The sequence below is a fragment of the Ictidomys tridecemlineatus genome, chromosome 2 (assembly GCF_052094955.1).
Source record: "Ictidomys tridecemlineatus isolate mIctTri1 chromosome 2, mIctTri1.hap1, whole genome shotgun sequence".
Lineage (NCBI taxonomy): Eukaryota > Metazoa > Chordata > Mammalia > Rodentia > Sciuridae > Ictidomys > Ictidomys tridecemlineatus.
In genome coordinates this window covers 32,250,305-32,538,662 of record NC_135478.1, presented here as the reverse complement: position 1 = coordinate 32,538,662, position 288,358 = coordinate 32,250,305, and the positions used below count along the sequence as shown (strand labels likewise).

Below are 288,358 nucleotides of genomic sequence, written 5' to 3'. Positions count from 1 at the left end.
ATTTTACCTTCATTGCAAAAGTAATTCACTTTAAAACCAAAGAACATGAAGAGACTAGTACCTGATAACAATGCTTGAAGAGAGCCATTTGAAATATGTTAATATTAACTTGCTTTAATGGGAATGATAGAGACACTTCTTTTTTTTCCAACCCAATTGCTTTGTCTTTTGAGACATATGCAACTGGAATTGTTCAGCTAATTCCTTTAAAATGGGTTCATTGGATACAGTGATGATTAACCATTTTCTTCTGCCTCTAGCATTACTTCATTGGGTAAAAGCCTGTGTCTAAGTAAAGGGCTGAGAGATTTGTGCCAGCCTAGTATCTTGAAGCAAAACTCTAGCTTTTAAAATATTAAAATTCATGAACATCATGAAACTATTGGACTTAAAAGAGTGTTCTGCATTTTTACAAAAACAAAAACAAAAAAATTCTGTACCAATAAAATTCCATGAAAATAACCATCAATGGTAACTTTAAAGGGGCAAGTTTTACAAAGTATAGAGACAGGATTCCACAGTTGTCAGGAAACCAACTTCAGTCTTACTGTCCACTCTCAGTCATGAAGTTTGTTCCTAGGACCAGAGGTCAAAAAGGCAGAAATCATGATCGAATCTAGAGAGGAAGCATTATAAAATGAACTTTTGGCTTTTGGAAGAGAGTTGTAGCCTACCCACACGACCTTAAAATACAGATGTTAGAGGAACACATACCCTAACCCTTCTCTTTCCCTGCCTTCTGATTTTCTGCAGATGTCTCCCTTTAGGCAAACCCATCTGGAAACCAAAGAGCAGAGAAAGCTACTGATGCCACCTATACAGATCAGGCTCCCATGCATAGAGAAGGTAGAAAGGGAATCCAGAGAGGGGCAGGGGGGCAGGGTCTGCAAATGAAAGTTCTCCATTTTTTTGCAGTAGCAAATAAATGTCTCTTTCTCTCCCTGCTTTTTTTTTTCTTTTCTTGTTTACTATTGATAAAGTCATCTATTTCCTTATTCCCTTCAAGTTTTCTTTTCCTTTTACAAAAATCCAATTTAATGCATTCCTTTATGAAATAACTCTGAACCTGGAGCTTGTGTCCTCTTTATGACTTTACCAAATCAAAAAGCTTAAGATAACAGAAAAAGGTTACCCTCCTTCTCACTCCCTGTTGGTTAGAAGGTGATTAATGGATATGGGCATTTCATTCAGCAAATATTTGAACAGTTTCTAGAGACAAGGCACTGTCCCAGAACCATGGGGGTAGTCAAATAAGTTTCCCATCAAATAAGTTTCCCATCAATAGTACATATCTCTGTTATTCCCTGTCCTGCCTCACTTTTTGCTTTTTTTTTTTTTTTCCTTCTTTCTGTTGTCTATGATTCGCCACTGAGTTGGAAGCATGATTCGGGCCAACCAATTCACATGCTGTTTCCTGTGGGTCAAAGGGATACTCAGGACAGACAAGTCAACTATGATAGGCCAGTAACCGTTTTATTTGCAACATCATTGCAAATTTATTAAGAAAGGTTTTTTTTTTTTCCAAAAGGAACTTAAAAGGATGTGAAAAAAGAAGTTGAGATAAGCAGAGGTGAAGAGTCAGAGACTGAGGCTCTGGCTCTAGCCATGCCTGAAACCCATTAGACTTCTCAGTGTTCTGAGACAATACATTATCTATAATTTTAGTCCTTGCAACCAGATGAACCTTGGTGAATACATTATCCTCAAGAAATTTATACATAATAGAGAAGATATGTTTGAATGTAAAACATGAAATATAAAGTAATAAATGCTCTTTTAAAAAAGATAAAGAATTCAGAGAATGTAGGTTTATTTCTAGAACTAGTGGCCTGAACAATCGAGGCAAGTAAGATGCCATTTGAATTGGGCCCTAAATTATAGAAAAATTACAGAACACTGATCTTTGGGAGTTGAGACATGAAGAGAGGTGGCAAATATAGTATTTCCTTTAGGAAATAATTCTGAACCTGGAGCTTATGTCCTCTTTATGATTTTAACATATCAAAAAGTTCAAGATAATAGAAAAATGTTAATACCTTCTTTTTCACCCGCTATTGGTTAGAAAGTGATTATGAGTACCGAGGGGAACATACTACAACTTACTGCAAGTGGGAACACAAACATATAAACAAGGTACATGACTTTAAAAACATACAGAAAATTTTTAAACAAAGGTTGGCTTTTTTAAAAAAAAAATTCTAGTTGTGTGTGGACAGCAGGCCTTTATTTTATTTGTTGATTTCCATGTGGTGCTGAGGATAGAACCCAGTGCCTCAGACATGCTAGGCAAGTGCTCTGCCACTGGGCCACAGCCCCAGCTCCAAAGGTTGGCTTTTGATAGTAGAATTATGAATAATTTTTTTCTTACTTTCAAGTTACATTTTGTTAATAAAGAGAAAATGTCAGAATTTGTTTTTAAAAAGGGAGGAAGGTCACAACTAATATCAAACTTTTTAAATGATGATGGTTTTATTTGTTCTAATTAGTTATACATGATAGTAGAATGCATTTTGACATATCATACATAAATGGAGTATAACTTCTCACTCTTCTGGTTCAAGATGTGAAATCACACCAATCCTATGTTCATAGGGCAATAATGTCCAATTCATACTACTAGCCTTCTTACCCTGGTATCGGTTCCCCTTCCTTCATTCCCCTCTGTCTAATCCAAAGTACCTTTATTCTTACCTAGCCCCATCCCCTGCATTGTGAATTAGCATCTGCATATCAGAGAAAATTTTTGGCCTTTGGTTTTGGGAAATTGGCTTATTTCGCTTAGCATGATATTGTCCAGCTCCATCCATTTATGGGTAATGCCATAATTTCATTCTTCTTTAAGGGTAATATTTCATTGTGTGTGTGTGTGTGTGTATATGTATATATATATATATACATATACACACACAAATATATATGTATATATATATATATATATCACATTTTCATTATCAGTTCATCTGTTGAAGGGTACCAAGGTTGGTTCCATAGTTTAGCTATTGTGAATTGAGCTGTTATAAACACTGATGTGGCTGTGTCACTGTAGTATGCTGATTTTAAGTCCTTTGGGTATAAACTGAGGAGTGGGATCCTGGGTCAAATGGTGATTCCATTTCAAATTTTCTGAGGAATCTTCATATAGCTCTCCATAGTAGTTGCATCAATTTGTAGTCCCACCACCAGCAATGTATGAGTGTATCTCCCCCACCCCACATCCTCGACAACATTTATTGTTGCTTATATTCTTTTTTTTTTTTTTGAGGGTGGGGGAGGGTAGCGAGGATTAAACTCAGGGGTACGCAACCACTGAGCCACATCCCCAGCCCTATTTTTCATTTTATTTAGAGACAGGGTCTTACTGAATTGCTTAGTGTCTTACCTTTGCTGAGGCTGGCTTTTAACTCACTATCCTCCTGCCTCAGCCTCCCGAGCTGCTGGGATTATAGGCAGGTGCCACTGTGCAATCTTGATGATTGCCATTCTGACTGGAGCGAGATGAAATCTTAGAGTAGTTTTGATTCGCATTTCTCTAATTGCTGGAGATGTTGAACATTTTTTCATATATAAAATATTGATATTTAAGTCCATTTAGTTTTGAGTTTTTTTTTTCAAGTCTAAAGGTGCATTTATTGGTCAACAACAGTTCTTAAATTCATGCCCACAAATTCAAGGGTAGAATTCACTCGGGCCATTGCAGCTCCAGGCTGTATGCCTCTCCCACTCAGTTTTTACAGGTTGCCTAAGATCAATGTATCCGTCAGAGAACTTGTTATAACACTTCTGCATTGCTCTAGGAAACTAGATTTTAGTACATGGTTTTATCACAGCAAGCCAAGAATACATGCCACATCCTGGCATAAACCTAACACAACTATCAGAAAAGAAAAAAATCCAAGCAGATTGTAGGGCTGCATCAAAAGCTAGGAAAAGTTTGAGCATTTACTTACATGAGGAACAAACTCATTTTAGTTGTGTAGAACAATGCTAAATGTGTACATGCCAGCCTTTAACCATTTGAACTATCAAAATAAAAATAAGATGTTTTTCAAAGTTGAAAAAGACCATCCCCAGTTTAGACTCCGGAAGAGCTGAAAATCTTTTGTTACTCCATAGAAAAGAACTCCAGTACATTTTAGATTGTTTTACTTTACCCATTAAACAGGTTTATCATCAGAATTTGGGTAACACATTTCTTGGCATTCTTCCTACCCAGCCAACTTTAATCTTCTCAAGGGCTTTGTTTTTCCTCTAGTTTAACGTAGTTTTCATTGGCTTTTATGCGACTGGAAGTCTGGGAAAGCAGGAAGAGAGGTTCTGGAGCCCTCGGGATATGAAATTTAAGATTGATTTTATGTGACATCACAAAAAATATTTTGTCAAGGTAACCTTTAAATTTGTTATTGGTTTCAGATATTGCTTGTTTTGCTGTTAGAGCTTCTCCTTATGGTTCCAAAATAAAATGTAATTTGTATATATTTCATTTTACAAAATTTTAAACGTGTGTTAATATATTTTACATATTTATATACACAAATACACAAACCTACTATTTTAACACATCTGAATTTACTCATTTCAAATTTTTTGAGTGGGAAGAATGATTATACTTGAAAGAAAAACGCAATTTTAAAAATCATGCTATCATATGAATGGGGGGGGGATGGGATCACCAGGAAAAAAAATCTAGAAACAAATCTATATTACATGCAGGACTTATTCACTTTAAAAACAAACAACAACAACAAAAAAAGCAAAGGCAAAATTCAATAAATAGTCTTATCTACTTAGGGAAAAAAATACTATAGATTTACTGCATACCATCCACAAAAGCTGAAGAAATATAAATATTCAAAAATTTTTTTTCTTTTTCAGTATCAGGGATTAAACCCAGAGGCACTTAATCACTGAGTCACATCCACAGCCTCTTTTATTTTTATTTTGATACAGGGTCTTGCTAAATTGCTTAGTGCCTCACTAAATTGCTGAGGCTGGCTTTGAACTTTCCATCCTTTGCTTCAGCCTCCCAAGATGCTCGGATTACAGGCGTGTGCCACCATGCCCAGCTTGAATCATTTTTTAATGTAAGACATGATAGTAAAATAGATTTATAATCTTATTATGAATAAGACAGTAAAACGTTTTCCAAGGAATATAGAAACTATGAAGGAAAATTTCTAAGACATGAGTACACACAATTTTGTTACTTTTGTTATTCAAAGCTACCATAAACAAAGATATATGACTTGAATCAATAGATTGAAAAAAATATTTTGAATACTTATCTCAGAAAAATGGCTAATATCCTTAATACAAAATGCTTAATACAAATCAACAATGAGAAAAATAAACAACCCAATTAAAAATAGCACCAGACGAGATAAATTAGGTGCTAAACTTATGTAGAGATATTTAACCCACTAATAAAGACTTCAGTAAAATAACAATGAGATATGGGTAGTTATTTAGAAGCTTAATAACAAAGTATTAGTAAAAATGTAGAGAAATAGGCAATGAGATTAACAATATAACTGTTGGTAAAAGTGTAACTCTATATAACCTTTAGGAAAAGACATTATGACAGTATCTATATGTTTAATCCACATACTCAATTACCCAGAAATTTCACCAGAAGGAATATATATATATTATGGAAATGCTGACATGAGTTGCAAACATATCTACAGAATAATGGATTATTGAATCGTATTCAAAAAAGAAAAAAAGACAAGTCCACCAACCCCAAACAAAACAAGTACCAATGCCTATAGTTCTTTTTTTTAAATTTTTTTAATTTTTATTTTTTTTTAATTTTTATTTTTTTTATTGTTGGTTGTTCAAAACATTACATAGTTCTTGATATATCATATTTCACATTTTGATTCTTAATAGAATACCAGCAAAATGAATCACAGTGTATCTATACATTTCACTCATCTATTTATGTCTAATTAACCATTCCAAAACTTGTGCCTTAACACAGTATAGCTGATTAGTTCTCACAATTCTGTGGGTTGGAAATATAGGGAATCTTTCCTCTCTCTGTGATATTGATTGTGGCCAATCCTATGCTACAATAGCCAGTGGCTATCCCAGGCTGGAAGTTCCCAAATGCTTCACTCATGTGTGGCACCTTGACATTCCTCCATACAAAAGCTCTCTCTTGACATTGCTACTTGAGCCTCCTCACATTATGGAATTTTCACAGTAGTCAGACTTCTTACAGGAATGTAACAGTCCTCTAAACACACAAAGATAATAACGCAACTATTTTAAAAAGAAGAAGGATGAATCATTTTTTAGTTCTTGATTGATATAAAATTGTCCAATGTTTTTTAAGATATCTGATCACAATGCTTCTTTTTAAAGCAAAAATATAAAAACTACTACATGTGCTTTTCACACATATGGTGTGTGTGTGTGTGTGTGTGTGTGTGTGTGTGTGGTGGGTGTGGGTGGGTGCACGTGTGTGTATGCCTGTGAAAGAGAGAGATGGGGTGGAGAGGAGACCTAAAAGAGTGTATTCCAATACACACCATCGATGGTAATTACTGCGATTAGGATAGAGCTTGGCAAGTTGTTTATTTTTAAAAATTTTTGTTTGACTTGGATTATAATTTTTAATTCTCTTTTGTATTCTGTAAATTTATTACAAGTATTATGTGTTATTTATGTGGTGTTTAAAAAAATTTATTCAGAATATCTCCTTAAGTTCATGATATAGATACATAGCAATTACAACAAGTCATGTACTGATTGTGATCTGCCAAAACAGGGTACTGTGGAGGGGCAATAGGTAAGCAGCATAGTACAGGGACATGAGCTATGGCAGGACAATCTACTGTGATGACTTTTTAAAACAGATTTAAAGTCTGAAGGGTGACCTTCATAATCCCTCCCTTTTCTGAGCATGACCAATCCTAGGCAAATTCAAGTGTGATTTTGGTAATAATTACAATTTGATTTGTTTTGCCACACACACACACACACACACACACACACACACACACCCTTCTAGATGAACTTTTCATTTCTTTTCCTGTGTTGACAGGGTAATAATCAGAACACAATGATGATGATTGGTGGTGGTGGTGATGATGATAATGATGATGATGATTTTGATGTTGATAGAAATAGTAAATGTCAAGCCCTGTGTTAGGCATGTCACCTGCACAACAACACTAGGAAGTATCTACTACTATCATCTGTATTTTCAGTTGAGGAAACTAACACTCTCCCTTATTTTCAGTTGAGGAAACTAATACTCTCTCTTACATCATATAGATACTATTGTGGAAACTGAGATATGACCTCATGCAGTCCTGGTCCAGAGCTCTTACACTGTTTCTCCATGGAATTGATGGTAGATGGTTGCTGTATTATATATACAAAAATATCCTTAAAGAATTAGAAGTCCTATTATCGATACAAATCAAGGAAGGCTAATAATTGAAAGTTTACACTACTAAAACCCATTTTCCATTGTCATTTGTGGTACAGCTATCTTATGTCAAGTGTGCATTTATGCCCAGGATCTTGGATTCCATATAAACACTTGATCAGTTGGCCAGCATATCCGGAATGATATATCAATTTCTCTGTGCCATAGAATTGTTATGCCAGAGAAAATATGATACACCAATATTCTAATTCTGAAAGTGGAGATCTCAAAAAACACTGATTGCACACCATGAGATCCATTAAAATCTGACAGCAGGTATATTCACCAATTTTGACCATAATGATGCAATAAGGAGATTTTCTGTTAAAGGGACAAGAGAACAGATATCTGGCACTGGGCACTGGAAAAAAAGCAAGACAGTTTTAAACAAGTACCACATGTGGTGACTCATTAGATGTTGAGAGCTAATAAGAGGCTGAAGATTTTTAGCTTAGCACTGATGCTGTGGACAGCAGGATACCCTAACATCTAGAAATTGAGAAGGAATCAGGAGTGGTGATAAATCCTGTGCTGCTGCCTGCTGTGCGGAACTGTTATATTTTTAGGATAAAGGCAAAGATATAAAAATCCAAGAGAGTGCCAGGGTCTCATATATACTGAGACCGGCACATTTGTGTATTCATTCATTCACTAAGCAAGTGCTACATGATGGGCAGCATCCCAGGTTTCAGAATGCAGAAGTCCACTAAAAAGACAGAGCTGTATCAGAAAGGGAGCTGTGTCTAACAGAAAAAAGAAACAACTAGATAATGATTATAACATGTAAAGGGTGTTATGATAACAGACATATAGGATATTGTGCCCATCCTGGTCTAGCAAAGTGAAGAAATCCCTGTGGGGTTGCAGACCCAGGACAAGGAGAAGAAAAAGCACACAGAGAGGAAGGAAGTCCCCTAAGTAAGGACATCGGGAGACAGGAGCTAAAGCTTGTTAATGGTAGGACATCAGAAGAAAAAAAAATGGTAGGACATCAGAATGGACAGTGGATAGATACTGATGCTCCATGCAAATGCATCTCTATTTTTATAGACATGCAAGTTATTTTAATGGCCGCTGTTCCTTCAAAGCAGTCAGCTAACCAACATTTAAATTTTGAGAAAATGCTGTGTGCCACATAGTGAGCAAGACAGTTTCTGCCCTCCAGGGGAGGATTCAAACAATGAACTCATAAAAACAAATACAAATAAATACCTACCAACCACTAGGAAGAAAGAGAGTGCCACAGAAGAGAATGAATGAATGAAGGAGCAGGGGGTACTCTAAGTTTGGTGGTCAAGGATGATCTTTCTTGAGAAAAAATATTTGAATCAGGATTTAAACAGAAGAGAAAGGAGGAGTCATCTGGAGGTCCAAAGAGAACATTCCAAACAGAAAGAACAGGAAGGACAAACAGCTTGTGGCAGAAACAGGTGAACTTGTGTTCAAGGCACAGAAATTAGGCCAGTGTGGTCAGAAAGAGTGGCTGAAGGCAGGTGTAAAGGGGTGATGCCCAATAAATGAATAGAGGACAAATCTGTTGGATCTTGGAGGAAGAGTGACCTCATATCCAGCTAGGTCCATGATTATCCCAGATAGTGCTCCTTAACCCAGTTTAATTATTAATAATGACCCCTGGGTGTTGTAGTCCAGATGAAAACTACTAGGGGCTTTTAAGCATGGGAGCTGCAGGATCTGATTCATGTCTTTCAAAATTTGCACTGGCTACAATTTGAGGATGTTCTGTTACAGGGGGAAGAATAAAGCTGAGGGCCCAGTCAGTGGGCCTCATATCTCTATCCATTCTGTTTAAGTCCCTGATACCAAATAGCTTCTAGCACTTCTTACAGTACTCTAAATTCTTTGAATTTAGAAAGATTCTGAGAATTCACTTGGTCTACTCTCTCATATTTTATAAGAATGTTTCCTACAACAGCGGATACCTGCAACTGGCTCTAATAAAACTAAAATCAAAGTTAGCTTTTCAGTAGAAAACTGCAATGGGATAAAGAGACAGGAGACTTAAAGTAAAAAGAGCAGAATCTTTGGATCAAGACAGAGCCAGATGTGAGTCCTGATCCTTTATGAGTTTCATGAGATTGGACAAATGACTTAACCTCTCTGAGTCTTCTATTGCCATTCACAAAAAAGAAATAATAATAACCAATCGACTCCCAGAGAGTATTAAAACTAAGGAGATTTGAGTGCTGCCTGGTACACACCCAGTATTCCAATAGTATAAAAATGAATTAAACAATAAAGATTCTCAAATGCTATTTCAAAACACAGTCCTACAGCCCACCCTCAGCATCCCATCTTCTTGGCAAGGAAACTTAAAATTTTCTCCTTCTTGGGCTGGTATTGTGGCTCAGTGGTAGAGCGCTCATCTAGCACGTGTGAGGCCCTGGGTTTGATCCTCAGCACCACATAAAAATAAGTAAATAAAATAAAGATATTATGTCCAATTACTTCTAAAAATATATAAAATTTTTTTTTTTAAAACACAACTTTCTCCTTCTTTTGCTTGTACCCGTTTTCTACCTGTGGTCTAACCGACCTCATTAAGCAAATGATGTCAGGCACAAAAAAAGGTGAATTTTATGAAATTTCATAAGGGAAAAAGGAAACTCATTGAAGATCTCCAGCAATCACTGTAGCAATGTTTTTCAGTGCAAGTGGTTTTGGTCCTGAACAATTTGGTAGACTGTTCCTGAAGTATACATTCACAGAGTTTCATTCATTTCTGCAACTAGAATAAGTGACCCAAATTGTTGTGATTCTAGTGCTAAAAGACCAGGACCACAAAAAACTATCCACTTCTAAAGGAGCCTCTTTTTCAGAGGACTTCATTGGTGACTATACTAGCTCTAAAAAGAAGTCATCATAAGGATACCAGAGACACTTTCATTCATTTTTTTTAAATATTTTTTTTAGTTGTAGATGGACACAATATATTCATTCGTTTATTTTATGGTGCTGAGGATCGAACCTAGTGCCTCACACATGGTAGGCAATCATTCTACCTCTAAGCCACAACCCCAGCCCTGCTTCCAAGTTTTACCAGCCCCTTGCATTCATTTTTTGAGAGTCACCATTACAAAGGTCCACAAACTGTGTTTTCACAGTTTTGGAGGCTGAAAGCTGGCAGAATTGGGTCCTTCCTAGGACTATGAGAGGGCATCTATTCCATGCCTCCCAAACTGCAGGGATTACAGGTGTCAGTCACTATGCCTGGCTGAACTTCTCTAGTTTTAAAAAAATTCTGACTCTTTAAGATCTTCAGGGTTACTTAGGACACTTCTTTTTAAAAACCTATTTCCTTTGAAAGTCTTCTGCCTTGATTAAAAAAAAAACAACAGAGCATTATAACAAGGAATTAAAAATGGAGAAGAATCTGGTGCAGACCTCCCTGCAGGCCCCCCTCTGCCACCACTTGTTCACAAAGTTGACATTTGGGTCTCATGGGTGATCACAAACATGGAATTCATTCGGAAAAATCTCTGCTACCCACTTGGTACAACTGTTTGTATTTATAAGGCACACGCTATGATGAGAGTTCCATTTATTTTAGATTAGTCTGGGGCCTGGCATTGTAGTTCTAAAAGTTTGAAGATGAAATTATAAATGTAAACAGCTTAAGTTAGTAGCCAAGCCTGCTGTTTTCTATAACAGATGTCATCTGTGCTCTGCCTACTTACATCCTGTAGGCACTGTCCAACAGTACAGCCTGCGACTCTGCCCAAGGGCTTTCTTTAGGCCTGCATGTAGCACAGACTAGAAGTGCTGGGGGGTTTAACACCACTTGGAGTTACCCTTCAGCCAATGGTTGATGGAAGTTGGCAGATGAATGCTCCAGTTTCTTAAAACTTGGTTAGGAAATGTCTCCACTGATTCCCAGCAACTCTAAGAATTCCCCAGCTGCATTAAATTTCAGTTGCCCATTCTAGCAACTTGATTTACAATGTACCCTTCATGAACTGCTTTCCTTGCCTTCTCTCACTTCCCTACCTTCCTAGCATTTCCTAAATAAACCACTATACAGAGTTTTAGGAACTCAAACTAGACCATCATCTTCCCAACAGCCATTCCTTTCTTACTTGTTTATACCACTTCAATTTGCATGAAGTTCCCACCCTCCTTGCCAGTACCATGGATTTCAAGGGAGGCTGGCCACCCCGGCCCCTCAGAAGGGTCCTGCCTAATCTAAATCAATCATGTCATTCTTACTCTGAGAAGGTGATTCAGTTTTGACCAGTGAGACATGAAGCAAAGTCAGCGAGGGGGCATGGAAAATACAAAAAAAGTCAGTTTACTTTTAGCCACTGATTTGTCATGTCCAGATGAAATGTTGGAACTTGTGCAACTATCTTGCAGCAATGAGGGGAGCTACTGAGAGAGCAAAGATAATGCAGCAGATGGCAGGGCATGAGAGCCCCTAAGAGAGGCAGAACTCTAATTACACTGAGATGCTTGGTCTTTGAAATTCTTTTATTTTTTTAAAAAATCTACTTCTCCATCAGATTATTTTATAACTTTATTTATTTAGTTATTGCAAGAAATAATTCTAATCATTTAAAGCAGTCGGGTGAGGATTCTTTGATACTCCAAGTAGAAAGCATCCAATTAATACGTGTTTATACCTGAAAAACTGTCCACACTCCTCAGAATGTCAAGAAGCTAAATATGGCAAATCAAGAGCCCAACAGGGTCAAATAGACATCAAGACAAACAGGTCAGGGGCAGGGGTAGGGAATCTGGAATCATGTTCCCTAAGTAATAATGGTAAACAAAGCTAGAATGTATAGATTCCAGAAAGGGAGGACATCAATAGTGGAGAACATGCTGATTGTCTTCTTTCTTTTCTTCCTTCTTTCCTTCAGCTATCATTTGCTGAGCACCTACTCCATTCTGGGCACCTGTGGGAATTGTGCATTCAGAGGTAAACAGGAGCTACATGGCCAGAGCCCTTGAAAACCCTGCATCCAAGAGTGTCATGGGCAAGATAGAGCCTAGGATTACTTGGTAGTAACTTAGAGCAAGAAGAGGGCAGGTAGACACACATATAGGCCCAGATAAAACTCTGAAGCAGCTAAGGTACTGTTTCTCTATTCTCTCCCACAGGTGGATCTAGGTTCACATTGCATCTAGGCTTCAAAGAGGCCAAGGATGACTTCTGACCTCAGACAAAAAATACTCATGACTAAGCTCTGCTAAAGATAGAAAACTCTTCAGAAGGCCGTGCTCAAAAACGTATGAACTGGTCAATATTTGGCAAAAACAGTGCTTTGAAAGAGAAAAGTAATTTTTATCAAAATTGCAATGTGAGATAGACAACAGTAGTTGGCAAGCTATTTTTCTCCTCAGTTAAGCAATGGCCTAAGTTGGGGGCATCAGATAATAGCAACTGAAAATCTGTATTGATAAATCTATTCTCATTAGGGAAAGAAATGCTGCAATGTCTGCCATTGGCACAGAAAGGATGACAGCTACTCAAAATACCCATCTGCAACAGCCTAATTGCAGGAAAACTTGGAAGTAAGATCTAGCCTTCACTCCTCCAAGAGAAATCACTTTGTACTAAAGGAGAATGGAACCAAAATGTAAAAATATACTTATTTCTTTCCTTGAGATCAAATTTATGGCACAAAAAAATGGGAATCCCAGTCTTGCATATTGAGTAATAAATTGAGTCTGTTGAATCAAACCTCTCATAAATACAAAGTGCAACATTACACAGGTAATTTAAATGTGGATTATGCTTTATTATTTGTGAGCCTCTGAGATACACTTAAAACATTTTACTGGATGTTTATTATTTGAACATTAAATTTGATAACACCTTTGTTTTTTGTGTGTGTTTTTGCACTGACTTGCAGATGGCTGTTACCTACTGCTGTTCTGCTTTGCATATGCTCTGCTTTATTTTCAGACACACCAAAAATATCCACATACAAACATTTAAGCTCCCTTTTTAAGGCAACATGGCTGATAATGGTGTTATTAAAATATATTATTGCTAAAAAGAATCTTGTGGATTTTATTTTTACATTCTGAAAGCATAAAGACTAGTTTTTATTCATTTATTTATTCATTCATTCAACAAGTATTTTTGGAACACCTAGTAATTGGTAGATTCTAGAACACTGGGCTTGAAGCTAGATTTAGCACTCTCTCTGTAGACAAACAGAGCTGAACCAACTTTTCTACTATAGCCTTAGGATGGAGCCATGAATTGTATATACCAAGCTCTAGACAGTGAATCAGTACAACATGGCAATTAAAAAGTTCCAAAAAGAAGAGATTTGATGATACATGAGAACCAAATTTTTTAAGCAAAAAAAAAAAAAAAAAAAAAAAAAGTTGGGATAAGGCCAAAAGAAAAGTTTTGGGACAAGGTCAAAGTTATAGTTATATAGTGAGTGTATATTATCAGTTATGCTGTCTTAGAATAGAAGATTCAAGGTAAAAATGATCAAGAGAGAGTATGAAGATCATGGGAAAATCGGAGGCCCCCAAACCACAGAAGCTTACAAATAGATAAGCAATCTTAGGCTGTGCTTACTTGATGTGGGCAAATTCTTACTGACAGAGAATTGTGTTGACAACTCTGAGCCTCATCCTTTTGTCCCAAATGGTGTCTGAGAGATAACATTGAGGGGCACAAGCAAAGTACTGTTTTCAACTATGGAGATTTTACTATTTCATCACAGAAAGCCAGTCCTTCTCCAATTTCTGTTTTATGTTTATTCCTATTAACTTACTGTTGCTTTTCAACTGTGAATGCAGAATTCCAACACTGTTTCACAGGAAGCATGATCTGGATTTCTTCTTCCACATTAATCTATAGTGTATCTTTGATCCATGGTATAGGGTCAATATGCTACCTAAATCTCCTCCTAAAATACAAAGAACAGAATATCACATCATCAAAGCCAGAATATTATAAAAAGGGAGATATGAAGACAATAACAAATCCCAACAAAATAACCTCCTACTAATGCACAAAGTTTAGTAGGATGGGCAGGAAAGCCTGGCAAGCCTCCTCAAACAGCACTGGCATTTAAAGGACAAACTCTGAACAATGGTATAAACTCAAAAAATTTTGCTTTTTTATTTTTCTCAAGGCTAACCAGGTCCTGGAAACTGATAGATTAACTACATCTCTGAAGAGACAGAAATACATATTGGTAAGTTGATAATTTATTTACAGGAAGGAAAGGTCAAAATTCTTATTTCACCTTTCCAAATCTCACAAAATTTCTCAAACCTATTAGGAGTTTTATTAGGGACTGAAGATTAAGAATAACAAAATGTAAAGTGCCTTGAGGATCTTTTATTCAGATAGTGGCCAAGCTTGGTGATCTGACCCTATCCCAAGTCATCTAAGCTCTCACACCAAGCAGATGGGGCTGCAGAACTTTGAATAAGTCTCAATTCCCATGTCCTACAGTTCTCAGAGTGAAGAATGAACACTGGAATAGATCAGAGTTGACCCAGAGCCCACTTTGTGAAGCTAATAGACAGATAAGGGTAGAAGTTAAGTAAAAGTAAAGTCATAACTGAGACAAAGCACAAAGCTTAAGAAGACAGGAAGCAGAGGCATGAAATGCTGGGTCAGAGCCAGAGACCTTTTTCTGGGGCGCTTACCAGCCCATCAATACATGGAGAGAGATCTGTCACAGGTGCCAAGTGGCTCAGACACAAGGCACTGGAATTCCATTAACTGGAAGCTTTAATGTTTCCATAGTTACTATACAAAATACAGATTTACCTCTCATTTTCTGAACTCTATGTGTTATGGTTTGGATATAAGGTGTCCCCCCAAAATCTCATGTATGAGATAATGCAAGGTTTAGAGGTGAAATGATTGAGTTATGAGAGCCTTAACACAATTAGTGAATTAATTCCCTGATAGAATTAACTGAGTGATAACTGAAGGCAGGTAGGATATGGCTGGGGGAGGTGGGTTCCCAGGGATGTGCCTTTGGGATATATATTTTGTATCTAGTAAGTGGAGTCTTCTCTCTGCTGTCTGATCATCATGTGAATTGCTTCCCTCTGCCACACTCCTCCAACATGATGTTCTGCCTCACCTTGAGCCTGGAGGAATGCAGTCTGCTGCCTATGGATTGAGACCTCTGAAATTGTGAGCCCCCAAGTAAACTTTTCCTTCTCTAAATTGTTCTGGTCAGGTTGAAGCAGTGAAAAAGCTGACTAAAATGCTATGAAAATCACAACCTTTATGCAACCCATGAGTCTTCTTAATGGTGAGACTGAAATACTAAAACTGAAGTGCCTGACAAGTCATTTGATCAGTTTTACTGTACAATTCCTCAAATAGGAGAAAATAGGTGATAAGATTATTTAGCAGTATATTTTCTTAGGATTTTGAAGGCTATAAGTTAAACCTAACATAGCAAAAAAAGATTACCTCTGTTAGATGTGCTGTGTTTGCCCTCAACATCTATTCTCTAACCTCATCTACCCTGCTCTGTGTTGCAGAAAGCTGATGTTTGTGGCTACATTAACCAAGTTAGCTCCTCTTCTGGCTTCAACCAATGGAACTCACTAGCAGAAAGTTAGAAAAATGAAAAAAGGAAAAGATTATTGCAGTAGGCCTCAAAGAGTTTGTTTTTGAAACTCATTTCTACTCTTAAGAGATAAAAGTTGTGTCTGTTGAGTTTAGAAACTATAACAAAAATTATGTATGTTGATATTATCAATGAAAACTGAAGCTGAAAAATTAACATTAATTCACTTTCAAAATAATAAGCCCATTGTACATTAATATAAGTAATACTTTTCTGAAAAATAACTATATTTTCCTATACAAATTATGATTAAATTGACATTGATATTTTTTGCAAATCTCTTGAATATCTGGCTTAATATAAGGCAGCCAGATTTTCATATCAGCTTCTGTATTTGTGCTAATCAGTTTTCCATCATAGTGACAAAATACCTGAGATAAATCAACTTAAAGGAGGAAAGGTTTATTTTGGCTCTCAGTTTCAGAGGCTTCAGCCCATGAGCAGTTAATTCTGTTGTTTTTAAGCCTGTGATGAGGTAGAAGATCATGGCAGAGAGCATGTGGCAGAGCAAAGTTGCTCACCTCATGGGCAGCAGGAAACAGGAGAGATGGGAAGGAGCCAGGGTCCCACTATCCCCTTGAAGGGAATGTCCCCAATGATCTAACTTCCTTGCTGTAGACCCCACCTTCTAAAAGGTCCACTGCTTCACAATAGTGCCACAGATTGGTGACCAAAGCCTTTAGCACATGGACCTCTCAGGGTCATTCTAGATCCAAATTATGGTGACATTTAATCTGTTTCAATGTCACATTATGCAGTCCCTGAAAAACTCCTCTACACGTTCATGAGAAAATAAGGCAAAAGTTATCTCAATATTACTATAAAAATATTATTGAAAAATAGTTATAAAAGGCCTTGGGACACCCAAAAGTCCCCCCCCCCAAATTGCTGATTATTTATTTCCCTGGTTCCCTTTCTGCCACACTGGAAGTTGGCAGTGGCAATGTTCCCTTATCAGAGCTGTATCTTCTATTGGGCAGCCAGCTTCCCCCTACACTTAGGGGATAAATTTTCCATTCTTTAGCCATCCTTTTAAACTCATGAGTGATAAGGGCTCCCTGTTATTAAAAGACCCAAGATGCTTCAGCATTCCTTTTTGGCCTTTCTTAATCTTGCTTATACCTTTGCAAATAGATCTTTCATTAAACTCTCACTCTTTCTGCATATGATGGACAACCTGGCCCTCCATAATCTCCACTTTGTGATATTCCTGATATTCATACCATTGTGTAATCTCTTCCACTTGAGTGTGGAGAGGACCTGAGACTTGCTTCTAAATCATAAAATCTAAAAAGGTGATGGATGCCTCACTTACAATCACACCATGTTGTATAAGATCCATCTCGCTAGTAGATGCATTCTAGAGACTCTTCCTCATGGCTTGATGAAGCAAATGATCATGTCGCAGAAGTGATCATATGACAAGAAGCCTTATGGATGTCCCACAGCTTATATATACACCATGGAATATTACTCAGCCTTTAAGAAGAATGAAATTACAATATTTGCTGGTAAATGGATGGAATTGGAGACACTCTGCTAAGCAAAATAAGCCAATCCCAAACAGTCAAAGGCTGAATGTTTTCTCTGATATGCGGACACTAATTCACAATGGGATGTGGGGAGAATAGTAGTATTTTGAACTGGACAGAGGAGAGTGAAGGGAGAGGAGAGGGCATGGGGGTAAGAATGATAGTAGAATGAATTGAACATTATTACCTTATGTGCATATATGATTACACAACCTTTATAACTCTACATCATATACACCCAGATGAATGAGAAGTTACACTTTATTTCTGTATGATGTGTCAAAATGCATTCTACTATCATGTATAATTAATCAGAACAAATAAAAAAATATTTTTTAAAAAAGAGTGCCCCACAGCCTCCAGCCAATAGCCAGCAAAAAGTTCCACCTCAACTCTCAGCCACAAGGAATAAATTGTGCCAAGGATGTGAGTGAACTTGAAAGCAATTCTTCCCCAATGAAGCCTCTAGTCAACACCTTGACTGCAATACCATGGGACCCTTAAGGATCTGCCTAAGCTGCGCCCATGTTCCTGATCCACAGAAACTCTGAGATACTAAAGGCACATTGTTTCAAGATGCCAGGATAGTGGGGATTTTTCATAGCAGTAGATAACTAGCAGAATGCCATTCGCTCCTTCCCCTAGAACTCTGACCCATAAATCATTTACACATTAACTGTAAAAACAAAAATTTTTTTTACCAGTCTTTCAACTTTTACCAGCCCTTCCAATATTCATCTCCATATCATACAATGACTACAAAATCATTACCAATTAATAATGTGAAAAAGTAATGATGGTGTTAAGCATTTTGGTTGTTAGAAATTTTTATCCAGTTAACATTTTTCCATGTTAGAAGCAGATAGTATATAATGGTTATACATATAAGACTTTTATGTTTCTAATTACAGAATAATTAATATCAGTAAAGTACAAAGAATTTTTGCATATGCCTCAATATAAAGTGTGGTTATATTTTTAAATGTATATAGTATCATGATCACTTATGTAGCCATCATCCCCATTAGAAAATTGAATATTATAGAAACCTTTGATGCTAACTTCTTGGCTGTACAACTCAAAATCATATTTTTTGAAAAAAAAATTATTATAATCATTAGTGCATAATAATTGTAGAAAATACTGAATCTATGTACATTTTCACACATGTGCATAACATACTTTGGTTGTATCCACCCTCCCTAATTACTCTTTCTTACACCTCTACTCTCTCCTCCTGGTCTCCTTCCTCTTCCCTAACAGTCCCCCTCCACTTTGTGTCACCTCTTTTTCCCCCTAGATTCCATATATGAGAGAAAACATGAAGTATTTTTTTTCACTTACTAGCAAACTACACTAATTTTAATGGTTGCTTGATCCTAGAAATCAAATTAGAACAGCATTGAAAGGATTGAGCTCTGAAATTTTAAAGCCAAATTATCTTTTTTGTGCTCAAGTGTCTTTGTACATGACTAGTGGCACAGTATGGTAGATGGCTCTAGAAGAAGAAGAAGAAAAAAAAAATAAAGTTCTGTTCCTGATTCTGCTGCTAATCATCCATGAGTCCTTAAACAAATCACTCACTCTCTCCCAGATGCAGTATTTCAAATGCAAAATAAGAAACTCTACCAGCTAGTTTTCTACATTCTTTCTTATTCTAATATTTGGAATTCAAGTCGCAGGTTGAGTCAAGACATGATTCTCATGTTCTGCATTAAGATTGAAGCTTAAGATTGAAAACACTTAGTTATTTCTAGGGCATAATATTATTATTTATTTCTGGATGATTGTGTTATCATGTTTTTTTCTTTGAAAGCAGTATGTGGAAATAATGCAAAAATATATTTGAAAGAATGATTCTTTGTTATTGTAAAATTAATGAAAGTCACAATGCAAGAAATTCATATGGTAAGCTCTGTTATCTTGAGAATTAATCTGCTATAACTGCAGCATTTTCTTCTTTTTGGATCATGTTTTTATGTTGGCTTTTGTTCCATTTATATACTGCTACATGGTACATTATCCCAAAACTTAGTGACTTATTTTTTATGTATTTATTTATTTTTATTTTATTTATTTATTTTTATTTTTTATGATGCTGGGGATTGAATCCAGGGCCTTATGTGTTCAAGGCAAGCACTCTACCAACTGAGCTATATCCCTAGCCCAACTTAGTGACTAAAGCATAAACTAGTTGACAACATTTCAATTTTCTAGGTTGTGAATTCAGGCACCAGGGTTTCTATTCAGTTGGCAGCCAGGCTGATCTGGAATATCCAAGAAAGCTTTATTTACATGCCTGGAACATTGGTGAGGGCAGCTGGAGAGCTGGGCACATTGTATGCCCTCTCTCATTCTCCAGCAAGATAATTAGACTACTTACTTTGTGACCCAGTGTTTCCAGAGACCAATGTTAAGGCTTCCAGAGGGCCAGATCTGAAATTGACATGGCATCATTTCTGCCGTATTCTATTTGTCAAAGCAGTCAACAACCAGCTGGGATTCAATGGAAACAGTATCAAATAATTTATGGCCAGTTTAATCTTTCATAAAGCAAGACATATCAAATTCTACAGGATTCATGAAGGCCCCATTTCATCTTGGTTTCTTCCAAATAAACCACTGCTACACTACTAGCAGAGAGATAATATCTCTTAAATGCCTAATATATGATAGCAATTCCTGTTTGAAGGCATGCATTATGAATTACAGTTAGTTTGAATCTTGCCTTACTCACCCCAAGTGTTAACACCATGTATTGTCTAACTATAAAAGCATGGGAATATTTAGCACAATATTGGTGTATAATAATTGTACAAAAGCATGATAATTGTATCAAATTGTTTTTCTGCAAACTTGTATACAATACAGCTAGAAAATCTGGTGCTTTAGTTAACTTGTAGTAAAGAAAACATAGACTTTGTTCATGACCATGTCAAAAATTTTGACAATATCAAAATTCAAATGAATCTGTATCACAAAATATCATGTGTTAGTCAGCTTTCCATTACTATAGAAAATACCTGAAATAATCAACTTATAAAGATTAAAAAAGGTTATCTTATCTCACAGTTTGGGAGGTTTCAGTCCATGGTCAATTGGCCTCATGGCTTTGAGCAAAACAGAAAATCATGATGGGAGCACATGGTGGCAAAAACTGCTCACTTCATGGCTTTGAAGCAAATGAGAGAGAAAGGGGTTGGGGTCCCACTATCTACTTTAAGGGTACATTCCCAATTATCTAAAGACTTCCTACTAGACTCTGCCTCTTAAAGTTTCTACCACCTCCCAATAGCACCTAGCTGGGGACTAAGCCTTCTACATATCGCTCTTTAGGGAATAGTCTGGATCCAAAATACAGAATACATAAACAAAGTTCAAAGAAAAACAATAAATTTGAATAAAATGTTTTCAATGTACATAGACCATGGATTAGTATCTAAATTATACAAAGAACACCAACAAACTAATAGAAAAAGATAAATCCTATGAAAGAAAAATGGACGAAGAATATAAAAAAGCCATTCACAGAAGCATTCAGAAACACTATGAAAGTCTAAGAATCAGGGAATTGAAAACTACACTCAATATAATAGCATTCTGTACTTATTAGATTGATAAAAAGTTTAAACTTATCAATATTGAGTATTAGAAATACTGTAAAGGCATGAAGACTGTGGATGGACCTGAAATTTGTGCAGATCAGCATGATTTATTAAAACAAACATAATTGCACACTGTCTGCAACCCAGTAATTCTGTTTTATTAACTTCCCTTGTTGCTCAAAAAAGAAAGCATTTTGATTTTGTCAAACTTATTGACAAAGTTACAACTTTTTCTATACTTTTAAAAGTAGTTGGATAAAAATGTCTGGCTTGCTAGTTATCATCTACAAGTTTTGTAGGAGATAGTATATTAAATGTATTAACAAAATTGATGTTTGGTACATATATCATGTATAAAGAACTATGTTAAGAATTAAAAGAATTATAGCATCATTTGTAAGTATAAAAAAAGTACCTAAATGTTAATCAATAAGGGAGGTGCTAAAGTAAATGAACTATAGTCTCAGTTATAGAACGGGGGAGGCAGGGGCTGGGGTTGTGGCTTAGTGGTAGAGCACCTGCTGGCATGTGTGAGGCACTGGGTTCAATCCTCAGCACTACATAAAAATAAATAAATAAATATGTTGTGTCCATCTACAACTAAAAATAAAAAAAAGAATGAAGGTAGGTTTATATGTATTAACATGAACTAGTCTCTATAACAAAATGTCAAGTAAAAAAGAATATGGCAGAACATTACATACAATGGAATCCTATTTAGGTTAAACAAATACACAAAAACACAATACTATTAATTGTTATGATTTTATAAGTAATGACATGTAAATGAAGGTACTAAGATCTGGAATGACATCTACAACACTGCTCACACTGGTGATCTGGAGAGATATTGAGGATGAATACTGAAATCTAAAGCAAGATTAAAAAGGACTTTAGCCCCATCTGTAACACATTAATTTCTATCATAAAAATGTATTTATTATGAAAAGTAAAAATAATTTAACATTAATCACAGAAGTTTTTATTTCAAAATGTATAAAGATATAGATTACTATTAGTAACAAAATAAGATATCCACATTATACTTTTAGGTGAACAAAGTAAGTTTCAGTATGATTCATTTAGCATATACTTTCATTGGAAAAGGAGAGAAAGTCCATTACTTAGATGAATGCTGTATCTGAAGGGAGTGAAGTGAGATAGAGAGAGAGAAGATATGGTACCCCTTTTTAAAAATATGTTTCTCTCTTGTTTCAGTTTTATAACAAGCACGCTCTTCTCTTATAATAAAATATTTAATCTTATAAAGGCCTCCATGGCTAGTTATAAAACATCTCGGGTTTCACACCTAGACCATGGACTATCTCCAGGTCTCACTTTTGCTTTAAAGATAAAAGCTTCCATATCTAAGGGATTGACTTGCAGGTCATGGGCTGTCAATAGAAAACAGCCTTCTCACTTCACATGCACTGATAGGGCTCTTTCATTAATAATCAAGAAAATAGGAAAATGTAAATTATTCTTTTCTAAAGATTAGTAACACATTGTTTTTCATTATTATTATTATTGGTTTGTAAATCTCTGGCAAAGTGTGTAAGAGCTAAATATTCTAAACCAAATCTTAGTCAAGAATTCAATCTAGAACTAATTATAAAGCATCCACTAGAAGAAACTGTACAAATTGCATAACCACATTTTTTATTAACTTAGTTACAATAAGTGTATAAAGCGACATTACTGTTCTTTTTGCCCCCCCCAAAAAAAAGAAAAAGATTTTTTTTAAAAGTGTCTGTTTCGATGATATCAAACATGGTAGGAAGAACCTCTTCCTTTAGTCGTTTCCTGTTTGTCAGTTTTCTATCTAGGTGTCAGGTTTAAATTTGGAACATGCAATATGCAGTGAATTTATCTCAGGCAAAGGAAGAAAAAAGAGAAAGGAAGAAACAAAACCTCAAATTACCCATTTTAAAATAAAATGTAATTTAATATATAATGTTACTTTTTCTAGTTATAAAATTTATAGGGCTATAATTTGCAGGATGCCAATGAGTGCCACAAATAAATACAGCTCTAATTGCTTATGAATTGTTAGACTGTGATTTGAAGCCTGGTTTAGAAATTGCTGACATTAAAAGATTATGAAGTAAAAGTGATAATGAAAAGCAATAGATTCCAAAATGGAGGAAAGTCAAAAGTGGAAAATAAAGAACAGCAAAAAGTGTCAGAACCTCCCAAGAGAATGATAAGAAGTAAATATTCTATTACAATCAAGGTATACAATAGCAGCCAGGTGTGGGTGCACGCCTGTAATCCCAGCAGCTTGGGGGGCTGAAGCAGGAGGATTAAGAATTCAAAATCAGCCTCAGCTACTTAGTGAGGCCCTAAGCAACTCAGCTCTTGCTGTCTCTAAATAAAATACAAAAAGGGCTGTGGATGTGGCTCAGTGGTTGAGTACCCCTGGGTTGAATGCCCATTATCCACCCCCCCCCAAAATAGAAAGAAATACAATAACACTCATTAAATTATGTGATTTATAAAAGGATTCACTGTTACAAAAATGTAGTTCTCTCTTAGCTAATATACAGAGAAAATGAAGAGAACAAAGCCCTATTCGACCCTCCTAAGGACTGACCTTAAGAATAGCAAAACACTAAGAGAATTCTCTTCATGCTTTCAGATCTAATTCTTACTTGCCTAATTCTCTTTATGTACCTGCCTAAATAGTAGGTAGAATAACCATTCCTGGGATCTTCCAATATAATGACAGATTACTTTTTAATTTTGATATAGATGGCACAGTAAATGCACAAACCTTTAGTGTATAGCACAATTAATTTTTGTATATGTATACATCTGTGATTACTATATGAAACAATCCATTACTTTAGAAAATATTTTTCTGACCCTCTCCAGGCATTTCCTCTTCCTTCAGAGATAGCCAGCCACTATTGCAACCCCTATCATGATAGTTTATTATTCATGATCTTGAACTCAATACCCACAAAATCATATAATATGTAATATTTATATCTGGCTTCTTTTACTATTTTAACTTTTTTACTTGTTTTAATTAGTTATACATGACAGTAGAATACATTTATGTACTTTGATATATTATAAATAGAAAGAATATAATTTCTCATTTTTCTGAGAGTATGTGTTGCAGAATCATATTTGCCATGTAGTCACATATATACATACAGTAATAATGTCTGTTTCATTCTACTATCTTTTCTATCCCCACATCACCTCCTCATCCCTCCCATTACTTCCCTCTACCTAATCTAACGCTATTCTTCCCTAGTGCCCCATCACTTTATTATGAATCCACATATTAGAGAAAACTTGGCCTTTGGTTTTGGGGGATTGGCTTATTTCACTTAGCATGATATTCTCAAACTCCAACCATTTACTGGCAAATGCCATAATTTCACTCTTCTTTAAAGCTCAGTAATATTCCATTGAGTGCATATATGCACTCAATGGAATATATATATATACACTCAATTATACTCAATAGTATAATTGAGTATAATTGGTTCCATAGTCTAGCTATTGTGAATTGTGCTGCTATAAACATTGATGTAGCTGCATCACTAGAGTATGCTGATTTTAAGTCCTTTGGGCATGAACCAAGGAGTGGGATAGCTGGGTCAAATGGTGGTTCCATTGCCAGTTTTCTGAGGAACCTCCATACTGCTTTACATAGAGGTTTCCCCAGTTTGCAGTCCCATCAGCACTGTATGAGTGTACCCTTTTCACACATCCTCACCAACATTTATTATTGCCTGTATTCTTGATGATTGTCATTCTGACAGGAGTGAGATGAAATCTTAGAGTAGTTTTGATTTGCATTTCTCTTTGAGACAACAAAAATCATTTGTTTTGTTACCAAATCTGCAACTTGATCAAGCTCAGTGGAGACAACTTATCTCTAGTCTATACAGCATCAGCCAGGGTTAAGTAACTGATGCTGGAGGATCCACTTCCAAGATGGCTCATTTGCATAGTCAATAGGTTCATGCATACTATCAGATGGGTGCTCAGTTTAATATTTCATTCCATCATAGCATCAGACTCAGGCTCGAAGTATTAAATATTATTATCTAAGCCAGATTGTATTAGTTCAGTCTGCCATAGCAAAACATCATGAACTCAGTGGCTTAGGCAAGAGAAATTTATTTCTCACAGTTCTGGAGGCTAGAAAGGCCAAGATCCACATCCAGCAGGGTTTAGTTTCTAGTGAGGGCTTTCTTCCTGGCCTATATGTTGAGAGCCACAGCGAAGGGGCCCCAGCAAACTTTCAGACTGCCAGCTGATAATTGGCTCACAGCAGCCCCAGCAACATCTAGCTGATTGGCTCCTCTGCGTGATGCTCATTGGGCTGTTTCCCTGCCCTTTCAGACCACGGAGCTGCTCATTGGGGGACTTTTTTGGCTCCACCCACGCGATCCAGCCAATCGGCCTCTAGAGCAGGAGGATTGTAGGAGGTGGAGAGGCTGGTGGTTTTGGGGGAGAGGCTTGTGGGAAGCCGGTGGTGGCAGTTGGGCTCTGAGGGTTTTTCCTGAGGAGCCGTTTTGTTTGGCATGTGTGGTTCTAAAAATAAAGTTAGTTTCTTTTGACAAGTGGCTCCTGATTGAGCCCAGCCAGACTGTGGCACTATAGATAGCTATCATCTTACTGTGTCCTCACTTAGGAGAGAAGGGGAGGAGGAAGACCCTAATAGGACTGCATATCTCTCTCTCTCTTCCTCTTTTTATGAGGCCAAGTCCTATCTAATTAGGGCCTTGCCCTTATGACAACTTTTAACTTTATCCCCTAAATAATGTATCTGCAAACACAGTCACACTAGGTTTAAGGGATTCAGCATTTTTATTTTGGGGACACAAAGCACAAGTCTACCTATAGTCCCTCAGGTGAGGTTCCTTGAATACAGATTTATGGGTAGAGTTTCTAATTATTATAGAGCCTGTGGATTAAAGAAAATATTTTTCTCAGGCTCTGATGGTGAGACAGAGATTGCCTATAATAGACAGGTCTATCCAAAAAAGGGAAGGAACAAAGGTAAAAAAAAAAATCACAGATTCCATGGCAATTCTGAAATCCACTCAGGCACATGGCACCAAGCCTGCTTGATAAGAGCACAGTGATGCTTCCTGAGTGATTATTCTTGGTCCTTGGCTTGGACCTCTGGGTTTTAGGCTCTCTCTTTTGAATCATTTTATTTCCCATTTCCAGGTACCATTCCTATAAAAAAAAATTACACCAAATTTTAATGTCTTCAGATAATAGTCATTTAATTATACATTATCATTATTATTATTATTATTATTATTATTATTATTATTATTATTTTGTGGTACTGGGGATTGAACCCAGGGCCTTGTGCATGTGAGGCAAGTACTCTACCAACTGAGCTATATCCCCAGCCCTATACCTCATTATTTTAGGCCTCTGGAATTTGGTCAGAGCCCAGCACATCAGAACTTCCAGAAAGCGTGTTCCAAGGATACAAAGCAGAAGCTACCAAGTCTCTTCTAACTTAGTCTTGAAGACATACCATGAGTTGCTTCTGCTACATTATACTAGCTATGAGTGAGTCACAAGACCTGGGGGTATGATGGGTAGGAATAAACAAAGAAATATGAATAGGATACAAAATTAGTATATCAGTTGAAGAATAATAAAAAGCTTTGTAATGTCACCATTCCTTATCCAATCAACAAATAAGAATGTTCAACTTTTTAGTTATTATGTTTTATCTCTGTGTTATGTAAGTTAAACTTTCTGTACTTTGTTTTTTTAACTGTTAAGTGGGGATAAGATACCCACGTCATAGATTTTTGTGATGATTAAATTGAGACTACAATATACTTACAGGTAAATGTGTGGCATAATAATACAAATGTGTAATAGTTTTAGTCCTTATTCCTATAGGAATCCTATTGGAAAGGAATTATTTGTGACATAAACAACAACAAAATAGACTCATTGAAATTACAAAGATCCATTCACTGAAATGATGTTATTTTTATTGTTGGGGCTCAGATACAGTCATAAGTTGTGTTGTGAAGGGGATATGTCCTCAGAAATGTGTCATTAGGCAATTTTATTTTGTGTGATTACAGAATGTACTTATATAAACTAAGATCCCTATAACATCACTAGGCAATATAATCCCACAGAACCACTCTTATATATGCAGTATACTGCTGACTGAAAGGTCATAATGCAGCACATGACTATATTCATAAATGGTACTGTAAATGGTGAGTAGGAAGTTAGGACATTGATACATATGAGCTCGTCTTAGGGCAATACTGATATACAGTCCTAATTCTCTGAATGACTCTAGTAAATCTCAAGATTATTCTGAAAAATGTTGCAAATACAAGATGCAAAGGTAATTCATGTCATTCACAGGGTTTTCTCTGGCTTAGATTATTCCACAGAACAGGAAAGGCCATCCTCGCAATGCTTCAGGGAATCATTCTGTTGCAGAGGCAACTATGAATTTAAAAGGATTTTCAGAATTATTTTACTGTTTTATTTTATTGCCCCGAATTAGAGGGCCTATAAACAATGAGGCCAGCCAATGTATGATTCTAATGGACACATTTTTAAATGTGTGTGGTGCTCTTACAGACATTTGCTCTACTTTCAGGGCTGCTCACAGTATTCAAGATCTTAAATTTCAATATCTGCTCCAGAGAAAGACATCTCAGTTTCCCAGGTCCCACATTCACCTCTCTTTCAACCCATTTGTGCTTACTTAGGTCTATAGCTGACCAAGTTGCAGATTTGGAATAAGTCCCTCAGGGCATGGTACTCCCTTCCTCAGAAGGTATACCCACTGAAGATGAAGGTGACTTTTTCTTTTTCTTTTTCTTTTTTTTTTTTTTTTGAGAGAGAGAGAATTTTATTTTATTTTATTTTTTTAGTTTTCGGTGGACACAACATCTTTATTTTATTTTTATGTGGTGCTGAGGATGGAACCCAGCGGCCCGTGCATGCCAGGCAAGCGCACTACTGCTTAAGTCACATCCCCAGCCCCTGAAGGTGACTTTTCCAGGATCCTTTTTGATAGGAATAAGTCTCTGACCTCGGTCACATTTCATACTCTCTTTTTTTGGTGGGTGGGAGCGGTACCCACTTAGCCACATCCCCAGCACTATTTTGTATTTAGAGACAGGGTCTCACTGAATTGCTTAGAGCCTCACTTTTGCTAAGGCTGGCTTTGAACTTGCAATCTTCCTGCCTCAGCCTCCCCAGCTGCTGGGATTAGGCATGAGCCACCATACCAGGCTCATATTCTCCTTTTAAGCCAGTTTCTCCCAAACACTTCTGTTTTCAGTTTTGAAAATGTCAGTGAGGCTGCTAGGGCTGAGTGTTCTCAGATGTTTGGTCAACTCAGATCTTCCAGGAAGACCAGAAGAGACCTGAGAACTACAGTGTCCTAAATCAAAGTGGGGTCATAGTGAGAAATGATGGCCATTGTTAATGACTGCAGAGTGCATTAGCATGCAGTTGGGAATTTAAAGAAGAGTAAGTACATACGAATTTACTAGCCCATTTGCAATGATGCAAAATGGTAAAAATAGCATGCTGTATAATAGACTGGTTAGAAGTGTTGGAATGTTATACTTCTTTCAACTATTTACCTCTCTCTCTCTCTCATTTATTTTGGAGGGGAGGTACAAAGGATTGAACCCATGGGTGCTTAACTACTGAGCCAAATCCATAGTCTTTTTTATTTTATTTTTTAAATTTTGAGACAGAGTCTTGCTAAGTGGCTCAGGGCCTAACGTTTCAGGGTCTCACTGAATTGCTGAGCGCCTCACTTTTGCTGAGGCTGACTTTCGACTTGTGACCCTCCTGCCTCAGCCTTTGGAGTCACTGGGATTACAGACATCACTATGTCTGGCCTCATCTTATTTTCTTGCCACCCAAACCTTTAATGGCTTGGTATTTGCTTGCCTGGTATCATACCCAAATCAAAAAATAAGCAGCAATTTGGGGCTATGTATATATTGGGAAACATTTAAAGAATAAGGTTATTGCACAGAAATCTGAGAGCTTATCTAAGTGTCTAGAAGAAAACTTAAATACACTATCTGAAAAAAGAAGAAAGCATTGGAGATGAAAGAGACATTCTTTGAATGAGAGAAGTGAATTTTCATTTATTTTGGTACTGAGCCAACATTTTAAAGAAGACTCAAAGCATATTAATGATCAATTGCATTGTATTAGTGTAGCACCAAAGCTAATGCTGGCCTAGGAATTATTATTTTTCATGAAGGATTAAAATTTGAGCTTATTTTTACTTAAAAAATGTGGTTAAAGATCAACTTCTATCTCTTAGTTCCTCTTTTTCAGTCATGATACACTACACATTATAACTAACTCACTGATATTTAAAAAAAAAAATCAGATCCCCCATGACTTGGTGAGTCAGATTCTAAATTAACAGTCTTCATCATTAGGATAAGGAGAACAGCAGCAAATGAAAAGCCAATTGGAGAGATTCTGATGCTGATACTGATGCTGATGCTGATTTCAAGTTACCAGACTGCTCAGAAAGGTTCACTATATTTATTTAATGTCTCAGAGAACAAGTCCACAATTTCCAGCTTTGTCCTATTGAAGTTACAATGATTGTTAAAATCTCATAAGGAGTTTCTGTTCCACTTTCTAATTCCATGAAAGACTGACTCTTTTGTAAAATGCCTCACTTTGTTCACTTATTTATAACTGAAGATATGCACCAATCTACTTAAATATTTTATGAAATAAAATTAAAAGTGTAAATGTGGTTAACATTTTAAAGATATGCCAATTGAAGTACTCCTTGAACTCATTTGACCAAGTATATTTTCCCCATTTGTTTTGAAATCACACCTGTGCTAAGACATGCACTCTTTTCCTCTATCTGGTAAGCACAAGGTGTGGGAACTTGTGCAATGGATAATTAATCTCTATTGCTATCTATAGTTTCATAGTTAACACTGTCTTAGCAGAAGTGTGAAAACACATTCACACCTTTGAAAATGGATGATTAACTAATCAAATGACAATATGAATGTTAGACAGAATTACAGAAATGACTGCAAGGCAGAGCTATTTATGATTATAACATTCTATTTAATTTTTTAAGGGTGGATTGTTCAGTATAATCTGTGTTCCTCAAACATCTGAGCAGATTCTCAACTTTTTAATTGCATGACTCCTCAAAAAAGAATAAAGACAATTTCAGATTCTCCCTTTAATTAAGTGTTTTCTAAATACAAGGGGTTAAAAAGGGGAAAGAGAAGTACAGGTTAGGACCATAGCAAGGAGGAGTCAAGAGAGGAGAATCAGAGTAAAGTGAATAGTCAGTTACTTATTTTCCCCTTTTGGATTTGGCCACTTCCACTTAAAATGAAAACTAATCTCAATGGATAATTGAATATTTAGTCTATGTCAGCAAGTCCTCTTTTGATTGTCCAAAATATAAAAATCTAAATTGGGAGATAGACCTCTATTTTCATTATTTTGTTAATTTTCTAATTTTTATCTGTGATCTCTCTTTTAAAAAATAATACTTGGAAAAAGGTAATGACACTGGTGGAGAATAGCAGATCTAATAACTGAAACTTTAAAACCAATATCCCATGTATACTGCTTTAAAATCTTTTGGAATAAAAATATTTTTCTGTGTTATATTTAAAGCTGAAGTATATATATGTGGCATATATCACTTATTGCCTTGTAGTAATTTTGAAGGCATCTTAATTGCCTTAGAAGCCTTTGCAATCTAGTTACATATATGTCTTATTACCCTGTTTTTAATTAGCCCAGAACTTTCTTCTAAGTAGGCAAACTTGTCTACTGAATAAACACTAAATAGTAAACGATGAGCAAAAATTTGCCACAAAGTTGCATTCTCATGGAAAAAGTTAATTATTTAAAGCATAAAAAAGCATTATACTCAATTTATATGAGTCACATATTTCTTTGTTACATAGAAAATTTAAAAATGTATTAATTATCACTAGTTTACCAGTGAATGCTGTTAATAGTTTGACCTCATACTTACTGTTGACATTTGGGGTAGTTTAGGGGTACACCAACACCATTTTCCTACTTTGGTCTGTCCCCTTTGCTTTCTTGAAACCACCTTTGTTAGGGTCTTGACCATCTTTTTTTTTTCCTTCTAATTTTTAATTCTCAATAACATTGACCCCACTCAATACTTCTCCCCTTTTGAAACACTGCTTTCTCTTCGTTTCCATGCTCCTGATTGGCCTCTAAAGGCCAGAGTTCATTCCCTCCTTTGGATTCAGTTACAGGGTAATATATTATTATGTATATGTTAGTACATTTCATTATGCCTACTACCAAGTTTACACCTCTAGTCCAAATCTCTTTTCCTTTCAGTTCTACATATGGATGTGAACGTATGTGCACACACAAGCATACACACACACGCACCCACACACACCACTCTGTCCCCCAAGCCTGCCCTTGCATTGTATTTCCCTCTCTTAGTGATTAAGGAGCTATTTACTGTTACCCAAGTAGAAACTTGAGAATAACCTTTCAATCTTCTCTCTCATACCCCACCATATCCAATCTCTCACTATATCCTCTTTATTCCATTTCGCAAATATTTCTTGGATTCATCTCTTTCCATCACTCCTATTCTCTACCCAAATTGGGCAACCACTGTTTTTCTCTGTGTACTGAAACATGTTCTTCTTGCCTGTAGTCTGTGCCCCTCTGTTCAGTGTCATATTGGATTCAAAGTGATTTTTCTAACAATCTTTAAGGTTTTTTGCTCACAAGCTCTGTATGGAAATTTGGAAAAAAAATACATATATCCTCCAATGCATTTTTAAGTTGGCATAAAATTATTTTACGTAAACTTAAATAATTACCAAGAACAAAATAACTACCAAAATTAAATAAATAAAGAATATACATTTGGATACATTCAAAAGAAGGACAGCTGTGTTCTCTCTTGGATATATCCAAGTGAATCTAAATAATAATATTTTATACCTGTCATTGTCCTCTTAAAAATGCACAAACAAGTTCTTCTCTAGCAGTTAGTAATTTTATAGTTTTTATTTCCCTTGAATTTGTATTTATATTTCATCTTCTTCTGAGGTAATAAATTTGGGTCTCTTATTAATTATCCTATCACACTATAGCAAAATTACAAATAGTAGCTGAAGTTTCTGTTTATTTTTTGTACCACACATTCAAAGTTAAATAATATCTTACAGATTGATTTACTGTTTTATATATATATATCATTATGACTGATGAAAATAATATAAACATACTTTACTTCTAGAAATATGCTTATTAAATAAATATAAGTAAAATTTTATAAGAACCCATATCTTTATGTTTATCTTTATAAGAAACCATATCTTTATGACTGTGGATAAATATCATTATTTCTATAATAAGCATTCAGAATAAATTTTATGCCTATATTTGATCTTATAGATATAAATTTTGAGAAGTCTTGATACCGCAAATAACTATATGGGTCAAAAAAATATATTATAGCAATGACAGTCATTTCTTGAATTTCTTTTCAAGTAATGCACAAAAATTCACAGGATATAGTGTTAAAATTATTTTAATAAGCTATCAGTTTGGCAACTTGATTAGATCCTCCTTCAATTTATGAAAAATGATTGGACACCATCTACTCTGTGAAAGTAGCTTTTACCATTTATTAGAGTTACTTATTTGGTCAGTATCCAACAAGTATATTTAAAAAGTTTTAGCAAAACATATTGACAGTTAATTTTATTCCTTCATTTAGAGGCCCCTTATTTATGGATTTAAAATTACGTTAAAACAAGTTATCTATCTACCCATCTATCTATGTGTGTATGGAATTCATGTTAGAATATCTCCTGTTATTTGTTTAATAAAAGACCTTTACATTTGTGCCAAAGTTCAGTTTTCTAGGTCATTTCACAATACCTTAAAAGGCACAGCATATCAACATAAATATAGGCTCTTTAGAACTGTTATAAATAAATAGTATAATAATGTAATTTCATGGTAAAAACAATTTCAGAATTAATTCTGTAAATCCACACCTAGAACAATAGAAAATTAATCACAATAAACTGACAATAAATTTAGATTCAAAGCATTTGCAAAAATTATTAGCAAGAAGAAGAGAAGGCATTCCTACATATTAGAGATTGCTATTCATTGCATTATTTACAGTAGAACCTATAACATATTTTCTTAAAGTTATTATCACTGTAGTAAATACTTGGAATTGAAGAATATTTGACTAAAAATGCTGATGAGTGACAAAGAGCAAGAGAAAAATACTTAGTTTCTATGAGTTTAGAGTACTGAATGCTTTCTAGGTAAGGTAATAAAATTGTTTCCTCACAATCTGAATAGAAACACAAAACATAAGCTTATCTTTGTTGTATGTTCCTTTCACTAAAGCTATAAAAGCTCTTGAAAATAAGTTAATTATTTTCTACTTTTTTCTCCTTGATATCAGATAAATTATGCAGCTAAAACATACATGGGAATTCACTCACTGGTGTTGGAGAAGTTCTTTCTTCTTACCATGGAAGATAAAAAATATGCAGTCAGCAGTTTATTGGAAATTCTTATTTTCTAACACACTTTTTACACTTTGGGATAGTCCATTTTTAAAACAGATAGAGCAGGGAACTCTGCCTTGAGTTGTTGCCTAGACAAAGTAAGGTGCCAAACTCATCAATGTTTTTGACTAAAATGCTGTTTCTTTTTAGAAGGACTGCATTATTTCATAAAGGATCAGGAATCAAAGGGACAAAATTCTTAAGTATAAATTATCGTTACTCCATCATCTCCACTCTGCAATATATCTTATCCCAAAACATTCTAGCACTATTTTGGGGTCTTGAGTAAACACTTTTCAAGCAAGGGAGAGTCTCAAATCCTACAAAGTTTATTGTGCCTTGATAAAAGGAGTCTTCACCAATACTGATATTTTGAAATGTTCATGTGTTTTGTGCCCCTGATAACCCCACCAAAGCAAGACTCTGAATGGGGGAATGATATGATTTTTTTAAATAAGGAGGAAACAATTTTGATAAGAAAAGGGGGAAGGGGAAAACATCTGATAGCTTTTCCCATAAGTATTGGCTTTCTCAAGTAGAAAGAATATAGAAAGGACCTTAAAAGTTGATGACCTTAAAACTATTTCAAACTGTTTGTCCTTGTGACCCTTGTTTTAGTCACCTTTTTCATCACTGTGACCAAAAGATCTGAGAACAATGTAGAAGCTCACAGTTTCAGAGGTTCAGTCCATGGTCAAAGGTCTCCACAGCTCTTGGCCTGAGGTGAGGCAGAACTTCAAGACAAAAGGGCATAGTGGAAGACAGCAGCTCAGGACATGGTAACCAGGAAGCAGAGGCTGCTCACCAGGGATCAAATATATACTCCAAAGACTTGCCCCAGTGACCTAAATCCCCCTACCATATTCTACATGCCTACAGTTATCCACCGATTATTTCTCTGATTAGGTCACATCTCTCATAATCTTATCATTTCACCTCTGAAAATTCATGCATTGTCTCACACATGAGCTTTTGGGGAATACCACACATCCAAACCATAACAACTCTTGAGCCCCAGTACACGAGCTTACCCCAGTTTGAAGTCTTATTCTACACATAATTTCATGTTACTTCATGGATTAACCTGTGAGTGTCCTTTGTATGCTCTTAGAATCAAGGCTAATCCCATGCATGTTACCTATAAGGTCAAGAAGTCCCAGCGACCCTGCCTGTGTCTACAACCTCACCTCTTAGGCTTGTACTGAAGCACCAGCCATATTGAACTTCCTCAGGGTTTTCAAATCTATAGGCTTCTTTCCTTATTTTGCATATTTTCCTCAATCTGGAATATTTACCTTTCCTGTTCTTTTTAGCCTGAATTTCTCCTATCTATCCCATTTTTCCAATGTCAGTTCCTCTTAAAATCCTTTTGAGACCACTTACTGCCCCCTGCAAGGTTGGATGAAGTACCCCTGTTAGGTACTTACTCTATGCTATTTTTGCTACCTGTTTCCATAAGGTTCCACTCCCTTATCATCTTTATTAAATAAAATCTTCTTATAAACATAAGCATCTTGGGGGTCACCAACACTACTTTATTCACCATTGCATCATCAACATACAGGTCAATACCTAGAATATCAGATTTCAATAGTGAGCATGGTTTTTTAAAATATATATATATATTTTCTGTTGTAGATGAACACAATATCTTTATTTATTTATTTTTATGTGGTGCTGAGGTTTGAACCCAGTGTCTCACATGTGCGAGGCAAGCACTCTAATACTGAGCTACAGTACCAGCCCGTGAGTCTGGTTTTTAACAGTTATGAAAGAATTTATTCATTCAAATCAATCTTTTTCTTTCTTTCCTTCTTCATCATTTGAATTTGAAGTCTTAATTATCTCATCAAAGCAATGAAAAAATTAAATAAATCTTCATCTATTCTGCTCATTATTTAGTTTTCTGATTAAAAGTTTTGTGTTGGAAAAAGGAGGTCAGAGCTTTAAAATTACTGTGAATTTTATGAAAATTAGGTTTCATTATTCCCATTCAAAACAAGTAACTATTGATATCATGTGTGTAAAAAGTTTGACCATATTTCCTATGGAAACTCTATCTTGGAATTTTCTGATTATTTTCATTGATATAACACATTAATGTGTGTCTGTTATTTTTAACTCACATGTTCAATAAATTAATAAATTATTATTATTTTTTACAGTGTGTAAGATAGCCCAGCATGGTGGTGCACACCTGTAATCCCAGTGGTTTGGGAGGCTGAGGCCAGTCTCAGCAATTTAGCAGTGCCCTAAGCAACTTAGCAAGATCCTGTCTCAAAACAAAAAATAAAAAGTATTGTGTTGTGGTTCAGTGGTTAAGTACCCCTGAGTTCAATCTCTGGCACCAAAAATATAGACAGTGAAGAATTAAAAATGCCAAAACTGATTAAAAAGGTAAATAACAACAGTTGTATCAAGGACTTGGAATGAGTGAATTCATGACTTTCAGCAATTAAAATACTGTTGAGTTTTCTGGTAGCTAATAAATAATGGGAAGTTCGTTGAGTAAATGCATTCTGTGTATCTGCATACTTTTTCTCTCCTTGACAGATTCCACTGCTGTGGTCTCAGTGTTTTTCCTCTCCAAAACTCATATTGAGATTGAATCTCTTGAAATTACATATTAATGGAATTTGGAGGTGAGGCCTGAGAGGTAATTAGGATTATATAAGTTTATGAGGATGGCTCTGCATAATTGCATCAGTAACTTTATTAAGGATAAGAGAGACCTGAGTTAGCAACTTTGCAGAGTCTTGCCATGTAATATCCTTTATTTCAAAGTAAAATAATAAATAGTTTGACGTAGAAATATAATAGATGGTATCATACCTTTCCTCCAGATTACATGCTAGCACCAGGCTCTGGTCTTTCCAACCTCCAGAACCATGATCTGAAATAAACCTTTCCTCTTTATAAACTATCCAATCTGTGGTACTAGAAACAGCAACAGAAAATGGACTACGTTACTCTTTAAGGCATAGACAAAATTTAACATAGATACTACACAAATATCAATATATTTGATACCTTCTGAGTCATAGTCACAACATTAATTTATGGAATTTCAGGTGAACTAGAAGGTTTTGATAAGCCAAAAATTTCATATCTCAGAATTGTTTTCCCCCAGTGGTACAAGACAAGACCTCTTTACTTTTTAAAACTGAGACAATGGCTCACTCTTAGAATAAGAAATCAAAGTCAAAATTAGAAAACATTTTGGTACTACAGAATATATCTATTAGGCCCTATATCACCTGTACTTCTGGTTTGTTACCAGTCAATATTTGAAATCAGAAAAGTATAAGAAATTTCACCTAGTTATGATAACAATGTTTTTTATGTAAATGAGAAATACCATAAATTCCAAGAGTAAGAAATTTTTCTCTGATTCAACTTATTTGGCCTAAATGCAGCTAAATCTTTTAATTTGAAACTTGACATAATATCTTAGCTATCATCACTTCCATCTAGTTCATCAGAAGTTGACAGTTTTTCTTTGTTGTTTTTAACCTATGTATCTCTTGGGGGATATAGACTATCATTTATTCTTCAAGCCAACTTGCAAGGTAAAAATAATCTACATATTCAAGAAGGTGTATTTCACCCTGAAAGTAAACAGGGTATGCAATCTTTCATGGCAAATAATTTCTATAATTGGAATACATCCAGTATAATTAAAGGAGTTAGGTTATTCATCGTTTCTGAAAACCAGCTTATGTTGCCCTCTTAATGGTTAAGTGGAAGAGGCTGTCATTAACAATATTTCACAGATGGGTTGTGATTGAAATTTTCTAATTTATTTCTTTTCTTATCCAGACATTTTTCCCCTTTGTGATTTCAGAGTAAAATAATAAATAGTTTGAAGTAGAAATATAATAGATGGTGTCATACCCTTTATCTCCTGCAAGCCCCAAGTGAAAGAAGGGATGGAAGAATAAAGTGGAGATTGGCTGAAGAATAAATCAAGGCCAGTTGAAAAGAATTGACTGGTGGGCACTAGGAAAAAGGGAAGAGATGGAGGGAGGCTCAACCAGGGCCTTCCTCCAGATTACAATAACTGGTTGAACCGGCCTTTATTTTAGTAGGTATAGTCAGTTTTAAGATCCAGGAATCCGTGAGCCAAATCAGATCAAGCTATGTGGTTGTGTTATTTTGGTAGGAATGCAAGCATACAGAGATCTAGAGAACCTAGTCTTAACCTCAAGAAGCCAATGCCAACCAAAGAAGGCTACAGGGTGCCAGACAAAAGAATGGTCAGCATAGCCTGAATAGAAGTCAGCTACATAGACATTTTGAATGTATGGGCTACTGGTAAGGCAGTAGTAGCTGAACAGAGTTCAAGAATGCTCCTTGATAGAGTCTTTGGTCATATCCTCATAGAGTGGAAGGAACTTTTTAAGATTTCAAGGTGATTATATGCCCCATAAATGATTTAAACCTTTTCATACATTACTAAATTAGCTTTAAACACAAATGTAATGTACACCAAGCAACTATTCTTGCCAGATATTGTGTGGATCATCAGAAATATGAGATATGGAACCCCACTCACTATCTAGTGAAGGAAAAAGACTTGGCAACAGTTGAAGTAAAACATGAATGTAAAACAAAGATGTGAAGATGGTGTGTGGTCATTATTAAAATTCCCTGAAAGAGTAAGGGAAGTCTGCAAAAAGGAGGAAGCTTTATTTTTATTTATGTCAGTATTAATTTTAATAGAAATAGTGGAAACTACCTAAACACAGTGAAATAAATTGTGGTATCAATAAACAGCTTTGATGAAGACTTTGATGTTTTCTAAGGTTCTAACAAATAATAATCATGAATAAAGGGAAATATTTGTAGATATATTCAGTATATGTATTATATATGATTGATAGTATTTCAAGCAAAATCAAGTGAATGATTATTTCCTTTCTAATTTTTGCTTTCAAGGGCATAGGCATCAATGTCTTTATATATTTATTTGATAGTTTTTCTGAGTACCCTGTACATCTCAGATACTTGAGGAGATCTGGGTGAGCTGGTTTGGCCCTTGTGGGTCATTTGGGTGTATACACGTGCAACCATATAATATGGGACTAAATTTTGATGTAAAATGATGTCCAGAGAATCTGACAGTCACACTTGGGGCAGCATGATCAATGGGTCTTCACAGAACCAATGCCTGGGATGAGTATTGGGAGCTGGAGTTTTAAGCTAAGCGATTTCCAGCCAAGGTAGAACAAAACCAAAGAAACAGGTAAATAGTAGTCTGAGGTAATTCTGGAGACTCTTGTGCCTGAATTTTAATTTTTTTCTCATGCAGTTCAATTACTTGCATGAACTTTATCTGCTGGGTGGTGAAGGAACTATTACAAGTATTTTTACTAATTGGGACAATGTCTTTGAGTAGCAAGGAGTAGGAACTAACAAGAACCAGTTTTTAAAAGGGTTGAAGAGGGGAACCATGAACAATTATCTTTTAGCTTAAGTTGTGTTCAGGTATATTCTGTTTAGAATATAATCCTAGAGAACAGGAGTGAGGAAGAGGGAAGAGTGAAATAGGAAAGGAAGGAAACAAAATGCATGGAAGTATTAATGAATTTCACACTATACAGATGACAGGTGCTGGTTACTATGAGATCTTCTGAGGCACCTTATACAATGTATTTCAAAACAATTTGTCCAGGGCATGAAAGTGGAAGCATACAGCCATTTTGTCCTCATCACTTCATCAGGGTGGCCTCACAAAGTCTTAACTTTCCCTTCACTTATGCATTATACATACATTTCTGTTGAGCCAGTCCCTGCAGGTGTGTAAAACAATAGTGGCAGAGAAACAAGTGAGAAGTTCAGGGTTGAAGCAAGGGGCTATCAGGTTGAACTAATGGACGTGTTTTATAGAGTAAAACTTTGTAAACTAGGAATTCATTTGTCTTTCTCTCATTGGATACCTAATTATTCTTAAGATCTACTCCAAAGAAATATTTATATGAAAGTCTTCTGGAAGTTGAGTTAATTTCTTCTTCCTCAGGTCTCCTACATCATCTTGTATCAAGTTGGGTTGCAATTTTTGGTTCATGCATTTGTCTCTCTCTGCCCAGAGAAAAGGGGCTTTATCTTTTTAATCCCTGGATTCAGTATCATGTATGGTGTATACGAAGTTCTCTGATTCAGGAGAGGAGTGGATGTTGAATGCAGGCTGTTTGTACCCTTTCAGATTAAGAGTGAAAAGATACTGGAGTATAGGTCACTAAGATTTTCATTGACTTTATCTCCTTCACATTAAAAAAAAAAAAGTTCCCTGACAAGCTTTCAGTGCAGTTGGCCATCTAAATAGAATGTCACTGATATTTCCAACTCAGTACAACAAAAGCATGACTGCTTTTGTTTGTCACATGTGTCAGCTCCTGTGAGAAATTCTAAAAAGGGTCATAGCATCTGCTCAAGACCACAATAAAAGAAATCCCAAATAAGCCATGTTATAATATATATTATCATTAGTTTTATCATTATTCTGTCCTTTTTTAGGAATAAAAATTCTCTGACCACAGAGAAAAATTGTGGTCTGTCTCAAAGGAGGCCACCCAGAAAACAATACACAGTAAAAACAAAACATAAAATATAGAAAGCTTTCCACAGAGGTGAGAGGTGATTTTTTTCACACCTTTTTTTCTCACCTGATAAGTGATAGGGCACACTGCTAAATCTCCTCTGTTCATTTGAAAGATGTTTCACATAAAACTGATTTAAACATATTATTACTTAGATTTCAGTCCTGAAGGCAGGGTAAGTCTGAACTATTAAATGTTTTAAAAGTTACTTACAATATAAAAATAGTTCAAATGAACAATTTCCCAAAACTGAAAATAGAAGATTAAAGGATAATCGTCATAGTAACAACAGCTACAATTTAATGAATGGCCTACTAAGTACCAGAAACCATTATCAGCATTTATAATAGGTCAATTGTTAAACATAAGTTCAAATATCCTTGCGTGGGTTCTGTTTTTACAGATGAGGAAACTAGATCAGAAGGATAAGTAATTTCTATCAAATGTCATATGAGAAGTAGCAGAAGTTATATACAGATACACCACAACACAAATGAATTTCATAGCTATGGGGCTGAGCCAAAGAAGGCAGAAATAAAGGATATACACTATATGATTACATTGGGATAAATTTCCAAAACAGGCACACCTAAAGAAAGCTTATAAAAGGAGAGTATCACTTTTGTAGGGTGGGATTTTACTGGGAGGTTGTAACAAGAATCTTCTGGACTACTAGAAATGTTTTTTATCTTGACATGGGTAATAGTGCAAAAGCATATACACCTGGTAGGGCCTGCGCTTATAATCCAGCTACTTGGAGGTTGAGGTAGGAGGAGGTATATCAAGACTAGCCTGGATAACTTAGTGAGATCCTGTCTCAAAATAAGAAATAAAAAGATCTATAGATGTAGATTAGTAGTACAGCAACCCTGGGTTCAATTCCTATCTCTCTCTCTCTCTCTCTCTCTCTCTCTCTCTCAGGCACACACACACACACACACACACACACACACACACACACACACAGCTCAGGTGAGGTGGAGGACATCTATAATCCCTGTGATTCAGGAGACTGAGGCAGGAGGATTGCAAATTTGAGACCAGTCAGTAATTTAGTGAGATCCTGTCTCAAAAATACAAAGGGCTGGAGATAGCTCAGAGGTAAAATACCTCTGGATTCTCCTCCCCTCTACACACAAAAGGGTTGTGTTAGTAAGCTTTGCATCGCTGTAGCCAAAAATGCCTCACAAGAACAATTTAGAGGGGGAATTTCTTTGGTTTTTTGGCTCATAGTTTCAGAGGTTTAGTCCATGGTAACTAGACTCCATTGTTCTAGGCCTGAGATGATGTAGAACATCATGGCAGAAATATGCTGTGGAGGAAAGCTGTTCAGCTCATGGCAGCTGGGATGCAGAGGGAGGGAAAGAAGGGGGGAGAGAGACAGAGACAAAGACAGAGAGAAAGAGAGACAGCCAGAGAGAAAGGGTAGCTAGGGACATGATATAATCCCCAGGGGCAAGGCCCCCCATGGTCTACTTTTTAAGCCTGCCTACAGGTATTTCTAATTCTGGTATATAGGAGGCTATTTTGATATATATGCACATACATTGTGGGATGTATAAATCAATTAGCATATACATCATGTCATATATTCATCTTTTTCATGGCAAGAACACTTAAAATCTAATCCTAGAAAATCTCCAATATACAATATATGGTTACTAACCAAAGATACCATGATGTATAATAGGTCTTTTGAACTTATTCCTTTTGTCTAACTGAAATTTTGTGTCCTTTGACTAATATCTCTTCAATCCCTCTCTCCAACTTCTAACTTCTGGTAACCATCATTTTACCCTGTTTCTATTATTTCTTTTTTTGTATTGTGAATGTAAATAAGATCATTTGTATTTGTCTTTCTGTGCCTGGATTATTTCACTTAGCATGTCCTCCAGGTTTATTCATGGTATCACGAATAACAGGTTGTCCTTCTTTTTTTATGGTTGAACAGTGTTGTATTTCCATATATGCTACATTTTAAATATCCATTCACCTATCCATGGACACTTAGGTTGATTCTGATCTTGGCTCTTGTGAATAAAATTCCATGAATATGAACATGCAGATACCTCTTCTACATTTTCATTTCACATCTTTTGGCTATATATCAAGCAGCAAGATTGCTAGGTCACATGATATTTCTATTTTTGTTCTTTAAGGAATCTCCTTATTGTTTTCATAGCCAGTATGGATCCTGGCTATACTAATTTGCTATCTCTCTAACAATGTACATAAATTCCCTTTTCTCCATATCCTCACCAATACTTATCTTTCATCTTTTGGATAATGGTCATTCTAACAGATGTGAGGTGATATTTCATTTGTGGTTTTTATTTATATTTCCCTGATAATTAATAAGCTTTTTCCCCCCATATACTTTATGATCATTTATATATCTTCTTTTTTCCATTAGGAAAACAGGGTCAAAGTATATTGCATTGGGGAGATGTCTATGTTAGTTTTCCATTGCTGTGACCAAAATACCCAACAAGGACAACTTGGAGGAGATAAAGTTTATTTTGACTCACAGTTTCAGAGGTTCAGTCTATGTTTGGCTGACTCCATTGCTTTGGACCTAAGTAGAGACAGAACATCATGGTGGAAGGGTGTGCTAGAAGAATACTTCTTGGAATGAGAGAGAGGGAGGTAGGGGAGAAAGGTGGAGGGATGGGGCCACAGGGAAAATACACTCTGGCAGGGCATGCCCCCAGTGGCCCACCTCCTCCAGCCACAACCCCACCTGTGGGGACATCTTTTACTTTGTGGGGACATCTCATATCCAAGCCATATTACAATGCCAAAGTTAGGTAGGTTAGCAGTCCTCTTCTCAAATGATTTGGGATTCAGGGAAGCGTTTTAGTGTTTATAAAGAACTAAAGAGTTTTATGGGCTGAATTTTGTTCTCCTAAATTCATATGTGGAGTCTGAACCCCTAGTACCTAAGTATGTGACTGCATTTGAAGGTAGGATCTTTAAAGGGGTCATTTTAAATAAAAAGAAGTCATTAGGGTGGTCATAAAGGTGGGCCCTTTTGGTTGGTGTTCTTACAAGAAGAGATTAGGGTACTCACACACACACAAAGAAGAGAGAGGGAAAATATGGTATTGTATAAGCCAATAAAAAAGACCACAGAAAAAAAACAACCCTGCTGACACCTCAGCTTTAGACTTCTAGCCTTTAATCGTGAGAAAATAAATTTCTGTTGTTTAAGCTATCCACATTGTACCTCTTTGTTATGAAAGACCTAGCAAATCATACATGTGTCTCTAAAACAAAAGTCAACCTGGGTCTCAGTCAATTCAAATCAGACAGGGCCCAGGCCATGAAGACCAAGTATTAAGTCATACAGCTCAGAAAGTCACCAGAGCTGCCAGGGATATTTGGTTAATGATCTTAGCCAAAAATAATTTCCAAACTCTATCTACTGTAGGAATGGGGCTTCTAATATTCTTTGAAATGTGATTCTCACTGACTCAACTATGGGACAGAAGAGCTACAGGTGTAAAATCTTTAATTCTGATGCTGAGCAGAGTCAGACACAAGCAGAGGTTGACTGACCATCTCAACAAGCTAACTAGCTGCATATTAAAAATTTGCCAGTGAATGGTTGGAGTTGTAGAATATCATGCTAAGTGAAATAAGCCAATCCCAAAAAACCAAAGGCCAAATATTTTCTCTAATAATGCAGATGCTAATTCACAATAAGGCTGGGGGGCACTAGGGAAGAATAGCTTTACCTTAGATTAGGTAGAGGGAAGTGATGGGAGGGGAAGGAAGAGGATGTGGGGATAGAAAAGATAGTAGAATGAAACAGACATTATTACTGTATTTATATATGTGACTACATGACCAATATGATTCTGCAACATGTACACTCAGAAAAATGAGAAATTATATCCCATTTATGTATGATATATCAAAGTGCATAAATGCATTCTACTGTCATGTATAACTAATTAAAACAAATAAAAAATTTAAAAAAAAGAATGAGGAATGCTGAGCCATTCAGAATTGATAGACAAGATATTTGTTTCTGTTTGCACATTCCTTGGGTATTAGATCAAGGAGGACGTGTGTGTGTGTGTGTGTGTGTGTGTGTGTGTGTGTGTATGTGTATATATATATATATATATATTTAATATCCAATGTACACAATGACTACTTCAGTTCTTTTCCTTCATGTGCTGTACTATGATTCGACCACTGTCATTGCTTCTATGGGTTACTGCAACTTCCTCCTTCTATCTTACTGGTCTTTCTTGCTCCCTGGCCTCCAGAAGTGAGGAATAAGGGCAGATTATTTTAGGTATGAATAGGCACATTGTCACGATTTTCCTATTTGCATGTATATATTTGCCAAAGAAAGAAATCACTTAGAAATTATCTTGAGTCCTTGTCCTAGTCTCTTAAGTCCAAATCTTTCTTTGCATTTACTCTCACTTTCATTCTTTCCTTTTCCATTTCTACATTTCCTAGTACTTTTCAGATCCTCCTGAACTCAGAAATAGCCTTACTTTTCTGCTTCGCTCTTCTCTTTCTCCTCAATTCCTAAATTCATCCTACATAAAATAATTTTTATAAAACATCTCTATAAAATTTTGACCATGGTGCTATTTTCCTATTTGTTAAACTTCAATAGCTCTAGACTGTCTGCAACAACAAGTTCCAACACTCCTGAGCCTAATGTTTAAGGCTATGAGAATCTGGCCTGTGCTAGAATAATCTTATTTACAACTGCTCTAGCATTTCAAATCTTACAATGAATTGAAGTGGTGTCCTGTATTACCTTCCACAATCCTCCCACCCTTATGCTTTTGCTGCTATGGTGTCATTCCCTAGCTTCCACCTCTTCTATGTTCCATCTGTCTTTCAAGACCAACTCAAAACCCAGATGCATTTGTTCTAGTTTTTCTCCCACTATGATGTGCCTTCTCCTCTGCCTTTTCATGTTATCCATCTTTTATGGCTAAGAATAATTTTAACTTAACTTTCAGATCTTTCCTAACCACCCTGGCCTTCAATCCTTCCTGAAAGGCTATCAGGGGGCCATTAGGTGCCAGACATTGTCTGAATCCTAGGGATCATAGCTAGATAATGTACAATTTCTAATGTCCAGGATGGTGTACTTTCCTCTCTAAACACCTATTTCAGTCACTGCCCAAAGAATTGTCTTCCAATAATGGGATGTGTTAGAAAATTTTTTTCTCTTTTGAACTGTCAATTATATTTCTAGAATTTTCCTTTAAAAAATGACTTGTCTCCCCTAGTTAGATTATAAAGATTCTGTCCCCCAAGCAAAGTATCTAGTATTTATACAAGAATGGAGAGGCATTTATGTACTAGGCATGAGGTCCTATTTTTGCTAGTGTTCCTACTGGTGTAATATGTCAATTTTTGGGGCACACAAACCCCATAATTTTACAGGTATTATTGCTTAGGATAAGGTTAAAGTAGACATTAGCTATTTAGGTTTTTGAAAAGTAAATTAATTTAAATTTAAAAAAATTAAGTAATACTGTTTCAAGTTATAGTTTTGGAAAAAACTAAAAAGTGGTTCTTCAAGTGTGCTATATAAGAATGAACTTGTAAAGTAGAAAATAAAGCCCAGAAATACACTGGCTCTTACTTATAAGTCTTATAACTGTCTTATAAGTCAGCATACAGGATTCAAGTGAAGGTACCTGGTTTCTCTAACTGAAACACTTTAAATTTGCCCCTTTTACCATGTACCATGATACTCTTTTGCATAAAGATTAAGTTTAATTACTTCAATGTGTCTGACCTGTGTTTTTATATGGTTTCTCATCTCCTCTGTAAGACTTGCTTTTGTTTTTTAAATCCTTCACTACCAGAAAAATGAATGGGGCACTAGAGTGAATTTTGTGTGTCTCCAAGCACATTTATAAAGCATAGAAGGAAAAAGACCCGATTTCCTGCCTGGCTGAGTGAAACGTTAATTCTTCACGTTGGCACCTCAACCTGCAGCTGTAATCAGGGCTGTTATGCCCAAATAGGCCCTTAAACGGAAGACCTGCTGAGCAGAGACCCACTTTCCCAGCCCCACTCAACTGCGTTGTCTTTTCTGCCAACTGACCAGGCGGAAGCAGCAGCAGGGGAGGAGGGACTGCAGGTAGGTGGGGAGGGGATCATTTTGAAAGCCCTAAATCCCTTGCAGGGAAGAAGCAGCTGCTCCTTGTTTTTCTAAACATCTGTCCCATCTGTGCCTGGCCTTACCTCACCGTTTGGTGGCTTGAGCTAGTTAAACGTGTATTTGACGAGGGATCACTTCTGAATGCTGGTTGGTGAGTCAAATAGGCCCAAGTGCTACCCAGAAAGTTTCTTTTATTGAAAAGAGGGGCAGTTGGGGCGCTTAAGGAGGATGGCTGTTTATTTTCTTCTCACAAAACATACAGCTTTAAAGGACAGGGTCGTTATTTGGAACATCACCCAAAGTGGACTGTATGTCCTGGGGTTATTATTTCACAAAAGTTACTTCTAGAGCTCAGATTGTACTTACCGGCCCCGATTTGAAAGAGTAATGATACTTGCACATCATATACCACTTTAATGGTAGGATGAGCTGTGCACACTGTGTGTGAGCTGCGTCTCACCGATGGTCTTCAGCAGCGTACTGCTTGTATTTGGTTTGCTTGCTAATCCTGTGCTCTTGAGAATAAAGGCCTTATTTTTATTCAGTTGTTTTTCCTTAGTACTCAGAACCAGGCCTGGAACCTGGCGAATATAAAATGGAGCTTTATGAATGAATGACAAAGAAAAATAAAGGGTGGATGTTTCATTTGGTTCTCTGAAGGAGAGTATGGGGAGGGGGGCCTCGGACATTGACACAGCAGCGGAGGGAAGTATAGTTCCAAAGTGCCAGATGCGGAACCAGAAGCCTTCGCTACGCCTCCCAAAGCCAGGCTGCGCGGTGGGAGACAGTCTCCGTGGAAGCGCGCGCAGCCACGCCCCCTTCCCTAGTCAAGCGCTGTGAGCTCCCCGGACAGGTTTCGGGGCGGGGCCCGCGAGGCGCAGGCGCAATGCGCGGCGGAAGTAGGAACTTGGGCAGGGTAAAGGATAGGAGCTTTGCCGGGCTTTGCGAAGGGCGCCGCGCTCCTCCTCTTGTCGCGGGAAGCTGCGGCGGCGCACGTGCAAACGAGCCCAAGCCCCTCCCCCATCCCACCCCCGCCCCTGCCCTGAGCCTCCGGGAGGCTGCCTCCTGCGACCGCCGTGATGGCGCTCGACCCCGCAGGTACGGGGACGACCAGCGTGGTTTGCCGAGGGCCTGGGCTCGGGTCTCGCGCCGCGGGCCTGCGGGCGGGGCGCGGCCTGGGAAAGGTGCAGAGCTGAGGTTGCACCGCTTCCGCACACTTGCCCTCACGCCTGGCCGGCTGCTATAGGGTTTCCTGCCGGCCCTGGCGTCTTCCCCTGGTTGTAGGTCATTCTCAAGTGTTAGGTGAGGCGCGTTCCGTTTGTTGTCTGAACTTTCGTCCTGTTGTGGTCTGGGAACATCTTGCCAAGGGAGACTGGTTTCTTCATCTCCATCCTCATTTTCGCCCCTTTGGGGGCACCTGCTCCTTGCAACAACAGTGTGTCTTCCAGACGTTCTTGCCACACAAGAAAATTCATTGTAGTCCCAGCGCACACTTTTACTTTTCTTTTTGGTAGTTAATGGACCCCAAGTTAATCCTTAAAGCCCAACTTAACAGTTCAAGGTCTTCATCCTTGTGGCCACAGTCATTTTCATTGGAAAGGATCTTCAGAGTCTTGAGTTTGTCAGTTTCTCTCAATTTTTTTTTCCTTACAGTAAACCTCACCCAGTGTACTTTTTTTTTTTTTAGGTTATTTATGTGAGGGTGTAGCTGAGGGACTTCTTGTCACTCCTTTCGTTTTAGAGAAAAACACAAAGTATTGAGAGGTGGGATGCTTTCAAACTTTCGGAGATTCTGAAGTTGAAAAAAAAGTCCCTTTCATGGTCTCTCAAGGAGAATGAAAAATATGTGCAGGACACAAATGATAAAAGTTTGTTGAATATTTTATTATCAAGCAAAGTAGTCTCATTTATCCAAAAGTAGTATCTCCATTTTACAGAATAGGAAAGTGAAATTCAGAGAGGTTAAATTACTAGTCCAAGCAGGTAGTGGTAAGATCTGGTAAGAGAAAAAAGATTGCATAGATTCTGTGATTAGAGCAATAGAATTGGTGCAGGTGAAATCATGTGGTTAGAAAAAGGATGATGTAGTCAAGAAGATCTTTGAGATGGAGAATATTGAGTTCAATTTTTAAATAAGTAAACTTTGATAATGAAAAAAAAGAAGATGGAAAATAAAGACAGAAGATTGAACTGGAGTTTGGTTTTACAAGTTATTTTCTGGGTAATGTTAATGAGATTGTTTTGAGCTCATTTCTTCATATCTGCTTCTGAATGAAATGCTATTTGTAAATAATTTCTTCCACTACTTTCTTTTTTTTTATTTTTTGGTACCAGGGATTAAACTCAGGGTCACTCAACCACTGAGCCACATCCCCAGCCCTATTTTGTATTTTATTTACAAACAGGGTCTCACTGAGTTGTTAGCTTCTCACTTTTGCTGAGGCTTGCTTTGAACTCACAATGATCCTCCTGCCTCAGTTTCCCAAGCTGCTGGGTACAGGCATGTGCCACTGTACCCAGCTCCACTCCTTTCTTCTTTCTAGAAATGTTTATTGTGCTCCTTCTGCATACACAAATGTAAGCTGATTGGTCAGCTAAGTAGGATAACTAATGGGATGGCAAAATTCAGGTTTCAATTATAGAAAATTTAAGTTAAAATCGGGATACTGAGTAATATTCCATTGAGTATATATACCACATTTTCTTTATCCATTCATCTATTGAAGGACACCTAGATTGATTCCATAGTTTAGCTATAGTGAGTTGAGCTGCTATAAACATTAATGTGGCTGCATTACTGTAGTATGTTTATTTTAAGTCCTTTGGATATAAACCGAGGAGTGGGATAGCTAGTAAATGGATGGAGTTGGAGAATATCATGCTAAGTGAAATAAGTAAATCCCATAAAACCAAAGGCCTAATGTTTTCTCTAATACGTGGATGCTAATTCACAATAAGACAAGGACACTAGAGAAGAATAGCATTATCTTAGATTAGGTAGAGGAAAAGGAGAGGAGGAGAAGGGATGTGGGGAAAGAGTAGAATGAAACAGACATTATTATTGTGTGTATATATGTGACTACATGACCAATATTAGTCTGCAACATGTACACTCAGAAAAATTAGAAATTACATCCCATCTGTGTATGATATATCAAATTGCATAAATGCATTGTACATTTTAATGTATAACTCATTAAAACAAATAAAAAATTAATTTTAAAAATTTAAAAAATTGACTACATGAAAAAAAAAATTGAGATGCTGGTAGGATTTGGAAATTACTAACACTCTGACAGTAGTACAGTTATAAAGATGGAGGTGAGTACTGAGAACTCTACAGGAACACCATCTTTGAAGCTGGAATCTGTGGGATCACCTCAAGAGTAAGTGCAGTTAATTACCTTGGCAGCCTCTATATTTTTTCTAGTATTGCCATTGTTCAGTATTTGTAAGACTGTTTTAAAATGTGCCTTCCACCTCTATGTTAATGTTAATATCTTCATTTTTGCAAATCTTGTTCTGAAAGTGAATTTAAATTTCAGTCAAAGTTTAGCCAGAGATAAGCCGATGGAAGTGGTCAGTGATCATCCTGGGAAATGTTACCTCTGCTCTCTCCACAAAAAAAAAAAAAAAAAAGAAAATTATGGATCTGATCTGGTTTGCATGTTTGAGTGAATTGATTCTGAGTGAATTGATTCTGAAGGCCATATTAAGAAACATGGTCTGATTGAAGCAAACGCTACATTTTTTAAATTATGTGAATAGCTCTCAATTTAAAAAGTTCCTGCACCTCATTATCAAAGTAAGTAGTATGTTCTTTGTAGAAATTTTATGAAATATTGTAAGATAAGAAAAACCCGTGGAGATAGGGAGGAGATAAGCATTGGAGAACATTTATAGAGTTTAAAATGTTCTGCTATCTTCTAGATGTATATGAGAGAAAAAAAACAAGTCAGTTAATTCAATGCAAAGTAGGCCACAGGCAAACTGTCTTGTATTCTTCTATCAAATGTCTTCTTCTGTTCCCTATAATATTGATGTTTTTTTTCTTTATTAGATATCAGTGGGAAATTTTACTTTTTGGAAAACATAGTTTCAAAGTTTTACCAAATAAAGTAAATGAAACTTGTTAATTCGTTTAAGAAATTATGGTTACATTGTAGTTTATAGCAGATTTCTAAATTTGACATGTCATATTGCATAAGTTAATTTTCTGCTTTGATCTGCTTTTCGATTTGTTGAGTGAAAGGGGAAGTTTTCACACCTAGCAATATGTACAATCTGAAGTTCAAGAAATTGGTGGTATTGAGAAATGAACATCTTCTGTGAAGGAGTTGGTTATTAATAGTGAAAGCTGATAAGATAAAGAAGTTCAGATGAAGTATGTCATTGTGGGATATAGGAAATAAATGACTCAGAAACTAAGCAGAAATAAGTGCATATACCTTGTTGATATAGTTTCCATATTTTGTAAGAGTTTGAGACTAAAAGATTAGATGTTGCTAATTAACCTAATATTTTATATTCCTTCTCTTCAAAGAAAAAGGTGTTTGTCAGCTACCTGACGACTTGCTCCTCTTTTCTTCTTCTTCTTCTTTTTTTTTTTTATAGTTTTTCTCCCATTGGAAGGGGTCAGAATTCATTTGTCTTTACTTTCTGATCAAAAAATGAGAACTGTGAAATTTTGAATTTTGCTTGTTCCAAATGATACTTCTGAAATATACAGTTGTATTGTCTAAGGGTTATTTCCATGCTTTGGCATAACTGCAGAAAATCAATTACCCTTATTTGCCAAAGTTCTCTTAGATAGGCCTCATATGTATGATGGTGTTATGGAAAATTTGAGACATTGGTTATATGACTTAATGTTACCTTTCATCAGAGACTTGGGTCATTTTACCTCTGTGAGCCTCCATTTCTTTATCTGTACAATTTGATCAAAATACTTAACCTGGGAAGGTTGTTATGAAGATTGTATGGCCTTCATTGTCCTTGTCTCCTTTTTGTTTTGTCAGTTTAAAATAGCATGAAGGTAAGACTGTATGAGGCACATGGATCCTAACTGTCTTGATTTTCCCAATTTAAGACCTTCTTTCCTTTTCTCATGTTGCACTTTTATTATTGCAAGAGGGTATGAGCAAGCTGGCAAGAACGTGAAAATCTTGTTATGAGCATTTATATGGAGGGAGCTAGAGTCTGCCTAGCTTCTGGTGGGAAGCACTTAGTGTTATGGTTTGGATTTAAGGTGTTCCTCAAAAGCTCATGTGTGATACGATGCAGGAATATTCAGAGGAGAAATGATTAGATCATGATAGCTGTAACTTAACAAATTAATTCGTTTGATGGATTAATAATTTGAATGGATTAATGGGTGATAACTATAGACATGTAGGGCATAGCTAGAGGAAGTAGGTCACTGGGGGATTTAATTTTTATTTATTTATTTATTTATTTTTTTAAAGAGAGAGTGAGAGGAGAGAGAGAGAGAGAGAGAGAGAGTGAGAATTTTTAATATTTCTTTTTATTTTTTTTAGTTCTCGGCAGACACAACATCTTTGGTATGTGGTGCTGAGGATCGAACCCGGGCCGCACGCATGCCAGGCGAGCGCGCTACCGCTTGAGCCACATCCCCAGCCCCTGGGGGGATTTTATTATCCTTGACTTCTTGCACTGAAGCTCTCTTTGCTTGCTGGCTGTCAGGAACAGAGTAACTTTTCTCTACCATGCCCTTTTGCCTCTTCTCAGGCTCAGAGCTATGTAGTTGGCCTGCCATGGATTCAGCCTCTGAAACCTTGAGCCAAAATAAACCTTTTCTTAAGTTCTTCTTATCAGGTATTTTAGTCACAGTGATGAATATTAGGAAGTAAGATATTTAGGAAGTAACAATTGAGAACTATGATCACAGTGATGAATATTAGGAAGTAAGATATTTAGGAAGTAACAATTGAAAACTATGATCAATTGAGAAAGCATCTATACTTGATGCTTTCTCTTTGATGCTCTTGGTAGCTAATAAAGGAGAGGAACATAGAGATTGAACCTGTGCTAATGAAAATACTTTTGCAGATTTATTACAGGCATTTTTCTTGTGTGTGTTTGTGTGTGTGTGTTTACCTCTAGAGTAAATAGTAGCATGGAAATGTCTTCAGGAACAAATAGGAGTACCTAGGAAGTTTTTTTGAATTGGCATTAAGAGCTGGTTAATCTCAGTGGCTTGGGAAGCTGAGGCAGGAGGATCATGAGTTCAAAGCCAGCTTCAGCATGTTAAGAAAGCCCTAAACCACTCCGCAAGACTTTCTCTCTAAATAAAATATTAAAAAGGGCTAGGGATGTGGCTCAGTGGTTAAGTCCCCTGGGCTCAATCCCTTGTATACCTCCCCCCCCCAAAAAAAAAAGTGGAATTAATTTAAATAAGAACTGAGTTAGTTAAATCAGAACATGCTATGAAGATTCTGTAATACTCTGATTTATTTCACTGTTATCTTTGTCGATTCATTGCAAGTGCTGTTATCAGTAGCCTTATAATCTGGTGCTGCCATATTGCAAGAATACATGAGCCCCAAAGCAAAATCTGAGCTAACAAATTCAGCCAGTGAAAAAGGTGAAAATTGACTTTTAGGTGATGATAGAATGTTGAGATGTTAGAGCTTTGGAAATTTTCCGTGGTTGTGTTACCCTGCTTCTTTATGAATTCATGTGACTATATAGAAGGAAACTTTCAAAAAAAAATTTTTTTTTTCTCCAGGCTCTTGTACAAACGTATAACATGTATACAACATTGACAGGAAGGGAATCAGAAGTTTTTGAATTTTATGAAAAGTTCCATATCTATAATATTTTCAGTGTTGAAGATAGCTTTGAAGTTAATTAATTATAAAATTCTAATTAATTAATAATTAATGTTTAATGACTGGTGTGCTACCAAGTGCAAAATCTTTAAATTTATAAATTTTTAGAAGGGATATTTTTGATGCAATGCCAAGACTTTGGGAAACTGAAATTAGTATTCATGCAATTCTGTAATTATTTATTTGCCTTAGGAGGTTTTAGAAGAATGATCAGAAGGAATTTTTGTAAGCAGTTTAAAGAACTTGTTTGATAGGGCTATTTTAACTTAGAATTCATAATGAAGATAAATTCCTATTATAATTTATTTATGGAAAAATGGCTCAATATTACAAAAATGGTTCAATATTACTAAATCTGTATCCAGAAAACTGATTTAAAAAATTGCTTTAGTTATGTGTGACCATTGCAAGATTTATAAAACAAAGAGATTCATTTAGTACATTATAAATAAGTGATATCAATTAAAACATAGAGGTGAAAGAGGTAAAACTTTGAAATTGATTTTCTAAATTTGATTAGTATATCACAATATTTATTTGAATCTGCTCAGTAGTTACGCTGTTAATTATTGAGATCTGACTATGATTTATGCTATAACAATGTGAAATGGAGTGTGTGGAGATAGTCCTAGTTTTATTTCCTCTTTAAGTACACATTAGCTTTCTAGTCAACAAGATGACTCAAGAGCATTTCAAATTCAACATGTCCACAACAGCCCCAGGTCTTTTGCATTCTTTGTCTCAGTGAGTGGTCACATCATTTCGCTTGGAGCCAGAAAACAGGGTGCCCTCCTTGAATCACTTATTTTCCTTTGTCCCTTCAGGCCCTGCCACTCTTGTGGAATCTCTCTTGAATCTATCTGTCCTTTTCTCTCCATTCATATTTTCAACTTGTTCTATAAGCTCAGTTTTCTTTTTCTAATTTTATGGCAGTTTCTTTCAAAACAAAGGGAAAGGAGAAAGCACTGATAAATAGTATAGCACAGATTTCAGCAAACTCCCTTGTGGGCCAAATCTGGTAAGGCTTGCAGAAGCTGGGAATGGTTAGTAACCTTTTTAAAGGCTTGTTTGAAAATATACACCTCCCCTCCCCAAACACACACAGATGGTATGTAGCTTGCAAACTTAAAATATTTATACTCTGGTTCTTAAGGGAAAAAGTGTCCTATCATAGGCAGCAAAATTGGGATACAACTAGAGGTGTGATAACGAGAAAAAACATCATGTGAACACCTTCATATAATTATTTTGAAATTTTAGGTGAGATAAGTGTCCTTAAGAAATTTAAACTTTAAAAACTCCAAGTGATCCAAGAATAAAAATCCCTTAGAAAATTGAATTAGTTGTTAAAATTCTCTTTGCATCTTCCAAACGAAGGCCCTGATAAGTGATGGATCTGCATCTCATAAAAAGGAAAAGAAAGAAAGAAAAAAATCAGTAGCAGATCTGTATGCACATTTACACGTCTATATGTGACTATCTGTATTTTAAGAGATTTATTGCAAAAAACTAGCTCAGCTGATTGTGGGCAGCAATTGGGCAAGTCTAGAATATGGAGCAGGGCAGACTATCAGAAAGTGCAGGCTTTCGACCAGTACTCTTGGTCGAGAGCTGAAGCTGTAGTCATCTAGTGGAATTGTTCAGGAAAGCCTGGTTCTGCTTTTTATCCTTTTAACTAATTGAATCAAGTGCACCCAAATTATTTTGGGTAATTTCCTTTACATAAATCTGCAAAATATCTTCAGAGCAACACCTGAATTAGTGTTTATTTTAGAAATTGGGTGCCTATAACCTGTTAAAGCTGATCCATAAAATTGACCATCACAAGTGGTTTCTGCCAAATTTTGAAGGAACAGGTAATAATCTTTATATAGGTTGAGCATTCCTAATCTGGAAATCTAGAATTTGAAATGTTCCAAAATGTGAAACTGCACAATGTAGGATGCTAAACTGGTAAAATCTATGTGAATATTCCAAAATTCTAAATCTGAAACACTTCTAGTCCTAGTCATTTCAGATAAGGGATATTCAACCTGTACAGAGTGATTCAAAGAATATTAGAGGCAGAGAAAAATCCCTAATTTCTTGTTTAAATAATGTAACTTCGATACCAAAACAATACAGACAAGAAAGTCATAAGTAAATCAGAAATTCTAAAAAGAATTTAAGCATTCAAGATAAGCATCCTGTTAATTAATATTCACTATTTTTTTCTAAAGAATGTAGTTGTAGAATTAGAAGACACAAAGCAGTCCTAAAATTGTCTGCTTAGATACTGGAAGAGAGTCTATTGTCAGATTACCAGAGTAATGATAGAGTAAAGTTGTGTGGGTTTTAAGGACAATAGTAAAAGAAAAATTGACCCTGTACACCAGCAGTGAATAATTATAACCTGTTATCTGTGGAACAACACCTTGACCAATAAAAATTAAATTAAAAAATGAGCAGTAATCTTTAAGGAGAAAAGCATAAGACTTTTTTTCTACTTAATTATCTAATTTGTAATAATTTATGTGTTAAAATATCTGTTAAACAATGTGTCTTTTTAAAAGCTAAATTATTTTAAGTTAAGATGACCAGCTAGTGACATTTACAGACTTCAAGTGAGTTTTCATAAGTGTATACTCTAATCAAGACATCCATCAGAATACCCCTTTCCACACCCGTAGACAACTACTGTTCCATTTTTGTCACTGCAGATTAATTTTGCATGTTCTTCAACCACATAGCTAAGTAGCAAGTATTTTTGAGATTCACCCATGTTGAGTGTGTCAGTATTCATGATAGTATTGTTTGTAGGGTATCAATAATACCTTTCTTTTTTGTTACTAAGTAATTTTTGGCCATTCGGAATAATGCTTCCATAAACAGACTTGTATAAGTTGTTTTCTGGGCATAGTGAAGTTTTCCAAAGAAATTTACCATTTACTTTTATCAGTAATGTATGAAAGTTCTAGTTGCTTCACATTGTCTCCATTGTTCAGTGTTGTCTGTGTTTTAATTTTAGTCATTTTTGTGGTTGTGAAATAATATCATAGGTTTCATTTGCATTTTTGATGATTAATGATTTGGGGCATCTTTACGTGTGTAGATTTATAATTTGTTTAGCTTTAGTGATATTTTTGTCCACTTTTTATTGGGTTGTTGTTTTTATTACTATATGTAATTATTATATGTAGGCATTCTTTATATACTTCATATTCAAGTTCTTTCTCATATACATATGCTTGAACTGTTTCTCTTGGTCTCTGGTTTTGCCTTTTAATTTCCTTAACATTATCTTTTGATGAACAGAAAATGCTATATTTGGTGAAGTCAAATTTATCACTTTTTTCCTGTACAGTTCTTTGTATTCTCTTTAAAAATTTTTTGCTCCAAGGAATTAATTTTTTAAATAGTTTTAATTTTACATGTAGGTTTGTAATCCATGACAAATTATTTTTATTTTTGTGGTATTGGGGATTTAATCTAGAGGCACTTAACTACTGAACTACATCTCTAACCCTTTGTATTTTTTATTTTGAAACAGGTTCTTGCTAAGTTGATAGGGCCTAAGTTGCTGACTCTAGCTTTGAACTGGTGATCCTCCTGCCTCAGCCTCTAGTGTCACTGGGATTATTTTTGTGAATAAAATGAAATAGGGGATCAATGGGATCAGACTGATATTTTACATGTTCACATATTTGTTCTGCCACCATTTATTGAAAATGCTTGTATTTTCTCATTGACTAGCCTTGTTGTATTTGTCCAAATAAATTTAGTGTCCATGAAAGTACTCTGGACTGTATTTTATGTTACTTTATTTGGTTAATCTAATTATGCCAGTACTACCCCAACTTTTTGTGTAGCTTTATGGTAAAACTTTGTAGTTGCTGCAGGTCATTCAAATTTGTTCCCCTATTTTGGTGTTGATTTGGTTGTTCTAGATCCTGTGTTTTTGTATACATTTTTGACTTTATTATCATAACTTTGTATAGTAATAATTTAATATTCACAAGAAATTGCAAACTAGTATAGTTTTCATGTACCTTTACCATCTTTTTCTGATACTATATGACATAATCGTAGTACTAACTTTCCCAGTGGGTGTGATGCTGCTTCCAACTGGGACAAAACTTGTTATTGGGTGGAGGCAAAAATTCTACTTCTTTAATATATAAAAGCCCTGTTACATATTCAGTATGTAACTTTTAAATATATTTTTGATATTAATATTTTATGGGGGACATTAGGAATAAATATCAACAAAAGACTCCTTTTAGGGAAAAATGAAAAAAAAATGTTGGGGGCACAATGCTATGGTAAAGAAGAAAAACACAAATTGACATTGGCATGATACTGTTGACTCAGTTACATACATATCTTAGTTATAGTTATGACATTTTATCCTATGTGAAGATTTGAGTAAGATTTAAGAAACCATGACCACAGCGTACAGAGCTGTTCCATTACCACTAAGAAAACCCCTTATTACCTCCTAATAGTGTCACCCTCACTAATGTTTTCCATTGCTATAATTTTGTTACTACCATAATTTTATATCAATGGAATTATATACTATAGGATTATCTTTTTTTTCTATTTAGCATAATGTCCTTAAAGCCCATCTGAGTTGTTATTGTGTATTAAAAGTTCATTTTGTTTTATTGCTGAGGAATATTTAACTGTCTGGATGAACATTGACCTGTTGAAGGATTTTTGTGTTATTTCTAGGTTTTGGCTATTACAGATAAAGCTACAATGACATTTTTATGTAGATTTTTGTTTTCATTTTTTTAGGATAAATCCTGGGGAGTGCATTTGTTGAGTTGTAGGGTTAGTTTTTGCTAAACTTTGTAAGAAAGTGTGTACTTCAAAGTGACTGTATTGTTCCCTTCAGACCCATTTGCTCTGTATTCCTGTCAGTCCTTGGTAAAATTGTTATTTTTAAAATTTCATCTATTTTAATAGGTCTTGAATAGCATCTGTTTGTAGTTTTAATTTGGATTTCCCTAATGGCCTATAATATTGAGCATCTCTTCCTAGACTTATTTTCCGTTTTGATATCCTGGTATAGTGTCTGTTCAAATCAATTGCCTATTTCTAATTGGGTTGTTGGTTTCCTACTGTTGAGTTTAAGGAATTCCTCATATATTCCAAATACAGCTCCTTTGTCAGAAATGAGATTTGTAAATGAACTTTCACAGAGGAAATGTCTGTAAATTTGGTGAAGTCAAATTTATTGATTTCTTTTTCTTTTATAGATCATATATTTGTATCATATATAGCTCTTTGCCTAATCCTGTCATGAAGATTTTCTCATGATTTCTTCCATAAGTTTTTTCCTTTGGCTTTTTATTTTGAAATAATGAAGACTTCACATGAAATTGTAAAAAGTAAAACATAGTGTCTCATGTAAGGTTATCCTATTTTCCTAGAAGTGACATAAAATTTGTAGTAAAATATCAAAACCAGGAAATTGAAGTTGGTATCATACTTTAATGAGATTATAGTGCTTTTCAGTTTTCACCAGTTCTAATATACATTAATATGTGTGTATATAGTAGTACACGTCATTTTTTCTTTTTGCAATTTAGGGGAAAAAGAAAGTGTTTTGTGTTTTGCCACCCAGTGTGATGTTAGCTATAGGTTTTTTGCAGATTTTTTTTTCTACTGGCATTGAACCCTGGGGTGCTTAATCACTGAGCTGCATTCTGTAGCCATATATATTTAGAGACAGGGCCTAAATTGCTGCTGAATTGCTTAGGGCCTTCTTAAGTTGCTGAGGCTGGCTTTGAACTCCCCATCTTCCTGCCTCAGCCTTCTGCTGATAGTATCTTGCAGATACTCTTTTTTTTTTTGGTACTGGGAGTTGAGCTCAGGGGCACTCAACCACTGAGCCGCATCCCCAGCCCTATTTTGTATTTTGTTTAGAGACAGGGTCTCACTGAGTTGCTTAGCTCCTAGCTTTGAACTTGGGATCCTCCTGCCTCAGCCTCCTGAGCTGCTGGAATTACAGGCCTGCCCCACCACACCTGGCTGCAGATACTTAATTGAGTTAGAGACATTTTCTTCTATTCTTAGTTTATTGAAGATTTTTTAGTTTTTTTAGTTTTATGAATGTATATTGGATTTTGTCCAGTCTTTTACTGTATCAATTGGTGTGATTATATAATTTTCCTTTTATAAGCTATTAATATAATGTATCATATTGAATAAAATTTTAGATAAGTGAATCAGTCTTGTATTGCTGGAATAAGCCCAATTTAGCTGTGGTATATTTCTTCTTTTATATTTTGATGTGTTCAGTTTGCTGAGATTACATTGTTGAGGTTGTTTGATCTATGTTCATGAGGGATATTGGACTGTGGGGTATGTGTATGTCTGTTTTATAAATACCATGTTTCCTTTTGGTATAAAGGTAATTTTGGTTTCCTAAAATGTGTTGGGAAGACACTGTAAAATTGGAGCTTGTTTGTTCTTTAAATATTTTAGAAAATTTATTAATTAAGCCATCTGGGCAAATTTTATGGGTCTTTAAAAAAAACAAGCTTCAGTGTGTTAATCTCATTTGTATTTCTTTTGTCAAATTTATTGCTTTCTGTTCTTTGTTATACTTCATATTTAAAGTTCATTTTTTCCTTTTTCTAGTTTCATCAAGTGGAAGCTTAGGATATTAGTTTGGGACTTTTCTACTATGAGAGTTTATTGCTATCAGTTTTCCCATCAGTACCCTAGCTTTCTCACAAAGTTGGTTTATTTTTTTATTTTTAATCTTTTACACTTCTTTTCTGACCTGTAGATTATTTGCAAATGTACTATTTAATTACCAAGAGTTAGAAGATCTTCTTATTATTTATGATCAGAGAAAATACTTTCTTTTTAGTTTTTTAGTGTCCCCTTTGATTTACATATTTTACCCTGTGTTTTTCCTTTTCTTATTTTTATTTTTAATTTTTAAAATTTTTTTACTTTTTTGGCACTGGTGATTGCACTCGGGCACTCAACCAGTAAGCCATATCCCCCAGCCCTATTTTGTATTTTATTTATAGATAGGGTTTCATTTAATTGCTTAGTACTTTGCTTTTGGTGAGGCTGGCTTTGAACTTGAGATCCTCTTGTCTCAGCCTCCTGAGCTGTTGGGATTACAGGTGTGCACCACCACACCCGGCTTGTTTTCACTTTTAAAAATATTATTAGTATACTTACTGATGTTTTAATATTAAGTGAACTCTTTTATTCTGTGATAAACTCGACTTGGTTATGAGGTTTTATCTTTTTATATATTACTATGTTCAATTTTTAATCTTTTGTAATACATTTCCATCTTCATTTATGAGGTTATTAAGATGCTGGGTTTTTTTTTGTTATTGTTGTTATATCTTTGTCTGGTTTTGGTATCAGGGTAATGCTGGCTAAGAGTAATTTTCTGGATGAAGAATTTTTGTAGAATTGATAATTTTTTTCTTAAATATTCAGCCAATCATCAGGGAGACTATCTGGGCCTGGAATTTTCTTTTAACTTTAAATTCATTTTCTTTGACAAATATATTGGATAAGTGTTGGTTGTATTTTTAAAGGAATTTGTTCATGTCATTTGTAGTTCTCAAATTTATTTGCCTAAATTTGTACTTAATATTCTTTTATTACCCTTTAAAAATGTTTATCATTTTTGGAGTGATATTGGAGTTTGTGACTTGTGGTTTTACTTTGGCTGATGGTTTATCAATTTTAATGATCTTTTGAAGTAACCAGTTTTGGTTTCATTGATTTTGTTTCTATTGTGTATTTTTTTTTTTTAAAGAGAGAGTGAGAGAGGAGAGAGAGAGAGAGAGAGAGAGAGAGAGAGAGAGAGAGAGAGAGAGAGAGAGAATTTTTGATCTTTATTTTTTAGTTCTCGGCGGACACAACATCTCTGTGTGTATGTGGTGCTGAGGATCGAACCTGGGCCACACGCATGCCAGGCGAGTGCGCTACCGCTTGAGCCACATCCCCAGCCCCTATTGTGTATTTTTTATTTTTGCTTTTACTTAATTGATTTCTGCTTTGATTTTTATTATTATATTTTTTTGCTTGCTTCATGTTAATTTATCTTTTCTTTAAAAAAATTTTTTTTAGTTTTGTTTGGACACAATACCTTTATTTTATTTATATTTATGTGGTGCTGAGGATCAAACCCAGTGTCTCGTACATGCTAGGCTAGTGCTTTATCACTGAGCCACAATCCCAGCCCCTTTTTTCTTGGCTTCTCAAGGAAGAAATTTAAGCTGATTTAAGATCTTTCTTTTTGTATGCTGGCTTTTAGTTCTACAAATTTCCATTAGCTGCATCACACAAATTTTGATATGCTGCTTTCATTTTCATTTATTTTAGAATATTTTCCAATTTTTCTTTTGGATATCTTAGGATCTATGAGTTATTTATAAGAGTATTAGTTAGCTTGCAAATATTTGGAAATTATCCAAAGATCTTTCTGTTATTGATTTCTAATTACATTGGTATCTAGGAACATACTTAAATAGTTTGAATTTTTTCAAATTTATTGAGATTTGTTTTATAGCCAAAATATGTTATTTTGATAAATGTTCTGCTGTTCTTTAGTGGAGTAGTCAGTAAATATTAGGTTAAGTTAGTTGATAATGTTATTCAAGTGTTTTATAATTTTAAAACATAAATTTAAAGCAAGACAATTTTGGCAAGAAAAGGAAATAAGAGGGATAAAAATAGAGAAGAAAGAAGTCAAATTATCCCTGTTTGTAGATGATATGATCCTATACTTAGAAGATCCAAAAAGCTCCACCAAAAGATTACTAGAGCTTCGTCAAAGTAGTGGGTTACAAAATCAGCATATAGAAATCAGTAGCTTTCCTTTACACCAGTAATGAATCTGCTGAGAAAGGAACCAGGGAAACAATTCCATTCACAAAAGCCTCATGTAGTTAGATCTTATACATGTCATTTGCAGGAAAATAAACTTGAAAACATTATGTTAATCAAAATAACTCAAAATCAAGGGTCATATGTTTTCTCTGATATATGGAAAGTAGATAGTAAAAGGAAAGAGTGAGTTGGGGGTCATGAAAATTGAAAGGAGATCCTTAGACACAAGGGGCCCTGGAGAGGGAGGTGGAGAGGGAAAGAGGAAGCATTGGGAAATAGACAAATTATATAGTTATATGGCGTGTATGTACAAATATGTAACAACAAATCCCACTATTATGTACAATTGTAATTCACCAATAAAAATATGACAAAAATTTACATGTATATTTTTCTAATATGCTTTATATATTTCACATATATGCATCATGGATTCATCTTTATTTTAATAAAGTATTTTCTCTATCACTTCTAGTCATAGGTTTTATTTTACAGAGATTGCATCCCATCCCTCAGGCTCTTTGATAAGGTGGCTTTGACACAAAGAAAAGTGCCTACCCCCACTTGAACGTAGGCTGTCCTTAATTACTTGAAATTATATAATGTATCAGGAATAGTGTTGCATGGCTTCCATGACAAAGTCTGAAAAGGCCAGACTTGATTGTGTTGAAATGCTTGATCTGCAGACATTGCTTATGAGATTGTTCTTTCTCAGGACCCATTTGTCTTACTGCAAGAAGCCAAACCAAATGGAGAGGACATGTTATGGTTTTGATATAAGGTGTCCCCCAAAAGCTCCTATGTTAGTGCAATAATGTTCAGTGAATGGATCATGTGTTGTAACCTAATCAGTCTATTGTAGTTTGAATGGATCTACTAGGTGGTAACTTTAGGCAGATGGGGAATGGCTAGAGGAGGTAGGACACTAATGGTACCTTTACAAGGTTTCATCTTTCCTGTGGGACTCTTTCTCTTCCTCCCTCTGCTTCCTGACCCCACCACAAGATGAGCAGCTTTCCTCTTAGGGGCTCTTGCACCTGATGTGCTTCCTCACCTCCGGCTCAGAGCAGTGGAATTGGCCATCTGGGTATTGAACCTCTGAACTTGTGATTCAAAATAAACTTTTCCTTCTACATATTTTTCTCAGGCATTTTGGTCTAACACAGGTCATGTGTAGGTGATCTGGTTTACAGTTCTAACTGAGTCCTTCCTTATTCCAGCCCAGCTATCAGATATGCAAGTGGTGAAAGAAGTAATTTTTCAAGCAGATCCTCCAGTCACAGCTTTTGCCTCTGTTAAAATTAACATCTGTCATTTGAGTGTTCCTGGATGAGGCCCCTCTGACTATAGGAACCTTAAGCATAATGAAATGTTTATTGTTCTACATCACTTAGTTTGATTAGTAGTTGTTGCACAACCAAAATGTTAAGGAAATTACTTCTTTTTCTGTTGGGTTTGAAGGAGATAAACATTTTTGTTTCTACATGTCTGAAAGTGTCTTTAACCTAACTTTTAACTGGTGACTTACCTTACTATAGTTTTCTTACATATAAAGTAATTCTCTCACAACCTTGCAGTTGTTTCATTGTCTAGTTGGGTACATTTGCCAGGGAGACATGATGCACATCTGATTCCCATTACTTGTCAAAATGGAAAAAATTCTAACACAAAATTTTGACTTTTGGGTTTCAGATATTCCATCAAAGTGCATTTGAATATCCATGGTCTTTTTCCATCCAAAGACTCCTGTCTTTTTATTTGCCTAAATATATTTATTTTACTTTTTCTAAAATCTTATTTTCTTTACTCTTTTAGCCCTTTCAGGAATCGTTTACTTTTTTAATTGTGATTGGATCTCCTGTTTCACTGTGTTGCCCTTCACCAAATTTAGGTGATTCTTGGATTTTTGTTGTTGTTGTTGTTGATCTTGTTTGCTTTTTGAGAGCTTTTTTGTTCTCCTTTCTGAAAATATATATCAGTTCATAAGAGTTTAGGGATTCCTAGTCTTCTGAGTGTCACTGGATACTGGGAAACTTCCTGATCTTTTGGGAATAAATATCTTTATTTCCTTCTTTCACCCATGGTCTGACAGCAGCAAAGAAGGTAGCTATTTGGCTCCACTGAGGTACTTCATCAAATAACCAGTTTCCTCAAGGGAAGTTTCTTGCTCTGTGTGTTTACTACTTCAGAGCAAGGAGCAACACCCACTTTCAGCATCAGTTTTTTCCTGGGTGCTCTGTGGAAATGTGATTGTCTCCTTTAATCCAATTTCACCTGCCTTTTTGTCTTTCAGAGATTCCTTGTTATTTATTTTCACCAAGGATGCTTAGCTCTTCTTTGTTTTTCAGGGCACTTTGAGAATTTAAGAAGCAAGCAGGATGCTGTAGCAGTTGCTCCTTTTGCAATTTTAGTCTTATGGTGGAAGTTCTGTTTAATATGAACAGAAGTCTTAAATACTTTGTTTTGTATATGGATCTGCAGTTCTACTTTTTCTTCTGCCAGTTCTTTCTTAGGCTACTCTTTTTACTAGGTAGACAAACTATTCTTATATCACTTAATCTTGTATCTCTTCCATCTAGCTATAAATCTCAGTATCGATAAAAATCTTGTTTTTGAGGATTATTTTATTAAGAAAATGATGATGAATTACTTTAATTTTGACCAATCTACATTATCAAGTAAGTGTTGTAATATAGTTTGCAGAAATGTTTGGTAAGATGGTTGCCTTTGTTCCTCACATTGTATTGTATATCAAAAATACATTTCCAATGCTTTTTAGTGAGTAAAATAATCACAGTTTTATCAGTTGGTAAAAGCCATCTAAAAATATATTTATAGAAGCTTTTATTTTAACAAACTAGAGTACTTCTTTTTCTCCTCATCTGATGATTTACTTGAGCCTTTAATAAGGATCTTTTTTTTTCTCCTCCAGAGCAGCATCTCAGACATGTTGAAAAAGATGTTTTGATCCCAAAAATAATGAGAGAAAAGGCCAGAGAGAGGTGTTCTGAACAAGTTCAAGGTAAGAATCCAATATTCCTATAAAGATCAAATTCAATTTTAATAATATGATCTGAATTTAATCCTTAGCCTCAGAGTCAAGTAGTCAATGAATTAATATGTATGAATTGCTTCTCACCCTTTCACTGAGATACCAGTATTTCAGCTTTCAGAACTTCCAGGCAGTGTTCAATTCATTTACAATTTAAAAATATTCTCCCAAATTACTAGTAAAAAAGACACTCTCCCCCACCAAGTATGGTAATGTATAGAGAAAAACTCGGTGTGAGTATTCTGGAGAAACAAGTTATTTTGGTGAGTTTGATAGGGAAAGAACAAACATCTAATCTAACATGTACCTGTTTTTCATCTATCAGCATATTCATGTGTATGTACTAAGATGATTTTCTTAGAACTATTGTCTATTACTGAATTGTTAATGGAATCCCAATAGGATCTACAGTGAGTCTAGGGAGTTTTAATGTGTGGTTTCATTTTGTTTTGTTTTATTTTTTGTTTCTAAGTAAAGAATATTTATGTAAATGTATGTTACGGGTTCCCACACATCTATATTTTCTTTGAAAAATATTGTTAACATTTAACTGTTCCTATATACTATAAACTTTAGATATTGTTGATTAATATGTAATATTCTAGTGAAAGTACAAACAGTGGTGATAGGTAAAAAATGAGGTCATAATACATCTGTAAATGATGGGTAATTAAAAAGCTGATGGCAATATTTCTGTAGAACTTTCCTTTAGGAAAAAAAACTACCATTTGGAATAACCTTCAAAATAAGTGGTAATACTTTACTGACATAGTCTGTTTTCTTCATTCACCTTCTTCCCTTTCCCCTGTAGTATCTTTGTTGGGGATCACCATACTTTCTAAGAAATAGAATGCAGTTCCACTGCACCTTCTTAATAGACAAACAAGGTCCTGTCAACCCTAGTTTCAAGACTGTGCTAATAATTTTTGGATGCTAAGAACATTTCTTTGCCTCTCCACCTCCAACCCTTGGAGATGTTCTTTGCAGATTGTGAATGGAGACAATAAAATAATAGTAGTTTCTTACACTTCAACAATATGTGATGATCACTTCTGTTTCTTAAATTAAATGTCTTATTCTGTGTGGCATTCTGTTAATCCATCTACAAATTAGTAATTTAAAATAACAATCATTCTGTGGTATTATTCTTGCTTTTACTTTCAATCAGTTATTTAATAAAAGCATCTTTTAACCCCACTCCAGATATCAGGAGAAATTAACCTATTGGCACCTGCAGATAGGGTTCAGTGCACATCTGGCAGTAGCAGGTATCATGCTGACATTCTCAAGAGGTAGCCTTTCACTTGCCTCATAGAACTTCCAAAAATATGTATCCTGGTTCAGGTGAGGGAGGAAGAAACTTCAAAATGGAATAATAAAGTTTTAAGGTTAACTTTTCACTACTAGGAAAATTTACTTGTTACTGATACATCAGTCTAAACTTATAGGTTGTATTTATTCTGTTTTATAACTCATAATCCTGGTAGCTAGAATGAAAGAAAGCTAGGCTACTCAATTATAGATTTCTTTCTTTCTTTTTTTTTTTTTTTACTGGTTATGATTCAGATAGGTTTCAGAACTGTGCTTATTCTTAGAACCTTTATTTTTGGCTATTTAAGTGAAAGAAGAGAGAATAACTAAACTGTTAATACTTGTGTGTGTTGCCCAGTGGTATAAAAAAGAAAATGCTTATTTAAATTTTTTTTTTTTTATCAAAAATTAGATTGTTTAGGATGTTGACATGGTTAGGGTTTTGTTTTTTTAAATGGAATTTTGTTTCTTTCTGGAGACTAAGCATCTGGAACTGAGATTCATTTGGGTTATATTAGTATGTTAATACCTTTGCCCTTATTAGAAAGCATGCTATATCATAATTGACATTTTAATATTTGAATTTCTTAAAGGAAATCATATGTTGATTTTTTTTAGATCACATGTCCAAAATTGTGTTTTAGAATATAAAATTGATTATTTTATAAAAGAACAATGATCCTTAATATTTCCTCTGTTTAACCATATGAATTAGAAAAGAATATATGTTAGTATTGCCTAAACAGCAGAAGAAAGCTACATTGAAGCTAACAATAAGATGTAATTTAGAATAGGGACACTTTCATTGTAGTTTATTTACTATTTATAGTTTTTGTTTCATTAAATAATTAGGGTTTTACATAAAAGCATTTACATAAAAGCTTTTTATGGTTCTTGGATAAAGATATAGGAATTTTAATAAGTAATCTGCTAACTGCCTGAAACATGATTATGTAGGAAAGCTTTTCTGTTTAATTTTTTTTTTATGTCATTTCAACCAAGCTGATCATAAGAATTGGGTCATACTGCCAGCAACTTAGGTTTGTGAAGGGAATGGAACAGCTTTTCCAGGGACAAAGAGAAATGAAATCACTTTCAGTGAAAGAAAGATGCCTCATTATAGTCACCAACAGCAGTTATTGACAGCTACACTTCCTATTAACAAGGAGCATTTAACTAAGAGTTTGGCTGTTGGATCTTTGGACTTGATCTAATTTGCTAGCATTAATTAGTTTCTTTTGAGCACAGACACTTGGTGCTCACAGCTATAGATTTGGAGGGCTAATTAGGATAGAAAATTGAACAGAATGGGGTAAGGCATTAACCTTCAACCATTACCAGCTGGGACACTGATAAAGACCACAGAGTCCAAATGCTCCCTATTGATGTGAAGAGTACCCTAATGAATATCAATTTCAGCCAGGTTGCTATATTTTTTTTACTAGTTCTCTATTCATTATAATTTTTTAACCAGCTTTCATGATACCTTCATTATCTATACACTATTGGTTTTTACTATACACTTATTTAGTCTGAGTTGCACATTTCACCTAATATTTAAACAATTAAAATTTGTCTTAGCAGATAGCATTTAGAATATTTCATTGTTAATGCTTGTAAAATTTATCTTCGATCTACAATTACATTATTCTAATTCTACAGTACATTTGTACATAGTCATAGTAACTAACTCATTTCAATATGATGAAAACTATAACTTTATAAAAGGAAAATTTCAGCTTTTGGATAACCGGTAGTGTTTGTGTTATTAAGCCAGTATCAACTAGAGAGTTTGTCTTTAAAAAATATATTTTTAAGAATGTAAAATAAGAAGCATCAAAGTATATGTTTCTTTTTGAAGAGAAAACTAGTGCATACTACCTTTTCTTTGGGAACTTCATTGATTTGATTAGTAGAGGTGTCTTGATATAAAGATAGATATAGCATAGAGAACTGTGATCTTATTATTGTGAAGCTTTTTCACAAGATTATAAACTGTTGATAGCAAAATAAAGGTTATTGATTTAAATTCAACTTATTATTTCGCCAGTGATATTATTAGTAGTGAATAGAGCCATTGGAATAAATGACTAAAGTGTATGTGTAGACTTCAACACAATCAGCACACTGGAAATGGAACTAACAGAAAATTCTAGAATGGCCAAATCTCTAACTTTTCCCACTTTCCCTATTTCTCAAAAGCAAAACACAAATCTCCTTCTGCCAGCTGTGATGATGGAATCATGGTTTTTCTTGGATCTGGGAATTACCAACTCATGTTTTAGGGAGATGGTTTGACAAACTCTGGAGATTGCTTTCAGTGTTGTGCCTTTTCCCAGCTGTTTCACTTCACCATATTAATGATTTAAATTTTCTGTATTAATCATATTTTTTAAATACATATTTTTGTTACATTTACTGGTAAAGTATGTATTTTGTATTTTAGTATTTAAAATTTTCTTCTGGAAATAGGGCTTCCATAAGAGAAACAGTTGCTGAATTGCAGTGTTTTGTAAAAGAAATTCCTCATTATATTCCGTTGTTCTTTTGACGGACATATTTGACATTTGGTATAAAGTCTCTATCTTGAATGTTGTTTGTTTTAAAAATAATAAGAGCTTTTCTTTATTTTTACTATGAAAGATCAAGACCAAAAATTATTTTGTCATGAGAGAGCTTGGAAGTTTATTTTACTTAGCTTCATTCTCCTCCTCATTGACTCTGCTATCTCATGGGCCTTCTTTTACATTACTTCGTATTTGTTTTGTGACTTTCTTATAGACTTCTTGATCTTTTTTCCAATAAGTGGGATATAGTTCTGAAGGAATTATATAAAGTACGAGGAAGCATGGATTGTTTGTGTTTTTGAAATATTACAGAACTGTGTTTAAAAAACACAGAAACTTGGTAAAATGCCTGCCTCTACTATCACTCACATACAACTGCAGTATGTTACTTTTTGCTAAATTTCAAAGATATATGAATAGACAAAAAAGAAAATCAAATTAAGGACACTTAGGACATTCTTTAGGAAATTTACAGGAAGAGAACTGTTAAAATAGCATTAACACAAGTGAGAGGGTTACAGACTACATTCTCCAAGTGATCAGTCTTTGTGCAACTGTGTTACTTGAACCTGCCCCAAACTTCTCATTTATTGTTTGAACTGTACCATTTTTATTACACATTTTTTTGTCATTTAATAATATTAACTAACACCGAGGTGGAGATCAATATATCTTTGGACTGGTCTGAATAACATATAAGAAAATAATATATAAAAACATCAAATTGATGAGTATCTGTTACATATAAGACCATGGTATATACTCTAAAAAATATACGTAAATAAAAGACACAGTTGCTCCATCTTGGACTTGTCTGGCCTTTATCAGAGGTCCCCAGGACCATCCCTGGGTTCATTTGTATTCTAGGAGGATTTATAAGACTCAGCATTTAGTCTTAATCATGGCTAAGATTTATTACACCTAAAAGATACAAAGCAAAATCAGTAAAGGGAAAAGGCACATAGGACAAAGTTCACAGACAACTAGCTTCTAAGAGTCCTGTCCCAGTATGAAAGACCTTTTAGAATGTGCTCAATTCCTCAAACGTTAAATTTTGACAACACACATGAAATGTTACCTACCCAGGAAGCCTATTAAAGACTCAGTCTCCTCAGTTTTTATTGGGAATTGGTCAGATGGGCACCCTTTGCTTAACATGTACCCAAATTTCATACTCTCAGAAGGAAAGCAGGTATACAACATGAGCCATATTGTTTATACAAACAGTCTGGGCTCAGCAAGCTGCTCCATCAATTAGGTAATGGTGGGAACATTCCCAAAATTCAAGTTCTCAGTTGCCAGCTAAGAGCCAACCTTGCATGCAGTCCTTTCTAAGGATAGCAGCATCATGTCTACTACGTCAACTCTTTTTTGCATATAGACATTGAAAACTAGCAATATTTGTGTATGACTAAGGCCTAATGTTATGCCAGTGGAATTAGGACAGATAAACTCATATGAATCACAAATAGTACTGAATTAGTCTTAAAACAAGTGAACAAAATATCTGATGGTTATTTCTTATTGATTTAGTGGTTCTCAGGTTTCTTAATGTATTCATACTTCGGTTATCAGAACTGGTGGCTTTCTGTGATTTCCTTATTTTGATTAACAGGATAATTTTGCAATAAAATTATATGTAAGTAGATATAAATACTCTTAAATAAAATGATAAGCTGTTGTCTCAGAGAAAATGCAGAATATTGTAATTTGAGAAGTCAGTGAAATCTTTTAAATGGCAAGTACTTAATTTAAGTACTTAATTTAAATGACTAAGTTAGCATGAAATTTTGTCAGGACATATGAATATGATACTTTAAATAACCAATTATACAAGTCATAAATAATTGAGAAAAGTCAACATTTGAACACAAAACAAAGAATTGCATGGCTTGAAACTAAAAAAAAAATTCTTAAAATAAATAAACATTATTATAAATCACGACATAGCTTTTCTGCCAATAGTTCATTAAAAAGTTTTTATTATCATAGTATTCCTTGACAATAACTTTCAGTTATTCTTTGTGTAATAGACTTAAATTCTTGTATCTAATGAGAAGTTAATTAAAAATTAGCTGTGGTCTTTAAATAATAGCCTTGTTTTTAAAATCTAAGTACAAAATCTTGCTTTGCTTAAGCTATCTGATGATCCTCTAGTTGTAATTGATAATCAGAGTCTGATACTGGTAAACTTTTTGTAAATTCCCACAAATAATTGCATTTTTAGTGAAATGTATTCTAATATGTATCTTATACATATGTTGGGAAAATTATAAAGGAGGCAGCTTGGCTTGTACAAAACTTTGTAATGTGTTAGAGTGGAACATTTAGAACTATGTAAAAAATAATCAGTCTTGCTGGGTGAGGTGGTGCACACTTGTAATCTCAGTGACTTGGGAGGCTGAGCAGGAGGATCTCAGGTTCGAAGCCAGCCTCAGCAATGTAGCAAGACCCTGTTTCAAAATAAAACATAAAAGGGCTGGGGATGTGGCTTGGTGGTTAAAAAATCCCTAGTACTAAAAAAAAAAATTCAGTCTTTTTTGGTGGGTGGAACTGGAACTTGCTTTGAACTGTATTGTCTAAACATATACTATTTATTACATTATAAACAGATAATATTTATTATATCATTTGATTTTATTGCCTTTATAGTTCATAGAGTCAATAAGTAGTGTTATTTTTTATGAAGAATATTTTGAATTAGCAATTATAGATTTTAGTTGCAGCCTAGTATTTCTCCTTTCAGTTTATTTTTGTGGTTTTCTTTTTGAGGGGATGTGAAGTCTAGGGTAAATCTGAAGTCACATGTCATTCCTTATAGAAATAGAAAAAGTAATCATGAAATTCATCTGGAAAAATAAGAGACCCGGAATATTCAAAGTAGTCCTTAGTAAGAAGAGTGAAGTAGATGGCATCACTATACCAGACCTTAAACTATACTACAGAGCAATAGTAACAAAAATATCATGGTATTGGCACCAAAATAGACTTGTAGACCAATGGTGCGGAATAGAGGACACAGAAACAAACCCATATAAATACAGTTATCATCTCATACTAGACAAAGGTGCCACAAACATATATTGGAGAAATGATAGCCTTTCAACAAATGGTGCTGGGAAAACTGGAAATTCATATGTAGCAAAATGAAATTAAACCCTTCTCTCACCATGCCCAAACCTCAACTCAAAGTAGATAAAGGACCTAGGAATTAAACCAGAGACCCTGCACATAATAGAAGAAAAAGTAGGCCCAAATCTTCATCATGTCAGATTAGTCCCCTACTTCATAAAGCACAAGAAATAAAATTAAGAATCAATAAAAGGGATGGTTTCAAACTGAAAATCTTCTTCTCAGCAAAAGAAATAATCAGGTGAATAGAGAGCCTACAGAATGGGAGCAAATTATTACCACATGCATATCAAATAGTATAATTTCCAGGATGTATAAAGAACTCAAAAAACTTAACACTAAAAAAACCCAACCAACCAATAAACAAACAAAAAAAACCCTGATCAATAAATTGGCTAAGGAGCTGAATAGATCCTTCTCAGAAGAAGATATATGATTGGTCAACAAATATATGAAAAAATGTTCAACATCTCTAGTAATTAGATAAATGCAAATCAAATGTCACCTTACTTCAGTCAGAATGGCAGTTATTAAGGACACAAACAACAATAGTGTTGGCGAGGATGTGGGGGAAAAGGTATACTCTTAGATTGTTGGTGGAACTGCAGATTGGTGCAACCAATCTGGAAAGCAGCATGGAGATTCCTTAAAAAACTTCAAATGAAACCACCATTTGACTCAGCTATCCCACTCCTTGGTTTATACCTAAAGAACTTAAAAACAACATACTATGGTGACACAGCCACATCAATGTTTATAACAGCACAATTCACAATAGCTAAATTGTGGAATCAACCTAGATATCCTTCAATAGATGAATGGATAAAGAAACTGTGACATATATATATATATATATATATATATATATATACATACATACATACATATGTGTATATATACATACAATGGAATATTATTCAGCATTAAAAGGGAATACAGTTCATGGCATTTGCAGGTAAATGGATGGAGTTTCATGCTAAGTGAAGTCAGTCAGTCTCAAAAGACCAGGGGCCAAATGTTTCTGATAAGTGGATACTGATCCATATTGGGGGTGGCAGGGAGCATGGAATGAATGGAGGAACTCTGTATAGGGAAAAGGTGGGGGGAGTGGAAAGGAGGGGGGTATGGGGTTAGGAAAGATGGTGGAATGAGATGGACATGATGACTCTAGGTACATGTATGAAGACATGAGTGGTGTGATTCTACTTTGTGTACAACCAGAGAAATGAAAAGTTGTGCCCCATTTGTGTACAATGAACTGAAATGCATTCTGCTGTCATATATAACAACAACAAAAAGAAGTAGTTTTAAATTGTAATGATTTCTTGAGATTCACTCAAAGTTCTGTACTATTATTCAATTAAATAGAGATCATAGAGTTTTATTCTTAGGCCCCATAAGCATCTGACATCATATTTAAATATGACAATATTGATACAAAATTCTTGAAGGAGATTGAGTGATATATGCAGATATCTCAGGGAAGAATGATATGAGTAGAAGGAATAGCACATGCAGAGACCCTAAGGAACTCAGTGAAGCTAGTGTGTCCAGGGGATACCAAAAAGGTCCTTGTGGTTACGGTGGGATGAACTGGGGCCAGAGTGGAAGGAGAACAATACAATAAAAGAATTGGAGACAAAAATTTGTTTAAGATCATGGAGGTACTAAGCATTCATAGGTCCTGAGGAGAGAAACAGAAAAGCAAAAATGACTTTGAAGAGTGAAGTAAGAGTCTGATTTATAATTTAACATGCTATGTTAAGAATAGAAAATGGCAGCAGTTGCAGAATCAGGGATGCCGCTATGGATGTGCTTGAGACAATCCAAATGACAGATTGGAAAGGTGGGTGGCAATGAAGGTGATGAGAATGTGCACATCTAGGATCTACTTTGAATGTACAGGCGACACAGAAATGACTCCTTATAAAATTTTTCATGAACTAGTAAAAGGAAGGAGTTAATAGCAGGGATAAGGAAGACTGTATAGGAAATTTTATTTTTTGGTGATCAGTGGATCAAGAGTTTAGTTTTGGACATGGTAACTTTGATGTGCTTATTGGACATCCAAGAATGAAACTGTTTTTTTAGTGTAATAATAAACTAATAAATCTCTTAAAGGGAAAGAAAGAAGTGTGATAGTAGTGGTTCTAATATTTTTCTAATATTTTTGTGTAATTAGTGGTAAGTTGATTTAGGGTGTAATCAGTACATGTGTTCACTTAGACATTTATATGTTAATAACTGACATTTTTATTTTTTGATTTTCCTTTTAAGTTCTACACAGACAACTTTCTTTCCAGAATGAAACGTAACTACACTGATTTGTTAATTCAGTCATCACTGATTTGTTAATTCTAGTGAAGTTAGAACTACCTTTCATTACTGCTATGGCAATGTATGGTGCTAGGTACAATGGAGAATTGGAAAGCTAGAGTCTCAAACCTCATTAAAGACAGTAAATTACCTATTCAATCTCCAGTATGTTAATATTAGCAGTGCTATAATTAGAATTCAGGTATCTTAATTCCTGGATCAATGCTCTTTTTATTTTAATTTACTATTTTGACTGTGTCAAAATAGCAAATACAGAGACTGGGGTTGTGGTTCATCGGTAGAGCACTCACCTAGCACATGTGAGGCCCACATAAAAATAAATAAGTAAAATAAAGATATTGTGTCCAACTATAACTAAAAAATAAATATTTTAAAAAATGTTAAAAAATAGCAAATACTCTACAAATGGGATCAATCAGAAAGTGTATTGTTAGATTAAATGACTCTATCATGAGAGGTGGATTTGGCAAATGATATGCGTGGGTAATGTTTTTTTTTTTTATTTCTGGTATGCATACTGCTTTGCATGTTAACTTTGAGGTACCTATTAGTTCCTAGATCATGTGTGCTAAGTGATATTTATACCATATTTCAACCAGATGTAAAAGTAATTTTCTTCTGTACCTTAAGCCATTTCAGATTTTTATTTTATTTCTTCCTGTGGCGCTCTTTTGGACTGTAATGCAACATGCAGAAACTATGAGCTAATCAAAAATTCATTCATCCAAAGAAATGAAGTCAGCATGTCAAAGAAACATCTGCATTCCCATGTTCATTGCAGTGCTACTTGCAATAGCCAAGAAACAGAAACAACTAAGCATCATCAACTGATAAATGAATAAAGAAAATGTAGTACATATACACGGTGAAATACTATTCAGCCATAAAAATAATGAAATACTATTCAGAATTAAAAAAAAAAAGAATGAAATCCCAATCGTGGCACACACCTGTAATCTCAGCTACCCAAGAGACTGAGGCAGGAGAATTTGAAGCCAGCCTTGCCAATTTAGCAAGACCTGGTCAAAACAAAATAGATTAAAAAAAAACAAACCCAAATCCTGTCATTTGCAACAAGAAGCATGGAACTGGAGAGCATTATGTTAAGTGAAATCAGATAGGTGCTAAAAGACAAGTAATACATGATTTCACTTATATGTAGAATCTAAAAAAGTCGATTTCATAGAAATTGAGAGTAGAATGGTGGTTACCAGAGGCTGGGGAGTATAGGACTGAGAGATAGGGAAAGGTTGATTAATGGGTACATAGTTACAATTAGGAGCAAGAAGTTCTGGTGTGCACAACAGAATGTCTTTAGAAAACAGTAGTGTACTGTAGACTTCAGAAAGCCAGAGAAAAGAATTTGGAAGTTTTTACTGCAATGAAATTGTGTTTGAATAGAGAGATGTTAAACCTGATTTAAACATTACATAATGTCTTTATCACTACATCAAGTTACTCCATTAACATGTACAATTTTTATATAACTAGTTAAAAATACATTCAATTACAAATGGATTCATACTTGCATAGCATAATAATCTGAGTTATATGTTAAGCTTAGTTTTTATTTTATAATTCATAATTAATATCTTTGATGTTAGTTTTCACTGAAATTGAAATCCTTTCCTTGATTTTTATTACCACATACTAATTATATCATTAAATAAAACATTGCAATTTAATTTTATGAATGATTAGCAACAAATATGAATGTGCTCATATGCTGTGTAAACATGACTGAGATTAACATACAGGCCAGTAGCTGGGGTGTGGTGGTGCATGCCTGTAATCCCAGCTGTTCGGGAGTCTGAGGTAGGAGGATCACAAGTTCAAAGCCAGCCTTAGCAAAAATGAGGTGCTAAGCAATTCATTGAGACCTTATCTCTAAATAAATTATGAAAAAGGGCTGAAGATATGGCTTAATGGTCCTGTGCCCCTGAGTTCAATCCCCAGTCATCCCCTTTCCCCCTAAAAAAAATACAGCAGTGGTAGAGCACTTGCCTAGCAGGCCCTGGGTTTGATCCCTCAGCATCATTAAAGAAAAAAAAAAGCATGATATAAAGTAATATACATGGTATAAACCCATTTTTAAGTAAATCATACATATATATACATAAGAAAAAAGAAATGTTTCACAAATTTAATATAATTGCCTGGAAGTATGGGAAGACTATTTCTTTTCTTACAGTATGCTTTTTCATTTTCTTGAAAAATGAAAACATGTTACTGTCTTTAGACAAACTTTTATATCCTATATATGCAAATTACAAGTGTATGTATCTTGATGAATTATGACAGTGAACATCTCTCTATGTAACCACTATTAAGGTTAAGAGAAAGGTATTATATGAAGCTAGCTTTCTTTGTACTCTTTACAAGTCACTGCACTTTCCCTCAACCCAAAGTCACCATCATTTTGACTACAAATTTCATAGATTAGTTTTCTATTTTTTAAATTCAAGTATAATCATATAATGTGTGCTCTTTAGTTTTACTCATCATTATGTTTGTTAGAGTACTTATATGACATGTAGTAATAGTTTCTTCATTTTTATTACCATATAGTACCATTGTATAAGTTGGCTATAATGTATTCTTTCTTTTTACTGTGAAAAAAAGAGATTTTAAAAAATGAACAGAACCTTGGGGACTTGGAGAACAATAACATAAAGGAAATACTCATGTAATGGCATACCTATCAGAACGCTGTAATTAAGAATACTAACAACATTCACTAAGGATATCTATCCAATGATCTAGCAGCTCTGCTTAGGAGAAATGAAAATTATGTGCACAAAAAAGAAAGTGCCTATACAATAATACTTATAGTAACTTATTTGTAATAGCCACAAATTAAAATTAGCCCAGGTTTATCTCAAAGGGAGAAGGACCAGACCAATTTCAGTATATTCATGCAATAGATTACTGGTTAGCAGTAAAATGGATTTAGATTACTGTTTTCTACAACAGCAGAGATAAATTTCAAAACTCTTATGTTGAGAGCTTCTACAACCAGCTTTGGCTCCTAACCACAGTGTCTGTCAGCTTGGTGAGAAACACAAAGAAGTGGGACTTAACAGCTCCCAGCCCTTGACTCAAGGGTTACAGAACCCAAAAGTAAACATGAAGAGTGGCACAACAGCATGAGCAATGAACATGCATCCTTGCCAGTAGTTTTGATGACTACAGTGGAAACAAGCCCTTTATTTTTCATTAAGAATTTTTTTCTCTATTCTATCCCCCCTTTCCCCTATTTTTTTAAATTTAATTTTTACTTTTTATTATTCATATATTTTAAAAATTATTTTTAAATGTTTTAAATTTATTTTTTTCCATTCTGCATGGGTACACACACGTGTGTGTATGTTTGCTATATATGGAAAGGTTTGAAAATTACATGTTTTTCATATAATCTTTTTATTTTAATTGCTCTGTATTATTGTATTGAAGTCTATGTGGGATTCAATGCCAAGAAATATAAATATATACATATATATACACACATACAAATTTATAAATTCATATATGCATATATACACATATATGTATATATTTATTTATGTAATTAGTTGCACTGATATTTAGGAGATAAATATTATCATTATTGTCTTCTTGTTGGATTGTTCTTATATTTCTTTTATATGAATACAGTGGAATTTCAACACATCCCTATAGACAGGTCATCCAAACATATAATCAATAAAGATATTTACAACCTAAGTAATAGTATATATTAAATGGACTATATCTAAAGAATATCTATAGAATATTTTACTCAAAAACAACTAAATTCACTTTCTTTTCAGCAGCTCATGGATTCTTTTCCTAAATAATCTATACCAAATACCAAAAATGAGCAAATGCCAAAAATTGATATAATATGATCTATCACATCATAATGAAATGAAACTAGAAATCAATAGCAAGAAAAATTATAGAAACCATAAAACACATGAAGATTGAACAGTACTCTTTTAAATGAGGAGTGTATCTTAGAAGAAATGATAGAATAAAAAATTCTTAGAAACAATGAGAACCGAGATAGAAAATATCAAAATAAAATTTTTGACACAGTATGAAACAGTTCTGAGAGGAAAATTGATAGCAATGAATGCCTACATTTAAAAAAGTAGATCCCAAATACATAAATCTTATGTTTCACCTCAAGGTAAGAGAAGGAAATTAAGGGGATACAAATAGGAAAAGAAGAAGTCAGATTATTTTTGTTTGTTGATAACACAATCCTATATCTAGAACACCCTAAAGAAAACTGCACCAGAAGACTTCTGGAACTAATAAATAAATTCATCAAAGTAGGATACAAGATAAACATTCATAAATAAATAGTTTTCCTATACTTCACTAGTAATTCTGCTAAGAAATGTATCGGGAAAACTATCTCATTTACAATAACATCAAAAAAGTTTCGAATTAACCAAGCAGGTGAAAGACCTCTACAATGAAAACTATGGAAAACTGAAGAAGACCTTAGAAGATGGAAAGACACCTTCCCGCCCCCACATGTTCTTGGATAGGTTGAATTAATATTCTCAAAATGACCATACTACCAGAAGTGTTATACAGATTCAATGTTTGTTATACAATCCCTGCCAAAATGCCAATGGTGTTCTTCACAGAACTAGAAAAAAGTTTTTAAATTCACTTGGAAGAAAATATTACCCACAACAGTTAAAGCAATCTCAAGCAGGAAGAGTGATATTGGAGGCATTGCAATACTTGATATCAAGTTATATTCCAGTACTGTAGTAATAAAAACATTATTGTATTGGCATCAAAATTGACATGAAGATCACTGAAACAAAATAGAAGACCCAGAGACAAACCCACATAATTACAGTCTTCTGTTAACTTGACAAAGGTGCCAAAAAAATATTTTGGAGAAGAGAGCCATTTCAACAAATGGTGCTGGGAAAACTGGATATCCATGTGTAGAAAAATAAAACTAGATCCCTTTCTCTCACTCTGCTCAGAAGTCAAAGCAAAGTAGACAAAAAACTGAGGAATATGTCCAGAAACTTTGCAACTGCTAGAAAAAAACCTGAGGTCAACATTCCAACACATTGGCATAGGAACTGGCTTCCTTAATACAACCTCTAAAGTGTAAGAAATAAAACCAAGAATTAATAAATGAAATGGCATCAAATTAAAAATCTTTTGCACAGCAAAGGAAACAAGAGCTTGAAGAATGGGAGAAAATCTTGGCTAGCTACTCCTTTGACAGGATTAATGTATAAGAACTGAAAAAGTTTAAAACCAAAAAAAAAAAAAAAAAGCCAAAAAATACCCCAATCAAAAAATGGTAAAACAAAACAAGCCTTTCTCAAAAGTTGAAACACAAATGGCCCACCAATACATGAAAAAAAATGTCCAACATTCCTAGCAATCAGGGAACTGCAAATCAAAACTACACTGAGATTTCATTTCACTCCAGTAAGAATAGCCATTATGAAGAATGCAATCATAAATACTGGTAAGTATGTAGGAAGAAAGGTACACATATATTGTTGGTGGGATTGCAGACTGGTGTGATAACTCTGAAAAGCAGTATGGAGATACCTCAGAGAACTAGAAGTGGAACCAACATATGACCCAGATATCTCACTCCTTGGTATTTATCCAAAAGAATTAATATCAGCATTCTATAGCAATATAGCCACATTGACCTTTATAGCAGCTTAACTCAAATCAAGATATGGAACCTGTCCAGGTGTCCATCAATAGATGAATGGATTAAGAAAATGTGGTATATACACACACTGGAATTTGACTCGGCCATAAAGAAGAGTGAAATTATGACATTTGCTGGTAAATGGAACTGTGCAACCTCCATGCCAAGTGAAATAAGCCAGACTCAGAAAATCAAAGGTTGAATGTTTTCTCATCACATGTGGAAGCTAGAGCAAAGTAAGAAAGGGATAAAGGGGGAATGGGTTGGATATCATAAAGACAGAGGTAAGTTTAGTAAAGTAGAAGAAAGAGATTGAGGGGGAAGGAGAAGGGATAGGAAAGGGGAGGATATGTGGGATGATTTTGACAAAATTACACTATGTGCATATATAAATATACCACAGTAATTCCACCTTTAAATGTATAAAGCACTAGTTAAAAATAAATATGTGGAAGGCAGATTAGTAGAGTAGAGGAAGGAGAATAGGGGGTGGAAGGGTGGGAGGGAAAGGGAAGCACCAGAGACTGAAATGGAGTAAATCAAATTTCATACATGAGTGATTATGTAAAAATGAGCCCAATTATTATGTACAATTATAATGTACTAATAAAAGAAAATAAAAGGTCAGGTTGTTGTATGAAAATGAACACTAAGTTCTTACAGAGTTAACTGTGGCATGGTCTCTTTTACAGATGTCATTAGGTATGTGTTATTCCTATTTCCACAGAGAAATTGATTCATTAGATTTGTCAGATTTTTGAATCAACTTTTTATTTTAAGTCTCCAAAGTTAAGGAACCCCACTTTGGTCTAAAAATGATTAAAATCTAAACTGTAGCGTATAGTAGTGCTCCTTTATTCAGTTTTGCTTTCTGGGGTTTCAATTATCAGCAGTCAACAACCACAGTTCAAAAATACTTAATGTAAAATTCCAGAAATAATTTGTTTTAATTGCATAGTGTTCTGAGTAGCAAATGAAATCCCACACTGTACTATTTTGTCCTACCTTGGATGTGATTCATCTCTTTGCCCAGTGTATCCCTGCTGAAGATTGCCACCTGTTAGTTGCTGGGTAACCCTCTTGGTTATTAAATGGACTCTTGTACCATCATCTTGTACACTCTTGTGCATGTGTTCAGGTAACTCTTCTATTATGTAATAGTGACCTCGAAGCACAAAAGTAGTGATGCAAAGGAGGCAGCAGGGCATGAAACATGAAGGAATAGTTTAACTCTGGTACTGATTAGAAACACCATAGGACATTCAGAAAAAAAAAAAAGTATTCATGGGTTTAAACAGTTTCTGGCATCCACTGGGGGTCTTGGAACTTAGCCCCTGTTGGTAAGTGGGGGGATAGATAATGTGTTCTCTTAATGTAAATGGAAATAGACTTCTTATTTAATTGGAAAGTTCACATTGCCTTGCTGCTTTTTCTTCTCCCTAGTGATGGCAGAAATCTTAATCTGCATTCTGATGCTGTGCATTTGCCTTTAAATGCATAAATGAATGACTTGTTTACATTGAACTTTCATCCTTATAATGCTTCACCATAACCGTAAGTCTTTAGTTTTAATGACAACTAAATTCAAAAACAAAGAATAAATTCAACCTTGAATCTACATTATCAGATATCTTTCTTTATTTCAACAATCTCTTCTAACAAACTGTAGAAATGTGATATGACTTGACTAAAATAGATTTATCAGGACACATCTTTCTACAAAATGATTTCCAGGTCAGCATACACAAATTCAACTTCCTCTTGATTTTCTGACTTTGCTATGTGTTTGTTAGAAAGTATTACCCTATTTCAACCCTGTACTTGCCTCTGTAGTGTGACACTGCCAAAAAGCCAAGCCTTGCATGATATTACACAGTGGGCAGTGTCCTTTATGTAAGACAGGTAATTGACTAATCTTTGGTAGAATCATGGATTAATAGCAAACACATGATCCCAGTTCTCTGCAGTAGCATTGTCTCACTCTTTTAGTAGTTGTCTTTCTAAGCTCATTGGATCTTTGAACTCTTTACATTGCAATTTCATTTCCATTCTGACTGACTGTTTCCAGGTATAGATAGTAGCCCTTTAGCTTAGGAGGTACTTAACCTCTCCTGCTGAGAAGGAGACTTGTGCTGTGACACTTGTATACACATTTACATTCAAAAGGTATTTATGGATTCAGATGTGCTTTTTTCTAGGTATCTATATGTGTATATGTATATACATATACATATGCACACACATGTGTATACACATAGATAAACATATACACTCACCCACACAATGTATATAAATGAATACACACACACACACACACACACACACACACAAATAGAGTTAGCCATTTAAAAATCTCACTTGGGTCTTAATATGACTTTCTTACCAGGTTGTTAAGTTATTACAGTCCCATATATTGGACCAATAAATTCCCAATTCATTTGGTATGATGTCTTGTTGGTATAAACATTTTATATTTGTATATACTCTATTTCTGAGTTTCACCTAAGGTAACATTGTGAAGTTGTATAGGTTACTGGCCTTGCTAGCTAATACTGTTTCACATTGAAGAAATAACCCCCCCCCCCCAGCCTGTCAGTATTTTATGTGGACTGCTACTTCTTAAAACAGAGTTAGTTTGAATGGATAGTCAGGAAACTTTTTGATACTTTGAAAGAACATTGATTTTCCTGTAGTGGGTTATTTTGGTAGTTTATAACTAATTATGATTAATTGTTATTGAACTTGGATTCTTCACCTTTTTTCTTATAAAATTTAACATGTCACTTAATGAATGTATGCATAGCATTTATATTAAATAAACTTGCTAAGTATATCTTTCCTATCTGCTACCTGACTCCACTAAGAGTTAATATTCAAGTATTTATTCATGATGTGTATTATTCAGGAATATCCCTGTTGTACCACATAGTCTTCCATCTTTAAAATTCATTCCATAATAATATTTTCATTAGAGGATGGAATATATCAGTTTTCTTCTTTCCATTCCTTTTTTGTTGTTGTTGTTCTAAATGAAAAGTTCTCAGCTGTAAGGAAATAAGTCTTGGTATCTATAATTTGATGAGGAACTGAGGTCTATTAGGAAGTAAAAATTGAAGCTCAGTTGCCCTCTAGGGGTTCAATTTTAATACAGCACATGTGGAAATAAGTTAGTGAGATCTTTTGAGGTCGGGTATATCTGCTCAACGAAGGAGCTCTATTTTTTGTTTCCTTAGAGAATAACTGGCCAATTCAAAGCTAGTTTTGACTAATTATTAAAAATGAGAACTCATCCCCAATTTTGGGGGGTTCTTTTTAAAAATCAGTTGCCTGTACCAGAACAATCCAACCAACAGCATGTTTCCAAGAATTATTTGGTAACCAATCTGTGATTCTTTTGTAACACTTAATTTCAGTGTCACCACTGTGGCACTTTTAATTAAGCTTTTTCCCCTACTCTGTTCAAACTGAAAAACACGCCCCAGAGTGAAGTGGCTTCTTCCTGAATCTTTTCATATAATTAACATATGATCATTATGAAATGTTTTTCCTTATGGTTTTAGTAACTTCTGGTTGACAACTTTGGATTTGTTGAGACTATTTCTCCCAGTTTCATATTGGCTATTGGCTCTTTAGTCTAAATGGTACCTAGCTTTGCATTGCTTGAGGTCCAGTTAACCCATTGGAATCTGTCTTGGTGTAGAGTGCTCTGCTTTGTAATTATACAATTACACTTGCTGTTTTGGTAAGAGGAAGCAGTTTCTTTTTCCATTATTGAAAACATTAACTGAACTTTGACTTGCATAAAGAGTAAATTTTGAGTTTTTTGGTGTACATATATTTAAGTGTTTTGAATATTTAAGCACATTTCTACATCAGATATTAAAATTCACAGTTGATATATTTGAAAAAGATTTTTTGTGCATTAATGCATGCTCCTTTATTCCATTAAAAAATGCTGTAAAACTTTAACCCTTTTAATGTATAGCATTTTAAAAAATGTTTATAGTTATATTATCCTCTTCTGTTTTTTCCCTTATAATATTGAAAAGAACACCACTATTAATGATTAGAATCTTTATTTTTTAATCATCAATTTATAATAATATTTCTTTTAAAGCCTATTGTTTTTTGAAAACTTTCACTGGATTTTTTATATATATTAAAATATTAAACTATGAAAATATGTCTATACCACGCAGTATGGTAGTCAGTAGCCATATTGGCTATTTCACTTTAAATTTAGAATAAATAAGATTAAAAAATTAAAATTTAGTCTCTTAGAATTACTAGCCACATTCCAAATGCTCAACTTTCTTACCAGGTTGACTTTCTTACCAGGTTGCATGTGGCTGGTAGCTACCCCACATTGGACAATGCAGAATCGGTCAATTCCATCCTTGCAGAAAATTCTGTTAGACAGGTCTATCATAGATATGAGAATCATCTTCCTTAGTGTGTTTTTTAAAAAATATATTCTAATACTGGTAATTTTCCGAGTAAAATAAGTTGGGATATGAAACTTCTTTGTGTCTCTCTTATATTTTATCTTTTCAAAGGAATATTTTGGAAATAATTATAAAGCTGATCACCTGAAGTTACTTTTCTTTTGTTTACCTTGAAGATCAGAATATACTTCTGATTAAAAGCTAAGTGATATCAAATATTATAATAAAATTTAATACATTTTGGAAATATCGATACATTTACTTTATCTCCATCTTGTGGTAGTAATATATGGAAATCTTATTCCCAACAATATAGGTAAAACTTATTCCTCTTTAATTGACATGCCCCTCCTCTTTGCCATGACTTAAGTTAGTGTAACTTTTGTTATTTAGAAATTTTCAGGTCTGAGAGAGGCAATCAAAAATAATTTTAGGTTTTATACTGACTATTAAAGGAAAATCTTTGGCTACAGTTGCCACATTCTGAATATGTAAGAATATTAAAACTGGGAATACAGACATTTTGATCATAGTTTAAAGGAAGAACAAAGCTTTAGCTGTATACTTAAAAATGTACATTGTGTTGTTAAGTAGGATTAAGATGAAATATGTTTATATGATAAATCTATAATATTTGATAAATTATTTTTACTATAATATGATAGTTGCTTAATAATTTTCATATTTATAGTTTTTAGTTTTTAAATTACTCACAAGTCCTTTTGTGTAAAATTATTATACAAGGCTGTTTTAGAAATAAATGAAAAAATTAGTATTACAGATTTGTAAACTGGAGTAGTTCACACAAACATAATCTTGTTGTTTTTAAAACAACAATATGAAAAACTTGGTTGAGAAGACTATCTCAAAGGTTTAAGAACATATTCAAATCAGGTTTACTTGATTTAATTCCTTTTCTTATTTTTTTAGTTTCTTTTTCTCCCCTTTTTTTCTCTTTTTCTTCTTCTTCTTCTTTTTTTTTTTAAGTTGTACATAGACAAAATCCCTTTATTTATTTTTGGTGCTGCTGAGAATTGAATCTAGTGCCTCACACTTGCAAGGCAAGTGCTCTGCCACTGAACCACAACCCTAGTCCATATTCCAATGTCTTTCTAAAGAGATTTTTCTAAAAAAAAATAAAATAAAATAAATGTGTGGCCCTCTTGGCCAAACTTAAATGTTGACAAAATCCAATTTTGGTTTCAGTATTGAGGGTAGTTTCTATTTCTATTCTAAGCTCTATATAATACTTTTTAGAAATTTTAGTTGCATTACTGAGTAGAACTGAGGCAAAAAGAAGCAAAAGTAGAAACCAAGTACTCATGGTCACGGTGAAGTCACTACGAGCTCCCTGAGGACAGAGAGCTAGCTTAATTTATTCATCACAATGAACTCAGGATTAGCAGAGTATGTGATAAATGGTAAGAACTCAACACATTTTGGATAAATAAATTAATGAAGGAGTCCCACATACAGGTCTCTGCTCTATCATGTTTGCCCAGTTGCCCAAAGTGTTCAGGACAACCTGCTGTATTTTTAAATTTCTATGTTCTTTGTGGTTATTTTGAGAATTTTTTTTTTAGTTAATATAACCTATAAAGCATTACTAATTTATAGTTAACTATTTAAAAAATATTTATTTATTTATTTTTTAGTTGTAGATGGACACAGTATCTTTATTTTTATTTTTATGTGGTGCTGAGGAGTGAACCCAGTGCCTCATGCATGCTAGGCAAGTTCTCTACCACTTGAGCCACAACCCCAACCCCTACAGTTAACTTTTTATATATGAAAGTTTTTGAGTACTCCAGTAAGTTTGAAAGAAAAGAATTTTAAAGAATTTATGTGTTTTTTAATAAAAAGCATGGTTCTGGCTTCAATCATAAGAAAATTATGAAAACCATTAATAGATTCAAGCTGTGGATTTCTTTTAATTTGTTCTTTTTAGTTATACCTGACAGTAGAATGTATTTTTATATATCATACATACAAAAGAGTATAACTTTCCATTCTTGTGGTTGTACATGATGTGTAGTTATGCTGGTCATGTATTTATATATGAACAAAGGAAAGTTATGTCTGATTTATTCTACTATCTCCCATTCCCATGCCCCTCCCTTTCTGCTGTATCCGCCCCACATCATTACCCCCCCCCACACCTCCCCACACCCCACAGCTGCCTCAATCCAGTGCACCTCCACTACCCCCTACCTCTGCCTATTGTGAGTCAGCATCTGAGACTCATTTGAGAGAGAACATTTGGACTTTGGTTTTTGGGATTGGTTTATTTCACTGAGCATGATTGTTTCCATGTTCCAAACATTTGCTGGCAAATGCCATAATTTCATTCTTCTTCATTGCTGAGTAATATCTGTTATGTGTATGTGCTACATTTTTTTTATCCATTCATCTGTTGAAGGGCACCTAGGTTGGTTCCATAGCTTAGCTATTATGAATTGAACTGCTATGAATACTAACATGGCCATGTCCTGATAGTATGCTGATTTCAAGTCCTTTGGGTATATGCCAAAGAGTGGGATATATGTCAAATGGTGGTTTCCCTTTCAAGTTTTCTGAGGAATCTCTACACTGCTTTCCAGAGTGGTTGCAACAATTTGCAGTCCCACCAGCAATGTATGAATCTACTTTTTACCCCACATCCTCACTAACATTTATTGTTACTTGTATTTTTGATAATTGCCATTCTGACCTGGAGTGAGATGAAATCTCAGTACACTTTTAGTTTGCATTTCTCTAATTGCTAGTGATGTTGAACATTTTTTTCATATATTTGTTGATAGATTGTGAAGTGTCTGTTCAGTTCCTTAGCCCATTTATTTATTGGTTTTTTTATGTTAAGTTTTTTGAGTATTTATCTGGGTTTGTCTCTGTGTCTTCTATTCTGTACCATTGGTCTTCATGTCTGTTTTGGTGCCAATACCATGCCATGTTTATCACTGTAGCTCTGTAGAATAATTTAAGATCTCGTATTGTGATGCTTCCTGCATGCCATGGTTTTTTATTTTTAACTCCATATCCTTATTTTTTAAAATATTGATTCTTGCATGAAAGTATAGGTATACTTCCTTCCCTCCTCTCTTTTAGGTCCTAGTTGTATTTTTACATTATCAGAATTTGCAATACTTATATTCTTTTCTGAAATGATAAATTCAGTCCTCATCACATTCTTTACTGTCTTTATTATTACTGAATCCATTTTGCTTGATTTTACTGTCATTTATTTAAGATCTTTGGATTCCTTGCCATCTTTCATGCTTGGTAATGACTGCATTGACTTATATGTTTATGTCAGAAAGGGTGGATATTATATTGTCAGTTCATATTTTCTGTACCTCAGAACTTGGTACACATTGCATCTATGTTTTATGACACTAAATGTTGCTCTGAAATGTCTGAGGCTACCCTGATTTTCATCTCCACCCACCTTGCAAAAATTTTCTAATAGGCTGCTTGATTTTCTGTATGGATACTTTAGGAGAATCCTTTCTTTATCCTTGAGTTTGGTAACATAATTAGGATATATTGTATTAGTTCTCTCTGCAACTAACCTGTCCTTTTGGTTTATAAGTATGATTCTTTGAATCAGAAAATTTTTCTTAATTGTAATTTGAAGTTCTTTTTTTTTTTCCTTTTTAGGAATTGTCTCCCTTAAAGATAGCAATCATCCTTGGAATTTTGAATCAAGGATTAACACGTGGGGTGGTATTTGCTGCATAACTAATTACCCCAGAATGTAGTGGCTTGAGCGGCATGTATTCATTACTTTCACAGTTTCTCTTGGTCAAGATTCTAGGAAGAGTGCCTCAGCTGGGTCCTCTGCATCAGCCATTTAGCAAGATTGCAGTTAACATGTTGGCCCGAGATCCAGGTTTCAACTGAAGCCTCAACTGAGGAAGGATCTGCTTCCAAGCTCATTCAGTGTTTTTTGGCAATAGTTATTCCTCCTGGGATGTTGAGTTGACAGCCTCCTTCCCTTGCCACCTGAGTTTTCTCCATATAGCAGTTTACTTCATCAAAACCTGTAAGCTGAGGAGACCAGAGTTAGCTTCTGCTAGCAGGACAAGTCACAGTCTTCTGTAAACTAAATATGGAAGTGACATCCCATCTGTATTATCATATTCTTTGGTTAGAAGCAAGTCACTAGGTTTATCCTATCCTCAGCAAGAGGAGTTTGTTCAAAGGCATGGATACTCACAACCTGGGATCATTAGAGCTTTCTACCATAGTAGTTGCCTTCTGCAACTTGGTTATCTTTGTTTCCTTTAGCTTTTAATTTTCTTTCCCTCTATTTAATGAGATTATCTAGCCTCATTTTTATAAAATCTCTCATTTGAACTTTAGCTGTGTCTGCCAGATATATTTCTAATATATTTACTAGCATTGTTATGAATTTTTTTTGGTCTTCAGCTTATTTTCTTTCTCTTTCACTTCACTCGATTTTATCAACTATTCCTTGAAGTCTAGTTTTCTTGGATTTATGTTTTTATTAAGTTCTTATACAGTGTGACATTTGAGATGCATCTTCTTTTCCTTAGGCATGTTTGCAGAGTTGCTCTGCTGCTTCTCTGAAAAATTGTGGGTGAATGCTCTTTAACACTTTTGCCACTTTTTTTTCCTGATGTTTGTCTTCCCTGTGGGCTGGATTGTGAGGGCTGGGATATTCTTCTCTGTGCTTCTCTGAAGCCTGGAGGGAGAGGGAAAGGGAACATACCAGCCAGTGCCTGTTTTTTTTTTTTTTTTTTTTTTTTTTTTTTTTAAATAGCCTTTAGGAATATTTCTTCTTTTCCTGTGGGCTTACTTTGGGGGTATCTTCTTATTAAGTGTGGATTCCTAAGAATGGTGGTTTTTGAATTGTTTTTCTTTTGTTTCATTTTTCTACTTTCTGTAGGTTTCTTATTTATGACTCCCGTCTGTCTCTGGTGAGAATGACAAGTGCTATTACTGGGGTTTCTCAGGATATTTTAACTCCTTTAGTTTCTCCAATATGCCGAAGGGTAAAAAACATACTATACTGAACCTTATTGGAATCTTTTATTTCCTTGGTACTACTTTTTGAAACTTATGGTATGAGATTTTCTTTAATGGTATAGTGTTAGCCAATTTTTGCCTTCTTAAAACTGAGGAAAGGTTTGTGATATTACAGTATACTACAGTTTTGACCCAGATTTGTCCCCAACATCTTTTGCCTGAACTGGTGTATTAACATATGCACTAGCTTTCCCTATTTTGAAAATTTTCTTTCTTTCCTCTTCCTAATTTTGCCCTAAACATAGTTGCTAGATAAAGCTTAGAATTATACATGTATGTTATTCCCCACTGCTTATATGGTCAAGTCTAAATATGCATTTAAAGTCACTAATCACAATTTCATTCTTTTTCCTGGTCCGTCTTTTCTGACAAATTCTGAATATTTTTTTTTTTTGCTTTCCCATAGATAAATTGTGTATATTCCCAGAAGTGGTTAGTACCTCTTATGGTATTTATATATATCGTGGCTTTTAGACTTCTCAGTCTCCTGATAACCTTTCTATAGAAATATGCTCTTTATCAAGATCCATCTGAAAATGTGGTCTCCAGAAATGACCACAGATATGCTGTGAGCTCCTTGCAATTATGATCGGGGCACTGATACTAAGATTGGTTTGGATGTTCTATATGTTTCATCATATCTTTGAATATGTGGGGTTTATCAAATGTCATTCTATTTCTAAAATTAAGACTTTTTGAAACCTTAATGTAGGAATTTGCATTTATCCTAAGAAATTGAAAATGAAAAAAAATTGCCAGATTGTCCATACTGTTAGGGTTATTTGAATATAGTAGTCACATATCTATATGCTAATCATGCCTTTAGTGATTTCCTACAAGTCTGCACAAGAAATGGCAATTAGAGGGAAGGTAAATGAAGTAGTTACATTATTTTTGCATCCTTTAAATTTAATACAGTTTTGTTTTCTTCCTTTGTCTTAGTAACTTTAGAGATAAAGATCATGGTGGTCTTGTATAGGGGATCAAGACTGGATGAACAGTTGATATTAGAGAAAAGGGACATCTATCCTTCGATTAAGCTATAAATAGAGGACCTGTTTATGGGGAGGTGATGGTGGGAATGGAAAGTATCAAAGAAAGCATGAGCAGGACCTGGTGATTAAACAGATCACTGAGGAGAAGCAAAATGATGCCAGAAGTTTCATTAAAAATGATTTGCAAGAAACAATGAACCTAGCCATGTTAAGTTTGAGGTAGATGGTTGTGAAATAGCCAAAAAATAGCTGTTCGTGAAAATTGGCTCTGAGTCATAGGTATTTGTTTTGAAACAAAACATGTCTTTTAAAAGTATCTTTCCTGTAACTTGAAAACCTGTTTAATCCTGTTTAAAATTAAATCTGTGTTAATTTTCTTCCTAATGCCTTTTCTGGTTTGGATGTAGGATTGAATTTGAATCGTATGGTTATGTAGGAAGTTTCATGCATTATAATTTGATGTATACCCATTAAAATGATATATGTCAGTGCTAGCTATGGAGCACATACGTAAATGGACTGTGTCAGAGTTATAGAAATGGCACTGCAATCATGAGAACTCAGTGGTTATGTGTGATTATGTGCACACAATAGAGAAATACTTCCTTCCTCAATGTACAAATGTTTCTATATATTAGCCTTATTTTCATCCAGTTGTAAATTGTATGGTTAAGTAGCAAAATTTGGGGTAGTATATCTTTTTTTTTCATATGAAATAAATTCCTCTCTTCTATGATATAGGACAAATAAATAGATGAATCTAGAGTATTTGTCATAGGACTCACAAAGTAAGAGGAAGAATTTGTCTAGCTCCACAGACATTATTGAATACTGGAAATTAAGAAGTAATCTGCTTGTATTTAGCAAGTAAAAAGAAATAAAGTGCTTCAGTTACCAGTTAAAAACTATGGAAGTTGATACTTTATTTTTAAAGTTGAAAAAAAATAATAATACAGAAGTTCCAAATTCGCTCAGTGTACTTCAATCATTTTATGAATTAAAAAAATCATTTTAACCTAGGGTTTTAAAATTCAATTTTCCTATTTTTATTTAGAAAAAATATGTGTGTTCATTGATTTAGGTAAAGTAGAGGACATAGGTTCTAAGCTTATGCTGCTGGGATTATTTCTAGTATTTGTCATTTCAGGTTACCAACCAGTACCCAAATCCCTATTACTCAGAGAACTAGTTTACTATATTAGAAATCAAGCTTGGGTTCTTAAATTATTTTGATATTAGAAGTTGCCGAGATGCTTAGCTTATGTAGTTGATTGTTTAGAAAACTTAAAAATAAGAAAAGAATGTTTAAACTCTGGAAGAAGTAAAGAATGCAGTTTCATACCCCAGAAATACCCTAAGTATTTTTCTAATGGATTCACTTTAGTAGGAGCTAATTTTTTATGTGTGTCTTTTTTTTACTTCAGCCTTTACTTTCATTTTAGTAACATCTTAAAATGAAGCTCTCTCTGATTTCCACAAGAGTAACATAGGTGCTTTTGTATTGACATTAGTAAATACATCTTCTCTTTAATCGTTGATGGAATAGCCATCTGTATTAGGTTGAGGATCCAGTAGTTTTTCTTCATTCTTATTTTTTTGTAAATTTTGATAGTTCATTTTAGTATCTTTTATGCTATCATTAGATATAAAAAATGATTTCTTCACTTTTTTTCTCCCAAAATTTTCCTTAGAGGAAACACCTTGCCTTTACAGCCCTGCTTAAAATGCAGCACACTGTGTCCCCTTCCCAAATTCCTTCATCTCTTTCCTCCCCTCCCCCATAACTTTGTTGTTTTTGTTGTTGTTGGGGACTAGGGATTTAACCCAGGGGCATTTAACCACTGAGCCACATTCTCAGCCCTTTTTTATATTTTATTTGAGACAGGGTCTCCCTGAGTTGCTTAGACAGCACTAAATTGCTGAGGCTAGCTTTGAACTCGAGATCCTCCTGCCTCAGCCTCCCAAACTGCTGGGATTACATTGTGTGCCACTGTGCTCAGCTCCCCAGTAATCCTTAACTGCATTCTAGCATACTCCAAGGTATTCCGGCTTCTTTTCTGTATCTTTTAACATAATCTTCACAAAGGCAGAGTTCTTGGGTTGTTTTACTCTAGTGTTTCAATTATCTTGAACAGGACTTGATATTCAGAAGTGCTTTAAATATTTAACAAAAGAATGAATTAAGAATTTATTATTTGAATTATTTTTCTACTATTGTAAAGGATAAGGATTAGCATGCTGTAGCCCTGTGGCTTTCAAGCTCCCCCCCCTTTTTTTTCCTGGCCCCTGGTAAAATGTAAAAACACATTTTAAAATATAATGTAGGTTACACATACTTATGCATTTTGTGCATATGTATGCATTTATAGAGATGAAGTGTTCAGTGTGCCTAATATATCATATCCTATTTCTTTTTAAAAAAATGAATGCAATTGCATGGTAGGGTAAGTACAGACAACAATGTACTCAATATTTCAGAAAGCTAGAAAAAAGGATTTTGAGTTTTCACTGCAAAGAAATGATAAATGTTTGAGGAGACAGATATGTTTAACCTGATTTAAATACCCAATGTACATGTGTATCAGAACATCACGTCATCCCATTAATATGTATAATTTTAGTGTTTTTATGTATAAGTTTAACTATCAATTAAAAAAAGAATGCTGTCTTTTGTCTACTGTATTTTCATGATCCATGAAACAGTTGCAAGCTTTATTTTGTGGTAGGCAACTGATAACCTAAAACAAAAATTAGGTAAATATAGAACCTAGTTTCTGTTTGTCTTATGTGACTATTTAGAATTATTTTATCTTTATTTCAGATTGATGTTTGGGGCTATTTATATAATTTTATTTTCAAATTTCTATATTAGTTGTTGGTATGTGAAACTATTACAGGAACTGTGGATATATTATTTAGTACAGATAAACTGAGTCTGAAATGTGTGCAGTTTCTCCCAAGTGTATTTGTTAACTTTGAGTTTATTTCTTTTTAAAGAAGGAAGAGCCTCTTCCTGACACATGGGAGCAAAGAGGAGACAGACTGAGACTACACTGAGTTAAAAGGCAGCCTAGGATTCATTTTGAGATGGAATAAAATCCAGGAAAAAGTGGATTGGGAACAGATTGTTACAAATCTGAACTAGTTTCTTCTCCCAGCTGTTATAAGATTTAGCAGGCCAGGAATTATGCATATATTCAGTTAACTAGAACATGACAAATACCTCCCATTAAAATGTAATGCTGAGACTTCCTTCAATGGTTGTTTGATTAACATGTAACCATGCGATATTTTATTAAAACCAGAAGGTATACAAAATGACGTATTCCTGTTTGACATTAAAAAATATGATGATTCTCCAGTTTTCAAGTTTGTACATTTTGAGGAAGCTCTTTTTAACCTCATGTCAGCAAAGCAGCTGTTGCTTGAATTTACTTTGTAAAACACTGAATTATTCATTTCCATAAACAAAACTTCCTTAGTAATTATTTAGCATTAATTTATTTCTCTTTATTTCAATCAACCCTGTTTACATTCTGTTTTAAAATTAAAAATATTCTTTGTGGAATCTAGCAAATAAGATTCTGTGAAAACTACTTTCTCTATTTTGTTCTGTTCTTGCAACAAAAGATTTCCAGATCCTGAGATGAACTGTTTTATTGTTTTAATAAAAGTTACTAATAAAATATGCAACAAAAGTATAAAATACTTATTTAGAAGTCTTTTATCACTAGCTTCTTAAAACCAGGTGCTGTGATTTTGACTTATTAGATTTGACCATAATGCTTTATGCTTAAGTATATTTAACAGCTGTTATCTTGAATTCTAACAATGTAAACTTATTAGAAATATTTTGAACAATTATTCATTTAATCATTTATATACACAGCTTGTTTAATAGACTATTTAGGGAAAAAAAGTTAAAAAGTTTATTGTTTAACATTTCTTGTAACTCTTCCACCATGGTGAGTTCTTACACCTTCAGACTCTCATTATTAGTTATTGCTTGTGGTTTTCTTGGGCAATAAGTCTTTTACTGCTCTGTTATATTTTTTATCATTTCTACAATTGCTAGCTTTTTTGTTTTTCATTTGTTTAAGTGTGTCATTGTTTTGTTGCTCTATGGAGAATTCTTGATATGAGTCTGTTAATATCTGCTGATTATAGAGGAGGAGACTTTATAAACTAGCATTCATTCAAAAGAAACATTTTTATCTTAAGATTTTCTCAGAACATACATTTAGACAAGCACAACAACTGATACAAAATGTAATCCTTGTAAGTTTAGCAGATTAGTTAAGGGCCGATTCTGAATCCCTGATGTTGGTTTCTGAAAGGGAATAAATGCATCATAACCACCACATCTACAGGTGACCTTATAAGCCAAGGAGAAGTTTGAGGCCTGTGAGAATTAGGTATGGAAAAAGGCTCCATGTGACTCTTCTGCCTCTAGGTTTTATGATGCCTTTTAAGGTGATGATGGAGACCTCTGCTTTAGCAGTTGTTGAGTGCATAATAGTTTTTGAAAGGACAGCCACATACACGTAATTATTCTAGAAACTGAAATGTCCAGGAAATTCTTCAAGCAGGAGATATGGACGTCAGCCTTCAGCTGGGAGCCATTATGCAGACATATTTGTTTTTCCTCTGTGCAGTGTTTTAGAAAATAAAATGAACTATTTCAAATTATTTGATTTTATATAAAACAAAAATTCCAGTTTTTTAAAATATGAATTCTCAGATCTGGAAACTGTGTTTCCATTCCTGCACTGTAAATAAGGATCTGGTACAGCTGTACATTTAAACACAGGACATGTGCTGTACTTGATCATTACAATTTTTGTGTTTGTACTGTTAACTTATGTATGTATATGTATGTAAATACATACACTTATAATGTGTGTGCATACATATGTATACATTGTGTGATACACAAAAGTTATAATATCTACAGAAGAAATATTTCTTTGAAACTGAAACTATATTTCATTCATAAATAAAAATAGAAAACTGAGAGATCTGTGTGGTTAAAAAACTTAGTCTTTTGTGAAAGTAAGGAATAGCCATTTATATTTAACATGCAAATGGCCCAACTTCCAAGTTCCTTAGGCAGTCCAGCCTTGGCATATACAAATCTTAAGAGATTATCATACCTTGTTAAATTTTCATTTTAATGGTCTTAATTATAGTCTACCAGTAACTTATATGGCTGTTTCTCATAGGAAATGAATTTTGGAAATCTATGCTTGCATATTGATTCTTGGTTCCTCATATTCTTTTCTATGAAGGCATTTCTTTCATAAAGCTAGAAAGAGCACATTTAAGAAACACCTGTGACTACTTAATGTATGATTAATAACCTGGTTTGTGAGGCTTAGAAATAATGAGTATATTTTATATATTCCACTTCATTTAAAACATTTTATATATAAAATATGTAATATATACATGAATATATAAAGTTGCATATAACAACTGTACAATTTTGGCACACAATACCTTAAATTGTATTATTTTCAGCTAGTAAATGGTATAGTTTGTTGTGATTTGAATTCTTAAATATGCTGTTGAAAATTTTCTGAATATTTGAGTCTGTTGATAAGGAAAACATCTACTTCTATTCAATTAATCCAGCAAATGATTGGACTTTCTTTACTCTTTGTCTTAAATGTGAAGGGACAATAAGGAATAGGAGTGAAATTCATTACATGTTATCTTTAGTGGTAATAATTACAACTACATAAGCATTTTGTTATTTTTGGATTTACTAATTTTCCTGATGAGTAAGGATGGGTTGGTGTGCTCTGCTTTTTCTGGAAAAGTCATACAGAACTAGTTTGGTTGTTTTAAGGATGTGCATGCTTGTTTGAAGGGGTAGTGGTGGAAAGAACAGGATATAAAAAGAGCTGTTTCTTGCCCACTTTATAATTATCTGTGCTTGACACAAGCCTTTTCTTTGAGAGTAATCAGTCTTTAATAAAACTATATTCCTAACTACTTGAGCTGATAAACAGGTTTGTTTTAAAGAAGTCAAGTTTATTTTATGTCAATTTTCTATTTGCCCTGTATAAGGTATATTTAATTACTTTACTTCATCTCTGTGTTCAAATTAATCAGATTCTGCTACATATTGGTGCTCAAATTAGAATAATTCTTTAATCAACTGTGTTATCCATGCCATGGTAGACTAGAATAGAAAAGCTACTCGGCATATTGAAGATGCATGCATTTTATTTTCTATTGTAATTTAAAAGTAAAATCAGAAATATTGATTTCTACTTGACTGGAGAGATGATTTAGTTTGAATATCAGTCTGATCTTAATCAGGTGAGAATTAATTGAGTTGGAGGTATTAGATATTCAGTGATGTTAAGTGAACCATGATCAATCTAGAGAGAAGCTTTCTTTTGGACTATGTTAGAATTATCAAATAGCTCATGCACTACAATATAAAATAATCTTTTCATGTTCATCCTTCTACCTTTTTGTCTCATTAAATGCACCACTAAATTCATTCTATATATAGACTAATCTTTAAAATATAAGACTAATAAATCACAATTTAATAGAAAATTAATAGCATAATAATTTGTCATAAAATGCTATTGTTGTCAAGAATTTTTATAATGATGTATTTTCTAATGCCTGATTTAAAAACTAAGTGATTAAACATCTGTTTTTCCAGTGTACTTGGGACTTAACAAAACCTGCTTTACTATTTTTTTAATGTAAAAAGTGAGCAATACAGAATTATTTTAATGTTTATTTCCAGAAATAAAAATAGAGTCTGTAGCATTATATTGGCCTGAAATGTGGCATGGGCTTTTCATTTATTTTAAGAGTGTGATAGCAATATCATAAGTGTTGTGAAAATATAAATGGTGAGATAACACCTCCATAGGACTTGCTCTTAAGTAGTAAAATTGTAAAGTCTTTAAATAAAACTGTAGCCAGAACTGAAAGGATCATTTTGCCTTGTTAACTAGGGATACTATACTTATTAAATATCTAATTAAATTTAGTATACCTTGTCTGTTAGTAACCCCCCTTTTCATTTCTTAAAACTGAAAATTTGGACCTATTTACTAAGAAGGTAGCACGTATTGTCACTGTTAGATTTCTTCCATTTTGGCAGTTGGTGTGACCGTGTTAAATTAAAAGAAAGCCAACAGCGTGACATTTTATAGTGTCATTCTATCTTGGAATAGTGCTTTTCACTTGATAATGGTATAAGGGGAATAGTCTGCTGACCCATGCAGCCATGTATTTTGCAAAAAGCAATGTTCAGGTTTATATTTGGGAACAATTAGCATTTAATGAAATTAACCTACACACGCAGAAACATCCCTAGAGTGTGATGAATGGGGAGTGCTTAGATGTGCTGGGGGTTTCCCACCTAGTTGCTAAGTAGCAATTCAGGGAAAAGGCCCTGGGTGGGGAAAAAATAGATTGTTGGCTTTTTCGCTGTACTCATGAAAGCCACTACTCCTCTTATCTGAACTCCACTTTCCCCTCCCCTTCACCTAGAACTCTTTCTTTTTTCTTAACATTTCATAAGGGGTAGAGAGAACCAGAACAAGCATGTTTTTCAATTTTGGGCCCCCAGATTACCAGCTTTCCTCCTATGAGATAACCAATTACCTGTTTCTTAAATATTCTTTCCACAGACATTGTATGCATGTGTGTGTGTGTCTGTGTGTGTGTGTGTATTCTAAACAGCAACAAAAATATTTTATAATACACTTTACTGTTTTCAGTTTAAATCCTGGACATTACTGGGTGCAGTGGCATGCATATATAGTCCCAAGTACTTGGGAGGCTGAGGCAGGAGGATCACTGGAGCCCAGGAGTTCCAGGCCAGCCTGAACAATTACAGAGACCTAATCTTGGCAAAAGAAAAAAAGTCTTGGAAATCATTCCCTGTCAGCATTTTTAATGGCTGTATAGTATTTCATAGTACAGTATTTCCACTTGGGTAGTTGTATAACCATGTTAGATTTGGTGGTATGACCAAAAGTCACACTTTTGTTAAAATATTTCTTATTTCAGCTGAGAGAAGACCAGATGAGGAATGGCTAGTGATGTTGTTCTCTATAAATGGGGATGTACTTAACTTATTTTTGTTAAGATATATGCATACACATATACATACAACTACCTTATTTTTATATTTGAATTGATTACAATTTCTGTTGTGATTGAGTTAGGAAAACATTATGGATTCTACTTTTTTTTTAAATAAAGGCAGATACTGAGCTGTTTCAAAGTAAGTTGTTAAATAGGTAGATTGGATAAACCAGCATATTTTTTAGAAAGCATTTTTCGTAGTAATTGGACATAGTAACTTTATTTTATTTATTTACTTTTTTTTTATATTGCATTGAGGATTGAACCCAGTGCCTCCCATATGCTAGGCAAGCACTCTGCCACTGAGCCACAACCCCAGCCTCTATAAAACAGCATTTTATATGGAAAATGACAAGGATTTGTTGGTGGTACAGAAACAACCCACATCCAATGAAGAGAAAAGTCAATAATGTTCAGACTGGCTCTGAGCCAAGAGAAAAATACAGATGTTGTTTTTACTGATATTAGATGAAGAGGCAGCATTAAACTTACTCTAGCTTTTTTTCAAACTGTAGTCTCTTCTCATCCCCAACACACATCCAATTGGAACTGGACACTTTTTTATGAATTTTCTAACACCACAAGTGTTTAAATAAATTCAGTAAGGACTTTCTGAATTAAGAATTTAAAGTGACCTCTGATGTTCTTCTCATTCCAACCATTTAGATTGCAGAAATGAGAACAAGGCAGCTGGTCCTTTCCAGGACACTTGATAAGTGTTGTTTAATTGTCACTGGGCATTAGTGCCCATACTGAATGCCTCTGTTTATCCCCAGGATGGGCTGTAAAACCACTTGCAAATGCAAAATAAATAAACAAATAAATAAAATAAGAACTTTTTTTTTTAAAAAAATATGAAAACCCTACAGTAGATTAGTGTGTTACTTGGTTACTGACAACATCCTTCTTTTGTTTCCCCTTATGGTGAAGGGAATGGGGAAAAGCCTAGCACCCACTGGGAGGTGGCAAGGAAACCCAGAAGTCTCTGCATTCACAAGTGTGTTCACCTATTAATAGGTAGTTTTTTTTTCCCTTAAACATTGAAGACTATGGGGAGCAGAGATTTTTCTATGCAAGAAAAATGTGGTATAAGCCAAACTCATTCACTTAATAATTGTCTTGCCTTGACACCTTCGAAATCCTTCACCTCTGTAGTCATTAATAATGCTTAAGGATCCTGCTATTTGGGACACTAAGACATCTCATGTAGTCCTTTTAAAAAGGTAGGATAATTTGATGGTTATCTTAGCCACACTAGGCTGTGCTGTGCTGATTGTGTACTTTAAAAATTCTGGTAATACTTAAAATCTGAAAACAGAATTTAATCCATTGTATTCAGTTTGGAGAAGCTACTTTCTAATGTGTAAAGTTCCCATTTAAAATACTTACATTTATAGGAATTCTGAAGAACAGCTTATAAGATTCAGAGAGCTAAGGTATCTAATGCTATTTTATTTTAGATGTTTGGTAAGTTGCCAGTTAGCAAAAAATCAGCAATAATCTCTCCCTTATTTTTCCCTGTGATAGTATTAGAATGTGCTGAGCCATTGCCCCTTGCTTGCCAGATCTGTCTTGTGATGTCATATGAAAAAACAGGCTTGAGTTAGTCTCTATTTGAGCATAGAATTTTCTAGTAAATATAGAGTTTTTTTTTTTTCTGGGTTCTGATCATAGAAAGGATTAGGTGGGATCATTGTACTTATATGTAGTTCATTTGAGTTAATTTTAGGCCTGGTTTTAAGCTAGTCTGTATGCCACATTATATGATCTTGGAAATACATCCTATTTAAAACTCAGTTTCTTCATCTGGCAAATGACAGTAATAATGTGCCTATTTAATGGTGCTGTAAAGTTTGTATGAGCTAATAAAGTACTTAGTATTGTGCCAGGCACATAGTAACATTCAGTATAAATAAATCATGTTGCTGTTAATGCTTTATTATTGGCACTTCAAAATGCCTGAAAAAAATAGTAATGAAGTTACATGGAAAAATGGGAAAAACAAGAAAAAGGCCACCTGAATTAAGATGCTTGTTTCTAATGGAGAAATAAATTAAAAATTACTTAAGACCCTATTGAGAATTACTAATGCTTCTTTGATCTTTGACTTTCCTGAACAGAAATTGTCTATGTTCCAAGTACTACATACTAAGTACACCTTGTAGGAATAACATTTTAATCTTATTAAATTTATATTTTAATAAATTGAAATAATGAGTCCAACTATCCCCCTCACATTTAATTTCCATGAAACCCTGAAGCTTTGTGTTACAGATTTTTGCTTGTTTGTTCTGAATTTTGTTTTTGGATAAATTCTGAAAACAACCTGAGCTGAACTGAAGAAATGATGATGATAAACAGCATTGTCAAAAATTTAGATCTATGTCAAAGAAATTAGATAAGAGTAATGGGAGAGATTATTAAATAAAATCATATTTTAAAATATAAGAGTAAGTTAACTCAAGTCTGGTAGGAAATCAGAATTATAAATTGAACAGTCATTCATTTAGTTCACTTATCTATTTATTCAGCTGTTTGTCGAATACCATGCAGGAAAAGTTTTCCTGAATGATTATTTGTAGCGCTTTAGGTTTTATTTCTTTAGGCATTTTATTTTGATTAGGTATTTTAATAGACTTAAAAAATGATGGATGGATAAAAAAAATATGCTTTAAGGAAAACTAAAGAAGATAAAGAAAAGCTAAAGCCTAAAATGATGGAGTCAAGTAAGAGCCATATCATCACCAGCTGCTTGTTTGTATCTCACCTTAAGTGTAGGGAACTAAAAATGTCTATAGCTCTGGTAGTGTGCCTGCCTAGCATGTCCAAGGCACTGGATTCAATTCTCAGCACTGCATATAAATAAATAAATAAATAAATAAATGTCCATTGACAACTAAAAAATATTAAAAAAGAAAAGTCTACAGCTGTGTTGTCTAATATGGTAGCCACTAGACTCATATGATTATTTAAATTTAATTAAAATCAATTATTAAAATGAAAAGTTCAATTTTTTCAATTGCATTAGTCATATATCAGGTACTTAGAAGCCACATGTGTCTAGTGGCTACATTATTGGAAAGTGCAAAGAACATTTCCATTATCACAGAAATTTTTCTGGGACAATATAATGCAAGCCAAATATATAATTTTAAATATATAGTAATCACACTTTAAGAAATTAATTTTAAAAGGTAAAATTAATGTCAGCATATTATTTAATCTGGTAACATATCCAAAGTAATATCTTTTCAACAGTAATTATTATAAAATTATTAATTAAATATTTTACTTTCCTCTTTTTATCATAAGTTTTCAAAACCCACTATATATTTTATACTTAGCATTATAAGCAATATAGTACAATTCAGATTATCCATATTTCAGGTGTTCACTAGCCATGTGTGACTGGTGTCATGTTGCACAGTATAGTTCTAGAGGATTGCTAACCCAAGTTGACATGTCACAGACACAACTACTTGATAGTATTGAATCCCTTCATGTGTGTCTGCCAACATATTATAAACAAACACACTGAAGTTAGGAACTACATTTTGTATTTAATGACCACTTGATTAAAGGGAATAACCATCCTAGAAATGAAAATGCAAGCTGTGTTTAATGTATCAGACATAAGAAGTAAGGACTTTTGTTAATGCCAATCTCTTCGTTGGTATTATGTGAATCAGAGATATTTCTGATTTGTATTTTATTTTATTCTGTTGCAGTACTCGTGCATGCTAGGCAAATGCTGTATTACTGAGCTACATCCCAAGCCCTCAGAGATATTTCTGGATAGCAATGTGATGTTTACAAGTTTTATCATAAGAGCTGATGGAAGCCTTTCTCTTCTCATTTTAGAAAAACATCTTAGCATTTGGCATGGTGACGAAGCTTTCCTTTACTATCCCAGAAAAAAATAGTCATCTGGTGGACACCATTTATTTAGTTTTATATTTCAAAATTACTCACAGATAACTCATAAAAGAATAAAGCTATACTGTCTTTAGAAATTTTAATAAGGATTTAATCATAATAAGCCCCAAATTTTATTCCCTATTTTTCTTGTTTAGAACGAATTATACTTAAATTGGTCAGTGTCCTTTGAATCCAACTGGCTGCTTCTCATGAACTTGGACTATATCTATTTTGTAATTTCAGATTTAAAATGTATCTTTAATGGATTCTAGTTTATCCTTAAGCCTGTTTTTCTGGTACTTGCATCTTTGAAATGTGATATTTTCGAAAAACATTTATGGCTCAATTTTGCTGAAGTGGTGTCTATCTTTTTTACCCCATAATTTTAACACATTTTCATTTTTAGACTTACAAGTGCTATAAATCCTATATACTTCTAATCACCTTTGTTTATACACCTGCCTTCAACATTTTGATCAAGTGTATTTTAGCACACAGAAAACATAAAAGATGGATGAATACTGCATATGTCCTTCAAGCGTAATGGGATAGTACTGTTTTTAGTTATATAATGCTGTATAAAAAGTCACTTCTGTTGAATGATTAATGGGATGAGCATACTATACTTCCTTTTGTCCTTAAAATTATATTACTCACTTTTCAGTTCCTGATTTTGAGAAAACTCATTAAAGATATTGTTAGTTGAAGATTCAAAGTCTGTGATTATGTGCTTACGTGCAATTTTACTATCATTTAAGTCCAGAGTACTGTTTCAGTGTCTTCATATTCTTCTAGCTCATTTAATAATTGTGAAACATATTCTGGTCATTTTTTCCATTATGGAAATGTATTTGTTTCATATTGCTACTATAACACTGTGTTAGCATTTGTTGCATTGTGAAGACAGGAATGTAGGTGATTTTTTTTCTTTTGTGCTCTACTTTGGAAAGTAAAGAAAAAGCTGATATAATACTTCCAAATGGATCTATTCTTAAACATTAAGGTAATATCATGATTTGACACTTTGTCATCTGCAGTATCATATTTATATTCAAAAACCGAAATGTTTTTAAAGCTATCAATGCAATGAAGAAGTCTGTTGTCTTCAGGCACTTTGTGCTTTACAACCTCCAGAAGGGATGATGATTACTGAGACAGCACTTAGGCATTGTCTCCAGGGACTGACATTAGACTTCTCACTACAGAAATCTTCACATAAAAAGATAACCTTTCTTGAGAAAATTCAATTTTGGATTTAAATTTATATTACAAATTTAAGATTACTTATACCTTTGAAAGGAAATTTTACTAAATGTTGGTACCCAGATTCTGCCCAAATTGTATCATTTTTAGTCTTATATTTTTAAAGGTATTTCTGATTCAATACTGATCAAAAGATCTTTCATACATTATGTTTAAAGTAGTTTTCTAGCTAAGTGTGGTGGTGCATGCCTAAAATCCCAGTGTTTGAGGAGGCTGAGGCAGGAGGTTCACAGGTTTGAGACTATCCTTGGCAATTTAGGGAGACCCTATATCAGAATAAAAAAATGAAAGACTGAGACTTTTTATTGTTTTATAGTTTTATAAACTACCATATAGAAATTTAGAACTTCTGTGTTAAGAGTGCCCCTGGGTTCAATAATAGATTGCTCTTGGGTTTTCAATCCCTAGCACCAATAAATAAATAAGTATATAATAAATAAAATTATTTAAATATTTAAAATAATTTAAACATTTATAAATACATAATAAAGTAAAATACTTTATTCTTATCCAGTTTCATATAGGGAGAGTTTTGTACTTAAGATTTTCTTTTTTTTTATTTGTTATTTTTAGATATAAATGACATTATGGTATATCTTGACATATTATACATACATGGGGTGCATCCCATTACAATTTTGATCGAATTCTTGTGGTTGAACATGATGTAGAATCATACTGGTCATGTATTCCATATATGAGCGTTGGAAAGTTATGTACAATTGATTCAACTGTCTTTCCTATTCCTTTCACCACTCTCTTCCTGTCATTCCCCCTTGTCTAATCTAATGAATTTCTATACTTTTCCTCTCTCAACTCTTTTGTTATGGGTTAGTATCCATATATCAGAGAGAACATTCGGCCTTTGGATTTTTGGGACTGGCATGATATTCTCCAGTTCCATCCATTTACCAGCAAATGCCATAATTTCATTCTCCTTTATGTCTGGGTAATATTCCACTGTGTGTGTATATATATGTCACATTTTCTTTATCTATTCATCTGCTTAAGGGCACCTGGGTTGGTTCAATAGCTTGGCTGTTGTGAATTGAGTTACTATAAACATTATTGTAGCTGTGTCACTGGGGAATGTTGATTTTAAGTCCTTTGGGTATAAGCCAAGGAGTAGGATAACTGGGTCAAATGGTGGTTCTAGTCCAAGTTTTCAAGATTTTCATTTGTAGAGGATATGTTATGAATTTGGATGATTTGGAAATTTACCTTGCCTTGAGCTTTAATAAGCAGAACCTCCTAAATATGTTTCCTTAATTTGACATTCCTAATTTAAAGACAAAAGCCACTGTGATGTTGGTGTAGTCTTGGAAATATTGCGTATGACTTGTGTGCAAAATTTCTACATTAAATCCAGATAAATCTTTGCCTTTTGTAATATGGGAAAAAATAATCATTTAAGAAATACTGGTTAAGGAAAGAAAGCTACTGATAAGTTACAGATAAGTGCTATATCTAAAGATAGTTGTGAAAAAAGATCATTTTAAAAAATCACAAGGGAGATATCTATAAACAGTGGTTCTAGTCAGAGACATGAAATAATGGGGATTTTTTAAAAACTTGGGATCTTCTGAAACTCATTTCTCAGTGAATGCTTTATATCTAACTGGATAACTATATTTGTAAAATCATATGTTGTGTGAAACTGACTAAGTGCAGAGAAAAATGTAAAAGATGAAGTGGCTGTCTAATATTTCTTATTTCACGCAGAGTTGTTGCTTGATAAGTACTTATTCTTGGTTTAATTAATGAAGCTTATAATTAAATATTATAATATAGGGACTGGAGTTGTGGCTCAGTGGTAGAGTGATCACCTAGTATGCACAAGGCACTAGGTTCGATCTTAGCACCACATAAATGTAAAATAAAGATGTTGTGCCCACCTAAAACTTAAGAATAAATATTTTTAAAAAATATTTAAAAATATTCAGATGTACCATAAATTGACTTAAAACACAATTAATTTTAATTCATTATTTTGGTATTGCTTTTACATAGTTTTTAACATAATTTTTACATCATTATAAATTTTCTTCAAATAGTAAACTGGAAATTTTACTTTACTAGTATCTAATTGCAATATGAATGATTATTTTTGCCTGTTACAATAGACTAAACTTTCACTGTTTTCCTAGATGTTTTTAATCCAAATTTTATTATATCCAAAGAATGGTTTTAAAAATGCTTTATTATATAGGATTAAATAGTTTCTTTGAGAGAAATGAAGATTGTACAAAAGAAAAACACAGAATTTCACGTTCTTGATATTTTATAGAGAAAAGATCTTGAGTACACATTCCTTTAAGCCTTAGAATAACTTAACACTTTCTCCACATTGCTACTGTTACTCTTTACTGATACTTATTTTCACTGCTTTATATATAATTGAATGAAATTTTATTTTCATAGTGTTTAATGGCTACTAAATAAATTTTTGGTAGAGTCAGTTGTACATTTTCTTTAACAGTTAACATAAAATTGAAAGATGTAAGCAATTTAATTGTAAGAATTGTTTCAGAATACCATTTTAGAAATCAGTTTGCAGTATTAGCAACATCACTATTATATGAATATATGCTAATGTAGGATGAAAGAAGAATCCTCATTAAAAATCTGGTTGCTAAACAAATGACAAAAACCTTATAAACAGCTTGAGGCTTCGGGTCAGTCATGATTACTCCAGAAGAGATTTGGACAAGTGTGAAAATATATAGGCTATGCCTTTAGTGTGATCAGAACACATAAATACTATCTTCCATCAGTTCCCTAACAATGGCATTTTTATTAATATTAGGGAAAACATCTTTTTCCCCACAGTTTTATTGATGCATTATAATTGTATATAATGGTGGGAATTGTTACATTTTCATGTATACACACAATATAACAATATAATTTAGCCAATATCATTCTCCATTACTTCCCCTTTCCCTTCTCCTCTCCCTCTTCCTTGTCTCTTTCCTCTACTAATCTCCCTTCAGTTTTCATGAGACTGACCCCCGCCCACAACTTCCTTTTCCTTTTTCCTTTCTAGCTTCCACATGTGAGAGAAAACATGTGACTCTTGACCTTCTGAATTTGGCTTATTTCACTTAACATATTGGTCTCAAGTTCCAGCATTCTTATTTATGACTAAAAAGGTAGACTTTTGATACAGTCATTGTGTTTGCTTTCCAGAAAAGGACTGAAGTTTGGTCAGCTAAGATATTTTTTTTCTTTGTTGTTTTTAGATAACAGTAGAATTTATTTATACTGTACATGCACGGAGTACAACCGGGTCCAATTAGGATCCCTTTCTTGTCGTTATACATAATGTGGAGTTATATTGGTCTTGTATTTATATATGAGCAAAGGAAAGTTATGTCTGATTCATTCTGCTGTCTTTAGGATATTTTCTTTAGGCAGCATTCACGATGCTATTATCTGTCTCCTAAGTACGTATAACAAGATGACAGTTAGGGTAAGGTGGTACAAAGGAATCCTCCTCCTTGTTTATCACCACTACCAAACATGGCAGTTCTCTTAAAGAAGGGTTTAGCTAACTTAGTCAATTCTGGATTAACTTTGTGTATACATTTCCTTTGAGTATTGCACATGCTTTTATTTGGGAGATAATCTTAACATTTTGATGTGGCATTGGAAGTAGAAAAAATAACATGTAGGAAAAGAGAGGGATTCCAGAGTGAAAGTTAATGGACTTTTTGATAGCCATGTGACTGCTCCTTAGTGTTTCCACCGAAAGTGAATTGGCTGCAGGTCTGCTTTGCCTTTGGAGTTGTAGTAAGTTTGTAGTTGAAGGACATGAAGGAATTTCCCTTGGATTGTTGTGGCCTGTATGCCTGGCTTATCTGCACAGGAGCATTTATAGTTGGGAAAGAAGATATTCAATGAAGTTAAGTCTAACAGGCTGGCTTGGGAATGAAATTAAATGGTGGGATTGCTAACATTATATGAACAAGAAAAGCAATGGGAGCTAATTCTGTGTGACTGTGAAGGGGAATAGTACATATCACACATGCTATCATGCACATTAAATTATTTGAATTCAAATCATTTCTTGCATCCTTTGACCTTGTTCCTATTCCATATTTTTTTTGCAGAGTGTAGTTAGGTTACTGTGGGTACACATCTATGCTATAGTGCTTTTGTTCTGGTAAAGTCCTTCTAATGAGTTTTTTACACACTTAACAAATCTCAATTATTTTTGGTTGTTTACAATTTAAAAGTATTTTTGTTACTTATTATAGGTGTGTAGCTCATGGAGATTTCTAAAGTTTCCTGTCTGTGTTTTGAAAATCATAAGTAATTTATGTTCCTCAGTAACTGGAGGATAATGCATAACTCGAGGTATGAGGGAAATCTTGATCATATAAAGTTATAAAAGATATTAAGGAATTTTTTTTCTTTTTGGTCTACAGCTTCTTTGTGAGACTGATGTCGTGTTTTACAATCTGAAATGGAAATGGCTGATTCCTTGATAGCAAGCAGATTAGAGGTAGCACAGCCTAGAATTAGATCAGCCAGTGTCAGAAGAAAGGGCCAGAATAGTCCAGGAAGGTGGCTGCAAGCAAAAGCACACTGTAATGTGGAAAGGATAGTAGGATTGATTTTGACCTAACTACAAGACAGAGTAGCAAGTGGCTCAACTGTGGGTAGAATATCGTGCCAAACTTAAGTTGATAGTCCTGAAAAGACAGATACCAAAGGTGTTAGTGCAATTTAAAAGGTAAGATACTGGAATGGGAATTAACAGAAAACCATTTGAAATTTCTGGGGAATCAAGAGTTGACTTGAGAATGAAATATTAGAAGTTATGGTACCATCACTAGCTTATTTAAAAGAAAGGGGATCCTTTGATGCCAACAGGTTGTGATCCACCACCTCTGTCATGTACTGAGGAGATATACTAAGCCTGGACATCAGTGTCTAGAAACAATTCCCTTTGACTCCTTAAGTATTTAAGTCCCTTAGAATATGCCCTTTCCCTACTAGAAATGCTTCTGAGAATCTACATTCTTTCTCACCTTTACCTCAGATGTCCTTGTCTCCCTTATCTCAAATATCATTTATTTCTACAAAATGAACAATACTCAACTTATTCTGCCTTTTATTAGTGTGCATGTCATCTGTTGAATACGTACTATGTGCAAGGCACAGTTTATGTAATGTTGTTAATAATTTAGAACTATTAAAATTTTATTGATATAATTACAAATTATATTTATGTTTCCAATTTTTAAATTTCAGATTTTACAAAATGTTGCAAGGACTCTGGCATCCTCATGGTAGTAAAATGCCAGAAAGAAAATTCTGCATTGAAAGAATGTCTAACTGCTTAGTAAGTAGTTACTTCTGTGTGTGTGTGTGTGTATGTGTGTGTGTGTATGTGTGTGTGTGTAAGAGTGTGTTACTTAACTCATTACAGGTAATACATTCTGTACCTCCCCTAACCGAATTCTTCACTTTTTTGGCTGAATCTAAAATTGCAGCATGTTGAAAATTTATTCTAAAAGAAAAAAAACTTGCATATTTGTTAAATGATTTTTTCAAGTTGTCTGTCAACATTGTGTCTGATTAAAAATATGTCAGCAAACAAAAATATATGACTTAGCATAACACCTAACAAATCTCTTTTTGTCAACAGGTTGATTTATAGAATACGGTATAGACTGATTTTTTTGTTTATTTCATCTAGCAGAAAGAAACTGAATTTAGAATATCTTTATATTGTGATTTATATAATTTTAACTTTTAGAATTACAATAAATCACATAAAAAGCACAAAATTTAGATTTTTTTGAAGTTAATCAATTTTTAAATAGCATTTTAATGTTATATTCACCAATATCTCATTGTAGTTCCTTTAGACCTGAAGTGAAAATATGCATGCAGGTGCTTTCTGTTTTATCTCTGTTTTATTATCCACATTATTGACAGATAATATTGCAGAATATACTAGAAAGTACTGTTGATAGTTGTGAGATCTTAATTTTGGCAAGCTCTTATTTACTTTTATACTCTGTTTTTCAAGCCTCTGAACTATATGTATGTGTCAGTATGGCTTGATCTTTCTTAGGGGACTAAATAAAATAATGATCTGAATCCCATATTTTTAAAATGACAAATTACATGTACGCAAACTTACAAGTTTAGAATGCTATAGATGAGACTGTGGAGATGATCTAAACTCATCTGTACATTTATAGATGAGGAAATACTCAATATTCATTTTTTCTCAAGTTAATATCAATAGCAGCTCTTTACATCTGGGCCCAAAACAGTACTAAGCACTTTACTGTAAAAGAATTCATTCTCTGATGTATTGTTCTTCCAGTTTTGGTTTCTAAGAGATATTTAATAAATAATCACTTAAACTTCATGTGTCTGAACTTATTTTATATATTGATGAAGAATTTTTTACCTCTAGTTCAGTCATCATAATAATTACCTTGACATATTATCCCACCCTCCAAATGGGCTGGTTCTAGAGCAGAGTAGACAGGAACACAGACTGCAGAGAGGGCAGCCTGAGGGCATCCTGATCAGCTTCTGAATCAGTGAGTTTAGCTAGCCTTGTAAACTTGGACAAGATCCCTCACTGTGAGAAGGGATGCCTCTCCTGGAGTGATTGTGAAGTACTCTATGGGAACACATTTACCCCGGTGCCTAGTTTACTAGGTACTCAGTAAATGTTAGCTCTTATTGATCTGCACTTGTTATTAGATTGGTATTTATTTTGTTACCTGAATATTAATCATGGGAATTTTATTTCACATCTGCTAAAAACAGGAAATATTAGGTTTTAGTGGATCTGGGGAAGGGGTGTAGAGAGAGGCAACTGCTTCTGTTGGTTTAGAAGAGAGAAGCAGTGAAAGAAATACAGGATGTGAATGGAAAGTTATTAAGATAAATTTTACTTTAGATCCAGAATACTCAAGAAATATTGTGTCATCTTTGAGTAAGAAATTCTCTGCTTTGTTAATTACTATTTGACATTCCATGAATGTAACCACTATTCTTAATGACATCTTGAAATGTTAATGGTTTGTGCTCCTTTATTTCTACCTCTTCATTTATTCCTTGACATACTGTGATCTGATTTCTGCCCTGACTCTACTGAAATCTTATTCCTAAAGACTCTAGTTAAATCAAACAAATAGTGCTCTTGGACTTGACCTTTCTCTAAAATCACTTCTATCGTTTGGATCTTTTGATTCTCAAATATTTCTTTGTACTTCCCAATCTTTTTTTCCCTTAACCTATTGCTTAAAGTTCATATTTCCCTGGGTTCTCCTCTCATTCTTAATTCTAAGAAAGTTCAGTTTGTACCCATGGATTAAATCACTTATAATGAAATTTTTCTGCTTTCTTCAGATAACAAACTGAACCTGACTCCCTTTTGCTTTACCCACATCATGGGTCTTTGTAAATTAGAGAGTTATCTGCTAACTCTAATTGGTGAGTTCCTGTGTCTCACCAAATCTAATTTTTCCTTTTCATTTTTACAGCTGCTCATTTGGCCTAGGCCCTCATTCATTCTTGCCTGGATTACTCCTGATTCTAACCTTACTGTCGCCTTTTAGCCTATCTGCAATATGCTGTCAGATTCATCCAAAGACACAAAATTTTCTGTTCATCATGTTCTGTTGCCTTCAGGATAGATTTTAATTTCTTTGTGTGGTATAAGTGGCCCATAATTATTTGGCCTTGAACATTCCATGCTTGTATCAGGCCCTTTCTGCTATGTGTAAGCCACTGTAGTGGTAGCAATCACCTTGTATTCTTCATGCATCCCAGCTTTTCCTCATCTGTGTGCCATTTATATGGATTTCTGTTGGTCCTACTTAATTCATCTGAAGCATTTCTTCATGACTTCTAACTCATGTTTCTGTGGTATCCTGGGTTGTATCTGTCACAACAGTTTTTATACTTAATTGTAGTTCAGTCTTCACTTGTCTGCCCTGTAATACCATAGGTTCTTTGAGGAAAGGAGCTGTGCTTATCATTGCTCAAATCTGTGATAGTACCCTGTATAAAAGAATCTTTATATTAATATGTACAGTTAAAAATAGAATCTTTAGATCTATATGTTTTCATTAATTTGATAACTTAATGTTCACACTGAATTTGTGACCAGTATATTAAAGTCTACTTCTAAATAAAAGTCTGCTTCTGAAGATTGAACCTGATGTACAAGATACCTGAATATCATTGTTTACTGCTTATAATTAAAATTGAGATTTTCATTTCCTTCTTGTAGCTACAATGATCCAGCTTTTTATGAAGAATGCAAAATGGAATACCTGAAGGAAAGGGAAGAATTCAGAAAAACTGGAATTCCTACTAAGAAAAGGCTACAGAAGCTACCTACAAGCATGTAGACAGATATTAAAATGACAGGAATCTCATATTCACAAAAGTCTTTTATAATATAAATCATCTGAAATAATGGACTCGAATGTGTTTGCTTTATTCTAATTATGAAAATAATAATTTATAAGAAATAAATCATTATTTCAAAGTTGATTTATTAAATATGGGATAGGAGTAAATACTGGAATGAAATATGGTTTTCCTGATCATTCTGAATTTTTCACAAGCTTTTCCACAATTATAGTTCTATGAACAGTGCTAATGATTTCCAGAGCTCCACATGGACTTTACCTTCTTCCATCGTGTAAGGAAAAAGCTAATCATAGGGATCAAAGTATTAAATGATAGCAGAAACAACCTTTAAAGGTGTTGATAACTAAGCAGTATAGCACAATGGCTAGGAACCAGAATATTGAAGTTTCACAACCTATTGACTATTTGCAACTGTGAAAGTGAATCTCAAAAGCTATTGTGAGAATTTGTTGAATATAGCAAGTGTATATCTTGTATGGGACAGTGCTCCAGATGTGGTAAACACTTTCTAATTGGTAGTGTTAGTACTACGTAATAAGGCTTATCTGAAAGCATAGATAAGTATATATATGTATTTTACTTACATTCTTTGATGGATTTTTTTTCCTGAAATTGTTTTTTGATCAAGTTAATTATGTTAACTTGATTATTGAAAATACTTTTTCTTTTTAAAAACTCATCCTTAGGATGAATAAACACCTTATAAAATAGTGGACTCAGAAAGTAGTGTAATAAATTTCTGTCCCAATGCCATAATTTGGGCCCAGGCTGATATTATATTAAAAAGTCATCCCCCCCACCCACAACCCCAGGAGCTATTAGCTGTGCACCACAGCCACTATAACCAGTTTACAGATAAGTAAATTTTCTGTTTCCACATAGTCCTCATTAAAATTAAAACCAGAAACTTAATTACAAAACAAGATTTAACTTTGGTCCCAATCCCATGAAATAGCTGACTTAGGGGAAAAAAAGGACTTAATAATTTAAATGCAATACAATCAATGGATGTTCAAGTTCCCACTTTACTCATACTCTTGAGTTAACCACTCAAAGAATGATTTTACTCTTATTTGAAATACAAAGGAACTACATTTTTCCCAGGCCACAGATCAAAAGGAGGGAGATTAGAGAACAAAAATAAAGCAAATATCGAAATCTGGAGTCCACACAGAATAGGGGCTAATAAGCCTATATTCCCCTGTTCACCTTCTGATACTGGTACATTTCCTAAAGCACAGGACTGTCATTTTTCTTTTTTTTAAATGACTCAAATGGAGAAAAGGCAAAACAGTTACAGAGGCTGATAGAAATATACAGTCTGTGACTATTTTAATGAAAATTAAAGTAGCCAACTTCAAATTTTTGTTTTTGTTGGTGTTGGGGATCAAATCCAGGGCGTTGCACAAGACAACTTCAATTTTATGTGGAAAATTAGCTTATATAGATGTCACATCCTCCATAGGTACTAGACAAATTATATACAGTATACTCATCCTTCTTTCTCATAGCAAAAATGAACCATTCATTAGAGACTTTATTCATGCCTCACCACACTCAAGTCTACTTATCGGACTGAGGCAGTTGTACTTTGCTTGCTTACTGGTACCTTTGTTTATACTCCGTCTGTATGTGACAATTCATAGGATGTTACCCTTTAAAATTTACCTTTTCCAAGTAGCTTTTCTGGATAAAGATCATAACTTTCCTCCACATGATTCAATGAATTTACTATTTATTTTCTAATATTTCACATAGGTATGTCACTACTCTACATGTGAATTCAGTTCCATTTTGGCAGATAGATAGTCAATAAAAGAATCTTCCTTTCAGAGAAATAAATTCTACCTCAAGCTAATAAGAGGAAAGAAATGTAGCTTTTAAAAAATTATTTGTGTTCTCTTTATATTGTTGGGTTATAGATGTGTTGAACTCGGTTCTTACAAAAAGAAAACTAAAATTTTTGGAGTGTTTAGTTAGTATAAGAGATCGACATAAAAGTTTCCATTTTAAAAAGATCGTAAGCCACAGATGGGCCAATTTTATCATTTCTTTTTGAATCTTAATGAGAACAGATGATAAAATTTTCTGTGGGTAAAGTATTTTTGATTAATTCTTCTTACTAAAGTCTTATGCACATATAACATTTAAACTATTAAGAATATCAGTGATTTAACACTTAAACTATTAAGAACATCACTGATATTCTTAATAGTTTAAATGTTATATGTGCATAAGACTTTAGTAAGAAGTAATTCAATGACTGTTCTTAATAGTTTAAGTGCTAAATGTGCATTAGACTTTAGTAAGAATAGCATACCTGTTTGATTGCTATCATCACTGTCTTTTGGAGGGAATTTTCTCCACTCAAAGTCAATTTAACAAGACAAATGTCTGTTATACGAATCAAATTAACAACAATCAGTACCAGACCTTGTAGTATATAAGCAAGGATATTATTTCACATCCACTTCCATTTCAAACAAAAATAATTTTAATTAAACAATTTTTTGGCATTGTTCAAAACATTAATCAAGCCATTATCTTGTAAGACTGACTGACTTTACGAAAGGAAATTTCCAATCATGGTTTTAAAAAAGGCAAACCAGTAAGCCACATTAGAGATTAGAGATAATATACAGCCTATGCAGCCACATGAGAAATAGTTTATGCTGCTTTGTTATTACACAGGTAGTTGCTTCCTTCAGCTAAAGCCTGGAATCTTATATTTGTTTTATGCATATTGGGTTTTGTTCTATTACTTGGCAGAAGACTGTACTCCCTTGAGTCAGCTGTGTTCGCTGGTCAGAATAAATTCCAGCATCTGACTTCAATTCCATTAATCACAGACAAGCTTGAATAAGTGAGTAAGATAATAGAGAAAAAGAATGGTGAACATTGTCTGTGTATGCTATTCAATAATATGGAAAAGATCTGTGATACTCTTTTGAATTTAAGATATATGAACTGTCTATCAAAAAGGATAAAGTCCTTCCTACATGAAACACTGTATCCTAGGCAAAAGGTGTATGAACCAAGTAAAATATTATTACTATTATTAATATTTCTATCCTGAAAGAATTCAGGTCAATTTTCCTGTGAAGCCACCTTTGTTATTTCCTCACTTATTTACAAATGACCTGTTAGAATGAGTTTGGGGATATTTCATGATTGTACTATATCAATGCAGCACAAAATTTAGTTCTAAGTGAAATTTTGTAATTCAAAAATAACTTTCTCAAGTACTACATTTCAAAACAAAGTCAATTTATAAACTGCTTTATACAACAAGCAGCAATATTCCCTTTGAAGAAAATGGCTATACAGTTATACACATTTAAATTTTCATTATGGACCACCAGAGGGACAGATTAGACTCAAAACTTTTAAGATGCTCTTTCTACTTCTAATTGAATGGTGTATAAGGTTATAATAGTTTATTCACATACCACACAGTTTGTAACTATTTCTTCTTTTTATCCATTTAGGACTTGAATGTACTGGGACAAAGCTGGCTTCAATGGTCATTTCAAGTCTTAGAATTCAAATTGCAATTCTAAAGTATAATTATTTAAATCTTAATGTCTAAAACACAATACCATAGAGATATAATGACCTAGTCATTTTTATTCCATTATGATATTTCTTATCTGTATGCATCATAAAGTCAATAGAATATTAACTTATTTGCATTGCCACTTGCTCCTTTATGCATATCTGAACCAGTGAACATGGTTTTTTCCCTGTTTTCAAGGCTTCCTTTTATTTTTATGGATAGATGTCTAGGCCTTTCACATACTTCATAAAACCATGTCTAAAAATATCCAGTTCCCTTATCTTCGAGGCAAAATTTTACAATTTTTATCAAAGGTAGAATTGTCTTTTTGAAACACCTTAAGTTTATAAATTAGTACAGTAGCACATATCTGATTCTTAAGAATATGGAGCTGGAGGTACTCTTCATACTAGAAAATCAACTACATAATATCGTACAGTGTGTTTGAATGTATATACTGAAGAACTCTGCAAAATTTTAATCAAAGCCCACTTTCAGTTTGTTAAATAACTTCCTTGGAGAACCATTGAGAGAGAGAGTGTCCTCATGATCAAATCATGAATCTCTTCAGAATTAATTCTTATAAAGGCAGTTTTGATTATGATGATCCAAGTAATGCAATGGTGGTAGGTTGGGTAAAGGCAAAGTTTTACTTTTAGTTTCCCCAAATGCTGTCTCACTTGATTTAGGAGGGCTTGGGAATACCCAAGAATTATCTTCCAGAGAATTTCTGCTGTAAGAGTTGTGTTCCTGAAAGTCTGTACCATCAGTGGGAATGGATCTCTCATTATCTGTCCATGATTGGAGAAGTGCTTTCTCTGATAAAACCTTTATATCTCCTGGTAAAGGAGAAGATGTAGTATGACAGAGAGCTTTGCCATTTGGTGACAGAGGGGGATGTCTTTTGTATGTTGCAGTGAAATTTGTCAAGTGCAGTTTTGTTCCTTCTTTCCCAAGGTCTTCCATGTATCCTATTGGTGTGCAGGCTAAAAAGAAAGCACAGGCTAAATAAATGTCCATTTTCATGGCATTTGTGATCATAAAATATAATATTTCATTAGTCGATAAATCCTAGAAATGATAATGAAATTCACATTTTCAAAATACAAATAAAGATCCTGTTCTAGGCCATTAATGTGACTAGTTGAAGGCTTGTATATCATTGTGTGCAAGTGGGGACTAAGAAAGCTGTTCTTAAGTTTTAGTTAAATATAATATTCCTTTGCTTATTCAAGGTTTTTCTTCATGGATATTCCAATAGTGATTTTTTTTTTCAGAAATAATTCTATTTTTAATTGTCAGGAGCCAAATGAAGTTTTAATATACATTTAAAGGCTTTTTATAGATAAAGCAGTTAAAATAAAAGTTGCAAATTAATTCTATTTCTTATTAATAAACCTATAAGAGCAACTGTGAATTCTGCTGTGGTCACAATACAGGTCAAATCTTTTTTAAAAAAAGAAAAAAGGAAAAAAAATGTTTCATATACATGCAATAATGACTTAAGAAAAAGACCCTATTTGGCCACAGCCAGCAATTGGTAATATGGGCTTCCTCTCTATTTCTAACTCATCAGGGTTAAAAGATAAATGTATACTTAGCCCAAAGATGGCCAATTGTAACTAAGGATTTACTCTGCGTAGTTTAGGACAAACAGAACCACATTATAAAATAAGCTCATTGTCTTTTTTCTTAGGAAGATGAATGGGGGTGTGGGGGATAAACAGAATTAACAGTGTTCAGCTTCTGGACAGAGATACTATATAGGTCAGAAAAAGGGGGGTGGCAAACCTCAGTGATCTATAGTCTTATTTCTGCCTACTCCTCAAAAACAATGAGCTCTGTGGTAAGGAGTGGTGACTTTATGCCTGCCACTGTATAAGGAAATATGCTGGTGAATTTATAGTCCCAAAAGATATATCATCAACCAGCTAAGAAGGAACAACAGATAAACCTCTTCTAAGCTCTGCTCCTTTATTATTCTTCGGAGTTAATATTTACTATGTGAACAAAGAACCACACTAAAAACTCACTGCAAAATTATTGTGTCCCTTTAAAGAAAGGTATTATTTCTACCCTCTACTTGTAGTTTTTCATAGATCACAGAACACCATATTATTTTCTCTTCATTCTTAAGTAACCAGCTCTCCTGAACTAAAAAGGAATTCTGAATTCAATTTTTCTTCCCAAAATGTAACATTTTCCTTCACTAAGAAATACTCCTGAGGAAAACTTATTTATAAAATACAGTTCTCTCAAGACAATGAAAATGCAAATAGCAATTTTAAATTAGGTGTTGATTACTTTTTTTAAAGTCTCATCTCATTCCTTTAAAAAGTAATATTCAAATTTATAGAACACTACTTTTTTGAAATAATATTATTATGTAATACTAGGCACAAATGCACTGATTTTTCTCCATGGAATGAAGAATAGTTTTGGCAAACTACCTAACATAAAACTCAAAAAAGTTTAATTGGTCAAACAGTTAAATATGAAAGGCAAAGCAATGAAAATTTTTGGTTGTAGGGGATGCGGTGAAGCACTTAGCCTCCCATCTAATAAGCTATTCTTATAAGAAAGAAAAATTAAGTTTATATAAAATGCAAATAAATAATGAATCAGTTATTGTTTTGAAAACAAGCAACATGAAAAGCCAGGACTCTGGTACATTCTGTAGCACTGGAATGAAAAATTGCTTTTGGGCTTTTTAAAAAAATATATATGAAGTAGTTGCGGTAAAAGGTCAACTAGAGCAAACTTAACACCTCAGCCTTATACACATAAGCAACACTTGGCTGAGAAAAGCCACAAGGGGAAAAGAATACAGTACTGAAGAAAAAACACATCAGCAACACCTTTATGTGTGAAGTTGACCAGTATGAGACTGAAGCCAAAGCAGAGAATGGGTAGCTGTGAACACACTAAATATACTATGACTTATCAAACTCATTTGATGAGATTTTGATAAGATACGATGGCTAGCTGTTCTTCATGCAGTTTAGCTGGAATGAGTAGTTTCCGGTAAATAGTAACTTGCCTTTCTTGATTGCAGTTGGGGTTTTCAGTTTTCGTAGTAGTTCAGCTTGTACTTGAGTCACCAGATGTAAATTGGACATTTCTCTCTTTAGTTCCCAGTATGCATGTTGCATATTATCACTGAAATAATTTTTTTAAAGAAGTTAGTATTCATTCTTTTCATGAACAAGAAGGAATAACTTTAAAACAGAAGCAAGCAGATCTATATTTCTGCTCCTGTCAGTTCTATGATGATGTAAATTAAACAACTGAAAGATAATTAGGACATTGTATATGAAAAGATGTAAGAAAAACATCATCCTCTTAATTTCTAGCAATTAATTGTATGCATTAACAGAATGTTTAAAAAAAGAAGTATTCTAACCGCCACGTTTTCTTACCGGTTTCAGAACTGATATTTTATTACAGTCTATAATGTGCACTGGTGTTAATATAATTTATAAGTAATAAGGAATATGCTTATTTGTAAATCTGATCAAGAATAAAGTTATAATCATATATACATGTATTTATCTTTTAATTATTTTGACATTGTAAATTGAAATGATATATCAATTGCTAAATATATACCCAAGTTCACATTAAAATAAAATTTAGGTTTCACACATTACATTCTTTATGTTTGACTGAGTTGTCTCATACTGTTGGTTCTAAACCAATGTGACATGACAGCATAAGACATGAAGAGCCAGATGATTTCCTCATAAGGAAGAAGAATCTACAAAAGGAGGATTATATGAAACAAATAAAAATTTCAAAATTTTTATCATTAAAAGTATTTTATCTCAATTATCTGAGGAAATATAAATTATATAAATCTAATTTTTAAAGATTTTATTTTCCATTAAATATTCTAACTTTATAGTCATAACTTTCTTTAGATTTTTAATTGTAAACTAAATAGACTGAAATCTTTAGCACATATTCTCACTTCATTGTACAAGAACACACAAATATTAAGTATAAAAATAGCTGATCTCATAGCATCTCAACAACCATATTGCATCTGAGAGATACAGTACAATTTTAGTAATAAGGAAATCAAGCTAAGCAAACATGTCACCTCTTGCTTCAATTTTTGCCTGGCCATATACAAAACTTAAACTTCAAGGCAATAACCCTCTTAAAATCTAAATTTAATATCCTAGTTAGAGAATCAACAAATATATCAATTATTTTGAATTTGTGTAAGGTTAAATACCTTCTCTATTAAAATATTCTCATTCTACTTACACTATAATAAACTTTGTACTGCTTTGCAGAAAAATATGTTATGAACGTCACTGGATAACCTTTCGTGCACTGAAAAAAGATGACTTTCTGCAGATTTTTGAAGGGCATGAAATATTTACTTTACAAAAATTAATTAACCACTTCTTAACCAGTAAATGTCTGAGATGTTTGCTACAATTAATGTTTTACACAGGAGACAGTGTGAAGAGAACTGTTGATTCCTTAGTTCAATTCTGGGCATTTGGTATGTTTTCACATTATAAAGCACTTGGTATAATCACTGCACATGTGCTAATTCATGCACACAGTCAGGACATCAATAAAACAGTTTAAGAACAGTTTACTATTGATATGATATGGAGAAAACACCCATGATAATGTTAGGGTATTGAATTACCAAGCACATCTAATAATTCAAAACAGCTAGGCATAGAAACAAATAAAAGGGTGATAACAAAAGAGCATCTAGTATATATTTTTAAACTCAATTTAATTAAGACTGCTTAAAAATTAGATTAAGTTGAATACTGGGTCACCATGATTAACACATGTCATCATTTTGTCTTTTGCCCTTCAAGTCACCTGAACTGAAACCTATAGTTACAAAAAATTTAAGACCATTACTAAATATAAGCTCTCCCTCTTGTGGCTAACAAAGTAATCGCAGTTAGTGCTACCTACTGTTAATATTAAAGTGCTATAGTCTTCAAACTGTTTAAAATTTTATTTTTAATTCTATTAACTTGAACAAAGTGTTTAAACGATTAATTGATTAGAAAAGCCAAGTTGTTATCTCTCAAATTTTTAGCAGGGTTCCAACTAACGCTGGTGAATTATTAGGTATTTTATCTAGGTAATGGTGAGACTATTCTTAGTAGATTGCATGTCACATCATTCTAGTTTTGCTTTGAATGACATACAAGCAAAATCCTATTAATATTTACAGTTGTCTATGAAGATCTTGGGTAACTGCTTGAATACTTGTATGTGACAAAAAAGCAACCCAAATGAGACTCTAAAAAATAGTAGATTGAGCTGGGTGTGGACACACACACCTATAATCCCAGCTACATGGGAGATTGTAGCAGGAGGATTCTAAATTCAAAGTCATTAGGCCAGGCAACTGTAAGACCCTGTTTCAAAATAAAAACTTCTAAAAAAGGCTGAGAATGTAGCTAAATTACTACAGTGTTTGCCCAGCATGTGCAAGGCCCTGGGTGCCATCACCAAACAAAAATAAGATAAGAGCATTTATTATATATACCTTATATAATTATATAATATGTATAATTATATTATATTATATATACATACCAACTTGGCAAACTGGGTAAACTTAATTGTGTACATGAGGAGACAGATTCAATAGTATATTTAAGTAAAACTATGTTGTTTTTCAAAACTCTTTTTACCTGTCCAGTCTAATGACTGATCACTGCATTTTGGGGGTAGCATTTCTCATATCCTCATCATCCACTCGCCAAGCACCTATAATAAGTTAACTGCCAATACAGTCTTCTCAGCCCAGAATGATACTTCATACCTCTGACTTTTAAATGTTATGAAACTTGCTTGTCTGCATCTCAAGAACTGGTTACAGTCCTGATTGTAAAATAAAATTGTGTAAAAATCCAGTCTTCTTAACTGATACTGTATATGCATTTATTTAATATAGAAATAAATACTCCTATATAAGAAAAACCTACTTAACTAATTTTGTACTTATATCATACAAATTTTTTCTTTAGCTTTTGAAAATTTCCTTAATTTAATTTCCAAAAATTATATTTTTAACTGAAAGCTAGAGAATTAAAAACTGTGTATTTTACCAACTTTGATTCCCCCATAGTGTCTTTTAAACATTTTTGACTGCAAGGAATAGAAATCATTTTACACTCTTATATGTTCTATTGTGTTTTAGTCCATATTTTTAAAATGCTTAACACAAAATTTCATGTTCACTAAAGAAACACAGAAGAGGATGAAAAACACTAATCCATATATCCTGAACCAGCAATTTATATTTTAATATCATCTATAACATAGCTAGCTCTATAAGTTTACAGATGATGAGCAAAAGAAAGACAGTAACTCCATACAGAGATATGGTTTTAAAACCTAAATTATCAACCTAAAGCTGACACTGAAACAGGGCACCAGCTAAATTTCTGACAGGGCTTTTACTGTAAAAAAAAAAAAAAAAAAAATTGTTTTTAATATAATGAGTACCATATAAAAGGCTACCAGAAATCAAAAGGGTCAATATGTCTTAAGAAAATATTATAGTGCCTTCCTCTGCCTGTCAATATATAGAGGAATTAAAAAAATAAAAAATAAAGAATTTTCTTAATAATTGAAAAAAAAAATACTAAAAAAATCTAAGCTTTTTGGAGCTGGGGATGTGGCTCAAGTGGTAGCATGCTCGCCTGGCATGCGTGGGGACTGGGTTCGATTCTCGGCACCACATAAAAATAAAATAAAGATATTGTGTCCACCTAAAACTGAAAAAAAAATTCTAAGCTTTTAGTTAATAGTTTTATTGATATATTCCTATATACTTTTTCTCTAATTAGTAAATTTAGCATCTGAATTGTTTCACTTAAAAGAGGATAAAGTAACTTATGAACATTAATAAAAACACAGGAATACATACTGGAAATAGGTATAAATGATGAAATGAATAAACAAAAGACAAAGTATATGTGGGAATGAGGCTAACATGAGAATACATGATATAACTTATGTTTACCAAAGTTAGGCCAAAACTTTGGTTAGGTTCTTTAGTTGCTAATCAGAAGGGAGAAACCTAACCAGTTTTGTATTTCATAGTGCCTACTAAGTTAAATGCAAACTAATTTGAAGAAAAAACACACACATAAAAGTGTATTTGAGTACTAAGGGGAGAGCCATGACCATTTATTCTAATTGCACATTTATTTAACATATCATACTCTTGGTATTGTTTTAACACAAAGCAACTTTTAGAATAAATGTAAGGCAATTCTTTCTAAAAACTGTTTCTCTCAGCTGATCCTCTGAATTGATACTGGGCTTTAGAGAGCTGAAGGCTATTCTTTGATGCCATAATTATAGCTATCTCCATAGCCTCAAAAACTACTCACTTTCTTGGACCTTCAAACTCCTGCAAATCCTGTCATAGAGATTCTTCACTATCTTGATAGTTATCTGAAGTCTTCAAAGAAATATTTTTTGGAAGTAGTCAGCTTTTTAAGTTATTCTCAGTGGATATGATCCAAATTATGTAATCCCCAAATGGAAGCAGAAATCCTCTTCTATACTATGTATACCTAATATATTGTTTTTATATAGCCCTATTTATTTAAGCTACTATTAACCAATGTATTTATTGGTTCCCTGATTCTTTTCAGAAATGATTTGAAGTGGCTTTATAAAAATGATAAATACAACACAATTATAAGGGGAAACACAAGTTGATCAGAGAAAAGGTAACTCTGACAGAGAAGATAACTTCTAAGGAAAAGTTTACATGGACACTGTACTAGATACATTATTTAAAAGGAAAAAAAAAAAAAAAGGAAAACTTCCTTACTGAAAAAATACATAAAATTTGAAGACAGAATCGAAATGCTGTTCAGATAGCAGAAGTGAATAGTTCCAGCAAAATGACTACATGGCCAGTCCACAAAAACGAAATATTTATTGCTGTCACTTTACAGAAGTGCCTTCTCCTGATTTCCTGTTTTCCTTAGTTGATCATTTCTCTCAAGCAAATTTTTAACAGTCATAGGTCTGAGACAATTCATATTTTATTTAAATCACTAACTCTGAAATCCAAATAACTGAACACTGAAGTCAAATCAGTATTTTTCATTAGATGGAAGATACCCATGTAGAGAGGCCTTCCTAATATAATAGGAACAAAAATTATTAATTTAAAACAAAGAAAAACTATTAATTTAAAAATGGTAAGTATTTGAGGGAAAAAAAGGGCTGAAGTGCATCAACTCTGATAGTTACTTCTGTTCTAAACCTAAGGAGGAATAACTCTCTTAAACTTTATGCTATTCCAAAGACGAACATTGTCCAAAACTGCCCTTAAGACAAAAGGATATTACTATAAATAGAAATGTGTAATTTCTCATGTTCAAAAAACAGGGTTTATTACAGAATGCTTTCACAAAGCTAGTTCCTTAAAATCGGATCCAAAATATTATTTAATGTTCAGAAGCTTTCTCTAAGATATCATAATGTACACCTTTTTACCACTTAAGTTCAAGGCTGCAGTTAAGTTACAGTTAAAATGTTTTTATAAGTATATTGTGATCAGAGGTTAAATTCAGCATCAAAATAATATCTATTTGCTGTGTTTTTAAGGTTGAATTAAAACAGAAATCCAGGTACCTACCCAAAGTGACCTACAGAAGAAAACATGTATTATTTTAATGTTGAAGAATTTTCATACCTTGAAATGCTTAGTTTTTGGAGATCTCTGCTCTTCATACTGTCTTCCTGAGGTGGATCCTGTCATTTATTTAAAAAAATTTTAAAAAAGTTATAATTATTATTCTGTTTATTCTCAGTTTGGTATTACCAAAGATTCAAATTTTACAGAATATACTTATAATTGAATAGCATAAAACTAATTTCATATCCAATTTTAATAAAATATCACCAAGCTATCACAAATATTTCTAAATTACTTTAAATTATTTAGAGAATATTTTAATTTTCTTTAGAAAATTAATAAATAAAATTTCTCCCATGTAAAAGTACTTGGGAGTCCTACAAATGTATCTTTGAACATACCAATCTGAAGTCTATATTCAAAATAGTACAACACATTATCACACTCTGTTTATTCAAGGAAAATGTGAATGAACTTCATGAGAAATTTAAAGTATTGAGTATTTCATCTTTTTGTATTATTATAAAAAAGTCCTCAAAATATTTTTCCAGCTACTGTCTAACAAAAAGAGTGATCTAACATTCAAAGATTATTTACAGCCAGTTATCAGTTTGCAATGTTCTGAAGGTAATAATGGATTTGTTTTCTAACTCATGCAGTATGGGAGTTTCAGGGAACCCATGGCTACAAATTCTTGGGAAATAATATTGAAATTATACAGAATTTGTATATTATAGGACTTCTCAGAACCTTTAATTCACAAAAGCACAGTCTGAACCTTCCTATATGGGCTATTTTTAGGAACCTCAGATGTCTACTATAAAACCCCCAATTTTATTGGCCCAAAGTTCCTTATACTTCTTCAGCTACAGAGCTTGCATTTCTTAATAGGATCAACTGTTCTGGGAGATAAAGAAAATCTAAAAGTGGAATCACCTCTGCAACCTTGACCTCAATAGCACCAAACACTAATCAAGAGAGTATATTATAAAACAAAAATGAAAACCTTAGCTGGGTACAGTGGCACACACCTGTAATCCCAGCGATTCACTGAGGCTGAGGCAGGAGGACTGTGAGTTCAAAGTCAGCCTTAGAAACTTAGTGAGGCCCTAAAGCAACTCAGTGAGACCTTGCCTCTAAAAAAAGGTATAAAAAAGGGATGGCATATATATACAATGGAATTTTACTCAGCATTAAAAGAGAATAAAATCATGGCATTTGCAGGCAAATGGATGGCCTTGGAGAAGATAATGCTAAGCAAGTTAGCCAATCCCAAAGAAAACAAATGTGTTTTCCCCATATAAGGAGGCTGACTCATAGTGGGGTAGGGAGGAGGAGAATGGGAGGATTACATGAATTCTAGATAGGGAAAGGGGTGGGAGGGAAAGGGAGAAGGCAGGGAATTAACAAGGGCAGTGGAATATGATGGACATCATTATCCAAAGTACATGTATGAAGACTCGAATTGGGTGTCAACATACTTTATATATAAACAGATAAATTGTAGTATATATGTGTAATAAGAATTGCAATACAAAAAAGTACATGTATAAAAGCATAAATTGGCATGAACATACTCTATATACAAAGACATGAAAAATTGTACTCTATATGTGTAATAAGAACTGTAATGCATTCCGCTGTCATGTATTTAAAAAAAATAAAATCAATAAAACTTAAAAAAAAAAAAACAAAAAAAAACAACAGATGAGGATGTGGCTTAGTAGTTAAGCACCCTGGGTTCAATACCTGGTACTAAAGAAAAGAAAACCCTAATATGTCCAAGTAGGATGCTTCTACACATTCCAGAAGGTATTATAAAATTCATTTAATAGAAAGGAAAGTACCATCTTAATGTTTGTATATTTGGCTGTAATAAGTATAAACAAGTTTATTAGAGTGAACATAAATTTCTTTCTTGGATTGTTCTAAGATTCCCACATCCAAGAGGATTTTAATCAGCAACACCTCTGAAATAAATTTAAAAGGGCATCAAGATTTCACAACATCAAGATTTCGATTTGGAACCTTTGATATTGTTATTTCCATTTTTTTTATCCTCAGTTCATTTCTTTATGGTAATTATGAACATTTTCACTTCATAGCCTCTATCCACCACTTAATAAATAAATGCTAGAGTGGGTACAATGCTTTAAATCTTTTCCCCCTCCTTTATCTCACCTTCAACCCTTAAAAGTTTGTTGTCTCTAATTTCATCATTAAAAAAAAAACGTTTCTTCCACTATAAATATCTGTTTTTCTGTGACCAGTTTGCTTATAATAGATCTAAACTAAAGCAAATTCACTCCCCAGCACCATCTAGTGGAAAAGAATAACTACTAGTAACCAAACTATGCCCTAGCCCCTCAAACAGAGACCTAAGAGCACTGCCCCTCTGGATTACCCTCATTAAGTCTTATGGATAAGATTTGCTATTCAATACACTAAGTTCTGGGCACTATGCTAACTGCTTTATACATAATAATTTAACTTTCATGAAAAAAATAGGTACTTAACATCTAGAGAAAATAAATTCCCTAATAAGTTAAATGAAATTCCTAATTTTACAGTTAATAAGCAGCACAATTATGAGCCAGACTTCTAAGATTCTGTAGCACAGCTTCCTACTCTACAATAAAATATTCACCATGTATAATAGTTATTGTTGTGATTTAGATGTGGTATCCCCCCCAAAGCAAACAATGTGAGACAATGCAGGAAGATGTAGAGGTGAAATGATTGGGTTGTTACAGCCTTAATTCTATCAGTGAATTAATTCCTGGATAGGGAATTAATTTAATGGTAACTGAAAGCAGGTAGGATGTGGCTGAAGGAGGTGGATCATTGGAGCTGTGCCTCTGGGTTTATATTTTGTCCTGGTGAGGGGAACTCTCTCTCTGCTTCTTGGTGGCCATGTCCTGACCTGCTTTCCTTCATCACACCCTTCTGCCATGATGTTCTGCCTAAGCTTGGGCTCTCCTGGCCACCTATGGACTAAGACCTCTCAAACCATAACGCCCAAGATAAACTTTTCCTCCTCTAATTGTTGTTATTAGGTCTTTTTGGTCACAGTAACAAAAAGCTGACCAAAACACATCAAACAATATCAAGCAGAATATATACACTAAGTGTAAATTTTGTAAGGAAAAGATGCTGGAAGCTTTTGAAGAAACAATAGTGTGTGGCCGGGAAAATCAACTTCCAATGTCAAGTAGGAAACAAAACCATTGGCTTTTTATTGGCTCTAAAAGGAGTTGACAGTAATTTTTATGTTTCCCCTTTACCAGAGCTGGGGACGCCAAAGTAAGTTCTTATTGCTTGGCTCAGAGGAATTCTTCTGGTTAAAGCCAAGGCAGAATACTGTGTTATTCTTATCCTGGCTCATTCTTATCTAGTGGGCTGCCCCTGATAAAGACTACATTATAGAAGAGAGAAGTGTTAGCTCCATCTATGAACACTTGGGATTCAAGGGCAGAATCCTGGTTGGCAGTCAGAAGTACAGGAGGTAGTTCCTCTTTTAGATAGCAAGATCCCAGAAGAACATGGAATAGCAGACATACTTCCTCAATAGTACTGGAATGCTCTGGTGGTCAAAATGGTTGAGTTAAAAATTATTTAACTGATTACATCTAGTGTGAAATACATGAATATGTGAAATTATTATTTGTTTCAGGCTTTAACTAAGCTTTTCAATTTCTTTCAATAACTATTTCATATTTTGCATGTGATACAGTACTCTCATGCTCCCTTATTTCTTTATCACTTTCTTTCATTCTGAGTGTTATATCCACCTGAAAACATATGGCCATACTTATTAGAGCTTAATATATATTAATAGTAAACACACTCCTGGGAAGGACCTGAGAATCAGCTTATGTTTTAGTGGATGACATTAGGCTAACCACAGTATAGCAGCTTGGCAGGTTTGGTTCTTTTCCAGCACTTGAATTCTCAACTATTTGCTAATAGTTAAATGTTGCCCTTAAAAGTATTATTCTTCTAGAAAGAAGCAGACTACAGTTTTCTTTGTTGGTGGTAGGTTTTTGAAAGAATTTTAAAAATCAAGTTGTCTTTGCAATGTTTAAATCAAATTAATAAGTTAAATAAAATGGGAAACTTAAAATGTTAGTTTTCTTTAAACTTTATAGGAAAAAAAAACAAGAAAACTGAAGGAAAGGGAGTTTGAAAAAATAGTTACAATCAATAACTTTACAAGCTTTTTAAAAATAAGTCTTCAAAAACTGAATTACAAAATTTTAAGGTCAGGCTAAAAAGTACACAATGTATCCAATATTAGCAGAAATGATTAAAGGAGAAGATAACATGAACTTTTCAAGGAATGAATATTAGTAATTACAATTAATAGTAAATCTATAGTTTAATACTTTGTGATAAATCCTACATAGAATGCACAAAGAATACTTAATTTCCCAATTAATAATTTTGTAGTACCATTTGTTTGGCTTTTTGCAGCTCAATTTTAAGATCATTACATTCTTTCCTCATCAGTTCCAACTCTTGTTCCAAACCATGGATCTTCAGGTCACAGCTCAACTTTTCCACCTCCCAGTTTGATGAAGGTGGATTTAAATTCCTCATCACTACAAAAAGGATGAATAATATAAAAACTGTTATCTTTGCCTTTTACATTGACTTCAATTCTAAAAATGTTGTGCTGATTAAATATAGATAACAAAAATACAAAACATGTACAACCATAGTTTTGTTTTAAAAGAAATAGCAATTACTTCCAAATATCTATGTTAAAGAGTAAGAAAGCTAATGCTCTTGTTTTAGAATGTAATAACCACTCCATCTCTGATTCTGTTATTTAAGTCAAAGTATAAATTTGTCAGTACAGAATTTTAAGATACCATACCCACAAACAAATGCTAAATCAGCATATCAGTAATCTGTTTTGCATAAGCCAATGTTAAGACAGTGACAAAAATAATAAACTAAGGTTCAGCTAATCACTTCATCTAGTCTTCTCAGAAAGAATAAAGTTTGACCAACAAATCCAGGACATAGTGTCAAAACAATTTTATTCATAAACATTATACTACAGAAACTTAAAGCTGTACACTGTTTTATCTTTGACTTAGTACTTTTAGCCTTTCTATCTACAAAAAAGCCCAACCAATTACCATAAGAGATCTCATATATATTTTGTATTCAAAGATCTCTCAGAAGCCTATTCTTATTCTTCAGTTTATCTCATGAGAATGTTCATAGGAACAGACTACAATCCGCAACCCCAGATCTAACTTCCCACACCAACATCTCATTTGTGGCTTTTAAAAACCTTCAGGAAAAACAAACAAACAAACAAAAAACTGAAACTCTTCCATGACTACATGTCTAGGCAATATGTTCTGTAAGACGGATAAGACTGGACCTGGAAGTTTTGATGAGGATGGAGTTTTAAACTCCTTTCCTATTCCATCACAAACTAATACTAGATAAAAATTAACAAATTTTCTCTAAAAAGGTATAATTTCTAACTGAAGTTAAGAGGAGTCAATATTGAGTGAAAGCAAAACAGAAAAACATAAGCCTAAAAATAATAGTACTAACACACATATAGAAAAATGATTCTGTTAGAATATTTATAATAATTGGCATACCCTGCTGAGTTTCCACCTCTGTTCTTAGCTGGAGGAGTTCTACTTCTTTAGATTGTAGCTGCTCATTCAATACTTTCAAAGATTCAGAGTTGTCTTTATTCTAGTTAAGTAGGGAAAATGCCAAATTACATTCAATAAAATCTATAAGTTGGTAGTATATGCTAATTTTCAGGTAGATGTTGAAAAAACTCATTCTAGGCCTTTAAAGGCAAGATGGGAAAATGAACTCAGTTTCTTACTAATTTGCTGTATCTAACATATGACATTTTAAATATAATGACTCCCTTCCATGTCATGATTTTTCAAAATAAGTTAGTGGCATTATATGTATTTAAGTCCTACATATCATTATGTATTAAGTACTTATTTTTGTTTGTAAGTTACAAATATAATTATTAATCATTTCCACTTTGCCTTAAGCATGTATATTTTTAATTAATAAATGTAAATATATAAGCTCATTTAAAATTTTAAACCTTATGAAGGAGAAAACTCATTTGCAACATACAGATAAATTATTTCAAAACAACTTACCATCTTGTCCAATTTGCTCTTCAAATTATCTCTATCAATGCAAACTTCTCTATATGCATGGTAGGCCTTATTTACTTGTTCTCGTCCCACAGAACTTGTTTCTTCATCTAATCGAGCTCCTACAAGCTAATGGTATAAAATCAAAAAAGGAAGTTATAAGAGGATATTTTATAGGAAAAAAAAAAAAGTCAGTCAGTCTTCTGATGGCACCATACTACTTCAGTGCAGGGATAGAGCCTAGCCTATAAGTGAATATTGTTCTTCCATATAATTAATCTTTACTGATTAAGAAAGCAAAACAGGGCTGGGGTTGTGGCTCAGCAGTAGAGTGCTCACCTAGCAAGTGCGAGGCCCTGGGTTTGATCCTCAGCACCACATAAAAATAAATAAAATAAAGGTATTGTGTACAATTAAAAAATAAAATATGTTAAAAAAAGAAAGCAAAACAATATAGAATACTTTTAAAAAGCCTTCTATGCTTTTACATAACTAGCATTTTATCCTTTATAGTATCTGATTAAACCATCATACTACAATGGAGTATACTATTCTTTTGAAGTACTTAGTTATAGCATCTAATTTCCACTATCAGAAAAAAATAGTGAATTAAGTCATACTTGACATTTTAATAAATAAATGTGTTAGTTCATTAAATCCCTTATTATTCCAGAATTGGAATTAATAAGCTTACTGGTCACAAAGTACAGAATAATTTCCAAAGGTAACTATACATAAAATCCCACTTTTGTACTTAATTTTAAAATGAATACAGCTATGAGCTCCAAAAAGTTTCCTTTTCTCAGTTTATCCCAGTGTATTACTAATTTACTTAATTACTGTAAAATTCATGTGAATATAATGAAATTATCATCATTTTTATAACTGACTCCCCTCACTTTACTTTCCTCTACATGTAGTGAACTCTACCACACTTCATCCTCAAGTTTTTAAAATATAGGATAATTCATTTCTTTGGCTTTTGAGAACTCATTTTCTTTACCCTTTATGGAAGCTGCTATTTACAAGACAAAATACAAATCTGAGATGAAGAAACACAACTAAGAAGTCAAAACTTTAAAACTCAAAAATAAATGGATGATTGAGGAAGATTTTCCAACACTGAAAATAATAGTAAGTCTGGTGACATAGTAAATCAGCTACCTTACTTCATAACATATGGAAGCGTCAGCTTTCTAAATGAAAAAGTAAATGACATTAATTTATCAGTTAAAATAATTATTTCTATTATGTATGTGAAAGAATAAATGAGAATGTGGAGGTAAGATTTCAGTTCTGGTGAAGACCTTACTAAACATTAAAACAAAGTTCCATTGCTTTCTCCTTTGAAACTTAATTTTCTTCTTTGGTATGTTATTTATTTTTGCACAGATTTCAAATTTCTGAGTAAGATACATAGAGTTATGAAGGTAAGGCAATCTGAAAAAAAAGAAAAAAAAATACTAGGAATATAACTCCTCCAATTTGTTAAAACCTAATCTACAAACATTTGGCAAGCACATATTATATGAAAAACAGTATACACTTAATGCCAGGGTTTGAGATTTGCAGAGATATCCTTAGAAATTTAGCACAATCATGGAATATAAGACAGAAAATATCTGAAATTTAAAATATATTTTGAATTATTTTTCACATAATAAATCATAATGAAGATAGAAGAAATTACCTTTTCTTCCAAAAACCTTATTCTTTTCTTTAAGAAAGAGTTCTCTTTCTCTGAATCTTTAAGTCGTTTTTTGATGTCTTCATATGCAGTGACAAGGGCAAAATGTGAAGCAACAGACTCATCTCCTGAATATATTGATACAGGAGTCAATGTATCTCTTCTATGGGCTTTTTCATGATTCAGGATGCAGATATCATCTTCTACTAGTGCATCCATGACAGCTATTTAAAAGAAAAAAAGAAACATGAAATACAAATATCTTACTGAATAAATGAGCAGAAAAAAGATATATTCAAAATAATGTGAATACTGGGTCAATGTTTAAAAAATCCTATTTTCTTTTAGAGGCAATGAAGCATAAGAGTTTATGTGAAGGGGTGCACACACCTGCAATTCCAGTAACTCAGGAGTTGAGGCAGGAGGATCACAAGTTCAAGGTTAGCCAGGGTAAAATCTCAAAATAAAAATTTGGGGCTAGGGTTGTGGCTTGGCAGTAGAGTGCTTGCCTTGCATGTGTGAGGCTCTGGGTTCAATTCTCAGCACCAAATAAAAACAAATAAACAAAGGTATTGTATCCATTTACAACTAAAAAAGTTATATTAAAAAAATAATCAGTGGGGCTGGGAATGTATCTCAGTGGTACAGCATTCTGGATGCAGTCCTAAGAAAACATGGATTGTCAAGGGGTTGGGGTAGAAGCATAACCATAAAGCAATTAAAACCATAATCTATTATCAGGAAGCTCTATAAAAATCTGCGAAATACCAATTTCACCAAAGAATCAGAATTTTTAAACACTTTATGCCCATATATTTTTTCCTCATTAACATTTACACTTTCAGATCTACAGTAGCAAGATTTTATAGTTTATAAAACTGTCAATTTTCAAAAATTCTTCAAAGTCATGACATAATATTATAGAAATTTTAATACCTTCTCTACTATATTCTTTCCACACTAGTAATGTTTGTCATATGTTCACAATAGAAGACAAATTAACATTTGAGTGTCTACTGTCCTAGTACCACACACTACATTCTTTCAATATTATCTCATTTAATCATATAAACATTCTGTCAAGTAGGGATTATCTAAATAGGTAGGGATTATTGCCTAAAGCTAGTGAAACTTTAGCTCTATGAGGGCAGACGTTATGTCTATGTTGTTCATCACTATGTCTCCAACTCATCAGCGTGCATGAAGTATTCAACACTGATCATTACATGAGTAGATAAAATAGGATTCAAATCAAACTCTGATTCCAAAACCTAAAAGCAGCAGCCAGCTACTTTCTTTACTTACTGAATATATATACTTGCTTTGTGTATCTGCTTTTGCCATTAAGTTCGATATTACCTTCTCATCCAAGAGTTATGTACCTGGAAAAATGCTACGGAAGAACTTGTAGATGAAACCTTTTAAGACCTCTGGGAAAAAAAGAGTAAAAAGGATTGTAGGTCATGTTAGAAAATCTAAAAGAATTCTTCCAAATATTTTTTACTTTAAAATAAAACACTAAATACAGCATTCTAAATAAGAATACCAATGGAATTTCACATAGATTAGTAACTAATGATTGCTAAAAAAAAAAAAAAAGTTTTTTTTTTTTTTTACTATTCCTTGCTTGGAATAAAATTTGATTACTAATATTAGACTTTAAGATCATTATAGATCAAAAAATTAAAGTAGAAGGGTATTAAGTAATTTTTCCAAAGTAAAATAGTAGAGAGTTTAGATATAAACAAAGTCAACCACAAAATTCATCTTTCACTATGCCTGCTTTTCCTCGGGAACTCCCTTCCCCATGTCAACTAATGCCTATAGTTTGTTTTGCTTTATCTCAGACAATGTGAATAATTAACAAAAGGCTTTGTGTTTTTCTGAGTCTGGTTCTACTATCATTATATTTCTGCTTTTCTAATTTTATAACTGAAACTTTCTGGTTGCTCTCAACTGAAATCAAATTTTGGAGTATCTAAACAATCTGTGTCTTTGTAGAATCACAGAAAATGTAGGCAAAAATAAATGTGTACACTATGTGTTTTGAATAGGTAAAACCTACAATCCAGTCAATCCACATCAATTCCAATTTAAAATTTTCTAAACATATGAGCAATTTCTATTAAGTTAGAATTTTTTCCCAGGTTATCAATAAAGTTCAAAAACAAGTATGGACTACGCTATTAGCAGTATCCAACAAGTGTCAAGATTCTTATAAATAACTACTGCAAGCTACATTCTTTGCTAGTAATAGTTTTAAGATTTCCTCCTCTAAACTAGTTTACTTCCCCTAAATTCAACTATTTCAAGTTACTTAACTTGTTCACTTGTGTAATCTGTATTCATTTTTATCATGAAATGATCATGATGAAAGAAAAAAAGCAAGAAAACTCAGTGTGGGAGACAGCTGCCCAGAAAAATAATTATTATACCTAAAGGTAGGTAATATATTTGAAACAATTCAGAATGATGCAAACTGCAGATAGGGAGGAGTGACTTTCAAAGAAGATACCATAACAGATCAAATGACTGTGTAGTTATCTTTATTGTACTTATTGTTCTTAAACCTTTACATTCTGCTTTCTTCTAGCAGGAGGAACAAGTTCAAAAATCTGGAAAAGTATGGGGGAGGTTGAAAAGCATAATGATAGATGAGATTAGAAACATTGGATGAAGATAAATGGAGATGATCCTTTATGATAGACAGACATATATTTTGGTCTTTATTCTGCAGAATTTTTAAAAAGATAGAAGTGGACATGGTTAAAATATAAAAATATTTACACATATTCATTAAAAACATTCATGACTGCTTTGGTTTAGATGAGTATCACTCAAAGGTCCACTCCCCAAGGCTGCTGGTACTGGTAGTTAAGTACTATAGACTTTTAAGAGAGAAGACTTTATGGGAGATTTGTAAGTTATTGGGGGCATGCCTTCAGAGGTGACTTCAAGACACTGATCCAGTCTTCTCTGCTCCCACTTCTTGGCTTGTGATATGGGTAGTTTGTGCTTATATGTGTCCTTGCCAAGATGTGCCATCCTTGCCAGATGCCCAAAGCTTGGAAGTGCAATTGAACCTCCCAAACTGAGCAAAATAAACCTTTTCTTAATAAGTAGCACATTCTCAGGCACTTCACTTAGTAATACAAAGCTGATTCATACAACTCATTAAATGAACTACTTAGTATTGGCTTTTTACAAATATTTGCCCCATTTAATTTTCAGGACCATCCTAATTAGGACTACAGATGAGAAAACTGGGAACAAGAAAGGTTATGAAGGTTAGCCAGAATAAGACAATTAGTATGCAGCAGAGGTACTTAGATTTCAGAATGTGAGCTACCAATATTTTCCCCTCTCCAATGAATCTATTGCAAACCTTCATCAAGAACTATAAAACAAGGAACTCGCTAGAAAGTTCATAAGCACTTTAGATGGAAGGTAGGGGGTGTGTATTGAGACAACAATAACACATTTTATACAATGATAGCTTGTCACTTTTAGGTAAAATGAGTAGTCAGACTTGTTCATTCTGTTATCTTTTTAATTAATAAATTATCAAAAAATTGCACACTGTGTGGTCTAAATAAAAGAAAACTATTTGCATATAAAAGATTTTTCAAGTTTTATATCATTCTATGTATTGATTCTATAAATATGATTTGGAAAATAGTATAAAAATTGTTTATCTATACTAAAAATTATATGAGAACTAGTCATATGAACAAGAGAAAATCCACTAGCACTACATACATCAAGTTTTATTGTTTTAAGCAGTTGGTATTTAAATTCACTGTAAAATGAGAATCAGAATTTTAATTTCTATTACAAAATAAATATAAAATCAAATGCATCTGCTGAGGGCCATTACCAAGTAGGAATGACGCATCGAAATTTCCTTGCCAAGCGTACCCCATGCTGCTTAGAGGACATTTGATGGAACATTGCATGCATGCTTTAATAAGGTGACCTTGCTCAAGGACCAAGGCGGATCCGGGTTTAGAGCTGATCAGGTTTGAGGAAGTAACCGGCTCCTTGAGTTTAAGGCGTTGCCAGTTTAAGATAATGGGTTTTAGGGAAGTTGGCGGTTGAAGATTATTGCCGGGATTAGGGTGTTCCTGCTGCTTGTTCCCATTGAGTTCTCGTGAGATTAAAATGGGATTTGGAGAGAGCCTCGTGGAGTAGGTGAATTGGGCGGGAGACAGGAGAACGCGTTTGCCCCTGGACCTGTGTGGAGGTGGTGTGAGAGCTGGAATAAAGAATTGCTGTTTGAACCTACAAAGCTGTGAGTGCCTCGTGATTCTGGTGCCAAGCCGAGACATTGGCCCTTGGCATTTTGGTGGCCCGTACGCGGAACGTCTGAAATTTGGAGGTGAGTAAAATCGCTCCCCCCTGAGGGAAGGCGAGAGAATGGGTGACCATTTCAAAAAACAATGTGTTCTTGTTTTGATTTATTTCGTTTTTGTTTCAAGCTGCCTATCCCTAGAAATTTCTCAGGCAAACTGGGAAAAATGGTTGGCTCAAGGTTTGAAGTTTGTTAGCCCCGAGAAAGAGAAAATTGATACAGTGAATTTTTATTCAGTTTTTGTTTCATTCAGTTGTGGTTTTGTTTTGTGTTATCTTATTGGGTTGCGTTATCTTTATAGAAGATTAGAAATTATTAAAAAAGAAGCCGAAAAAGTGTTAAGTAAATTGTTAGAGATTCAGACCATGGAGGAAGACATTTTAGGTCAAGCAAAAGAGAAGGTCTCTCGAGCTAGTCAGAGAAAGGGAGAAAATTTAAAGGAAAAGGGGTTATTAGAAAAAAGGCCACAACAAGAGGCTGTCACTAACTCCGTTTTACCAGAGGGTGTAATTCAACCAACAGCCCCACCGATGGAGACAGCTGAGTGGCCCTCAAACCCCGTAGTTGATAGATGGGATCCTGAGACAGGACCTCAAAGATTAGCATGCCCTGTATTTGAACAGGCAGGAGGGCGGCGAATTCACCGTATTTTAGAATTTAACACAGTGAAGCAGTTAAAGGAGGCTGTAACAACCTATGGTCCTCAAGCCCCCTTCACGGTAAGCATGGTGGAGTCCATTACTAACTTGGACATGACGCCAGCAGATTGGGCTAGCATGTGTAAATCTGTGCTAAATGGAGGACAATATTTGTTATGGAAGGTTGCCAATGAGGAATTTTGCATGGAGACAGCTAGGCGAAATGCAGCAGCCGGTTACCCTCAAAGAAGTCTTGAAATGTTATTAGGAAAGGGACCTTATGAGGGTCAGCGGCAACAAATGGAATATGATCCTGCTGTATATGTACAGATTGCTGCAGACGCAGTTAGGGCATGGAAGACTTTACAAGGACATGGAGATTTACAAGGTCAGCTATCTAAGGTAATACAGAGACCTAATGAACCTTACGCTGACTTTGTAGATAGGCTTATTCAAACGGCTGCCAAAATTTTTGGTGACACAGAACAAGCAATGCCATTAATAAAACAACTGGCTTATGACCAAGCAAATCGTTGCTGCAGAGAGGTTATTAGACCATGGAGACATGAAGATTTAAACACATATATTAAATTATGTAGAGATGTTAATGAACAAGGGCAAGTCTTGGCAGCTGCAGTACAACAGGCTTTAGATGCCAGGCTAGAAACATGCTATAATTGTGAACAAACAGGACATTTTAAAAGGAGTTGCCCCATAAGAGGAGGGTTTAACAAAACTAGAAATCAAAGGAATAGAATACCGGGTATTTGCCCACGATGCCGTAGAGGGAGACATTGGGCTAATGAATGCCGTTCTCAAACCACCATAGAAGGTACTCCCTTATCAAAAAACGGACAAGGATCAGGTATTTACCCACGATATCGTGGAGAAAGGCACCAGGCTTCATTGCCAAAAAACGGACCGGGGGGCCCAATGCTCCGGGGCCCACAACCACAAATATACGGGGCAGTGGAGGAACCCAGAAACCCCATCAGGGTTGTGCCCAGGACACATTGTCCATTAAATCCCTCATCAGACAAACCCGAGGGAGCGCAGGGTTGGACATCTGCGCCTCTGCCAGAGCAGTATTAACTCCAGAGATGGGAGTTCAAATCATTCCCACAGGAGTAAAAGGACCTCTTCCCCAAGGAACAGTAGGCTTATTGTTGGGACGTAGTTCATCTACATTAAAAGGACTTATGATAAGTCCTGGGGTAATTGATCCCGATTATGTAGGTGAAATAAAAATTATAGCTAGTTCTCCAGGAGGTATATCAGTAATTTCACCTGGAGATAGAATAGCACAGTTGTTAATACTACCCAGCCTACATAATAAGTTCTCTAGTCTTAATGTAGAAAGAGGTTCCAAGGGATTAGGCTCCACAGGTGTAGATTGGGCTATGTTGTCTTTAAATTTAGATTCTCGCCCAATGTTAAAACTAAATATTCAGGGTCGTGACTTTAATGGACTGCTGGACACAGGTGCTGACCTTAGCATCATATCTCTTCAAGAATGGCCAAAACATTGGCCATTACAACAAGCCACTCAAACGCTTCGAGGCCTAGGAGTGGCGACTAATCCCCATAGAAGTGCTATGGTATTAGATTGGAAGGATCCTGAAGGATGTGAAGGAACTATACAGCCATATGTTTTGGATCACCTTCCTATTAATTTATGGGGACGAGATGTCCTAGATCAACTAGGTTTGATGTTAACAAATAACATCAATCCTAATGTGCCCACTACTAGGGCTAGACAAGGTATCAGGAAAGAAAAAAGATTAGGAAAACAAGAACAAGGTATAGCAGCGCCAATTCAAATAGATCAAGGAACAGACAGACATGGGTTGGATTTTCAGAAAGGGCCACTGAGACAATCAAAATTACTTGGAAATCAGAAAGACCAGTGTGGGTTCCTCAGTGGCCCCTGACTAAAGAAAAGATACAAGTAGCCCATGATCTGGTCAAACAACAATTAGCGGAAGGACATTTACAACCTTCCGTATCTCCCCATAATACTCCCATTTTTGTTATCAAAAAGAAATCGGGTAAATGGAGATTATTACAAGATTTAAGAGCAATTAATAATGAAATGGTCATTATGGGACCTGCTCAATCAGGGATTCCTCAATTGTCTGCTTTACCAAAAACGTGGCATGTTTTAGCTATAGACATTAAAGATTGCTTTTTTTCGATTCCAATTCATTCCGAGGATAGTCCACGTTTTGCATTTACTATCCCTGCATTAAATCATGAAGGTCCTGATGAGAGATATGAATGGAAAGTACTCCCTCAAGGAATGGCTAACAGTCCAACTATGTGTCAAATATATGTTAATAAAGCAATCCAGCCACTTAGAAATCAAAATCCTGAACTAAAAATATTTCACTATATGGATGATGTATTATTGGCACATAAAGATAAAAACACATTGCTGGAATGTTATGCCACACTTACAAACTTGTTAAAAAATTATAATCTAGAGATAGGAATAGACAAAGTACAATTAAATTTTCCAATTAATTATTTAGGAGTTCTATTATCCTCAACCATGGTCCATCCACCTAAAATTCAAATACGAGTAGATCAACTCAAATCACTTAATGACTTTCAAAAGTTGTTGGGAGATATAAATTGGATAAGGCCTTATCTAGGCATACCAACAGGAGAGTTGGGACCTTTATTTGATATTCTAAAAGGTCCATCAGATCCAAATTCACCCCGAATGTTAACTCCTAAAGCTAGAAAGGCATTAAAAATTATTGAGACATATATGGAAAATATGCATTTAGATAGAATTGATATAAGTTTGCCTTTATTATTTATTGTACTACCAACAAGAAATATTCCTACAGGAGTATTTTGGCAGGAAGGTCCATTATTGTGGATACATTTATCTTATTCTCCTAACACTATTCTTACTAGGTATCCTGAGGCTGTAGGACAATTAATACTCAAAGGTATAAGAGCAGCAAAGACAGTGTTTGGAATTTCTCCCAATAAAATTATTACTCCATATACTATGGAGCAAATTGATGAGTTAGCTAATGAATTAAATACTTGGGCAATAATCATGTGTAAATCGAATGTTTCATTTGATAATCATTTACCATCTAATCCTTTGTTGTCTTTTTGGTCTAAGCATCCTGTAGTTTTTCCTAAAATGACAAGAAAAACACCTATCATGAATGCTCCAAATATATTCACTGATGGGTCTAATAATGGTACAGCTGCAGTAGTTACCCCTGATCAAACTTTTACATTTTTAGTTCCCAAACAGTCAGCTCAAAAGGTAGAGCTTAATGCAGTTCTACAAGCTTTTGTGATGTTCAAAGATTCTGTATTTAATTTATTCTCTGATAGCCAGTATGTAGTTAATGCTATAACATCCCTTGAAGATGCTGGTAGGATTTCCCCTTCCTCTACTGTTTTCTCTTTGTTTTCCACTATACAAAGTCTAATCTGGGATAGAAAAGATCCATTCTTCATAGGACATATCAGGGCACATACAGGATTGCCTGGAGCCCTTAGTTTGGGCAATGATTTAGCAGATAAAACTACACATGATATACATATTTTTTCTACTGTAGAAGAAGCTACAAATTTTCATAAAAGGTTTCATGTTAACGCTAATACTTTACAAAAGCGTTTTAAAATAACTAAGGAACAAGCCAGGCATATAATAAAACAATGTCAAAATTGTGTGACCTTTTTACCACAAGTTAATCTTGGAGTCAATCCTAGAGGATTGATACCTAACCATATTTGGCAGATGGATGTCACACACTTGCCAGAATTTGGAAAATTAAAATATTTACATGTTACAGTTGATACTTCTTCCGGATTTTTGATGGGCTCCCTTCATGCCGGAGAAAAAACTAAAGATGTTATAGCTCATTGCTTACAAAATTTTGCCACTGTGGGTGTTCCTAAACAGTTAAAAACTGATAACGGTCCTGGTTATACGTCTAAATCTTTTAAACAATTTTGCTCATCATTTGGTATTACTCATATAACAGGAATCCCATACAATCCACAGGGACAAGGCATAGTTGAAAGAGCTCATCAAACTATTAAAACGTACCTATTAAAGCAAAAAGAGGGAATTGGAAAGGGGTATATATCCCCCAAAGATAAACTTAAAATAACCCTTTTTACTCTAAACTTTCTAAATTTGGATTCATCAGGACTTAGTGCTGCAGAAAGACATATGTATCCGAAAAATGTACATAAGCCTAAGGTACTTTGGAAAGATATTCTAACAGGACAATGGAAAGGTCCCGACCCAGTTATTGTCTGGAGTCGGGGTTCCGTTTGTGTGTTCCCACAGGGAGAACAGCAGCCAATTTGGATTCCAGAGAGGTTAACCAAAACAATTTCTACAGAAAAAGAAGATGATTTGACTGAAATCCATAACAGCTGAAATCCAGAGCTCCAGCTTAGCTATTCTTACATCTGCGACAGTGATTAACCACGGTGCCTTTTTTTTCAATATCTATTTTATTATTGCATTTTTCCCACATCGTAGTTCTATTTTATTTTTTGAGCTCATACAAACCTAGGTTAATGTTTTTCTGATCAGTTTTGTTTTTTGACTGTTTTTTATTTTTTGACTGTGGAGTTTTTAAACATTGCAATGGAGATTTTACCTAGGTAAAGCTACAAGGCCGTTATTATTGTCTTATATGTTGTATGTTATGTGTGCCCTGTTTTGTGTTGCATGTCAGTATGTGTGTATGTCCATATTTTTATATGAGGAGCGCTCATGAAAAAATGGATCCGAATTTTTTTTTATTCACGTGATTTAAGTGGTTTAATTTAAATTAGGTAAACAGCTGTTAATGATTGCTTTCAAAGGTGATTAACAGATCTGTTTGCTTACTCTTGTTTTTAAAGGTGATTAACAGATCTGTTTGTTTACTTTCACTTTTCCTTTTCATCATATTTAATAATTCTGTTCAGGATAATGTCTCTTTAACATCATTGCCAGAATTCCCATCTCCATCCCAGTGCCGGTGAAGACAAAGAAAACCAAACTACAGCTTCTATGATAGCTACCACAGTAAACTGTATAAACTGATGCATCAATGAATATAACTCAACAAGTAATGCTCAATCAAGGACTTGATTTACTTTGGGAGGAAATGGACATATTGATAGACTCCTCCGATTTGAACCGCCTGCAGAACTTGCCTGGACTATATATCAGTTGCATGCATTGTGAACTATCGTCTGGTGCAGCGAATTGTGGTACTGCTGGCATATTTTTGCTGATGGTGTCACCAGTGATGCAATTTCCTTGCCAGCGCACCCCATGTTAATTGTGGTAATGCTGACATCTTTGCTGATGGTGTCACCAGTGATGCAATTTTTCCAAAAGAGCCATCAATTGGCTTGGTGTCGTGGCATTTCTGTATCTTCCTCCCTTCTACTAGTGATGGTCTAAAATTTGGGGGCCAACAGAGGTGAGGCAAGAACCTCACCCCCCCACTGGCACCAAGGTTAAATTTGGGGGCCAACAGAGGTGAGGCAAGTACCTCACCCCCCCACTGGTGCTTAGGCCTATCCACAAGCATGGCTGAATGCTGGACCGGTAGTCAGCGACGGGTTGATCTGATTGCAGTGGATTCAACCTAAGACAGGGGACTGACGCCTAGAGGTCAGTTCATCCGATGACGGGTAAGAACCATATGTTGAATTGGACAACCTACCAGGCACGGTCCTAAGCCGCATTGCTTGTTGTTTAATTAATCAGAAGGGGGGAGATGCTGAGGGCCATTACCAAGTAGGAATGACGCATTGAAATTTCCTTGCCAAGCGTACCCCATGCTGCTTAGAGGACATTTGATGGAACATTGCATGCATGCTTTAATAAGGTGACCTTGCTCAAGGACCAAGGCGGATCCGGGTTTAGAGCTGATCAGGTTTGAGGAAGTAACCGGCTCCTTGAGTTTAAGGCGTTGCCAGTTTAAGATAATGGGTTTTAGGGAAGTTGGCGGTTGAAGATTATTGCCGGGATTAGGGTGTTCCTGCTGCTTGTTCCCATTGAGTTCTCGTGAGATTAAAATGGGATTTGGAGAGAGCCTCGTGGAGTAGGTGAATTGGGCGGGAGACAGGAGAACGCGTTTGCCCCTGGACCTGTGTGGAGGTGGTGTGAGAGCTGGAATAAAGAATTGCTGTTTGAACCTACAAAGCTGTGAGTGCCTCGTGATTCTGGTGCCAAGCCGAGACATTGGCCTTTGGCATGCATCAGAATGTAAATATATACTCTATTATTCTGAACAAACTGGACCTCTGGAGATTAAAAGCCATAGTGTCCAGGAAAATAAGATCTTAAAAAGAAACCAATTAATATGAAGCAAATATCCCATTATATTTATTATTACAATGAAAAGAAATCTGAGGGCAAAGTAAAAGTAGAATATTTGTAGCCTTCAGTTTTATTATTTATACAAGCCTCCTTTATCCTTCCTTAACCTTATTTCTACAGAGGGAACCACAGTAGTCTGCCTCAATGCAAAGGCTCAGTTTTATATATTTTTGCTGTGTTACAATGTTTCTTAATAGATATACAAATAAGCAGGCCCATAAATTTGACTTTTTGGATAAGTGGTAAAAACCTAATTTCTTATCACTACACTTAAATAGATCAAGTTAGCTTTAACATTTTGAAAAATTTACCTAAATCAAGTTTTCTTAAAATAGCAAATGTTTGTTTCAATTACTCATATTTTAAAAATAAATGCCAGGAGTAGAATATTGCCAGTGAAAAATTAGAATTACTGGGCTAGGGGTAGAATGCCCAGTGTTTAGACAGCCAGCACCATCCCTGTCCTCCCACCAAAAAGAGCGAGAACACACTATCAAAAAAGACAATATTTTCAGTAGTCCATCAGGAATTAGTAAATTAACTTTTAAAACTTAACAAATGTCAAAACATTGCCCCAGTACAAGTAGATTTCTCTCAATCATGAAAATCAATAATAAATTATTCCAGAGACATCCCGCAAAGAAATTTGGCTTTTTCAAGGACATTCCAAGAAGCTGGACATGACGTAGGGAAGGATTAGAGAAAGTGAGGTATGGAAGGGACCACTGCCTTAGAATTACTTGGAGTTCTGTGCAACAATATTGATTACTTGGCTCCAACAAAGATCTATGTAAATTAGAATATATGAGTAGAAATATCAAACTGCACTTCAATAAGCACCCCAGGCAATTTTAAGTTCCATATTAATGTAAAAACTACTCATCTAGATTCAGTAAGAGTTAACAAATCACTATATGATTCATAGAATTCCAATTATAACTATTATTCTTGAACATCTGTAGGCAAGGGTAGATCTATGGTACCAACTGGTAAACACCACCTAAATCTTTCATGAAGATTTAAGGATTGAGGTGAAAGATGACATTTATTGATGAGAACAATAAAATTTCAGGAATGATAATGGAGAAAAGAGGGCGCTATTTATCAGATAAGGTGGGCAGAAAAGGATACTATCTGAGGCTAATGGAAAGACACCTGGGGAAAAGGATCAAACATTATTAATTAGTATTTTTTAAAAGATGTTCAATTTCAGTGTTCACTATAATTGACACAGAGAGGAGTCTCTCTTCTTCAAATTACATATACTGGGGTTTGGTAGACTACAAAACATTGAAATATCTTCTGACACTACACTGGTCTTTTTTCTGACAATAAATAAGATTATCCTGCCATTTTTCAATATTGTTATGTTTACTATTTTACTGATCACTTGCTATATGTCAAGTACTAATGCTTTTATATGCATTTTCCTACTTCTTAGGTAGGTACTATTATCCTATTTATATAAAGTTTTATCTGTAGTTACTCAACAGATCAGTGGCAAAGCTGGGATGTGAATTCACATAAACTGTCTCCTAAATTTATGCCCTTGATGCAACATTCTGAATAGAACAAAAAATTAATTCTGATTTTCTTAATAAGATTCTGGATAAATCAGAACTCTGGTAGAAAGAACAGTGATCTAGGACTCAGAAAGCCAGGTTCTATTCTAAGATCTGCCACCTGGACTATAGATTAGTTCACTTTACCTCTCTGGATCTAAATTTTCCCATCTATAAATGACAGTTGGACTATCTCACTAAGATGTGACTTTACTAAACTATGAAGGCAAAATTTTAATCCAAATACAGAATAGCAACCTGAACAGATAGAAGAAATTTCACATTTGTACCAGAAACTGAGTAACAGGTCAAATATACACATTACCTCAAGTGTACACTAAACTTGGTCAGAAAGGTATTATTATCTCAGTGAGGAAACTGAGGCTCAGATGTGAGGTAAATGTGCCCATAATCACATCAGCAATAAGTAACTGGGGTTTGAATCAAAATTACACAGTAGGCTTTTTCCTCTATTCCGTATTGTTCCCTGTAGTGAATCTTGTTTAGAATTTCCATCACCTTTCTATCTCTTGAGATGTTAGGATATTCTTGAGCCCATTTCATACAATTAGTTAAGATACTATGGCACAAGGATTAAGTTTTAAGGAGGCAGAGAGACCAACACTTACTGCTCTTTGTCCATAGTAATGAAACAATTAGGGGCAGGGATTCCCAGTTTATAAAAAAGGGATTATAAAGTGCCTTTTTTCAAGATACGATCTGATCTCTTAATCTAGGTACCTTAGTAATCAAATTTAATCTACTATTCAATAAGTGCCCTAAAAAATAAAATCAGCATCAAATACACAATATGAAAACTCCAGTTTCATTTTTATGGTCCTCACTGACTCACTAACTGCCTTAATTCAGAAATTTAGTTTGTGTGGCCAGGGAATCCTAAGACTGTTTCAGGGATAGCAAAATGTAAACAGCAGTCTACTTCTTTTCATTCCTTTAAGTAATTTATAATGCATTAATAAATGACACTGGTGTTACTAATAAATATTTCCTAACAATGATAAGAATATTAGCGCCATAAAACAGTTGCATTGATTCCACTACGTCATGGATTATAAAAAAGGTATCACATTACTTTACTTAATAATTATAATAATGTTCTGTGTTGTTAACTTTTTGTTTGTTTGTTTGTTTGTTTGTTTTGTACAGGGGATTGAACCCAGAGGGGCTTAACCACTGAGCAACATCCCCAGCCCTTTTTTATATTTTTTCTTTTTTTAAAGGGGGAAAAACATGAACAATTTAATAGAACAATGGGCACCTAGAAGAACAGGAAGTATTAAATAAAAAATTATTATATACTTATTAAATTTTCTTTAGAGACAGGGTCTTGCAGAATTGCTCAGGATGGTGCTAAATTGGTGAGGCTTGCTCTAAACCCGCAGATTCTCCTGTCTCAGCCTCTGAGCCGCAGGGATTACAGGTGTGCGCTGGTTAACTAATATTAATCAGATAGTTATGGTACACCAAGTAGTATGCTTCACCTTTTAGGGCAACTATCTCATTTATTCTTCATAAGAATTCATCAAACTTACATAAAACCTCTGAGGTTGGCTATAATATCCCCATTTCACAGAAGGAGTAAATGAGACATGAAGAGGGATAGCTGACTCCAAGACCAACATAACTCTTATAAACTATGTTTTGTTGTCCTAGAAAGTAAGCATTACCCTCATTTTAAAGATAGGGAAAAGGAGAAGAAAGACCTCTTTCCAAGTGTCAAATGAATCAATGGAAAATTCAGTGCTTAGATTCTGGAGTTCCAATCTAATCCACTACCATTTTCCATTACATTACATTGTCTCTTTAATATTAAAATTTTATATCGGCATAAAATTTACATTTACAAACAATAATGCATTAAAATTTCATAATCATCCTGTGAATAATCTACCACTTCCAATTTACAGAAAAAAAAATATTGATTATCAGACTGGGCAAATTAGAGCGTTTAAAAAGAAGTGGAATTTAAGTTATGCCCTAAGATATGGTTCAATCCATTTTAAAATTCTAATAATAAAAAAGAAAGTGTCTTCTATGTTTAAGAAGCAAGGTCAATTTCAACCCTGATACATCAGTGTCTTCAATCACCTTACAGTATTTCCAATACGTCGGAGGAGGCCATTTGTTTTGATCTACCTGTATTACAATTTTCGTGGTTATTTTATTTCACTTTCAATTATTCGAGCTCCTTGTGTGTGGGAGATTGGGTGTTAGCCTACCTTGCAACCGAAATAATCCAAAACGTTACTGGAATCGACAGGTTAGATACCGAAGAAATGGCGAATACCTACAGCTTGCCAGCCCTCGACAAGGTGCAGAGGGCAGATGTTTACTGCTCGGACGCCCAGGTAGTACCGCCCTAGTTACACGTCCCTCTTTCCTTTCCGATATAAATGCCATCTCAGTGAATGAAATAAAACTGGAAAAAGCCCCAGTCAATCAGAACATAGAAGCAAATGAGCAATAGGTGAAAAGTAAAGTGAAGGACAAGAAGGGGCCTGGGACAGCTAAGGCGCGGGGATGTCTCGGGCCAGGGAAGCCTGGGGTGGGCAGCTCCCCAAGGGAGGGGGCGTGGGAGAGGGTGAGGGAAAAATGACGTGTGGCTTAGACCCACTACAGCACGGAGGTTGGTCCCAGCACTGCCGGCACGCTAGCTCCCGCCCAGCCCAAACGATTCACTCACCCTGAACCCTGGCTACGTGGGGGCGCCCCTGGGGCCGCCGAGTTTCGATTCCCCAGTGTATGGAAACCGCCTGAAAACAACCCGGGTCGCCAGGGGTCACCAAGGGCTTCCGGTTTCCTCGAAGACACCGCTGCTTCCCCAGAGAAGGTGGCGGCTCCAGGTGCGCCGCAAAGGGATTCCCATTTCTTCTGCCTCAGCGGAGCTCGCGACGCAGCCCTGCCCTTGGGCAGGAGCCCTGGGGGTTCTGGAAGGAGGGGCGAGCCGAGGCAGGAGGGGCCCGGCGGCCACTGGAGCAGGCCCGTTACCCAGCAACGCGCGCGCGCGCGCGCGCGACCCAGGCCCGTCGGCGCCGGCTGGCGTCGTCGGGACTTGCGCGCGCTAGTAGCCGCGTCACGCGCCGCAGGGGCAAGCCTTGTCGAGGGCGGGTTGAAAAGGTGGAAGAGCGCCTCAGAGCCGGAAAAGCGGCTGTCGCCTTACCGGGGCTCCACGTTAGGGCCGCGCAAGGAAACCGGAAGTCAGACCCGCGGGAGCTGGGAGGGTGTTCGCTGAGCCCGGCTGGAGGAGGGGCCGGGGAGCGCAGCGTACTACGTGTCCCGTGAGCCTCCGCGACGGGACACGGCTGGGCCGGGGCGACGCGAGGAGGCGGAGTGGAACTGGGTAAGAGCGTTGCTCGCCGCCTCGGCGGTTGGGCCGAAAGCCGTCTTCGGGGGCGCCCTCTAGCGCGTCTTTTTTTCTTCGCGTCCACCCGGTATCCCAGCGTGGGGTGCGAGTCGGCTCAGCCTAATAACGCCTTAGGGGTTGTCGCTGTCGCCGCTGTGTGGCCGGGACCGGGACGCTCGCTGGGTTATCTGGAAGGGCGCCGTTTTAATCCCCGCGGCCTGTTTTCTGGGCGCGTTACGGACTCTCCGGCCATCGTTGGAAGCACTTAGTGGGCGAATACCTCAGGGTCGCACAGTTATTCACTAAAGAACTCGGGTTCCAGCACACTGCTCAGCAGGTGGGATAGACAGCGCCATGATCTCGGCCGCTCCCCTAGAACTGTCAGCGCCCTGGGTTCTTTCAGCCGAGAAGACAGTCTTGAGCTGAGGTGTCACAGTCTATGGGGTTCTCATAACGAACCCCCGAAGCTCTAGATCATTTCAGGCTAAGCAGGCAAACGAATGAGCAGTAATTATAGGAAATTTATCCTCGGTAACCGCCAATTAGTATTACAGACGCCCCTGGCCACCCTCTCAAGTAGAGTTTTGTCAACTGGAGTCTCTCATCTGTCGTCACTGTTGTGGTAGAAGGTCTTTCTGCATCACGTAATAAATTAGCCCAACTGTAAGCTCAAGAGAATGGGTTCAATACGAGAGAATTTATTTGAAGATACGTTTTCATAGTTGTTAAGCGTGTCTTAAAATTTAAATTGAAAAGTCACAGCTGTTGCCAATAAAGGCCACAACTTTGTTACATGGTAGTCGAGAAAATATTTTAGAATTTATATTAATGTAATGTGGAAGGAGATCCATTCGCCTCAGTATCTTGGAATGGAAGGTGGAAGAGAGCAGTGTTTTTAAGCAAGAATCTGTCCTCGGCGTATTTTGATTGTTTCTGTGATGCACTTTCTGATTTTTTTTTTTTTTAACTAAAAAGCAAACCATCAAACACTTTGTTTTGGCCAGTAGAGTTTTGATAAATGTTAACAAAAGCAGTTGAGACACCCGAAGTCATCAAATAAAGCGATAATCTAACTTTTAATTTGAAGATGTAGAAATGTTTTCTATTTTTAAACATGATTTAGAAAAATTAGTTGTTGAAAAAGCAAGGAAATTATTTTTTTCCCCCCTCTCACGGTAAGTAAAGAGAAGTGACACAGCTCAATATTTTAAATTCTGGTGAGAGGGTCTATTTTTTTTTTTAAATATACACCTCCTGAATGTAACTATTTAAAAGCTGGACTTTGTTAACAAAATTATTTTCATGATTGCAGTGCATGTTTGTGTTTACTATTTGTCAAGTTAAAACTTGTTAGTTTTTCCTGTGAGGGCATTGTGCTGCTGCTAGGTTATGACAAAATATAATCCAAATCTTTATTGCATTTAGCCAGAAATGGTCACCTTCCCCTAACTCCTAATCTTCTGCTTTAATTAACTTTGGTGAATAAAATAAATCATTAGAAAAAACTTGTCTCACAGTTCGCTTATAATCATGTATTTGTATTACAATCTTACTGCAAAGAAAAAAAATCCTCCAATAAGTTGATTAAAAGATAGTTTTCATAGGAGCATTTCATAGGAAAACAGAGTGGTTAAATCATCATTGTTAAATTAGATACCAGATAGAAAAGAATTTGCATGTCAGTAGTTTCTTAACTGATAGCCAACTGGTTAGGTGAGTGGCTGGTTTTCCTAAGGCTTAATTCCATTGATTTTTTTTTTTTTTTGAAATTGCTTAGGCATTGTTGCTAAGGAATGCTCATTTTTTCCCAAGAGGGAGTTGTTAACTGCATCCTCCAACAAATTCTCTCTCTGACTAGATTTGGACAGTTTTTTTGTATTTTATATCATCATTACATTTCCTCTAGATACAAGTGTAATCTAAACATTTCAAAACAATTGATTGCTTTAAAAAATATATTTGTTGTAGAAGGTCGCCTCTTCTACCTTTTCCCACCTTCCCCCAACTCCTCACCAAAGTTCAGATGTTCGGAATATGATATTGACTATCTTGGTACCTTTTTTCACTGGAGTAGGTTTGGATTTCACAGTAATATCAATAAAGAATATGGGCCCTGTCACAATTTCTGACTATGGCTCAGCCTGCTTTTCTTATTTTTAGGCAATGTAATAATTTTTTAGAGTTACTTCAGATTTTATTGTTAATTGGGCAATATGTAAAAATAATATAAAAAGCTTTTTTTAAAAAATTATGAAAGTTGTGTCTGTAAGCTATGAAGAATACTGTAATAGGAAACAGTAAGAATTCCATTTTTGAGGAAAAAAATCTAAAGTGAATTTCTGCTAGTGGTTTAAATTGCATATTAATTCAATTCAATTAAAATTATACCACTCTGGGGGTCATTATTTTTCTGAGTACTATGCTCTATGGTAGATATGGTTCTTCAATGTCGGTGGAACAGATTTAAATATCAGAACTGCTAACTTGTGATAGCAGTGTCTATCTTCATATTAATACCAGCTTCAACATAATTTTATTGATGTTATTTTAAAAGCATTCTTCTTTCTTCCCCATATGTCATTTATTCAGGTTAAGGTAGAATTTTAGTGGCCAAGGTAAAGAGAATATTAAAGAATACTACCAAAAATGAAAAATGTGGTGTCTGGGCATACTTGGTATCTTCTGTCTTTCCTTCCAGCTCCCCCGGCCCACCCCATCACACGGTGTGTGTGGTTACATGTACATAAAGAGAGGGAGAGAGAAAGAAAAGGTTGTAAACTTAAAGTTACTGTCATATTGTGTTTATTACAAATGAGTGTGTATCTTAAAGCAGCAACCTTCAAATTGGGCAACACACATATCTTACCCTTAACCTTCATGTAACCTTAGCATACACGAAGGCTTTCCAGGAGATTAATGGGGGAGGGTTTAACAGCATTGATTCTAAGTTGTTAACTTCCATTTTTTTTGTCTCTGAGATTCATCTGCCCCAGAGTGTGCTAGACACCTTTCTGCTTCCTCTCATTATACCAATAAAGCAATGCCTTTCATCTGATCTAAATCTTGATATTGTTGTATAGAGAGGGAATAACTTTGTAACATTTTTTATTTGTTTTAATTGTTATACATGACTATATAATGCTTTTGTGCACTTTGGTGTCCATAGATGGGCTATAATTTCTCATTTTTCTGAGTGTACATGTTACAGAATCATATTGGTTAGGTAGTCACATTTTTACATACAGTTATAAGGTCTGTTTCATTCTAGTATCTTTCCTAAAGCCATACCCCCCCATCACTTCCCTCTACCTAATCTAAGGTAATTCTATTATTCCCTAGTCTCCCTCCCCACCCCCCATTTTATTGTGAATTAGCACCTGCATATTAGAGAAAACATTTGGCCTTTGATTTTGTGGGATTGGCTTATCACTTAGTATGATATTCTCCAACTCCAACCATTTACTGGAAAATGCTGCCTGAATGGCTATCACGATTGCTGCTGCCTTTGGTTCTGCTGCTGCCAGCCAAAGGGAATAAGTCTTAATGACTGGGTAGTTGATTCCTTTGCAAAACTAGTTTCTTTCAGAAATATGTGAGAGGGACCAAATTGAGCTATCAGCTTATTATTAAAACTAATTTTTAATGGCACACCCCAATGTGATTTTGGCTATATAATATAGGAGTTTAAAAAATGACAAATGCTATAACCAGAAACCTTTACACTCCTAAATATTTGAAATGGAATAATATAAAATGGATTAGCCTGAACCATGTGTCTTTCTAGTAAAATGTAATATTCACTTTGGGGTATGTGACTTAATGGAGGGGATGAGGGGCAGAGGGTTCATAATCTAGTTTGCTATGACATGTATTTATAGTAAAAGTTTACTTTTGATATTTATAAAGATTATAATTTGTGATATGTTTGCTGTTTGATCTGTAGTGTTCAGTAATCGAATGACAATACTAAAGAGAATTTTTAGAACCTGTTCTTGGAAATTTGAAAATTGGCCTTTTTTGGTAGGGAAATGTGATAGGGTGATCAAAGTATTTTTAAATACTAAAATGTATTACATTGGTATAAGCTTATGTGGGAACTGAGATGAAATAAATTCCAGCAGAAAAGGGATGAGAAGTTCTTAAATGTTAAAAGAGATTTTATGTACTTTTCAAAAAGATGGATGTTGGCAGAATTATTATGGTATTTTTTTCCATTTACAAAAGTTATCTGTATACTTACCTCCAGCACCTAGTCTTGTACAGGACTTATAATCTGTGCTTCATTGATAACTTTTGACTTGAAATACTTTTTTAGTTAACAGGAATTAGTTTCTGAAATATTTTTCCCAAAATAAAATATGAATATCATAATTGTATGCACAATATCTAAATGCAGTTATTTCCAGGCAGAAATATGTTGGTGAAGAAAAAGTAATGGTCCTTCAAAAGTTTGATATGAAGAATAGGGAGATGAAATATGGGAATAAACAACAGGAAAACAACAAGAGAAAATTCAATATTCACATGCAAAAGAAGGAAATTGGAGCATTATAAACAGAAATCAAATCAAAATAGCTTAACAGCTTAACCTATGTTAAATGTAAGATGAAAAACTAAAACTCAGAAACAGAGAAAAGGCTTTGTAACATTGTTCTTGGCAAAGATTTCTTGGATATAACTCCCAATATACAGGCCAACCTCCCCACCCCCCAAAAAACACCAAAAAAGCAAAAGTGAACAAGTATGACTGTTTTCAAACTAAAATGTATCCATCTAGCAAAAGAAACAATCCCAGTGAAAAGGCAACCTATAGAATAGAAGGAAATATATGGAAAACATGCATCTGATAAGAAGTTAACATACAAAATATATAAGGAATTCATACAACTCAATATCAAAACACCAAGTAACCTGATTAAAAAATGGGCAAGGGACTTGAGTTTACATTTCTCTAAAGAAGGCATTGAAATGGTCAATAATTCTATGAAAATAAGCGTAGCATCAGTAATTATCCAGGAAATGGAATTCAGAAGCTCAGAGATCACCGCACACCTTATCAGGATGGCCATTTTCAAAAAACATCTTAAAAGTAATTTATGTTGGCAAGAAAGTGAACAAATTGGCATCATCAGATGAATGGATGAATAAAATGTGGTGTACATGTACAATAGAATATTATCAGTCTTAAAAATGATGAAACCATATCATGCAACACCATAGATGAAACTAGAGAATACCAGGCTACATAATATAAGCCAGATACTGAAAGATGAATACAGCATTATTTCACTTACGTACCATATGTAAGTAGTCAATCTCATAGTAGTAGAAAGCAGAATGGTGGCTGCCTGAATTGGGGTTGCCGAAAATAGAGTTGCTGTTCAGAAGATATAATTTCAGTAGCTATAAAGGATGATAAAAGTGAAGATGAAAAAGTTCTAGAGATTTACTGTTTAATGATGTACATATAACTATTATGTTAAAAAAATTTAAGAGGGTAGATTTCATGTTATTTTTTTTAAAAAAGGCATCAAATAGTAATAAAAATAGTGAAATAGAATCCAAAAAATCGGAAAAGTTACTGCGAACAAGTGGAAACAGCAAAAACAAATACCTGATAACCAAGATATATAAAGTTTAGAATATTAAAAGCATAAAGACAACCAGAGAGAAAAGTGAGCAAGAGACTGGGGCAAATATTTTATCGAAGAATTTTCTAGAGATCAAGATAAATTGCTCTAGCTTTTTTTTTTCTTATAATAGTACCAGGCTTAGTCTTATTCTTAGTCGTTGTTCTATACCTTTAGTGAACATATTAGTTCTTCTAATTTCCTATGTTCTGATGCTTTTACATTCTGATGCTTTGCTAAGCCTAGAATCATCGCCCCTCGCAAATAATAGCCCAATATTTAGAGATAGAAAATAACTGGCCTAGGAGTGTACTTTTCAAATGGAAATCAACCAATCAGGAGGTCACATTTCTAACTACCTTTTGCATGCTCTTACCATGCTGCTATTCACTTGTGGTAATGAACCTAGGGCCAAGTAACAAAAAACTCAATATAGCCTCTAAGTCTCAGACTTTCTTGAAATTATTCAAACTATCCAGTTTTAAACCTGTTTTAAACTAACTTTTAAACACGGAACCAAGTATTAGTGAATTAGTCTACAGTAGCTTCTTGGACACTAAAACAAAATAATTTCTTTATAACACAGGAGTTTTTAGAAGTTTTCATCACCGATTTTCACATCCAGTTTTGTTAGAAAAGGAAAATAAGCAAATCATGAAACTTTCATAGTCCAGTTATCTCAAGATATGATGAAGGTCTTAATAATAAATTTTTGGACTGGGGATGTAGCTCGGTTATACAGTGCTTGCTTAGTACTCAAAATTCTTTAACATCAAAAAAATAAAATAAATTATTGACAAAACCACAATATATACAACACTATTACATTTTGAAGTATATTCTTCTAATGTCTGTACATTCTTTACAATCTTTTCTGTAACTTCTTTTAAAAATATTTAAAAATTTGGGCTTTCTTTGTATTGTAATAATTTGCACATGCTATGATTCAATTGCCTTTTTTTAAAAAAGGAAGTCTAATTAAAAGTCAACAATTCCTTACCCTGTGGCATACATTAGGCCTTAAAAGCAACCATTTTTAAAAAACTGGCATTGCAGTTTTGCATATAGTTACCTAAATGCATGACCTTATTCCCTACTTGTTTGTGGCCACTGAGCCACAAACCTAGCCCTATTTTGTATTTTGTTTAGAGACAGGGTCTCACTGAGTTGTTTAGTGCCTCGCTTTTGCTGAGGCTGTGGCTTTGAACTCATGATCCTCCTGCCTCAGCCTCCTGAAGCCTCTGGGATTACAGACATATACCACCCTGCCCACTCTGCTTTTTAATTTATCAACTTTGGGCAATATTCACTCTATACTATAAATGGTGAAATTATAGCTTAATCTTTTTTTTTATTCATCAGAGAAATATGCATTTATTTTTTTATTATTAGTTGTTCAAAATATTACAAAGCTCTTGACATATCATATTTCAAACATTTGATTCACACGGATTATGAACTCCCATTTTTACCCCGTATACAAATTGCAGATTCATATCGGTTACACATCCACTTTTTTACATATTGCCATAGTGTATGTTGTATTCTGCTGCCTTTACTATCCTCTACTATCCCCCCTTCCCTCCTATCCTCTTCCCTCCCCTCCCCTCCCATCTTCTCTCTCTACCCCATCTACTGTAATTCATTTCTCTCTCTTTTTTTCCCTTTTCCCCTCACTTCCTCTTATATGTAATTTTGTATAACAATGATGATCTCCTTCCTTTACCATGCACTTTTGCTTCTCTCTCCCTTTCCCTCTCTCCTCTTGTCCCTGTTTAATGGTGATCTTCTTCTCATGCTCTTCCTCCCTGCTCTGTTCTTAGTTGCTTTCCTTATATCAAAGATGATACTTGGCATTTGTTTTTTAGGGATTGGCTAGCTTCACTTAGCATAATCTGTTCTAGTGCCATCCATTTCCCTGCAAATGCCATGATTTTGACATTTTTTAGTGCTGAGTAGTACTCCATTGTGTATAAATGCCACATTTTTTTATCCATTCATCTATTGAAGGGCATCTAGGTTGGTTCCACAGTCTAGCTATTGTTAATTGAGCTGCTATGAACATCGTTGTAGCAGTATCCTTATAGTACGCTCTTTTAAGGTCTTTAGAGAATAGTCCAAGAAGGGCAATAGCTGGGTCAAATGGTGGTTCCATTCCCAGGTTTCCAAGGAATCTCCATACTGCTTTCCAAATTCGCCGCACCAATTTGCAGTCCCACCAGCAATGTACAAGTGTACCATTTTCCCAACATCCTCGCCAGCACTTGTTGTTGTTTAACTTCATAATGGCTGCCAATCTTACTGGAGTGAGATGGTATCTTAGGGTGGTTTTGATTTGCATTTCTCTGACTGCTAGAGATGGTGAGCATTTTTTCATGTACTTGTTGATTGATTGTATATCCTCCTCTGAGAAGTGTCTGTTCAGTTCCTTGGCCCATTTGTTGATTGGGTTATTTGTTATCTTATTGTTTAATTTTTTGAGTTCTTTGTATACTCTGGATATTAGGGCTCTATCTGAAGTGTGAGGAGTAAAAATTTGTTCCCAGGATGTAGGCTCCCTATTTACCTCTCTTATTGTTTCTCTTGCTGAGAAAAAACTTTTTAGTTTAAGTAAGTTCCATTTGTTGATTCTTGTTATTAACTCTTGTGCTATGGGTGTCCTATTAAGGAATTTGGAGCCCGACCCCACAATATGTAGATCGGAGCCAACTTTTTCTTCTATCAGATGCAGAGTCTCTGATTTGAAATCAAGCTCCTTGATCCATTTTGAGTTAACTTTTGTGCATGGCGAGAGAAGGGGATTCAGTTTCATTTTGTTACATATGGATTTCCAGTTTTCCCAGCACCATTTGTTGAAGATGCTATCCTTCCTCCATTGCATGCTTTTAGCCCCTTTATCAAATATAAGATAGTTGTAACTTTGTGGATTGGTCTCTGTGTCCTCTATTCTGTACCATTGGTCCACCTGCCTGTTTTGGTACCAGTACCATGCTGTTTTTGTTACTATTGCTCTGTAGTATACTTTGAAATCTGGTATCGCTATACCGCCTGATTCACACTTCCTGCTTAGAGTTGCTTTTGCTATTCTGGGTCTTTTATTTTTCCATATGAATTTCACGATTGCTTTATCTATTTCTACAAGAAATGCCGTTGGGATTTTGATTGGCATTGCATTAAACCTATAGAGAACTTTTGGTAATATCGCCATTTTGATGATGTTAGTTCTGCCTACCCATGAACAGGGTATATTTTTCCATCTTCTAAGATCTTCCATTTCTCTGTTTAGGGTTCTGTAGTTTTCATTGTATAAATCTTTCACCTCTTTTGTTAGGTTGATTCCCAAGTATTTTATTTTTTTTTTTGAGGATATTGTGAATGGGGTGTTTTTCCTCATTTCCATTTCAGCAGTTTTGTCACTGATATACAGGAATGCCTTTGATGTATGCATGTTGATTTTATATCCTGCCACTTTGCTGAATTCATTTATTAGTTCTAGTAGTTTCTTTGTAGACCCTTTGGGGTCTTCTAGGTATAGAATCATATCAGCTGCAAATAGTGATAATTTAAGTTCTTCTTTTTCTATTTTTATGTCTTTAATTTCTTTCGTCTGTCTAATTACTCTGGCCAGTGTTTTGAGAACTATATTGAATAGAAGTGGTGATAGAGGGCATCCCTGTCTTGTTCCAGGTTCTAGAGGGAATGCCTTCAATTTTTCTCCATTCAGAATGATGCTAGCCTGAGGCTTAGCATAGATAGCTTTTACAATATTGAGGTAAGTTCCTGTTATCCCTAGTTTTTCTAGTGTTTTGAACACAAAGGGATGCTGTACTTTGTCGAATGCTTTTCCTGCATCTATGGAGATGATCATATGGTTCTTTAAGTCTATTGATGTGGTGAAGAACATTTATTGATTTCTGTATATTGAACCATCCTTGCATCCAGGGATGAATCCTACTTGATCATGGTGCACAATTTTTTTGATGTGTTTTTGTATCCGATTCGCCAGAATTTTATTGAGGATTTTTGCATCTAGGTTCATTAGAGATATTGGTCTGTAGTTTTCTTTCTTTGAGGTGTTTTTGTCTGGTTTCGGAATCAGCATGATGTTGGCCTCATAAAATGCATTTGGAAGAGCTCCCTCTTTTTCTATTTCCTGAAATAACTTGAAAAGTATTGGTAATAATTCTTCTTTAAAGGTTTTGTAAAACTCCGCTGTATACTCATCCGGTCCTGGGCTTTTCTTGGTTGGTAGTCTTTTGATGGCTTCTTCTATTTCATCCATTGATATTGGTCTGTTCAAATTGTGTGTATCCTCCTGACTCAGACTGGGCAAATCATATGACTTAAGAAATTTATCGATGTCTTCACTATCTTCTATTTTATTGGAATATAGGGTTTCAAAATAATTTCTAATTGTCTTCTGTATTTCTGTAGCATCTGTTGTGATATTGCCTTTTTCATCCCGTATGTTAGTAATTTGAGTTCTCCCTCTTCTTCTCTTCATTAGCATGGCTAAGGATCTGTCGATCTTATTTATTTTTTCAAAGAACCAACTTTTAATTTTGTAAGTTTTTTCAATAGTTTCCTTTGTTTCAATTTCGTTGATTTTTCGCTCTGATTTTAATTATTTCGGGCCTTCTGCTACATTTGCGGTTGTTTTGCTCTTCCTTTTCTGGGGCTTTGAGATGAAGTGTGAGCTCATTTATTTGTTGGTTTTTCCTTTTTTTTGAGGAATGACCTCCAGGCGATGAATTTTCCTCTTAAAACTGCTTTCATTGTGTCCCATCGATTCCAATATGTTGTGTCTGTATTTTCATTTATCTCTAAGAATTTTTTGATTTCCTCCTTTATGTCTTCTGTAACCCATTGATCATTCAATAACATATTGTTCATTTTCCATGTGATGTAGGATTTTTCCTTCATTCTTTTATCATTGATTTCCAGTTTCATTCCATTATGATCAGATAAAATGCATGGTATTATCTCCACCCCTTTATATTTACTGAGGGTTGCCCTATCGCATAATATATGGTCTATTTTTGAGAAGGATCCATGCGCTGCTGAGAAGAAAGTATATCCACTTGATGATATTTGATATATTCTATATATGTCAGTTAAGTCTAGATTATTGATTGTGTTATTGAGTTCTATAGTTTCTTTATTCAACTTTTGTTTGGAGGATCTGTTCAATGGTGAGAGAGGTGTGTTGAAGTCACCCATAATTATTGTGTTGTGGTCTATTTGATTCTTGAACTTGAGGAGAGTTTGTTTTATGAATGTCTCAGCACCATTATTTGTTGTATAAATATTGATAATTGTTATGACTTGTTGGTGAATGGTTCCTTTTAACAGTATATAATGTCCTTTCTTATCCCTTTTGATTGACATAGTCTTGGAGTCGATTTTATTCGATATGAGGATGTCCATCCCTGCTTGCTTATGAGGACCATGTGCGTGGTATGTTTTTTCCCAACCTTTCACCTTCAGCCTGCGTATGTCTTTTCCAATCAAATGTGTCTCCTGGAGGCAGCATATTGTTGGATTTGTTTTTTTAATCCATGTTGCCAGCCTATGTCGCTTTATTGGTGAGTTTAAGCCATTAACGTTTAGAGTTACTATTGATATATGGTTTGTACTTCCAGCCATGTTTGATTATTTGTCTTTTTTTTTTTTTTAATTTGGTTTGTTTCTCCATGATTAGCTTTTCCCCCGCCCTCTTGCTTTACTGAAGTAATTCCCACTGTTGGTTTTGGATATTGTTTTTCATTTCTTCCTCGTGTAGTGTTTTGCTCAAGATGCTTTGCAATGCTGGTTTTCTGGCTGAAAATTCTTTTAACTTTTGTTTATCATGAAAGATTTTCATTTCATTGTTGTACCTGAAGCTTCATTTTGCTGGATACAAAATTCTTGGTTGTCATCCATTGTCTTTCAGTCTTTTAAATACATTGGTCCAGGATCTTCTTGCTTTCAGCATCTGTGATGAAAAATTCATTGTTAACCTTGTTGGTTTACCCCTGAATGTAATCTGCTTCCTTTCTCTTGTAGCTTTTAATATTTTCTCTTTGTTCTGTATATTGGATATCTTCATAACAATGTGTCTTGGCATTGGTCTACTGTGATTTTGTATGCTCGGTGTCCTGTATACATCTACAATTTGTACATCCGTTTTCTTTTTTAATCTCTGGAAAGTTTTCCATAATTATTTCATTCAACAGATTTCTCATTCCCTTGGTTTGAACCTTTATACCTTCCTCTATCCTGATGACTCTTAAGTTTGTTTTTTTTGTGTTATCCCATATCTCTTGGATGTTTTTCTCGTGATTTTTTACCAGCCTTTCTGAGTTGACTAGACTTTTTTCAAGATGATATATTTTGTATTCATTATCTGATGTTCTGGCTTCTATTTGCTTCACTCTGTTAGTGATACTCTCATTTGAGTTTTTAATTTGATTTATAGTTTCCTTCATTTCTAGGATTATTGTTTGATTTTTTTTATAATCACTATCTCCTGATAAAGATGTTTATTTGCTTCTTTTATCTGTTTATGTAATTTATTTTCAGTGTGTTCTTTCATTGTTTGAATTTGCTGTCTCATGTCCTCTTTTAAGATTCCATTCCATCTGTCTAAGGTATTCCTTGAGTTCTTTATTTGACCATTTTTCTGATGCCTCTAGGTCCTCCTGTATAGTTAGGCTGTCCTACATTGTTTGTAGTCCTTTTCTTCCTTGCTTTTTCATGCTGTTCATGTTACTACTTGTTCTGTTTGACTGCTGAGTTACTGTTTACTCCTATAAATTTATTTGGTTTTGTGTATCTCTGGGGTCTCTCTTTTGTGATGGGAGACTATGACTAGAGATTCTTCATTTCTTAAACTGTGTACGGATTCTGATGGCATATAGCGGTCTGCGGTTTAGTCTTGGGACTTATATTCAGGTCGAATGATGTGATGGTATTGAGGTTGGTATCTCTTGGCAACCTTGGAAGGTTGCTCTACTGATGAGGGATATTAACAGGATAATGGTCTGGAGTATTTGGGGGTAGCCAGGGACTTGTCAGCACTATATAAAGCCTCTGAACATTTACCTATACATATTTAGTAAATTACACATAAAAAGCATAATGCTTGGGAGGAAAGGTATTAGAAGGGGAGGGAAGAAGTCACTAAAATGAGATTAATCAGGTAGAATTCAAGGAAAGGGGAATAAGGAAATTGAAAAGAAATGAAAAGACAAGAAAAAAATAGAAAATAAAAAATGAAAAAAATTTATAAAAATAATTAAAAAATGAAAATTAAAAAATTAAAAAATATAAAAATAAAAAATAAATTAAAAAAGAAAAAGAAAAACAAATAAAAAAATTTAAAAACTGCAGTCTTAGAGTTCAATTAACTTCTCTTCCAGTAGGTGGAGCTGTGCCCACGGGGCCAAGCTTCTCCTCTCTATACACAGGAACCAATCGCTGTGAAGCAGCTCCTGCTCCCCAACTATGTGGTCTCCAATCCTTAGTGCCTAGGGCGTTTTCTTGTGTCTAGTCACTTTCCCACTTTTCCTCCAGCCAGGCCCTGCTCACCGGAGACACTCACCACAATACTGGCTACATACCAGGTCTGCTGCTCCCGGAAGCCCTATTTTCTTGAAGGACTGGATACACTTCCCCTGCTTGCCATTCCCTCAGACCCTAAGGTTGTGGAGCTTGGGGCTGAGAAACCTCTGCATATTTTGCCTGCCCTCCGGTAGCCACGCCCCTGGGAGCTGGTGCAAGAGACCTCAGTTGTCAGCGCTGGTGGGAGTGGTAGCCAGGATCCCGTGCCGTGGGTCCCGCACAGCTCCTGGTTCCAATGGTCTGACTATCGCGGTCGAGGGAGAGCTGGGAGGGGCCCTTAAGGTTTCCCCACTGTGTGGAGAGGGAGGGCTAGGGGGTTATACACCTGCCGCCGCGGGTTTCAATGAAGTTATCTCCTCCGCCGCATTCTGGTGATGTCAGTTCTCTGCCATGGTGATATCCTATGCGAATGGCCACAGTTCTTTCCCTTTGCTGGATGACTGATGCAATGGGTGGGTTCTGACCAGCTCTCCCAAGCCCAGTCTCAATCCTGTGGCCACTGCGTATGAAGGCTCGGTTGGTATTAACCTCCGCAGGTTCAGGAGTAACCGACAAGTTGATTTAGCACTGAGTCACAGCGGTTTGTCTGCAAGACACAGGCGAACAGGGGCCTGAATTCAGCCACTCTGGGCTCGGTGTGTGTTCTGAGAGGTGCAAACTGTTCGCCCCAGATCCACATCAACTCAGCATTGCCTAGTGATCCTGAGCAAACAGCATTTAGACGGTTTAAGACTCCCTATGCCCGCGCAGCTGAAGAGGTCAGAGACTTGATCTCTTTTCGCCCGTCGCCATGTTGGATCCTAGGTTAATCTTTATATTTACGTTTTTTTCTGTGTATCTGAGGGCTTTTTTTAAGCTTACATTGATGCACAAATGTATTGTTCCTTACAAAGCCAGCTGGTCTGTTTAGATAACTATTTTTCTTAAAAATCTAATCTTGTAAACAATGACTCAAAAACAATTCTTGTATCAAGATCATGTACACCAATAACTCCTCAAAATCATGTCACATTTTAGTCCATATTCAGATGATAAATTTGATGTTCATGCTTTTTGTCTTGCCTGAAGTTTTGTCTTCAATTTTTTTCTTGCTGAAAAAAGAAACATATCTTCTTTATCATATTGTATGATGTTTCACTTTCTTCCTGATTTTTATTGATATAATGAAATGCATTCTACTTCTTAAATTTTTTTAAATTTTTTTTAAGAACCTTCTTTTCAAAACCTTATAGAGCCTCACATGCTTTTCAAGGAAGATTATTTTCCATTTTTGTTGTCTATAGTATATTCTGTATTGAAGCTTCCTGGGCACCATTTCATTTGGCCAGACATCTACCCCCAGTTTCTTTCAGAATGTAGTTGAAATTCTTTGTTCAATGATGACTTCTTAAGCTACTTTTTGTCCTCTATAGTCTGTATATTTTTCTTTTATGTTTTAATTGTAATCTAAATGGAAAGGAATGAACAGAACTAGACTATTCGCTTTCTTTTATAATATGATATTTTTATATTATTAAATGTCTATTCTAAGCATAGGTGTGGTTCAGTTTTCAGGCTGAAATTATATTTTTTATGTACCTATCAATTATGTAAATAGTTAATGAAGTTCAAAGTGAAAATAATGCCATTTTTCCAGCATGGCATCACTAGATGATCTATCTTTTTTGCTTTGTTGTGTGTGTGTGTGTGCGCGTCTGTGTCTGTGTATGCTTTATTTCTGATTGGCTTAGAGACTTTACTTTGTCTCTTTCCAGGGAAGAATTCTGAATTATTATTATTTTCAGCTTGTCATGTTTACAAATTGAAATGTGATACACTGAGGAAGTATGCATTCAGTTTTGCATTATGCAATTTTAAATTACTTTCATCTTCACATTTTCATTTTAAAACTCTTCAGTCATTTCTTTATTTGTGTAGTGATCCTTGAAACAATCATTTTTATACTTATTAGAATCAAGCATAAAAGAGTCATCACTCGAATTAGTTATTAGGGTTATGATATTCATTTCTAAAATATAAAAAATAAATGACAATATAAATCATTTTGAATGGCAAGTTGAAATTTTCTAATTAGATTGAGACTTTGTTTTTGTGTCTTGCAGCTTGAAGAAAGTGGTTGACTTAAAAGACTATTCTTCCATAGTATGAATGGAATTAAATTTTACCTTGAACCATATCAACCATATGATTTTATGACAATGCAGCTTAGATAAAAGTCAATTGAGAATGGGTACATGAAAGGGAAAGTAAGTGGTTTGAAATTCATACTCCTTTAAAAAAAAATATATATATATTTAATGTATATATGTATGTATTTTTAGTTGTAGATGGACATAGTACCTTTATTTTTTATTTTTACATGGTGCTGAGGATTGAACCCAGTGCCTCATGCCTGCCAGATGAGCTCTCTACTACTGAGCCACAGCCACAGCCCCCATACTCTTCTTGTTTAATCTCCTCACACAATTCTTTTTCATTTAGAGCACATTTTATTTGATAGACTGTCTTAAAAACTTAATTTTAATTATCATTGTTGAATCTATTTTATTCTTTAAATCTCAATATACTCAATAAACTGGGGTATTTTTAGCCATCCAATATAGTCCAAAAGCATATAAATTCATTAATAAGATTTCAAGTTGATATTTAACACAATATAGAAAATTATTATTATTTTACTTTATTACTTATTTTACCCTTAAAATAATTTAAAGTAGCGTAATATAGTTGTTGCAAAGATACCAGCCTTTAGTATGCCATTAAATTTTCTCTTTCAGTCTACTTTGTTTTCTGACTTGGATTAAATCCATCAGTTATATTTATTATTAAACAAGAAAAGAAAAAGTACTTTTATTATGCATCTTGAAACTATGATAGAAGTGTCCGCAGTATCTGCATAATCTATTCCCAGAATTATAAAGATAAATTACAGTTTTGTACAGATATTCATAGACTCTTAATACATTTTTGTTGAATCATTAATATAATCTAGGTTAGCATATATGCACAAATTTGTTAATTAGGTAAATGATTGAACAGTGACTGTTAAATTTACATCATAGAGAAGATTAAGGGTAAATGCATTTTAAAGATTAGAAGCAAAATAAATAATTTGTTAAGCTGAGCACTTGAGAAAAATCATGAAAGAAGATAATTAAAGTATTCTCATTCTGTACTGGTTTTTACATGTTTATTTTTTTTTATCTAACTACAAATATAACTCATTTAAAAGCATTCTAGAAAAAAAAACCCAAAAATTATTTAATATCTTCAATGTGCCAGCACTGAAATGGGGGTTTTTCATATATTGTTTCATCATTAATACAGTCCTATGAATTATTACCATCAGCATGTTTAGATGATAAGATGATTTTTAGATAATTTAACTGACTTACCTTCATTTTAAAAGTCTCACAGGGAATGAAGCAAGAATTTATTTTATTTTATTTAAAAAAAATTTTTTATTATTAGTTGTTCAAAACATTACAAAGATCTTGACATATCATATTTCATACATTTGATTTAAGCGGATTATGAACTCCCATTTTTACCCTGTCTATATACTGCAAAATCACATCAGTTACACATCCACTTTTTAACATACTGCTATGTATTCTGCTGCCTTTCCTATCCTCTACTATCCCCCCTCCCCTCCCCTCCCATCTTCTCTCTCAACCCCATCTACTGTAATTCATTTCTCTCTCTTGTTTTTTTTTCCCCTTTCCCCTGACTTAAACCCAGACCTGGGGAAGATATTCACTTGATATGCACAGCCTCACTGATTTTAAATATTTTGAACATCAACACTGCCTAGACCAGTATAACACTAAATTTTATATTTTTTTCTATTACTTCATAAGTTATAAATATTCATTCAGTGCTTTTTCTGGCAAGAACTTTTCTAGATACCTGGGATACAGTGGTTATCAAGCTATGAACTTTGTCATAAGTGGATTTTTCCTGTAGCAAAACTTAAAAAATAGAAAAATTTGACTATTTGTTCTTCAAGTAATAAGTCAAAAGGTTTTTTAGAAAATAACTTTCTGTTTTGGAAGACAAAGGGAAGGAAAATGCAATGCAGCAATTGTGGGCTGTAATTATTCAGTCAGGTTTTTTTTTTTTAATTATTACTGGTCTCTTCTCTACCACCCAACATAAATAAATAAGTTGTTCTGACTGCACACTTTTTCAACTTGCTCTTTTATTTGCATTTTTATCCCCATTCACAGAAGTAAAGAAAAACAATTACTCACAGATTTATCTAATTTTTTTTCCCATTTCTTGCTTTATAATTACTCTTTATAGCATGTTCCATTCAGGATTCCATCCCCAGAATAAACCTGGCATTTCTCTTTTCAGATCATTTATTTTTTCCTTGTTGAATTCTAATGTCATTTCCAACCTTCTCTGTCCTTATTACTGAAATCCTAAGTATCATCTAACACAATTATCCAGTCCATCTTTCTGTGAACATATATGCCCTCATCTTTGACATGAATATTTGGGCTTGAGATTTAGTAGTTAAGCTTACCTTGATGCCTCTCTTTTCTTTTTTCTCTATGTGCAATAATACATCAGAGAATTCTGCCTATTCTACCTCTAAAACATATACAGAATCAGTCCACTTTTTTTTTCAGAACCCTATTTCCATTTAAAACATAATCTCTTGCCTTAAATCTATCCTCTATACAATAAGGTAAACTATTTTTAAATATGTGTTTTGTTGAACTACACCGTTTTGTATATATAAAAAAGTACAAAAATGAGGCAAAGAAAGCTCTTTTCTTCACTCATTACCTGTCAGTTTCCAGCACCCCAGAACATTGCCAGCCCCACAGAAACTACCTCATGCCCCCTCTCAATTTCTACATTCTTTTTTACCCATAACTCACTGCTGTTACGAGTTTTTGCATCCAAAACATGTCTCTCATGTTTTAAAACTATATAAATGGAAAATCTTTACATATACCATATACAAAAGTTACTTAAAGCTTTATATAACTCATCACTTTGTATTTTATATCTGGCTGCTTTCCCTCAATGTATTGTTTCTGAGAATCATCCAAGTTATATCATTTTCATTGCTATTTCACTTTTAAAAAATATTTTTTAGTTGTACCTTTGTTTATTTATATGCAATGCTAAGAATCATACCCAGTGTCTCACCATGATAGGCAAGAGCTCTATCACTATGCTGTGACCCCAGCCCATGAAAAGCAATTTTATCAAATATTTTAGTAATTGGCTGTTCAACATGCTGTATGTGAAATTCAAGTTTTTTTAATTCTTGTCAGCACTAGGCTTTGCCAACCTTTAATATTTGTTTAGCTGGTGAGTGTATATTGCTATCTTTGTAGCATTACTTTACATTTCCTTAAATTTGAGAACCTTTTCATATTTATTTGTCATTCATATATCCTCTTTTGCTAAGTACCTGTTCAAGTCTTGCCTTCCCCCACCCCTAATTGAAGTTTCTGATTTTTTTTCTGATTGTCTGTAAATAGAAAATCATTAAGGTAGGAAATGTTTCCTTAGTCCTATCACCCTGATCTCGTATTTGTCCTTTAAATAGGCCAAAATGTTCCCCCTTTTAAATATATTTTCAAATATTGTGGATACATATACTCTTTGGTTATCATCCTATTTTTCCTCTGGAAAACCACTTCCACTATTGAGCTGTCATTACCCCTTGCTCCAAGTATGGGTTTGTGACCTGTGCCCCAAAATTCTCACTATTCATTGACTACATTGTTATTGGATTATACAAAGCCAACTTGGAGCCAGAAGATAACATAAGAGATGGAGAAGAGATACTAGCTTTTACATAGTAGGCTTTTACTTGTTACCACCATCTTTATATAAAACCAAGACTGAATCCAAGGCAGCATAGAGAAACTAAGTGAAAACAAATTCATTTGAAATCATTTGTTCTTAAATTTAGCTATGCCTTAAATCAGCATAACCACCTACTTTTAATACATGTTCCCAAAGGCTATTTTTTAAAATTTTAATTTAAAATCCTTTTGGGGGGCTTAAGACTGTTTGTTTGGATTATCTGATACTTGCAACAAAGTGAATCTGAGCTGATACCATTTAGTTGCATTCATAAGCATTTAGAATATTGCTTTTGTTCATATATGCTTATTTGAATATACAAAATCAATATATTTTGACTAACACGTTAGTTTTTTTATATATGACAGTGGAATGCATTACAATTCTTATTACACTATAAAACACATTTTTTCATATCTCTGGTTGTATACAAAGTATATTCACACCAATTCGTGTCTTCATACCTGTACTTTGGATAACAATGATCATCACATTCTACTATCATTAATAATCCCGTGCCCCCTCCCTTCGCCTCCAATCCCTCTGCCCTCTCCTAGAGTTCATGTATTCCTCCCATGCTCCCTCTCCCCATCCCACTAGAATCAGCCTCCTTATTCAAAGAAAACATTTGGTATTTGTTTTTTTGGGATTGGCTAACTTAGCATTATCTTCTCTAACTCCATCTATTTACCTTCAAATGCCATGATTTTATTCTCTTTTATTGCTGAGTAATATTCTATTGTGTATATATGCCACATTTTTTAATCCATTCATCTATTGAAGAGCATCTAGGTTGTTTCCTCAGTTTAGCCATTGTGAATTGTGCTGCTATAAACATTGATGTGGCTGTGTCCCTGTAGTATACTATTTTTAAGTCCTTTGGGTATAGACTGAGGAGAGGGATAGCTAGGTCAAATGGTGGTTTCATTACCAATTTTCCAAGAAATATCCATAGTGCTTTCCATATTGGCTACACCAATTTGCAGTCCCACCAGCAGTATATGAGTGTACCTTTTTCCTCACATCCTCACCAACATTTATTGTTATTTGTCTTCATAGTAACTGCCATTCTGACTGGAGTGAGATGAAATCTTGATTTGCATTTCTCTAATTGCTAATGATGTTGACCATTTTTTCATATATTTGTTGGTTGATTGATTGTATATCATCTTCTGAGAAGTGTTTGTTCAGGTCCTTCGCCCATTTATTGATTGGGTTGTTTTCTTGGTGCTTAGCTTTTTGAGTTCTTTATATACCCTAGAGATTAGTGCTCTATCTAATGTGTGAGGTGTAAAGATTTGCTCCCAAGATGTAGATTCTCTATTCACCTCACAGATTGTTTCTTTATGAGCAAGGAAATTTATCCCAGAAATTCAAGGTTAGATTAACCTTTAAAAATCAATTAATGTGGTATACCATATCCATTAACAACAAAACTTATATAGGGTTGGAGTGTAGTTCTATGGTGGAACTCATGCTTAGCACAGTACCACATCCACATGCACACACACAAAAAAAGATTAACACCACATGATAATCTTTGATAGATGTCCAAAAAGCCTTTGACAAAATCATAATATCATAAATACACGAAAAAAAAAACAGGAATAGAAGGGAAATTTTTTCAACCTACAAGATTATCTACTACAGAAGTGCTACAGTTAACATCATATTTGGTGGTGAAAGAATGAGAGTGCTTTTCCTAAAATTGAGAGCAAGAATGTCCACTCTCCAGTATTATACTTGTAAGTGTAGCCTGGGCAATTAGGCAAGAATAAAAGGCATCAGTGGGTTGAAAATAAAAAGATAAAATTTTATCTACTTGAAAAAAAAGTTGCAAGATACACCATCAATATACAGTTGTACTTCTGTATACTAACAATAAACAGGTCATAACTGAAATTAAGAAAAATTCATGGACAATAACAAAAGTATTCTTTTTCTGGCAAGTTTTAAAAAAAATTTTTATTTGTTCTTTTTAGATAGACATGACAGTAGAGTGTATTTTGACATACCTACATGGAGTGTAACTTCCCATTCTTGTGGTTGTACATAATGTGGAATTTCACTGACGTTATATTCGTATATGAACATAGGAAAGTTCTGATTCATTCTATTTTTTGTTCTCAACCCTACTCCCTTCTTTTCATCCCCCTTTGAAAAGTCTTCTTGAATAAACTTGCCCTTATCTTGTTGCAGTTTTTGGAAGGAATGCTTTCAGTTTTTCTCCAGTTAGAATGATGTTGGCTTTAGGTTTAGCATATTGTGGTATGTTCCTATTATCCCTAGGTTTTCTAGTGTTTTGGACATGAAGGAGTGCTGTATTTTGTCAAATTCTTTTTTTCTTTTTTTTTTTTGCAGCTATCGAGATGATCATGTGATTCGGTGTGATGAATTACATTTATTGATTTCCATATGTTGAACCAAACTTGCATTCCTGGGATGAATCCCACTTAATCATGGTGCATTATCCTTTTAATATGTTTTTGTATGCGATTTACCAGAATTTTATTGAGAATTATTACAATTGTGTTCATGAGGGATATTGGTTTGAAGTTTTGTTTTCCTGATGTGTCTGTCTGGTTTTGGTATCAGAGTGACACTAGCAATGAGTTTGGATGGGTTCTCTCCTTTTCTGTTCCATGGAATAACTTGAGGAGTATCGGTATTAATTCTTCTTTGAAGGTCTTCTAGAACTCAGCTGAGAATCTATCTGGTCTTAGACTTTTCTTGGTTGTTAGGCTGTTGATGGCATCTTCAATTTCATTGTTTGAAATTGATCTGTTTAAATTGTGTATGTCCTCCTGATTCAGTTTGTGTAGGTAAAAGGGCTCTAGAAATTTGTTAACGTCGTCAAGATTTTCGATTTTGTTGGTGTATAAATTTTCAAAATAGTTTCTAAATATCTTCTGCATTTCAGTAGTGTCCCTTGTGCTAGTTCCTTTTTCATCATGAATTTTAGTAATGTGAGTTTTCTCTCTCTTTCTTTTAGTATGGCTAAGGGTTTATCAAGTTATTTATTTTTTCAAAGAACAAACTTTTGTCAATTTTTTGTATTTTTTTGTTTCAGTTTCATTGATTTTAGCTCTGATCTTAATTATTTCCTGTCTTCCACTGCTTTTTGTGTTGATTTGTTCTTTTTCTTGGGCTTTGAGATGTAATGCTAGGTCACTTATTTGTTGTCTTTCTATTCTTTTCATGAATGAGCTCAATGGGTGAACTTTTTTCCTAGCTGCCGCAGTCTGGCTGGGCACAAAATCACAAGCCCCTCACAGCCTTGTAGATTCAAACAGCAATTCTTTATTCCCCGAACTGTCACCGGCACTCTACAAGCACATTCTGGGAAATTCCATATGCACTCTGCATCCCAAATACTCTCTGAATCCCGCTAGAACTCAACGGGAACTCAAGGAGCAGGTTCCAGGACCTCCTAGCTTTGAGTATCTGTGTTGAGAAATCAGCCGAGATACAAATTGGTTTTCCCCATACATGTTTTGAATTTTTTCTCTCATGGTCTTCAAAGTTTTATCCTTATTCTGTATGTTAGTCATTTTCATTATAATGTGCTTTGATGTGGGTCTGTTGTAATTTTGTATATTTGAGTTCCTGTAAGCCTCTTGTACATGATATTCCATTTCATTCTTTAGGTATGGGAAACTTTCTAATATTATTTCATTGAAAAGACTGTGCATTCCTTTGGTTTGTGTCTCCATGATTTCATCTATCCTAATAAATCTTAAATTTGGTCTTTTCATGTTATCCCATGATTGTTGGAAGTTCTGTTCATGGTTTCTTACCATCTTATCCATGTGGTCAACTTTATTTTCACCACTTCTATTCCTTCATCCTTGAAACTCTAGCCAGAGCAATTAGAAGAAAGAAATTAAAGGGGTACAAATCAGAAAAGAAGAACTGAAACTATCACTCTTTGCTGATGACATCGTTTGTATTTAAAATAGCAAAAAATTCTACCAGGAAACTTCTAGAATACATGATTTCAGCAAAGTAGCAGGATATAAAGTCAATATCCATAAATTAAGCACATTCCTATACCAGTTATGAATCCACCAAAAGAGAAATTAGGAAAACTAACCCATCCAAAATAGCCTCAAAAGAAAAATAAAAACCTGGGAATCAATCTAACAAAAAGAGGTGAAAATCCTCTATAATGAAAACTACAGAACACCAAAGAAGAAATTGAAGAAGATCTTGGAAGATTAAAAGATCTCCCATGCTCCTAGATAGACAGAATTAATATTGTCAAAATGTCCATACTACTAAAAGTGTTATGCAAACTTAATGCAATTCCTATTAAAATCCCAATAACATTCTTCATAGAACTAGAAAAAGCAATCATGAAATTCATTTAGAAAAATAAGAGACCCAGAATGGCCAAAACAATTCTTAGCAAGAAGAGCGTAGCCTGCGCTGCCCCAATAAATCCCCTTTTGCCAATTGCAAAAAAAAAAAAAAAGAAGAGCGTAGCCTGTGGCAGTACAATACCAGAAATTAAACTATACTACACAGCCATGGTAACAAAAACGGCATTGTTTCTGGTAGTTATTATCATTTTGCTTCACATTATAATGTATTGCTTGCCTCATACTATTGGACTGAGGCTTTCTGAGAACCGAGACATTATTTTCTAGATCTTCAACAATGAATAAATAGGTTGATGGTAGAAAAAAATATTTTCTGGGCATTGATCCTCAAATGCCTAATAGTGTCTTACTTGCAGGATTTTTTGTTGTTGTTGTTGTTATTGTTCAATTTCTCCTATATTTCTGTGATACAGTTTAGTAAGAATGTAGGGAGCAATTTTTTTATTTGTAACAATGTAACACAAAACGTTACTACTTAAATACTTAAACTAAATTTATTAGAGATCACCAACATCTGCAGAATCCTAATGAACAATTATAAACAATATAATACTGTATAATTATTATATTTATTTGTAGCTTTCAAGTGAAATTTACTTGAAATTCACTAGATAAAATAAGAGTATTTTACGTAAACGTGCATGTTTGTGTGTGTGTATATGAGGAGATATATATATATATACACACACACACACGTATATGTACATATCTAATCATGTATATTGTATATTACATATTATATAACAATAATATATATTACATTATATTAATCATATATAATATATGTGTGGATGGTATGGATATAAATAGATACACCTATACATACATGGAATATTATTCACTCAGAAAAGAAGTATTACATGCCACAATGTGGATAAACCTAAAAAATATTTTGCTAAGTGAAATAAACCAGTGACAAAATGAACCAATTACAAAGACCATATATTGCATGAATTCATTTATATTAAATGTTTAGAATAGACAAATGTACAGAGACAGTAGAATACTTGTCTGAGCTGGAGTTTGAGAGCAAAAGAGGAATATCTCCTAAAGATATCTCTCTTCCTCAGTGATGAAGAAAGTATACTGAAATTGAATGTGATAATGATTGACCAATTCTATGTTAAAAACTATCGAATTGTACATTTAGATTAGTTATACGGGATGTGAATTATATGGCAAAAGAGCTGTCAATTTTTTTTTTTTTAAGAAAACAAGCCAGTCATCTCATGCAACATTCAGTTGCTTAGGTATAGAATGCCATCTACTATGAAGATATAAAGAGTTGTAAGACTATTACAAATAATTACATGACTAGAAAATCAGATAAAGCAGAAGAAATGGATAATTCCTAGGAACATGCAATCTACCAATACCAATTTGGAAGAAACAGAAAATCTGAACCAGACCAATTAAAAGTAAGGAGATTGAGTCAGTAATCAAAAACCTCTCATCAAAGAAAATCCTGATAAGTTCACTGTAAATTGTACCAAATATTGAAAGAATTAATGCCAATGCTTATTAAACTCTTTCAGAATATTTAAGACAAAGAAACACTTCCAAACTCATGAGACCAGCATTAGTATGATATTGGTGCCAGATCAGGATGCTATAAGAAAGAAAATTATAAACCAATATTCCTGAGCAGCAAAAATCCTCACCAAATACTAATGAACCCAATTCACTAGCACACTAAAAGAAGAATATATCATGACCATGTAGGATTTATGCCTGAGATGCAAAGATGGTTCAATCTTTGCATATGCCAATCTGTGAATGTCATACCCTGCATCAGTAGAATGAAGAGAAAATATATGATTATCTCACTAGGTACAGAAGGCTTTTGAGAAATTCAGCGTTTTCTCATGATTAAAAACCCAGCAGAATAGGTATAGAAAGAATGTTCCTCAACACAATAAATTTTGTGCATCATATGGCCTCAGCCCACAATCATACTCAATGGTGAAAAAGTAACTTTCTGTGAGATCAGAAATAAGTCAAGGATATTTACTTTCTGCTTCTATACAATGCAGTACTAGAAGTTCTCACCAGAACAATTAATAAGAAGAAAAAGGCAGCAAAATCAGAAAGATGTAAAATTGTCTCTGTCCTTAGATGACATGATGCTAAATATAGAGACACTAAAGACTCCATAATAAAACTGGTAGAATAAAAAAAATTGCCAAAGTTTCAGGATACAAAAATTAAATATAAAAAATCAGTTATTTCACTGCAGCAATATTAAAAAAGAAATTAAGAAAACAATTCCATTTATAATGACATCAAAAAGAATAAAATATTTAGAAATAAACCAAGGAGATGATAGATATATAACAATGAAAACTATAAAACATTGATGAAAGAAATAGAACAACACATAAATAAGTGAAAAGATATCCCATATTTTTGTAAAAAATATTTAGACTACCCAAAGCAATATCTACATTTACTACAGTCTTTGTCAAGATCCCAATGGCATTCTTCACAGAAAAATAATAAAATTACTTATATATGGAAGCATAGAAGACCCCAAATAACTAAGGCAGTCTTAATTTTTAAAAATCCTGAAAGCATCACATTTTCTGATTTTAAACTATATCATATGCAGAAAAAGCATTTGACAAAATACAACATCCCTTTATGTTCAAAACATTAGAAAAACTAGGAATATCAGGAACTTACCTCAACATTGTAAAAGCTATATATGCTAAACCTCAGGCTAGCATCATCCTAAATGGAGAAAAACTGAAGGCATTCCCTCTAAAATCTGGAACAAGACAGGGATGTCCTCTATCACCACTTCTATTCAATTTAGTTCTCGAAGTACTAGCCAGAGCAATTAGACAGACAAAAGAAATTAAAGGCATAAAAATAGGAAAAGAAGAAATTAAATTATCGCTATTTGCAGATGACATGATAATTTACTTAACAGACCCAAAAGGATCTACAAAGAAGCTGCTAGAGTTAATAAATGAATTCAGCAAAGTGGCAGGATATAAAATCAACACGCACAAATCAAAGGCATTCCTGTATATCAGCAACAAAACCTCTGAAATGGAAATAAGGAAAACCACTCCATTCACAATATCCTCAAAGAAAATAAGATACTTGGGAATCAACCTAACAAAAGAGGTGAAAGATTTATACAATGAAAACTACAGAACCCTAAAGAGAGAGATAGAAGAAGATCTCAGAAGATGGAAAAATGTACCCTGTTCATGGATAGGCAGAACTAACATCATCAAAATGGTGATATTACCCAAAGTTCTCTACAGGTTTAATGCGATGCCAATCAGAATCCCAAAGACATTTCTTGTAGAAATAGATAAAGCAATCATGAAATTCATATGGAAAAACAAAAGACCCAGAATAGCAAAAGCAATTCTAAGCAGGAAGTGTGAATCTGGAGGTATAGCGATACCAGAGCTCAAACTGTACTACAAAGCAATAGTAACAAAAACAGCATGGTACTGGTACCAAAACAGGCAGGTGGACCAATGGTACAGAATAGAGGACACAGAGACTAATCCACAAAGTTACAACTATCTTATATTTGATAAAGGGGCTAAAAACATGCAATGGAGGAAGGATAGCATCTTCAACAAATGGTGTTGGGAAAATTGGAAATCCATATGCAACAAAATGAAATTGAATCCCTTTCTCTCGCCAGCCACAAAAGTTAACTCAAAATGGATCAAGGAGCTAGATATAAAAACAGAGACACTGCGTCTGATAGAAGGAAAAGTTGGCTATGATCTACATATTGTGGGGTCGGGCTCCAAATTCCTTAATAGAACGCCCATAGCACAAGAGTTAATAACAAGAATAAACAAATGGGACCTACTTAAACTAAAAAGTTTTTTCTCAGCAAGAGAAACAGTAAAAGAGGTAAATAGAGAGCCTACATCCTGGGAACAAATTTTTACCCCTCACACCTCAGATAGAGCCCTAATATCCAGAATGTACAAAGAACTCAAAAAATTAAACAATAAGATAACAAATAATCCAATCAACAAATGGGCCAAGGACCTGAATAGACACTTCTCAGAGGAGGACATACAATCAATCCACAAGCACATGAGAAAATGCTCACCATCTCTAGCAATCAGAGAAATGCAAATTAAAACCACCCTAAGATACCATTTCACTCCTGTAAGATTGGCAGCCATTATGAAGTCAAACAATAAGTGTTGGCGAGGATGTGGGGAAAAGGGCACACTTGTTCACTGCTGGTGGGACTGCAAAATGGTGAGGCCAATTTGGAAAGCAGTATGGAGATTCCTGGGAAAGCTGGGAATGGATCCACCATTTGACCCAGCTATTGCCCTTCTTGGACTATTCCCTGAGGACCTTAAAAGAGCACACTATACGGATACGGCCACATCAATGATTATAGCAGCACAATTCACAATAGCTAGACTGTGGAACCAACCTAGATGCCCTTCAATAGACGAGTGGATAAAAAAATTGTGGCAGCTATACACAATGGAGTATTATGCAGCACTAAGAAACGACAAAATCATAGAATTTGCAGGGATATGGATGGCATTAGAGCAGATTATGCTAAGTGAAGCTAGCCAAGCCCTAAAAAACAAATGTCAAATGTCTTCTTTGATATAAAGAGAGCCACTAAGAATAGAACAGGAAGGAAGAGCATGAGGAAAAGACTACCAGTAAACTAAGACGAATGGGGGAGAGAAAGGAAGAGAGAAGGGAAAACATATGGAAATGGTAGGAGACCTTCAGTGATACACAAAATTATAAGAGGTTATGAGGGGCAAGGGGGTGGGGGGAAAAAAAGGGGAGAGAATTGAACAACAGCAGAGGAGGTAGAGAGGGAAGATGGGAGGGGAGGGGAGGGGTGGGGGGATAGTAGGGGATAGGAAAGGTAGCAGAATACAACAGTCACTAATATGCCATTATGTAAAAATGTGAGTATGTAACAGAAGTGAGTCTGTATTATGTATTTGGGGAGTTCAAAACCCAATTGAGTCGAATGTATGAAAGATGATATGTCTTGAGCTCTGTAATGTTTTGAACAATCAATAAAAAAAAATAAAAATAAAAAATAAAAAAATAAAAACAGACCATATGGAAATTAAAAAAAAAAACAAAAAAACTATATCATAAAGCTGTAGTTATCAAAAACTGTTATATAAACTACACAAATCAGCACAAAACATATATTAGTTATATATTGGCACAAAACAGAAAGTTAAGAAGTTAACCCGTGCATATGCATTCCTCAAAACATCAGCACAGGCACTGAGAATACACAATGAGGAAGGTATAGTCTCTTGAACAAATGGTGTTTGGAAAACCAGATATCCAGAAGCAAAAGAAGGAAACTGGACCATTACCTTGTAGCATACACAAAAATCAAGTTAAAATAGATTAAGGACTTAAATTTAGGATGTGACACTAAAAAAACTCTTAAAAAACATAGTGGGAAAGCTTTATGATGTTCGTCTCAGCAATGAGATCTTGAGTGTAGACACCAAGAATATAGGCAAAGTAAGAAAAAATAAGCAAGTGAGACGACCTCTAACTGAAAATTATTTGCATGGAAAAGGAAGCAACACAGTGAAAAGGCATTATCTGGACTAGGGTAGAATATTTGCAAACCATACATCTGACAAAGGTTTAACTATTCTAAAATACACAAGGAATTCATACAATGCAATATCAAAAAAAAAAGTAACCTGATTTTAAAAATGGGCAAATGGCTTGAATAGTACCTTTATGAAGAAGGCACACAAATGAGTTTTATGAAACTGTGCTTAGCATCACAAATTATCAGGGAAATAGAATTTAGAACCACAGTAAAATATTTGACACCTTATTGGGATGGCCATTATCAGAAAAAGCATAAAGTAACACATCTTGGCAAGAATGTGGAGAAATTGACATGCACTTCTGATGGGAATGGGAAGATGTCACAGTTTCTATGGAAAACAGTATGCAGTTTCCTAAAAAAAACCCACAAAAATTGAAAGTAGAATTATTATATGATCCAGCAATCCTGCTTCAGGGTATATTTCCAGAAGAATTGAAAACAGTATCCAGAACAGATGTTAACACTGTTCCCTGCAGCATCATTCATGAGTCAAGAGGTGGGAAAAATCTAAATGTCCATCAACAGATAAATGTATAAAGAAAATGTGGCATATACACACAGTAGAATATTATTCAGCCTTAAAAAGAACAAAATCCTGCCATTTGCAATAACATGGGTAAACATGGTGAACATTAAGTTCACCATGAGCTAAGACACAAAAATACAAATGTTGCATTTGTATTAAAATTCATCAGTCACTTTAATAGAACTTGGAGGTAGGCAAGGCACAAGTAAGCAATCTTGTAATCTTCTTAATGCTTTCAAAATGGCACTGTGGGCACCATTCAAACCATTTTAAAATGGTTTGAAGACACTTCAAATGGTCAGAATTACAGTCCTATAATCATTGATTTTGAGTGAGACATTATCTAGAAAATAAAAGTGATTAAAATTGAAATCATCATGCGGAAGTATCCCAACTCTGAAGACAGTGAAACACATGCCATTGATTTTTTTTCAAATCCAGAAGAGTTCATCATATTCTGTAGCCAAAAATGGATACACTTCCTATATCTACAATGTTGAAGAGCAAAAGAATAATGACAACTTTTTTTGTTTAGAAGAACACTAATTTTTTCCAATCACATTCACACAATAAAAACAATTTCTATTATAAGTAGTCACATATCTTCATTCCTATTCTGTATGTATGAGTTCATGTTGTCTCATTAAATTCTGATTTTTTCAGAAGTGCTTGAGTGTGTTGTAATTTTACCATCTGAGATATATCAGTCACCAAATACATACACATTGTAATAAAAAGTGATGCTTCACAAAACTTCATATTGACTAAATTTCATCTTCAAAACCTTTGTTTTACTTCAGACCAATGTCTCTAATGAACATAGATGCAAAAATTCTCAATAAAATACTGGCAAATCAAATAAAAAAACATATCAACAAGATAGTGCACCCTTATCAAGTAGGGTTCATTCCAGGGATGGTTCAACCTACAGAAATCAATAAATATAATTTATCATATCAATAGACTTAAAGATAAAAATCATGTAATCATATCAATAGATGAGAAAAAGCATTTGACAAGATATGGCACCCTTCATGTTGAAAACACTAGAAAAGCTAGGGATATCAGGAACATACCTCAACATTGTAAAAGCTATCTACACTAAACCCCCGGTCAGCATCACTCTAAATGGAGAAAAATTGAAAGCATTCCCTCTAAAAACTGGAACAAGACAGATGCCCTCTTTTCACTACTCCTTTTTAATATAGTTACTGAAACTCTAGCCAGAGCAATTAGATGAAGGAAATTAAAGACATATGGATAGGAAAAGAAGAATTCAAACTATCACTCTTTGCTGATGACATACCTAGAGGATCCACCAAGAAACTTCTAGAACTAATAAATGAATTCAGCAAAGTAGCAGGATAAATCAAAAGTATTTCTGTATATCAGTGACAAATCAATTGAAAGAGAAACTAGGAAAACCACCCCATTTGCAAAGCCTCGATAGATAGATAGATAGATAGATAGATAGATAAATAAATAAATAAATAAATAAATAAATAAATAAATAAATAAATAAATAAATAAAATACTTGGGAAACAACGAAAGAGGTGAAAGATTTCTCTACAATGAAAACTACAGTACACCAAAGAAAGAATTTAAAGAAGACCTTAGAAAATGAAAGGATACCCATGTTCTTGGATAGGCAGAATTAATTTTGTCAAAATGACCATACTACCAAAAGCACCACACAGATTTAATGCAATCCCAATAAAAATCTCACTGGCATTCCTCATAGAAATATAAAAAGCAATCATGAAATTCATCTGGAATAGCCAAAGCAATCCTTAGGAAGAAGAGTGAAGCTGGAGGCATCACTATACCAGACCTTAAACTATACTACAGAGAAATAGTAACAAAACGGCATAGTATTGGCACCAAAATAGACCTTTTGACCAATGGAATGGAATAGAAGACACAGAGACAAACCCATATTAATTACAGTTATCTCATATTAAGACAAAGGCACCAAAAATATATTGGAGAAAAGATAGCCTCTTCAACAAATGGTGCTGGGAAAACTGGAAGTTGATATTCAACAAAATGAAATTTGATCCCTATCTCTCAACATGAACAAAACTAAACTCAAGGTGGATCAGGACATAGAAATTAAGCCTGAGATCCTGCACCTAATAGAAGAAAAAGTAGGCCCAAATGTCCATCATGTCATATTAGGCCCTGGTTTTCTTAATGACTCCTATAGTACAAAAAATAAAATCAAAAATCAATAAATGGGATGTCTTCAAATTAAAAAGCTTCTCAGCAAAAGAAACAATCAGTGAGGTGGAGAGCCTACAGAATGGGATCAAATTTTACACATATACATCAAATAGAGCAAATAATTTCTAGGATATATAAAGAACACAAAAATCTTAACACCAGTAAAACAAATAACCCAATCAATAAATGAGCCAAGGACCTGAACAGACACTTCTCAGAAGAGGATATACAGTCAATCAACAAATATATGAAAAAAAATGTTCATCATCAAAATTACTCTAAGATTTCATCTCACTCCACTCAGAATGGCAGCTATTAAGAAGACAACAATAAGTGTTGACAAGGATGTGGGGAAAAAAGTACACTCATACATTGCTGGTAGGATTGCAAATTGGTGCAGCCAATTTGGAAAGCAGTATGGAGATTCCTTGAAAAACTGGGAATGAAAACAACATTTGACCCAGCTATCCCTCTCCTTTTAAGGGCTTAAAACAGCATACTGCAGGGACACAACCACATCAATGTTTATAGCAGCACAATTCACAATAGCTAAACTGTGGAACCAATCTAGGTGTCCTTTAGTAGATGAATGGATTAAAAAAATGTGGAATATGTACACACAATGGAATATTACTCAGCATTAAAAGAGAATAAAATCATGGTATTTGCAGGTAAATGGATGGAGTTGGAGAATATTATGCTAAGTAAAGTAAACCAATCCCCCAAAACCAAATGCAGAATGTTTTCTTTGATATGAGGGTGCTGATCCATAATGGGGAGGGGAGGGTACATGAGAAGAATAGAGGAAATTTAGATAAGTCAAAAGAGAGGGAGGGGAATGGAAGGGGCATGGGGTTATGAAAGATGGTGGAATGAGATGGACATCATTACCCTAAGTACATGTATGAAGAAACAAATGGTGTGAATCCACTTTGTGTACAACCAGAGACATCAAAAATTGTGTTCTGTATTTGTAATATGAATTGAAATCCATTCTGCTGACATATATAACAAACTGGAATAAATAAATAAAATTTTTAAAACCCTTTGTTTTATTGAACAATGAGACTATGTAATACTTTAACTTAAGAAGAATTAATCTTATTCTCTAATTTTTTCAAATTTCTGCTTTGACATTTCAAAATAACATTCATTGAATACAGAAATCTTTAAAGAATGTGTGTAAAATCCACATGGGCTTCTTATTTAGCTCATGAATTTCACTTGAAAGCTGAAAATACATATAATAATTACATAGTATTAAGTTTTTTACAATTGTTCATTGACATTTTCCAGATCTTGGTGGTCTCTAATAAATTTAGATTAAGTAGTAATGCTTTGTAGTGCATTGTTACAAATAAAAAAGTGTTCCCTATTCCTTTACTGAGATGTTCCACAGATATATAGAAGTTGAACAATAACAATGAAAAAGTCCTGTGTATAAAAACACAATTAGGCATTTGAGGATCAATGCCCAGAGGACATTATTTTTCCTATCATCAACTCATTCATTGATTCAGATTAAAAGAAAAATGTCTCTGCTCTCAGAGAGCTTTAGTCTAATAGAGTGAAGGAGGCAATACGTGTCATTATAATGTGAAACAAAATGATAATAAGTACCAGAAATAGAGGGTGGAAAGGGAAGACCGGAAGAATAAACTGGAAGAAAATTTCACCTGTTTAGGTATATCATTCCTCCCCTTGCAAAATCCTCCCTTTGCAAAACCCACATACATATGATGGATTATCAATTCTTTGTTATTATCCTTTCAGAAAACTTCTCATATCCACCATATTCTATAACATTATTTGTACTCTTCTAATGAGGTCCACAATGTTTGTATGTATACTCCTAGGAACTTTCTAACTAGCTGACTGTCCTGCTTCTAATTTCTCTACATTTTTTTCAATCCTATAACATTATTGAGAGTTATATTTCTAATATTTTGTTAACTACTAGGAATTTAACCCAGAGTTTCATGCATGCGTTCTTCAGCCATAGAGCTATATTTCCAAATCACAAGTTAAATGTGAGATACTTTCTTAGTCAGTTTAGGCTGCAATAACAAGTTATCATATACTGAGTAGCTTAAAGAAGGGATATTCATTTTTTACAGTTCTGGAAACTAGAAAGATCAAGATGACAGCAGATCCTATGTCTGGTGAGGAAACCCTTCTTTTTAGATTGCTGTCATAGCTGTATTCTCAGATGATGAAGCAGAGGGAGAAGAGCTTGCTGTCTTCTGCCTCTTTTTGTCAGGTCATTAATCCCATCAGAAGAGCTGTATGCTGATGAACTTATTGGCTTCTCATATCTCCTATATCCCAAAATAATCAAATTGGAGATTAGGGTTTAAACCTGTGCCTGGGTGCTGGTGGATAAAAACCTTCAGTCCATAGCAGGTATCATTAAAATAATAATAAATTGCACCATATTTCATCTACCACTGGAAAAGAAATGCTAAACTATGACACAACACTCTTAATTCCTATAATTTGTATAGTTACCTTAAAAGTTCTTTCTAACTTATTTTGGTATACTTATTACAGCTCACTTTTGTATACATTATATAGAAAATATAAGCAAAATAAATTGAGAAAAGAATTCTTTAAATAATCTTTGATGAGTGACAATAAATGTTGGCAAGGATGTGGGGATGTACACTTACACATTGCTGGTGGAACTGCAAATTGGTGCAACCATTCTGGAAAGGAGTAAGGATATTTCTCAGAATACTTCAAATGGAACCACCATTTGACATAGTTATCCCACTCCTCAGCATATACTCCAAGGACTTAAAATCAGCATACTTCAGTGATATGGCCATATCACTGTTTACAGTAGATCATTCACAGTAGTTCTCAGTTATGGAACCAACCTAGGTACCCTTTAGTAGATGAATAATAAAGAAAATATGGTACATATACACAATGGAATATTACTCAGCTATGAAGAAGAATGAAATTATGGCATTTGCTGGTAAATGGTTGGGGTTGAAGAATATCATGCTAAGTGAAATAAGGCCATCCCCCCAAAACCAAAGGTTGAAGGTTCTCTCTGCTACTTGGATGCTGACTCACAATAGGTAGGGGGCAGATCATGGAGGAGTGGAGGTTCACTTGATTAGATGAGGATGAATAGGAGGAAGGGAAAAGAAAGGGAATGGGAATGGGAGAGACAGGAGAATGAATGGACATAACTTTCCTGTGTTCATATATGAATACACGACCAATGTAACTCCACATCATGTTGACCACAAGAATGGGAAGTGATACTCTATGTATGTATGATATGTCAAAATACATTCTACTGTCATGTATTACTAAAAAGAATAAATAAAAAATACATTTAAAAATGTCTTTGATATTTAGGAATTCTTCCTAAATCACTTTCAACTCAGAGTCTTAGATGTCCACTTTTCCAGGTAATATTGCTATTGTCTTAATATTATGTCCTCCAAAAGTTATATATTATAATATTAACCCGCAAAAATGATGGTATTAGGAAGTAGGGCCCTTGAGAGATGATTCAGTCATGAGTGCATGATGCTCATGAATGAGATTAGTGTCCATCTTACAGGCCCAAAAGAGACCCTCACTCCCTCCACCATGTGGAGAACACAGCAAAGACAATAGTTAATGAACCAGCAAACAGGCTCTTTCTTCACAAGACAGTGAATCTTTCAAGACTTTGACCTTGGACATTGCAGTCCCAGAATTGTAAGAAATAAATTTCTGTGGTTTATAAATGTTCGAAATGCTTACTGGTGGTGGTTGTCTAATCATACCATGAAGAACCAGTCATCTCTCAACACTTTAATGAGTTTATATCTTACCTCACCAAGTTTGTTTATATACAGACAATGACAGCTGTTATAATTTTAATATGCCATAAATTTGAAGGCACATTTTTTTGCCCAGAGTTCAACTATAAAAATTGGTGCCATAGAAGCTATGAAGTAAGATATCTGATTTTTGTGATGCTCTTTGCAATGGCTCCTATTTACTTCTAGAGTAATGTCTATTATTTGACATGGTAATAACTCTTGTTTTCTTTTAAAAATTTTTTAATTTTTATTCTGATCAAGGTTATCTATGTACTTTTTCTGTGTGTGTGCTGGGGAGTAACCAGGGATTGAACCCAAGAATGCTCTGCCACTGAGCAACATCCCCAGCCCTTTTTGTTTTTAATTTAAGACAGGAAGCCCAAGGAAAATAGAGAGTTAAAAATAAAAGGGCTGGGAATGGGAATCTATGGTAGAACCCTTGGCTAGGAAGCATGATTCAAACCTAAGCACCATAAAAATAAATAAGTAGATAAACTAAATACAATCATATTTAAATATTTACAATATAAACAACAAATATTAACTAAAAATTATAACAATATTGGGGAATTAGAGGATAAGGGTACAAGAACTATGGAATAATTAACAAATAATACTATATTGTTTAGAAATACGGAGATGAATAATTAAAGAAATAACTAAAAGAGTCGAAATAGTTGCTGCTGGGGAAGTAGGTATGGCAGGAACAAAAGTTTTATCATTTCAAGCTTTATAAAAGTATTTGATTTAAAAAAAATAAGAACAGTGGGCATGGCGGCACATGCCTGTAACTAAGGCTCTTAACAATCTTGCCCCTGGATGGATTCTTTTTAGCCTCACCAGCTGCCATTTTTACTTCCCTGAAAAAGCTCTGGCTATGCTCAACCACTCAATATTCTTGTGCATGCTTTGTTCTTTTTCACTTTCATGCCTTTGCTCATGGGGTTTCCTTTTCATACATGTTCATTTCCTCCTTCATCTTGCCATAGTGAATACTTACTTATCCTCACAGGTTTAGCTCAAATGCTAGCTGCTCCATGCATCTTTCATAGATTCCACCTTTCCTAAAAGTTGTTTTATCATTTATGTTCTCCTTATGTACATTTATTATTACATTAATCACATTGTATTAAATTTATCAAGGATTTTATGCAACTTGGTTTTATCTGTATTTCTGTAAACTTAAGTCTAATGAGTGTTTCATGTTCATGTTTCGTGCACAGTGCACAGTGCTTAAATTTAGTATATGTTTGAATTAATGTTCAAATAAAGGTAAATTCATGTATTTAAGAAATATAATATGCACAGTATTCTGTGCTAGGAGCTCAATATTGGGTCATAGGAAGTAATCTATGATTTCCAAATAAGGGACCAGAGATTTAGAGTGATTGTTTAATTTGCCTAGTAAAAAGTGGTAGAACTGTCTGACTGAAACTTGAGTGTCCATAACCATACATATGTATGAATGACTTTTAATGAAAAGAAAATCTAATGTATAAATTGTGAACTCAAGGCTGTATAATTTTAAAGAGCCATTCAATGTTTTCTGCATTTTATTTTTTATGGAGTATCTAGTTCAATGTTTTAGCTGAGTTCCATAGTAGAAAAACAGAAGTTGAGTAAATCAAGTGTTGTTGTTAGCACAGCTTTGCATTTGTCAAAGTCTGCATAAAGTCCCTATGAAGTCTAAGTTTTGGCTACTTAGGAATGATTTCATAGGAAGCCCTTCAAAGACTAGCATTCTTATGACATTTTCTTTCTCCTTGTCATTTGCATCTTTTGAATGTGGCAATAATTTTAAACACCAGCAAAGTGTTGGAGAAAAGGTAATAGAAACAGTGAGATTCTTAAGATGAATAAGCATTTCATAATCTGTAGTACAAATTCTATTAGCCTGGATAAAATATACCAAATCTAAAATACCAAGAGGTTTAAGTTAGATGTGATTGAAAATGAGTATCACTTTTTAAGTAATAATGACGTTTTCTTAATGTTAATTTATCTTTTCAGTATTATCCACTGTGAGACTGAAGTTCCTAAGAAAATATGAAAACTTTATCTACAATTTAAAAGTAATCTTTTAATCCCCTTAACATTTTATAATAGACTATCATAATGGATTTTTCTAAGCTTTCCATTGATGTGGTACCACAAACTTAAAAAGTACTTTCTCCTCTATAGCAGTCCATTGGTTGTAAAATAGACAAAATCCTAGACAGTTAAGTGACCACAATTCCTTTTTGCTTACTTCCAAATCTCTTATAATTTAATTATTTGCATTATTGATATTGTCAAATTCCTCAATTATTGTTGTTTTTGTAGAGATTTTTTAAAAGTGCATTTTGTGAATAATAGTTTAAACAATTTAATTTACAAGCTTGTTTATCTAGAAGTAAAACTTCAATACATCGCAATATGGCGAAGGTAAATGAATAAATGAAAGGTATCTTCATGAAACCCTTTTAGTTATGGGACCTCAAACCCTTCTAGCAGGAGGCCTCACATCCCATTTAGGCTAGCTTACATATGGTCTGAATGAGTATTCCAATGTCAGTTGATATTAAGTACTAGTAAAGCCCATTTTTATTATTTAATAAAAATGAATAGAAGGACCTTGAATCAATGTACATAAAAATTAGAGTCTTTCATCTCATCATTTCCAAACTTGACACAATATTCCAGATGGATTAAATTCCTAAATGTAAGAAAGAAGGAAACAAATATATTGGCAAATACAGAGAATTTATTTAAAATTTGGGTCAAACAAACTTTTTTATTTGGTTAGACATAAAATGCAAGTCATATAAAAATTTTTAAATTCATGTATGATAAAAATATAAAGTTAAAAGACACACAAGAAACTGCATGAAAATGTTTGCAACATATATAACAAACAGACAATATCCATAATATATCAACATCTCCACCTAATAAATAGAGAAAATAATCACGTATGAGTATCTCATAGGATTTCCAATAAATGGAAATATAAATAGTAAAAGCTCACTAATAGTCAGGGAACTGTTAATTAAAACTATAGTAAGATAACTCTTTGAATAGATTTGAAAATAAATGAATCATTGTTAATATCTGTTGTGTATGAATGCTGAAATCAGCACTCTTATATGTTGTTGGTAAAGTGTAAATTGGAACAAACGTTTTTATAGGGCCATTTGGAATCATCTATTAAAATAAAAATACTTATAACTTTTGATCCATCATTTCTACTTTGAGTTATCCTTCCAAGAAGAATACATGCTCATATACGTGAATTCATTAGTGTATGATAATATTTGTTACCGTATTAATACACAACTGGAAAAATATCAGACTTCTTGAGAGAGAATTAGTCAAATAAGCTACGTTTCGTTCATTTTGTGTATGTTATGCAAAGTCAATAGTGAGGGGAACAATGTCTAAAATGCAGAAACATAATTGCAAAAGATGAAAATATCAAATATATAAAAACATGAATAGGTGTCTACGTAAAAATTATCTGGAGAATACACACTATTTAGAGTGGTTACTTTCAGGGAAGGATGTGATTGAAGTTAAGGGTGGTTTTATTTTGAAAAAAAATTATTCAGTCATTTTAAGAAGATAAATATAGGGCTGAGGCTGTAGCTCAGAATGCTTGCCTAGCATGTGTGAGGCACAGGGTTCAGTCCTTTGCACTGCATAAAAATAAATAAAATAAAGGCATGGTGTCCATCTACAACTATAAAAATCTTTTTTTAAAAAAAGAAGATAAATATAGTTTCTATCAATGAAAGTCTTTAATCAATTAAAACCATGAAAGAAGAAAGATACCAAGTTATTTCTTCTTGAAAATATAGTTAATATATTTATTATGTCACAAAGCGAAGTTCATGTCATTAAAACCAAGGAGGTACTACTTCATAATGGATTTTGAGTAGTTCTGACCCAACATTCTGAATATGAGAATCAAAAATACAATATCTGGATTCATTCAATAAATCAAGGCAGAATAAATGACACAAACAAAAGAATAAGAAACACATCCAAATATAGCTTTAGGACAAAACTTAATAGAATATAAGATACTTTGGGAATGCAACTGGAAGAATATTTAGAAGATTATTTGGTTTAATTTTTTTCCTGCAGTACTGGAGATTGAACCCAGGCATGCTTTGCCACTGAGCTTTATCCCAACCCTTTTTTATTCTTTATTTTAAGATAGAGTCTTGCTAAAATGCTGATGCTGGCCTCAAACTTGGGATCCTCCTGCCTCAGCCTCCTGAGTTGCTGGGATTACAGACAAGCAACACCTATCATTTGTTGTTAATTTTTTCTGGAAAGTTTTAGGAAACATGTATTCAATTTTCAAAAGCATATGCATCAGAAAAATTATGTCACTTATTTTTAATTTTTATTTCTTTTTAGTTATAAATGAGAGTAGGGTATATTGACATTTATACAAACAGGAAGTATGTTTTATTCTAATTAGGATCATGTACATACTTGTGGATGTACATGATTTGGAGATTCACTATGGAGATTCATATGTGTACATAGAAAAGCCATGTTATATTCCTTCCATTGTCTTTTTGGTGTCTATCTCTGCTTCTTTTCCTTCCTTCCCCTTTGTCTAATCAGCTGAACTTCTATTCTTCCCCTATCTCTCCTTGTTTTGTGTTAGCATCCACATATCAGAGAGAACATTTGACTTTTGATGTTTTGAGCATCTGTTTATTTTACTTAGAATGACAGTCATCAAGTCATTCTTTTTTTATGGCTGAATTATATTCTGGTGTGTGTGTGTGTGTGTGTGTGTGTGTGTGTGTGTGTGTGTGTATAAAATCACGTTTTCTTTATCCATTCATCTGTTGAAGAGTAGTTGTTATTTTACAAACTGATTATTAGGTGCTAGTCCCAGATATTCAGTATCTGGGGGAATTCTCAAGCTTTCCACTTGTGAATAAAGTTGAGAGTAAGAAACATCTGTCGTTATCTTCATCCTATTACCACTGCCAAAGTTTCTAGCATACAGTATACACTCAAAAAAGATTGCTTGGTTGACTGGGTGACTGACTGAAGTTATTCAATATTATTTGTAGTAATAATTGCGAATAAAATGAATATTTAGGTTAAAAGATAACATTTAAATAATTGTTGGTATATCTATATAATGAACTGTGTGGAATATTTCATGTAATTAAAAATGTTTACAACTTATGATGTCATGAAAAATACAAGCCGATGTACAGAATGTGTAATTCACTTCCTACATTAGAAAGTGTATCAGCTTATCAGTTCTAGCAAAATAGCTTGCCAGATATGGTAATATAAATCATATAACATGAATAATCTTACCTTCGTTCCTGCTATGTATAACCAGAAGTAATGAAATATAACAAAGATTGTTGCTTATATATAGCTGAGCCATTAAAAAAAAAAAGGAAAAATTCTCAAGGGTCAGAAAAGAAGAGAGAATGGAAAACTAGAGGAGTTATCATCTAAGTTGATGCTGTTTTTCCCATTTAGGGAATGGGAGTTTAAGAAAAGGGGAAATGAGAGATGAGTAGTTGGTAGACCCCATAATCTAAGGGGTTATGTTTTGACAGAAAATGAGGATTTGAGTACTAGTGAAGTATAAAATTGGAACTTGAATTGCCTTCTTATAGTACAGTCTGTCAAAGGGCTTACTACAATTAGAGAGGCCTTTAAGCTTTTTTCTTTTTTTAAATCAGAATAAAGGAATACAAAGATACCTGTTTGCCTTTATATGATATGGGCTTTAAGAATCAATTACCCTTAGGGAATTTTGGATTTAATATCTGTAATAGGTACTTGTTTTATTTTAAAAATTAATAAAATATTGATCCCATGGCAGTAATGCTTCTGGGATCAGAAGTAAACACAGAAGTAAACACAAAATCTCATACTCATTTCAAGTCACAAAGTATTTCCACAGATAAAACTTGGTTAAAGATGTATTTACTTTAAAAATTTACAGAAATTACAAGGAAGTAAGCTAACAGGACATTCAACAAATTCAGCTAACAGCAATTATACCTAAGAAAAGAACAGGATGTTATAAATAAATACAAAATGAATTCCAATAAATAGAGTTCTGTATATGGAAAGGTCTTTGAAGTTAACAACTCAACAATAGATTAATAGTAATTGAGGAGAGAGGAGCTAAGGAAATAACCATGGAGGTAGTGCAGGGAAATAGTTTTTAAATATATGGAAGTGATTTTTGCTACTTTTTATTTTATTTACTTTTATTGGTGTATTATAATTAGTGGGATTTGGTGCATATCTGTATAGGCATATAATAAATTAATATGATTTGGTTAATTTAATTCCCCAGTATTTTCCCTTTTGCTTCCTCTTCCTGATTCCTTTCCTGTACTCTACTGGTTACCCTTCTGTTTTCATAAGAAACACCCTTCATCACTTTTTTTTTCTTTATCCTCTCTTAGCTTTCACATATGAGAGAAACCATGATCCTTGATTTTCTGAGTTGGCTAATTTTCATTTTGCTTAACATAGTGCTGTCAAGTTCCATCTATTTTCCTTCAAATGACATAATTTCATTCTTAAATTATAGCTGAGTAAACTTCCATTGTGTATATATATCACATTTGCTTATATATTCATCCACTGATGGACACCTAGGGTGGCTCTATAATTTGGCTGTTGTGAGTTGTGATGCTATCAACATGGGTATGCATGTATCACTATTTTATGCCGACTTTAATTCTTTAGGATAAATACCAAGGAGTAGTATAGCTGAAGCATGTGGTGGATCCATTCCTTGTCTTTTGAGGAAACTTTATATTGATTTGCATAGTGATTGTACTAATTTATAATCTCATCAACAGTGTTTAAGTGTTCCTTTTCCCCCAAGTGCTCTCCAGCACTTATTATTATTTGTATCCTTGCTGACTGCCATTCTAACACTAGTGAGGTGAAATCTCAGTGTAGTTTTGAAATGAATTTTTCTAATTGCTAAAGATGTTGAAAATTTTTTGGCTATTTGTATTTCTTCATTTGAAAAGTGTCTGTTTAGTTGATTTGCCCATCAATTAATTGAGTTATTTAGTGTTTGGGGTATAGTTTTTTTAAGTTCTTTATATATTTTAGATATTAATTTTCTCTTGGAAGAGTAGCTGGCAAAGATATTTCACCTATCCTGTAAAGCAGGACAAAATGGAAAGTACGGTCAACTGGAGTTTTGTTGATACAGACTAGATAGATGCACTTCCAAGATAGGAGTGGCACATAGTTCTAAATGGGAATTTCTGGTGGCTAGAATGCTGGAATTTTATTAGGTGGCATCTGTTTAGTAGAGATTAAATCAACGCATTCTAGGTCCAGAAAAATGTTAATTTCTGCTGGGTGTTTGGGTCTCAGGGGCCTACAAAATGACAGCAAGATTACCAACTTTCCATGGGTCTGTTCTTCACCACCCATGAATATGGCCTTCCCAGACTTATTCCCCAAGTATAATTATTTTTGCTTGTTCAATATTCTCGTTCTTATTAGCTGACATGAATCACCAAACTCAAAAGGAAAATGAGTCGCACTCTCCTGCATATCTCTGAACTGAATCCCATTGGGTTTCTGTGCTTGTTTCAATTGCATTCTGGCCAGGTCACTGTGGCAATATTTGCTGTGATCCCCAGGTCTCTGTATCAGCAAGCTTTGACTAAAATAAAATTGTATAAAAAAAATCAATAATAAAATGATAAACCTCAAATACAGAGACCCTCTCAAAAATTTTTAAGTGTAAATTACTCCTCGGCCCAAAGATAAACAGAATTGAAATTCAATATTTAAAATTGAGTAATATTTAGTAATACTTAGAGTGGAAAGTAAAGCCTTCAATGCTCATATTAGAAAAGATTGGAAATGAATTAATTAAGCATCAATGAAAAGAAAAAAGAATTCTAAAGAAAATAGAAAGAAGGGATAAGGGAAATGTATTAAGTCGAATTTCAAAACTAATTTTTAAAACATCTCTGACAAATTAAATAAAGAATAAATGAGAGAAGGCATAAACAAATTTCAGAGTAAAAGAAATGTAATAAATCCATTCACTTCAATTGCAGTTTACATTGCTCCTTATAAATTTCCTTACCAGTTCAAGAATTAAACAAGTAAAAATTAAATGTTATTGGCAAAGTTTTATATTTTCTGATATATTTAAGTCTTCCTGTTTTTAGGTTTTCTATTCTTTCAGTATGATAAACAGTGCTTCAATGAATATTTTTGATTTTTATAACTATGGTTTGGTCTCTTTTATGTTTATTTTCTTTGGATACATTCACATAAGACATATTAAAATATATTGGCCAATTTCTAAAGCAATTTATAGTGGCCCAAGGAAGATATATGACATGCATAAGTAAGTTTCTAAATATATGATTAACTCATGAATTAAAGACTTCTTTAAATGGTGTTAACTGACATGCTTTACTAGCTTATGGATATGGTATACCAAAGGCTTTTTTTTTCTTTTAAAAAATAGGTTTGGTGTTGCAAAATAAGTTATCAATAATTAGTTTTACTTGTAGTTAGTTATATTATTAGTGTACATGTAACTATTATTATTGATATTATGTTTTGGAAGCTTAGTCATGCAATTCTAACTTTATATGTGTAGCATTTTCATAATTAAAACCTCCGAAAACAATTTGGATTTTTAATAGATTTAAAGGTAAATGACATGAGAAATCCCTTTAAATTCTGATTAATTTTAAATCTTATATGGTAAAATAATTTACTACGTTTGATTTTCTGGAGAATTAGAAAAAGAAAAAGAATTGTCAAGCCATGCTTTATGAATACTCAAGGAACAATACAGTCTAATAGCGAAGATCACAAAATTTAAAACTAAAATACCTGCATTTAAATCTCACCCTTACTTTATCATATCTCTGGATCTTTAAAAAAATTTTTACTTTTCTTATCTCAAATCTACTCTGTGAAAATGGGCATTATAAGGTTATTGGGAATACTATGTGAAATGTGTAAATAAAGCACTTAGAATAATACCTAGAACATAGTTGTCATTCAATAAGGCTTAGCTGTTGACACAAAATATTGGATACCTACCAGATGTGTGCTGTGTAGTAGGTTAATAGAAATTAACTAATCTCTACTCCTCATGTTGTCCATCATATTTTTCTTATTTTTATTTTTGGAGCAGTTTTCGCACAGTGATGTTTCCATTTTGTTCTTTTGTTTTTGTGTGGGTGGAAGTTAAACGTGTTCAACATATATCTTCATGATACAGAGATGTTAGGCAAAGAAGAGTTATTTCTTTGATTTTGGATGGAATTTTCTCTCATACTTTTGAATGCTTATTTTTTATTTTCGTTTTTCTTATTTTTCAGATTAAATGTATGGAAAAAGAAAAAATTAATGATAAAATAACTAAGTTTTGTAACAGTGCAATGGATTCTTCAGTGGAAAACAGTATGTATATAAACAGAGTATGGGTTCAATGTGAAAATGAAAGTTGTTTGAAATGGAGATTATTGTTAAGTGAGGATGCAGCCAAAGTTGATCACAGTAAACCATGGTATTGCTTCATGAATGCTGACTCAAGATATAATCAGTGTTCTATTTCTGAAGAAGACTTTCCTGAAGAGACTCAGCTTCATCAAAGTGGATTTAAGATTGTTTATTCACAGCTCCCTCTTGGAAGCCTGGTTTTGGTAAAATTACAAAATTGGCCAAGGTAAGGTTTTTGTTGTTTTTTTGCTAATTATTTAGGTGTAGTCTTGTTACAAAGGTTCAAAGGTTCAACTTTTTTTCTCTTTTGTTTATTTATTTATTGACTTCTGGTCTTATCATTATTTATTCCCTTATTTCTTTGAGGTTAATTTATTCTTTTTCTAGTTTTTAAAATTTAAAATTAGGTCATTGAGTACAAATCCTTTTTTCTTCTCAGTACAGACAATTTAAGTTTGAAATGGGTTTCAAATCAAGTGCTGTACCACTGACTTACAAATGAGTTCTAATTCAAATCTGTAATAGTTACTGCCACTGAATGTTATTTTTTCGCCCACAGTGGTGCATCTTGTGAATTCTTTGTGCACATTTGAAAAGAACATATATAATTGTCCTGACACCCAAATAATTTTTTTCTTAAGATATGTATAGATTTTTACCAATATAGCTCAGTGTTTTGCATTTCCCCCAATATGTGATTAATTTCCTCAAATATTCAGTGTGCATTTTCAGTTTATAATTTCAAGTTTTATTTATTTATTTTTATTTTTTAATTTTTCTTGAGATTGAAAGAGAGAGAGAGAGAGAAAGAATATGAATCCTTTTTTTGTAGATGGAAACAATACAATGCTTTTGTTTTTATGTGGTGCTGAGAATCAAACCCGGGTCCTGCCGGTCCTGGGCGAGCACTCTACCAATGAGCCACAATTCCAGCCCCAAGTTTTATTTTTAATTTTATTAAATTATACAATACTATATTTGCTCTATCTCATGGCTTTGATTTTCTTATTTCAGAACTCCATCTTATTTATCTTTCATTTTCTTTATTCATTTTATGTATTCATTTTTTCATGAATTATTTTTGTCTTTTCAATTATATTTACATATAAATATTTTTTTCTTTTCCATGTTTTATTTTTCTGAAGGCATTACCAATAGATTTTCTATTCTTTCCAATCTATTATTCTTTATTGAAATTTAAGAAAAAAAAGCAGCTACCACAGGCTAGAGAACTGCTTTCAGGGAGACTCCAGGTTTGGTTGCATGTGGCTACACCCATTTTGGGACACCAGCCTGGGGCTGGGGCCTGCGTGCAAGCAGGTTTACCACCATAAGAGCATCTGTCTGTGGATTCCAGGTGGACCTCCAGGTCCAGTGTGGGGGTGCCTGCGGGTTTGGAGAAGCCTGGTGTCTTCCTGCTAAGAGTGCTGGTGGCCCTGGTCTCGCAGCTGCATCGTGGGTTTGCTCCTTTGCATGAGTGTATCCCTGGTGGTCTCTCTGCAAGTAGGAACAACACTGAGATCTTGGGACTGCAGCATGGCTGAGCCTGAAGTATCTGAAGCCCAGATCTGTGGGATAGACATTGGGTTTGCAAGGACTGATTTGGGTTTGGTGATCTCCAGAGACATCAGAGACAGGGCTGAGAAATGGTTGAACACTGGCAGAGACAGTACGACTTTCCAGCAAGATTTTATCTCTACCATATTTGGAACAGGATGTTTTTTATGCATCAGTATGTGGAGGACATTGACATGAATGGTGTTTTGCATTTTTGTTGTATTCTTATGTCTTTAATTTTTGTCTCTTTATTCACATCCTTCCTCTCTCTTTTCTATTTTCTTGGATTTTTTTTTCACCAAATTTTCTCCAACCAACAGACAATCTCTGTTGGCTCCTCTTCCACTCTTCCTGTGAATTTTTACTTCTAGCTTCTCTTTCTTCCTCGCAATTATTGCATACTACACTACCTCTGTTCTCTCATCCACCATTTGAAATTGTAAATCGTTTAACAAATATTCTGTTTGTACTATAGATAGTTATTGAATTCATCATTTTGGTTTAATGTGAGATGCCATAGTGGGAGCTATTAGGTTTAAAGGTATATATTGTCTACACTGGGTACTCTTTATTGGTCTCACCAGTAAAGGTGAAACTCTGGAAACCTTCAGGGACACTATAGGTCTATAGGGTAGAATTTGTTCTGCCTTAGATCTATACTTTTAGATGGGAAAACACATTAACAACATGAAAAAACAAGGGAATAAAGTGCCCCAGACAAATAAAATGCTTCAACAATAGAAGCCACTGATAACACAGTAGAAGAAATTTCCAACAAGGAGTTCAGATTGTATATAGTTAAATTGATATGTGAAGTGAAGAATACTATCAGGAGTGAAATCAAAGAAAAAATACGGGAAGTAAAAGATCACTTCAATAAAGATCTAGAGATTATGGAACAAAAACAAGAAGAAATCCTCAAAATGAAGGAATCTGTAAACCAAATTATAAATTCAATAGAAAACATTACCAACAGACTAGACCACTTGGAGGACAGAACCTTAGACAATGAAGACAAAATATGTAATCTTGAAAGTAGAGTTGAACATGTGGAGAAGATGGTAAGAAACCATGAACAGAACATCAAAGAATTATGGGATAATATGAAAAGACCAAATTTAATAGTTATCAGAATAGGTGAATGAGCAGAGATACAAACCAAAAGAATGCATAATCTTTCAATAATATAACAGAAAACTTCCCAAACCTAAAGAATGGAATGGAAATCAAATACAAGAGGCTTACAGAACCCCAAATGTACAAAATTACAGCAGACCCACAGCAAGACACATTTTAATGAGAATGACTAACACACTGAATAAAGATAAAATCTTAAAGGATGTGAGGGAAAAAAATCAAATTACATATGGGGGAAACCAATTCAGATATCAACTGATTTCGCAACCCAGATCCTCGAAGCTAGGAGGTCCTGGAATAATATATTTCAAGCTCTGAAAGAAAACAGTGCCAACCAAGAATTTTATATAAAGCAAAATTAAGTTTCATATTTGAAGATGAAGCTAAAACTCTCCATGATACACAAAAATTGAAAGAATTCACAACTAAAAAGCCTACACTACAGAGCATTCTCAACAAAATCTTCCGTGAGGATGAAGTGAAAACTAGCAAAGGAAGTGGGTACACTGAAGGGACATATAACCAAATGAGAAACTAAGACAAACCAAAAACCAGAAATAAATCAAAATGACAGAGAATACAGGAATACAAATCATATCTCAATAATAACCTTGAATGTTAATGACCTAAACTCATCAATCGAAAGTCATATACTGGCAGATTGGATTAAAATTTTAGCAAGACCCAACAATATTCAGTTTTGAAGAGACTCACCTCATGGGCAAAGACATCCACAGACAGAAAGAAGGTGAAAGGATGGGAAAAAACGTATTATTCTTATGGATTGCATAAACAAGCAGGGGGCTCCACTCTCATTTCTGATAAAGTAGACTTCAAACCAAAGTTAATCAGAAGAGACAAAGAAGAACATTTCATACTTCTTAAGGTAAGTATATATAAGCAGGACATAACAATTATAAATATTTGTGCCCCAACAATCGAGTATTTATGTACATCCAACCCTTCTCAATTTCAAGAGTCAAATAGACCACAATACAATATTACTGGGTGACTTCAACACACATCTCTCACTACTGGACAGATCTTCCAAACAAAAACTAAGTAAAGAAATTATAGAACTAAATAATACAATCAATAATTTAGACTTAAAAGACATATATAGAATATTTTATCCATCAATGAGCAAATATACTTTCTTCTCAGCAGCACATGGCTCCTTCTCTAAAATAGACCATATTTTATGCCACAAAGCAACTCTTAGTAAATTTAAAAAAAATAGAGATAATACCCTGCATTCTATCAGTCCACAATGGAATGAAATTAGAAATCAATGATAAAATAAAAAATAGCAGCTACTGTAACAAATAGAAACTAAATAATACACAATTGAATGATGAATGAACAGTAGAAGAAATCAAGGATGAAATTAAAAAATTCTTAGAGGTAAATGAGAACACTGATACAACATATCAAAATCTCTGGGACACTTTGAAGGCAGTGCTAAGAGGAAAGTTTATTGCATTGAGTGCATTCATTAAAAGAGTAAAAATTCAACAAATAAATGACTTAATACTGCATCTCAAAACCCTAGAAAAAGAAGAACATATCAACACCAAAAGCAGTGGAAGAAAGGAAATAATTAAATTCAGAGCTGAAATTAATGAAATAGAAACAAAAGAAACAATTGAAAAAAATTGATAAAACAAAAAATTGATTTTTGAAAAAATAAATAAAATATATAAATCCCTGGCCATGGTAATGAAGAGAAAAAGAGAGAAAACTCAAATTTCTAAAATACAATATAAAGAAGGAAATATCACAACAATCATGTCTGAAATATAGAAGATAATTAGAAACTAATTTGAAAATTTATACTCTAATAGAAAATATCAAAGAAAATTTATACTCTAATAGAAAATATCAAAGAAGTCAACAAATTTCTAGAGACACATGACCTACCAAAACTGAATGAGGAGTACATACATGATTTAAACAGGTTAATTTCAAGTAATGAAATAGAAAATGCTATCAAAAGCCTAACCAAGAAAAGCCCAGGACCAGATGGATTCTCAGCTGAGTTCTACAAGACTTTCAAAGAAGAATTAATACCAATACTCCTCAAAGTATTCCATGAAAAGGAGGAAACCCTTCCAAACTCATTCTATGAGGCTAATATCACCCTGATACCAAAACCAAACAAAGACACAACAAGGAAAGAAAACTTCAGACTAATATCCCTGATGAACATAGATACAAAAATTCTCAATAAAATGCTGGTAAACCACATTCAAAACATATTAAATAGATAGTGCACCATGATCAAGTGGGATTCATCCAGGGATGCAGGGTTGGATCAACATATGAAAATCTGTTAAATGTAATTCATCATACTAATAGACTTAAAAATAAGAATCATATGATCATCATTAATGGATGAAGAAAAGCATTTGACAAAATACAGCACATCTTCATGTTCCAAACACTAGAAATCTAGGGATAATAGGAACATAGGTCTACATGATAAAAACTGAACCCAAGGGCAGCATCATTTTAAAAGAGAAAAACTGAAAGCATTCCCTTTAAAAACTGGAACAACAGGGATGCCCTCTTTCACCACTTCTATTCAACATCATCCTTGAAACTCTAGTCAGAGCAATTAGACAAAAGAAAGAAATTAAAGAAATACAAATAAATAAAGAAGAATTCAAACTATCACAATTTGCTGGTGACATGATTCTATATCTAGAAGATCCAAAAAATTCCACCAGAAAACTTCTAGAACTAATAAATGAATTCAGCAAAGTAGCAAGATATAAAATCAACACCCATAAATCAAACACATTCCTGTACATCAGTGATGAGTCCACTGAAAAAGAAATTAGGAAAACTACTCCATTCACAATAGCCTCAAAAGAAATGAAATAACTGGGAATCAATCCAACAAAAGAGGTGAAAGAACAGAACACTAAAGAAAGAAATTAAAGAAAAACCTCAGATTTTTGAAAAAATAAATAAAATATATAATAATGAAGAGAAAAAGAGAGAACACTCAGATGGAAAGATCTCTCATGCTTCTGGAAGACAGAATTAATATTGTCAAAATGGCCATACTACCAAAATCATTTATTCAGACTTAATGCAATTCCTACTAAAATCCCAATGACATGCTTCATAGAAATAGAAAAAGCAATTTATGAAACTTATTTGGAAAAATAAGAGACCAGAATAGCTAAAACAATTCTTAGCAAGAAAATTGAAGCAGGAAGCATCACAAATCAGATCTTAAACTATACTACAGAGCTATAGTAACAAAATTGGAATGGTATTGGCACCAAAATAGACTTGTAGACCAATGGTACAGAGTAAAGGCCACAGAGACTAACCCACATAAATACGGTTATGTCATACTAGACAAGGGTATGAAAATCATTCACTGGAGAAAAGATAGCCTCTTCAACAAATGGTGCTGGCAAAATTGGAAGTCCATATGTAGCAAAGTGAAATTAAACCTCTATCTCTCACCCTGCACAAAAATCAACTCAAAGTGGATCAAAGACTTAGGCACTAGAACAGAGACTTTGTGCCTAATAGAAGAAAAAATAGGCCAAATTTTTACCATGTCAGCCTAAGATCTGACTTTCTTAAGACTCTTAAAGCACAAGAAGTAAAATTAAGAGTCAATTAATGAGATGGATTCAAATTAAAAAGCTTTTTCTCAGCAAAGGAAATAATTAATTATATGAGGAGAGAGCCTATGATTGGGAGAAAATCTTTACCACATGAACCTCCAATAAGTATTAATCTTTAGGATATTTAAAGAACTCAAAAAACTTAACACCAAAAAAACAAATAACCCAATCAATATATGGGCTAAGGAACTGAACAGACACTTTACAGAAGAAGAAATACAATTGATTAACAAATATATGAAAAAGGGTTCAACATCTCTAGTAATTAGAGAAATGCAAATCAAAACTACTCAAGATTTCATCTCACTCCTCTCAGAATGACAATCATCAAGAATACAGGCAACAATAAATGGTGGCGAGATTGTGGTGAAAAGGAACACTCATATATTGCTGGTGGGACTGCAAATTGGTGCAACCACTATGGAAAGCAGTATGGAGATTTCTCAGAAAACTGGGAATGGAACCGCCATTTGACAAAGCTATCCAACTCCTTAGTTTATACACAGAGGCCTGAAAATCAGGGTACTATAGTGACACATCCACATCAATATTTATAGCAGCTCAATCCACAATAGCTAGACTATGGAACCAACCTAGGTTTCCCTCAATAGATGAATGGATAAAGAAAATGTGGTACATATATTCAATGTAATATTACTCAGCTTTAAAGAAGAGTGAAATTATGGCAATTGCAAGTAAATGGATGGAGTTGGAGAATATCATGCTAAGCAAAATAAGCCAATCTCACAAAACCAAAGGCCGAATGTTTTCTCTAATATGTGGATGCTAATTCACAATAAGCATGGGGCACTAGGGAAGAATAGCATTATCTTAGATTAGGTAGAGGGAAGTGATGGGAGGGTTGGAGAGGGGATGTGGGGATAGGAAAGATAGTAGGATGAAATAGACATTATTACTGTGTGTGTGTGTGTGTGTGTGTGTCTACATGGTAAATATGATTCTGCAACATGTTCATTCAGAAAATGAGAAATAATATCCTATGTATGTATGATATATCAAAGTGCATAAATGTATTATACGCTCATGTATAACTAATTAAAACAAAAAAATTTAAAACTGTCCATTAGATATGACAATTTTTAAAAACCTTTAGTCACTTTAAAATAGTTTTCTAATTTATATATATTTTTCAGGCTTACATTATTTTGTTGCCATTAGCTTAACTTGAAATTTCAGGTACAATTTTGATTTGTTTTAAGGCCTTGTCTCTCTGGAAAGCTTTCAATTTTTAATAGGAGTATTATTCAGTCTTGTCATAACAACTTTATATCAGTTTCTATCATGATCCTTTCTTATCGTATACTCTTATATAAAAACACATTTGTTTTCTTTATGAAGGGAAGAGCAAGCCAATAGATTTTTCTTAGTCCATTTTCTTTTTGTTGTTCAGATTAGATCTTTCCTTTTGTTTAAGAATGATCCATGTTTAAGTTCACTGAGTCTTTCCGCTGTCATGTTCATTGTGCTGTTAAACTATCTGTTGATCTTTATTTATTGTATTTTCTGTTATAAGATGTTCATTTGTTACTTCTTCATGTCTTCTATTCCTTTTGAATCTGGGGTGTGTGTGTGTGTGTGTGTGTGTGTGTGTGTGTGTATGTATGTGTATGTTATTGGGGATTGAACCTATGGCCTTATACAGTAACATAGGCAAGTGCTCTAACACTGACTTACATCCCCAGCCCATCCATTTTATTTTTTATTTTGAGGCAAGGTCTAAGTTGCCCAGGCAATACTCCTGCCTCAGCTTCCTGAGTAGGTGGAATTACAGGCATGTGCCACCATGCCTGGCTTAATTTTGGATACCATTTAAATGTGTTTAGCAAGCTGCTTTCTCTAGTATATTACAGGGATTTGGGGGCACCTTTTATTACTGCCAGATGGGAGTGAATGTCCAGCTTCTTCATTGAATTGCAACTGATTTCCAGGGAGAGTAGTTACCTCTTTCTTACTAGGGAAAGGTAGGAGTTTAGGTTCCCCATTCACAACACTGGCTGTAAAGGGTAGAGGTGTCTTATTCCTGCTCCCAGGTTACCTTCAGTGACACCATGGGAGAGGTCTTGCTAGCCCTGGAAGGTGATATAAATCTTCCCTTCCTAATAGGACTCCTTTGCCACGTCTTAAGGGAGAAAATGCTTCATTATTGTTTGGTGGTTTGAAGTCCAGGCTTACCACTAGTCTTTGCCGTGGGGATAGGTTGGAGGGCAGGGTGGCATAGTTTGTTCTGTCTTGCTATACTGCCCCTCTTCTTGTCTCTTGGCTAAAAACAGCAGATTTCACTGGGGCTTTTTTTATTTGTTTGCACCTATTGGTATTTCTGGGCTGCTCTCTTCCTTAACACTTAGTCTAAGAAGATATGAGGCAAAAGAAAGCTCAGGGAATGCACTATTACAGGTTTCAGTGTCTTAGCTGTTATATTTTTTTCATTCATCAGACTCTTCTTATGTTTGCTTTAAATCTAATAGCCAGGATTTTTCTGTATATCTAGAGGAAAAAATATAGAGAAATGATTGTCTTGTCCAGAACCAGAAGTTACATAATAAATTTGTTTTATACATTTTTTATTCACAGCCCCAGGGCCTTTTATTCTATTATTTTCTTCAAGAATCAAAAATATAGAATTGTTACTGAAACTCCCTAGGTTTACCTCACCTACTTTATTTTTAATTTTAAATTTTTATTTATTTAAATTAATAAACTTTTTTAGAACAGCTGCAGGTTCACAGAAAAATTGAATGAAAATTAAGAGAATTTTCACATATTACTTCTCCACCACACACAGCTCATTCACCATCAACATCCTGCACAATATCATACATTTATTATAAGTTATGAACTAATATTCACTCATCATCAACCAAGTATGTATTAGGGTTCATTCTTTGTGTTGTACATTTCATGAGTTTTGACTATAATGACATATATTCACCATTATACTGAATGGTTTTACTATCTAAAAATCCTTTGTGCTCCATTCATCCCTCCCTGCAAACTCTTAGCAACTATTGATCTTTTTACTGCCTCCATACTTAGGCCTTTTGTAGATAGCCATATGTTGGAATCATACAACATGTAGCCTTTTCAGATTAACTTTCTTCTCTTAGTAAAATGCATTTCCATTTCTTCCATGTTCTTTAATGCCTCCATTGCTCATTTCTTTTTATTATTGAGTAAAATTCCGTGTTTTTATGTACTACAATTTATTTATCCATTCACCTATTACCTGTACATCTTGGTTGCTTCCAAGTTTTGACAATTATGAATAAAACTTCTATAAGCATCTATATACAGATTTCTGTGTAAACATGAGTTTTAAATTCCTTTGGGTAAATACCAAAGAATGCAGTATGCTGAGCTGTATGATATGTGTAATTTTTTAAGAGACTGCGAAATTGTCTTCCAGAGTGGCTGTACCATTTTGTATTTTCACCAGCAATGAATAAAAATTCCTGTTGCACCACATTCTTACCAGCATTGTTGTTAGTGTTTTGGGTTTTGGCTTTTATCAAATATGTCTTTTACAGATGTTTTCTCTCAGTCTGTGGCTTGTTTTCTTAGTCTCTTGACAGTTTTTTTACATAGCAAATGTTATAATTTTTTAAATTTTAATGAAATACAACTTATCTTTTTTTTTTCTTTCATGGACGGTACCTTTAGTGTTATAGCCTCACTTTTGTTTGGATCTTTATTTCCCTCTGTTATTATAGATCTTGTCCTCTTCTAATCTGATTTTTCTACTAGGAGTTTCTCATCAGTATGAACTTTTGTCCTGCAAATGATCTTTATTAGATCTAAGTGTTCATAGTGCCCAGACTGCTTTAACACCTTCAGAATTTGTTGCAGTTTTCCCTACTGCATTTTTTGCTGAATGCTTGTTGCAACTTTGAAGTTCTCATTTCTCAAAGCCATTAGCCCTCTGGTTGCCTTCCTTACCCACTCTTCTTTTCTCACACAGAAGCTAATTTTTTGCAGGTCTTGTAATTGTCAGTAGTTTGCACCTACTAGTCCTATTTTTGGGTTCTTAAATAACTATTAAATTTTAACATAGATGTTGTGTGTCATGTATGGTATTGCTTTTATATTTTACATACCTACATTAGATAATTTCAGGAGATTCTAACATGGTAACATTATTGCCACTATCATTCCAGAACCTCATACTATTTCATGTTACATTCTTAAGCAAAAATTCTCAAAGCTGGGATATTTTGGCTCATTATCTTATTTTCATTCATGTTCTTCTCCATGAAAATATAAGATGTTGAGTGTGAGATGGTATAATTGGCTTATTCCAGCATACACACAAATACAGAATCCCTTGAAGTCAATACCTAGATTCATGTTCTTGCTCTCTCACTTACTAGTATGTGTTGAATTTTGTTCCCTTAAAATTCATATAATGAAGCCCTAACACCTTGTACCTCACAGTATGACTATATTTGGACATAGGGCCTTCAAAGTGGTAATTAAGTAAAAATGGGATCATTATGGTGGATCCTAAGCTAATGTGACTGATACACAGAAACTTTAGAAATGCATATACAGAGAAGAAAGGCCATGTAACGATACAGCAAGAAGGTGGTCATCTGTAAGCCAAGGAAAGAAAACCCAGAAACAAAATACATCAATACTTCAAGCCTCTAGGACTATAAGAGAGTAAATTTCTATTATTTTACCCACCCAGTCTGTGATATTTTGTCAAGACACCCTAGTGAACTAATATACTGTCTTGGAAAATGTGTGAAATCTTTTGGAATTATGTGCCCTTTGTTGATGAGGGCTTTTCTAGGTATCAAATGTAATGCTGTTGTAAAAAATGTCACTGACTTCCATGTAATAATTTAAATGGACATCAAGAAGAAAAAGTTGGGTAATAACAAGTATTTTAAGAGGTATGAATATGAATACTCATTTTATGAAGTTACTTATGAAGGTATTTGTAGTTCCATCTAATTTTTCACATCTAAAATTAACATTTTGAAAGCTTAGTGTTTGTATTCTCAAAGGGTAGTACTGAACTTTTAACAACTCTATCTCAAGAAATGGATTTGTTTTGGTCACTACATAATGAAAAAACTGTTAATAATTTCATTAGCAATTCATTTACAGTTTTGTGCTACTGAGGCTTAGAATTTAAAATTACAAATGAAATATATTTTACTCCTAACCCTAAGTTATATCTAATATATAATTAGGGCCATCAATATTCCTGAAAAATACAACTATATCTCACTTCTTCCTTACTCAGAAGTAGGATGCATTTGACTAAGTGGCCACTTACGTTCCATTTTATGAACTAAATTGAACACAAATTTAAAATTCAAATTAAGAAAGTCAATGTACTTATGTTGCTTATTCAGTAGCAAAAGATGATAGGATAAATTGCGTAGTAAAATGTAAAGATAGAATTAACCTATAAGAAACAGCCAAACATCAGATCTTAATTAAACAATGTTATAGATGCTGAAGTTTCAAGTGGAAAGACCAGCGGCTGCAGAGATACTTAGCATTGTAGCATTATCTGGGTCAATTCTCAGTAACCCATGGCCTTACATCCAGATTTTAAGACTCAGAAACTCAAATGTTGTCAACATCTCAAAGTTCTTCTTTCTCAGAAGTGTTGACCTGCTTTTATAAAGCTAAAGGGAAACTGATACAAAATCGAGAAATGCCTATTTATAAAAACAAATCATTGTCAAGATAATAGCACTTTCTTTATGTATGGGCAAGCTCCACGAGGAATCAAATTATATTAATTACGTCTATGTCCACTTGCTGATGCAACACACACTCATGTATTTATAAAAATACATATACATGCTGGGGTTGTGGCTCAGTTGTAGAACGCTGCTTGCCTAGCATGCATGAGCACTGGGTTTGATCACTAGCACCATATTAAAAAAAACTAAACAAAAATACATCGGAAGCCTGTGTCTTTGGATTATTCCTATATATACTTGGGGTAGAGTTGTACATACTATGAAGACAAAACTATTTCCACAATGTTTAAGCAGGTTTGCTTTTTAATATTCAAGAAATAGTATTGTTTTCAGCTAGAAAGAATCCAGAAGTTAAAAGGAGAAAATAACAGTTCACATCTCACTTAGTTTAGGAAGATATATTGCCAAGCAGAAACTAGATTTTTATTTAGGATAACTATTTTGAATATATTTATAGAGCATTTTACAAAGCTTTTTCATAAATATGAAAATTCATTTATAGAAAATATATTTGCACCCTAATGTGCTATCATCCAAAGCACTTGGTATTAAAATATGCCTTCAAGTTTACAAAGCAATCCAGTGATACTTTTTAGATAGTATATAAATGTATAAATTGAGATTTATATTAAATCCTTTCAGTATTATAAACATTAATTGATTGTTTTTTATTTGCATTATTTTACATGCAAATTAATATAATGTATATGTGTCTGTATGTCTTCCCGTAAGTTAGATACAGCACAGAGATTTCTTGGCAAATATAATATTCATATGGTGATGATTCCAACTCATCCATTTTACTCCAACTTTTTAGGAATAAGGCCCAAGTTAAGTTTGTTCTCCTCTTAAACATCCAAACCATAATTAGAAAATGATAGTGACACATTTCTAATATGGTATAAATAAAAGGCAAATGCAACCATGCTTTTGTTGGGGGCAAGAATTATCTTATTACAAATCAGTTCCACGGTATAATAAATGTGTACAACATTAGTTTCTTCATGATATATTGGTACTTTCCTTGAGGTGGTTTATCCTGCTAAAATTTATCTTTGTACATGATTAATTGTAACACCTAGCATCTTTTATTTTTTGGAACCAGGGATTGAACCACTGAGCCATATCCCCAACAACTCCCTGTTTCTCCCGCTCTCCCACTTTTTTTTTTAATCTAGAGACAGGGTCTCACTGGGTTGCTTAGTGCCTCCCTAAGTTGCTGAGGCTGGCTTTGAACTCACTATCCTTCTTCTTCAGCCTACCAAGCTGCTAGGATTACAGGCATGTGCCACCATGCCCAGACAGCCTGCACCCCCCCCCTTTTAACCATGTTTATGCATTTTACTTTCTATCGCCCATAGATTCTAACATTAAATATGTACTTTTCTTGTAATTCTGATACCTTTTCTTTGGGTTGTCTATTCTTACTGTTCCTTTCCACTTTTAAGTCAGTAGAGTGATACTTAAAAATTTCTTTTCCGTATGAAAAGAAAAATAGGAAAGTAGAAGTGCACAGTACAATCTTAGAGTTGACAGTGTTTGAACTGAAACTGAGGTCAGTGTGAGGGCAGAAATGAACATCAGCTTTCTTCAATCATAGCAAGTCAGCTGATAGATATAGCAATAGGGGAGAAGTAATCATGTTTTCTTCATCTCTTCCCTCTGCTTAGCTTTTCCTTTAGTTTGGTACACTCTTTATTAGCTGAGATATACAGACTAGGAGTCAGAAAATTCCTCTCTGTGGCTTGAAGAAATGCTAAAGTGTCCCAGTATTTGGACACATGACAGTAGTTTACATAATTCATCTTTAAATCAGCATGTGGTGTTGTCTATAGTTTAATGTGCCTTAATTAATGAATGGAAACTTTTATTAACATCTAATTCTTTTTAAGAGTTTATTCTTTTATTTATATTTCATAGAGTGATAATTTAAGTCTTGGGCCCAATCGATACTGGATATATCATAATTTTTATCATCAAAATAGCAACTTGTCTGCAAAATATTTCTCTCTTTTGTGACTTAAGTGTTAGAAATCTTGAGAGGTTTATGCTAAATGGAATAAGTACTACCTATAATTTGAAATTACTTGGCATAATCAAACCTTTTTAAAATTGCTGTGAGGTGTAAAGCTCCAAGTAATAAACATGAACCCCTTAAATTTTACAGAGTTTAAACAGTGAGATGTAACAATTACAGTTTGGTTGCTTTAAAAATAGATGTTAATTTGGTTGAAAGACCTAAGGTTCCTAAACTAGAATAGAAAAATGGAAGAATTGAAAGGGACAAAAGTGGAAGTGAATAGCCAGAGATAAACCTGAAACATATCGAGAAGTTTCTATAGATTTATGCCATGAAAGAATCTATTTTTTCTAAATGTTTATTTTTAATAAGAGTAAATTTTTTTCTCCAGGACATTCAACAAGGTGGTTAGCTGCCAACAAAGCAGATATAGTTAAAAGTGACAGTATAGAACTGTGGTGCTCTGTTTCTGCTTTTCCCACAATAGTTTTACTGCATAGTATTGTTACAGCCTGAGCTGGTAATATTTTTTTGGCAATCCTTGTTCAAAAAATTGTGTCCCCTTCTGTCAGCAGCCATGCCAGGGTATTAATATTTTGGTAATTAACCATTCTGATCGGTTAGAATTAATTCAGTATTGCCATGAATTTGATGAATTTTTTATCCTATCTTTCCAGTCAGTAGGGCCTAAATGTCACTTATTGACACTGGAGATCATTCTTTTGTTTTATAATTCTTTCCTTTTATATCTTATCTATATCTTAAATTAGTGACTATTTCAAAGATTTCTGTAGCTATAGAGTAGATACAACTTACTACTTGTCTCAAATGAATACCCTATCTTTAAAAGATGTAAATAGAAATATATTTGTGTTTTGTTCAAAAGTCATTAAAATTCAAAGGAAGAAGTCTAATAAATGATTTTGAGAGATGTGTTGATGTCTGTCTTATTTTAAAGCATCAAAATAATTTAAAATATTTTCTTTTGAAAGTTGGCCAGGAATACTTTGCCCTGATCCATTTAAAGGTAAATATGTGACTTACGACCTGGATGGAAATGTCGAACAATATCACATAGAATTCTTGGGTGATCCACATTCAAGATCATGGATAAATGCAACATTTGTTGGACATTATAGTATCACATTAAAGGTAGGTGCAGTAACAAAAAATCAGTATTCTTTTTGCATTTGTTTTCATTTCAGATCCTAAAAGATATACAATTATATAGTTATTTATTTATATAAATAATTGTTTATATAAACAAAATAATGCATACTCCATGCTTAAATTCAAACATTTGTATTTTAAAGCTTTTTTCCAAAGAAATTATGGGTATAAAATAGCAGTGGAATTCTCGATTTTATTTTTCCAATGGCAATATAATAAAAATCAACTGAAGACTTTATGTAATTGCCTTTTGAAACAGTTTAAGACTGTCATTTGGCAGTTTTAAAATTCTCATGGGAAGACTCAGTTGTAGCCATAGTCACAGGGAAAATTAATTATGGAGTACAATCAGCTTTTCAAATTTCAAAAAGAATATTTCATCATGCTAACTCCTTCAGCATCCTTTTGACTCTTTTTAAATGTAAAATTCTTTGCTACAATTAATAGATTAGATTCTCAAATTGATGAAAATAAGTGAAATAGATTTATTTCTGAGGATTGTTGTCATATATACATATATAAATTCAATTATCTTCATCTATTTTCTAATATTGAAACTTTCCATCTGCAAATCACTCTTCATTAAAATCTGATAAAAGGTAGATGTCATAAATGTGAATACATTTGACTCAATTTGGATAGTGAGAAATATACATATAAGCATGCAGTTTTATCTTCAATAAAATCTGTGAAAATTTGAGATACTGTAAAATGGGACTTACTTTATCTTTTGCATAAATAGCACTTTTATATAATTCAGTTTGAAACATCTAGAAAGAAATTAGTTGTGAACCAGTCATCTTAATGTGAAGTCCCTTCTTTGCTCTCATGTTTTGGGTATGTTCTAGACACATTCACTGGCAATCATGGGAGACAGGAAAGAGTATATATCCTGTGCTCTCTCTACCTTTCTGGTGGATGAGAAACCTAGCTGCTCATAAAACTGACTTCAGAATCTTAGATTTGTAATAATGTGGTAAATAAAGAACAGGACATTTCTAAGAAATTATATTTAAATATAAGTATAAAAATCAAAGTGTATTTTTAAATTATCTGAACAAGTATTCTCAGAATTTGAAATTTGTCAGGAGTAATTTACATAGTCTGATTCTAATATGTTGAAGAGATGCCTATAGGCCCAAGTTTTTATTGCAGCACTCTTAACAAAAGCCAAGGTAAGGTCTCAACCTAATTGCCCATCAACAGATGAATGAAGAAAATGTAGTGTGTGTGTATGTGTGTATACAATTGAATATTATTCAGATTTCAAAAAGAGTGAGATCTGTTTTTTTCTTGGGGGGTACCCAGGATTGAACTCAGGAGTACTGGACCACTGAGCCACATCCCCAGGCCAATTTTGTATTTTATTTAGGAGACAGAGGCTCACTGAGTTGCTTAGTGCCTTGCTTTTGCTGAGGCTGGCTTTGAACTTGCAATCCACCTACCTCAGCCTCCCCAACTGCTGGGATTACAGATATATGCTACTGTGCCTGGCTAATCCTGTCATTTGCAGCAATATATATTAAGTGAAATAAACCAAACACAGAAAGACAAAGACCATATGTCCTCACTTGTATATAGAAGATAAAAAAGTTGATCTCATACATGTAGAGCATAGAATATTGGTTCCCAAAGGCTTAGAAGAGTAAGAAGGGCAGAGAAGAATAGAGAGAGGTTGGTCAACAGGTACAAAATTACAGTTAGGTAGAATTCATCAGCTTTTTTTTTTTTAAGCTTGTAAGTAATAAACATTTATTTTGCATCATTCTGGAGTCTGGGAATTCTAGTCAAGTCAAGGACAGATTCAGTGTCTGGTACAGACCTGTTTCCTGGTTCACAAATGGTCTTCTTTCCACTATGTCCCCACATAGCAGAAGAGGAAAAGATAAGAAGAATTCATCAGCATTTTTAAGTTCCACAAGTGACTTCAATGGGTAGTTGAGGAAGAAATACTGATTTAGTTTTTCTCAGCCTTGAGACATCAGTTTTGTTGGTTTTATCCCTACCATTAATATATTAATCTAGCTTTGGCTATGGCTTACTATTTTCTACTGCCTTTCTTTCTTCTGTGTACTAATTTGTTAGTATTGCACTTTCATTTGCCTGGAAATTATGGGTTCATAGGTTAACATGTCTAACTGAATACTAATCACTTTAATTGAACACAGCTTTAGGTTGTTCTTGTCATTCAACATTATGCATAATTTGTATATAGCATTAATAAAACCGATTCAGGATTTGAACTTTTTATAACATGTTTAAGTTGATCAGCTATTGTATAAAATCATTATAATTTGCCTTGGGCATAAATAACAATACTACTAGCAGTATACTGCAACGATTGCTTGACTGCTGCCTTTCTAGTTTCATATATTGCCAAGGAAAAGTAGGCGATTTACCCTCTGCTATGGTTTGAATGTGGTTTGCCTCCACCAAAACCCATGTTGAGGTTTAATTCCCCAATGTAATTGTATTGAAGTGGTGGAGACTGTAAGGGAGATAATTAGATCTTAAGGGCACCACCTTTAGAAAACATGACTAGTTCTCAATAGAGCTGAATTACTTCTTGAGGGAGTGTATAGTTATAAAAGACTGAGCTTGGCCGCTTGTGAACTCAGCCAGTTCTCTTTTCACTTCTCTGTCATTGCTTTGGTATGGGTATGGTTTGAATGTCCCCTAAGTATTCATTGTTATTGAAGGCTTGGTATTTAGGGTGGCATTAATGGAAGGTGGTGGAACATTTGGGAGGTAGAACCTTGTGGGGACATCCTTAGGTTATTTAGGGCATGCCCTGCGAGTTGATTGGGGAACACCAGTCTCCATCTGACTTTCTGGCAGTGTGAGCTCTTCTACACAGGTGCTTTCATGAGGTGCTCCATCTGCTCTCCTCACCAGAGGTAAAACACCTGAGCCTCCAGATCTTGTACTATGAACCTCTAAATACTGTAAGCTAGATAATTTTTTTCTCTTTACAAAGTTAGCTACAATCGTATTTTGTTTATAGTGATCAAAAACTGACAAATACATCATATTGTGGTATAGCAAGGGTACCCTTCTGAGTATGCTGGTTCCATACTTTTTGAATCCTCTAGTCACCAGAAAGATGCATGAGCCAAAAAAAAAAAAAAAAAACACACAACTGTTTTCTTTATAAATTTCCCAGTGTCACATATTTTGATATAGCAAACACAACAGACTCCCTGGTAGTAGCATGTACCTATTGTCATATTTAGCTTTTTTTTTTCTTTTGTCCATAGTGTTAATAGATGCTTTTGACTTATTTCAGCAGGGTGTTTACCATTGTATGTAGGACATTCCAGTATAGATATGCAGCCATTTATTTGGGTACCAGATGTCATTTGAGTATTTACCCATTATATTAAAGCAACCCCATGAACATAGGTATTATCATTGTTTGACACATGAAAGAAAGTGAGATTCAGACTACACATCTACATGCTGAATCAATTGATAAATAATAAGGCAACGATTAGACTCAAGATATCTAAATCTCAAGTCAAATGCTTTTCTCTTTGTACAGTCTGCCAATTTACATATGCATGCCAAGTGCTTTAATTTATTGTTGAGTATTTTCTCAATAATGAAAATTTTCATCCTTTAATTCTAATGCACATGTTGAATGATGGCAATCTTTGGTAGATGTGCTCTTTACATATTTTCTTTTTTTTGGTTTTCCCTTTGGGTGGCTAGAAACCACAAAGAACAAGCAGAATTCTTGATATTTTGATATTGCATATGCAATAATCATTTGACCAGTGCATCTGGATTAACATATATTTGTGCAAATGTTTTTTCCATGATTCATGAGGATCCAAATTATAAGCATGCAGTCTATGATGAAGATTAGCAAATGATTTTATAACTAGATCATTAGGCAGTGTTGCTTTCAGAGTAATGGAGTGAAACTGGATACATATCTGTTGAGCCAACTGATTGGAAAATATATTTGAAAACAAAAACCAAGAAACTGTTGTATCATTCCTACTAGCAAATAGTCTAACATAGTTGCCAAATTCTCAGTAAAATGTTATCATACTAATTCCATATTTGTATTCAATTTGCCATAATTTTAGAATTATTGTATTACAAATAAAAATTAAGCACTGATGAAATATTCTCCATCACTGCAAAAAAAAAAAAGAATTATTGGATTACAACTTTTTGTTTGTTTTCTAAGCATTGTTTAGATTTTGGCCTGGAAAGTGGTTAATAGAATTAGAACATGTTCCTTTAATTGTAACTTATTTGTGAATAATCTGCCAGAAACCTCAGGAAAGGAGTAAAGTTATAAAGTGATTTAACAAAGTAGCTAAAGAGGCAGACTCTGGAGTCAGGCAAGCTCTTTGAGTTTAAATGCTGGCTCTTTTTGCTTATTAATGAGTGACCTCAGACAAGTCACTTAACATTTACAAATCCCAGGTGTTTCAACTATAAAATAGACACTATGACAGTATCTACCTCATAAAATTATTGTGAGAGTTAACTGAGATAATACTTGTAAAGCATTTAGTGTAATATTTGGTCCTGTAATAAACTCCCAATAAATATTAGTTATTCATTGAAAGTAAAAGGTTAAATGAAAGGTAAATCATGTATTTTGTTTTTATAGAACCTCTATGTCTATAATATATTTAAAGGGATACCAAGGGCAGTCAAGAAGAGAATCAGGTGGGGTAGCTCCTGTATTAGAAATTGAGGAAAATAGAGTTAGTTGGTCATCTTATTCTTTGATTTTTAGTCCATAACTGAAATGAGGCTATTACTACAATGCCTTTCTAGTTTAGTGTAAACAGAAGTGCTAAGAACTATTGAAAATAGGAGATAAGTTAGAGTTTTCTTAATCTGATTGCTTCGTGAATGAATAGGCCCCAGTACCAGCAATGCCTCAAGAGTACTTTGGACTTGCTTGATGGAATTTGGAAGGAGAACAAGAAATTCTGTCTCTCACATTTTTGGAATTGAATGAAACCAGTTTCTTTTCCTATCCTGCTTTTCTGACTTACATTTATATATGCTGACTTTGCTGCTACATAAATTCTTAAATTCACCTCTGTCATCTCTCTTCATCATCACTTATAAGTTTAGACAGCTGTGAACTTGTATGAAAGTTTAAAGTCCAAGTCCAAATAATATGACCAAATTCACTCAGTCTATAAAAGACAGAATAGGTAGCTACCTTTCTCATCAAAAGAAAAATGTGCTAAGTATTAACTAGGTTTGTCATACTGACTCTTCAGTGGGATAGTAATATTCTTTTCTAAGACATTCCAATATATAACTTTCTAGGTTTTCTAGAGATATGTATTTTCTGTTAAAAATATTGATTTTAAGCCAGTCTACAAGGCTAACTAAATTCCTCTCAGTCATACTCCTTATGAGTAAAGTTAAGACTGTCTTACAATGAGTCTTCTGTGTTGGGGTTTTTAGATTACTAAATAGTTGTAAATTAACTTCTTGATACATTCTTTCAATAGGGAATGGTGAAGTCCAAAACTTTTATGTTAGAAAGTCTGCAATGGAATATATTGACATCTTTTTCCTTATCTTTTCTTTAATTCTCTTTCTACTTTTTTTTTCTATTGAGGTATCTTAACCAAAAGATTTTATTGGCTTACAAAGTCATTTCATGAATTAAGTAAAACCCATTATTTTAAATTCTGAACAATGCTGATTAAACTAATTTTGAAAACAAATTTCATAAGTAATATTTAGTTACCATACTGATTCTGTGTGACATATTTAACCATTCTCTTCACCTAAATTCTTACCTACTCTTGTGATTCTATCATTAAACATTAGAATCTGAGCATCTGCCTGTAGTAAATACAACCAATGTTTTCCCATAAATACATAGTTGATAAAAGCAAGAGTTTTAGTCATCTTTCTCACTGCTGTGACTGAAGGACAACTAGAATAATTATAGAAGAGGAAAAGTTTATTTGGAGGCCTGTGGTTTCAGAGGTCTCAATCCATAGACAGCAGGTTCCATTCCCCAGGGGCTCCAGGTGAGACAGAACATCATGGTGGAAGAGGTGGCAGCTCACATGGTGATCAGAAAGGCAGAGAGACACTACAGTCACCGGATATAAAATATATACCCTATAACTATGCCCTCAGTGGACCACGAAATCAGCCACACCCCACCTGCTTTCAGCCCCCACCTAGTTAATTCCATCAGGGATTAATACACTGATTATGTTATAGCTGTAATTCAATCATTTCTCCTTCATACTATCTGCATTGTCACACATGAGCTTCTGGGGGCCACCACATCTAAACTATCACAGCAAACAAACATGGATTAGAAAATAGCAGCCAAGTGTGTAATTTTTTTAGGTGCATATTTTGATATCCATTAATATTGTTGCTTAAAAAACTTTAGAACAGGGGCTGGGGTTGTGGATCCATGGTAGAGTGCTTGCCTGGTATGTGTGTGTGGCGGGGGCACTGGGCTCGATTCTCAGCACCATGTAAAAAAATATAATAAAGATAAATGTCCATCTACAACTAAAAATATTTTTAAAAATTAATTTAGAACAATCTTGATGTTTTTAAGACTCAGGGAAATTAAGCACATGCTTATTTTCATGACAGATTTAAACCTATACATTTCTCCCGTGTTGCTTAATAGTCAGCCCAGCTACCAAAGTGGGAGATAGTGGCACTTTAGATAAACACTGGCCTTAAAAATTATGTATTGACTCAATGCTTATTTGCTCCCTGTGCTTTATTCATCAATATATTACTAATACTTCACTATCATTTTTCATGGCAGTGTTTACACTGTTTTCTTGCTACAGACTTAATATGATGTATTCAATTCACAAAATAAAAATTCTACATCTCAAAACCGAATACATAAAGTACTTTAAAATGTACATAATAGTAGATTTTTTAAAATTATGTGAAAATATAAACAAAATAAAATAATGTAGCCATATTTAAATGTATAGTTCAGTGGTGATTTAAATTTTTAACTATTGATTAATAATCCTAAAAAATATTCTAAGCAATATAAAAGTGGCCCGATATAGAAAATGCCATATGATAGTTTCCTGTCATTTTCAACTCCATTTATTTTTTATGATATGGGTTAGGAGCTCTTCATAATATCATCTTTGAGATTTGTGCAACAAAATTATCTTGTAGTGAAATGGTATAATTTTGTAGTGGCATACAAACTCGGGAACTAGGTTGTCTGTGTATAAATTTCCAGTTCTCTCTTACCAGATACGCAGAGTTGGGAAATTTCTAACGTCAGTCTTATCTATAAAGTAAATGTAACAGTACCTACCTCATAAGCTTTTTAGGAAGTTAAAATGACTTATTCATTTAAAAAATGAATTATAAGTGTTTAGGTTTGTGTTTGTCAGTACTGTATAAGCACTGCATAAATTAGTAAGTTAAAAAATAAAAATAGTCTCTTTTTAAAAAAAAAATTGGTACCGGGAATTGAACCTACGATGCTTAACCACTAAGCTACATCCTCAGCCCTTTTTTATTTTTTATTTTGAGATAGGGTTTCATTAAGTTGGTTAGGACCTTGCTAAGTTGCTGAGGCTGGCTCTGAATTTATAATCCTCCTGGCTCAGCCACCCAGTTGGCTGGGATTACCGTTGAACCAGCAGTAGTCTTTTTGAATAACAGAACTCCTATAGAAATGAAATATGTACTTAGTCAACTCCTTCCTATTGTTAATAGAGCTCCTGCCTCATTTTCTTGAACTGTAGAGACCAAATTATAATCTATGTGATCTTCATTAGTTGTTAGGAAAGTGGGAGGCTCATGTTTAGTAACCTGACTGAGGTCGCACAGCTGTAGAACTGGGACTCAAAACTAAATATCATGACTACACACTCCACGTTTTCATATTGTATGTCTAATTGAAATTTACACTAGACCATCTGCTTGTATTCTTGATAAACATATCAAATTTGTAATAAGATTATCTATAAACTACACAAAGACCTTCTCATTGATCTACTATTTTTAGTTCAACCAATTTGATTAATTAAGCTTTAATCAAGGTTTTTAAAAGTTGGACAAAGATGTCAGAGTTCTCTTCTTCACATTGAGCACATTGATTTCTTGCCATGGATTTGGGATTCTCTATGCTGTCATTAAAACTTAGGATTCATCCTTTGTAACACTGGGAATAAATGGCTTGTATTAATACACATGTTGGGATCCTGATGGTAGGGTTTGTTGTTTTTTGCCTTACTCTGCTATTGGTTGCCAAATTTGTTATTCCTCACACTCTGCTGAAAACCCCCCCAAAGGCATATATTTCCGAACCTTTGTACTGGCGAGTATTTGGGGAGTCTTAAATTTCCAACGAGATTGGCTATAATTTTCTTGGTGAATCTCAAGAACCATTGTATAGCAGGTAATATCTCCTTAAATACTCTTTTCTCTATGTTTACTGGAACCAGCTAAAGAACATATTTATAAATGTGTATTAAGTTTATTGTATTTATTTTGTAGAACATGTGAATATGTTTTTGAGTATATGGTGCTAAAGAAACCAGGCAAGTCTTGGACAGAATTGTAACATTAGACTCCCCTGTCCTTTGAAACATGTTTCTTTCTTTGGTGATGCCTGCCTTTCTCCCAATGCACAGCTGGAGCTCAGTTTTTCCTCTCCTCTCAAAATATGATTTCAGATGCATTATACTAAATGGCTGGTGTATTAATGGGTATAAAAATTATTTTCAAGGGTCTAGGTTTGTAGCTCAGTGATATGCTGTTTGCCTAGCATGTTTAAGGCTCTGGGTTTGAACCTCAGCACCACATAAAAATAAATAAATAACATAAAGGTATAAAAAAATTAATTTCTAGATGATGTCACTACAGTAATGGAACAGTCTAAGATATCGGATGGGATTTATTTAAAAAATTATAGCATGTAACATTGTCTATTCTATCTTTATAGAAAAAACTTAAAATATTCAAAATCCATATAGATGCTTTTAAAAGCTTATCTAGAATCCTGTGACTTCTTTCCTGATTTGTCCATAGGATCATTTTATCTTAAACTACTATGTTTCCTACTCACAAATCCCCAATATTTTAGGTAATATCCAGTTAGGAACTCGGTCTCCAGTTTCTTTAATTTCCAGTATTTCAAGCTAAGTCATGGAATCACCTTGTGAAGATTTGACTTTCAAATTTCCTTATTATTTTTTTTCTGCCTAATTTCTCCTCTGGTGTTCATTGCATTCTTGGTATTATTTCTCAGTCTGATGTAAAAGATCGTACTAAATGGAGCTAGACTTCTTTTTTTGATCAATTTTACTGATTCCCATTTTCCAGTGGTATGGATAGTAGGTGACATGAGGTGTTTTGATCTTAAAATCCTGCTGGGTTAGAGTAAGCAAAATTCCTATTTATGTCTAGAGTAAGCAACAATTAAATTAAATTTTAAATTTTAGATTTTAAAGGCAATATTTGCTTCAAGTATTTAATACTTAAAGCTTTCTAAATAATCCAGAGTTGATTATATAAATCTATATTAAAGATGATGGTTTGATGAAGGCCGTGATTAATAGGAAGGTAAGAAGACTAAAAGCTATAATTTCTGTGGTGCACATGGGCATGAAGTGACTATCTTCCAGTATGTATCAAAGGAACAAGAATGTTCTTACTGTCCAGATTACTGGTTGTTGTTGCAGAAATCCAATTTAAGAAAGACAAGATATCTTTGTGATTAACTTTCTGCTGAATTGCTTTAAGTGAAAACTATCTGCCCAACAGAGGAAAAGAGCAATAGCTTTGGCACAATAGTAAAATAGAATGATGCATCAGTGCAATACATAGTTATAGTTATAGTTATAGTTGGTGAGCTACATGGCAACTTTCAATGTATGAATAGCAGCAATTAACATTAATTTCCAGATAATATTGGTCCTCAAATATTTATCAGAGATGCCTTCCAAAATAATAATTTTGTGTTTCTTTACATTAAGAAATCTAAGACTTATATCTTAAAGACATGACTTTTTAAAGACATATTATGTAAAACAAAGTAATGGTCAATATTTTAAGTCATTTCAATGAATTTATGAATTTCAGTAAAGCAGATTCCAAGTAGTTATCATTCAGTTTTCTGAATTTTTAATATATGTTCAACAGTGTGCCTAAAAAATAAATTTCTAAATTGTAAGTACCTGTGTTTGCACTTAACTTTGATATTGACATAATCAAAATTTGAATTGATAATTTGAGATTTAAGGTGTTATTTTATCTGATGAATTCTAGTGAAGTTCCACTATCCCCCACATAGATCATATTAAAAAGCATTTAAGTTAGTATAGTTTTAAAATTAGGAACTACATTTTATATTACATTAGCACTTAAAATTAGCCACACTGCTTTTTCAAAAAAAAATGCTACTAGTATCATAGATCATAAGATAAAATAGTGATCTATAAAATACTTGGCAGATCTTAATTCTGTACAAAAAAGTTCTATATTACGAGTAATATTACCATTATACTAGATGTTCAACATCTGTGTAAAATTTTTTTTGACCTTTTAAGGGAATAAAATGTAGCAGCCTTTTATTTCTGTATTTAGTTTCCTGACTAAGTTTTACTCATGCCACCTTGATCAAAATATGTTTATTGGGCTGGGGTTGTAGCTCAGTGATAGAGTGCTTGCCTCTCATGCATGAGGCACTGGGTTCAATCCTTAGCACCACATAAATAAATAAAGGTATATATCCATCTACAACATATATATGTGTGTTTGTGTGTGTGTGTGTGTGTGTGTGTGTGTGTGTGTATTTTATAGTACTCAGTATTTACTGAGCTCCTCTCATTTGAGACTCTTCTAGTCTCTGAAGTGAACAAAACTGACAAAATTTAGTACCTTCATTAGACTTAAAACAGTAGAATAAGACATGTAGTAAACACATAAATAAGAAAAATATATAGTTTGTTAGTTGATTATGAATCCTTACAGAAAAATTAGGGGAGAGAAATAGATAGGATTAAAGGTATAGGGATCCAGTGGATGGAAAGTGAAGACTCTTACTCCCAATCTCTACTCATTTTTAAAGTCCACAGGTAGGACAGTCTTCCTTGGAACTAACAAAACATCAGTATTTGATAATAATAATTCTTTTGATTGTATTTTCCCCTCTCTTTTATTCCAAACAGTAATCGGGCCTTTTGTAGGGCTTGTCTGTTTTCCTGATCTGAGTTCCTTGAAGTTGGCAGAGTAAACTGAGAAGAGAGTCCGGTGTTTTTGAGAAGGAGAGGCAGGAACAGCAAGCATAGATTATATTTTCAGACTTGGAGGAGGACAAAATATGTTCTGTCGGTCCCAAAGACAAGTTGCAGTGCCTGGAGAATAGTACTACTGTAATGTACTTTGGAAGGTTGTACCCATGCTATTAAGGTACTTAGCATTTGAAAAAATTACTTTGTGAAGGTGTGGCAAAGAAGCTATTGGGCTCCCTATTCATGTTACCATTATGTATTGAAGAGTAATCATTTTATCTCACTTTTCAAGCAATGTATATCTTTCCAATTTTTATTAACCTTTCTTTGGTGGCCCCAAAATGACCAAGACCAAATTTCTCATCCTGGTTGAATGAAATTTGTCACCTTCAGTTTAATTTAGCAAAAATAAGGTAATATGACATTGTTTAAACATTCAAGTTTGAAGAATAAGATTTGTCTTGCTAGAACCCTAGTTTATTATGTCTTTATTAATTAATTATTAATTCTTATATGGAGAAAAAATCTTGAAATGCAAAGCAACAGAGACCTGAATTTCTGGCATATTGAAGAATTCTCTCCACTGGACTTACTGGGTGGACAAATAAGCAATCTTTTTCTTGAATTTACACCTTCATATTAGTAGGTGGTTATTACCACATACAAACTTTATCCAGTGAGTTAAAAGTTACTGAAAAGGGACAGTCAACTTCAAACCCTGGGAAATGGAAAAATGATATTAAAGCCCTCAGTTGTACAATAACACCTGATTGACACAAGATCACACACGACAGTGGTTTTAAAACTTTTCAATTTTGGACACAGCTAGGAATTTTCTCAGACATAGGGTGTTATCTTTCCCTGTCTAGCCATCTGTTTAGTCTCAAATTTCATCCTTATTCCAAACATTTCCAGGCTTATTCATCTGTCAAGAATAATCTTATTTATACTCATAAGCTTACACCAATTTTTAGACTAATTATATTTATTTTATTAATCCACCCCCCAAGTTTAATAAAACTGATAGAGACAACTCAAGTTGTCAAAGTAATATAAATATAATAAAGCATGTGATATCCTCTCACGTACACAGGATTTACTGGAATTTGAAGCTAAGGGTGCCCACTCCTTCCTGTGGTCTCATATGAAGTCACTGGTCTTAATCCTTAATTTTATAAGCTTTTAGTTCCTAAATTTTGCCTTCAAAATTTCCTTTATAAAAAAACAAACTTTATTTTATTTGTTCATTTTTATGTGGTGCTGAGGATTGAACCCAATGCCTCACACATGTCGGGCGAGTGCTCTACCACTGAGCCACAACCCCAGCCCTTAAAATTTCCTTCTTAATAGTGTATTTCCAAACTTTTTGTGTCCTATTTTGGGTTGGGAGATCAGCTCACTTAAAAGTTCTGAAATTAATATATATATATATATATATATATATATATATATACACCTTGGTTTTAGTAAAAGATCTAAGTCTTTTAGAATCTCAAGCTGATGACAAAAATAATTTGCAAAGTGAGGCACAAAATTGTGTATGCAGGACTTACAGAGGAGGTGCCAAAAACGTGCCTGGCAATTTACATAAAGATATAAAAGTCAGATGTGAACGTACAGGAATTTCTTAAAAGAATATGTCAGTGTGCTGTGGAATTTTTCAACATCTCTTCCTTCCCCACGTTAGGGAAAGGAATGATGGTAATTTTCCTTCATTTCATGTGTAATACAAGAGTAGTTGTATTTTTGTTTTTGTTTTAGTTCTTGTTTTTAATTTTGTTTATTTATTTATTTATTTTTAATTGTTGGTCCTTCAAAACATTACATAGTTCTTAATACATCATATTTCACAGTTTGATTCAAGCGGGTTATGAACTCCCAACTTTACCCCGTATACAGATTGCTGTATCACATCAGTTTACCCTTCCATTGATTGACATATTGCCTTTCTAGTGTCTGATGTATTCTGCTGTCTGTCCTATTCTCTACTATCCCCCCTCCCCTCCCCTCCCCTCCCCTTTTCTCTCTCTACCCCTTCTACTGTAAATCATTTCTTCCATTTATATTATCTTGTCTTACCCCTCCTTTCCTCTTATATATCATTTTGTATAACACTGAGGATCACCTTCCATTTCCATGCGATTTCCCTTCTCACTCCCTTTCCCTCCCACCTCTCATCCCTGTTTAATGTAAATCTTCTTCTCAAGCTCTTCGTCCCTACCCTGTCCCTGTTTACTCCCCTTATATCAAAGGGGTCATTTGGTATTTGTTTTTTAAAGATTGACTAGCTTCACTTAGCATAATCTGCTCTAATGCCATCCATTTCCCTCCAAATTCTATGATTTTGTCATTTTTTAATGCAGAGTAGTACTCCATTGTGTATAAATGCAATTCATATGGAATAATAAAAGACCCAGAATAGCAAAAACAATGCTAAGCAGGAATTGTGAATCAGGCGGTATAGCGATACCAGACTTCAAACTATACTACAGAGCAATAGTAACAAAAACAGCATGGTACTGGTACCAAAACAGGCGGGTGGACCAATGGTACAGAATAGAGGATACAGTAACCAATCCACAAAACTACAACTATCTTATATTTGATAAAGGGGCTAAAAGCATGCAATGGAGGAAGGATAGCATCTTCAACAAATGGTGCTGGGAAAACTGGAAATCCATTTGCATCAAAATGAATCTGAATCCCTATCTCTCGCCATGCACAAAAGTTAACTCAAAATGGATCAAGGAGCTTGATATTAAATCAGAGACACGGCATCTGATAGAAGAAAAAGTTGGTTATGATCTACATACTGTGGGATCGGGCCCCAAATTCCTCAGTAGGACACCCATAGCGCAAGAGTTAACAACTAGAATCAACAAATGGGACTTACTCAAACTAAAAAGTTTTTTCTCAGCAAAAGAAACAATAAGAGAGATAAACAGGGAGCCTACATCCTGGGAACAAATCTTTAATCCACACACTTCAGATAGAGCCCTAAGATCCAGAATATACAAAGAACTCAAAAAATTAGACAATAAGATAACAAATAACCCAATCAATAAATGGGCCAAGGACCTGAACAGACACTTCTCAGAGGAGGACATACAATCAATCAATAAGTACATGAAAAAATGCTCACTATCGCTAGCAGTCAGAGAAATGCAAATCAAAACTACCCTAAGATACCATCTCACTCCAGTAAGATTGGCAGCCATTAGGAAGTCAAACAACAACAAGTGCTGGAGAGGATGCGGGGAAAAGGGCACTCTTGTTCATTGCTGGTGGGACTGCAAATTGGTGCGGCGAATTTGGAAAGCAGTATGGAGATTCCTTGGAAACCTGGGAATGGAACCACCATTTGACCCAGCTATTCCCCTTCTCGGTTTATTCCCTAAAGACCTAATAAGAGCATGCTACAGGGACACTGCTACATCGATGTTCATAGCAGCACAATTCACTATAGCAAGATTATGGAATCAGCCTAGATGCCCTTCAATAGATGAATGGATAAAAAAAAATTGTTTTTAATTTTGAATGCTTAGTGACTCATGTATCCTGGAGCTTAAACAATACAGCATACTTATATTCATTTACCCCTTGAGAAATTTACAAGGTGAGAGTTTCTGTTCATTACAACTGAAGAAGCATGGGGGCCACTGAGAATGGCCAACATTCCCACTGTTTTCAGAGGCAATGATGCATACCTGGGAATAGTCAGAGGTCATCTTAAAAGGGTGTCCACTTAAGAGAGCTTCCTGTCCCCATGCAGGCTAAGCAGAAAGATGCAGAAAACTGGTAATGCAATATGCATTGAAATCAACCACCTGAAAGAAAGGCATTGCTCTCTCAAGGGAGCTTCAGTCGAATGTATCTGGTTGGGAGACAGAATTCTCAGAAAATCCACAAAGCACCCCACAATAAAAAATACTTTATAGCCCTGAAAGCACCAACTAACTCCACCTTGCCCTAACAGCAGACAAACAAATGTTTTTTAAAAATTTCTTTTCTGTTCCATACATATCTTTCAACCCCACAGAACACAGAAAATGTGATGGGAGAAGGAAAAGCACAAGGACAAGTAGAACCACTTTGCAGCCTAAAGTGTACCTCTAGTTTGTGGAGCACAGGAGTTTTAACTTGAGTGGAAATTTGGAATTCTGTCTCTTACATGCAGTGGACATTTTCATTTTTTAATTTTGGGGGACTAAAAATAACCAGAGGGTGTTTCATTACTTGGATATTAGCAGAAAAGTCATACAGCCTGTTGGAAATATTAGCAAAGGATTAAAAAAAATCTAGATTCTATTTGAAAAATTGAGTAGAAATATATTTTTTTACATTCCTATTTTGAATAGTATTTGACTTTAAACAATTCTTTTTCAAATCTGAACTTAATTATCTAATTAACTTCTGGCTGGAAAGGTAAATGTAAATGTTTTCGAATTTTTTAAAGGTAGTTTTTGCCTTAGTTTGGATTTATTTATAAAATATCATTGTTTGCTTACTTTGTTTTCAGAATATAAATTTTCAAGTTGAACATTTATTTCATTAAATACTATAGTATTTTAAAATTGTACTGTTTTTCAGTGTTAATCATTTAACTCTGTAAATCATTTATGCATGATATTCATTCATGAAAAACTTTATCCTAGTAATTAGTATAGGGAATGAATCTATTATGTTTAGTGAGATACTGACTCTGCTTATTTCTTGTCATCCCAGAGGTAATTCCTTGGCATATTTCAATTGAAAGGTTATTGTAATGTTTTAAAGAGCTATGCTTTTTAAAATTTTTTATTTGCTTTATTTAGTTATACATGACAGTAGAATGCATTCATGCACTTTGATATGTCATACATAGATGGGATATAATTTCTCATTTTTCTGATTTACATGTTGCAGAATCACATTGGTGATGCAGTCATATATATATATACATAAAGTAATAATGTCTGTTTCGTTCTGCTATTCTATCCCCATAGCCTCTCCCCTCCCTTCCCTTCACTCTTCTCTAACTAATCTAAAGTAACTCTGTTCTTCCTTAGGGCTCCCTGCCTTATTGTGAATTAGCATCTGCATATTAGAGAAAACTTTGTTTTTGGGATTGGCTTATTTCACTTAGCAAGATATTCTCCAACTCCATCCATTTATCAGCAAATGCCATAAAGAGCTATGTTTATGAAGATAATTGCAAACTTTTTTTGGTAGCTTCGGTGGAATGACTCAAATAAATGTGAATCAGTTCAACATGTCTTAAACGAGTACATGAACTCATTTGACTGAATATTTTATATAGAGGAAAATTTGCTGTTTAGGGGGAAATATAGGATTTTTAAAAATAAGTTGAATTAATATGACTATTTAAAATTGTCCTACTTGCTAATATAATTATCCAAAGAAAGAAGCAAACATGCATAGATAGGAAAGGAAGAAAAAAATTACATTATTAGCAGATGATTATATACCTGGGAAACCCATGGAACTCAAATGAAAAACTGTTTTAAACAAAGTTGTTATAAATAATAGAAAAGCTATTAAGAAGTTAGCAGGGTGTTCCACATCTGTAATCCCAGCTATGTGGGAAGCTGAGGCAGGAAGTTCACAAGTTCAAGGCCAGTGTCAGCAACTTAGAAGACCCTATCTCAACAAAAAATTTAAAAAGTGCCAGGGTTGGAATTCAGTGGTAGAGTGCTTGCCTAGCATGGACAAGGACTTGGATTTAAAGCTTCAATAGTTAAAACATTTTTTTTTTTTTTTACTAACAGTGATTTGACAGATTGATAGAACAGTGTAGTCTACAAATAAAAGTATTTGGAAGAACAGTTATGGGCAAGGTCATATTTAGTAAAAGCTGGGCCCAGTATTTTGGGCCTATTGTTCTAACTACTCAGGAGGTTGAGGTAGGAGGATTACTTGAGCCCAGGAATTTGACATCAGACTGGGCTATGTGGCTAGACCCCCATCTTTAAATACTTAAATAAATAAGTAAGAAAAAAGTAAAATGGTTTTGTTTGTAAATGGTGTGGGTACAAATAGCTTTCTTGAGAAAAATGAATTTGGAATTATAAATCATACATATATCCATATTTAGTTCTAGAAAAATGAAAGGTTTGAATGTACAAAAGAAAAATCAGAAGTACTAAAAGATAAACTATAAACAGGAAAATAATTGTAACATTTAAAGCAAAGGGCCAATCCCTTTAATGTGTAAAAATCTTTTACAAATCAATAAGAAAAATACCATTATAGATCTTAATGGAGTACTTGAACAGTTATTCCTTAGAAAGGAAAATATAAGTTGCTTTTAAAAATAATGAAAAATTGTCCAAATTAAAGAAATGAAAATGATCACAGAAAGAAATTATTATTTTTCCTTAAAAAGTGTACCACATATCTAAAAACTTGAAACAGAAGTATTCTCCAGGATGTAAGGAAATATATTGTATGTGGCATCATAGATTGCAACCTCCTCATTCAAGAGTAATTTCACAGTAGCTTCTAAAATTTAAAATATGCATACATTAAATATGGCTACTTAATGTCTAAAAATGTATCCTTTAATAGACTCTCAAATGGGCAAAATATCATATGGATAAAATTTTCATTGAAGCATTGTTTCAAATTGCCTAATGTTAGAAACACCCTAAATGTTCATCACTAGGGCATTGTTCCCAGGCACAGTGGAGACATATCTGTAATCCCAGTGACTTGGGAGACTGAGGCAGAAGGATTGCGAGTTCAAAGCCAGTCTCAGCAACTTGGTGAGGCCCTAAGTAATTTAGCAAGACCCTGTTTCAAAAAAAAAAAAAAATTAAAAGGGCTGGAGACATGGCTCAGTTGTTAAGCATCCCTGGGTTTAATCTCTGTTATCAAAACAAACAAAAAACTAGGACATTTGTCAAATAGTGTACCTATGTATCTTGTATGTGGGTACATGTATGTGTACATCTGTTTCCTCATTCCTTTGGTTGTCATTCTTTAAGTACTGACAGTTTCTCTCTTCCTCTCTCTCTTTCTCCCCTCCCCCTTTCTCCATGTGTGTGTAGAGAAAGAGATTACCAAATTTTATATTAATTCTCTCTCATGAATTTCCTTATCCAATTGATATTTGATATCTCCATTTGGATGTCATAGTTATCCTTCTTATGGACATGACTATGAGACATCTTGTACTTGGCATGCCGAAACTCCTCATCTTCCTCACTTTTTTGAGCCTACCCCATCTGAATGTATAGCAGTTTTCAACTTTTTACTCAGTCAGCCTAAAAGCCCTAAAATCTTCCTCACTTTCTTTCATACTAGATTCTGGTTGGTCCAGTAATTACTTTTGGTCAGATTACATCCAGAATCCTAACACTTTTCACCACAGGAGTTGCTACTTCATTAATCCACATCATCATCATTTCTTGCCTGGATTATTGCAGTGACTTCTAACTAGCTGTCCTGCTTCTCCACTTTTACCTGTACACTCTATCCTCATCAATGCAACGAGAATAATTATTTTAAAACATTAGACAAAATCAAATGTTATTATTCTGATTATAACACTACAATAACATCTCCTTTGCTCAAAGTAATAGTCAAAGACCTTCTAGCAGCCTACAAGGACCTCCATGACTTGGCCCTTACTAATTTTCTGACATCATTCCCTATTACTCTCCCTCTATGTAATTCATCCACTCAAACTGGATTTATGTGCATTAACGATAGGGGATTTTTTTTTTTGCCTGAAATGCTCTTTCCTTGCATAGCTAAATAGCTAACTCCCCAGTCCCCTTCAAGTCTTCACTAAAATATTACCTTTTCAGTGATTTATCCTGACCACTCTATTGCTTATCCCTCAGCATTTGTGATCACTCTTGTTTTGTCTTGTCTTTATTACATAGTACTTAACACCTCTTATAGCTTTTACTCATTTGTTATGCTTGTAGTAGGTTGTTTGTCCTCACAACACTAGAATGTAAGTTTTATGCATTTTTTCAATGAGAGACCTTGAATATACAACATATATTGAATCAATAAGCAATCTGTAAGAAAATTTTTAAAAAATATAAATATTCATGTCCTTCTAAAATGTATGTTCATACAAATTATTTAAATGATTGTAAATACATACAATATCTCCGGAAGAATACAAAGGAATCTGTTAATTATGTTTGCCTTTGTGATAAACAGTATCCAGGATGGGAAGGCAGGCACATTATATACTATTAGAATTTGAACCAGTGACTTCTTGAATTTAAAAAAAAAATCCTACTTCAAAAATTTAAAATACACAGTTGAGCCTAATCTGGTATTCGAAATTCTTTATAAAATAGAACTTTTTGAATTCCCTGAAAGTGTTCATTTGTATTACCACTAGGTGGCACATATCAACCAATATGTTCTTAAAGGTTCCCAGGGAAGTTTTAAACAAAGCTTTCAGTTCCCTTAACTCACTCAAATTTATTTGGGCTATATCACATTGATTTTTCTTAGGGGGAAAAAAACACTTTTTAATACTATACCCATAGGTATAGCATCTCTCCCACCCCTTCTCACCAAGGAGCACTTTACCCAACTGAGCTTACATCCCAAGCCTGCCTGCCTTCTTTCCTTCCTTCCTTCCTTCCTTCCTTCCTTCCTTCCTTCCTTCCTTCCTTTCTTATTTTTTTTTTTTTGAGACAGGGTCTCCTTGAGTTTTTGAGGGTCTCCCTACTTTGCCTAGGCTGGCCTTAAACTTGCAGTCTGCTGAGAGCCATAGCCAAGTAGGAACAACACATGGCATTTTTGGTTGAAAGGTGACTCCAGCAAGCCATTGAGATGATAATGATTATGTTAAGATGTGCATTCAATTGGAGATTAGACCCTTGCTGTCCGCCTTGGACTGCTACTTTGGGACTGCTACTTTGGAGCTCTGGGACTCCTGAAGAGTTCCCATTGGTTGGGGAAATGCGGTAGGAGGGAATTCCAGAGGAGGGATTTCCTGTTGGTAGTGTGTCCCAGGAGAAGGCCGCATGCCTGGCATTTGCGGGAGTTTTGGAAATAAAGTTTGTTCCTGCTTGAGTGGCTCATGATTTTGTGCCCAGCCAGACTGCGGCAGCAATCCTTTTACTCAGCCTCCTAAGTCTAGGATTACAGATATGAACCATACCCACCTAGTAGCAACTGTTTAGTGCCATGTAAGCATTAGGTGATTTTTCACTATAATTTCTTACTTAAAATCATGAAAACATTGGAATTGTAGAAGTACCTCAAATATGCAAAAGCTAGCTTAGATAATCGGGTTTTTTTGGGTTTTTTTGTGGGGCGGGGGAGGGGGTACCAGAGATTGATCTTAGGGGCTCATAACCACTGAGCCACATCCCCACCCAGCCCTTTAGAGACAGAGTCTCATTGAGTTGCTTAGTGCCTCAATAAGTTACTGAGGCTAGCTTTGAACTCTCAATCCTCCTGCCTCAGCCTCCTGAGCTACTAGGATTACAGGTCTGTGCCACTGTACCTGGCTAGATATTCTTAAAAAGTAATTTAAAATTTCCAGTTTCAATAAATTGAATCTGCCTATATCTTTTTACTAAGAAATACCTTAATGAATGAAATTTGTAGATCCTGTGTACAAAGGTGTACTTTTATTTGATAATATTGTTTTACTGTATATAAAATTAATTAATTATATAAAATTAATCAACATCCAAAACAAAAGTAGCAATCACTTTCTGAATGCTTTTATATTATGCAATGAGGTGTTAAGCAAATGAGTACTGCAGAAGTTACAAAGATGAAATATTATTTATTTCCTTTATCTTTGTAGGTTGTTCATTGTATGATGGTGACAGTCATGAGCACAAATAGCTATAATACAAATCATAATGTAAAACACCATTAAATGAAATAATAATTGCAATAGGAGTAGATAGTTGATATTAATTTGGGGATTCCAAGAATATTGGTGGCATTTGAGAAGAGCTTTATATTTAGTTTCATTCTATAAATTGAATATGGATGCTATAGGAATTTAAATTTCTATGTAAAGGGTGAATTATGTTCTATGTCTGAGATAAAGTTATGATCTTTATACACAGGTGGCAAATATGAATGAATATCCATGTTTTTATGATGGTAAAATTTTCCAAAAAAAAAGGTGGCATGAATTTTATAAATTGTAACAAAAAACATGGAAACCTTTAAAGTTTGGAAAAATTACTTGATTAGATAATATTTATAGTCAGCTTTAACCCATGGATTCTTCATTTTCTAAAGAACTAAGTAAGCATGTAGAAAATGTGCTATACCTTCATTGCAATTCTTTTTTAGTTCTTATATCCTAAAAAACTATTACCTATTACATAAGTTTCATGGAAGTTTATGGTGCACATATTATTAATATTCACATTTTCCAGATAACCAGGCACAAAAAGTTTAAGAAACGTTCTAAATATAAGATGAATCATAATATAAGCTCAGAGAGCTAAGCATCTGACCCTTTTGACTATTAGCTTGCAAAATTCCTACAACTGCACTAAACTGTTAAGTCATAAAGCAACAATCACAGACCAAAGTCTGAGTAATATATTATACAATGCTCAAAGTAGATTTACTTCCAGCTCAATAGGTAGGTTTGGATTTTAAAATAAAATTACATATTTAAAAATATATCTTATTCTTTTTTCTATTTTCTAGCCAGGAAAATGTACAAATAAAAAGAAGTGGTATAAAAGTGCACTTCAAGAAGCATATCTATTCTATGGATATTCTCATGAGCAAAGACTGGAAATGTGCTGCCTATCAAAGCAGGGTATATGAGTTTTTTGTTTTTACCACCCCAAAGAAGGATTTATTTATTTATTTAAAATCTTTACACATTTTAAAATCTCTGTATCTTTATAGGGAGATACTATGTCTGTGTCCGCTGGAAAATAATTTTGCATTAATTAAAGCATGTATTTTGTCCTTGGAAGCTACTTTTGATGACAAAAATATATTCTATTAAAAACTGGGATTGTAATTAATGCTTCTGGTTATCTTTTTATCTATGCAGGTCTTCTTGTATATTTCAAAACCAATATAAATAATTCAAAATTAGAAACCATAGCTTTAAAACTTACTTCTGATATGATAATTTTACTTGGATATGTATATTTTTTCAGAACATAGTATTTTGAAAATGTTTTATTTTTAAGTAAATTCAAGCCAGGAATAAAAGATGAACTATTATAATTAAGCAAAAATCTATTTCAAAGAAAATTCTCTTGAATCATAAATGTTATGGTTTATTTCTTAACCTAATTCATTAGAAAGATTATAATAGATATAACACATATTAAGTCTAAAAGAGTATGATTGTCACATAAAAATGATAATTTTCAATAAACTTAAATATGTTGTAATTTTTTTAACTTAGTGATCATAATTTTTATGTTTCACAAGGCCCCTTCTTTCTTTATTACCTTTATTTCTAAAAAAGATTGCTCTGTGGGAGGATCTGGCCTTCAGTGATGACTAAATTTTAAAGAAATAGTGATTATTTTCTCCTTTGGAAAAGTTTTATGTATATTTTCAATTAATTTATATGAAAATATTTTACTTGAGAAAAAGTTTAAATGTAACCCAACCACTTAAATTTAGGTTTTAAAGAAAATAAGTAGATTTGAAAAGAATGGAAAAAGAATGATAAGCACACCACACAGGTTTATTCTGAAACCAGGAGAAGAGACATTTATTGCCACAAATGCAATTTTATTCCTTATGCTGAAAATATAATGTCTGTGTTTATTAGCAATAAAGGTTGAACTTACTCTATTGTCACAAATACAATTTTGTGTCTTGCACAGACTATATACAGTTATCTTGTTTAACTACAATAGGCCTTGAAACATTTTTAACCATTAGTACCTTTAAGTAATATAGTCATTTACTTTAAAGTTATATTACATCTATCTCCCACTCACAATACACTTGCTCTCACAATAAGTTTTGGAAATATATCTTGGCCAAGGTGTGTGCCAGGCTATTTCTGCCTTATATCCTTTGGCATTTTCTATTCCAAGATCCTGAGGAGGCATATTTTTTGTTTGATTTTTTTAGTAGTAGCTCATTTTCTTGATGAAAGTTTGATGATTTCTGCATGCAGAATTTGTAAAATTTAGTATGATTCTTGGGAGCCATAAGCTGAAATACTTTCATTTTTGTCCTCCGGGTGGCTAGAGTTGGGGAACATGAACAGATATCTAGGAGTTCCATCTTTACTATGGAACTCAGAGCTCACTCAGAGTCACTATCTCTAAAATAATCAATTTAATCCTTTGGTCTGCTTAGCATACAGTGTGGATTCTGATACAGAATTTGACTTCTTATGTGTTCAAAGTACTTTTGAGAGATAATTACCCATTAATAAGATATTTCACAAAAGATGAGTACCTTAGAGACAACTCATTTATTTCATTCCAGCAAATTTGAGGATTTCTTCACCTAACAATTGCTTGTTCTAACACAGAAATAATTCTACTAATATTTAGCTCGTATTCTTTGTACTCTACAGAAATTGGCACACTCTGATGTCTGATACAAGTCTTTCATTGTTGAAATATGCAGGATCATTAAATAATATGTAAATAAGATTCAATCAGACTATAACAAATTTCAAAGTTCTGTCTACATGATTTAGTTGCTCTTTTTTTGTTGTTGTTCTTGAATTAACTATTGCTCCAACTTGGTAATTCTTTTAGTGGGGCTTGAAACCTATTTATAGGAACATTCATTATAATAGTATTTTTAAAAAATAGTATTTTAAAAAATATAATAGTATTTTTATAATAGTATTTTAATCCCACTCTCAACAATCACTGATCCTTTTGTTACTATCTCCATAGTTTTGCCTTTTCCAAAATGTCATATAGACTTAAGTGTGTAGCCTTTTCATATGGCTTCTTTCACATAGTAACATGCATTTATGTTTCCTCCATGTCTTTACATGGTTTTTATAGCTCACTTAATTTTAGTACTGAATAATATTCCATTGCTTATATGTACTATAGTTTATCATTCAATCTCTTAGGAACATCTTAATTGGGTCCAAGTTTTGTCAGATATGAATAAATATACAGTAAACATTAAAGCACAAGTTTTTGTGTCAGCATAAGTTTTCAGTCCCTTTTGGAAAATGCCAAGAAGCATGATTCCTGATCAAATGATGAGAATATGCTTAGTTTTATAAGAAATCATTATACTGCTTTCTAAAGTGGCTGTACCACATTGCATTTCCATCAGCAATAAATGAGAGATCTTATTTTTTCACATCTTCACCATAATTTGGTGTTGTCAGTTTTTTGGGGGGTTTTAGCCATTCTTATAGGTATGTAGCATTTTCTTGCTGTTTAATTTACAATTCCCTAATTACATATAGTGTTGAATATCCCTTCATATGTTTATTTGCCATCTTTATATTTTCTTTGGTGAGGAATCTATTCAGATCTTTTGCACAATTTTAAATAAATTGTTCATTTTCTTAGAGTTTTAAGAGTACTTTTAGCTGAGGATGCTGGTGCAAACCTATAATCTTAGCAGCTTGAGAAGCTAGGACAGGAATAGCTCGAGTTTAAGGTCAGCCTCAGCAATATAGGGAATCCTTCAGCAACTTAATAAGACCCTCTTTCAAAATAAAAATAAATAAATAAGTACCTGTGAGTCAAATACCTGGTACCTAAATAAATAAATAAATAAGTGGTTCTTAGCATATTTTGAATACTAGCCCTTTATCAGGTATGCATTTTGTAAACATTTTCTCCATTCTACAGAAGGTCTTTTCATTATCTTTTTTTATTAATTTAAAAAACATAAATGACAGCAGAATGCATTACAATTCTTATTACATGTATACAGCACAATTTTTCATATCTCTGGTTGTATATAAAGTATGTTGACACCAATTCATGTCTTCATACATGTACTTTGAATGATGATGTCTATCACATTCCACCATCCTTGCTAATCCCCTGCCCACTCCCTTTGCCTCCCACCCCTCTGCCCTATCTAGAATTCATCAATTCGTCCCATGCTCTCCCTCCCTACCCCACTATTAGTCAGCCTCCTTATATCAGAGAAAACATTTGACATTTGTTTTGGGGGGCATTGGCTAACTTCACTTAGCATTATCTTCTCCAGTGCCATCCATTTACCTGCAAATGCCATGATTTTATTCTCTTTTATTGCGAGTATTTTCCAGAGCAGATGTTTTTAAATTTGAAGTTGAGTTTATCATTTCTTTCATGGACCATGCCTTTATATTGTATTTAAAATGTCATTGCCATGTTCAAGATCATCTAGATTTTCTTCTTATTGTATTAGTCAGCTTTCTGTCACTGTAACAAAATACCTGAAATAGTTAACTTATACGGAGTAAAGTTGGTTTTTTTTTTTTTTTAATTTTGGCTTACAGTTTTAGAGGTCCCAGTAGATATCAAGTGGACCCATTGCTTTTAGGTCTTTAATGAGATACCTTTTTGAGTGGATGTGCTTATCTCTAGCTTTTTTTGCTAGTGTTATCCACTTTAAAAAAATAGACGGTCTGGGTCCACAGAAAAGTGAGTAGAAGGTACATACAGCTCCCATATATTTTCTGAAGTTACCACACACAGCCTCCTCACTCAAATTCTCACAACACATAGTTCATTTGTTGTAATTGATTAATCCACATTGACATATCATTAGCACCCGAAGGAACAATGACAGGGAACATGTTCTAGAGTAAAGTACTTGCCTTATGGCCTGGAAGCAAAAGAAATGGAAAAAGGAAATGGCCAAGGTCCCACAAACTTCTTTGAGGGCATCTCCAGTAATGTAAAGACTTTCCACAAGGCCACACCTCCTAAAGCATTACCCTTCAACACATGGGCCTTTGGGAGACATTCAGATCAAAATGTATTGGCTGTGTACTAGGAATTTTATAGTTTGCATTTTATATTAAGTTTTAGAACCTATTTGAGATTAATTTTTGTGAAGGGTATAAGATCCATGTCTATATTAATATTTTTTGCCTGTAAATATCCAGTTATTCTGATACTATTTCTTGAAAAGACTATGTTTTTGCTATATTGTATTGCCTTTGCTCTTTTGTCAAATATCTGCTATCTTTATGTAGGTCTGCTTCTGGACTCCCTTCTGTTTCATTTATTTATGTAATCTTTTATCAGTATCAAACTATTTTGATTCCTTTAGCTTTATAGTAAGTCTTGAAGGTGGGTAATATCAGTTCTCCAACTTTTATCATCTTCAAAAATATTTTGGTTATTTTGGTCTTTTTTTCTCTCCATTTAACCTTATAATCAGTTAACTGATGTCCACAAAATAAATTGCTGACACTTTTGTTTGGAATTGCATCATCCATAAATCAAGTTAAGAACAATTAACATCATAACAATGTTGTTTTTCTAATCATGAACATAGAATGTCTCGATGATGATGATGATGGTGATGATGATTTTTGTGGTGCTGGGGATCAAAACCAGGGTTTCTTGCATGCCAAGCAAGTTCTCTACCAATTGAGCTGCATCCCCAGTCTGTATTTCTTCATTATCATTATTATAATTATTATTATTTCTTCAGAGTTTTGTGGTTTTCCTTTAGATATTATACATAGTTCATTGGATTTTTGCCAAACCATTTTATTTTGGGAATATTTATGTAAATGATAATGTCTTTTAATTTCAAATTCCACTTATTTGTTGTAGGTATATACAAAAGGGACTGACTTTTACATGAGATTATCTTATAACTTGGCTATGATCATTTATTAGTTCCAGGAGGTTTTGTTTTGTTTTGTTAATTCTTTTGTATGTTTTATAGACAACAAACATCTATGTACAAACACGATTTTATTTTTTATTTGAAAACTTTGTTTTATTTCCTTTGTCTTATTTCATTAGCTAGAAACTCCATCACAATGTTTTAAAAAAGTGGTTTGAGGGAACATTATTTGATTGTCCTTGATCTTCACAGGAAATCTTCTAGTTTGTAATTATTAAATGAGATATTAGCCTTAGATGTTTTAAAATATGTTCTTGATCAAGTTGAGTAAGATCCTCTCTTAGTTTGCTAAGATTTTTATACTGAATGGTGTTGGATTTTTGTCAGTTGCTTTCCTACCATCTACTGATATGATCATATGATGGTTTTTCTTTGTGTTGGATTATATTAATTTAATTTCAAATGTTGAACTACCTTGCATCCTTGGAATAAGTCTCACTTGATCATGATGTATTATTTCTTTTACATTGTTGAATTTGATTTGCTAATATTTTGTTTCATTAAGTATTTTTGTATCTATGTTCATAAGCAATATTTGTCTATAGTTTTCTATCCTTCCAGGATATTTATCTGTTTTTGGTATTAGTAAAGAACTGACCTCATTGAATGAGGTAAGAAATATTTCCTCTACATCTGTCTCCTGAGTTTGTGTACATAATTTCTTTCTCAAATATTGGGTAAAATTACCAGTGAAACCATTTGAGCTTTGTGCTTTTTATTTTGGAGTGTTATTATATTTATTCAGTTTCTTTAATATATGTGGATCCATTAAAATTTGCTGATTTTTCTTGTGGGAGTTTTCGCCAAGTGCATCTTTCATGAAAGTGATTCATTTAAATATGTTATCAAATTTATGGACATAGAATCTGTGTTGATAAAATTTCTTTATTAGCCTTTTAATGTCAATGGTAACTGAAAAGATGTCACCTTCTTTCATTTCCAGTGTTATAATTTGTGTCTTTTTCTTTTCCTTTTCTTTCTTGTTTGTTTGTTTGTAGTTAGCCTCAGTAGAGTCTTATTGATTATATTGATCTTTCAAAGAACTATCTTTTGGCTCTGTTGACTTTTTCTATTTACTTCCTGTTTTTAAACTACTTGATTTAAGCTATTTCTTCATATTTTTTGCTTAATTTAGATTTAATCTGCTTTTCTTTTTCCAGTTTCCTAAATGAGATGCTTAGTTATTGGTTTTAGAACTTTCTTCCTCTCTGCTACGTATGCATTCATTACTGTAAATTTCATTCCGAGCACTGGTTTTGCTGCATCCCAGAACTTTTTAAAATTGATTAATTAATCTATTTGTCCTAATTTGTTATTCATAACACCAAATGCATTTCAATTCATTATACAAAAATGAAACGAGTTTTTTCATTTCTCTTGTTGTACACAAAGTAGAATCACACCATTCATGTCTTCATACATGTACCTAGGGTAATGATGTCCATCTCATTCCACCATCTTTCTTACCCCCATGCCTCCTCCCTCCCTTCCCTCCCCTTTGCCCTATCCAAAATTCCTCCATTCCTCCCATGCTCCCCCACCACCCCATTATGGATCAGCATCCACTTATCAGAGAAAACATTTGGCCTTTGGTTTTGGGGAATTAGCTTACTTTACTTAGAATGATATTCTCCAGCTCCATCCATTTACCTGCAATTGCCATGGTTTTATTCTCTTTTAATGCTAAGTAATATGCCATTGTGTATATTTACATAGTTTCTTTATCCATTTATCTATTGGAGGACATCTAAGTTGGTTCCACAATTTAGCTATTGTGAATTGTTCTGCTGTAAACATTGATGTGGTCATATCACTTTAGTGTGCTGTTTTTAAGTCCTTTGGGTATAAACCAAGGAGTGGGATAGCTGGTCAAATGGTAGGTCCATTCCCAGTTTTCTAAGGAATCTCCATACTGCTTTCCAGATTGGTTGCACCAATTTGCAGTCCCACCAACAATGTATGAGTGTGCCTTTTGCCCCACATCCTCACCAACACTTATTGTTACTTGTATTCTTAATAACTGCCATTCTGACTGGAGTGAGATGAACTCTTAGAGTAGTTTTGATTTGTATTTCTGTAATTGCTAGAGATGTTGAACATTTTTTCATATATTCATTGCTCTATTGTATATCTTCCTCAAAGAAGTATCTGTTCAATTCCTTACCTAGTTATTGATTGGGTTATTTGTTTTTTTTAGTGTTAAGGTTTTTGAGTTTTTTACATATCCTGGAAATTAGTTCTCTGATTTGCATGTGGTAAAAATTTGCTTCCAGGGCTGGGGACATGGCTCAAGTGGTAACGTGCTCACCTTGCATGCGTGGGGCGCTGGGTTCTATCCTCAGCATCACATAAAAATAAAATAAAAAAGATGTTGTGTCCACCGAAAACTAAAAAATAAATATTAAAAAATTCTCTCTCTCTCTAAAAAAAAAAGAAAAAATTGCTCCCATTCTGTAGGCTCTCTGTTTTTCTTATTGATTGTTTCTTTTGCAGAGAAAAAGCTTTTCAGTTTAAAACTATCTCATTTATTAATTGTGATTTAGGAGTCTAGTTAAGGAACTTGGGGCCTAATCCAACATGATGAAGATTTGGGCCTACTTTATCTTCTATTAGGTGTAGTGTCTCTGGTCTAATTCCTAGGTCACTGATCCACTTTGAGTTTTGTACATGGTGAAAAATAGGGGTTTAATTTCATTTTGGTATATATGGATTTCCAGTTTTCCTAGCACCAATTGTTGAGAGGCTATCGTTTCTCCAATGTATGTTTTTGGCACCCTTGTCTAGTATGAGATAAGTGTATTTATGTGGGTTTATCTCAGTGTCCTCTATTTTGTACTATTGTTCTACAACTCTATTTTGCATACCAGAAATTTTGATACCTTACATTTAATTTTCATTTAATTCAAAATGTCTTTTAAGTCAGGTACAGTGGCACTCACCTGTAATCCAGTGGCTCAGGAGACTGAGGCAGGAGGATCTCACATTAAAAGCCAGCTTCAGCAACTTAGTGAGGTCCTAAGCAACTTAGCAAAGCGCTGTTTCAAAAACTATAAAGGGCTAGGGATGTGTCTCAGAACTATAATGCCCCTGTGTTCAAAATCACTGGTACAAAAAAAAAATTCTTTTTTTTTAGTTTTTCTCTTGAGATTTTTTCTTTGATCCATGTGCTATTTAGAAGTATGTTGTTTAATCTTCAAGTATTTTGGGATGTGTAAGCTGTCTTTTTGCCATTGACTTCTAGTTTAATTCCATTGTGGTCTAGGAACAGACATCATTTTATTTCTTCAAAATTTTTTAAGATTTGTTTGTGGTCCAGAATGTGATCTGTTTTAGTGAACATTCCATATGAACATAAGAATGTATCTTATACAGTTGTTGTATGAAGTATCTATCAATGTAAAATATATACAGTTGACTGAGAGTGCTATGCCTTCTAGATTTGCCCGTTTCTGATAGAGGGGAATTGAAGTCCCAAGGTATAATACTGGGATAATTTTTTATCCTTTCAGCTTTATGAGATTTGTCTTTTGTTCAGTGCATACACATGAAGTGTTGTTATGTCTTTTTGGAGTACTGACCTCTTCTATAATGCTCTGTTTATTACTAACAACTTTCCTTGATTAGAAATTTACTCTATCTGAAATTAATATTGCTACTCCTACTTTTTTTTCATTGTGTTGGTATGATATATCTTTCTTTTAACTGTGCATGTAGGCCATTGATGTTTAATATGATTAAACATATTAATATATAGTGGAACTACCATCTACCATATTTGTTGCTATTTTCTATTTGTTGCCTTTATTCTTTGTTGCTATTTTTGTCTTCCATTCTTTTTGCCTTTTTGTGGTTTTAATTATGCATTTTGTATGATTTTATTCCCTTTACATTCAACAATTATACTTTTTTGAAAACTTGTAGTAGTTGCTTTAGAGTTTGCAGTATGCATTTATAACTAGGTCAAGTTCACTTACAAGTCACTGTACTCCTATATGGCTAGTGAAAACACCTTATAGTAACAAAATATTCCTAATTCTTCCCTCTTGGGCCATGAATCATTACTGGCATTCATTTTGCTTACATATAAGCATATGGAATCATATGTATATTCGTATATAAACATACACAGAAGATATGTACGTGAGTATAAATAGCCAAATGTATTATTATTTTTAATATTTTGAATACATTGTTATTAGATAAATTAAGAAAAATAAAAGTTTTTTTATTTGACCTCCACCATTCATTCTCTGTTTTTTTTTAAACATAGATCTGAGTTCTTTTAATATTTCTCATATGGCAGGTCTACCAGAAAAAAAATTCCTTAATTTTTGTTCATTCACAGAAGTCTTTATTTCTTTGCTTTTAAAGGATTTTTCAATATGATATTGAGTTTTAGGTTGATTTTTTCCACCAACACTTTATTCACTCTCTTATTGCTTATGTGGTTTCTGAGGAGAAGTTAGTTATAATTTTCATCTTTGCTTCTTTATGGGTAAGGTGGGTTTTTTTCCCCCTTCTGAATCACTCAAGAATTTTTTCTTGTTTAATTTCTTGTATTTTAACATAAATAAGACTAAGTGTAGATTTGTTAGCACTTATCTTGCTCAGTATTTCTCTGAGTTTTTGGACCTGTATTTGGTGCCAGATATTATTTTTGGGGAAATTCTGTGAAATTGTTTTTCAAATCATGTCTTTCCTGTCTCTCATTTTTCTTCTGGTACTCCTGTTATGTACAAATTACACTTGTGCACTTTTCTAGTTGTCTCATACTTCAATATTCTTTCCTCTCTCTTTTTTTGCCTCTTTTATTTTTGATTTTCAGTTTTTGTAGTTTCTATTAATATATCCTCAAGTTCAGAGTTTCTTTCTTCAGCTGTGTTTAGTTTGTTCATTAGCTCATCAGAAGCGTTCTTCCATTTCTTTTGATCCTTCAGCATTTTTTTTATTCTTTCTTAGAATTGCCATATCTTTGCTTATATTACCCACCAGTTCTTGCATGTCATCTGCTTTTTATATATTAACTATAATTGGCTTAAATTCACAATCTGATGATTATACTATTCCTACCAAATCTGATCCAGTTCTGGTGCTTCTCTGTCTCTTCAATTTGTTCATTTTGCCTCTTAATATGCCTTATAATTTTTATTGAAAGATGAGCATGATGTCTTGAGTAATAGGAACTATAATCATAATCTTGTACTAGTACAATGCTAAGGCATGAGGGGAGGAGAAACATTCTATAGTCCCATGATTAGGTCTCATTTCTAGGCTATGAACTTTATGTTTCTTTTTTTCTTAATTCTCTTCTGTCACTCTCTCTCTCTTTTCTTTTTTCTTTCTTTTTTTTTTTCATTCTTTTTCTTCACCTGTTTAGGTGATAAAGAACAACCCGAAGGGGCTGGGATTGGGCATTTGCTTCCCTCAGGTTGGTTAGGCTGTGGAAAAAAAAAACAGTATGTTAGAGGGCTTCATTTGAGGATAAGCCTTGTTCAGTTTTAATTATTTGTCAGGATTGATATTTCTATCTTTTAATTATAATAAGATCCACTGTTTTTTATTTTATTTTTTTTATTGGTAGTGGGGATTCAACCCAAGTGTGCTTTAACCCAAATGTGCTCTGGCACATTTCCTCTTCATCCTGCTAAACTCTTGGGAGAATTTTCTCTGTGCTACACAGTGAGAATGTGGTGGACCTCCTGGAGGAAAAACTCACAAAAGTGTTCCAAACTCTCCACCTATTTTTCATGACTGGAGTTTTTATCATTCAGGTTTGTCCATACTGAGCTTCCAGCAATATATCAGCTCAAGTTCTAGTTTTCCTATCCTTGTACAGTTTCCATGGAGATCTCAAGTAAGTAATGATTCTCTGTATTTGTGTATTTCTCCAAATTTTGTAGGACAGGTGTGCCATATGAAGTAAAGTCATTTTACTTCTCAGAGGGATCTAAGAATTGTTAATTTTTCAGTATGTTCAGCTTTTAACATGTTGGGATGAAGTAGCAACTTCTACTTCATCCCAGCATGTTAAAGTTGTTAAGACATACCAGCAGCTGGACTGTCTTCTACCTATTTAAGAAAGTAATCGAAGCTGTCACATTTAAAGCACAAACTAATAGTTTTTCAGAGGCTATCAATGGACATATTTTAAAATATATATATGGGGATGGGGGAGAAGCCATTGAATCATGTTTCCATTTATATTCCTCTCTAATATGGTTGTAATTTTTTTTAATTACCATCAATTTTGGGACCCAAAGCATAATTTCCTCTACTCATTTGGAACATTCTCATTTACTACCTGCTGCTCCTCTTTTGTACTTCAAAAATATGACTTGGATACAACTCAGAAGACGAATAGATACTCTTCATTATCGAAATCTACATTGCATGTCAACTGTTTTTTACTCTTTATTGTGAGAGTCCTTACATAGATTTCTGAAGAAAAGCTTTCACACTAGAGAAAATTTGGCACTTAGAAAGTGGTTAATATTGCTGAAGTTGAACACTGACCTTCTGTTATTAGTAGAGAAATCACTAATGGTCATAATATTTCAAGTATTGTTTAAGAATTTCCCTTTGGTGTTTGAAAATCACTGTGATTAATGCTTCCCAAGACGTTCTCCTGTTATTGTGAGATGATTCTACAGCTATTGAACATAAAAAGTTACTTGAACAACATTCTGGATATTTCTCTTCTTAATCTTCTAAATCTCTGTATTGGAAAATTTCCCTAAGAATGACTATATTTTGAGAGGAAATATAGCAAATGTCTATTATGTTTTTATTAACTCTCTGTATGCTAACAGAGTTGATTGAATCCTATTTTATTTTTTGAGTTGCTTTTCTCAGTTTTAGTTATTTGTCAGGATTGATATTTCTATCTTTAATTATAATAAGATCCACTGTTTTTTTTTTCTTTATTGGTAGTGGGAATTGAACCCAAGTGTGCTTTAGTACTGAGCTACAACCATAGTCTTTTATTTTTTTGTTCTGAGAAAGGGTCTCAGTAAGTTTCTTAGGCTGTCTTAAAACTTTGTGATTCACAAGTCACTGGGATTATAGGCATGCACTACTTCACCTGGCGTCACTGATCCCTTTTATAAAACTAGAATATATTGTGGGATTTTGCCTAATTTTTTCTTATATCTTAAAATATTTTTCTATTTTATTGTTACTCATTAATCTATCCAGTTATGTTTAAAAGACTGAAATAATTAAATAAAAGGATAGTGGATCAACCTAAAAAAGATGATTCAACAGTGAAATATATTATACTATTTTTCATACTATTCCAAACGTTAAAATCTACCTTCATGCATACACACCTACGTATCCATAGTATCTTATTTAAAATGGAAGTAAACAGTTGATTGTCTATTATTTTTCAGAAATTATTTGGGGAACTTTTTTAACATGAATTTTATTATTTAAATCTCCCAATATATCAATGAGGTAATAGTTATACCTCTAGTTTATCAATAAACGGAGGGTCTAAGAACATATATATGTTGTCTTATATCTTGTAGCTTATACTAAGTAAATGCTTAGTTTATGTTAATAAATTTCATTAACTTGTTGGGTAAAATGTATATTTCAGATTGATGTAAGATTTTGGATAAAATGCATGTATATGCATGTATACTTGTTATAAATTATATCAAGTACCCACTGCATGTAAAATTTTGTCCCTACTTTTGAGAAATAATCTAGTCTTGCAGAATTCTTAGACATATGCAAAAGTAACAATAATATGAGGAAGAAATTTCCATAGCTTAAGAGGACTATGAATTTTCAAAAGAAGTGGAGATGTTTCTTAGTTAGAGGAATCATCTCTAATGGTGGATGGTCTTGTACTTTCATCAGTGGGGAGAACAGGTATTTCAGGAGGAAAGATCATCTCAAGCATATATTTAGATATGTAGAAGGAGTGTTTATGTATAACAGTTGTAACTATGAATATGATTAACAGCTTAGGTGGACTTTCATGTTTGATACCAAATAGTTTTTGTCAAAATATGAGCACACATATATTGAACATACCAAAATAATATCCTGGAATAATTTTCTATAATCAATTTTGTTACTAATTATTCTGGTTTTAGTAATAGTAGCATAAAAAAAGCATTGGTAGTCCCCATTCTTTTTTATCGATTTATTTATATATGATAGTGTAATGCATTATAACTCTTATTACACATATAGAGCACAATTTTTCATATCTCTGATTGTATGCAAAGTATATTCACACCAATTCGTGTCTTTTATACATGTACTTTGGATAATGATGTCCATCACATTTCACCATCCTTTCTAACCCCTTGCCCTCTCCCTTCCCCTCCCATCCCTCTGCCCTATCTAGAGTTCATCTGTTCCTCCCTTGCTCCCCCTCCCTACCCCATATGAATCAGTCTTTTTATATCAGAGAGAACATTCGTCATTTGTTTTTCTGGAATTGGCTAACTTCACTTAGCATTATCTTCTCTAACGCCATCCATTTACCTTCAAATGCCATAATTTTATTCTATTTTATTGCTTAGTAATATTCTATTGTGTACATATGCCATGTTTTTTTAATCCACTCATCTTTTGAAGGGCATATAGGTTGGTTTCATAGTTTAGCTATTGTGAATTGTGCTGCTATAAACATTAATGCAGCTGTGTCCCTGTAGTGTGCTGTTTTTAAGTCCTTTGTGTATAGACCAAGGAGAGGGATAGCTGGGTCAAATGGTGGCTGCCATTTTAACTGGAGTGAGGTAAAATTTTAGAGTGTTTTTGATTTGCATTTCTCTAACTGCTAGTGATATGAACGTTTTTTAATATATTTGTTGATTGATTGTATATCCTGTTCTGAGAAGTGTTTGTTCAAGTCCTTGACCCAATTATTGATTGGGTTATTCGTTTTTGGTGCTTAGCTTTTTAATTCTTTATATACCCTAGAGATTAGTGCTCTGTTGTGTAAGGTGTAAAGATTTGCTCCCAAGATGTAGGCTCTCTATTCACCTCACAGATTGTTTTTCTGAGAAGAAACTTTTTAGTTTGAATCCATCCCATTTATTGATTTGTTATTTTAATTCTTGCACTACAGGAGTCTTATTAAGGAAGTTGGGGCCTAATCCCACATGATGGAGATTAGGGCCTACTTTTTTTTTTTCTATTAGACACAAGGTCTCTGGTTTTATTCCTAATCCTTGATCCATTTTGAGTTGAGTTTTGTGCATGGTGAGAGATAGGAGTATAATTTCAATTTGTTGCATATGGATTTCCAGTTTTCCCAGCACCATTTGTTGAAGAGGCTATCTTTTCTGCATTGCATGTTTTTGGCACCTTTGTCTAATATAAGATAATTGTAATTTTTTTGGGTTAGTCTCTGTGTACTCTATTCTGTACCAGTGGTCTACTAGTCTGTTTTGGTGCCAATAACATGCTGTTTTTGTTCCTACTGCTCTGTAATACAGTTTAAAGTCTGGTACAGTGATGCCACCTGCTTCATTCTTCCTGCTAAGGTTTACTTTAGCTATTTTGGATCTCTTATTTTTTCAGATGAATTTCATGGTTGCTTTTTCTATTTCTATGAGGAATGCCATTGGGATTTTGATCAGAATTGCATTAAATCTGTATAGTGCTTTTGGAAGTATGGTCATTTTGATAATATTAATTCTGCCTATCCAAGGGCAAGTTGGCTCTTTCTATCTTCTAAGGTCTGCTTTGACTTCTTTATTTAGGGTTCTGTAATTTTCATTATGTAAATCTTTCATTTTCATTAAGTTGATTCCCAAGTATTTTATCTTTTTTGAGGCTATTGTAAATGGGGTAGTTTTCTTCGTTTCCCTTTCTGAGGATTTGTCACTAATATACAGAAATTCTTTTGATTTATGGGTTGTTGACTTTATATCCTGCTACTTTGCTGAATTCATTTACTAGTTCTAGAAGTTTTATGGTCGAACTTTTAGGGTCTTCTAGGTATAGAATAATATCATCAGCAAATAGTGCCAATTTGAGTTCTTTTCTATGTGTATGTCTTTAATTTCTTTCATCTGTCTAATTTCTCTAGCCAGTGTTTCAAGAACTATGTTCAATAGAAGTGGTGAAAGAGGGTATCCCTGGGTTTTTGTTGTTGTTGTTGTTGTTTTTTTTTTTTTTACAGTTTTTAGAGGGAATGTCTTCAATTTCTCTCCATTTAGAATGATGTTGGCCTGGGGCTTAGCATAGAGAGTCTTTATGATGTTGAGATATGTTTCTGTTATGCCTTATTTTTCTGATGTTTTGAACAAAAAAGGGATGCTGTATTTTGTCAAATGCTTTTTCTGCATCTATTGAGATGATCATATGGTTCTTATTTTTAAGTCTATTGATGTGATGAATTATATTTATTGATTTCTTTATGTTGAACCAAACTTGCATCCCTGGGATGAATCCTACTTGATCTTGGTGCACAATCTTTGTGATATATTTTTTGTATTAGATTTGCTAGAATTTTATTGAGAATTTTTACATCTATGTTCATTAGAGATATTGGTCTGATGTTTTCTTTTTTTGATGTGTTGTTTCCTGGTTTTGGAATCAGGGTAATATTGGCCTCATAGCATGAGTTTGGAAGTGCTGCCTCTTTTTCTATTTTCTGAAATAAATTGAAGAGTATTGGTAGTAGGTCTTCTTTAAAGATCTTGTAGAACTTGGCTGTGTATTCATCCGGACCTGGGTTTTTTTTTGGTTGGTAGACTTTTGATGGCATCTGCTATTTCATCACTTGAAATTGATCTGTTTAAATTGTGTATATCATCCTGATTCAATTTGGGCAAATTATATGACTCTAGAAATTTGTCAATGCCTTCGATATTTTCTATTTTATTGGAGTACAAGTTTTTAAAATAATTTCTAATTATCTTCTGTATTTCTGTAGTGTTTGTTGTGATATTAACTTTTCTGTTACGTATGTTAGTGATTTTCTCTCTCCTTCTCTTTATGAGCATGGCTAAGGGCCCGCCAATTTTATTTATTTTTTCAAAGAACCAACTTTTGTTCTGTCAGATTTTTCAGTTGTTTCTTTTGTTTCAATTTCATTTATTTCAGCTCTGATTTTAATTAGTTCCTGTGTTCTGCTGCTTTTTTCTTGGGCTTTGAGATGTGATATTAAGTCATTTATTTGTTGACTTTTTTTTTCTTTTAAGGAATGAACTCTATACAATGAACTTTCCTCTTAGAACTGTTTTCATAGTGTCCCAGAGATTTTGATATGTTGTATCTATGTTCTCATTCACCTCTAAAATTTTTTTTAATCTCGCCCTTGATGTCTTCTGCAGCCCATTGTTCATTCAGTAGCATATTATTTAGTCTCCAGGTTGGAGTGAATTTTGTTTCTTACTTTATCATTGATTTCAAATTTTATTTCATTATGATCTGATAGACTGCAGGGTAGTTTCTCTACTTTGTATATTTCCTAAGAGTTGCTTTGTGGCATTGTATATGGTCTATTTTAGAGAAGGATCCATGTGATGCTGAAAAGAAAGTGTATTCTCTCATTGAAGGATGAAATATTCTATATATGTCAGTTAAGTCTAAGTTATTGATTGTATTATTGCGTTCTAGAATTTCTTTGTTCAGCTTTTGTTTGGAAGATCTATCTAGTGACAAAAGAGGTGTGTTAAAGTCACCCAAAATTACTGTGTTGTGGTCTATTTGACTCTTGAACTTGAGAAGATTTTGTTTGATGAATATAGATGCTCCATTGTTTGGGGCATATATATTTATAATTTTTAAGTCTTGTTGGAGTATGGTTCCCTTGAACAGTATGTAGTGTCCTTCTTTATCCTTTTTGATTGACTTTAATTTGAAGTCTACTGTATTTGATATGAGGATGGAACCCCCTGCTTGCTTCCACAGTCCATGTGGTGAGTGGTATGATTTTTCCCACCCATTCACCTTAAGTCTATGGTTATCTTTTTTTATGTTATGAGTCTCTTGGAGGCAGCAGATTGTTGGGTCTTTTTTTTTTTTTTTGATCCAATCTGCTAGTTTATGTCTTTTGATTGGTGAATTTAGTCCATTAGCATTCAGGGTTATTATTGAGACATGATTTGGATTCCCAGCCATTTTTGTTTATTTTTGGCATTTAATGTGACTTGTTTTCTCTTCTGGTTAGATTTTTCTTTAGTGTAATACCTGCCTCTGCTGATTTTCAACATTGTTTTTTATTTCCTTTTCTTAAATATTTTGCTGAGGATGTTCTGTAGTGCAGCCTTTTAGTTGTAAATTCTTTTAACTTTTGTTTATCGTGGAAGGTTGTTATTTCATCATCAAATCTAATGCTTAGTTTTGCCAGATATAAGATTCTTGATTGGCATCCATTTTCTTTAAGAGCTTACGTATATGGTGTTCCATGATCTCCTAGCTTTGAGGATTTAGGTTGAAAAATCTGCTGATATACAAATTTGTCTCCCCCATATGTAGTCTGATTCCTTTCTCTGCGGCTTTTAAGAGTCTATCCTTATTCTGTATGCTAAGCATTTTCATTATAATGTGACTTGGTGTAGATCTGTTGTAATTCTGTAATTTGGTGTTCTGTAAGCCCTTTGTATTTGGTTTTCCAATCTGTTCTGCATGTTTGGGAAATTTTCGGATATTATCTCATTGAAGAGATTGTACATTCCTTTGGTTTGAAACTCTGTGAAAGAACTCTAAGGCTTGCCATCGGAGAAAATGCCCGTTTATTGAGGAACAGCTCTACATATTTATAGAGCCGGGGCGGTTTGACAGTTATGACAGAATGGTTTGACAGTTAGCATGAGGTGCTTTCTGATTGGTGGGTAAGGATCATGTGAGCCAGCAGAGCTGGTCTGATTGGTGGGTAAAGATCATATGAGCCAGCAGGGCTTACCATTGGACGGCTCTTCTTGGGGGGTGGAAAAGTTAGTCTTTGGAGCCAGGGCGACTCCCAACACTCTGTGCCTTCCTCCATCCCAATAACTCTTAGATTTGGTCTTTTGATGTTGTCCCATAATTCTTGAATGTTCTATTCATGGTTTTTTACTATCTTCACTGTGTGATCAACTTTATTTTCCAGATTGTATACTTTGTCTTCATTATCTGACATTCTTTCTTCCAAGTGGTCTAGTGTCTTGGTTATGCTTTCTATTGAGTTTTTTATTTGATTTATTGTATTCTCCATTTCAAAGATTTCTGAGTATTTTTTTTCAGAGTGTCTCTCTCTCTCTCTCTCTCTCTCTCTCTCTCTCTCTCTCTCTCTCTCTCAGTAATCTTTTGCTACCTGTATTTGCTCTCTTATCTCATTGTTGGAGTGATCAATTTTTGCCTGTATTTGCTCATTTAGGTCATTTTTTAATTCACAAATCTTTAATTATGAACCTTCTGAACTCCTTCTCTGACATTTCGTCAACTTTGCTGTCCATGGGTTCTGTTATTATAGTGTTCTGTTTGTTTGGGGCACTTTCCTCCCTTGTTTTTTCATGTTGTCTGGTCCATGTGTCTTCCTTTCTTGCAGGGTGGATCTAGATATTACAGTTTCTTCCCTATATTTTTGCAGTACCCATGCAGACTGTCTTTACCTCACCTTGATGTTGAGCTTCCAGACCCTGCTGGTGTCCCTCAATGTATGCTACTGCATCCTGGACCTGGGTCATGAACAAGTTGGCCTGAGTGGATCTGGACCTCTGGGCTTGAACTCTTCTGGTAGTCTGCTGGTCGGAAGGGGCAGTCCTGTGCCAGAGCCTGGGCTCTGGCTGGTGTCTGCCTCACTTTGAGGGATGGACCAGGCCTATTGTAAGCCTGAGTCCCACACAGTCCAGTGTGGGTAGATCTGGGCCACTGGGCTTGACCCCCCGCTATAGTCTGCTGGTAGAAGGGGCAGTCCTTACACAGAGTCTAGGTTCTGGTGGGTGGGTGTCCCGCACAGACTCCATACTCCCCATTATTTTTGACTCTTTTCTGAGGCACTATTGGCACCTCTTTGGCCCCCAAATGAAGGCAGCAGACATCCTGGGATGACTAGGGGTTTGTAGTCAGAATAGGTCTGGTCCATCTGCAATACCTTAGGCAGATTATTTAATGTAGCTTCACATCAAACTGATCAGTTCCCTTAGATGTAAAGTAAGGATGACTACATGCCTTACAACGTTCTCATGTGGATTACATAAAGTACCATTTATATGAAGTTCTTACCCCATGTCCAGCATATAGTAGATCTATAAGTGGAGGTAGCTGGGATTTAATTCTAGATCCTATATATCCTATATACTGCACAGAGGCAGACCAGAACTCAGAAATCAGCTATACTTAATGCTAATATGAGGAAGTCCAATTAACCAATAAAATTAAAGGGAGAGGGTTTTTCAAATAAGTGTATGAATATCTAGTATTATTACACGTGAGTTACTTAGCGAATTTATTAGCATTTTAGTTTAAAGGACTGAAAACAAAGTATTGTTGTTACAGTATTAGAAAGTAGAAAATTCTGTGTAACACTGTGTTTATCAGAACAGGAGCATAGGTACTTTTTTGAAGCAGCCACGTTTTATTATCTTACAGATAAATCCAAAGCAGATGCCAAAGTTTCTGTGGTGGCCAAGAAAAGGGTAAGATCATGTTTTATTAGTATAAAATAAATAAGCTTTAAATTCTGTTTGACTAATACTATTTAAAAAATATTAAATGATTTAAAAATAATTATATATTCTATTTTTTCTTGTAAATATTTATTGAGTATATATTTTTCTTAGGCTGACACTATTAAATTAATATTTGTGGTTGCTTATATTAGCATTAAAGAATTAGAAATTAGACTTATAAGTAAACAAGTAAACAATTACTTTTGTTTAAATTACATTTTGTATACATACTTATATAAACTAAAATATTTTTTCTTGCTTATCATGTTACTATAAGGTGTGCAAGGAATCTCATGGGGAAATTAAAGTTATCATCTTAATATGGATTTTACTTTAAATGTAACTGGAGCAGAACATTAGGTATTTGAACAAATCTTTAGAACACAAAAACTTTTTAATGAAAAGTTATAAAATTGATGGAATTTTTAAAGAGTTTTTTAAAATTTAACATATTTTTCTAAACATTAAAAAAATGTCTAATTCCACTTTCAAAAATATGATTGGGATAGCATAAACCTTGACATTCTTCTCCAGTGACCATGCTCTTACAGGACACTTCTGAGGGGAAAAAAGGAGTTGATGCCTTAAACTAATTCTTCTGAACGTATATTAGAATCACAAGAAAAGGAATTGTGCTGGACACTATGTTGAGTGGTGGGATTCAGGCATGACAGACCCAGGGATGGTCAAATGTAACATGAAGTAACAGAGAAGATTATTAGGCATGAATTTAGAGATGCCTGGGCAATGGGATGAATATCCTTTTTATAGTATGATAATACTTTTTAGTAGTCCTTTTAGAAATCATATCTTATTATTATTTTGCTTTTTGGTTTGTAAAAGGAATCTGGACATTTAATTGGCTAAATAATGTTGATACTCCTTTACAGGAAAGAATTCATTCTCACAAAAGACACAATTACTCTTTATGAAAAAAAGAGAGAATAAAACTTTTATGTATATCTGGAGATTTGGCAGAGGTAGTGAGGTAGTGTTGCAGTGTTACCATGGATAGAACTATTTATTTCAATCTCTGCTAAAGGATATTTAGCATAAAAAATATAATGATTGTAACAACAAACTTCTTAAAATATTTTTTTATATTGCTTTATTTTTACCAATTATTCTCAAAAAGTACACTACTGTTCCTAGGAAAGTGTCATTCAAAGTGTGGTATGCAGTTAAGTACAGAGAGTGAGACATTTAGGGATTTATTTTGTAACTTGTCCGATTAATTTTTGTCTATCGAATCTAATAATAAAATGGAGGTAATATTTATATATCATTGTTTTTATTTTACATTTTCCCCAGAAACTCACTTTCATTTTATAAAATAAACATTTTCATTTTGTAAAAGTATAGATCTCAGACAAGGTTGAAAACTGGTTCTTTACACTGGTAGTTTAAGAGATACTGCCTATGAGACATTTCAGAAATTTGTAGCAATGCTTTGGGTTATTGTAATTTTAGGAAATACAGGGAATGCAAGGAATTTTATTGGGCAAGGGCTAGGGACACTAAATAAACTAAAATGCAACAGAAGAGAACTGTGTAACAACTATACAACATTTGAAGTTTCTTTTGAATGTTCAGCTGTACTAAACCAACTACAAAATAATATAGTGATTTAATACAAAATAATACTGAAACAGGATATGTTAAGCAAAAATTCAAGGAGTTTTTCAGAAGACTTTTTATGGAGAGGGAAGCTGATATGAAATAAACTTGTTGCTCTTGAACTTACTGAATAATGACTTAATTTCTACTCAACATATTGTATCATTTCTGAATATATATTTAGCTTTAAAAGACAGGAATGCAGTTACTGAGAAACCATGGAAAGCATTTACAAATGCAAGATGCTTTTTAATATTCTAAAAACAAATATTATTAGTAAGTTGACAGAATGGATAAAATACATTGATTTCATTGAATCTGAAAAGATAAATATTTGGAAATATAGTATTGCTAGGCTTTATAACTCTTCTAACTGCTTTAGCATAATGATAAGAAATATATGGTATAAAAACTATACACTAAGATTGTTTTTGGATAGCCTGTTGTTTTTCACTCTTACTTTGATATTATCCACAAAGATCTACCTTACAATTCTTTTGTTATATCTTCTTGTTCCAAATTATCATTAAGATATTCTTCCCTCCCCTTTGAAAGTTATGGTCAAGTTATTTCAAGTACTGGAGATAATGTGTGCCCTTACATGTTGTAGAATTTTCAAAAAATATTTATTTTCTGTGATATTTTGTTAGTAGGTCATCCCATGTCATAGTCCAGAAAATTATTTTCCCCATAAGGAATTCTGTTGCTCAGTTCATTTGGGAGATTATCACATTTTCTTATTTTGATAGTTGGATAATATGCAATTTATTTTGGAAGCTATTTCTATTCCATTAATACTACTTTCTTTTCTCCTCTGTCATATACAAATATTTAATCTGCTATTACTTAATAGTGGTTTCTATTCTTATAGCTATGATTACTTCTGTTAGTACATTTTTCTATAGATCTTACACAGAATGGCTATATACAAACTTATTAATGATAGGGATAACTAGTATTTCTTATTGCTTATGTCTTCAAATATAGTTGTTCTAAAGCATATACATATGGAAATATAGTTCATCATAAGTATGTTACTTTTAAATTAATTATAATTTTTTGAAATAGTTTATGTCACCAACTATATTAAGTAGGGTACAGACTATAATTCTGCAATAAGGAAACTCCAATTTACAGTGAGTCATGCAAAATAAAAGTTTATTTCTTTATCATGTACCTGACTAAAGATAGGCTGCTGGTCCACTTTGAGAGGAGACCTTGCCCTATAAAACCATTCAGACTGGCAAGTTTCCTAAGGTGTGGTTTTATATGGTCAAAGGTTGAATATACTGTCATATCACATTTACATTCTTACTCATGGAAGAAAAATAAACTGGAAGAGAAGTACAAACAATTAGCTGATGAAGAAAACATGAACTTGATGCTGCACATGTCACTTTACTCACTTCCTATTGGCCTACATTTAGTAATATATGGTCATATTCAATAGCAAGGGGAAGAAGGAGAATAGAGCTTCCAGTGGGCCAGCTTGAGGGAAAGATTCTGTTGCTAACAAGAAGAAGAGAAGCCTAGATACTGGGTTACCATTAGAGAGCTATGAGTTTCATTTCAAGATAAGAAATGGAGTATTTCAATGTATTTGTTATTAAAAGGGACATTATAGGGTTAAAAATACTAACATACTATTGTATTTACCCTTACAATATTAAAGGGAAATAGATTTTATCAGTTGTTTTTAGGGTATTTAAGTTGCCATAAGGGTATTTAAGGTGGCTAACAGAGAAGTGTCAGAGCCAGAATAGGATCTAGTTTTGATGATTCCATAACACAGCATGCTTTAACTGTTCTTTGTTTTCTAAATCACTGTAGTACCCTTCTTTTGGAGTTTAACTTTAAACTTACAAATGGACACATTCCTAGTTAAAAATATGTCTTCATCTGTATAGCATTTTCAGATAACAAAGCATTCCAAACATGTCTTTCAATTTAGACCCTTGGAGAAAAGAAGAGCAGACATTATTATCATCTTCATATGAAGGGTCAATTACAGTAAAAGAAATTAAGGAATTTGTCCTATATATTATTCTTCAGATACTATTATTTAACTTTATTAGTTTTCCTTGATTATGTAGCACATGACTATACTTAAACTAACAGATATAGACCTAGTTTTAGCCTTCTGCATAACATACCACAGCAGATATACCCAGGTTTTTAGTCAACAAGTCCTATGTTGATGAACATGGTATTTTCAAATTGGTATTGTGGAATGTTTCTGCCACAAGTAATGCTTTAATAAACATGTGTGCATGTGCATGCTATTATTTCTGCAGGATAATTCCCAAAGAGGGATGGCTAGATCAAAGCCAATCTCCATGTCATCCTGTCTCCCTTGAGAGGACCTTGAGAGATATGTTATGCTGTGTATTGGCCTATGTTAAGTTTTAGTAGTATTTGCAGCAACTTATTGGAACCAAGACATAAGAATATTGCCATCAAGATATCATTACTAAGTGCCCACTAGGAAGGGTGCTTCTACATCTAGCAACAAGCCACTTCCCATTCCTCTAGTTCATCTCACTTAGAACATATGATGAGCTGAATAGTGTAAGTGCACCTCACTGATCAATTCTGGCCCAATGGCAGTAGTCTGAAAGAAAAAGAGTCTGAGTGAGCCAGACTAATTTCTCGAGTTCCACTTGATTAAGTACAAGGGGTAGATCTAGGTCACCTCCAAGTCCTTCCCTACTCCAATATCCCATAAACTATAAAGTATAACAGCTCAGCAAATAATTTAAGAGTGTCAAGGGACCTGTGCACACCAAGGTTAATATTCACAATAAATATATGAGATAACTGGGCCTAGAACTAAAGAATAAACCAGTAGTGCTGCAGCACAAAGATAGGGTAGATGATGGTGCTACCTGTTTTAAATTTTGGAATATGGTTGAGTACATACACACATTACATATATGTGTATTTATAATTTGCAGGGAAATGGATGGAACTAGAGCAGATTATGCTAAGTAAAGCTAGCCAATCCCTAAAAAACAAATGCCAAATGTCATCTTTGATATAAGGAGAGCAACTAAGAATAGAATAGGGAAGAAGAGCATGAGAAGAAGATCACCATTAAACAGGGTCAGGAGGGGAGAGGGAAAGAGAGAGAGAAGGGAAATTACATGGTAAAGGAAGGAGACCCTCGTTGTTATACAAAATAACATATAAGAGGAAGTGAGGGGAAAGAGGAAAAAAACAAGAGAGAAATGAATTACAGTAGATGGGGTAGAGAGAGAAGATAGGAGGGGAGGGAAGGCGAGGGGGGATAGTAGAGGATAGGAAGGACAGCAGAATACAATAGACACTGGTATGGCAATATGTAAATCAATGGAAGTGTAACTGATGTGATTCTGCAATATGTATACGGGGTAAAAATGGGAGTTCATAATCTGCTTGAATCAAATGTATGAAATATAATATGTCAAGAGCTTTGTAATGTTTTTAACAACTAATAAAAAAATATAAAAATTAAAAAAAAATAAAAATCTAATATACAAAGCAATTATAGTAACATATAGTTTCTATATTATAATAATGGGTGCTTATTTAATAAATGCTAGTACTATCCTCTCTAATTTCCACTGAGGAAGAGTTAGGAAGTATGGTTTTAAGAAAATTAAACATTTTCAGATTTATGATAATATCACAGGGGCTGGAGATAGCTCAGTGGTAGAGTGCTTTGCCTAGCATGCCTAAGGCCCTGAGTTTAATCCCCAACACCACGAAAATAATAACAACCAAATAAAGCTGTCTGTTTTACTTGTAAAAAATAAACAAACAAAACCAAAACTAAATATAATAGTATCATAGTTCTAATAGGATTGGGTAAAAGCCTTTTTTGTAAGTAGGTCCCAATTTTAATATTTTTTCTAATATGATAATATAATATTTGAAGTCCAGAATTTTAGAATCATTTAAAAGCCACAATCTTTTCTTCCCATATTTTATTGGTGAGTTATAGTCTTATACAATGGTAAGATTTATTGTTACATATTAGTATATGCACACAGATTATAGCAATACAATTTGACCAATATCATTCCAAGTATTTACCCTTGCCCTTCCATCTACCCTCCCACTGGTATCTTTCTTGTACTGATCTCTCCTCAATTTTAATGAGCTACTACCACCACCATCACCTTTCTTTCCCATTTCCTCTCTAGCTTCCACATAGGAGACAAAGTATATGACCATTGACCTTCTGAGTTTGGCTTATTCCTCTTAATATAATATTCTCAAGTTACATCCATTTTCCTGTAAGTGACATAATTTCATTTTTCCAAAAATCACCATCTGAATTAAACCAATTTAACTTAATGTATTTATGTCAGTCATTTCTATATTTTTCTGTATATTTCTATGTTAATTTTCATAATTTTAATTGTTGATTACAATATTTTTAATGTTTTTATTTATTATATCACAAAATTTTTCATGTTGTTTTATGGATTTTAATACTGTGTTAGCAAGCTTTTTGTCACTGGAACAAAATAACTGAGGAAACAACTATGAGGAGGAAAAGTTTATTTGGGGCTCATGGTTTCAGAGGTTTCAGTTCATGGGCACTGACTCCAGTCCCTTGCACCTAAGATGAAGCAGAATATCATGGTGGAAGAGCATGGTAGAGCTGTCGGCTCACGGCAGCCGGGAAGCAGAGAGAAAAGAGGTGAAGGGAGATGGAAGGGGCATTGGACAAGATGTAGTCCCCAGTGGCACTCTCCCAAGGATTTAGTCCCTTCATCTAGGCTCCACCTCTTACAGATTCCAACACCTCCCATTATTTGTCCTTTCAAATTATTAATTCATCAACTGGATTAATTCACAGATACTTAGAGCCTTCATGATCTAATCATTTTTCAAAAGCCCCATTTCTCAGAAATGCTACAATAGGTATCAAGGTTTTAATATATGAACTTTGGGGGGGGTTTCTAGATCAAAGCCAGAACAATTACTTTAAGATTAGCATTTTCCCCTCAATTAGAAAAGGAGCATTGTGTGAAAAAAAAATACAGATATGTTTTCTCCAAGCTGTAATTTCAGACCTAAAAGAGAATAACTGCTAACAATATATTTGCACATGTATATGCATGTCTAAACATGTCTTATGTACAAATACTTATTAGTAAACAAAATATAACATCGTTAATATGTAGACAGTAAAATTTATAAACAGTTCATAAGCTTTAAATTGTGTGCAATTCTAGCATGAAGTTTTGTTATAACCTTCTGAGAATGTGAATTATCTCTTTGTTTAGCATATCGACACTCTGTGTCCTACCCCCATTAGTTACTTCATAGCTATTTGCATTATCAGATTTTTGAGATACTGCAATGCCTATATTCTGATAACCCTCACTGTATTTAATAATGGTCTCAAAACACAAGAGCACTGATGCTGGCAGTTTGAACATGCCAAAAAGAAGCTTAAAATGATTCTTTTAAGTAAAAAGATGAAAGTTCTCAACTTTGTGTGTGTGAGTGAGAGAGAGAGAGAGATACTGGGATTGAACCCAGGGGTGCTCTACCACTGCCATACTTCCCCAACCCTTTTTGCTTTGAGAGAGGGTCTTAGTTGCCCATTCTGGCCTTAAACTTGTAATCTTCTGCCTTGTCTCCTGAGTAGCTGGGATAACCTGCATGTGCCACAGCATCTGGCCTCCCTATTTTCTTTACTGCGTGGTTAGTGATCCTTCATTACTCCAATTTTTAAAAAATTATTTTGATCATTCTTACCTGTTGACTTTTTCCCTCATGAATCTTAGACTTATTTGGTTAGGTCCTAAGAAGAATTCTGTTAAGAGACTGATTGGTATTTTAAAAGATCTATGTGCTAATTTAGGGAGAAAATCAATTTTTATAATAATCAAATACATTCATGTAGAAGTATAACTTGTCTCTGTATTCATTTTTCTTCAGTCTTTTTCAGTGAAGAGTTTTACATATTTCTAATTAGTTTTATACCAAGCAATAAACTAATGGGGAAAAATCTTGTTTCTTTTTTTCTTTTTTCTGGTTTACCTATAGAAGTTGTGTGTATGTGCGTGCGCACGTGTGTGTGTCTGTGTGTGTGTGTGTGTATGTATCTTTTTCCCTAACACTTAATAACATGACTTTAATTTTTGCTTTTTGGAATTAAAAAATTAATGACCACTCTCTTAATTTATACATTTATGTATAGAGAATTTCTATTATGCTGGTGCATAATAGTATAAAAATATTATGTATAGAGAATTTCTACTATTATGCTGGTACATAATAGTATAAAAATAGAAAAAAGTTGGATGTGTAGCTGTGTGGTAGAGTACCCCTGGCTTAAATCTTTAGTACTGATAAAAAAAGAAGAAGAGAAGGAAGGGAGGAAGGAAGGAAGGAAGGAAGGAAGGAAGGAAGGAAGGAAGGAAGAAGGGAATTGAAGGAAGGAAGGAAGGAAGGAAGGAAGGAAGGAAGGAAGGAAGGAAGGAAGGAAGGAAGGAAGGAAAAGAATTTAGACTATTATGTTTCCTCATGAAAAAAATCTGTTCCCAAAGTTACTACAAAAATTCTCCATAGCAAGCAGAAAATTTTCATTAGCCTATTCATTAGGATAAGTTACTTATATTTTGTGACTAAATATTTGGGTATTTGTGTTAATTGCTAATACACTCATTATTAATATGGAATTAATGTACTACAACTTACTTAATTTACTTAGCTTTATATGCATCTTTCCCCAAAGATAAATATTGTAACATCCTCACTCCTGACTTCTATCCCTAGGCAGAGAGAAATCTCAAGAAAAGAATAGGAAACAGTTAACCTCTTGGGAAGAGTCATGTTCAAACTTCAAAACTCATTTAGTTTTCTTTGGGGATTCAACTCTGTGAGCATCATTCACTTTTCCATAGGGCAGTGTTTTCCAACCTTGAATCATTCAGGTTTTCTGTTACCATTTTGCAATTTTCTGTACTATAGCATCCCTGGATTCAATCCCTGGTTCTCTCTCTCTCTCTCTCTCTCTCTCTCTCTCTCTCTCTCTCTCTCTCTCTCTCTCTCTCTCTCACACACACACACACACACATACACACACACACTTTTTTTGTTTTCAAAGAACAAAATTTCAACAAGTTTAAAATTTAATTGACTTTTATTTATTAGTAATTCATGAATCAGTCAGCATCCCATCATCTTGGTATGACAGAATGATCAGATCAGCTTTCTTTTTTATCATTAGTATTAGATCTTTGTGGATATACATAGTAGTTCAGTTCATCCCAACAAACTTGTACATGCATGGAAATCAGTTTTGCTTCATAATTCCCTTTCTCCTTTTCTCCCTCTTATTTCCCATTATCCATTCTCTACTAGACTTCCTTTCACTTGTCTATTAATTTGCATTTATTTTTATGTAATATTTTTCTTCCCTCTTTCTTTATTTTAATCTAGCTTCCTCATATGAAATAAGACATTCAACCTTTGAGTTTCTGAGTTTGGATAATTTCATTTATGATATTGAGAAATGATATTTTATCCATTTACCAGCAAATGCCATAATTTCATTGTTTTTAATGGCTGAGTATAACCTTTATTATTGTGTGTGTGAGAGAGACCTACATAGGTAGGCAGGTAGATAGATAGATAGATCAGTTTTCTTTTTATATCATTATTATTAGAGCTTTGTGGTTATATATAGTAGTTGGGTTTATACCAACAAACTTATACATACTGGAAATCAGTTTTGCTTCATGATCCCCCATCTTCCTTTCTTCCTCACCTCTCCCATTCTCCTTCTTCTATATCTATTCATATCTATATATCTATTCATACCACAGTTTCCTCATCCATTCATCTATTGACAGGCATCTGAATTGATTCTGTAATATAGCTATTGTGAATTGTACTGGTAAACAAAAGACCAATAAATATATGAAAAAATGTTCTAGCAATCAGGTAAATACAAATAAAAATATACTAAGATTTCATCTCACTCCAGTCAGAAGGGCAATGATCAAGAATATGAACAACAATAAATGCTGGCAAGGTTGTGGGGAGACAGGAATAGTGTTATATAGTGTTGGTAGGACTACAGACTATAACCACTCTGGAAAGCAGTATACAGTTTCCTCAAAAAACTAGGGATGGAACCACCATATGACCCTGCTATTCCATTGCTGGGTATTTCCCCAGAAGATCTAAAATTGTCATACTATAATGACACAGCCACATCAGTGTTTATAGAAACACAGATCAACTTTCTTAAGATAGCTCTAGCAGGTACAAGGGGGCAGTATAGAACAAAAAGCAAACTGAACAGCATCAGATTACTTAAGGTTACTTTTTTTTTTTTTTTACTTAAGGTTACTTTTTATACTATGTGGTAAAGCAGAAAGGGCTTCATTATGCTCACTGAGGTTAACTGGGCTTCTTATGATTGGTTGCTGTCAATCATCTTCTTTTTTTTTTTTTGACAATTGGCCTACTCTAAGTTCAGTTTGGTAATGTGACACCTAGCACATGTGACTCCATTCTAGTTTGGTCTGTTCTGTTGGGGTCTTATGCATGAACTCAGTTCACAAAAAAATTATTTAACAAATTTTATTATTTCAAATTTTATTTAACATATTCTATTGACTTTTTTCTTAATTTTTATTGAGTTAAAATTTAAATACAGTGAAATGCACAACTTATTAAGCATATAGTTTGATGAACTTTTTTTAAATGCACACATTCTTGTAACTATCACCCCTAATCAAAAGAGTATTTTCATCATTTCAGAAAGTTTCCTAATATAAGTTTTTAAATATAAGTGCACTTTTTTTATTGGTGCATTATAGTTGTAAATAATGATGGGACATATTATTATATATTCACATATGCACACAATATAATAATACAATTTGGCCAGTATCATTTCCTAGCACTCCCCTCTTATAAGTACACTCTTTTGATGTACATTTTATTTTTTAAATGTATAAAATAAATATGTCAGTATTGAAAATTATCTATCAATCACTTAAACTCAGCAGTGGAAACTTTAACATAGGATGTTCCTTTCACTCTGATTTCAGTTATCTTACTCTGAAAATCTGCAGAAACAATGTTAAAAAAAGGCTTCCAAAAGAGTGATTTTTTTAAAAAAAGTGCTCTTTAGTGACTTCATAATTAAGCCTATTTTCTTTCTTTGAAAATCTATGAATCATTACTTTTTAAATTCTTTAAAATTATACTTAGAGGTGCCGTTTATTTTTCCTTTTGTTTTTATATTTAATATCTTCATTTTATTCAGAAAAATAATTTGCTGTATCATGAAATGCTAATGTTAGATACACATCTTAAATCTGTACTCCACAGCTTACTGAGGAACAATTACCCAGATCAAAGGGATCTATATCCTCCATGTTCTTCCATGAACCTATACAGCCTCTGGGGTCTTCAAGAAGTTGATGTAAAATGTTTGGTGAGGACAAAATTTTTAAAAGAGTAATATTTTTCTTAGTATGCTGTTGTGAAAATCTATTCCTATGGAGGGGAGAGATTTTTTAAGTATTATGCTGAGGTTAATAAACACGTAAATATTTGTTAATGATCTATGAGTTGAAGAATCAAGTTGGTGGGGAGAAATTATAAAACAGAGAATAAAGTTCACAACATTCATTCTTTTGTCCAGAAAAATATTGAAATGTTGGTACTATGACCATTGAATGTTTTCTATATATCAGCTTTTTAAAATATAATTGAAATATGTAGATTCCAAAAAATCTCCCCTGGAAATAATATCTTCTCCTAATATTCCCCTGGTTGAAATATCTAATGCCTTTAAAAAGAACTATAAAGAAATAGGAATTGTTATCACCTATTCAGATTTTGAGAGATTCTACATTTACAGCTAATTTGTGATCAACATTTAATCGTTAAGCAAATATGCCCTTAAGTTCTGCTTCTCATATGGTTCTTCCCTCCTTAGATATCCTTTTTGGATTAATATTTAGTATTCCTAAACTCTATAGACATAAATAAAATCTGTCCTACTTTAAAAAAAATGAAAATGCTGAATTTCTATATTCTAATCCTAATATAGTCAAACTCCATTAAATAAATAAATAAACACACACACACACACATATATATATATATATATATATATATATATATATATATATATATATATTTTAAATCAAGGACCTTAAATCTTTAAATGCTAACAATGAGTGGCTAGGTATGTAGCTCAGTGATACAGCAATTGACTAGCATATGTGAGGCCCTGAGTTCCATTCCCAGACTGAAAAAAAAAAAAAAATTAACAGTGAAGCACCAAATCATAGAGCTCCTTGAAGTTTCCTATTACTCTTATCCTCAGCCACAATTGGAGGTGTTAATAAAAAAAAATCTTTCACACCTTTTGTTTAAGATGGGCCTAGTAGCCAACTTCTATTTTTAGAAAAAATACTCTCCTGTGTCTCAGCTCACTGCTTGAAATACACACTGTAGTGTTTTTTCTGGTAAGACAGTCAAAGCAGAGAAATCCATAGTGCTTTATTGTGAACTTACACATGGATGTAGAGAGAATGCAGAGGGATAGCAAGACATAAGACCTGCTGCCAGGGACTGGGCTGTGATACTGTCCAGAGCTCATAGGAACACTGAACCTGACTTAAAATCAACTAGACAAGAGCATGTGGCAATTGATGATTAACATTTATGTAAGAAACACTAGATTTGTGTTCTTTCTGTTGAAATAGTATGTAAAATTAAAAAATCATTTCAATCCTCCCCCTATTTTAAATGAAGTTCTGCAAGCAATCTTTGTCTAGGCCTGAAGACTTAACTGTATTATCTGTACTCTCCAGATACTCAGATTAAGTAATTATCATGATGTATAATGCTACATGAAACTAGTTTTTATCCTTTTTCCAAGCAGATTTCCCCAGCAGATTTTCTGAAGGAAAATAAGCCTTTTTAAAACTTCTATATGATCACTTTTTGTTTTGGTACCAGAGATTGAACTCAGAGGCACTCAACCACTGAGCTACATCCCCAGCCCTATTTTTTGTATTTTATTTAGAGACAGGGTCTCACTGGGTTGCTTAGCGCATTGCTGTTGCTCAGACTGGCTTTGAACTCCCCATCCTTCTGTCTCAGCTTCCGGAACCACTGGGATTACAGGCGTGCGCTACTGTGCCTGACTATGATCACTTTTAACAAGGAGTTTGTGTACATTTTTCAAAGCACACAAAATCACTTTTGGCAGTTCAAAGTACATAGCTCTTTTGTGATTATCAACTGACAGTTGTCAAAGTTACAAAACATATTTATATGTCTTCTATGAGCACAGAATGCTGGAGGTATATTTTACACATTCAGATTTGACAAAGCTAACAAACTTATACCTTTTACTTAAAAAAATTTTTTTAATTGTTCAGATGAGTAATGACTTAAGGAAATGGGCAGTGTCAAGTCAGAATATATAAATTTGATGTAAACACAATTTTTAAGGATTTTTCTGTCTTGTAATTAAAGGCAATTCTATCATTTGCCATTCCAGTCCACAATTCAAATTATCATTAATTATATGTATTTCTTTTTCAGTAAATGGCTTATTTTTTACATCCAGAAAGAGAAAAATTAATAATTATATCGGTTTCTTTAAAATCACTGACATGTATATAGTATATTTATGTAGATATTGGGAAAGACTAGACCACTGCCTCATGAACGTTAGTGTTATGGTTTAGATATGAGGTTTCCTCCAAAAGCTCATGAGTGAGTCAATGCAAGGAAGTTTAGAGGTGAAATTATTGGGTTTTGAGAGTTTTGGCCTAAATACTGCATTAATCCCCCAATAGGGATTAGCTGAGTGTAACTGTAGGCAGGTAGGGTATGGCTGGAGGAGGTGGGTCATTGGGGGGCGTATTCTGGGTGTATATTTTGTTCTTGGTGAGGGAAGCTTTCTCTGCTTCCTGGTGGCTATCTCTCTCTCTCTCTGATTCATGTTCTGAGCTGCTTTTCTTTACCACTCTTATCTGCCACAATGGTCTCTACAGCAATGGAGCTGGTCATCTGTGGACTGAGACCATAAGAGTCAACTAATTAGCATATTTAAGTACAGATTCCTGGGCCCCATCCCTACTGTCTTGTTTGGTAGGCATGAGAATTTGCACTTCTAACATGTTCTTAAGTGTTTCTGATCAAGTCACATTGTGGTCCTTCCTCTGAATAGAACTGAGCTAGATAAATAGGGAAATCATTATACAACCATGGGAAAAGAAGTAGAAAAGATGGGTGAAGATTGTATCTTCTTACAGTGGGTGGAATAGTGTCCCCCAAAACAGACTTCTAGAATCCCAGTATGTGACCTCATTTGGAATAAGTCTTTGTGAATCTAATTACTGTGAGGATATTGAGATAAATGATCCAAGATTAGATAGGCTCTAATTTAATGAAGAGTGGACTTGTAAGTGACAAACTTATATTGTGTAAAACTGTAAGATAATAAATTTCTGTTGCCTTACCAACTTTGTGATGATTGGTTATAGCAGCCTAAGGAAACTAGTATATTACTCAAAGACTAATCATCCTGAGATGACAAGTTGCCTAGGTTTATGCTATAAAGAAAACAGATAAAATTTGGACCCCTGTCCAGTAATAAATAATGATTGGGACAATTAATTGATAAGTACAATTGAATACTTTCTGACATGTTATTTGATTTTATCTTCCCCTAAATATTTTGAGGTAGTTATGTTTTACCACAACTTAGCAGAGTACCTTAAAATGCAAAATGGTCTTTTAGGTAGTAGATATTTAAGTATTTATACCAGACTTTAGCTAGATTTTGAAAAAGCCAAGTGATTACCAAAAGTGATACAGCCAGTAAGTGCCAGAGTTAGAATTCAAATTGGGATCCTTCCATGTCACAATCTGTGCTTATCTCAATCACATCAGACTTTATCAAAGGCTTAGAGTAGGAGGCAAATTTTGACTAGTTTATTTGGTTAGTATGGGATTTTCTATTAATTCTATAGTTATTTTCATTTTGTTACATTAATATTATTTCCTTTTATAGTAACCCTTTTACTTCACACTTAATTTACAGATAATTTAGGCTGATACTTATAACAGCAAGGTAATAATAGCTCTACATTGTGTTTGGAGATGTAGATCAATGATTTTGCCAATATTTCTATATCCTTTTTTACTATGCATGGAGAGAGAGAGAGAGAGAGAGAGAGAGAGAGAGAGAGAGAGAGAGAGAGAGAAACTAAGAACTGAGTGCTGGAAGAAACATTACTTTGAGGTAAAAAGGTCATGAAAAGAAGCTCATTAGTCTTTAGCATCATAGGATAAATTCCCAGAGTATTTCATACAAACCTCCCTTGAATGATGTTTAATGTATTTTAAGCTGTTTAATAATATTTTGAGAGTTATTAAATTCAAGCCTCACTTATTATAGTTAAAGCTTTTAAATATACATTATAAATGGTACTTCTGGCTCCCAAACATTAAGTAAGTTTTTAAAAATTGCTTCTATACTTGTGGTTGATTCAGAAACAGCAAAATCAAGATCAGTAAAACAGTGAAGGGACTAGACAAAATGGGCTATGAAACTTCTCACCTGACAGGTTGAAGTGAATAGACAATAAATAAAAGAAGCTAACATTTTGAAAAGAGAATTGCTTTGAAGTTCTGGCTTATAAGTTCAGGATAAATTTCATAATGTCATTAAATGTCTAAATCCAAGAGAATACTTCTGAAAAATGGACAGTAACACACCTTTTTCCCCCTTGTATTGATGTCTATTTTTACCCCAACATGTTATTTTTCTCCCAAAATTAATCCCACAAATTCTTTATGTGTACCTGCAGCTTACAAGACACGGTGGTAAATCTCATATATTCATCATGGAAATATGTGACATAGATCATACTGTTCTTCTGTAAAGGTTTATGGAGAGTATGACTTCTATTCCTATCACTCTGTTACAAATTTTAGTCTTCTATCTTTTGGAATTTGATTTCCTATGTTATTGAATTTTATTCAGTGAAAGAGGTAAAAAACAGATTATTTTAATATTTTTAAGACCTCCTTTGTGACTTAGTAAGTGGTCAAATTTGTAAATATTTCAGGCTTGAAGAATGTGTATTCTTTAATATTCAGTGTCAGAGCCATAAATAAATATATATGATCAATATATATTTATTTGATCAAGGATTCTATTTGTGTTGTTGAACTCTTTGTTGATTTTTATATCTTCTATAAAGAGATAAATTCTACAAAAATTTTAAGGGAGATAAAGTATAGTTGCATCAAATTCTACTTATAATTCTGATTTTGCTTTGTATATTTAAAGCAAAGATTTTAGGAATATACAGCTCAGGACAATTATATTTTGGGGGTGAATTATTTCTTTTAGCATTGAGTAGTAAACCTTTTTACTCTGTTTTTTACTTTATATCTACTTTTTCTACCATTATTATTGCTACATTAGATACTTTTGTAAATAATTATAGATTTATTATTTCAGCTCCTTACTTTCAATGTTTCTATGCCATTAAATGTTTTAAATTGTGTATTATTGCTCTATATTTTATATATCATACATGTCACTCTTTAAAATATATCATATAGTGGTTTCTAGCATATTTAAAGTTGTACAACCAATACCAGTATCCAATTTTATAATGGTTTTTTATCACTCGGAATGGAGCAATCACTGTCCATTTTCCACCTCTTCTCAGTCCCTAGCAACCACTAATCTGTTTTCTGTCTCTATGGATTTCCCTTTTCTGAACACTTTAGATTTTTTTTAGATATACATGACAGTGGAGCCTATTTTGACATATTTTACAAACGAAGAATATATCTTATTCTAATTAGAATCCTAGTCTTATGGATGTACATGATAGTGAGATTCACTGTATATTCATGTAGGCACATAGGAAAGTTATGGTCTGGCTTTTCACTTTGCATTTAGAGTAATGGTCTTGAGATATACCCAATTGTTAGTAATTCATTACTTTTATGGCTGAATAATGTTCTGTTGTATGGATGTACAGTAAGTAGTCTCCCTTTAACTATAGGGAATACATTCCAAGACCTCAAACTTCATATAATACAGGATCCTATGTATAACTATGCTTCTTCCTATACAAGCACACTTATGATAAAGTTTAATTTATAAATTAGGCACAGAAAAAATAAGAACAATATCTAATTGTAATATAGAAAAGTTATAACAAAATAAGGTAGTAAAATTTATTTAAAATTTTAAAAACTTTATTTCTATAATTTTCCATTTAACATTTTTAATATTTCTCCATACTCTTAACTGCTCTTCCAAAAATTCTCTTTCTTTCTCTTATAGATTTGGTGATCTCTTCAATATATTTCCATATACTTATTCTCTCTTCAGTGTATTTAAAGAGTTTTTAAAATCATTCCCTGATTAAATCAATGATTCTTCTCTTCTAGAAGTGCTTTTTGGTTAGTTTAGAATTCTTCTATAAGTCGTAAGTGAATTAGAGACCTGGCCTTGTTTGATGTGATAGTATGTATTTTAATTGTTTAGTAATATGGACTGGAGTTTTTCTTTAGCTAAAATACTTGAACCATGTAGATCCCATTATTATAGTGAGTACATCCAGTTCCATATGAACTAACTCAGTTCTTTTTTTTTGTTGTTTTATAGATGCAAGTTTCCAAAACTAATATTGAAAAGAAAAAGCCCAAACTTAGAAAAAGAAAAAGGTAAGCTGGTAATATGATAAAATGTAAATATGTACATATGTTTTTTTTAATTATTATATGACATTTCCCATAATTCTTGATTCCATTTTATTAGGGAAACATTATGTTTAAAGTTTTCTAAAAGAATTTATAAGATTATTAGTAGTAATCTTAGAAATATGGAGAAAGTTTCATAATCATATAAATATGTAGTTTTGTAATTGGAACTTTAAAGATTAATATTATTTTACTAACTAGATGAAAAGGATCCTAGCTTAAAATTGGTAATACAAACCAGAAACAGGGCTTCATAATAAACTAATAAGCCACTAATGACAAATTTTAGTATTTATCATTGAATCAGCCATATTTGTTAAAGAATATAATCAGTGTTGTGTTTGTTAAAAGGAATTCTACTCAAAAATAAAAACTGGCACTAATAGTCTTTCTCTTCTTCTTTTTACCTTTCCAGAAGATAGCTAATTTTTTTAAATGGACTTTCATTGCCTTATACCAGTAATACTTCACAGTAATCCCATCAAGTAAATAGAAAGTGTATCATAATTATCTTCATTTAAAATATGAACAATTTGAGGCATATAGAAGTGAAGTGACTTTTATAATAACTTATGTTTAGAGAAAATGGATTTGAACAAAATTCTGCTTTAAATCATCAACATAGTATAATGGAAAAAAGCATGAATTTGCAGTCTTAACAGAATTTAGTTCTATAATGTTCAGCCATTTACCTTTATTGTCAGATAGCTCAGTTTCTTCATATAATGAGAGGAGCAAGTACTTAATAGATTTTTAAAGGAGAATTACATGAATAAAACTGGGTATACTGTTAAGTAGATCACCAGTGTATTGTGCCTAATGACAGCTTAAATCAATATTAGTCCTCTCTTTTTATAATTGTATCTTACTATATAACACAACCAAGAAAAAGTACCTTAGTTAAATAAATACTAATAATCTACAGTTATCAATGAATACTCATGAATGGTCATTTACATGTATACAATTGAACATTTGAAATTAAATCTGTCCAATTCTTTTTCTAGGAAAGCTATTCTAAAATGCTCTTTTGAAAATGTTTGTTCAGATGATGCCTTATCAAAGGAAAGCATGGGTATGTGAAGTCCTGTTCTACTTTTAGTTCTTTTGCATATGTCTAATTCTACAAGATGTAGTTGTTTCCTTTGAAAGAAAAAAAGAACTGTTGTATATTTATAGGAGAGAAACATTAATAGGTCATTTTCAGTATTGATTTATATACAGGGGCTTCTCAGTTGTCTGTAGGTTTCTGGTTTTTTTAAATTAATTTTTTCTGGCTTTGTCCTGTATTTAATTTTTAAAATAAAGCACTAACAGTCGTGGGAGGGAAATACCAGCAACTGTATTCCAATCCAGACTTCTCCATTCCAAACTTACAATAGTCCAAAGGGAGAGAAGAAATAAAGTAAATGTCTGGGGCTTCCAACTGAATTAACTGTCATTGGTATTATAACACAGTAGGGTAAATATGAAATTCGGGAAGAAAGTATCATTTACTCTCCCTACATTTTCATTAGTCTTGAAAAGCAGGCAAATGCTTATTTACAAGATGGAACTTTGGCAGGCATGTTCAAAGCCCATTAAACCCAGAGGAGTTACAGATGCTATAGGCCCTCTCTCCTTAAAGCTACCCCCATATCCTATGGCCTTGCATTTCAATTGGCTAAATAAGCCACTTGTTTCTCATTAAAAGAGTATAACACGGGCAGGAGGATTTTTAAAATCCTTTTGTTCCTCTTCTAAATCACACAAAATTCTGTTTTTTCTTTTCCAACTTAACCTGCTGCTGTCGTCACACTAATTGAGATGACTTTTCTTAGCTCTTTCCTCCCTTTGCCTCATATGATCAGTTCATATATTCCTGTAGAAAAGCAAAAGTTTGCTTATCTCTGAGCTGATTTCCCAGTTGGAGATCTAGGCACTATGGCTGAGGGCTCCAAAACCAGCATACTTCTCCCCTCCAGCTCACATACTATAGGATACTACAGAAGTCATTTCTAGCCAGGAAGCCATTGACTAGAAATAATGGATGAATATTTCCCACTAGTTATCCAGGTAGAGGGAAACCCCTCCAGGAATCTCATATTTTTATATGGTTATTTGTTAAATCAACTAACCTAATCCGTGTTTTATTTCTTCATCCCATCATGAACTATAGGGAGCAGGAATATCTGGTGTACTGTATTCTTTCTAAGAGCTGACTCCCAGAAAAAAAGTGAAATATTTTTCAAGTTTAAAATTCCTCATTTTTTAAAAAAATTCCTACCCAATTTCTGTGGATTCCCTCAATTCAAACCTGATATCTCTTATTTCTTTGAAGTTTAAGATAGTGTCAGTCCTGCATCAAATGACAGAAAAAAAATTGTGCTTTGTTCTTGAATCACTGCCCTACTTCTTTAAACCAATTTCCTTATATAACCAGATGTTAATGTTTCCCATTTGTTTCCTACACCAGATTTGCTCTTCCTAGGTGAGCTTTCTGCTCCACAGGCGGTTTCTCTTTCCCTCTCTCCATTCTCCCTCTCTTTCTTCTTCTCTCCTTCTTTCTCTTTCTCTCTGCACCGCCCCGAGTTAGGGATTAGGACAAGGGCTAATTACGTACAGCTACTTTATCTCTTCAGGTATCAGTTTCCTCATCTGTGAAAAAGAGATGCAGCAAGAGCTCTCTTATCCAATGAAGATAAGATCTGCTTTTTGGAAATTTATAGAAAAAGCTGAGAGATCATTAAATAATTTAAACTATATGCCCATGTCTATATAGATTTATCTAAGAAATACTATTAGTGAAGCATGTCTGCATTTTGGGGACAATTCCTGTCAGGAATAATTATGGTAACATCAATATAATTTCCTATTACATTTTCATTATTCCCTATAACTCATTTTTTTTCAGTTTTTAGGAATAAGAAAAACCATCTATCATGAAGATATGGTTCTAGCAATAACAATGATGATGACCAGCACCTATAAAAATTACTGTATCTCCTTACTGTTCTAAATATTTCATATACTTTTGTATATTTAATCCATGCAAGATTTATATTAGGTAAAGTGGATATTACATTACCTTCCATTTTATTGATTGGGAAAGTAAGGCACTTAATAGGTCATATGACTTTTCCAAAGACACCTAACTTAGTAAAATAAATAAATGAAAGTGTGTAGCTATTTCCTTGGTTGCTTAGATTATGAGGAATTATTCCTGTTGTTTTTATTATTAGTAGTAGTAGTAGTACCAGGGATTGAACCCAGGGTGCTTAACCACTGGGCAATATCCCCAGCCCTTTTTATATTTTATTTTGAGACAATTTTATATTTTATTGTGCAAATTTGTTTAGGGCCTTGCCAAAATGCTGAGGCTAGCTTTGAATTTGACTGCCTTAGTCTCCTAAGCTGCTGAGATTGTGTATCTCACCACACCTGATGATTATGAGAAATTTTAAAACTAAATTCATGGAGGTTTTGGTGCAGCAATTATAGTTGGTCTGAGCATTTTTTTTTTCATTATTGCCTTTCATGTTTTCTTTATTTGATATTATTTATTTTAGCTTTTTATTTATTGTTGTTTGTTATTTCATTTTTTTCTATTGGCAAATTTTCATTTTGAATGGGTAGATCTTTAAAAGTTTGAGTAAATATATTATTAAGAGCCAACTAATAACCTATTAACATTGTTTAATTAGTCACTTGATATAAATAATCTTGGAAGAGGATGGCTAATATAGGAAAGGTTTGGCTTACGGGATAAACTAGAAAGAGCATGAAAGGCTTTGGGGCCTAAGTTCAGGATTTAGACACAGTGACAAGGAAAAAGGTTATTTTGCTACTCATGATACCAACTCTTGGTTTAACATTTTTAACTTCTAAGCCAAAAGTGGTGTTGGCCCTTATTCCCCTGATCCCGCTTTCCCAAATTGTACCATACTTCCTATTTCAGTTTGTATAGTGATCTCTTCTTCTTTTTTTTTTTAAGAGAAAGAGAGGGGGGTGTATGTGGGAGAGAGAGAGAGAGAGAGAGAATTTTTTAATATTTATTTTTAAATTTTCAGTGGACACAATATCTTTATTTTATTTTTATGTGGTGCTGAGAATCAAACCCAACTCAGTCTGTATTTTATTCATTCGTGTGTGTGTGTGTGTGTGTGTGTGTGTGTGTGTGTGTGTATGAATATTGTGGCTACTTCAAAACAAAATACTACTCCTCACCTGCTGCCTTTATTAGGTGCTTACATAATTTAAACAATGAAATAACTCTGCAAATTAATTTTTTTAAAATACAAACTTTGGGGTAACTCAACCCATAGTTTACAAATAAGGAAAGATATTTTCTGTAAACATTTATTAAAGAAATAGAGATTTTAAAAAAAAAAACTCCCTAAGTATACCCTTGAAAGTTTTTAAAATACTGACTGATTTTTGAGACAGTGATTTATTTCTTATCAAGAATGGATTTATTTTACACACACTGATTTTTAAAAGCCAGATGTCAGCTTTAGAATTAGAGATATCTCCTTTGGTCTCTCTACCCAACCCCCGACTCCTTCTTTCTTTGAGTGATAGAGTAGCTATAATGTTACCACTTTACTCTCAACAACAAATAAAAGCAAGTCAGTGAAACTACAGTATAATCAGTATTGATAGGAGATGATTGGTCATGCAATCAGCAAAGGCATTTATTTTGTCTCTACCTTTTGGAGGGTATCATTGACCAGTTTTGATAACCTAGTTTGTAGATTACAGCAACTGCTATTTTTCGAGAATTAGTTTTGAACTTTAGCGTACAATGTAAGAATAAGTGTTTAGTAAAGCAAGCCTCCCATTCCCCTGGAAACAGATTTTGACATCAGTCGAGTTAATGTTATAAACACTGGTTGATTTATGAAATCCTTTATTATTTGTCTACCCTCTGATCAAAAGGCAGTGTATTTTTCCAGATCACCTGAAAACAGAGAGATTGCAATGCCATTTGGCGATGACATTAATTATCATAAATTGATGTATTTTAGCCTAATGTAAGAAATATAAAGATGTTTGTTTGCCATTTTTTCCTTTACAGCATAGCTCAAATTCATCTCAACAGTTCTTTAAATTTCAGTGTCAGTTTCCATAGACTCAGAATCTAAAGTAGGAAAACACAGCATTTGTGAGTAGTACTGGGAAATTGGTGTGAAGATAAGATAGCCACAGTAGTTATCTGTTAAGTAAGAGGTTACTAATAAGAAATCTATCAAAATATGAGGGTTGATTTCATTAAAAGTGCTTCAACAAAAACATATATTTCTCTAGAAAATTCTAATTCAATAGACATAGAATTGTATCCTTTTTATTTAATATATTCTCCAACTGACTCTTATACATTTTGAATTTTTAATTCCACTGTTCTAGAATGGAGCATTCTATTAACTTTGTTCTTAGTCTTTAGCAATAGCTGCATAACACTTCTATTTGGATACAACTAACATTTTAATTGCAATTTATGTTTGTTTTGTTTTTTAAATAAGAGAATATATTCCATAGTGTGGAATAGTTTATCATTCTACATTAAGAAAGCTTCCCTAAGTGAGCTTTCCCTTGAGAAAACCAAAGATTACCTGGGAAGAGAGTATGGTCAGGAATTCTAAACCTGTGGAGCTCCTGGTCCCTAGTAGGTACATAGTAAATATTTGTTGATTGAATATAAATATAAAGTGCTTAGGATAAGCAGTAAATATTGACCAAAAAAAAATCTTTTCTTTTTTTTTTTTTTGGTACTGGGGATTGAACTCAGGGGCACTAAACCATTGAGCCACATCCCCAGCCCTATTTTATATTTTATTTAGAGACAGGGTCTCACTGAGTTGCTTAGCACCTTACTTTTGCTGAGACTGGCTTTGAACTCACGATCCTCCTGACTCAGGCTCCTGAGCCGCTGGGATTACAGGCATGTGCCACTGTGTCTGGCCTCCGAAAAATCACTTTTGTAGACAGAATCTATAGTGCAAAAAGTGTAAACTGAAATTGTTTTTCCGGTACTATAATGACAACTGAGAGCATTTATTTTGTCTTCTGCCTCTCACATTTGCTGTTCATTCTCTTTTTTTGGAAACTTGCAATTTGATAACTTTCCATAATTTCATTTAACACTATTTTTAATAACTGTTTTAGCACTTTTGAAACTTTATTATGTCCTGCCTGGGTACATTTTCATGTTCCATGAACTTTCAGCTGCTGTACCTGGTGTGATTTTTGGTGACCTACCAAAATAAGAAGAGGTTATATGTTATATGTCAGCTTTTAATAATCAGAGTGAAGAAGGGGCACATACTCATTGCCTTTCCCTCCAAATTATATGTCTATGGAAGAGCTTCTCAGATTCTCCATCTCTCTGTGGTGTAGGGCAGCAGGCCACACATGGCTTACTTTTTTTGATCTTTGCTTCAATAAGATCCTATATCAAAAACAAATGATTATATTGTTTAAATCAAGAATTCAAATGCATATTGTTAATCAGAACTTGATTCTATAGAGTTATACTAGGTTTCTTTATCTTTGGTGAGGATATTGTTTTATCTCAGCAAGATCAATGAAGAATCTAATTGAATTTTGCCTACTTAAATTTTTATGTCACAATAATGAAAAAAGTGCTTCTTGTAAATGCAGTTATTTTATTTATTAAATCATTTAGGAAATTAAGATATGTTGCTATTTGGGTTAAAAACAGACAAATCTATGTTCAGCCTAGCTATTTAAACACAGGGTTCTCCTTTTGAATAATAGTTTAAATAGATTGGCAACCAGTTGCTAACTGTTTTTGTTAATAAAATTTTATTGGAATATAGCCATTCTAATTTCCTTAGTGCATGTCTACAGTTTGTCCTACAACACAGTTGTGTAGTTGTCATAGAGATCAGTCTAACCAAAAAGTTTGAGATGTTTGTTCTCTGTCTCTTACAGAAAAATTTTGCTACTTATTCTCTATAATAAAAGTAATTTAGTTTGGTGCCCCGATTTCCTAATTAAAAAAAAAAAAAAAACACAACTCGGGTGAGCATTTTATACTTCAGAGATATTTTGTGGTATATACATAGCAAGAATATTGCCTGTGTTTTTCAAAGAACAATTATAAAAGTTTGAAAATCCATAATTTGGATCAAGCAAAATCATATGTACAAATTACATGAAATATTTAGTTTTTTAAATCTTGTACCATTTAGAAGATTTCTTTTTTCCTGGTGGCTAAGATTATCAATTATATCAAATTAATTAAGGTGCAGCATATTTGATATGTTAATGATATTCCTTTAGTTGTTTCTGAGACAGAAGTTTTACTAAAAGAGCTGGAGCAAATGCTACAGCAAGCCCTAGAGCCCACAGCAATACCTGATGAGTCTGAAGAAGAATGTGGAGAAGAAATTAATGCAAGAGAAAAGGTAGTATTGAAGTTATTATCGGGCCTAAATAGCAACTTCAAGTTTTTTAAATGGCAGAATTGTTTCTGATTGTACATTTTGATTATACAAAATGCCTATTTCACATCTGAAATTTGAGCTCTTGGTTATCATGAAGTGAATTGTAAAGTAGTTGCCTGTTGAGAAATCAGAATACACCTATCAGTTTTGGGAAAGATATCTCTGTTTAAGTAGAGAAGTTCTTGTAATTTGAGATCTTTGTGGTTGTAATGAAGAAAGATGGAAGAGGTTTGCTGTAGCTGTAGTTCACTCAGAAAGACCTCTCCCCTGCTTCTGATTTTTTCAATTGGAAGGGGCCAGGCTAACAGCAGCTCACTAGAAAAGGGTAGCAACTTACTGGGAAATCTGCCCTGTCCAGATCCGGCATCAAGATTACCTTTATAACAGAAAAACCTCATTAGTAACAGTGGCAGTAGAATCTTTCACTGGAATAAGTTTCACCTTTTATATCTTGGTATATAAAGGTATATAACCCCCTACATTTTGGACACTTATGTTGGGCTTAGGCCACATGTGTTTACTTTACTTAATGCCTACAACTAAAATGAGGACTTGTGATATAAGACCCAGGCTATTAATACAAAATAGCAATGAGAAAAAAAAAAGCCATATGGTAGACTTCCACCACACATACAGTTGTACCCTAAGTAGTAAGAAAGAAAAATGACAGTACAGAGTTTTGTATCTTAAAGTTCATTCATTCTTTCAGATATATGGTGTATCTGCAGTTAAGAGAACATATTGAGCCTCACTCTGATATATAATGCCTGTTTCCTGGTCCTGGTTTTATCATTAATGACTTGAAATTTAGCAAAGTTGTTTGCCACCTGCCTTAGGATTGTTTTAGAGATTAAATAAGGTAAACTGGGAAAAGTGCTTGACATAACATCAGATACCTTGGGTTAACTATTATAGATGAGAATTGGTAATAGCAGTGTCTAAAGAGCATAAATGCTAAAATTTTCTTTTTTTTTTGAAAGAGAGAATTTTTTTAATATTTATTTTTTAGTTTTTGGCAGACACAACATCTTTGTTTGTATGTGGTGCTGAGGATCGAACCCAGGCTGCACGCATGCCAGGCGAGCACGCTACCACTTGAGCCACATCCCCACCCCTAAAATTTTCTTACATCACTTTTATATTCCCACATTCTTGCTTTGAGCAACTACCTACTCTGAAATCTTATTGTTTTCAGATGCAGAAAAAGTTGGATTTAGGACCATTTCTAAATGATTTACATACTTCGGCAGACTATTCAGTTGCATGATTTCATTTAGATTGTCAATATGTGTAAGGATGAATCTTTAGCACCTCCTTTACTGAGTTAGAAATTTACAAAATTTATAGGATTTGTTAATAAGATAAATGTATTAAAAGAAGAAAATTAGTATCAACTCCTACTGAGTTGTAAATCATGGTAAGTTTTCTTAATCAGCACCAGCAATGGCAACTTTTGCCTGAATCTGCATAGGTTATAAATGCCATTTTTCCAATGAAGGGTTCCTTTCATTAAAAAAAACTATTGTCTTCTATAGATGGATCTTACTCTTTGTGGAAAAATATCTATAGATTGGTGACATGCATTTTATATACATATAATTAATATACAAATTATTCTTTTTTAGCAGTTATATGCCTTGTTTGAATACCTTATGGTTTTGTGTAGGTTTTTATTTTTTTGTGTGTGTGTGTGTGTGTGTGTGTTTGTCCATTCTAGGCAGCTTGTATTTTCAAAAATACAGCTTGGTCAATTTTTATAGTGATGTCCTGGAGCTTTTACAGTCATAGAAATGGCTTCTATTTTGGCATTATAACTAGTAACTTGATAGAACAGAAAATTACTTCTGATTTTATTTCTTAAGGTAAAATACATAGTTTTAATTCATCACTAGGTAGGAGCTTACTTTTTGTTTTAGATTCTTGTATTATTTTACTCTTTCAAAAGGCATTTAGGAATTATAAAAATTAATTATTTTAACTTGCTGGCAGGCAGGTGAGTGCCTCCTGCTGACTAGTTTAAAGCCACTGTGCACACTGAGCTTCCTAAGTCTGACATTCATGCCAGGTTCAGAATATTTAGGGCCTTGTTCACTTTTAAATGAGAATAGCAATGAATCTGAATATCAAAACTGAAACAGGTTCCAGTGTAAAATTAAAGAAATGATCACTACTAGGATTTCATTTTTTTTCTTTTTGGTTATTACAAAGAATTAATATGCCTTCCAAAGGGAATTTCACTTAAAACAGGATTTTATTTTGGTTTTAAGAAGAAAGTAGACTCTCAAGCTAAAAATGCCAAGAAGAGCCACCTGATAATTTTAAAGTCCTGAGCCTGTTGATTCTCTTAGAAGATATTATATGAGCTATTTTCAAAGTTGTAACTTTAATGATATTTTCATCATTTATTTCACCTGTGAGATTTCAATTTGATTACTCTCAAGCATTTACACCAACAGATGAGAGTCACAATGTGGAAAAAAGCATACACACATGGATAATCAAAACACTTTTCTATTTGTCATTGAAATGCTTTATGAGATTATTTTCCTCAGTAGAGTCACCTTCCTAATTATGTTTTTCTTTAGCTAATATTAACACTGGTTGACATGCCCTGACTTGGTAAGCAATGGGAAGAAATTAACTGCAGGTTTTTATATATCTATTAGAATAATTCACAAATTGGATAATCCATATACAAATAAGATCATTTACTACATAATAATTTGGAATAAATGGTACATTTTTAAATTTTAAAATACTCTTATGAACTACTTGTGCTTTTTTCAACTTTGAATTGAAGGAGAAATTAGCCATATCCTTAATGAGCATTGAAGTTATGGACTTCATATGTGTATGTGCATGTGCACAAATAAATTGTTTTCACAAGTCTTCCACACTAAACTAGAGTACACATAGCTTATGAGAAGATAGTGGCAGAAAATTTGTCTAAAACAGTTTTAATCTGTATTCTCTATAGTGATTTTTAAAATAAGCTAATATAGAAAACTTAGACAAAATAAAATGATTTTTTTCCAAATCATAAAATTAAAAGTAAAAATGGATAATGTTGAGAAATAGAGACAGAACCTAAATAATAATTTACTTCTACAGAAACACATTTACTATACATTATACTGTATATAAGAATCATTATTTGACCTCCAATAAAGAAAACTTTATACACTGCTGTGACTTGAGGAGTTACCACTACTTTATATTTTGTTCAAGTAATCAAGTAAATGTGATATAGTTCTGATGATTTATATGGTTGTTTTCACAGTTATCTAAAGGCATCCCTGAAGCTCCTGCAGGCAGCCCATTTCAAAATCAACATGAAGAGGACTATCTTGTAATTGATGGAATGAAATTAAGAGCTGGAGAATGTATTGAGAATATAACTAATAAGTTTAAAGAAATAGATGCCTTGATGTCTGAATTTTAGGGTGTTACGTATATTTTCAGAAGTTAATTGGGAAAACATTGGTATTTTTCTGAAGCCAGAAATTTTAAAATGTTTGGTAAAATAGGTATACATTATATACGAAAGTTGATATTTATAACAACTTTGTACTTTAAATTTTGAAAATATCCATAGTTATGAGAGCCAAACAAATTGTATTGAAGTTAAGAGTTAGAATTTTTAAATTAAAGAAAAGCCTTATTTTCTTATTTGTAGATATTTTGTTTGCCTTATTTACAAAATGGTTTATGGAACTTACTTCATAAATACACACTTTACAATGCTTATTTAGGTCATTTATTCAAGTATGGCAAAGTACTAAAATGGCTGACCATGCTATTACAATTCTTAGAAATAATTCAAAGCTAATTAATATATTTATAAAATTTGTATTTGTATTATAATTAAACTATTATAAAATAAAAGGACATAATAAAAATATAGTAGTGTAATAAAGTTGGAGACTTCTTAAAAGACAAAAATGTCAGTAGCCTCATTATATTAGAAACAATTATTTCCATCATGGTTTCTCAAACTGCTTATTTAACAGTCTTTAGGAAACTTGGAAGCAACTTTCCCTGTTGAATCAGTATCTCTGAAGGTGAGCATGGGAAAATGTACCAAGAGAAATTAAACATGCACTATTAAAAAAAATCCAATAATATAAAAGTTAAAAGTACATCATTGTTAAAAAAAAATTACCTCTTTAAGGCCCTATATCCTAACACTGTCACATTCTCATACACTGGGACTTAGGAATATAGCCCATAAATGAATAATATCTGCCACGTAATATCTTACATATTTTCCAGTTTTTAAACACTTAATTAGATTTTTAATTTTTTTAATTTGTTCTTTTTAGTTATATATGATATTAGAAAATATCCATGGTTTTGAGAGCCAAACAAATATATTTTGACATATCATACCATGCATGGAGTATAACTTCCCATTCTTGTGGTTGTATATTATGTGAAGTTACACAAGTTGTGTATTCATATACAAACATAGGAAGGTTATATCTGATTCACTCTACTGTCTTTCCCATACCTGAAATTCCCCTCTGTCTAATCTTCTGAACCTTCAATCCTCCCTCTGCTGCTCTACAGCCTATTTTGAGTCAGCATCTGCATATTAGAGAAAACATTCAGCCTTTGATTTGGGGGGATTGGCTTATTTCCCTTAGCATGGGAGTCTCCAGTTTCCTTCATTTTCTGGCAAATATTATAATTTCATTCTTCTTTATGGCTGAAAATATTCCTTTATGTATATATACCACATTTTCTTTATCCTTTCACTTATTGAAGGGCATCTAGGTTGGTTCCATAGCTTAGCTATTGTGAATTGAACTGCTGTGAACATTGTTGTGGCCACATTACTATGGTATGCTGATTTTAAGTTGTTTGGGTGTATGTTGAGGAGTGGGATAACTATGTCAAATGGTGGTTCCACTCCATGTTTTCTGAGGAAACTTCATACTGCTTTTCATACTGGTTGCACAAATTTGCAGTCCCACCAGCAATGTCAGAGTGTGCCTTTTTACCCCACATTCTCACCAACATTTATACTTGTATTCTTGATAATTGCCATTCTTACTGGAATAAGATGAAATCTCTGTTCACTTTTAGTTTGCATTTCTCTAATTGCTATTGATTTTGAACATTTTTTCATATATTTGTTGCCTATTCGCATTTCTTTTTCTGTGAGGTGGTTATTTGTTTTTTGCTTGTTTATTTTTGTTTTCGTTTTTTGGATTAAGTTTTTTGAGTTCTTTATATATCTTGGAGATTAATGCTCTCTCTGAGGTGCAGGTGGCAAAGATATTCTCCCATTCTGTAGACTCTCTTTTCATGTTCTTTATTGTTTCCTTTGCTGTGAAGAAGCTTTTTAGTTTGATAAAATCCCATTTATTGATTTTTGATTTTAATTCTTGTGCTTTCAGAGTCTTGTTGAGGAATTCATTTCTTAAGCCAACATGATGGAGATTTGGGCCTACTTTTTCTTCTAGTAGGTACAGGGTCTCTGAACTAATGCCTAGGTCCTTAATCCATTTTGATTTGGATTTTGTACAGGTTGAGAGATAGGGGTCTGATTTTATTTTATTACATATGGATTTCTTGTTTCCCCACCACCATTTGTTGAAGAGACTATCTTTTATCCAATGTCTGTTTATGGCACCTTTGTCTAGTATGAAATAACTGTAATTGTGTGGGTTCATCTCAGTGTCTTCTATTCTGTACCATTGGCCTTCATGGCTGCTATGGTGCCAGTACTATGCCATTTTTTATTACTGTAGCTTTGGTTTAAATTAAGGTCTGGTCCTGTGGTCCCTCCTAGCTTCACTTTTATGCTGACAATTGTGTTGGCTATTCTGAGCCTCTTATTTTTCCAAATGAATTTCATGACTGCTTTTTCTATTTCTATGAAGAATGTCATCAGAACCTTAATAGGAATTGCATTGAATCTGTGCAGTACTTGGTAGTATGGCCATTTTGACAATATTCTTCCTATCCAAGAATATGGGAGATCTGTCCACCTTCTAAGGTCTTCTTTAAATTCTTTATTTGGTATTCTGTAGTTTTCATTGTAGAGGTCATTCACCTCTTTAGATTGATTCCTAAATATTTTAATTTTTTTGAGCTATTGTGAATGCGGTAATTTTCTTTTTCTTTCAGTGGATTTATCACTGACGTATAGGAATGAAGTTTATTTGTGGGTATTAATTTTATATCCTGCCACTTTGCTTAATTAATTTATGAGTTTAAGAAATTTTCTGGTGGAGTTTTTGGATTTTCTGAATGCAGAATCATGTCATCAGCAAATAGGAATAGTTGTTCTTCTTTTCTTATTTGCATCCCTTTAAATTCTTTCTTTTGTCTAATTGATCTTTCTAAAATTTCCAGAACTGTGTTGAATAGAAATGGTAAAAGAGGGCATACCTGTCTTGTTCCAGTTTGTAGAGGGAATGCTTTGCATTTTTCTCCTTTAGAATGATGTTGGCCTTGGATTGTCATAGTTAGCTGTTACATGTAGATCTATATTCCTACTATCCTTAGTTTTTCTAGTGTTTTGAAAATTAAGTTGTACTATATTTTGTCAGATGCTTTTTCTGATCTATTAAAATAATGTTATTCTTGTCTTTATCTTTTTAATATGTTTTTGTATGTGATTTGTCTGTATTTTATTTAAAATTTGTGCATGTATGTTCATGAGGGGTATGATATTGGTCTGAAGTTTTTTTCCTTGATGTGTCTTTGTCTGCTTTTGGTATCAGGGTGATATTAGCTTCATAGAATGTGTTTTAAAGTGTTCCTTTCTTTTCTATATCATGAATTGAAGGTTGGTAGAATGCCCCTGAGAATTTTGTCTGGTCCTGGGCTTTTCTTGGTTGGTAAGATTGAGGGCATCTTCAGTTTTATTGTTTGAAATTGATCTGTTTAAGTTTCCTGTGTCCTCTTAATTCAATTTGAGTAGGTTGTATGTCTCTAGAAATTTGCCAGTGTCCAAGATTTTCTGTCTTTTTAGAATATGAATTTTAAAAATACCTTCTCGTTATCATCTGTATTTCAGTAGTGTCCATTGTGATATTTTCTTTTTTCTTTCTGAATTTTAGTAATTGGAGTTTTTTCCTCTCTTTCTCTTTGCTAGCTTGGCTAAGGGTTTATCAATTTTATTGATTTTTTCCCCAAAGAACCAACTTTTTGTTTATTTGATTTGGAGAGATTCTTTTGTTTCAATTCATTAATTTTAATTATTTCCTATCTTCTACTTTTGGTGTTGATTTGTTCTTTTTCTAGAACTTTGAGATGTAATATTAGGTCACTTATTCATTGACTTTCTTTTCTCTTAATGAATGAGCTCAATGCAATGAACTTTCCTCTTAGCACTATCTTCATAGTGGCTCAGAGATTTGATATATTATATCACTATTCTAGGTTACTGCTAAGTATTTTTTATTTCATCCCTGATTTCTTCTGTTATTCATTCATTGTTCAATTATTTATTATTTAATATCCAGGTGTTAGAGTAGTTTCTATTTTTTATATATCATTGATTTCTAACTTCATTCCATTATGATCTGATAGAATGCAGGGTTATTATCTCTTTTTTTTATATTTGCTAAGAGTTGCTTTATGGCATAAGATATTGTCTATTTTAGAGAAGGATCCATGTACTGCTGAGAAGAAAGTATATTTGGTCAAAGATGAATGAAATATTCTATATATGTCATTAAATCTAAATTATTGATTGTATTATTTAGTTCTATAGCTTCTTTGTTTAGTTTTTGTTTGGCAGATCTGTCCAGTAGTGAGATTGGTGTGTTAAAGTCATCCAGTATTATTGTGTTGCAGACTACTTGATTCTTGAAATGGAAAAGAATTTGTTTGATATACATAGATGCTCTGTTGGTTGGGGCCTAAATATTTGCAATTGCTATGTCTTGTTGATGTATAATCCCCTTAAGCAGTATGAAATATCCTTCTTTGTCCTTTCTGATTAACTTTGGCATGAGGTTCACTTTATTTGGTATGAAGATGGAAATCCTTGCTTGTTTACATGGTCCATGTAAGTGATACATTTTTCCCATCCTTTGGCATGTGGATATTTTTGCCTATGAAGTGGGTCTCTTGGAAATAGCATATTGTTTTTGGTCTTGTTTTTTTAATCCAGGCTACCAGTCTATGTCTTTTGATTCTGAGTTTATGTCCTTTACAATTAATGTTATTATTGAGATATGATTTGTAATCCCAGGCATTTTGATTTATTTCTGGTTTTTAATTTGAATTAGTTTCTCCATTGATTCACTGTTCTTTAGTGTTCTTGCTCCCTCTGCTGGTTTTCACTTTTATTTTTCATTTCTTCTTTTTCATGTTTTCTAGTACAGACTTTCTACTTGTGAATTCTTTTAACTTTTGTTCATCATGTAATGTTTTATTTGACCATCAATTCTGAAGCTTATTTTAGTATTCTTGGCTGACATCCATTTTCTTTCCTTTTTTTTTCTTTTTTTTTAAAGAGAGAGAGAGAGACAGAGAGAGAATTTTAATATTTATTTTTTTAGTTTTCAGCGGACACAACATCTTTGTTTGTATGTGGTGCTGAGGATCGAACCCGGGCTGCACGCATGCCAGGCGAGCGCACTACCGCTTGAGCCACATCCCCAGCCCTCCTTTTTTTATTTATATTTGTTTTGCTTTTATTTTTTTATTATTTATTTACTCTAATTACACTATGGATAATATTTTATAATATTCTTTATTGACAACTGTAAACTTGTATGACAATAAAATAATTGCTTGGGTAAATATCCAAAGGGAAAAATTACATAATCTTTAAGGAATCCCAAAAAACAGTTTTAGTGGATGTCATTTTGGATCTTGTCTATGCATTTCAAAATGTGTATGTATGAACAGCTAACTCTAATTCCTGCTGTGGGTTTCTCTATTTCTGAGGGTAGTGAATTGGAGAAAGCACATCCTAAGCATATAAAAACTGAAACCAACACTTGAGCAGATCAGGAAGGTTAAGGAACTTACAATGTTCCTGAAAACTGCAGGGACTAATTGAAGAGTTTTAGACAGTAGAAACCCTTTGGGAATGATTACATCAGCAATAGGAGTGGACTGATGAGCATTGAGTAGACTACTTCTGAAATTTTCTTGTTAAATTTTGAGAACCTGAATTGTGGTGGTTCTGCTGTGGATAGATTCACAGCACAGACCCATCTGTGTGAGAAGTGGATAGATTCAAGCTAAATTAACATCAGTGGGCTATTAGGATTTGGAGATTGAATATAGGGATGAGACAGAGGGCAGGAATCAGAACAACTCTAGGATTCTGATATTCATAAAGTTATTTGATGTTGGCTGAGTACTGTGTATGATTAGCTGACTCTAGAGTTGGGCAATTCCCTATTTTATAACTAGATCCTCTACTTGGCCCAAAGGAAACTATCATAAGAAAATTACATCTGCCCACCAAGGGAGGTTAAATTCCAAGTACACTAGTTATACCAAGTTCAATAATGTAAGGTAAAAGGCAACATGCCAGGACATATGCACAAGTATTTTGGTTGGAATGAGAGCTCCTGTTTGCTTAGGTTAAGGAATGGCTGATCGATCCTCTTTGGAATGAGTTGGATCAAGTTCTTCTGATCTTGAGGCTATGAGTTAACTTATGAGAGGTCTGGGTCTATTGAAGGACTGAGTCCCCAGTTAGATTTGCAAACTTTGAGGGTTGATCACCAAAGCCAGCTCTATTAAACCCATATTCCAAAAAGTCTTGGTCCATTTGCCCCATGCTGGGAACTGAATTTATGCAGGGATTTCAAGTGGTAAGAGGCTTACTTAGCTCTATCTTTATTAAAGACAGGGTATATACTTTTGATGGCTTAGCTTTTTATTATCACCAACAATAGTGGCATAAGTAGGAAAGTACACCCATGTACTTTTAAGTCTGTATTGTCTGCAGCCTTGAATTTGCTGATTCTATAATGGAGGGTATTGGGTCATAGGCAGTTAAATCTATCCACTAATAGACCTAGGCACAATTGCAAATATTGTAATTGGTCTAAAATCTATTGAAAATATTTGGTAGTCAGCCATTTCTGTAGGAAGCTTTCATTCATGAGCCTGCAGTTATTGTGTAGTGCTTTTGATGGAACCAGAGCATTCCATCATCTAATTCTTCTTCCAAATAGCTATTAATCCATGACCCCACCATTTTTGAGACTAGCAAATGATAGAGTCCTACTTCAGATACTTATAGACTATTAGGATTTATATCCATGGTCCTTCCAAGAGACTGGAATTCTCTCATTTCTCCAAGAGTGAAATTTTGAAAATTCTAGACATATCTAAATCTTGCTCTATTATTTATGTGGGGCCCCAAAGGAAATCCAGACATAGTGCAGTTTTAAAATGCTAAATACTTCTTTAGGACTAAGCCAACTCTACTTACCTCTCAGATTTGTAGAAAAGTTGTTTGGGAAATATAAATTAGGACTCAAGTTCCCAATGGGACATTTGGTACCTGAAGATCTAAATATTGGAACTTTTATACTACCAGAAGCAATATACAGATTTCAATATACACAGAATTAGAGAAAACAATCCATACCTTCATCTGGAAGACTAAGAGACTCAGAAAAGCCAAAGAAATACTAAGCAAGAAAAGCAATGCTTTCCTTGTCACAATACCTAATCTGAAAGAATACTTCAGAGCTGTAGTAACAAAAACAACATGGCATTGACATCAAAATAGGCTTGAAGACCATTGGAACAGAATAGAAGGCACAGAGAAACCAACATACAGCCATCTGCTACATGACAAAGGTGCCAAAAATATATGTTGGAGAAAAGAGTCTTTTTAATAAATGATGCTGGGAAAACTGGATGCCATATGTAGAAGAATGAAACTAGGTCCCCATATCTCACCCTTCACAAAAGTCAAGTCAAACTGGATTAAAGATTTAGGAAATCAGAAACCATGCAATTGCTAGAAGCAGCATAGGGTCAACTCTCTATCTTATTGCAGCTGAAACTGAGTTCCTTAACAAGACCCCTAAAGCTCAAGAAATAAAACCCATTTATTGATCCAAGGACCTAAACAAACACTTCTCAGAAGAGGATATACAATCAATAAATATATGAAAAAATGTCCATCATCTCTAGCAATTAGAGAAATGCAAATCAAAGCTATTTTAAGTTTTTATCTCACTTCAATCAGAATGGCAGTTATTACGAAGACAACAATAAAGCTGGTGAGGAAATGGGAGAAAAGGTACACTCATACACTGCTGGTGGAACTGCAAATTGGTGCAGCCAATATGGAAAGCAGTATGGAGATTCCTTGGAAAATTTGGAATGGAACCACCATTTGACCCAGCTGTCCCTCTCCTCTGTCCCAAGGACTTAAAAACAGGGACACAGCTGCATCAATATTTATAGCAGCACAATTCACAATAGCTAAACTCTAGAACCAACCTAGATGAATGGATAAAAAAATATGGCATATGTACACAATGGAATATTACTTAGCAATAAAAGAGAATAAAATTATGGCATTTGCAGGTAAGTGGATGGCTTTAGAGAAGATAATGCTAAGCTAGCCAATTCCAGAAAAACAAATGACGAATGTTTTCTCTGATATAAGGAGACTGAATCACAATGGGGTAGGGAGGGGGAGCATGGGAGGAACAGACAAACTCTAGATAGGGCAGAGGGGTGGGAGGTGAAGGGAGAGGGCAAGGGGTTAGAATGGATGGTGGAATGTAATGGACATCATTATCCAAAGTACATGTATGAAGACACAAATTGGTGGAACATACTTTATATACAACCAGAGATATGAAAAACTGTGCTCTATATGTGTAATGTGAATTGTAATGCATTCCACTTTCATATATAAAAAAGTCAATAAAAATATTTATGCAGAAAGTCTAAAAAAGAAAGAAAACCAAGAATTAATAATTGGGATGCCATTAAATTGAAAATTCTCTGCACAGCAAAGGATATAAAAGCGTAAAGAGAAAGCCTACAGAATGGAAGAAAATCTTTGCCAGATGGTTCTCTGACAGAGGATAAATATCCAGAATATATTCAGAACTCAAAAAACTTAACAAATAAACAATCCAATCAATAAATGTGCAAAAAATCTAAACAGACATTTCTCAAATGAAGAAACACAAATGATCAACAAATATATGAAAAACTGTTCAGCTTCTCTAGCAATCAGGGAAATGAAATCAAAACTACACTAAGATTTTATTGAGTTCTCTAGTCAGAATGGGATTAGCTATACATTACAAAATATTGCAAAGTGACTTTTAGTCACCTGGATAAAACTGATATGCCCCAAGTACCAATACTTACATTTGGAAAGAAAAATGTTACCTTAAAAAAAGTGTGATTTTTGACACATGGAATGGTCTGTAATGAAATACATAGAAAATCCACTAAGTTAAAGAGAGCAACATTGTTAAAAGTACTGAAAACGTATGAGAAGAAAAAAAAGACCTCTGCACCCCAAATATTTTACAACATTAGCAGGATCCCAGCAACTCTCGTGGCCATTTTTCATTTGTACTGGTCATATGGGATGTTTTCTACCTAGGGTAGTGCTAGAATC

General features: G+C 33.9%; 3 protein-coding genes and 1 non-coding gene across 11 annotated transcripts; 2 read left to right on the top strand and 2 right to left on the bottom strand.

The window, feature by feature from the left end:
- Positions 1-26,478: 26,478 nt before the first annotated feature.
- Positions 26,479-26,552, bottom strand: Trnav-cac (transfer RNA valine (anticodon CAC)). Its single transcript has one exon. It is a non-coding gene; the product is annotated as a tRNA-Val (tRNA).
- A 20,836-nt stretch (positions 26,553-47,388) lies between these two features.
- Cmc1 (C-X9-C motif containing 1) lies at positions 47,389-112,572 on the top strand. The gene is made up of 4 exons (XM_005317299.5): positions 47,389-47,607; positions 65,152-65,241; positions 109,367-109,457; positions 112,380-112,572. The coding sequence occupies exons 1-4, from the start codon at positions 47,589-47,591 to the stop codon at positions 112,498-112,500; spliced, it is 321 nt and encodes a 106-aa protein (XP_005317356.1). The 5' UTR covers positions 47,389-47,588; the 3' UTR covers positions 112,501-112,572.
- A 2,424-nt stretch (positions 112,573-114,996) lies between these two features.
- On the bottom strand, positions 114,997-148,814 carry Azi2 (5-azacytidine induced 2). Of its 4 annotated transcripts, XM_021731770.3 has the most exons (9): positions 148,211-148,525; positions 133,891-134,015; positions 132,589-132,809; positions 130,902-131,027; positions 130,368-130,467; positions 129,193-129,341; positions 124,798-124,856; positions 119,122-119,240; positions 114,997-117,067 (listed from the first exon to the last, which is right to left on the bottom strand). In XM_021731770.3, the coding sequence occupies exons 3-9, from the start codon at positions 132,802-132,804 to the stop codon at positions 116,655-116,657; spliced, it is 1,182 nt and encodes a 393-aa protein (XP_021587445.1). In that variant the 5' UTR covers positions 132,805-132,809; positions 133,891-134,015; positions 148,211-148,525; the 3' UTR covers positions 114,997-116,654. The 4 variants fall into 4 exon arrangements, with proteins under 4 accessions (XP_021587445.1, XP_013217223.1, XP_005317357.1 ...); XM_013361769.4 differs by lacking the exons at positions 133,891-134,015; positions 148,211-148,525 and adding an exon at positions 148,688-148,814; XM_005317300.5 differs by lacking the exon at positions 133,891-134,015 and having other exon boundaries at positions 148,211-148,522.
- Positions 148,728-279,711, top strand: Zcwpw2 (zinc finger CW-type and PWWP domain containing 2). Of its 5 annotated transcripts, none has more exons than XM_040289893.2 (9): positions 148,728-148,867; positions 193,882-194,228; positions 231,183-231,297; positions 250,848-250,894; positions 261,893-261,998; positions 268,227-268,285; positions 269,329-269,396; positions 275,606-275,730; positions 279,050-279,711. In XM_040289893.2, the coding sequence occupies exons 2-9, from the start codon at positions 193,891-193,893 to the stop codon at positions 279,209-279,211; spliced, it is 1,020 nt and encodes a 339-aa protein (XP_040145827.1). In that variant the 5' UTR covers positions 148,728-148,867; positions 193,882-193,890; the 3' UTR covers positions 279,212-279,711. The 5 variants fall into 5 exon arrangements, with proteins under 5 accessions (XP_040145827.1, XP_040145826.1, XP_021587456.1 ...); XM_040289892.2 differs by lacking the exon at positions 231,183-231,297 and adding an exon at positions 209,100-209,259; XM_021731781.3 differs by lacking the exon at positions 261,893-261,998 and adding an exon at positions 209,100-209,259.
- The last annotated feature ends 8,647 nt before the right edge of the window (positions 279,712-288,358 follow it).

Excerpts from the sequence above, each read along its gene's own strand:
- Azi2 (XM_013361769.4), bottom strand. The coding sequence starts at position 132,804 with ATGGATGCACTAGTAGAAGATGATATCTGCATCCTGAATCATGAAAAA. Across the intron at positions 129,342-130,367 it reads AGAGGTGGAAACTCAGCAGG|TGATGAGGAATTTAAATCCA; the intron begins GTATGCCAATTA and ends TCCTTTTTGTAG. Across the intron at positions 124,857-129,192 it reads TGCAAAAAGCCAAACAAATG|GATCCACCTCAGGAAGACAG; the intron begins GTACTACAAAAT and ends AATAAATGACAG.
- Cmc1 (XM_005317299.5), top strand. Across the intron at positions 65,242-109,366 it reads GTGTTCTGAACAAGTTCAAG|ATTTTACAAAATGTTGCAAG; the intron begins GTAAGAATCCAA and ends TTTAAATTTCAG. Across the intron at positions 109,458-112,379 it reads AAAGAATGTCTAACTGCTTA|CTACAATGATCCAGCTTTTT; the intron begins GTAAGTAGTTAC and ends TCCTTCTTGTAG.
- Zcwpw2 (XM_021731781.3), top strand. The coding sequence starts at position 193,891 with ATGGAAAAAGAAAAAATTAATGATAAAATAACTAAGTTTTGTAACAGT. Across the intron at positions 194,229-209,099 it reads AAATTACAAAATTGGCCAAG|TTGGCCAGGAATACTTTGCC; the intron begins GTAAGGTTTTTG and ends TTCTTTTGAAAG. Across the intron at positions 250,895-268,226 it reads CTGTGGTGGCCAAGAAAAGG|ATGCAAGTTTCCAAAACTAA; the intron begins GTAAGATCATGT and ends GTTGTTTTATAG.